The sequence below is a fragment of the Perognathus longimembris genome, chromosome 9 (genome assembly GCF_023159225.1).
Source record: "Perognathus longimembris pacificus isolate PPM17 chromosome 9, ASM2315922v1, whole genome shotgun sequence".
NCBI lineage: Eukaryota > Metazoa > Chordata > Mammalia > Rodentia > Heteromyidae > Perognathus > Perognathus longimembris.
The window spans coordinates 58,046,507-58,290,299 of NC_063169.1; the positions used below are offsets into that span (position 1 = coordinate 58,046,507).

At 40.4% G+C, this 243,793-nt stretch overlaps 2 protein-coding genes across 3 annotated transcripts; both read left to right on the forward strand.

Moving 5' to 3' along the window:
* The first annotated feature begins 27,848 nt into the window (after positions 1-27,848).
* Positions 27,849-238,724, forward strand: Aig1 (androgen induced 1). Of its 2 annotated transcripts, XM_048354211.1 has the most exons (6): positions 27,858-28,057; positions 72,876-73,031; positions 105,728-105,829; positions 203,584-203,699; positions 232,976-233,139; positions 238,067-238,724. In XM_048354211.1, exons 1-6 carry the CDS (start codon positions 27,917-27,919, stop codon positions 238,102-238,104), a joined length of 717 nt encoding a protein of 238 aa, XP_048210168.1. In that variant the 5' UTR covers positions 27,858-27,916; the 3' UTR covers positions 238,105-238,724. The 2 variants fall into 2 exon arrangements, with proteins under 2 accessions (XP_048210169.1, XP_048210168.1); XM_048354212.1 differs by lacking the exons at positions 203,584-203,699; positions 232,976-233,139; positions 238,067-238,724 and adding an exon at positions 167,194-167,421 and having other exon boundaries at positions 27,849-28,057.
* On the forward strand, positions 94,904-96,119 carry LOC125357356 (protein canopy homolog 2-like). The gene is given in 3 exon segments (XM_048354213.1): positions 94,904-94,940; positions 95,478-95,875; positions 95,877-96,119. Coding segments are annotated over 3 exon segments (549 nt in total). The 5' UTR covers positions 94,904-94,936; the 3' UTR covers positions 96,024-96,119.
* Positions 238,725-243,793: the final 5,069 nt, after the last annotated feature.

A 243,793-nucleotide genomic window follows, 5' to 3' on the forward strand; every position in this document is an offset into this window, starting at 1 on the left:
TCAAGTGGTAGAATATTAACCTTGAGCAAAATAACTCAGGAAAAATGTCTGGGTCCTGAGTTCAAGCCCCAGGTCCTACAAAAAGAAAAAGATGCTGAAAAATTTCCTTAGCAAACCTATGCTTTGGAAATGTTAAAAGGCTGTCTTCAGGAAAACGATCTAATGAATTTAGATCTTTGCAGAGGAATAAGAATGGAAAATGTAGAAATATACATGGATGTATTTCCATCTGTTACTATCTTCTACAATTCTTTTCTTCAATGGTTTGTAGTTTTCATTATGCAGGTCTTTCTTTCGTTGTTAAGTTTATTTCTAGGTTATTTTTTAGGTTATCATGAATGGAATTGTTTTTCAGACTTCTAAGCCAATGAGTTTGTTGTTAATGTATAGAAAAGCTACAGATTTTTAGGTGCTGATTTTTATTTTTTGGTGTTAGTTTTATATCCTACTACTTTGCTGAAAGTATTTATTAAATCTAAGAGTTGTTTGGGTCCTTCATACTTTTAAGTATATATCATTTGCAAATAGGACAATTTACTTCTTCCTTCCCTTGTTATGTCCCTTTTATTTCTCTTGCCTTAATGCTATGGATGGAGTCTTAACATTGTGTAGAAAATAAGAGACAGTAATTGAAGATATACTGTAGAAAGATAAAAATGAAAATTATAATCCTTTAGAAAAGAGTAATGGGAAGTAGTATTGAGTACATAATGGGTTAATAAAAATAGAAGGCAGGGAAAGAAATAAAAGGGAACGTAGAACAATTGGGTCAGAAGGAATATGTATATATTAAAATGACAGATGTAAACACAAGCGTATAAATAGTCACATACACCTCAAGCATTTACACATTCCAATTAAAAGACAGAGGCTAGGGGCTGGGAATATGGCCTAGTGGCAAGAGTGCTTGCCTCATATACATGAAGTTCTGGGTTCGATTCCCCAGCACCACATACACAGAAAAGGCCAGAAGTGGTGCTGTGGCTCAAGTGGCAGAGTGCTAGCCTTCAGCAAAAAAAAAAAAAAAAAAAAAAAGAAGCCAGGGACAGTGCTCAGTCCCTGAGTCCAATCCCCAGGACTGGCAAAAACAAAACAAATAAAAAACCAAGACAGAGGCTATAAAACCAAATTTCAAATTATGACCTGATTATAAACAGTAAGGTGTCCACTTTTAATATTAAAAAGAATAGATGCATATGGATGATAAAGGCATAAGAGATATACAAACAATAATTCCAAGAAAAACTGAAGTATCAAGTCAAGCAAGATGGCATGTGCATGTATGTAATTCTCACTACTTAGAAGGCAGAGATTGGGAGGATACTAATTAAGGCCATGTGTGAAAATTAAGTTAGCAAGAGCCTATCTCATTTAACACACTGGAGATGGTGGCCCACACCTGTGATTCCAACTTGGTAGGGAATAAAAGGCTGGGTATAAGCTGATAAGACCCTACCTGAAAAATATCTAAAGAAAAGAGGGACTGGTCTTATAACACCTGCTTAGCAAGCACAAAGCACTGAGTTCTAACCCCAGTACCCCAAAGACAAGCATCGTTTGGAATATTAGATAAAAATAATTCAAAACAAGGCAAATAAATCCAGGACCATAAAATGGCCTCAAAATGTCATGAAAATCTTATATGCCTATGTATAATAATAGAGGTTCTAAATCTATTCCGCAAAACTGTTAGAGTTGAGAAATAGACAATTTCTTCATCATTAATAGGAGACATTGTTACCCCTCACTTAGTAGTAGGAAAGCTAGGTGGAAATCAGTAGGATTAGAAAGGACCATCAGCATAACAATTTGACATACTAAGAATTCTTCTCAAAATACACAAAATAGGTGTTCAGATAGATTAAATTCCAAGAGCACGAGGATGCGTTATAAGTGGAACTTGCACTTGTTGCTATTAGAATGTAAACTGGCACACACAGAAAAATAGCCTGTGAAGTGTTTTTCTTTTTTTCCCCCAAATAAAGTTACCATATACTTACGAAAGAACCAGGCAATTCCAGTCCCAGGTGTTACACAGAAGAAATGAAAACCATGTCCACAAAAGATTTATGATCAAATGTAGATTTATTAATAATGACCAAAACTATGAAATAACTCAAGTACACATTAGTAAATGGATAGATAAACCAAATTGTGGCCTGTGCATATGAAGAAATAACTGCAATAAAAATTACGACCTAATGATATGTGCAACAGTAAGGGTGAATCTCAAAAACATTAACCTGAACAAGAGAGGCCAGTTGCAAAAGAGCCTCTAATAAATGGCTTAAAACTGACAAATTAATCCAAAGCACCAGAAAACACTTCATGATAGCTTGAGGCTGGAAGAAACAATGGACAAAGAAGGCACAAGGGAAACTTCCTGGAGTGACAAGATGTTCTGTGTCTTGATTATGGTGATAGTCACAGGGTTGTCTGTGCTTGTCAAAACTCACCAAACTTTATCCCTCTAGTATTTGCATTTTATTGTACATAAATTATTTTCTAATGAAAATAATTTAAAAAATAACAATAACAAGCAGTGCTGGCACAAGCACATTCCGTAACTGATTTTTAAATTTCTTTGACAGTTCTGAAGTGCTGGGAAGTCTACTTCAGGGTTTCTTCATATTTAGTGTTTGCAGAGGTGGCTTCCTCATTCAGAAAAGGCACTAGGTTCTCCCATAGTGGAAGGGTATGAAAACTTTCCTGTGACTCTTTGACAAGGGTGCTAATTCCATTCACCATCAAAATCTATTCACCCTCCAAAGGCCTACTGCCTAATACCTTCACCTTGCAGATTACAGGAATTTTGAGACACATTCAAATTTAGCAGCTCTGAAGTCAACACTTAGCCTGTAATCTTATAGTAAGTGACTTTATGTTTCCTCCCTCTCTCCCTCCCTCATTTCCTTTCTTTTTCCTTACATTTTCTCTGTTTGTCTATCTTTCTCCCTCTCCCCTGCTCTCTCTGTACTGGAGATTAAATCCATGTCCTCATGCTTGCTAGGCATGCACTCTAACATGATTCATGCCCTCAGTCTTTTTGCTTTTAATTTCTCTTCAAATAGTGTCTTCAGTTTTTGTTTGACTGCTGTTGTTTTTTCTTGTTTTGCCCCAACTTGTTTGGGACACATCTCTACTTCCTACATAGCTAGGATTATAGGCATGAACTACTGTGCCTGGCCTATCCACTTTTTTTTTTTAAATGTTTCTTTATCTGCAAAATGGGGCTAATACCTAATAAGGTTGTTGCTACTAAAGGTACTCCAAATTCTACGGGAAATGTGAAATAAAAAAAGTAATTTAAATGAAATTTTGCTTGCTTATTTATGTTTTTTTAAACTTTACATTTGGAGATATTTCACCTTTGTAAAATAAATTCTATACATAAATATGTATTTCCCTCAAAGTATCTTCTAATATAATCAAATTGTTGGAGTCAGGAAATTAACAAGGATAGAAACTCATCAAAACTTTATTTAAGGGCTGGGGATATGGCCTAGTGGCAAGAGTGCTTGCCTCGGGGCTGGGGATATAGCCTAGTGGCAAGAGTGCCTGCCTCGGATACACGAGGCCCTAGGTTCGATTCCCCAGCACCACATATACAGAAAACGGCCAGAAGCGGCGCTGTGGCTCAAGTGGCAGAGTGCTAGCCTTGAGCGGGAAGAAGCCAGGGACAGTGCTCAGGCCCTGAGTCCAAGGCCCAGGACTGGCAAAAAAAAAAAAAAAAAGAGTGCTTGCCTCGTATACATGAAGTCCTGGGTTTGATTCCCCAGCACCACATATACAGAAAATGGCCAGAAGTGGCACTATGACTCAAGTGGCAGAGTGCTAGCCTTGAGCAAAAAGAAGCCAGGGACAGTGCTCAGGCCCTGAGTCCAAGGCCCAGGACTGGCAAAAAAAAAAAAAAAGAGAGAGAGAGAAAACTTTATTTAAAATTTTAGGAAATGTCCCTCTCAGATCATTTTGATCACATGTTGTCTTGCCTTGCAATGCGTCCTTCATCTCCCTTGTCCTGAAACGATCCCTAAACCCCTTATTGCTTTGCACGTGCTTGTCTCTTTTGAAGAGCACTGGTAGTTGCTTTTCAGAAATATTCATAAATTTTGAATAACTGATATATTTTTCATAAGTAAACTAAAAGTATTTGGGGGGAGGAAGACTACCACAGAAGTGCCCGTCATAGCAGTGCATACATACTCAAGAGGCATAGGAATAAGGATCATGTAATGGGGCCCTATTTGAATCCCAGCTACACTAAAAAGCAAAGTGGGAGGTGGCTGTGCTTTAGATAGTAGAATACCTGCCTCAGGAGTAGGAGTCCTGAGTTCCACTGGATTGAACATTCTGATAACAAAATAATAATAAAAATAGCAATAATAACAATAAATGCCACAAAAGTGAGGCTTTGCCCTTGAGTGTGGGAGACAAGTATTTCTGGTTTGTCTCATTCTTGTTGAGATTAACTTTGATAAGGAGTCTTTCAAGAGTCATCATGTCAAGTTCCTACTTTTCCTGTTATAGTCAGGTGATGGCTTGAGTCTATGTGCCATCCTGTTTCGCTGATCTTCATTTAGTAATTCTAGCCACCCACTTATGATTCTTGCCTAAAACAATTATTAGCAGTCTCTTTGGCAAGTGCTGATTCTCTGTTTGTATCCCCTCCTCCTCTTTTTATGTTTGTTCACATTTTCCTGTAGAAAATAGCTTTTCATTCTCTGCATTTTTTTTTCAGTTTTCTATTTATGTTAATTTGGGTTTGTGGCTTCTTGTTGTATTCAATGGGTTTTAAGGAAAAATAATCATTATTCACTTACTTTGGGTCAAATTGTCCCAAATTTCAAATTGGTCAGTCTCCTCTTCCAATTGATTCCAATTTCCTTTCAACATATTCGCAGCTTTTTTGAAGTGCCTCATTATTTTCACTGAATATTCTAGACTCATCTTGCTCCTTACTGTTCTGCCTCGTCTTAGAATGAGCCATTTCTCTATGGAGCTCTACTTTCTTTCATTAAAAATAGTTTAACGATATGTTGATGAAAGCTGAATTTGTATCATACAACTTCAAAGCCAAGTTGAAAAAATTAGTCTAGTAAACAGTGTGAGTAGATGACGGATAAAAATTTTAAAAAATATGAAGAAGCTGTTCTTTTTTTTCACTGGATTTAAAATAAAAATTATTGTTGACATTTCATTTTACCAATGGAAAATACCTTGGTTATTTTATACCCTATTCATTTACACTGAAGTCAGGAAGGACTGATGGAGAGAGGGAAGAAATGTTAATCTTTCATGTCAGATCTTGCTAAGATCTGGCACAAAATGGTTCACACACAGGTCCTTAGCCAAATCATGGAGCTCCTATTTAAATCATAAGACTCTGAAAAAAGCAACTGAAGTTATGAGAGCCAGTGACTGAGCCACCTGAGGTTCTGATGCTATGTAGGTGAGCGGCTCACAAGTAAACATGGTTGAGCCGTGGCTGATGTTCAAGCATCTTTGCCTGAACCCAAGAGAGTTACTTCGGTCACTTCTGCACTGAGATATGAAATTGAAACCCTAGAAAACATTGTTCATTGTCATTTCTGTGAAAAACAGACTTGGTCACAATTTCAAAGAAATAATTGTCACAGGGGACATTCCACTTGGTTAGTCTATTTTTCAAATTAAACTGAGCTGCATTTTTAAATCAAGCTTCAACATAATTTCATTTTCAACACACAAATGAAAATTAATGTAATTGACATACAAAACTGGAATGATAATCCTTGAAGAGAGGCCTAAACCAGGAAACTGCTTAGGTTAAAGTCTAGGTTTTTGAGGAAATGAAAACAGAGTGTATACATAGCCATGTTTTTCCCAGACAGATTGACAAGGAGAGAAGGAAAGAGAAAGAAAGGGAGTGAGGGTTTCTTTGAGGGGTCTATTGTATTCATTTGACCATTTCCATGTCTTCTCAAGCAGTAGTTCTGTTTTTCCTGGACTGTATTAATTTAAAAAATTATAAACGAGAAGAATCTTCTCTACCCCCATCTCAGTTAAATTGGAGTTCATTTAGAATTTTCAAGGACAGTGAGGTAATCCTGCAGACATTGTACTGGTGGTCACTCCTTTTGAATTGGGAAAGCTTCAGATATCAAGGAAAGGAAAAGGAGTGTAGTGTGCTAATGTGGCTCTCTTCCTGGGCTTTGCTCCAGATGGCATGCCATCTTCTACATCACAAGATCGTTGAGTAAACTTCAGTCTCTCTCCCTGGGAGAAATTGCTCTTAAACTCAGGCTAGCCAGCAGAAGAGTTCTTCCTCAGGAATGTTGAGCAAATACATTTTTACCTGATACTGTAACCCTGGCGTCATCCTTGGCTCTACAAGCTGCTTCTCCCACATAGTCTGCAAGTCAACATGTCCTTGTCTCTCACTCTGCCTGCCGGTTCCAGTTCATCTGTTGGTTGAAATAGTCACACCTGCTGCTTAGGCAAGTGGCTAGGGAGATGAGTAAAGGAATATATAAGAACATATAAGAAACTAAAAAAAAGTAAAAGTATTTTAGATGGACTCGTGGCAAGGGTACATCACTAACTCCAACGTTTTACCAGAATACTTCAGATTTCATAATTGGAAATAACCATTTACATATAGAAAATGGCAAGTTTCTAAGGACTTAGCGAAGACACAATTATATAAACAACTCTAACTTATAGCTCAACTTTCCGTATTCCTAGGACTACGTTCAAAACACTACTAATTCTGTTGTGCTGACAAGTCAACACACCTAAGAAATTTGTATTGGCATGTGAAAGACCCTATCTTATACTTACATAAAATTTAAGTTTTCTACACTCTCAAACAATGGACAGAACTATCTTCTCAGAGTGAAAATACTTCATTAGAAGCAATTCTATGCCCAACCAATTCAGAAAATTAAAACAAAACAAAAAACTCTTCACCCATTGACTTTACATTTGTGTCTAAATTCTAAGCATGTTTATTCTTAAAAATAATATTTGTTCTTGGGCTGAGAGAATGTCTCAATTTATAAATCACCAGCCTAGAAAACACCAGGCCTCGAATTTAATTATTCTTTTCTGCCTTGAAATTTTTACAAGATATACCAGCTTTGTGTTACTATGCCAAATAACTGAATCTTTCAACTTCTACAGTTTGTCTTGGTTCATAATTGGAGTTTTTAGGCTGTGGCCAGACAAATTACATTTATGTCTGCTCATAACATATCACGGTGAAAGGATGTCACTAGTCGCAAAATTATTCACTTCATGACCATGATGTGGAAAAGGAAGAGTTGACCAACATCCCACAGTTCCATTTGAGGCAAACCGTCAATGATGTAAAAATCTTCCACTAAGTATTACCTCTTATAGTTTCTATCACTTCCCAATAGCACTAAGCTGGGTACTAAGAAGGTAGCAAAGAGTACTTTGGGGGACATTTGAGGTCCTAAGTATATCACAGGATCAATGCATATACTTCTTTGAAATTGTAGATTGATAAAATATGGGAAATGTAACTGGGTGTGAAAGTTCAACTACTGGTGAATCAGACATAGCAAGATGATCATTTAAGGTCACACTAGACAAAACACGAGCTGGATGTGGGGACATTCGCTTATGGTACCAGATACTCAGGGCAGAATTAGGAGGGTCACAATCCATGCCAGCCAGGGCAAAAAAAAAATGCTCGACCTGATCTGAAAAACAAACTAAATAAAGGTTTGGAACATGGATATATCATACTGTGCTTCCCTAGAAAGTTCAAATACCTAAATGAAAACCCCAGTACTGCCAAAAGGCAATAAATAAACCAATAAATAAATTGTAAAATTTAGTACGAAAAAATAAAGTATACCATTAAATATTGTACTATAATAATAATAATATCTATCTAATAATAATCCTATCTATCTATCTATCTATCTGTCTATCTATCTATCTATCTGGCTGGCTGGCTTTGCACACACTAGAGAAGCATTCTATCACTTGAACAATTGCCGAGCTAGATTTACCTCCCCCGGTGTGGGGATGCTAAGCTTACTCCCTTATCAGTGCTCCCCTTTCCACCCTCTCCCCTGGGCACCTGACCAACATCTGCCCCTTTTACTTTTATTTTTTATTTTTTCTTTGAACAGCAGGAGGCTCCCTACTCGAGGGCGCGCCATGTCTTAGGTTGCCCCCCCATGGGGAGTCGTACCCTTCCTGGGCTAACACCCTTGCTCTTCAGGCTAACCTGCCTGCCGGGCTGGCCAGCTCGATGAGAGGACTCGGGGAGAGTGGGATTGGCACTTGAAAGAAAGCCCTGATAATTTTTCTCTCATGCCAGCGGACCTCAGTGAGCAGCAGGTCCTAATGGTCGTGTGACGAGCCTCATGGGGTTCCTAGATAGCTAAAAGGCCAAAGGCCACTTGTTATCTAGACAGCTCTGGCCTATCGCTTACAATATAAGAGACCCATGTGTCTAGCACAGGGCAATGTAAACATAATGGAAATGGGAGCATAAAGCAGACATGAGCATACGCAATCATAATACAAGGCAAATGCAAACATGAGCAACTGTAACACATGAGCAATTACAACACAGGCACAAAGCAATGGAGGGTCTCTTATCTGGCTTAGTCCATAGGAAATAGAGGAATCCTGGTCCATTCTGGTGTCACTCAAGGTAGTGCAGATGGCTCTCCCTTTCCTCGATGGTGAGGTAGAGGTAGGTTCAGGCCCTGGCGATTTGGCAGCCAGGGTGCTGGTAACTTAACGGTTGAGGTTAGTAAACACTTTATAGTAAACATTGCAGCAAGGTGCCAATCCCTTGCTTATTGTAAACATTTATCATAAAACATTAAGGTGTCCAAATCCTTTAGCTCCTATTTCCCTCCAATGAGGGCCCCTAAGATAAGCAGCAAAGGAGGGAGTGAGGGAGGAACAACAGTGTGCAAAATTTCCCTTTGGTTCTTGTGCAACGCTGTGGGCCATGCTGCCACAGCAAACATTACTCCAAAGGGCGCCAGGCAAGGTCCAGGGAAGAAACAGGGCCGACACTGGGTCCATCGCCGGTACAGGCAAGCTTTCCCATTTCTCCATAGAAAAATCCACCACGGTCTTTGCTTTCCTGAGAGGAAACAAGGAGACACATCCCTCAAGGGCAGGTGCCCTTGGGTGGTCATTCTGATGAACAATATTTTAAGTCTCTAGCTGGTATCCAGATTGGATTTGGTTCCCCAGTTGGGAAAACGCATGGGAAGCCCCTTCCCGCACTGATAAGTGGGTCTGGGCCTCACCATGTCCCTGTGAGGGGGTCCTTCCAATGGACTTCCACCTTTAAGTAGGGTGTTTGGCTTGACCAGTGTCTCTGGAAAGCCAACAGAGGTTGGTCCTTAAAGAAATTTAAAATATTCAATGTAAACATTGCTGTCCTCAGCTGGTCGTGGGGGCTTCCCCCACTTTTTGTTTTAATAATTGATCCTTTAGGGTCTTATTATGCCTCTCAATTATGGCCTGACCCTTTGGGTTGTATGGTATTCCAGTGGTATGTTTAATATTCCACATTTGGAAAAAGGCCTGTAAAGGCTTACTGGTGAAGCAAGGTCCATTATCTGTCTTCACCTGTAAAGGAAGCCCTAGGATAGCAAAACATTGTAAGAAGTTGCTTTCAGCATGCTGTGCTCTTTCCCCTGAATGGGCCGTGGCCCAGCAGGCATGAGAATGTGTATCAATAGACATAAATATGTATTTTAGCCTTCCAAAAGGAGTGTAGTGGGTTACATCAGTCTGCCAGATAACATTAGGCTTTAGGCCTCTGGGGTTAACCCCAGGAGATTGCAGGGGAGGGACTTGCAGGAAGGGCACACATGATTTGCAAGTCCTTATAATCTTTTTTAAGTCTTTTATAGGAATTGAAGGAAATCTCTGATGTAACCCTCTCCAATTTAAGTGAGTACACTCATGGAGTCCTTGGGCCATTTGAAGGTTTTGAGGTTGTACAATGGCCATAGCTATAATGGTCCCATTAGTGGCCAGCTGGTCTGCCATATGATTACTTTGTGCCAGGTCCCCAGGCAGTCCTTGGTGTCCGCGAAGGTGCTGTAAGAATACAGGCTCGGCCCGCTCTTTTAACAGAGACCTGACTTGGATCATCAGAGGGGTGATTGGGTTTTCACCTAATTTAATGTATGAGAATACCAGGTTGGGTAGCAAATTAACCACATACAGACTATCAGAAAACAAGTTCATTGGCTGTTTGACATGGGTCAGTGCCAGGGCGACTGCGTACAGTTCCTTAAACTGCGCAGATGCAGTAACTGCTTCAAAGTAATGGGTGTTTTCTTTCCCACTGGCAGGGGGCGAGGCGGAGCGTACCACTATGGCAGCCCCTGCTCTTCCCCCATCTGTAAAAACATTGGCAGCCTTGACAAGAGGCCTGGTAGAGAAAAGTACAGGAGGTGTCCATTGTAGCCTGGAAAATGAGGTCACCCACCTCGAGGTGCCATAGTGGCAATCTACCTTTCCCATAAAGCCCTCCAGGGCACTGGACACACTTGCATTATTCCTTCTGACCCATTCAAAATCTGACAACCGGGGTCAGTAGGGAATGGTTAGCACATCAGGATCTCTCCCATAATGTCTCAGGGAAGTATCCCTGCCCTTAATTACCAAGTCAGCTAGCTGGTCTAGCTGGGAATAAACTCTGGGAGCTCCCCCCACTGAGGCATGCACCCACTGAAGGGGCTCACCTGATTGGGTAATAGCAGCTGAGGAGAGTTTGGATCCAGGGAGGATCCAAAGGCAAAGTGGGCACTCAGGCTTGTAGAGGGCCAACCGTGCCATATTTAGGGCCATTTGGATTTTCTGGACGGCTGTTTGAAGTGATGGAGTTATTGTAATAACATCAGTGGGCACTTTGCCCTTCAAAGAGTCATGGAGCGGAAGCAGCTCCTCTGTAGGCAGGTGAAGCCAGGGTCTTAACCAGTTAATCTCCTCCAACAGTCTTTGCATCTCCACCAGAGTATAAGATGACTGGAAGGATAACTTGGGCTTAAGGGGGCACACAGAATCTAGTTTAAGTTCTTCCTCCAAGATCTTAAAGGGGTATACTTTCTGAACCTTGTCACTGGCGATATGCAGTCCTCCTCCTTGTAGGAGGGTTTGTAGCTTGCTATAGGCAACGTCTAGCACTTGGACATCTGCTGCTCCAATAATGATGTCATCCATATAGACATATAAAATAATATCTGACTGGCTCCTAAGAGGTTGAAGAACTTGTGACACATAATGTTGGCAGAAGGCAGGACTATTAACCATTCCCTGAGGTAAGACTACCCACTCATACCTCTGGTCTGGCCCCTGGTAGTTAACCGAGGGCACGGAGAAAGCAAACTTCTCACAATCCTGGGGGTCAAGGGGAATGGAAAAGAAACAGTCCTGATGTTCCAAGGGCTCAGTGAGGGTCTACTATGCCCTAGGGACAGTTGTTCTGATACTATTTCCTTTAACTTTTCTGATTTGTTTGAGGGAATAGGCCGCAGTTCCACCCAAATTGGGGTGCCCAGGTGCCATCGAATGGCGGGGATGGTAGGAACAGTGGCCCTTAGGATTGGGGGTGAGGCCCTGTAGAAGAATCAGGAGCCTCCTGCCCCGAGGCCTCAGAGGGAGGCGCTTTTTAGCAGCCACTAGGGCCACCAGACAGGTCCTGGCCTGTGATGACTGTGGCCTTAATCTTTCCCAAGATTTCCCATCCCAACAGGTTATCTGGTGAGTCTGTCATTATTAAAGGATATATGATTCCCTTGCCACCATTCATATCATCCCAGGGAAGCCAGTCCTTGGTTGTCTCACTCTCAGCTGTGCCTCCCACCCCCGAGGTCTGGGGGCCGGGGATTAGGTCCCACCATGGAGGCACTAGTTCCTTCTTTAATATGGTCTGATCTGCTCCTGTATCGATTAAGACTCGGAACCTCTTTCCAGATATACTAATTTCTGTCTTTGGCCTCATTTCTGGGACAATTGGGACTGCCCAGAGGGCCTGGGCCTCAGGCTGTTTATTGTCTTGGGCGGTGGAGAATCGGTAAGTCAGGCCATAAAGCAGATGCTCTGCCCAGGGCGTGTTCGGCCCACCTCTCTCAAGGACCACCCTCCTGAACTCGAGGAAATCTTTAGTTTCTTGCAACTCCCATGAAGTGGTAAGGACTCCGAGTTTAAAACCAGCAGGGCCGTTTGCGTGTGGCTGTGAAGCGGCCGCTCAGCGGGGCTCCCGGAATCTGCATACTGCGCAGCCAAGCGTCTGGTGGGGGAGGGGTAGCGAGCCGGCAGCGTTGCGCGCCTCTCGGCCGCCGCAGAAGCGGTGTCTGGACTGGGGTCCCGGGGATCAAGCTCGCGCTCGTCCCTGGGCCTCTCAGAGTGGGGCATCGGGGGCCCCCTCCAGACCGAAATTCCCTCTGGCTCAAAATTCCCTCCGGCTGCCCTCTCCTGAGTCAAGGGATTCTCCCCTGGGTCTGAGGAGAAGCAAGCCTTGAGGGTCTTAATAGCCTGCAGGGCCATGAGTGGGAGTTCTTCTCCACATTCTGTCTCCTCTAGCTCCCATTCTAGCCGGTCCCAAGTTTCCCATGAGAGTGGGTTGGCCCCAGTCAACCACGGGACCCTATGGGTCAACTCCTCCCAAATTCTTATAGCACAGGGTTCCGAAATACTCATCCCCGCTTTTTGGAGGGTGAACCTCAGGATTTTAAGAGACAAATTATTCCACCTACTCTGAATCTGTCCCATCATCTTTGCTGACCTGATGGGAGAACCACGTGTCCCGGAGACTGCTCCAATTCCCTTAGGGCTTGCCGGTAGCTGCTGGACTCCCTCCCACGGGCTCATCCCCTGGTGCGGGGAAGCTAAGCTTACTCCCTTATCAGTGCTCCCCTTTCCACCCTCTCCCCTGGGCACCTGACCAGAAGGGGGCCAACGTGGAGCGAGGGACACGGGCTAGCCTAAGGTGCACATGGCCGAATGAGATCCCCTTTTTCCTCCCTCCTTACCCACCAAGGAAGCCGGGCGCAGACGGATCTTGGAGATGCTTCAAGAGCAAATCTGATTTAATAAGGGAGTGGCTAACAGTTGATATAGTAGGGGTGACGAGAAAAGGGTTGATTGACCAAGAGCTGGCGATAGGCTGGCGAGCTTGTCATAAGACCCCCTCATGAGCTAACGTCATCTGCATAGCACCACCCCATGGGCAAAGCCCATGAAAATGGGGGAGCACATGGGCTGGCGAGAAAGTTGGGGGGCTGGTTGCAAAGCCAGTTCTTCTGGTTCTGGACCCAGAGAATTGTGGCCTGCTTCCGCATTCCCCCAGGGCTGGGGGAAGGGCGGTGTCTCGGGAGCGCTCTCCTCTGCCCTTCCCCCTCAAGGCCAAAGCTGAACCCCAACGAACAATGACTACAGTTTTTATGCTTTCATTATTTTTCCAATAGGGTCTGACATTTAGGCCATGCCTTTTCCTCTCTTCTGGTTTTCAGTTTCTTTCCTTGTTCTCTGTACATACTATATTAACTATAATGTGTCATAAAGAGGTCCTTTTCTGGTTCAGTCTGTTAAGTGTTCTAAGATTATCCTGTACCTAGATTGGCTTATGTTTTTCCCAATTTGAGATATTTTCTGCTATTATTCTTTTGTATACTTTTCCTCGGCATTTAGCTATCACTTCCTTGCTTTCAACTATGCCCACGATCCACTCGTTTGGTCTTTAATAGAGTTAATAGAGTTGTGAATTTAATAGAGTTGTGAAGTTCTTAACATTTTCTTTTGCATCTGCTTGACCTTCTGTATTTTCTTCTTTATCTACAGGCTCTGTAATTTTGTCCTCCATATTATCTATTCTTTTGGAAAGGATTTGTATTTTCCCTTTATGGGACTTCAGTTTTCAGGATTTCTGTTTTTTTTTTTTTTCTTTCATGCATTTATTTTATTGTTATTATAAATGTGGTGTACATAGGGGTTACAGTTACATAATGAATACATTTCATTTTGAATAATGTCATCCTTTCCCTAACTCTGTTTTTCTGTCCCTACCTACAAGTTATATGGTTCATTTTCAACATAGTGTCCAGTGAGTACCACTCAGGTCTTGGTATCACTTCTTTACTTCATATATATATATATGTACGTATATATGTATATATACGTATATATGTATATATATGTATATATGTATATGTACATATATGTATGTATATATGTATATATGTACGTATGTATATATGTATATATACATACGTACATATATACATATATATACATACATATATACATATATACACATATATATACACATATACATACGTACATATATACATATATACATATATACGTATATGTATATACATATATATACATATATACGTATATATGTATATATATATACGTACATATATTTACTTCTTTTAGCTATTTAGCTGTGTTCTTATTGACTTCCTTTAGCTGTTTATATTTATTTTATATCCATTTAGCTACTCACTTAAATTCTTGTTGAATTTTTTTAGTTGTTTGTGTATATTATCTCTGAATATGTATAATTGTTTTAAAATGTACCCTTTTATTTCATTGAACATTCTTACTATCTTTTGTTTGAAATCAGTATATAATTACTTTGCTATCATTCTGGCCATTGAAGATGTTAATTTCCTTGCCTTTTCACATTTTTATGTTAGTTTTTACTCATCTGAAGACCCTTTCTACTTTGGGTTTATTGTTTCCCCAAATTCTCCTGTTGGGTTATTCTATATAATCTCAAAGAATTGATTGGGTGGATGTTAGCTACACTGATGAACCATTTCTCACCTCTGGCATGGGATATATCTAAACTCTAGTAAATTCTCCAATTGCAAGTCCAGTCATGTATTTACAAACTGTAAGCTAACATTCAGTAGTGTTATCTGTATAACCAATCATTACATATGAATATAGTATATACAGTATTATATATAATAGATGTAGATAGATAGAAAGACAGATAGATATTCAAAGGGCCTTAGGTTTTGTGTCCAATCTAGGATGCCATCATTTTCTCAGACCTAGATTTCTTTTGGTGATCTTGGCACTTCTGAGCAACTGAATGTGGACTTTGATGATTTGTTTCTTAGATAGAGGTTGTGAGGTTTGGGGAAGAACACAGAGGGACAACACTGTCCTCATCACATCATATCCAGAATACATACTATCATCATGGTTAATCAGCAATATTAAGGTTTATCTCATGGCAAGAGTAGTGTTCTTAAGCTTTCTTCACTGGGAGGTGACTTTCTTCTGTCATTCTTTCTAACAAAGTCACTATACACAGCCCATACTTAAGGGCTAGAGGTTGTTCTTTATGCCCTTGAGTGTAAAGTATGTACATCATATATTTGAAATTAGTCTGTATTATATATTCAATCATTTATTTATATCAAAATGTACTCATGGGTCTTCATTTTGTACTTTGGGGGATAATAGGATATATTTTTCTTGTTCCAGGTGCTCTTTGTGTTACCATTTGGAATCCTTGGTATTAGTTCAAGTGTCCCTTTGGCATAGTCTCATCTTCATTTGGCTTTCTTGAACATATCCAATTTTATGTTACTCCATATTTGTCTTGTATATTTTCAATCTTTGACCTAGAATTAGGTCCCCACCAACCCACCAAGGGGCCCAAGTCCTTTGGTTGAAGAATAGTTTTATAAACCAAGATGTAGGCCCTGAGTTTATCGTGGTGATGTTTTCTCCAGTTTTAGTACAAGTCATATATACACATATATATTAATATACATATATAAATACAGCAAAACATATTCTGATGTTTTCATAACAACATGCATTTTATGTACATATCTTATGTAAATCTTCCCTTTCTCTTTTACAGCAGCAGGGATTAAACTCAGGGTGTTGTGCATGTGCTTTCCCAGTGAACTGAATACTCAGACCCAAACTGACCCATTTGCCTTCATACTCTCAGTCTACTCATATTGCCACAGCAAAGACACCAAAAGCTATGCAGCTTATAAACTACAGAAATTTACTTATAGTTCCGGAGGTTGAGAGCTCCAAAAAGAATGTGCCATCTCACACCCTGGTTCATAGATGGTAATTTTTTCACTGTTTTCTCCTGTATGGAAGGGGTGAAGGGTCTATTCAATCTTCTCTTCTAAGAATACTAATCTCACTCATGAGGATTTAGCTTTCATAACATAGTTCCTTCCCAAAGGCTTCACCTCCTAAAGCGAATTAAGGAGAGACATAAATATTCAACTCATTACTGTTTAAAAAATAGACTCTAAATCAATCCAAGAATTACTTTCACCAATTTGAGATGCACAGATGTATAAAATATTCTTTTACATTGAAACTTCCAGTTACTTTGTAATTAGCTCCCTCACTTCCTTCTTTTATATCTCCTGTTTCTTCCCCCCCTCTCCTTTTCTTATTCTTTCCTTCTCTATCTCCCTTATTTCTATGAACTTTAATTTTAATAGACTTGAATTGGTTCCTTTATATTCTAACCTTCTATTTATCAAATGCCTGGGTAGTAGCTACCTGGAAGTGTGTGTGTTTGTGTGTTTACCCTGCTCTGTTTTGTTGAAAATCTACCTTTATATTTGACAATTAGAGCTGTCATACCTTAGAGACCATAGGGGTCAATTTGTTCTTTTGATAAAGAAATCGCGGGTCAGAGTTTTGAGAGGCTGCCCAAGATGAGCTAAGCACTTGTATGTATAAATAAATACCCAAACTGGGCCTACATCCAGTAGTCTATTTCCCAGGCAAATGCACATTTTACTGCACATTGCCTTCACTCTATAAAAAGTACTTTGCTTGCAGTTGCTCTTGAAATTTCCCTTACTATATGGAGATAGACAAGTTTGTGCCAATAGCTATTTGCCTGGACTTTATCATCCATTGTTCCAGCAGGATGTCATGACTCCTTTTACAGCTTAACTTTATAACTTCTTTAAAAGGAAATGCTGAGCAAAATTCATGATTCTCTTACTTAGATAAAAGTGCTATCCAGTTAATAATTTATAAATTTTTTTTTACTACCATATGGATTTTGCCCATCAAATACCATTTTCCAAGTATATATGTGCTCTAAAATTTTAGGAGTGTAAACAGTGCTGTTTTTTTAAATCATCTCTCCAAAGAGTTATAAAACAGTAAAGGAGAGGAAATTTGTTAGCCTTGAAGGTGATGCTATAAAGATATACTGTTACTTGTAGAAAGAAATATGCTTGCTTGTATATTCTGGAAAGTTTCTTATTTTGTGGCTGTAGTCTATCTGCTACAGTCTTCTGGGAGGGAATTTCTATTAAAAGTATTCTGTTTCCAAGGGAACTACCAGCATTTATTTCCAGTCTTCTTTCCATTCCCTACAAGTTTGATGTCCTCCTACGTTAAAGTTGGGTTCTGTGCTTTTAGAGATTCTCTTCCAATCTACCAACATCCCTGTGAGGCAAAACTATGCTAATGTTGCTTTAATTCATAGTCCTGGCTGTCACCTCACAAGACTTTCAGTGATGGTTCATGGAACCATGATGAGAAGTATTTAGAGGTGATTGAAAATGGTGTGATGAGTCAGATTATTATTAGACATGGGTTTGTGGGTTTGTTGGAGGGCACTACCTTGTTATGGTTCTTGATTTTGGTTTGGGGCTTAGTGACTCTCTGGCGCCACACACTGGTACCCTAATCAGAGATAAAGTCCTTTGGCCCCTCCATCAATCTGTCCAGAGATAGAACCCCAGAGGTATCTATCTGTGGAGAAGCTACTAAGAGGCACTGCTCCAGAGATACACAATTAACCCAAGTTACTTTCTTGCCAAAAGTTTCTTCTATTCAGATAAGCTAGAAGTAGGTGTGCATTTTTTTTCACTTCTCTACTACATAGATTTTTTCATTTGTGATTTGCACTATATATGTGTACTATGTAGTTATTGACTTTCTTTTTTCTTCTTTTAAATAACATAAATGTCTTTAAAATATTCAAACGAAGAAAAAGTGAAAATATCTACCCTATTCCTACATCACTGCTAAGAGAAAATTGTCATCATATATTCCTCTAGCCTTTTGACTGTGGACATTTATATAAATCTATTCCAAATCCACCAGACTGTGTACATATGTGTAACTTCTAATTGCTTTTCTATTTCCTATTTTACATGGAGAATCTTTCTACCTCAGTAGATGCCGATCATTCCTATCTTTTTAATAGTTTCATACTATTCCATTCCATAGTTGTATTGGGATTTATTTAGCCAGTTCCCTAGTAACAGCCCTAAGTATTGGTTTTGTTGTATGTCCACTTAACTTCTGTTATCTTTGGTTGTAAACTATTACCAGGACAAACACACCAGTGGAAATATTGTGTGCATTGCTGTCATGAAGACATGAGCATTGCTTTTACTTGCAAGCTGCTTCCTGTTTGACAATGTGAAAATCATACAGAAAGCTGATTCATTTGGCTGTTGTTTCTGGATTCCCCCAAGTAACCACTTTATCTTCTGTCTTTCCATTGCTGCTGCTGCTACTCATTCTCCCCCTTCCTTCCCTCCTTTACTTTTTTTGTTTTCCTGGGGAATCAATCCTAGGACCTTGCACATGCTAGAGAGATGCCCTACTACCTAGCTACGTCCCGTATTCCCCAATTCATTTGTAAACTCTCTGCTCAGTATATCTCTCAACCCAGGGCTTTTCATGAATACTTTCTGTTGTCAAACAATTTCTCTTCTTTTTTCATCTTTTAGTTATTTATCACAGTTTTTACTCCCTGGAACACTATTTTTTGTCTTCTCAGAGGTTCTATTTGTTAATTTGCTATCTATTCTTAGGGTACTTCAGTTAAGGGTTTTGGGGGTGGTAGAAAAAAGCAACAGCATGTCAGTGTGCTTTCTATTTTTTGGTGAGATTTTGTTATCTAGAGATGATTAATGATAATAAATGTTTTTACATTGGTTATAGAACACTTTATTGATTTTAATAAAAATTTCTAAGTTGAGTAATTAAAATCTTTCATAACTTAACATTTCTTATCTACTTAGACAGTTGTACAAGAAAAGTTTTGGCAGGCAGGAAAATGTCCCCACAGAGGTATACCTTCTTATCCTCAGAATCTGAACCTGTTAAGTTACCAGACAGTAGGGAAATAAGGTCAATAATCAGCTGTCTTAAGAGTGGAGATGTTTTCCCAGTGGGCCCAGTATCTTTGTTCTTATTATCTATAGACTGAATATTGATTATACCTTATTGAATATACATTTTTTTTGTCGGGATACTTTTTTTGTTGGGTTGTGGGGCTTGAATACAGAGCCTGGGCACTGTCTCTGAGCTTGTTTGTGCTCAAGGCTAGTGCTCTACCCCTTTGAGCCACAGTGTCACTTCGGTTTTCGAGTGGTCAATTGGATATAAGAGTCCCAAGGAGACTTTTCTGTCCAAGTTGTCCATGATGCTCAGATCTCAGTCTCCTGAGTAGCTAGGATGACAGCCTTGAGCCATGGGTACCTGGCTCCTTTGCTCTTGTTTTCCTCTCCTATTAATGATTACTCTGGAAATAACAACTTTTATGCAATTTCTAATTTTACTATTTCTCAGTTACTGCTAGAACCTTAGCCACCAGCTCATTTATCCATTTCCTGACTTTTATGTTATAGTCATTACACATTTAGTTCTAAATGTGTTTTACACCTCACATTGCATGGCCGTATTTCATAGGCTCTTTCCAATTACTCACATAATAGCACATCTAGAGTTCTTCATTCTCTCCTCATGTTCCAAATTCCATGTTCTTTTTTGCCACAAGAATTACCTTCACCATTTGGAAGTAGGTCTACTGGCAATAAAGTATCTCAATTTTGTTTCTCTCTGTTTTTGTTTTTCCTTTGCTCTCAGTTGTTTTTCTAATTGGTCAGCATTTGGTTTTTCTCTATACTTTAGTTAGTACTGAGATGCCTGTAATTTCTTTTATCCTCATCAAAAAGCTACTTTTTTTTGCTAAATTTTTTTTAGGTAATGTGTCTTTCTAACCCCCCCTCCCGCATTGATTTTAAGACTTATCCAGTCTTCTGTTTCATTCCTAGTTGTCTAGTTGTGGCTCGCTTTGTGCTTATCCTTTGAGGACAAGCAAAGGTTTAATCAAGCTTCTTAATGACAAGGTTAAGTGTATTTTGCTCTGCCTTCTTGATCTCCTTGCCTTTTGAAATTCTTGAATGAGATAGAAAACTTTTCATGTCCCTGGAGAAACAGAAACATAGTATCAAATAAACAACATAGTAAAACCAGTAAAGCAGAATACCTATAAAATGTTAACTAAGATTGTAAAGAGAGCCTGTAAAAAATGAAAGTGTACTTAGACATTAGAGAGAAAACATTCTGTAGTGTATGTGTTCTAAATTGTTATAAAGAAGAATTCAGCTTTGTCTAGTGAGCCTGGTTCAGTGTTATAATTGGTTTGTGTGAGTGATTTTAATTATTTGGTTTGTATATATGTTTAGGATGAGTAAGAAAAATTATGTTGTGTAATATGCAAATGAACAAAAATGTATTAACTGAAATGTGGTAGATTCAATGGAGAACTCAAATAGTATAATTCCTTAGGCAAATTCAAAGTTTGACAAAATAAATACAAGGAAGTAGGTACTTGAAAGGTGTGGGGTATGGCCAACGAGAAAGAGGTAGGCAAATGAAGAGAAGGGGGGGGATTCAGATGGGAATCCAAAGTATATTTTACAAAATTAAGGAGTGAAGGAAGGGGTGGGTAAGGGAGGGATGGGTGAGAAGGTCGAAAGGGATGACATTGATCAAGATGCATTGTATTCACAAACTGCTTTGTTAAATGATAGCTACTTAAAGATAATGAAAAAGAAAGAAAAAAGAGAATACCCAGTGCCAGTAATCCATGCCCGTAATCCTAAATACTCAGGAGGCTGACATCTGAGGATCATGGTTCAAAGCCAATTAACCACCAGAAAACCAGGTGCTGTGGCTCAAAGTGGTAGAGTACTAGCCTTGAATGAATAAGCTCAAGGACAGAGACCAGGACCTGGAAGGAAGAAAGAAGGAAGGAAGGAAGGAAGGAAGGAAGGAAGGAAGGAAGGAAGGAAGGAAGGAAGGAAAGAAGGAAGGGAGGAAGGGAGGGAGGGAGGGAGGGAGGGAAGGAAGGAAGGGGACAGGAAGGGAGGGAAGGAAGGAAGGAGAGAGGGAGGGATGGAGGAGTAGTTAGCATTTATATCTTCTTTGGCATTTTCTTGTATTTGGACAGTTTGAACTGCTCTCTGTAATTGTTGCAAACTATTCAGCCTGCTGTCCTGTAGAACTCATTAGAATTTATTTCTTCTCTCTGTACTTTAATACCCTCTGTCTCCTCTCCCTGGTCTCTCTAGCTTCTAGTCATCACTATTTTCCTCTCTTCTTCTTTAGACCAGCGGTTATTTTAGTTTTTACATATCTGTAAGAACGTTCGATATTTGTCTCTAGTGGGCTCATTTCACTTAGCATAATGTTCTCCAGTTTCCTCCATTTTGCTAAAATGACAGTTTTCATTCCTTCTGTGGTCACATGGAATTCCATTATACATTTACCCACCCATCGGGTGGTGCTTTAGCTAAATAATATGGGGGCCAAGAGCACTTTTGGGAAATTGTAGCTCTTTAGAGTTTTCCAGTAACTTAAAACAAATAGTTGAACAGTGATACTCACAAGACAGTATGTTGGAAATTGGTTAGGAGGGCGAGAAGGTGGGATAAAAATGAGGGAGAGGGTAACAAGTATGACAAGAAATGTACTCACTACCTTACATATGTAACTGTAACCTCTCTGTACATCACCTTGACAATAAAATTAATTGTACATCCCAGTTGGCAAAGTAGTGTGCAAATACAAGCCTCCTGGTAGCATTTTAGTCAGAGCTGGACCTTGAGGGACGAGTACTTTCACTAGACAGGCAGATGCTATGAATCATTAGTGCCTCAGGGAAGAGTGAAAGTACATGTTGAGTTCTAGAGGAAAATCAACCATTCTTATGATAGCATAATAGATAGTTAAAAAGATGCACTAACAGAAGTTGGAAAACCAGGTGAAAGTTAGGTAACTGATGGAGAACATTAAATATCATCTTAAAGGAATGAGATTTCCTATAGGCCATAGGAAATGGCTGACTATTTGTAAGGAGAGAAGATATCTGATTGAATTTTTAGCAAGTTCATTCTAGTGAAAGAGATAAGAGTATCCTGACCACTCAAGAATAGAGGCAGGAAACACAGTGTCATATTCTCACAGGGGGAGGAACCTTTATTTTACTAAAGGCCACTTGGGTATTTGGAATATCATTATAGGCAATATAATATTATCAACACAGGCAGACAGACTTGGGGAGACAATGTGAAGCATAGATGAATGTCATGTCAGGTACTAAATAATTTTGCAGGTAGAGGTCAGACATTCCCCACCCCTGAAGCTTATAACAACACAAAGTGAGCCAGGACACCCAATATTTATTTGTTTATTTGTTATCTTTAGTAGTTCTACAAAGGAGTTGCCATTTAACAAAGCAGATTATGAACACAATGCATCTGGATCAATGTCATCCCTTTCAACATTCTTTGTCGGGTTCCCCTCTTCACCCTCGCGCGTGTCGCACCCCATCCCGCCAGGCGGAAAAGCTGGAGTGTGGCCCAGTGTGCACCTTAGGGGTGTGTAGTCGAGAGACGCCCCTCCTCCCCTCAGTCCCTTAAAGAACAACACAGGACGGCGAGTGTGGTGAGCTTCTGGAACTCCCATCGGATTTACTCAAGGGGTAGGGTTATATAACAGTAATGGCAGCAGGAAGGGGAGGGACTAACTGCATACTAGTGATAGGCTGACAAGCTGCTCATCATGATGATGTCACAGAACTTCCTCTACAGGTGGAGATTGCGGCCCACTGAACGGCCCTCTTGGGCTTGGCCTGGTGCCATTACCATATCACACGTGGAAGGCGGGGCTGGTTTGCTATCTCTTCTGGTAGAACCCAGAAGGGGGTAGGAGGGGATGGTAGCCAAGCAGTCCCAGGTCTTAAAGGAATAGCCATCCCCTACAATTCTTAGCCAATTTTTATACATTTAAACTGAAATACCTTTCCTGAAGATGAAATTACATTTGTTTTAGTTTTTCACAGACTGGGTCATACTTTATTACTTACCTCTATTTCTACTTAATTATGGTGTATGCCTGGTGTCTGAAGGATTGAGTTTAGGACTGGAAAGACTTTTTTATTTTTAAATTAAATGTATGTTTTAACAAAGACATGAAAATGTGAATATATATATGCACATACATACACACATTGCCCTTAGTCATATCTTTTAAATATTTATCCAACACTTTAGACACTAAAGGCAGAGAAGGACATGGTTCTTCCAGCAATGGTGACCCATGTATTATCTGCTCTCCAGAACAATATTGTTTTGCACCCCAAATTCTGGATATTGCCCTCTGTGAAACAGAACTCGGGTGCCCATTGAGGGGTTTGTGTGGAGGGAGTCCTCAGCAGCCGTCCACTCTTCCTCTAGAATGTTTATGAGGTCTCAGTAGTCACGGCCACTCACCAAAGAAGCTTATAAAAACATTTCAAATCGTACATCCTAGCCTTCTCAACAGAATTCTGGTGGCATATCGCCATCATCCATGCCTTCGGGGATGTAAGATTGGTATCGCCAGACCATTTGGCTCTGCCCTGCTATTTATAACACCACAGGTGGGTGCTGTCTTCGGAAACTAGAAATACTTAAGGGAAGAGAGTTTTCGAGGTGGAAATAATGAGTACAGAGTATACATGTGGAGTTTGAATCATCAGTAAGCCATCCAAGCGGGTCTTTTGGAGCAGGAAGTTCACATCCGAAGTCCCAAAGAAGGACGGCCTGATAACATGACCTTTAACATCCAGTCTGTGCGGGTGGTACAGGCTCTGGACACCTGTATGGGAAGCAAGTGTTTCCGGCAAGGTGAGCACCAGTGGCTAACTCACTGTCAGCACTAGGGAGTAAAGTGGATGTTTCAGATCTGTTTGAAATCCACACTGACGACTCGTGTAGCCACTACTTCTTAAAGCTTTTAAACAGCCCTCCAGTGGGTTCCTCGCATTTAGACACCTCATACCTTTGCAGAGTTCTTTATAGCCAACGTAGTCCATTTTGAAGTCAGTAAATCTGTTCATTTGGCATGTGAACAACAACAACAAACAACTCTTCCTTGGAAAGAGCAAAAGAAAAAAAACTCTAATTAAATGAATTGGCATTGCATTAGGTAGCTAAGGCAATGTTTTTAGAAGCTATAATGAGCATAAAAGCATCAACTGTAGGAAATGAGCAACTTTTACATATTTCTTTCATTTAACCTTTCCTAACTGCCCATCAGAGCAAAAGAACTGGAACCTCAGTTTAGGCAAATGCATACAAACATAAAACCATGCAACGTTCTAAAAGTGTGGTTTCTTAACTGGCTTTAAGCTCCAATTAGTTCTTAAAAAGTGGCTTTCTCAAAAAAAAAATACAGCCATTACAGTGTCTTAGTGGTTGAAAGAAAAAAGACTGGAAACAAACAATAGCAAGAAACATAGTGCATCAAAATAGAAAAAAACAGACTGGAATAAATCTAAATATCCAGCGCCAAGGAATATGTTCACATGATGTTATGCTATTCAATTATCAAATGTTATGCTTTACAAATTTTAAGTAATAGAAAATTCTCATTAAATTTAGAGCATGCAAGTTTATATGATGCAAATCAATATACAGATCATATCTCATCTAGCTTATTTTATGTACCATCAGAAGAAATGTCAATAAAAAGCAAATGCTGGCTTCATAGTCGAGTGCTTGCCTAGCATTCATGAAGCCCTGGGTTCGATTCCTCAGCACCACATACACAGAAAACGCCAGAAGTAAGCACTGTGGCTCGAGTGGTAGAGTGTTAGCCTTGAGCAAAAATGAGGCCAGGGACAGTGCTCAAGCCCTGAGCTCAAGTCCCAGGACTGGAAAAAAATAAAAAAGCAAATGCTCTGAGGCTATGCTCCTGAATTTAAAAGTAAGAGCTATGGTTATTATGAAGTAAGTTTCTGGAATACAAGTCAAAGGAGACAAAGGAATCCTGTTCTTTCCAGAATCAACAGATTTATTATCAGTATGTCAGACAACTTTAGCCTTCTAGCACGTGCACACTTGTGCACACTCACACACACACAGCTGAAGAGTTGGTAACTGTTTTGCAAAGCACATATGAAAGAATATCTTCAAACCTAATGTAATCTAAGAGTAAGAAATTAGTATAACTAAAAGCTAAAACAGAATCTTATATTACTTCCTTTGGTGAGTCTTATATTTACTGGCATCTGTGAAACGCAACTAGACAAGACTTCACTTCCTTCATTTCACAATTGTGTGGTAGGATGAAAATGTGGGAAAGTGACATATAGATATGTTAAAAACAAGTGACATGTGGATGGTTGTTCTGCAGATGAAAATGGTACACACTCAAACAACTGTGAAATTCTCGTAAATACTTAAAGAGGAATAATGTATACAATGTCAATAAAAAGGAGTACAAGGGAATACTCTATAAAATGTTCAGGAAAAATAAAATTCTTTTTGTTTCTGTGTTGGCATTGGGGCTTGAACTCAAAGCCTTACATTCTTGCTTTTCTTTATGTCCAGGGCTGGTGCTTTATGACTGGAGCCACACCTCTAATCCAACATCTTGCTTTTCTTCACCAGCCAGGCTTCCAGATACATTCCTCAGATCTCAGCCTGCTAAAAGTAACTATGATTACAAGTGTGCTCCAGTGTCTCCTGGCAAAAGTGAAGTTTTAATTGTACTATTTACATTCTAAATTATAACATCTAGATTAATATGATTTCCACAAGGAATACCTGTAAAAAACAACCAAGATGATTAGACATGGGCTAAAAAGCAAAGAGAGAAGCACTGGACACATTAACAAATAGTGATCAAGTTCTAAAAATGCTACACAGACATTCTCATGAAGTAGTGTTTCAGTCCAGGTTTATGTAAAATATATCTTTTTATAGGATATAAAACTTCTCATCATGGTTAGAAAATCATGAAACAACAAAAACAAACATATTGATAGAGGTTCAAAACACAAGTATTTACCAAAAACAAACAACAACAACAACAACAAAAAACTGACCCCAGAAAAACTGCTAAATGGCTTTGTGAAAAATGTTATTTTGTAACAGGGGATCTCAACAATGATTATCTAAAATCTAACTCAGGAAAGATAGATTCATCTTAGGGAAATAACATTATCATTTATCAAGACACCTGGGAACATTTGCTCACACTTTAGGAACTTAGGAGGCTAAGATCTGCCAACAAAGTGTAAGGCCCTGATTTCAAAAGCTACTACTGCAAAAAGAAAAGTTTATTAAGGTCTTAGTAGTAAGATACATAGATCTATTTTTTTTACAGTCTTATGAATGTGTAAAAAGACACAGAAGTAGACCCAACTTTTTCACATGATAATATGACTATAAATTATCAAGAAAGAATTATTTTCTGCAGACCTGATAGATCTTTTTGATTTAGAGATGGGTTGGAAAGCAAGAGGACACTCATGATTTGCTCCTTTCTCTTTAACACTGTGTTCTCTCAGCCACCTTCACTCCACATCCTCTGACTCAGACACTATTTGGAGAGAACACCTGTTTTAAATGGTTCCACAGGAAATGCCTATGTGGTCATTTCATAACCTGACCCAGCATCTGGTTGGTTGAAATATGATCAGGATTTTTTTTTTTTTAAGAAAAACTGCCGCCCACAAACCAATGCAAGTTCAGTGTGACAACATTTACTGGAAGGTAGAGGGAATCCAGTTTATATTTTGTTTTCCTCCCGTTAAGCTCTGACGTGGCAATGTAGGGATAGAATAAACAAGCCAGAAGGCAAAATCAATTTAACCCACTCAGGAAAGATTTGTATTCAGTTCCTCTCACATTGGGTTTTCCATTCAGTCTAGGAATGATTTGTGTTTTAGTTGAATGCAATCTTGTAGCAGAAAATATATTACCTGGCACTCTTTGCTTCGTAGGTTAATGTTGATAAAAACTCTTGTGTAGTGTTCACACTCTATGTCATGTTAGGTACTGATGTGATACTCATAACCTTCCTTAATTGCGGGGTAGCCCGCATCCTCAAATCTGAATTTATATGGAGTTTCAGGGTCATCAACAGTCATCTGTCAACAAGGAAAAAAAAAAAAAAACCCTACGGTATTCCAAACAATGCGAGTCCCAGAAGGCTAGCTCCGTGCGGCCTCACCAGGCTGACACCTTCATTGGCTCCTGGGCGTGCGCCCCAGTGCACGGAGCTCCTCCCTAGGCCAAAAGCAATTCCCCCAAAGCAGCCAAGTTCAATGCAGGGGTCCCCTCCTTGGATCCCAGGTCCTCCCCGATGGCCCAGTGCCCTCAGGCCCGGCAGCTGTCACCAGCTTCAGTCTCAGATCCTGAGGCTGGCTGGCACTCCAGGGCCGCCCGTCCCTTTCCGGGATGCCTAGGGGGCGCCCCCGACCGGGTCTCCCGGGGTGGGGCGGGGGAGGGGCGGGGGAGGGGGAGCGGGCAAAGACAGCAGCAGAATGACGGAGATGACGCAAGAGATGACGCCACGCCCCTGCCGGCCCCGAGAGCGCTAGCAAGCCGCGCCCCGCCCCCGCAGGTCCGCTGCGCGCGCGCGTGCTCCAGGCCGCGCCGGTCCCGCGGGGCGCGCGCCGCAGCCCCCGCCCCTCCTGCCCCGCCCCACCCCACCTGCCCCGCCCCGGCCGGTTCCCACGGCACCCCCCCCTCCCCCTTCCTCCTGCTCCCCCGCGCCCGGCTCGCCCTTTGCCGGGCCCCGCCTGTCCAGGCCTTTGGTGAACATGGCGCTCGTCCCGTGCCAGGTGCTGCGGGTGGCCATCCTGCTATCCTACTGCTCTATCCTGTGCAACTACAAGGCCATCGAAATGCCCTCGCATCAGACCTACGGAGGGAGCTGGAAATTCCTGACGTTCATTGATCTGGTAAGGCCGTCCCCTCCCCTTCCTTCCTCTATCCACTCATCCGGCACCGGGGTGACTGCGTTTTGGGGGTGCGAGCACCTGCGCGCCTGCGCGCCAGCAGCACACAGCACCCTGCGCTCGGGTCTTGTGTGCGGTGAGCCAGCAGGCCTGGCTTTGGCAGCTTCGGAGCCACCCGCCGGTTACCTGGTAAATGGAGGTGGGGCAGAGCCAGGTGACGGGCTCTTTGGAGTGGGGACACAGACCTGCCTCTCAGAGGGAAGATTCTTCAGTTGCCAAAAAGCATCGGATGCCCTTGATCCTGAGTGGCCTCAGTCTCCTTTGCCCACCAGGTGCTTTTTAGAGCACCTGTCATCGTTATGAACGAGCAGCACCTAAAGGAAGCAGTGTTGTCTAATGGTCACTTGGAGCTTTGCCCCAGTTCGCCCAAATCCTCCAGCTAAGGGAGAGAAAGCACCCAATAAAGTTATCTTCTTTGCCATCTGCATCCTGCCCATTGTCAGTAATTTACTTTTAATCTTTTCCTAGAAATGGAGGGGAGAAGGGAGGCGAGATTTTCTAGGTACATTCCAGAGTGACTGTCCTTTGAATGTCTCTATTGCCAAGTACGTTTGCATGGCCAGTTCTTCTTGGCATATTTAGATAGTGGTACCTGGTTAAAAGGGTGAAAGGTCACTAATATAAACACAAGGTGGTGACTTTTGTGTTGAAACGCCACACACAAACTAGAAGATTATTAACCACAGACAGAAGGCTCAAGCAGAAGCTGGGAAGTTCCAAAGGACTCAGAGAAAATGTACAATTCCTGGTGTGCTAGCGCAGTCTGTCCAAGATTCTACTCAAGGTTAGCCAAGCTAGAAAGGTTATCATCTTTGTGGACTCTATGTTACTGAAGAGAACTTGATTCCTGTTTCAGGATCTCTTCAAAGACATCATATGCTCACAGAAATACAGTCAGAACCTTTAGAAATACCATCTTATAGTTGTAGTAAATGAGATACCTTAGAGAAGAATGCAAGTTCTCCCTCAGAATTCTAAACACAGAGGACTGTCCAGGGAACAGTGTTGCAAAGGTTTCAACTTTCAACTCCCAACTCCAGCTCTTTGGAAACTCATTTGCCTCTGAACATGATAGCTCCCTGCCCATTCTCCTCTCTTCACCCACACAAGGAACACATAACAAAGGAGCACAGCTCTGTGCTGTGTTTTTTCTGTCTAACCTTAGCACACAGAAGCTAGCTGCTGGCAAGTATTGATTGGTTTGTCAATGAGAATTGGCTTTGCCAATTAAGTGATATAGCAGTCATTTTGCATAGATTCATTGCATGCTGGTATCTCATACCTGATATCACCCTGATATGTTGTTATGTGATATCTGTTGTCATCCTGGATATGCTAGTAAATAGATACAGAAATCACTTATACTTTATACAGAGCACCAGAAATTGTGTCCCTTCTAAAAGTTAAAGATTCATAGGTGCTATTTAAATATATGTGCATAGATTTTCCCTCCACAATCCTTTCAGGGGCTCTGTGAGCAAAAGTCCTTTTATATCAAGGCCTTTGTCTGAATGACTTGAGAATTGTCAAGATGTGACCCCTAGGTTCTTTGGGCCCTGCTCTGTCATATCCTTGTGTTAAAGGACGGCAACAGATGAGAAATTAAAGAGGAGCACTTCTCATGTGGGCGTTACCAACTGTGTGTTAGGACACAAGTTTCAGAAGGAATTATAACCTTTGACATGAAGCATACTAGAGCTAGTTTGATATGCAGTCATGTACTTTCTAATTCAGCATCAGATAATTGGACTGACTTAAGTGGCAATATTTGCCATAATACTACTTTATTCTTACCCTAGCATATAGACCACGAGTTTAAGTTTAAAACATTTACATTGTTTTGCACTTAAATCTGGCCCTATGTTTGTATAGGCCTTTAAGCCAACATTCAGATTTTTGACACTCTGTTGCTCTTGATTGAAATTAAATAGTTGTCTTCTCTTACAGAGAGTTCTTGTAAGAACAGACATGGGAGAAATATTTGTAAAAACACCCATGGAGGTGTGACTTTTTGTTTTATGAAAGATTTAGAGTTCTCAGAGCCTAAGCATCTAACAGCTGCTGAAACAGCCAACCTGTCAGTCCTGCCGCATGGCAGGCTCCTAAACCTTACCTGCTTAACTTTAATTTTTTTGTACGTTTTGTATTTTTTAAGCATCAAATAAGGTTTATTTTCAAGTGCTTCAGAAAATTTTAATGATTCTCAGCTTATTGGAGCAAGTTTAGAGGAACATTTTAGCTTCTCAGCATTTTAATAAGAGGGCCTCGATTCTGGCCAACTTGAATTGCAGAGTTAGAGAAGCAGTCGTGATGGCCGCAGTGGGATTCTATATTTCCTGTGGCATCAGTTTACTCCAGTGGGAGTCAGGAGTCTTTGGCTAATATATCCCAGCACAGATGGGTCTTGTGGTTGTGGCCATTCCAGCCATATTCATCTCTCTCTTTGGGCATGAGAATCATTCCAGGAGGATCCCAGCCCATGGTCAGAAGCTGAAATATACATTGTTGCTTTCAGTAATCTTAAATTGCTATTCTCCAAAAACTTTTTTTCTTAGTATTAAGAGAGTGTCAGCCCCAAACCCTCTGAAAACATGACATGGAAAGAGAAACACTGTTGTGGTATGGTAGGCAGGATACAGCCCCTCCCCTGCCCCCTAGCGGTGTCCACATCCTCATGCCCACAGTCTGTGGGTGCCGTAGGTGACACCGCAAAATGGAGTTAAGTTGTTAATCAACTGACCTGAAGGCAAGAAAATTATTCTAGAATATTCAGTTAGGACCAGTGTAATCACCAGGGACCTTAAAAGCAGAATGGAAAACCATGAGAAGAGATGAGCCTGTTGGAAGACATGACTGTGGAAGACAATGACAGAGGGGAAGCCATGAGCCAAGGAATGTGGGAAGCACACAGAACCTGGAAAGGTCAAAGTATTTCCTAAAGAAACACTGTCTTGCTGATATGGGTTTTAATCCGGTGAAACTTGTCTTGGACTTCTGACCTCCAGAATTGTCATATAATACACATGAGTTGTTTGAGCCACTACATTTATGGTAACTTGTTATTACTGCAATAGAAAACTAATATACTTGGTTTAAAGCCTCTGGCCTAGGGGAAAAAAACCCAATTTTAACTGTATATAAGTGTCAGGTTGTATGTGTGCACACGCACGCACACATACACACACAACAAAATAGGTGATTAGTTGATTTTACTTTTGACCAAAATATGGGCTTTGGTGCTTCATCCATGAAAGCATGTGGAGACATACATATGTATTACATGGGCAATGTCAGACTTCACAAAGACTGAGCACAGCTAAGCACTGGGAATTCTAGGCCTTCATCTTTGCTGTGTAGTATTTCAGAAACTATTACATAAAATCCCAGGCCTGGAGAAGGAATACATTTTACTGGAATTTGGAAGGAAGGAAACATTACAGTAAGTGATATTCAAGTCTTAGTATCACAGCTGATGAATTCTCTTTAGTCAGTGTTGATTTACTGCATACTAGTTACACAATTCTTCTCCATATCACCTCCATATTACCGAAAGTAATAAGAGGAATCAAAATAAAGCTAGCATTGATTAAATACAAAAGGACCTTGTATGTTGAGGCTTCAGAGTAGTACTTAGAATAAAATAGGGGCTTAGAAAATGCTTGAACTCATGGAAGCTTCCCCAAATTTCAGTGTAACCTAACGTGTGTTAGGATGTGGGCATCTTTGGGGGACTCTATTCTGCCGTACCACACCAAGACAATGTTTTCCATTCCATTGAATATCTCTAAAAGTTTGAATCCCAAGACTTCTCAGAATCTTAAAACAGTAAGACTTAAATAAAATAACCACTAGAACTTTATTTCAATGTGAATTCTAAGCTATCTAACGAGTTAGTGAGAATCTACTTTTAAAAAAAGTGAACTCGTTAATAGTTATAACTAATTAAAAATGACAATGGATTTCAGGCCTTTGGAATTTTAAAGATGGAAGCAGGCATCTGGCTATGTCATTTGCTCTAGTTTGTGTTACTTAGAGAGCAACACCCAGAGTCTTCATTTCTTAGGGCTATATCTACTCATTCTTCCTAACTGGCTTTCCATTCACATGCTGGCAGAATGTAGGCGTTGAGACCCTGCCTGCTCAAAGTGTGGACTAAGGCTTTCCCAAACCCTCTGAATCATAATTTTTGTCATAACAGATCACCAAGTGGTTCTTGTGCACCTGCTAATGCAATTAGAGCAGCTGGAACTGCACTGTGTCATTTCCTAATTCAATAGGAAATACTATATAGAACCCAGATTTGCATGCATTAATTCTGCCTCCTTTCAAAATATATTTAAAGTGCTTTCACTGTGACATGATTAAGCATGTATAAAAATTGTAGCTTGACTAGAGTTAGCTTCTAAACATGTAAGTAAATATGATGGGTGGTATGTAAGTGCATACAAAATGGAAATATGGTAGTTTCAAGAGAGAACTCAAATAGTGTTATTTTATTTATCATAGAAAGGCAAAGGCAAAGTTCCACAAAATAAACTTCAGGGAGCAGGTGTTTAAAAAGGGTGGGATGGAGTCCAGGGGAGAGGGGTAGATGAATGAAAAAGAGAAGAGGCACAGGAAACACAGTTAAGAATTCAGTGTACAATGTCTAGGATTATCCTAGCAGAAGATCACAATAGCTCAATAGCTATGTCCATATGAATACATAAGATGATGCTAAATGAAATGAACTCTAAGTTATGGAAACAAGTGGTTTGTTACTGTTGTTATTTTCAACATACCTTGTGAAAATATGCCCTTTTTCTTTTGCCTTCCTTTCCCATGGTTTAACTCCTGATGTCACTGTAACTGATTTTGGTACCCTGGATATTGTATATACGTGTATTGGAACTAGGGAAGGGAAAGGGAATATCAAAATCAAGAGACAAAGGATAAAAAGACAAACCAAGGCAACAGCAATACTTACAAAATTATATGGTGTAAACCAACTGCACAACTCAAAGTGGGGAGGGAAGTGGGGTGGGGGAAGGTGGGGGAAAATGAGGGAGGAGGTAACAAGTTGCATAAGAAATGTATTCAGTGCCCTATGTATGAAACTGTAACCCCTCTGTATATCACTCTGACAAAGGGAAAAAAAAGAATTCAGTGTACAGGGGATGTGGCTTAGTGGTAGAGTGCTTACCTAGCATGCACAAAGCCCTGGGTTCCATTCCTCAGTATCATATAAACAGAAAAAGGTGGAAGTGGAGCTGCAGCTCAAATGGAAGAGACCCAATCTTGAGCAAAAAGAAGCTCAGAAATAGTACTTAGCTCAGAAGTAGTACCTAGGCCCTGAGTTCAAGCCCCAGGACTGGCCAAAAATCAGTGTACATCCTGCAAAATTAAGAATGTGAGGGAAGAGGTGGGAGGGATGGGTGAGAGGTGTTTCTGATCAAGATGCAGTGTATTCATGAACTGCTTTGTTAAATGGCAACTCCTTTGTACAACTGCTTAAAGATAATAACAAAAAAGCAGAAATTTTAAAAAGAATTATAGCTTGAAAATAAAAGAGGAAAACAGGCATCAGGTACCAAAGATGGACTAGTTATTGCAATTAAGAAACAAATTTAGACAGTCTTCAGAGCAGACAACAAACAATCCCAAACTCTCGTGATGGAATAAAGGAAAGAAAACAATTTATCAGGAAATACAGTTTCTTTCTAGGCACTGACTTTTCAAGATTATCACTATTACCTATAGGTCATTAAGGAGTAGCATCATAGATAACACCTTTAATTGTTTGGTTGGTTTTTTTATGCAAAAGTGAAGAAATACTTGCATATTTCATGCATCTTCTATTATGATTTTATGAAAAACCAGAGTCTTGTATTTTGGCTAGGCAGTGGAATTTTTTTTTTTTTGAGGTTTAAGGTAATGTAATTTAGGTACTTGGTTATTGTTATCTAAATCCAAATGGCCAGAGGAAGTTAAAAATAAAAACAACACTACAGGGGAGCAGAATAAAGGATGACCCCTGTGGACCATTAAAGAGCTGGAAATGGTCATGCTTACCTGAATGATCTTCTTCTCCTTTTTCTTCTTTCTTTCTTTCTTTTCTTTTCTTTCTTTCTTTTTTTTTTTTGCTTTGAGATGTGAGAAATTTTGACATTTAGAAAAATGTGAAAGAGCTAAGTTAAGCTGCTTAAGTCTTCTAAATTTTACATCTGGGTTAGGCTTCTATTTACTTACATACTTATCATAAGATACCTTCCTGACCGTAGTTCATGGCTTAATTTAAATAGGGAAGGAAGTCTTTCGAGAAGAGATTCCACATGTCATTTATGTAACTACAGCCCTTACATTTTGACCGTCACAACGGCAGCGTGCTATGGGGAGTCCACTAGGTCAGTGAACCGAATCAAGTGGGTTTTTGGTTCATGTATTTCGTTTGTCATATGCATGGACGTATTTTGGTGGTGCTGGAGATTGGACTCAGGGCCTCACACTTGCTAGGAAGGTGCTCTCCAGCTTGAGTCATCCCTCCACTTCATTTATTTATTTATTTATTTATTTATTTATTCATTCATTCATTCATTCATTCATTCATTCATTCTTTTGGCCAGTCCTGGGCCTTGGACTCAGGGCCTGAGCACCATCCCTGGCTTCTTCCTGCTCAAGGCTAGCACTTTGCCTCCTGAGCCACAGCGCCCCTTCTGGCCATTTTCCATATATGTGGTGCTGGGGAATCAAACCGAGAGCTTCATGTGTAGGAGGCAAGCACTCTTGCCACTAGGCCATATTCCCAGCCCTCCACTCTCTTTTTGTGTTCACTGTTTTCCATGTGGGGGTCTTTGTGTATGCGTGGACCTGCCTGGCCTATGGTGCTGTACGTGCTTCCTCAGGGCACTGAGAATGACAAGTACATATGACTGCATCCCAACCTTGCTTGCTTGACATGGAATCTTGCCAACTTTTATTCCTGGGCTAGCCTGGAACTGTGATTTTCCCAGCTCTGCTTTCCAAGTACCTAGTATTACAGGCTTGAGCCACTGTGCCCAGCTTATTATTATTTTTTTTTTTTTGGCCAGTCCTGGGCCTTGGACTCAGGGCCTGAGCACTGTCCCTGGCTTCTTTTTGCTCAAGGCTAGCACTCTGCCACTTGAGCCACAGCGCCGCTTCTGGCCGTTTTCTGTATATGTGGTGCTGGGGAATCGAACCTAGGGCCTCGTGTATCTGAGGCAGGCACTCTTGCCACTAGGCTATATCCCCAGCCCCTTCCAGCTTATTTTTTATTTGGGGGATACAAACAAACAAACAAAAAAAAAAAAGGATTAAAAACCCACAGCTTTTTCTTCAGGAATCTTAGACTTGCCCCCTGAATGTACCTATAATGTTTTCTCCTAAGCTGGAGGAAGAATTGGGAGAACGATCCTTTGCATAGAAACCTCTTTCCTTCCTGGGCCTGTCTTTTGGGTGAAACATAAAGCAGAAGCTGAGTTTGCCAGAATGGGCGAGCTCGCTGTCATATTTCCACAGTTCCCTCTCTGACTTGTAGAGGCTATTGACATCTCAGGCAGCCATTTGACTGCTGGTTGAGCTCACTTCTTTGCCCATCCAAGCACCCATCCTTCATGTCTGGTATAATATTTAACCAAATTGGTAACTACTTTTGAAGGGTTTTGCCTGATTGACTGTGTTCCCCTGAAATCTCATGGTTCTTTGTAAATGTGAACCATACTTCAGTTTTCCACTTTGGATGAGGATGCTCCTGTGACCCAAGCATGCTTAGAAACAATCCTGCTGCCTGGAATTCCCTAATGAGAGCTTTTTCTCTTCGGAACCCTGTGGCTGTGCAGTGAAAGGAGTCACATGGCTTGTCCTGCGCCTGCAGGTAGTTCTGTCCCTGTGCTGCAAGCGTTCATGTGGCCCAGGCCTTGGTCACTTGTGGACCAGAACAGGATGCCCGCCAGAACCTTGGATTTCTAAGAAGTCCCACAATGCTTCTGTGTGCCGTCTTTATTTAGCCTTTAAGACTATGTTAGCAGTTCACCTTTGAATTTTAAAAGTAACACCAAGTCATGAAAGGAAATTTGTTCTTTTGTCCCCGCACTTGGCACCAAGGTGGAAAAAAAAAAGAAAAAGAAAAGGAGGAGGAAACCATAGGAAAAATATAATCCACTTAAAAAATCTCAGCGTTTTAATACTTCAAGATGCACTTGTTTTGGAGTGACATACACACATAGAAACACGTAGAGTCAACCACAGATGTGTATTTGTATATTTATGGGTACTTACAAATGTACAGTCAGGTGTCAGAAAAATCATATACTTTATAATAAACATTTAAAAACTGCAGATATCACTCAGTGACATAAATGCCTACATAGTTATATAAAAATGTGTGCTCTTTAAAAAATACTAAAAAAACTCAAGATATGCTTTGAAATACATTTAGTTTTAATTTGCACACATTTAATTTGCACACATTAAATGTGTGCAAATTAAAACTAATTTAATACTCCTTTTTATTTGGTTGTACTGGGGTTTGAACTTAGGGTCTTACACTTCATAGGCTAGTACTGTTCTGGTGTTTTGTTGTGGTTCTAATTTGTATTTCTCTCATGACTAATGATGCTAAATATCAGTTGCTGTTTATTTATATATATGAAATGTTATATATATGCATATATATCTTCTTTGTGACTACTCTGTTCAAATCTTTAACCCATTAACAAGTTGAATTGTTCTTTTGGATGTGAAACACCACATCCACCTTGTTCATTGAGATGAGAATGTTGCTATCATTTTATCTATACTGGCTCAAGCCAAATCTTTTTTTACCTGTTTTCTGAGTAGATGGGATTACAGGCATGTACTACCATGCCCAACTTAAGTTTTCACTTCTTTGTCATAACTATCGTATTGAGGACTAGATGGTAGTTGGAATGCTTGTTTTCAAAGAAGCTACCGCATTGTCATCCATAGTGGTTGTACTGTTTCATGTCTCCACCAAAAATGTTTGTGTGATAAAGTTCTTCCCCATTTGTATGAATTATTTGATGTTGTCAATATTATTTACTTTAGCCATTTTGGCTATCTTGTTGTGGTTATGCTTTGCATTTCGCAACTGCTAAATGACATATTCATTTACTCCCTGTAGCTTCTTTAGTGAAATAAACAATACTAGTTTCTTAAACTTTACATTCTTGTTGCTTATTATTAGCATATATAGGTACTGATATATTTGATTTGGTTATGTTAACCAACACCCTGTGATTTTGCTAAATTCATTTATCATTTCTTGGAATTTTGTTATAGGTTGCATGTAAATTATTTTTAAGGTACACAAAAATGCCATCTGTTAATTTGAGACATTTTTCCCCATTCCAATCAGTGTGGCATTTATTATTTTTTTATGTTTTATTGCATGGGCTAAGACTTCCAGTATATTATCGAGTACATGAGATGAGAGCAAATACTCCTGTTTTCATTTCTTAGGGTAAAAAAATTCAATCTTTTACAATTAAGTATATATATGCATATGTATGTGCATATATATGAAACTTAAACAGGAAAATGTCAGGGACAAATCATACATACATATATATACATGTATACTATATATACATATATACATATCAATATAACTCAAATGGATCTTCTGAAAACATATAGTGGAGTCTTTTTAAAAAAAATGTAGTGTGATAATTTCTGTTCTTTAATAATGTATTAAGCTACATTTAATGTAATTCTTCAAATGGTTGGATTTGGGTTACCATTGTATTTTTTGTTTTTTATTTGTTAGCCTTCTGTTTTTCTCAGTTCCTAATTCCTGTCTTCATTTAGATTATTTTATTATTCTTCATTTAAATTTAGCTGTTGCCTATTCCTATGTGTTATTATTTTATTTGTTTGTTTGTTTAACTGCTTGCTTGGGTGCTGTGGATCAAACCCAGGCCTTGTGCATGCTAAGTATACACTGTCACTGAACTGTACCCCCAGTCTTGTACTATTTAACTTATCACTGTAAAGATTACCATATGTACAACTTGCTCTGGATCATTTAATAAAGGTAACTAGTTTAGTATTTCCAGTAAATCATGGAAGCCTTGTTACTTTCACCTTGACCATTGTATGTAGTAGTGGTTGTATTTACTGCATTTATGTAACTTGACAATCTCTTAGCCAATTTTAACTTTTGTTAGTAACCGTAAAATACTTGAGCCAGTTGAGTTCAGTAGTCTAATTTCCCACGTACTACCAGTTTTTCAGGTTTTCCTTCAGTGCTTACGTCCTTATTCCCCCCTTGTATCATTTACTGTGAGCCTGACAACTGATTTCCACATTTCATTAAAAGGAGATCTGCTGGTCACAGATTCTGTTAGTTTTCCCTCAGGAGAGAGTACTTTTTGTCTGCTTTCAATTCTAAAGGAAAATTTTTGCAGGATGTCACCTTCTGGCTAATAGGTTTTTTGTTTGTTTTTGTTTTTTCACTTTGAAAATCATGGGCCACTGTCATCCAGGCTCTATAATGTCTGAAGAGTAGTCCATTGACATTCAAACCACTGTTCCCTTGAATTCAATGCGTGACTTTTCTGTGGTTGCCATGAACACTTTTGTCATTGTCTTTTATTTCGATTAGTTTACTTAGGCTATAGCTGATTATAGTTTTATGAGTATATCTTGAAAAGTGTTTGCTAATCTTTGTGAGTCTGTGGTCTGTGTCTTTCACTCAATTTGGAAAGGTTTCAGCTGTTATCTTTCCAAATGCTGTTGCAATATCTTCTTCTCTTGTCTGTTCTTCTGGGGTTCCAGTCGTAAGAATGTCAAGTGTATTGATTTTTATACTACAGGTTGTTGTGGACTTGTTCAGTTTATTTCTAATTCTTTTTTCCCCATTTCTTTCCAGTATTGTTTTTCCTCTGTTATTTAATTATTGTTACCTAGTTGGGGATTATTTATTTTAAAAAATTTTTTCATCTTTTATAATTTCTATTGATATATCTTCAGGTTTACCAGGTCTTTCCTCTGTTGTTTACATTTTCTTGAGACCATCTGTTCATTTGTTTTTTAAATTTGGCTATTGAATGTTTCATTGTGTATCTATCTGGTACCTTTTGACAGTTTTTGCTTTCTAGCAATAAATTTCTAGCATTCTTTTCAATAATTTTCATCTTTCTTTATAAGAGGATTGTTGAATAATTACCCTAAAATATTTATCTAATAACTCCATTATTGTATCATCTTAAAGGTGGCATCTGCTAATTTTTATATTATAGGTCTGATTTATTTTTTGGTTCTTTGCATTTCATGTTCTTTTGGTTTATAATCTGAGCACTTTAAAAAATTATTTTGCAGTGAGATTGTGTGTCCTCTAAAAACTTTATGGAGAGTGTTGGTTTATGTTTGTTTGCTTGTTGTAGCAAGCAGTAAGCCCTGCTAGTTTCAGATCTATTCTGTCTCTTGGGGAATCGGGTGTTAGAAATTGCAAAGATTTTCCTCTGCCTTTTTGGGTCTGACTGCAGTAGGCACCACCGGAGTAGTTGGAGACAAGAGCATTGGTTTATGTGGCATTACCATTGTGGATGTGTCAGCTCTGCTTTAGGTCCATTTTGTTCATGCCTAAGCCTCAAGTTAGCTCCATCACAAGAGTCATATCCATGCTGCCATCTTTTTCTCAATGCTCTCCGGTCTGCAGATCTCCCTTTACATGGATTCCCCTAGCCAGATGGGTGGAGTCCACTCAGACTTTTAGCCTCCCATGCTGTCATGCTGTTGGCAGAACTGTGTGTGATGGAAAGAGAGAGAGAGAAAGCATACCCACCATGTCCTCTAGTGCTTTTGTCTTTTCTCTTCTGGCCAGGGTGTCACCCCCCACCCCTCACCCACATAGGACGATTTAGATATCCAGGAGAAGGGGGAAATGAGAGGGAGGAGGAATCCCAATTTCTACCACACAGAGGTTTTTGGTTGTTTTTTTTTAAGAGTCCTCTGGCTGGGAAGAAGTTTCTCCTGGAATTTCTGTGTCAATAGAAGAACCAGATGCCCTCAGGGTACATCTGGAGAACAAGGAAGAATGAATCCAACCTCACCCAGGTGGAACCTGATTCATTGTCACTTTGCTTCCCATTTCACCTACTATTGTGTCCATTCAGAGTTTTTAATGGACAGTTGGAATTATTATAGGTGACCATCATTTGAATTGGCACAGCAGCACCAGCATATTTTGTGGTATGAGTATGAGTTGGTGTGTGTGTGTGTGTGTGTGTGTGTGTGTGTGTGTGTGTGTGTGTACTGGGACTTGGATTTAAGGATTGTACTCTTGTTAGGCATTTTCATTTAAGTCTGGCCTTCTACCACTAGAGCTGTACTTTGATTTCTGGCTCCTCTGCCCTCCAGCTAATCCAATATCAGAATCTCTGGGAATTATTTGCCTGGGCTTTGAATCTCAATCCCCAGATATCAGCCTCTTGAATTGCTAGGATTACAGGCAAAATCTTACACCACACCTGCCTGGTATATGTTTTTGATTTTTGTGCCAGGACTGGGGCTTGAACTCAGAGCATGGGCACTGTCTCCTAGCTTTCTTACCAAAGGCTGGAGCTGTACCACTTGAGCTACAACTCTACTTGGGCTTTCTGGTGGTTATTCGTAGATAGTCTTGTGAACTCTTGCCCAGACTGGCTTCAAATTGTAATCTTCAGATTTGACCCTCCTGAGTAGCTATGAATACAAGTGTGAGCCACCAGCACCCAGAAGTATATGATTACAATACCTATTTTTTAAGCTTATAATGCATTGATTTCTGTTGATTATTTTAGTGAATAGATAAATCTTGACACACATCTGTGGTTATTTACTTGGGAAGCATTCTTAGAGGTAGGTGGCAACACTTTAAAACAATGACTTTTTTGTGTGTGACAGCACTGAGATTTGATCTCAGGGCCTTTTACTTGCCGGGAAGGTCTTAACTACTGAGCCATGCCTTTCACTACATGTTATTTTTTTGGTAGGGTCTTACTTCCTGCCCAGAAGCATGCTTGCACCACCATCTGCCTATTTCAGTCTTCCTATTTTAAGTGGGAACACACACACCCAGCATCTCATGGTTAAAGTATAATCTTGTAGACTATTCTGCTTGGGCTGGCTTAGAACCTCTTTTTTTTTTTCTCTCAAATTATTAAGTTTTATTAACATGATTTTACTTTCAGTGAAATATGCTAATATTTAATGGTTACTTAACTTAAATGAATATATTCTTTTTAAAAAAACAATTATTTATTGTCAAAGTGATGTACAGAGGGGTTACAGTTTCATATGTAAGGCAGTGGGTACATTTCTTATACTATTTGTTACCTCCTTCCTCATTTCCCCTTCCCCCCTCCCCCTTTCCCTCTTATCTTCGAAATCTCAGCCTCCCATATAAGTGATCTGCATCACTACACCCAGCCAGTTGTTAGTTAAGAAGGGGTCTCACAAACTTGTCTACCCAAGATGGCCTTAAATCAAAATTCTCTCATCCTCAGCCTCCCAAATTACTTAGGATGACAAGCTTAAGCCCTGGCCCCTGAATCAATGTCCCTCCCCGCCCTCTCAAATTAATACTCTGACATTGGAACATTGGAGTACTGATTTCTCTATACTCCTGTTAACACTACAGAATGGAATACATAATAGAATAATACCAGTAATCATTCAGGTTGCTTCAATCTCACAATTTCCTGTACAGAAATTGTCTAGATTAACTGACAGTCTTTCACCACATATCTCATAAATGTAAGTTACTAGCTGTCTTTGACTCTGTGTTTATGAAGCTCAGCGGTATTAGGTACATTGCGATTGGGCTCATAAATCCTTGAGCCAAGCATAAATCTTCATGTGCTTAGAGCATGCTAATTAGTAGCAGGTCGACAAGGCCCAACAGAGCAGAATGGCCTTCAGTACAGGAACCGTGGGTCTGCTTCTGCATTCCATTCACCTTGCATTAAAATTGTACTTAACTCAGTCATGAGTGATTTATTAGCTCCAACTTGAAAAGTTCGCCTTTCAACATTAAGAATTTAAGGAAAGCATTTTTTCCTGTAACATGACACATCCCTTGCATGTAATATACTTAACATGTCCTTGCCTTTAAAAATTTTTTTAAACACTTTTTTTTTTGATACGTGGTCCTACTCTCTCAACAGGATGGCCTCAAACTCACAATCCTCCTGCCTCTGCCTCCCAAGTACTTGGATTGCACACATGAACCACTATTCTTGGTTTCCTTGCTATGCACACACACACACACACACACACACACACACACACATGAAAAGTAAAAATCTGATCTGACACTGGTGGCTAACACCTGTAATCTTAGTTACTCAGGAGTCTGGTATCTGGGGATCATGGTTCAAAGTCAGCCCAGGCAGGAAAGTCCTAGTGAGACTCTTTTTTTTTTTTTTTTCCTAGTGAGACTCTTATCTCCAATTAACAACTCAATAAAAACTAGTAGTGGAGCTGTGGCTCAAAGTGGTTCCTAGAGTGCTAACGTTGAGCAAAATAGCTCAGAGACAGTGCCCAGGCCCTGAGTTCAAGCCCACAACCAAAAACAACAAAAAGTAAAAAACCAAGTCCATTTAGGAGGGGAACATAACCTTTTCTAAAATATTCTGACCTATTCTTTGCCAGAGAGATTACTTCTGTATCAGCACAGGGGTTGGCAGTGAAAACTCAAAGTGGATATTTGAAGTTTACCGAAGGAACCATTTACATGTATGGGCAAGGTGTGGAGATTATTCCACACAGCACAGAACTGTGTGCAAGAAACTGAGAAATGATTAGTGCTGGTAGGCCTGCAGTAGTGATTCACGGTACCCATCCAGTATGCACAGTCCTGTCAAGGCTGAGCCAAAGAAAGATGCCTACCTTCCCTGAATCCTCTGTCCAATCTGCTCCTCACTGCTTCAGTGCAGAAGAAATCAGATAATTAAAAAAAAGCTTCTCCACGCAGTGCTTATTGGTCTTCCAGGAATGCAGGATAAAGAACTGAATTAAGACTTGCTAACCTAAGTGTGTTCAGAAGTCTTTGGCTTACTTGCAACTAATTGTCTAGCATGAGGGACCATGTCTGTTTCCAGTATTTATTTATACCTGAATATATAAAACAATAATGGTTAATATGGTTGCTTAGCAAAATATGCTACCCATTTACTGTAGAATTATGAATCAGTCTCTCGCACTGTATCTCTGGCTGAAGAGCATGAGTTGTGAGTGCTCAGGCTCAGGAGTCAGATTGAGTTTCAAGCTCAGCTTCTTCACTTAGCAACTGTGACTCTAGGCAAATTTATTATGTCTGTAAGGCCAAATGTTTCTGTTTTATTGGTTTTACACAGTAATAATAAGTACCTACCACAGAGTCCTTGTGAGGACTAAATGAGTAATAAACATATCAGAACCGATTTCTGTTTGTTGCTCAAGGCCATCATGATGTCACCTACTTAGATAGATTAGAATTCCCCCCCCTAGTGACTGCAGGCACAAATGAAAGGGTATATGCCATTTCCACAAGGTCTAGATTATAAAGGAAAAGAGATTATATTTCCAGGAGAATGTCAGATGAAACCTCCTTGGCTTTTTGCCGAAGTATGGCTTGCTCCATTATTTTATAGTAGGACAATTTCTCCAATATATTCTGTCTTACAAGAAAATTTAGACCCTGCCATCTTTCCCCATCCTGAGCTCACTCATTTCCTCATTTTTTTTCCCCTTAGCAATTTATCTTGTGGAGTCTAACGTGATGCTGCATGCTCAAGACCCTGCAATGACTATATTCCTTTTTATTTCTATTCTTTTTCTCTTTGGGTTGGTTTTCCCACCCTCACCTGCACCCAAGCAACTGAGCACAACTAAAGAATGCCACAGAAGCCTGCAGTTTAGCATGGCTTGATGTTCATGACTGAAGACATGGCAGGGGGGGTCTTCAGTGCTGCTCAACCATGAATAATTGCTGGATTTTTCTAACCAACGTTATCTCCTATTTTCACAGCGCCTCTTCGGCCTATTTTGCTCAGTCTTCTACAAACCTCCTATCTTCTACAACCCTTCCTTCGTCCTGTCACTCAACTCCCTCTCTCACCCAGAGAGTAATCCTTGTATTGGCTGAAGAATTAGTGGTGACCTTGCTATTTATTTCAGGAAGAGAACAAAAGCAGTCAGAGGGAAATTCTACTACTGTCAAATCACTCACCCTACCTTTACCTAAAGCTACTTCAAATGGCCTGCTGTTAGAATGGATGACTATGTCTATGTCTTCAGTGAACACTGGACCCACTGCCTCTTGCCTACTTGAGCATGTAGTGACTCAATTGTTTCTTTTCCCCTCCCATGTTACGCAACTTTCCATTTCAACAGCCTCATTTCCATCCACATACAATTACACGGTACCATCTGCCATCTTAAACACAACTAAACAAAATAAAAATCTGTCTTTGTCTCAGATTCCCCTCATCTCACCCCATTTCTCTAGGTTCATTTTCAGCAGAACTACTTGGGAGGAGTCTGTGTTTCTGGTTTTCACTTGCTCTTTTCCATTCTCTGTGAAACACATCCCATTCCACTGATAGAGGTCTAGTCAAGGCTACCACTCACTACCATATATCCAGATATGGTCAGCTCTGAGAGCATCACTTAACTTCAACTCTCAGGAACATTTGGTCCCATTGGTCATTTTCCCTTTCTTGAAATACTTCTAAAATTTGATCTCTGCAAAAATACCACGCGTCTGGCTCCTCTCTGATCACTCTGTTTCCTATTCCTCCTTAGCCTTCCTTGCTTCTTTATCTTCCTCTTCTTTACCCTCACTGTTAAATTCCCTGGTAGACCCTCTCCTCCTTGTAGTCTTTTACTGCCCGGAGAGGGTTCACTTCACATCCTAGCTTTAAATCCGTCACACGAATGAGTATCCTTCTAGTTGAAGTGTTGCATCCTCGTTGTTCCTGATTTCCGTATTCCTATATCCAACTGCCTCCATTTCAAACTTATATTCAAAACAATTCTTAATTTCACCTCCCACAACTGCCTCTACCCCTTCTTCTCCATCTAAGAAATTCCACCGTCATCTAAGACTACTGAATTGGGCAACTCAAGGGGGCATAGTTCCTAGGGATCAACTGCATTTTTATTGTCATCCTGTAAGTATTTTTCTCAAAGACTGTCTTATTTTTTTTTATTTGTTTGACTAGAGCTAAAGGTGTTACAATTCAGCAACTGCAACTAACTCTTAAATATTGTAATATATTGGAAATGGATGTGTGGTTCAAATGGTACAGCACCCGCCTTGGGTGAAAAAGCCAAGCAAGGCCCTGGGCTCAAGCTCCAATACCAGCACACTACACAAACGCGCACACACACACTTCAATATGTGCAGACAAGGTGGCATAGGCCTCTCATCCTAGCTGCTTAGCAATAGCGATTGTGGGGTCATTGTTCAGTGCCAGCCCAGCCCAAAGTTTAAGAGATTCCATCTCAACCAACAGCTGCACACAGTGGCAAGTTATTTCAGCAGTTAGGGAAGCACAATGGCTTGGTGCAGTGATAGGGGAAAGCTGAAAGTAGGACGATGGCAGCCCAGTTGGCCTGGGCGTAAGGTGAGACACTACCTCAAAAGTAACCAGTGCACAAAGGAAGTGGTATCACACATACTGAGCCAGCATAAGACCTTGAGTTTCATCTCTCTGTAAAACATTTAGACTCAGTTGGGCAGCTACTGTACTAGTTCCATTATGATAATACACTTAAAAAGAAGCCAATTTGAGATCTTGCAGAAACTTCAGTGAAGTTTCTGAAGAACAACAGCCACATACTATTATTATTACTGTTATTTCTTCTTCTTCCTCCTCCTCTTCCTTCAGTTGTATATAGGAGTTACAATTCCATAAGTCAAGCTGCGAGTATAACAATTTTTTGTCAATGTCACCCCTTCCTTCATTATCCCTCGTTTTCCCTCTACCATACTTACTTTCAAATTACATACTTTATTTTTTTACATAACATACGTTGAATATAATGACTGCATCCTTTCTCCTTCTATTCTTGATTCACCAAAAGAAGTGTGTAGTTTTTATTTTATTTTATTTATAGAAATACTGGTGGAGTTCAAACTCAGGAGCTTGTACTTGTTAGACTAGAATGACATATAACATAGGCAAGCCTCATCTGTTTGTTATTGGTTCCTTTTAGGATAAGATGTTGTTGTTGACCTGGGTACACCGTCTAAGACCCTGGTCACCTACTCCAAGCTTCTTGTCATGGATGAGATTACAGGTGACTATCACTACATTCAATTCCCTTTGTGTAGAAAGAGTCTCATGAACCTTTCCACCTAGGCTAGTGAGGCATCCCAACTTTCAGCCTTCCATATAGCTTGGGCTAACACACGTGTGCTCAGCTATGGACGTGGAAGGAGTTAGGTGAACTTCTCTACCTGGGCTGGCCTGGAACTATGATCCTCCCATTTTCAGCCTCATAAATTGCTAGGATTCCAGTGTAAGCCAGCTGACCCATTTGTTTTTGACTGAAAGTGGTTAATATTAGCAGCTCCTTTTATCTGCTGCTCTTATTGTAGAAACCTTCATAAGCTTTCTCCTGGACTCCAGTACTTTCAAAGGTGTTTCTAATAATACAGGTGCCTTTTCTGTGTGAACTGAGCTTAGATGCTCTATTCCAGAGATTACATAATGTTCTCAGTAAGAGAGAGATTTTTTTTTCAAAAGTTGATCAAGAAAAAAGTGATACAGAAAGACTAGTCTGTGTGATGTGTGTATGTTATTAAAGCAGTTAGAAAATTAATTTTATAGCTACTGTTGTTTTCCTTGTTAGGCTCTTTGCCCAATCAATACTTTCCCCTTTCCCCTAGAAGTTGCTACCATGCTGAGTTTATCTTTTTTATAAATAGTGTGTACTCCTAAACAACAATATTGTGTTGATTAGTTTTGCTTGATTAGGGCCTCCATAAAAATGGTACCATTATGAAAGCTTTCTTTATCCAAACAGAAATAGCATGCTTCAGCAGGGTAAACTTGACAGTACAATGGGCCATTGTGATGTTGTTTACACGCTTACGTGTGTGTTTTTTTCTTATTGCTTTCACTTACTATGTAATTTGGACTTGCATCTGATTAGACAATTAGGAACTGGAAGGAAGATATGTAAATGTTACTGTCTAACTGACAGAATGATTTATTAGGAGCATATATTTGTGGAATGTCACCTGCTTTGTCATCTGGGAGGCCCCAAACCAAACCTCAACATGAGTGTCAGTGGCAGACCTGTGGCTAGCCATTTAAGAAAATTCAACTGGACTTCAATTCCATTCCAGGACAGTTTTGTCTGTTTTCCAGCAGTGTCATGCTGATTTTAACACACATTTGCCTTCTCTGTGGCTTCAGTCAGTATTGAGGAAATGTTTGCCACCTGTAGATATAACCCATGGGTCCCAGTGCCACCCACCACCTACATGGCTGTGTTGTCTCTTTCATCCTTTGCATGTTGATGGCCTTGCTATTCCTACTGCCAATTGCATCTCTGAGCCACAGGCCTTATGCTCTTTGCTTTTGGGAAAACGTAGTGAAGTGCATTGACGTACATTGCTTACTAAGATTTCAGAGAGATTAGGAACTTGTTCTCATTAAATGTGATATATATGTGCATATACATACATACATGCATACGTATATACAGATATGCAGGTACTGGGCTTGAACTTGGGGTGTGGAACTGTTGCTTGGCTTTTTTGCTCATGGCTGGTGCTCTGCCCCTTGAACTACATTTCTACTTGTGGTCTTTTGCGTTTACTTGAATATAAGAATCTCATAGATTTGTCTGATTAGGATGGCTTTGAACCACAATCCTCCTACCTCAGCCTCCTGAGTAGTTTGGATTATGGGCCTGAACCCCTGACACCTGGCTTAAAAATACTTTTTGATTTTACTATTTTGTCTAAATGTGAGTTAGACAGAAAATACTGCCAGTGAGTTATATAAAGAGAATAAGAAAGAAATTTACTGGCATTCAGCTGTAACTTGGATTTACAAAATAAAAGAAGCATTCAATTACTTTAGAAAATAATAGAAGTCAGTATTAGGAAAATGTGTTAATGAAGGCTTTCTAATTTTAAATTACTTCATGGCTGACCATATCTGACTTTATTTATTTGAAAAGGCCAGGGATATACACATATCTTCCCTGGAAGATTTTATAAGAACCTAAGAGAAAGAAGAGAATAATTTGGTCATACTTAAAGTTTATTCCCTTCTACAATTAATTTAAGCTCAGTACTATAAAATTTCCAAACTAATTTTTGTAATAGCCTTCTTTCTCTATGACAGAGTATCTGAGAACATCCTGATTAGAAAGAGGGAAGATTTATTTCAGCTCACAGTTCAGAGATTTCACTTCTCAATGCTTTCTAAATACCTACTGTGTGGCACAGTTGTTAATTATGGTATGGCTATGTCTAGTAACATGTAGCCGGTGTCTTTAAAAATATCGCAATTTAAGGGGGGTGTTGGGACCTCATTATTGAGAATCACCAGGGAAGTATGATGAGAGGTATTCAAGATATGGCAGCTGATGAAACCCAACCCCTCCCCACCAATCACTGTTGGGTTCTCAGATTAATAATTGTTAACCAAATTAACCCAAGCCACACTGGAAACCACATGGTGCATTATGTGTATGTGTGTGTGTGTGTGTTCATGCGTGTGCACACACCCACATATCCTGCAATTGCCCTGGTAAAGTAATCAGCCGTACTTAGAAGTACACTGTGTTAGCTCACTAAGGTCATTTTTAGCATTGACAGTGTAGATTGGATAAATATAGAAGTTTTCTAAATGTGTTACCCAGTGTCCTTCGTCCTGCTAGGTCCAACCCCAGATTGCTTATGGAAGGAGCCTTACCTGGTCTTAGTTTGCCTTCCTTTTATGCTCTGCATGGAAGGAATTAGCAATGATGTCAATAGCTTTGGTGCTGCTGCTACTGCTGAAAATGGTGTAGTGATGGAAATTTCTGGGGCTTTGAATCACCCAGGGAAGCTACCTTCTCAAGTCGATGTAGAGGCCAGGGCTGGTCCCAATAGGTTTCAGAGACTTCACTGTCTGACTCGTGTCTTGTGAAGAACTTACTTGTTTGAGAGTTTTTCAGCTGATCATTTTGTGCAAACAGAAATGTTACTAAAATTATGAACAGGAATATTGAAAAGGTACATTGCAGATAGCTTGTTATATAATGGCCTTTGCCTGTGTACCCCTAGTCTCATCACAAGAGTAAAGGAAGAAGACTTGCTTCTTTTAATCTTGATTTTGCTAGAGTGGCAGGATTCTTTTCCATAAGAGCCTTTCTTCCTAGTCCGAGACTCCATCTCATCAGAAGGATAGTGGTCCTTTATCTCAGCTGAGCTTCTATGGTGCTTGGCCTGCTAAAGGCTTCCTGGTGCTCCCAGATGTGAGCTCTTTTGCTTTGTGTCCAATGCTAGGTGAGAGGAAACATAGACACAGTAGAGTGGTCCCAGTGTATCGAGGAAGGAGAGCTAGTAGACTTGGCCCAGAAGCCCCAGAAGTGGGTTTGTCTATCCTGGGCAGGAAATAGCATGTTACTAATATAGCTTGGCACAGGCAGAATTCTCAGTGTGCATCTCAGCTCATTGCCACAGTTGCAAGTTTCTGTTACATTTTTGTGTGTGTGCAAAATAAGGGCATCATGCTCCACACCAGTGTGATCAGGCAAGGGTAACACAGGCATCAGAGGGGATAACGCAAAAGATCAAAAAGAATGTGTGGAAGCTGGGTGCCAGTGGCTTGTTCCTGTAACCCTTGCCACTCAGGAGGCTGAGGTCTGAGGAATGTGGTTTGAAACAAGCCTAGGAAGGAAAGCCCCTAAGACTCTATGGCTAGTTAACTAGAAGTGGAGCCGTGGCTCAAGGGGCAGAGCCACAGCCTTAAGCAAAGAAGCTAAGGCGACAGAGCTCGGCCTCTGAATTTAAGCCTAGGTACCTGTAGCAAAAATATAAAAACTTAAAATAAATAAACAAGAGTATGGAGGAGCAAGGGCAGGGTGGAGGCAGCTGCGAGGGGAAGGACCTGCATAGAACTCAGGGTCGGGGGGTCCTCAGGACAAGCCCAGGAGGAGTGAACAGACATGGCATAGACCTTTGGAGAATAACCCATGAGGAACAGAAATCTGTTGTGTATTATAATTATAATATCACTCATAACCTTAAGCTAAAATATTTATCTATGAGTATGGTAGTCAGAATGCTTTTCCCAAGCTGACTGTAAACACTCTAAAATGTAGGTTCTGTGGAGGAAAAGAAGTATCAGAGGATACCAGTATTTCTCCCACAGCTCCAGCCAAAATCTATCAGCAAGCCTATTCTGACCATTGAGATGGTGATAGGATGAAGGGGACCGTTTTGTGGAGCGGGGATTTGGTGCTGAGGTCTCCATTTGTCCTTTGGAAACTGAGTAGTGGGTTTTGCAAGTGAAATGCAAGGTGGGGCCCTTACCACCCCCATGATGGAAAAGAGAATTTCTCTCTGGGCCTCTAAGGGGTACAGTTGAGAGGAACAGGGGACCGATTTTGGAAACAGATGGTTGGATTACAGGCTGTTAAGGAAATGGTAGCTATGCTACAAGGAGCTATAGTCTAGTGAATGTTTATGATGGGTTTGGATGCCTGTGTTTGCCTTGTTGCCTGTGGATGCTTATAAATTGGGTTGTCTTTCTGAAATGCATAGGTTGAAGTCTTGACTCCCAGGGCCACAGGCTGTGAGCTGTGAGCTTACTTGGAAATAGGGGTCATGGTGGATGTAATTAATGTAGATGAGGTTATGTAAAGCAGCGTCAGCCCCCAATCCAATATGACTGGTGTCCCTGTAAAAGGGGAAGTATGGAGAGAGATGTGGCTGCCAGGAGAACACCATGGAAAGATGGAGGCAGAGTCTGGCACTGTTGCTGCAAGCCAAGCAATTCAGCAAACCTCCAGTGGTCAGGAAAGGGTGACTGGGAAGAAGGAATGAGATGAACTCTCCTCACAGCCCATCCTACAGACATGTTCATCTTAGATGTTCAATTCCCCAAATGGAGACAGTAACTTCTGGGATTTGGTTATAGCTTCCCTAGCAGACAAACAATGTGATCATCTCTACTTCTCCTCTTTCACTTCCAGTCCACTCTGCCTTCATTGAGGTGAGGATGTTTGTCCTGGTCATTTCCATACCTTCATCACAAAGAACAGCCCTGGCACATTCATAGGGCCTTCACAAATATTTACTGAGGGTGAAAACTATACGTGTTGATTTCTACTCATAAATATTTGACCATTTCTCAATATCTATGGTTCTTCTAATTCGGAAATTCATTCCGGATCTCACCTGATGTGGCTTCTTTTGTGTGTTCCCTCATTTGGGCTGCTGGAACAGAAATCCAGGGCAGAGGAGTTTATAAACAAGAGAGATTTCTTGGATTTATTTTCTACAGTTCTGAAGGTGGGGAAGCTTGAGACCACTGGCCTGGCAGATCTAGTGTCTGGTGAGGCCTTGCATCCTAGTTCATTCATGGCCATCTTTTTGCTTTGTCTTGACGCAATGGAGGAGAAGAGAGATCCTCGGGGAGAGGGCTCTTACACAGACACTAACAGCGCTCATGCAGACTCCACCTTTACCTAGGCCCACCTCTAAACACCTCAACACAGGACACTGGGCTGTAACTTAGGAATTTTGAGGGGACACAAACATTCAGATCATAGCACTTTGATTGATTTCCCCCCCAGATCCTACCAGTATTTATGTACAAAGTTAACATAATAATGCTCATAGTATCTACAGGTAAGTGAAAGTCTTTGCTTAAAACCTTCAGTAGCACCAAGCATTTGGTTAAGATTCCTTTGGGGGTTTGAGGAAAGCAAAATTATTTTAACTGGTAAGTAGAAAGTCAAGGATTAATTTTAGTATAAAGATGCTTACTCATCATAAAGAGATACTTTGAGTAAATAAAAAAATAAGTGGGCAATTGACTTACGCTTAACAAACTATTAGCTTATCTTAATACATGAGTGCAGACCTCCACTGTCAAGATCATAGAAGTTAGTTGTCTAAAATTATGATGGTTTGTGAATGAATCAAAATATTTTTGAACTACTGTTGAGAATGTGGATATTTAAAAGTCAACTAGAAAACTTCCTTTTATAAATGCAAGCAGTGTCACAGCAGTGTTGCTGCACATCTGTAATTTATGCCCTTTATCTCCTGCTCGTTTCCTACAGAAACATTCTGCCACTAGTACGGATTCCAGTCAGCGGACTGAAATCCATTTCACAGCACATTTCAGATTTTCTTTCCTAAACACGGGAAGAGAAAAAACATTTTAAAAATAACTTTTTGTCACATAGCATGAAGAGAAGTTGCTCAATTTAAGACAATCTCTTGAGAAACCTAAAAACCAAATGAAAAAAGCTCAGACAGGAAGTATCTTCTTCCCATAACTCTCAAAGGTTTGCTATCCATTTTAATAGCCTAACAGGAGAGAGAGGGGGGTGGGGAGGGGAAGCCTCGCGTTTCCTTCTTGCCATCTAACCTGTTTCTAGGAATGAAACACAGAAGGTCAATTTGTAGCTCAGAGAATTCTCACTTAACAACTTCAGCTGGAATGAGGCCCAGAATCTGGCTGTGATGTATAAAATTACACTTTTAAGTGTATGCGAGGATATTAACACTGCCTCTGCCATTGTATATGTGGGATGCACATGGTGTTCAACTTCCTAAGATAGTTATTGTTAGAAATACCTTTCAAATCTCTGCACAGCGGGCTTATCAGTGTGGAATGTCACGACTCTCCCTACTCAACTGCTTATAACTATGCCCATTATTCATTCATTGATATCAAAACATAGCAGACATCCTAGAAAGAGCTTATCCTATAGGGAAACTCATCAAGCTTTATGCAAAGGGAATAGACCACTCCATTCTCACCCCAAAAGCTGCTCTGTGTCCCCTCTGGGACATGAGTCTGACTCACTGTGGGGGATTCGTATCTACTTAGCTCATGAGCTCCATAGGAATGAAGTTTTGTACTATGTTTTTCTTCAGCTCCCTTTACTCAATATGCCTGCAGGTAGCAGGCATTTATTCTTTATCACTGCTATGTAGGATTCCATTTAGCATATTTAAAACTTTACCTAATATACTTTTGGTGATATACTTTGGGTTTACCTCCAGTCTTTGGATGTTCAAAAAACTTCTAAACATCTTCTGTAAACATTTATATATATATGGACACATGGGTAGGCTTGGCTGCTTAGGAATAGAATTGCATAATTGCAGCACTGTAGGGAACTCATGTATTCAGTTTAGTAGATATTTTTGTCTCTTTGGTGCTAGTACTGAGCTTTGAACTCAAAACCTGGATGTTGTCCTTGAGCTTTCTTCCTCAAAGTTGATACTCTGCCACTGAGACACAGCTTCCCTGCCAAATTTTTGATGGTAAATGAGAGATAAGCGTCCCATGAACAGTGTTCCATAGTGGTTTTAGTTATTTGCATTCCTGCCAACAATGTTTTAGAGTTCCAGCACTATGCCATGTAAACAGTACTCTATTTGTGTCACTGTTATGTTTGTTTAAATGTTTATCCTGGGTCTTAAACTCTGGGTACTGTCCTTGATTTTCTTTTGCTCAAGGCTAGCCCTCTACTACTTGAGCCATATTGCCATTCCAGTTTTTTAGTAGTTTATTGGAGATAATAGTATCAGTCCTAGCTACTCAGGAGGATGAAGTCTGAGGACTACAATTTGAAGCCAGCCCATGAGGTGTATCTCTAGTTAATCACAGGGAAAAAAGGAAGTGATGCTGTAGCTCAGATGGTAGAGTGCTAGCCTTGTGCAGGAGCAGCTCAGGGACAGTGCACATGTCCAAGGCCCAGGACTTGGGGGGGGGGGAGAGAGAGAGAGAGAGAGAGAGAGAGAGAGAGAGAGAGAGAGAGAGACAGCTAGAGAGGGGAAGGCGGAGTTGGGAGGAAGGAAGGAGAAAGCAAGGAAGAAAGGAAGGAAGGAAGGAAGGAAGGAAGGAAGGAAGGAAGGAAGGAAGGAAGGAAGGAAGGAAACAGAAAAAAAAGTGATTCTCAGGGACCTTCCTGCCCAGTCTTCATACTGTGATCTCAGGTCTCACCTTCCTGAGTAGCTCATGGCATGAGCCATCAGCACCTGGCTCAAATATATATTCTTCCTCTGTGATTTCCCCTTTCTATTTATGACATCTTTGAATCCATTGAATTTCTTACCTCTAGTGAATCCCACTTTATTGATGCACTTTCTTGCAGTGGGGTAGTTAGTATTTAAACAAGTATCTCTTTTTGTTTATTTGTTTTAATAACAGGGTTTATAGTTTGTATATTTCCCTTTCAAATCAAAACTCTTTTCTTTTCTTTTCTTTTCTTTTTTTTTTTTGCCAGTCCTGGGCTTGAACTCAGGGCCTGAGCACTGGCTAGCACTCTACCACTTGAGCCACAGTGCCACTTCTGGGCATTTTCTATATTTGTGGTGCTGGGGAATCGAACCCAGGGCTTCATGAATACAAGGCAAGCACTCTTGCTACTAGGCCATATTCCCAGCCCTTAAACAAGTATCTCTGTAGTTCAAGATCATAAGGTATTTCCCCCTCTGGAGAAGCTTTGGCACTTTACTTTTTCCATAGGATCTTCTGTGTGTTGTGTGAGGTAGGAAGGAGTCAAGGATTAATTTTTCCCATGTTTGGTCCAGTGGCAGCTTTGATATAAGTCAGTATTTTTCTGGCTCTGTGATTGTCCATTGGCCTCTTTACCTATCATTACACCCATACCAAATCTTTATCATAACTATGTCTGGAAGTTAAATCTTGATATATTTGGTAATGTAGCCTTCCGACCTTGTTTTCTTTAAGATCGTTTCATTCTTCTTGGCCCTTTCATATCTATTTAATCTTGGAACCAGCTTGTTAAAAATTTTACACAAAAGATTTGAAATTATTAACTGGGATACCAATGTGTCTATAATCTATAATTTAGGGAGAGTTGACTTTTTTTCCTCAGAATTCTCCAGAAGCATTGTATTTTCCATTTCTTTAAGCTGCCTTGAACCTTACCTCAGTAGCATAATGTTTTCTCTGGGAAGATCTTGCTCAACGCTCACTAGCTTTACTCCTAGTTAGGTGCTGTTTGGTGAAGCGCTCCTTCTAGTTTGTGTAGAAGCACATATCGTCCTTTTGACTCACATTTTTCAATAACACATTCCAGAGAAACACTATTTTGAAACTGAAGGGAGGAAGTGCCTTTCACCTTGAGGAGGAGGTGTGGAGATTTTTGGGTTGTTGCTTTGAGGTAGGTGCGATGCAGTATGTCCTGTCCAGATGGAATCTTTTGGAATATCTTTCACCGCAGCAGATGTATGTGGGAAGAATGACAGAGTATATTGAGAAGCAGAGTTACTGAAGGCCTTCAGTGATTGAATCATGGAATGAAGAAACCAATGAATATTTTAAGCTTCTGAAGCCCATTCATTGTTGCAAAACAAATGACCTTTCTAAACCAATGTGCATTGTGGACTTTCCTTTCTCAATCCTTGATTTATTGTCACCCATCAGTGGAGATGAAAAGTTTTCCAATGAATGATTCTGATATTATCAAAGCAATTGGTAAGGGATAAATCTTTTGGAATTACTATCAAGTATGTTTTCTGTAATAAAAAAAAATCCCCAATCTTCAAATTTACTAAATGATGCTAATAGGCACTGTTTAGGGGTTGAGGTCCCTTGGGATTCCCTCTGCTGACTACTTTGATTTTCTTCCCTTTCCCAGTCATGTTTCGGGAGAGAATATTTCTTGCTTGTTTACTTCACTATCTTGGCTCTAATTCACTTCCCATTACTGGCTCTTGACTCTGAAGGTCTATTGAATTTACTCTCATCCTCAAGACACGAAGACCTGATAGTTGCCGGATTAGGTGAAAAAAACCTACACACTTCTAGTGGTTCTATTTGATATTTAAGTTTATTAGAATGTTCCTTTCCTGTGTCGGCCTTCTTTCCCAGCTTCCTGAACATTCATTCCTTACTCTTCTTTCTGCTTCTCAGGCCTTTTTTCAGGCTGTGTTTTAGACTTTCTTTATTCCCTGTATGTTTGTGTTACACACAGCTAGCTTCACACTCCCCGTTTTCTTATGGTTTCATTGATAAATTGATATACTGTTGTTTCAAAAGCAAGTCTTGAAATTTCCAGTTGTACAAATATATACGTCTAGTCTCACATTGGACTTATCCATTTAAGGGTCATAAAGACATTTGAAACTTAACATGTCAAAAGGGAACACCTGGATGAGCTCTTCTACTAGACCAGTGCACTTGTCAAATTTCTAACACTGTGACTAATACCTGAGAAAAACAACATAAAGAGAGTCATTGCTATCGTCATCACCACCACCACCATCATCATTCAGTATTATCACAATTCTTTTAGTTAATGGTTTCAGAGATTTTCATTCATCATGGCAGAAGGGCATGGTGGACCACAAATGGTTAACCCATGACAACCTGGAAGAAGACAAAGAGAATGCCTGTACTAGTGGGTTTTTCTCTTGCCTCCACTGCCATCCTGTCTAGACCCTGAGCCTAAGGGATGCTGCTGCCCTCATTCAGAGTTGGTCTCCTCCTCTTAATTAGACCTGTATAAAAATTCTCTTACAAACACACCTAATCTCCTAGCTGAGAAGGAAGAGGAACCATCTCAGCTGAAACCTGGAAATGGTCATTGACTCTTCTTTCTGCTTTATCTCTCCCGTACCCAGAGAATTGCCCTAGTTACACTTCCTCCTCACTATCTTTTAACAATTCTGCAGCCTGGGTCTTCCTGTCTGTGTCCACTGCCTTCTCTCTACTTCAACATCATGTTACACCTAGTTTACCTGACCAATTTCCCAACTGACTCTTGGACCACTGTTGTCACCTTCTAAACCAGTATCTGTTCTCAGGGTGATTGTAATGTATAATTTTGATGAACAGTTGGACTGGCATTGGAAGTTCCTAGGAGGGGATTAATTAAAGAGGTGGGAAGACCAGCTTTGCATGCAGCACTGCACTGTGCCTGGGAACTCAGATACATTAAATGGAGCAAAAGGAGAAAGCCAGCTCAGCACAGGCACCTTCTTCTCTCAGCTCCTTGACCACCGATCTGGGAACTTTTGTGCTCTGCCACACCTTCTTTACCCTGATGGGCCGACACCCACGAACCCAGTGTCAAAATCCATCTTTTCTCTAAGTTGTTCCCAGGTGTTTTGCCACAGATGTACAAAAGTAACAAGCACAGTGACCTTTCCAAACCATGCTAGTCCTCTATTGAAAACCTGGCAGCAGGTCTGTTCTTTCCTTGGCACAAAAGCTAAGATCTTTAATACAGCTTTAGAAACCGAGACTTAGTGGAGCCTCTTCTGTGTCTCCAGGCTCACCTGTTGATGTGGCCCTTTGTCTACCTGTCAAGGTTGATTTCCAGACTGCTGCAGTTCCTTTCTTCATGCTTGCCTGGCGTTCATGTTCTCTGTTCTGTGCAGTCATCCCCTCCTTATCATTCACCGTCCTTCTATGACTGCCTGTCACTTCTCCTCCCCATCTCAGCTCACATAGGGTACACTCTAGGGGGAATCAGCTCTTGCCACCCCTCACCAGCGTGGATTATATTACATTTATGTGTTAGTTCCACTCTGAACTTCTTGAAGGCAAAGAATATGTCTCCTTCACATTCTCCATTCACAAGAAGCTACTTTTATAAATAGGCATATGTTTCATTCTGGGGATGAACATGATCTCTGTTCCTGCGTCTCTGACAGTGCAGAAGATAAAGACCAACTGTTCAAGGCAGTGTTGCCTCAAAGCAAGAGGCACAAGGCAGGTGTTTTTAGAACATGGGAGAAGGAGTGCTCTGGCTCACAGAGAGTTCAACTGAAGTGTCTAGAGGCATCTCTAGAGGAATGATGCATGGAAAAATAATCCTCAGTGTAAACCTGTAATCCCCATAGTCAGCTCTACCAGTTCATCTCTAGAGACTGCTCATTTGGATTTTCCATTACAGAGAAATGTTTATGAACCAAATTTTAACAAACATTACCTGGACATATAGAGTAATATAATTTGGTTTGGTGGGTGATAGTAACACGAAATCATATTTTAGGGTACTTCATTCAAAGAATTGAAAGAATCAACATGTATTCTATGTGTCCAGGAGCTTTCTGAAGTAATTCTGTGACTGAGCTCCAAAGCTCCCTTGACTTTATGTGAAAGTATAATTGCAAAATGTACTTTGCTATATAATTTCAATCTGGTTCCTTTTCAGATATACTTATCAAATTCTAGAAAGCAGTCTTGCAATGTGAGGTTTTTAGTTTCCTTCTATCCTCAGTCCAGGTAAGGACACCTGGTGGTTGTGAGCTATTCTAAAAATACCACGGGCATTCTTCCAGGTCAAGAGGTAGTAGGCAAATGCTCTGTGGTTTAGAGTGAGGTGATACTGGTTCCGCCAGAGAAGGAAGCCTGGTTTATCAGGACCAAAGAAGTCTGGTCTTTTTATATCACTGTAGAAGTTTATCAGGTGGCATATAGAGTCTAGGCACTATGAATGAACTTAAGATGATCTGGAGCATCTCTCGACCTCTATGAAAAACTTTGTATGTTTATAGACCTGAGGAAAAGAATCATGGTTTTCACTGTAATACCAAAGGTCTTGAAATGCAAACAGCTGCTGGTCTGCCAATTTTGAGTTATGTTCATCATATTTACTCATTTAGTGTGTCTCTGACACTATGAAACATATGAGAACAATTTTTCTTATTTGATGAGTGCTATAGAACATTGTTTCTCACAGTTCTAGTAGCTGGGACATCCAGACATCTGGTAAGTGTTACATTATATCAGGGCAGAAAGCAAGAAAGTGGATAAAAAGGAAGAAAAGGGTGAGATTCTTATGATAAACTTCCTTGAGGATTAATCAGTTCCTTTAAGAATGGCGTTCATGCCTTTGTGTCCTCCATATCCTAAACACTTCCCATTAGGCCTTACCTTCCAGAACTATTGCATTGAGAACAAAATTTCCACTCCATGAATTTTGGGGGGAACACGTTAAAATCACAGCAATGGATTTTTTTGTGGGCAAAAAGAAACATTATGACCATCTTCTTAATCTGAATCTCAAACCTGATCATGATTCCAAACACATAGGTAATTGTTTCAAGCATCTGATGCCCTTAAATAACAGGAAACTAAAGTAGAAACATATCAATTGTAAAACATCTTCAAGGGGCAAAAGATTTAATGCTTGTTGTCGTTGTTTGCTTTCTCCCATAAAACACTGTGCTTAGTTTAAGCAATGTCAGATAATTCCTAAGGGAAGAGACCTTGAGAACCTTTTACATAATAGACCTCTTACCTTAATTTTCTATTTCTTACATGTTTGTAATAAGCTCTCAGAAATACAGATGCAAGAACATCTCTGATTTTGCTTTAAAGCAAATAGGAAAGAAAATGTACAAAGTTGGGAGTGATGGCAGAGATGAAAGAATATGAGCAAACATCAAGCCACCTCTATTTTTTTATTTCATCAATGATTAAACATGGTGAATTACCGTTTAAATAAAACATTCGGTTGTGTGTATTTTTTAATTGAAAATTCAAACTAAAATTTTTCAGTGGATGGCAGTTGCCTAGTAATCAAACTAACTGAACTTAGGGTTATGACATATAATCTGCTATGTTGTTCAAAATGCTCTTGCTAAATACTTCATTCTTAGGTTATTTCTTTCCATATGTGGTTTAATAAGTTTGAGATGATGCTATGAGTAATCTACTTTTCTGTGCCTCCACTTCTTTACCAGTGAAATTGGGGTTCTTGGGTCTCTGGCTTTTGGAGTTATTACAAGGATGAATGAGATGGACCAGTTACATGTCAAGAGAGTGCCTGGTTCAGTGCCTGGTTAGCTGTGGCAATTGATTTTCTCAAGTTGTTAATTATTATTGAATGACAGGATATTAAATGGACACAACATTTTACTACTTCCTTAAGATTTCCAAAATGTCATTTTGTCAGGTAAGCAATTTCTTGATTTGTAATAGTAGTCTAAACCACACTGAACCAAACAGTTGTATGTCTAAATCTTTATAGCCAGGTAGGATGCAGTTGGGTTACTTTGATATGTCTGAATTAATTGTACTCATTGGAAAGTGTCCCTTTCTATTAAAATACATAGGTAGGAACTAAGTAAATATAAGAAATGTGAAAAATTATGAGGAGTGGAATTTAGACCCAGAATAATTATACTTGTTTATGTGCTTATGCGATGGCACTTATTTATGTCAGGGAAGGGAAGGAACTAAAGATGATATGATGTCTGTTGCTTACCTTTGAAGGAGACTTTTATGAGATGAAATAAAAGATTGCGTTGAAGTAAAAGGACACCAGTCCTTTTCTGACTGGCATGGGAATATATGCAGACTTGAAGCTGTCACTCTACCCCTTATGCCCTATAACCATCAGAGGGCTTGTGTGACTTAAGGACCTTTGTGGTCATTACGATTGAGTTGAAAAGCACTGCAGGTATCAGCATATAGGAACTTCCTGTAGTTGGTGACAGTGTATTGAGTGTGCATGTGCTTGCTGCAACAGAGCAGGCCCTCGGCCCTCCTCAGTTTACTCATCCCTGGGTTCATAAGTAGTAGAGAGTTCCCAGCAGATGTGCTGGCTGCTCTAGCAATAAGTAGAGGCAAAATGCCATGGAACATTTCAGCCGGACTCTCTGCATTGCTGGCCACGGTTAACCCGCTGTGGTTTTATGCTTTAATTTAGTCCAAATGTAGCCCCCCCCCCTTTTTTTTGTTCTAGGCATGGAACCAAGAACCAGTGATACTGGAATGAATGCAATGTTATCTTTGTCACTGATGGGCTCACAATCTTGATAGTGATTATCATCTTTCCTAGATGAAATTCTTTTCCTTCTTACATTTATTGAACATTTCTTTTGTGTTCTTTCCCTGAGAGGGACACTGGTCTGGAATTTGGAGGGAGGAGTGAGTAATAATTAGTGAAGCCTTTGCTTGACAATGATAAGATTGTGGTGTGTGGTTAAGTTCATTTGCCTACCATGATAAAGAAGAGATCAGACTTTCAGTCAGAAAGCCATGGTTCATCTTTAGGCTTCAAAGCATACTTGTTGAATGAACAAGGCAGGCCCTTGTTCTTGTAAAGTATGGAAATGAAAAGAATTAAAATTTAACTATTCATCTATTTGGCAAATATTCGACTGCCCGAGATTCAGCAGGGACTAAAATACATAAAAAAATCCTTGCCCTCGTGGAGTTTAGACTCTAGTGTGGATGCCTGGAGTCAAGTAGGGAGATAAAGACCGTTCTTTGGAAATGAATAAGGTGATGCACAAAGAACAAGGGGCAACGAAGGGAGCTAAGGGAGAGGACTACAAGGGCTCACTATAAACTAATGTTTGAATCGGAAGCTGAAGGAAGTAAGAGAGGAGGGAAACCGCTCTTGCAGAGTGAGCAGCCACAGGGCAGGGCCAGTGGGGTGGGTCATTACGGGTGATGGCTCACCACTGGGTCTGAAGTAGGAAACATCTTAAAGATGGTGAGCAAAGGGACATAATCTGACTTGTGGGGCCTCCTCTGTCGACGGTGTAGATTAAGGAGGGACAGTCCTGTTGCACACCATCCCATCACTCCAGGTGAGACATGATAGTGATGCACACTACCAACCAAAGGCCGAGTCTGGATCTTGGTTAATTTAGAATCAATAGTATTAGCCTGTGGTCTCCATTAGCAGGGTTGAGGTGGCGGCACTGTAAAGTCCTACTCACTGTCACTGAGATGAGATGACTGTGGGAGGGTCAGATTTCTTGTCAAACACAAAGGGTTCCACCCTCACTAGTGCATTCTATGAGCTCACAAACACTTTGGACTTGGTTGATTCAGTGGCTTGTCCCTTTCTTACTCAACGTTTCTGAGTAGAAACATTTTATGCAAAGTTTCCAGTTAGTCGTACACAGAACTATGGGCTCTCTTGCCTGAACCCCTATTTAGTGCATTGATTGGGGTGCCTAGGACAATCATAGTGTAACAGGAAAATAATACCACCAAGCAGATTTTTTCTTCTAATGCCATGTGTTTGAGGAGATTTCACCCAGGTTATTTGGAAGTCACAAAAGTAAAATTGGGCTTTGTATATTTACTGAAACATTTTGTCTGGGCTCAGCATCAAGAATAGATTGAACACAAAAACAGAACCAGATGTTATATGCACTACATATAAGCTTCCTCATAGACAGAATGTAAATCTGGAATCATTTGATAATATATCCAGTTCAGCACTACCATCTAATGTCAGTTATGATAGAAGAGATGGAATTGATTTGCTCTCATTTGCCCATGTATCATTTTTAGCTACATGATTTTTTCCGTCACTTATCAATTTGAAATATCAATGTTCAGGGGCTGCAAGTTAATCAAGAGAGTTATTGACTGTAAGTTGCACTTATCATGTAATATTAAGAATGAAATATATATCTATTTCACAATATTTAGCTATTATGACTTTGCAGTACACAAAGTTTTACTACCTAACTCATTTTTCATTTCCTTTCCCCTTCCTTCATCCCCCTCTCTCTCCCTCCCACCCTCCCTTTCTCCCCTTCTTCCTTCCCTCCCTTTTCCCCTCCCTTACTCTCTCCCCACCCTCTCTTTCCCTTTCTTTCTCTGTCCCTTCTCTCTCTCTGCCTTCTCTCCCTTTCTCACGTCCTCCCTCCCTCTTTTGGCCTCTGTTTGTTTCCCCTCTCTTTACCAACAGGCAAAATTGTCATAAAAATGATATGGTTAGCTAAATACAGAAGATAATATAACTATGTGCTAGGAGAAACTACAGGCTGTGACTTTTTAGCAACTAAGTCTTCCTCTGGCAAGAAGAAGAAAGATCCATTTGGACTGAATAAATCTTGAACACTTATAAACCATAAATATTTGATTTCATTCAGGTAAAACCTTTTGTTAATGATTTAAAATAACATTACTAATGAGTCTGATTTTTAAAATCTTTCCCATGAAATTCTTCCTTGGAATTACTCCTAAGTTTGTAAACACCTAAATTTGGGTATTTACTAAATGTAGGACATTAAATTTTCAGCAGTTTTTTGTCCCCATTTTCCTATTCTCTTTAAGATTTCATGTGTTAGTGTGATTATTAATAAAAAACTTAGCATACTTTCTGGTTCCTATAAAAAGGGCAAGCAGATTTTATTTATCATTCTAGTGAGTAAAGTATTACTATTTTCTCAAAATTAATACAGCTCAAAAGTTAATATAAGTCAGACATTTTTCTGCCTCGTGAATTCTTACTGTAGTTTCTCCCTGAATGTACAGTTTTAATTCTGTTTGACTTCTTGCTTTTGGATCAAAAACTTCCATCTTTCCAATCTTCAGGTTATGCTCTTGGCACCTAGGACGCCCATCCTCAAGCCTCCCCCCTTTCTGACTTCAGTTTTATCCTCTGTCCATTCTATCTTCTTAATTATTCATCTCTGAACACTTCAGTGCTTTGGCAACTTGCTGGGATTGCTCTGCAAACCCTCCAGTTCTTTAGTTCCCATTTCCATGTCCTGCACACACTCAACATTACTGGCAAACCATTCACACTACAGTGCAGTAATCTAGCGCTATGGTCTCCCATGGCATTTCCGGGCCATCCTTCCATCAAATCCCTTCTTGGTCCACTCTGTTGTCTTTGCCACTGTCACTACTTGTACAGTGAGTGAAAACGAATTAACACCATACCCCAGATGGTGTGATGAGCTCTCAACAAAACTGTACCCCTATGCAGCCTGCAAGAGTGTCAGACACTCATTTTATTGCTTTTATTTTTTATTTATTAGCAACACTATATTTACTACACTTGAAGTAAGTGGTAAAAGAAAAAGTGACCTTGAGACTGTGAATTGGGACAGGGAAGGGGAGACACAAACTGAGCACTAAAAGAACTTGATCATTGCCTTGCTTACTTTATAGCTTACAGTTGTTTTTTTCTGTTTTTAATATCTTTTTTTTTTTTTTTTTTTTTTTTTTTTTTTTTTTTTTTTTTTTTTTTTTTTTTTGCCAGTCGTGGGCCTTGGACTCAGGGCCTGAGCATCATCCCTGGCTTCTTCCCGCTCAAGGCTAGCACTCTGCCACCTGAGCCACAGCGCCCCTTCTGGCCGTTTTCCATATATGAGGTGCTGGGGAATCAAACCGAGAACTTCATGTGTAGAAGGCAAGCACTCTTGCCACTAGGCCATATTCCCAGCCCCTTAATGTCTTTTATTTTGAAGGAGAAATAGGAAGTAGGAGTAAAATGCAGACATTAGAATCTCAAAGTTTATTTGTTCTGTTTTGTTTTTTGTTTTGTTTTTTTTTGTTTTTTGCTAGTCCTGGGGCTTGAACTCAGGGCTTGAGCACTGTCCCTGGCTTCTTTTTGCTCAAGGTTAGCACTCTACTACTTGAGCCACAGCACTACTTCTGGCTTTTTCTATCTATGTGGTGCTGAGGAATCGAACCCAGAGCTTCATGTACACGAGGTAAGCACTTTACCACTAGGCCATATTCCCAGCCCCTCAAAGCTTATTAATAGAAAACTTAGAACATAAAGCATTTTAATTCTCAATTAATTTATAGCTTACTGTTTGTATATCCTTAAGCTATAACATTCTAGGTCTTCCATGTTTCTTTTTGAACTATTTATGATATACTTCTTTTCAGTCTTCTTCAACTGGCTTCTACGATTCATCTATATTGATAGCTGTAATGTTAGGAGATTATTTTCACTATGGTACATTGAAACAGCTCTCTTCTTTTTGTTTCCATAATAAGGTGCTTCTCACAGTGCTCCCTTAGCTCCTCCTGTGCAGCTGTACATTAGCATTGACTCATCTGCCCTGGAGGGCTTCTTCCTGCTTTCCCTCGGACTGTGGACCAGATCTTTCCCAGGCAATCCGGACAACTTCTCTGACAGCCACCTTGCCACAGATGGCCCTTCTACAGGGAAATTCAAGCCCACCTTTGGCAAGGAGGATTCCAAGTTTGTCTTTTCTAGGGTTTGCGCCCAGAGAAGCAGTGTACTCTTTTTTAATCTCCCCACGTCATCTTCCGCATGATAGATGAATAATTCTCTGCATTACATTTTTCCTGTTTAAAAAAAAATCAGTCAGGGGCTGGGGATATGGCCTAGTGGCAAGAGTGCCTGCCTCGGATACATGAGGCCCTAGGTTCGATTCCCCAGCACCACATATACGGAAAACGGCCAGAAGCGGCGCTGTGGCTCAAGTGGCAGAGTGCTAGCCTTGAGCGGGAAGAAGCCAGGGACAGTGCTCAGGCCCTGAGTCCAAGGCCCAGGACTGGCGCAAAAAAAAAAAAAAAAGACAAAAAAAAAATCAGTCAGGTTGGGGCTGGGAATATAGCCTAGTGGCAAGAGTGTTTGCCTTGTATACATGAAGCCCTGGGTTCGATTCCCCAGCACCACACATATAGAAAATGGCCAGAGGTGGTGCTGTGGCTCAAGTAGGCAGAGTGCTAGCCTTGAGCAAAAAGAAGCCAGGGACAGTGCTCAGGCCCTGAGTCCAAGGCACAGGACTGGCAAAAAAAAAAAAAAAAAAAAAAAGTCAGTCAGGTCAATTCTAAACCTAATGTATATGTCCAAGGTTGTAAATAGCGCTGTCATTAAAGCACAAGAAAGTCAAATGTTAGACTTTAGTTACAATTCAAAATTATATCTAATAAATGACTCCCTGTCCTCAGGAAATGCTTATTCCTTGATAGAAATTTCACATGATAACGTTGTTAAGAAAATATTGGATGTGGTTAATTAGGATATTGTGAGCTGGATATTTTTCTTAGTTTTATTTATAATATATAAGAAGACCATTTGTTATTACTTTGTTAAGTGAGCTAGTCTAAAGGACTACAGCATGATAGCATGCAACCCCATAACACATCATCGTCTCTAGCTTTTAGGAGAAATAGCCAAGGCACCAGCCTCCTCAACGTTACTAGATAAGGCCATTATTTTCTGAACCAAGATGTACACCCACTTGCACTGTTCCACAGTTGACGTTCTCTTTTGCTGTGTCACTAGTGAGATGATGCAATATGTCAAGAACTTCATCTTTTGTCTGAGTTCCACATGGTCAATTATCCTGGGTGATGTTAGAACTCTTCTATCATCAGCCTCATACTTTCCCAGCCTACCAGGGCCCTGGGCTCATAGAAACACTATGTAGTGAAGTTATGGAGTCACTGATAGATGCTTCATCTTGTGCACAGACATATTCTGACCTGGTTAAAAAAATAAATATGGTGGAACAATGTCAATTTGAATTACTAACAGCAAATATTTCCCGAAAAGGAGTAAAACCTCCTAAAACTCACCAAGAAACTTTTGCCAGAAAAGTTCTGTTTCCCAAACCAGAATTTAGAAACAGGCAACTGCAGAGAGTGTGGTGGCTCCTGTTTGTAATCCTAGTTACATCTTAGCAGCAGCTTGGTAGCTGAGATGTGGAGCAAGGAACAGAGTTCAAGTCTAGCCTCTGTACAAGTTCAAGAGACCCTACCTCAACCAATAAAAAGAAGAACAAGTAGCATGGGTCTATGATTTCAGTTGCAAAGAAAGCATAAATAGGAGGATTCTGGTCTAAGATGATCCAGGCAAGTAGTAAGACGCTATTTGAGAAAAATGACTAAAGCAAAACTATGTTTGGGAGTATGGTTCAAGTGGTAGAACACCTGCCTGGCAAACATAAAGCCCTGAGCTTCACAAAAAAAGAAAGAAGGGTGGGGGAGAGAAAGAAAGAAAAAAAAGATAAAATGAAACAAATTGGCTTGATCAGTTTCTTTGCCAGCAATTTATCTACAATTATATAGACAGAGCCTTTATGTAGAGTTAGTGCTGGACAGACTCAAATCAATAGAGTTAAAATATTTAAAATAGAAGCGTCTAAGGACAGAGGCCAGATCTTTCTATTGACTTCATTAATGCAGTTTCATTTGTGTGTGTGTGTGTGTGTGTGTGTGTTTACTCTAAAAACATTCAGTTTCCTTTCCTAAATGCAGATTGTGCAGATGTTCTGTATGACTGTTTCGATATCATCCATTAATTAAAATCTTATCTGACCCTGATTTAAGCCAGGGACTTAAAATTTAGGTCTCAGATTTATCTAGCTCTTTAATGCCTTCTTGTGGCACTGAAATAATCTCCTGAGATAAATTGTCACTAGAGGTAAAGACTTAGGGAGATGAAAGTACATTGTACAGGGTTAGAAAATGTTATGCACTCATGAATAGATTTGCCTTATTAAAGATGCAACATCATTTTCTTTTCACATTAATAATGATCACTGTGCTTAAATCTAAGCATCATATACTTAGCAAGTGTAGATGAGTCTGCTAAGTCTGCCAAGTGTGGAAGTAAGGCATGTGTGACACATTAGCATTTGCAGCTTAATGCACCATCATTTGGTAGTGTGCATTTCTGTATTCACTGTTAACACAGGGCTTTGAAATAATAGTTAATCAATAAATATTTGTTAAATTTGGAAGTGGGAGGCAGAGAGATCATGGTATGCTTTTAAATGCATTGATTTCTCTACAGAGAAGCACTGAGGTATGTACCTGGTCAAGGACTCCAATGGCTGACCAGTGGTGTATTCAAAAGTGATTCATGCCAACTCACGGTGAGAAGTCTGTGTGCTTTTTGGGTAGCTCCCAGTATCAGAGTTGAATGTCCTTGTGTATTTGTGAAGATATAGTCAGAACACCATTGGGGGGATTTTTCTGCCATTTGTGGACTAGAGCAGCATCTCTGGCAAGGTCTTTGTCTGCCTCTGTGGAGCTCCCATGGGACATGGGATGGTGGCATTATTCCTTCGTGAAGCACATCCAGATGCTCCCTTAGGATGATAGTTATTGCAACTTATGCACCGGAAGTGATTATGTGATATTGTGATGGGTTTTACTGACAAGCTTTCCTTCTGAAAACTGCTTATCAGAGTACATTACCTCTGACTTGAGAAAGCTTATTTTTCTTTCTCTCTGTCTGAACGGATTGCTTGCAGTGGTGACTTATGGTTGGTTTCATCGATTTTTATAATGAGAGAGCAGTATGAGGTAAATATCTATGCACCCAGGCAAGGACTCTAAATCACATCCTTGAAACCACAAGCTTGATACTGCAGTCAGGACATCTCCTCAGAAATGTGTGTGGTGAAGGCTTCTTTGAAAATCTCTGGCTTGGAGCAGACTACTTAGATCACAGACTTAGAAAAGAAAGTCGTAGTCATGAGTGAGAAACTCCTATTGGCTTTGGCCAGGCTAATCTCCTCAACATCATAGAAGACCATTCACTAGATTGGCACATTGGACGAGGATGATTTAAGTGGAAGAGGCAAGTAGAGAGTGAGCTCAAAGGAGCATGAAGTACTTTGAAACACGTCTGATTTCTCTACAGAGTAGCATTTAAACGTGGACCTGGTCAGAGACCCCAGGTGGGACTGTAGAACTGCCACAGGACGTTCATACGTTGCAGGTGAGCAAGTCATTGGGATCAAAAGGAAAAGCACTCCTTGGAGAGTTCCCTTATCTTGGTTCTTACAGAGTCACTGTCTTATGGTGCTGAGTTCTCTTTGGCCCTCACTTTTGATGCTGATCAAGGGAGATGCATTGTACGTTACTGAAAAAAGTCAGTGGAATGACAGAGACTCCTTTAAAGATGGCGTGTGTTGGCACTGATGGCTGGTGGCTCCTATGTCCTCTCAATGGGTTAACTCCAATCACTCCTTACTACATAGGTTGCAAAGGTTGGTTTCTAGTAAGAACATCATGGAAAGTTTTATGAAGTGAAAACACTGACTTTTCATGCCTTATCTGGCCTCAAGCTAGTTGATGATAGGTGAGATTTGGGAAGACCTTAAGCTCATACAATTTCTCTAAATGTGTTACTTATCTTTTTGCATAGGAGAAGTGTCTCTTCTTCTCCCTCTCACTTTCTCTCTCTCACACACAATGTATATTACACATGTATATCCAAATAGATTAACAGACAGCAGATCTAGGTAGACACACAGCCTTTGCATAGACTACCTGCCTCCCCTTCTAGTCTTCTTGGATTGAATTCATGGAATGTCACATAATACTTCATGTTCTGTAACTAGAAGATTCCAGGTAGGTTTTTCATTACTTCCTTATCATTTCCCCTTTAATTAATGTTCTCGTCCTCTTAAGACGACTCCTCCAGGCCTTTCTTTATGACACCAATAAATCTCACTGCCTCCTTCCCATCTGTTCTCTCCACAGTCGTCCTCCTTTCTGTGATGCATGCCACTCTGGTTTTCATTGCTACCCCTTGGAGGTCCGTCTTCCTCTTTAACTTCTGTCTTTGTCTAAAATTAACTTGGACAGAAGCAGAATCTTCAAGACAAATATTATGGCAACTGATACTAATTTTGTGAAAGTACACCATAATCAAAATGTGTTCATACTTTCTCCTAACGTTTCTGTGCTTCCTTTCCCCTTCCCCAAATCAGATAAACTTACAATGGGTAAACTAATTCAGCAGTGACAATCACTAGACACTATGTTGGAAATGAACTTGGGAGGGAGGGGTGTCAGGAAGAAAACTATTGGGGGAAAATGAGGGAGGAGGTGACACTGTTCAAAAAGAAATGTACTCAGTACCTGATTTACGTAACTATAACCCCTCTGTACACCACTTTTACAATAATTTTAATAGAGCTTCTACTGTCAACCAAAAGAAAAGCAACCACTGCCAAAAAAAGAGAAAGTGTAAAAAAGAAATCTTCACGATATTTAAGAGGAAAAGATACTTGAACAACAACAAAAAAAAAGTGTTCACAGATATTATATATCCCAGGCCCCAGAAATCTTACAGTAGAGACAACTGTACTCTGAACTTTAAAAATCACACAGTGACTTCATTTCTTAAATCATATGTTGTTTTTCCTATTTTGATGAATTTTTGGGTCTTCCCTGAGTTAAGCAGAAATATACGAATCAGCAGCTAATTACTATAATGAAATTATATATGTAGCTACATTACATATATATATATACATACATATAGTTACAGTACACACACATATACATATTTTATATATATACACACACTTTTTGATGCAGTGAAATCTTAACTGATGGTAATAAAGGTGACAATGAAATAAAACATTCTGGTTAAACTATACCATGTATACTTGGGAATAAATAGTAGAGTCATATGAATTTCTCCTGTAGTATAGAGTGTAATTGTTTGATCATTTCCAGAGAAGAAAGGGAAATACTATTACATTTTAATATCAAAGCCAACTATGTGTATAAAAATATGAATGGAATTTGGGTATATTTTTATAGTTGAGAAAATAATTCCTAAATCTAAAATGACTCAGTAAATTACTAAGGTTTCTGGACAAGAAGAGTTGAAGAGGTGGAAGAAAGATGCGAAAGGAATTGAAGATATGTTCTAGAGGAGCAAACACTAAGAGACTCCAGAATATCCAGAAAGGGAATTGTTTTCATTCTGATAAACCATTATTTATATTTCTTGGAGAGATAGGATACGTTTGACCACTTTATTTCTACATGGGGTGTAAAGTAATAAGAGCAGCCAGCCTGCTAAGATCTTAAAGCCAGATGGTGTGTGTGTGTGTCACACTGAGTTGATGGTTTGGAAATGCCAGCTCTGCAGAATGACTGGAGCTGAATCATACTTCAAGGTAATTCTGTGTCAGACCCACTTGAGCATCTCCATGCAACCTTCATATTTGAACACTTAGCTTAGTGAGTTTCAAGTTACATTGGGATGACTTGACACATACAAGCAATAGAAAAATACCAGGTAAAATGTCTCTAATGAAATCTGCTAATTGCCCTCTCAAATCCAATTATGAAAGTGGTAGGGTTTATTATTTTACCTAAGGCCACCCTCAGGCATCCACACAACTACTTAACAATAATGGTGTTCTATTGCTGAGGTCAGGGTTGGAAGAAGGTAATTTGTGCTTTGTGTGTGTGTGTGTGTGTGTGTGTGTGTTGTTGTTGTTGTTGTTCTGAGGATTAAACCTAAGAAGGCCTCAGGCATGCTAAGCAAATGCTTTACTATTTTAGCTACATGCCCAGCCTTTTTATTTGTATTTTGTTTTGGAGGTAGCATCTCACTAACTTGACCTAGGTTGGCCTCAAACTTTCAATCCTTCTGTCTCCATCTTCTGGGTAGTTGCAATTATAGGCATGTACCATCTTGCCACCATTGGATTCAGATACTCAAATACTTCCAGGGACCCTTTAATTCTGTGCCTGAGTAAGCTATACATATAACTTTCCACATATTTATTTCTTTGAAAGAACTCATGTTTTTCTAAAGAGGTGATAATTAGAATTGTACCTTTTTTTTTTTTGCAAATAAGTCATCAGTAAATCAATTCTAATAGAAATCTGAAAATTTCCCGATTCTATGCCTCTTTTTTATTTTGACCCCAGGGAACACATTTTCTGTCCTGTCCATCATTTGGATTGTCTTCTACCTCGCTATGCACAGTCTGCTCTTTGTACTCATAGCTCTGGGTCATCAACACCTTCAACTCCACCTTAGGATGTTTACAAATCATTGGTACTAGTGATCTAGAATTTGTTTTTCTGGCTTGGTCCAAGAAAAATATGGCTTTTGTAAGCTATTCAATTTTTAATTGATTTTGCAACATAAAAACTGATAGCATCTTTGGTTAAATGGCCTAGGAATTTGTGTGTACATTACTGTGGCACCATCTTATATCATTCAGTACCAAAAACCTGTGGAGATCATTTTGTTCAAGTTTGACACCCAGAAAAGTTGCTCTCTCTCAGTTCACATTGTTTTGTTTAATTGACATCTTTAGGAGTCAAGAATCAGCTTTCTTTTGGTGGAAACATGTCTAACTCAAAGAGTTTAAAGTCCAAGAAACATTTCTTCCTATTTGGACAGAGTTCTGTCTTTTATTACTCAGAATATTCTCATTCATATGCTTTTACTTCTTAAGACTATTTGCTAAGCCTTACTGGTCAGTATAAGCACACTACAGATACGATGCTTGAAAGGGGAGGTGGAGTCAAGGGTAGGGAGTAGATGAGTGAAGAGAGGAAAGGGTAGGGAGCGCAGTCACAAAATCCAATGCATATCACACAGAACTAAGAAAATTGAGGGAAAGGGCGGGATTGAGAGACATGAAGGAAAATGATGAAAGGACTGACATTGATCAAGATGTATTTTCTTCATAAACTGCTTTGTTGAACGGCAGCTATTGAAGATAATGATAAAAAATGAAAAATAAACTGAAAGAATGCATTTGATAATTGATATTCATTCTGTTGGTCTGGTTTAGGGGAGTGTGTGTGTGTGTGTGTGTGTGTGTGTGTGTGTGTGTGCATGTGCATGGGTATTTGTGTACGTGTTTTGCATTTGTCCCAAAGTGAATGAAAATGGAAGTAGTGATTCTAAGATGAGTTTCTAAGCCTAAAACAGCAATGGTGAGTGTCTTTTTATTTGCTACTTGTAGGACCCGCTCTGTTAGGGGGATTCTGGTATTTTCTTCCTGAGTCATGTTGTGGACCTGCAGCTTGTTCTCTGTCCTCCAGCCCTTTACTGACCCGTCGTGGTGGCCGTCTCTCCGTAGGTCATCCAGGCTGTATTCTTCGGCATCTGCGTGCTGACGGACCTTTCCAGTCTTCTGACCAGAGGAAGCGGGAACCAAGAGCAGGAGCGGCAGCTCAAGAAGCTTATCTCCCTCCGCGACTGGATGTTAGCTGTGCTGGCCTTTCCTGTTGGGGTTGTGAGTATGACATCGAATGCGTTTACCCACAGAGGAAACTTTAGAAATTCATGTCTTATTTCAGGTTTAAGAAGAAAAAGAAAACGGGGGTGGGGCTCAGCGGAGATTGCTTTCTTTCTTTTGGTAGAGCTGAGAAGGAAATCCAGAGCCTCACACATGCTAAGCACATCCTTTAATACTGATCCACTCCCAGTCCTGAGGTTTCCAAATTGTTTGCTGCAGACTGGGTGGCTTAATCCACAAAAATTTATTTTCTCACAGTGTTGGAGCCTGAAAGTCTGAGTGTTGGCAGGTCGGTTTCTTCTGAGTCCATTCTCCCACTTCTAGATAGCTGCTTGTTCTCTTCTTGCCTTCTTTTCTCCGTGCTAGGCATGTCTTCAGATTCTCTGTCTCTCTGTCTCTCTCCCTGTCTCTCTGTCTCTCTCTGCTTCTGTCTCTCTCTTTCTGGCTATAAAAGAGTTTCAACTGAGGATTTTATATTTGGAAGGCAGGTGTTCTACCACTTAAACCACACTCAGCCTTACTTTGCTTTAGTTTTTGTTTAGTTTAGTTTTGTTTTCAGAATAGATCTTGCATTTGTCCCTGGGCTAGTTGTAGAGTGAGACCTTCCTAACTAAACCTCCTGTATAGCTAGAATGACAAGTGTCTGCTGACATACTTGAACTTGTTTTGTTGTGGGAGGTTCTTGCTAATTTTTTTGTCTACATTGGCCTCACAGTGCTGTCCTCTTAGTCTCTAACTCCCAAACAGCCAGTATTAATAAGTGTGGGCCTTTCATTTCCTGTTTTAGAAGGAGCCTTCCCATGTCCTCATAACCTTAGGTACCTACTTAAAGACTGCCATATTCTGATGCTTTTGGGGGGGTGGGGTTAAGACTTTGGCATATATATTTCACAGGGCAAATGGTTTCACTTGTTATTTCCTGCAGCAACCCCAACTTAAAATGTATGGCCCTGGGGCTGACTATTTTAATATTTTTGAACTTGAGAGAGGAAATCAGCAGGAGCTCATACCTCTTCACTCCCCCCAAATATTGCATTAGATACTATCGCTTAAGTAAATTCTGTTTCTTGGTAAGTAAATTCTCCTCTTGGTTTTATGTTAGATTTCCTCCATGGCTCAGTTTCCTTTGTACATTTGTTAATTCTCTATCATCCTACACATAAACGTGTTTCTCTAAAGGACCCGTGAGAGGAGTTTAACCTGTGGGTAGCTAAAGAACAAGAGAATTCTTGTAGATCTCAAATTGTGAGGACAAGAGTGTATTACTTAATTCAGTTTCAGGTCTTTCATTTGCCAACTGATTTCTGGGAATCACAGAAGCCCCAGTGACGTGGCTAGCAAATGTACCAAACCCAAGGTTCATTGTAAGAATAGTTAGAAAGTTGTTCTGTAAATCCTTTGGCTCTTCCTATCTGCCAGGTCTATAGCTGGCAGAGATCTCCACAGGTTTGGCACTGATTTGCTCCTCCCCCCCCCCCCCCCCGCCCCATGTGTTGAATTGTATCTTCTTAGCTTGTGAGACTAACACAAGGGACTGGGAGCATTTTGACCGAGTCACATGCCTCATTCCTCCATCCTTGTGCTCACATTTTGGGTGCTCACATTGAAGCCATCTAGCCAGTCTCTCAGAGTCTGTTGTTGAAATGCTTTACATATTCTTACATAACATTTCCTTCTTTGGTCTTGCTTTATAAAACTCCATTTTTTTATTAGAGTAATCACCTAAGAGAAAATATCCCTTGGCATAAAATGTAAAGATACATACTTTCTGCACAGAAGAATTCAATCTGGAAATACAAGCCTCTCTGTGTGAATAATGTGTACTTTCTTCTTCGTTTTAACCCATTATCATCCTGAGTATCTGTAGAAGTACCATGGTTTCTGAAAGTCTTTGCTGGCTAGAAAGATTATAGTACTCATATAATGCTACTATGAATAATGCTAAAATATATTGCTTCTGTGGGAAAACACAGCAAAAAGAAACTCACTGAAAGCTGTTGGGTAATGGGGAGGTAGAGTGGGCGAAGGAGTGAGAACCATCAACGTACACTCACAAAATGAATGGCAGGAACACAGGAGTGGTCCTGTGGGGGAGGGGGAGGTGTTAGCAGGAGGTGGGGTGGTAAATGGAGAAGATGAAGGAGGGTGAATATGAAAAAATACTCTTATGTGCATATATGAAAATGGAACCATGGAGCTTGTTTGGATGGGTTGGGGAAGATACGTGTTTGTGTGAGGGAATAAGGGAGACGGGATAGAGTGAGTGTAATACAGCCACATGGTGTGCGTATTTGGGCATATCAAAAATGAAACCTTTTATAACTAAAAAGTAGGGGAAAATAGATTATATAAAAAACAACAACAACAACAGCAAAACAAGTAAGATAAGTGCTGTGACACACTCTTATGGCCGCTCAGGAGGCTGAAACAGGTGCATAGTTTGAGCCCCGGTGTCTGAAGCCAGCCTGGGCAGCATAGTGAGACTCCCTGCCCCTGCCTTCCCACCCCCCAAAAAAAGAAATAAATGAAAACATACAACTGACAAGTTATTCCTTAGCTCTCTTCCTCCTGTCATGCGGTTTCAGACTTTTTTGGGTCTATCGTGGGGCTTGAACTCTGAGCCCAGGTGCTATCGCTGAGCTCTTCAGCTCAGGATAGTGCTCCATCACTTGAGCCACAGCACCATTTCCGGTTTTCTGGTGGTTAATTGGAGATAAGAGTCTCAGGAAGTTTCCTGCTTGGGCTGATTTTGAGCTGCGATCCTCAGATCTCAGCCTCCTGAGTAGCTAGGATTACAGGTGTGAGCCACCTGTCTTTATAGGGAAATTCTACCCTGGAAATCTTGCTCCTCCCCTCAGAGGCTCTTCACTAGTGCCTTTCCCCCGGGGAACTTTCTTTGCCTGAGATTGGAGGTATTTGTCAATTCTCAGAGTCCTTCTAGAACTTTGTGTGTACCTGCTTTGTGATGTATAAAATAGAGCCATGACCTTTTGGTTTCTTATTTGTTTTCATCACATCTGATAACATTTCTCCCCATCACGTTATTTATGTTGTGGTTTCATCCCCTGTTTTGAAAGAAGGGAGAGGAGTTAAAGATACTCCCTCCACCCCCACCCCCTGCCCTCCTGGCTTGTGCCTGCTCCTTTGCTGGTTGGCAGTTCCCTGCCAGCATGCTAGCAGGCCGGATGTCTGCTGAGCATGCTTTCCCCGCGTCGTGCGTTCCCTGGTGCCTGGGAGGTGATCTGTATTCCATATATCCACAGAAGACCTTGAGGAACCGGTCATGGGTCTAGGCTTTTCCATGAAGCTACATCTCAACCTATTCAGTTTTCCGAATTCATTTGTTTTCTTGACCACTGATACTTTATAATCATTCTTTCCATTTTCCATACTCTTTCCCCTTGGAAGTTACTAACCTACTTTTCTTTCTTCCTGGCCTGGAGGGAGAGGCCTAGCCTGCAGGGCTTACCACTGCAGAATGGGAATGGAGTTAGTGCTCAGCAGGGAATGCATACACAGCTCGGAGGCCTGCTGCTGCCTTATGAATGTGCTTATGAATGCTTCTCATGCATTCAAATGGTTCACGGTAACATTTTACCATGTTGGTTAATGCACTTAAAAAAATGTTATAGAACAAAACATCAAGCTCCTTGCACGTGCCAGGAAGCACTGGCCTGAGGGGAAGTGCAAAGCCTGGGCACTGAGACCCATGGAGGTCTCCAGAGGCCTCTCTCGCTCTTGCTCTGTCACCCTGACTGTGAAGGGACTGGAACTTCTCCGTGCTCCCTGCTGCTTCCTGCTTGGCTTCTTTGGGGTAGAAGGCTGCTTTATATTTGTCACTCTGTCACTAAGAAAACAATATTATTTGTTGTTCCACAGTGGGGGCAAAAAGGCAAGGGACATAAGAAGAGGGCAGTCCAGTTTACCACCCCTGCTCTAGTATTTCCTCAGAGACTTCATGAGACTGAGCTTTTCTTGGTGTTCTCTCTCTCTTCCCCTCCCCCTCCTTTCCCTCTTACCCTCCTCTCCCAGGTCTCATTCTCTTCCTTTCCTTCGCTCCCCCTCCCCCACCTCACTTCTCCTCTCTCTCACCTCAGCTGCAAGAAGACTTGGGTAGGTTATCCAGGACTTGTCGTTTCTACACTAATGCTTCTCCAGGAAGGAGGTTAATTGAGAGTTGACAGTAATTGCTTTCTTGATGTGATGACCTATAGACCTAACATGTCTACTCCACGGTCTCTTATCTCAAGGAGATATAAAAATAACAAAACATCCCAATCAAAGATAATTGAAGTAAGCTTGGGTTTCAGCTTGACCTTGAAGAAATCAGGCAGGGCTGTGGGAATGAACATAGCATGGGTCTTCTTGATTCGTGTCCATTCTCATCAATGCAAAGCTGGCCTTGGTTAGTAATGCTAATGGCCAGAAACCACAGCCACTCCCTAAAGCCTTGCTTCTCATTTCGTGGGGATAACCCACGGGAGGCTCTCCTTACTGCGTGCAGTTTATTTCTGAACCCTGTCACCCTTTTAAAGAAGCATTACAAATACTTCTCTGACAGTGTGTGGTCTGCAAGCACCGAAGTTTATTAGGAGCAATCAAACCAAGAACATCTTTGCTCTCCTGGTAGTACCATTATAGTTAAGGGAATAGGCATATACTTTTAACCAAAACAAAAGTGACTATGATGAGTATAGAAATGCTCCCCTCAGAACCTACATGTGCTGCAAAACAGCTCTTTTATGACAAAGAATTCTGTACTTCCCATTCATTCAGCTCTGGGCATCTTGTTCATTTGCAGCTGCTCATCCCTTCAGTAGTACCTCCTCGTTCTGGTATTGTCTTAGATTGCTTGGCATGGCTTCTTCCAGGATGTAGAATCACGGGCCTCCTCCCTTGATGGGTTTAAGGAAACCTAGGAGATTTGAATCTCATCTCAACTGGACTGGGCATCAAAACCCAGCACATGTTTTATGAGTCATTCAGGAATGTGTCCTTCCTATCCGAGTTTAGCCTCAGAGATGCTGGTTAAATAACCATTTCTGATGTCACAATTGTGTCTTTTAAAGACTGAGTGAAGATATCATAGGTACTAAAGGATTCAACAATCTCTAAAAGCTGGTTTGATTGGTGATAGGGACACTGTGGCACCTACTGGCTTAAAACCTACTGTAGATGGAAAATGGAATTCAAATTCTCAAATGCAAAACTCCAAAAAAGAAAAGTATGCTGCAGTTATTTAAAAAAGGTAATTTTAAAACATCTTTATCAATTGGTACACTAACTAACAATAAGCTATATTGAAGAACCTTTTTGATATATACGTAATTAAGGTCAGCATACCTCTAGAATTCATAAAACATTTTTCTCACTGACTGTTATTTTTGTTACATTTCGGGGCTGGAACTCATGGCTTTACACTTGCTTGTTCAAGTATGCTATGTATGAGCACACATCCCCAGTCCACTGATTTTTAAATGTAAGAGGTTGACTTCGTTGGGGAGGAGGGGAGGTGGGAGAAAAATGAGGGAGAAGGTAACAGGTTTGACAAGAAAGGAACTCACTATCTCATGTGTGTAACTTATAACCCCTCTGTACGTCACCTTGACAATAAAATTAAATTAGAAAAAGAGATTGGCTTACATGGGGGGCAAACATGCTAACATTAGTTGCTAACATTAATATCTATTAAGGTAACACATAAAGAAAGGCCATTTGATTTTATTTGAAATTGTCAGTAAAAGCAGCTGTTCCCTTCTATTTTGATACTTGTGGGATTTTTTTTTTCTTTTTCCTGGTACTAAGACTTCATTCAGGGGCCTCACATTGTGGTTCAGAACACTTGCTTACAACTGGTGCCCCACTACTTGATCCATACTTCTAGTCCAGCATTTTTTGGTTAGTTGGAAATTTAGTCTCAAAAGCACAGGCTTTTCTGCCTGTGGCTTTGTCAACTGTGATCCTCCAAGTCTCAGCCTCCGGAGTTGCTAGGATTAGACGTAGGAGCAAAGTGTGCCCAGCAGAGGTGATTTAAAAAAATCCTGGCTTACTTTATCTTATACACTCTAGAGTTAACTTTAAAATATACTTAATATTCTCTCATCCTCTCTATTAAATTTTTATGCAGGCTCTTTTCTATCTTCTTTAAGCCTCTGCTGATGTTTTACGTTTTTAAAAACTCCTTCCTGCATAGAACTGAGGAAGTAAGTTAAGTTATCTTAGAGGGAAAGTTTGTAGATAAAGATTCAGTCATGATCAATAAGCGAAACAAGCCATATTAACCTATTAGAGGAGAAAGTCTCCTACAACTAAAAGCAAGTTGTTCGTCAATCCATTTTCTAATAGTTAGACATTGATTAGATAGATGAACCTGATAGAGCACCAAAATGCTTCTCAATCATCTTACATTCTCTCCTAAATGAGAACCACAGATCTGCACGTGTTCATATTAATTTAGAGTATTCATCTTTCTGGATGCTTACAAGACCAATTTTCCAAACACAAATAATCACACTTTACAAAATTTGATTATAGATTACTTCCAGTGACACTGTAGGAAAACCCACATGTTTGTATCCAGATTGTTCAAAGACAGAAATTCTAGTCAAGTCTGTAATTATTTGTGGTAGGCTGAGCCCACGGCATAGGAAGTACTAAGGGCTGGGATCAAGGATGATATGGACTGAGTATTGACCTTGTCCTCCAAACGTCTCACAGTTCAGAAGGAATGAATTTATTAGCTGTAGCAACACGTAGGTTAAAATGAGGCATGAGGAGAGTAGAACAACACATGTGTCCAGAGTCGAGAGATGTAGCCACAAAGAGGAAGGAGATAATTGTAAAGACTGGGAGGTCTTGCTGGAAGGCTTCCCAGATACGATGATATCTGAGCTCTGGTTTGAAAAATGACTAAGAATTTATTGGATGTGCAAGTTAATGATGCTTTTACCTGCAAGTAACTAGATATTCCACATGCCTACCTGGCTCATTCGTCCACTTCAGTCAAGTCTCTGCTCAAATAACCACCCCTCAGCAAAGCTTTGGGAGAAATCTATGTGAATTTAGCCAACCATTCATCCTTGGTTTCCTTCCTTGCTGATATTCTCCATAATGGTGGCCACTTCTAGTCACATTATATCTTTATTCTTTTCCTTGTGCAGTATATGTCTGCTTGGACTTGATTTAAATTCTGTGAGTCTGGAAGGTTGTGTGGTTTATTTACTGCTGATTCTAAGCACCAAGAGTATTATATAAGTAGTTCCATATTAGTTACATGTAATCTATCCAATTGTGGCTTAAGCAATACAGAGACTTACTATCTCATCAAACACTAAGAAGTCTGTAGAGAGGCAGTGTCAGGGTAGCATTGCTCAGTATTATTATTTGAACTCAAGTATTTTCTATTTTCCCCTTTTCCAGCCTTTCTGGGTCCTCTTTCTTGACCTTGGGTGTGCTGTCTAAGGTCTCAAGACTGCTGCTAAAGCAACAAGGAACCCATTCTTTGTATCCATGTTGAAATCATGAATAAAAAGCAAAGCAGAGCAGGGAGCCTTCCCCGAGGGTGACTCTCCTCCTCAGGCAATGCATCCATTCTGGGCAATCCACAGCAGATTTCCCCTCCTGTCCCTGTGTTTAGAACTACTGTATGGCTAAAAGTAGCTATGTGGGTGGCCAGGAAAGCAGGTAGAAGAGAAGGAAGTGTGGCCACCACGAAAGCTTAGATTAATCATGGTTTATCTTTGGGGGCTGGATGCATCGCTGCCCGGACAATATCAGAATTTCCAAGAAATATTGCTACGTACTAGGTTCTGAGAGTAACAATAAAATGTCAGGTAAGTGAAAACAAAGATGATTTTGAGATAATTTTTAGGCTGTTATGAAACGTATGCAGTAAGCTGGTGAGACTGATTTTGGACATTGTTGTAGAGAAGAATGACATGTTTTCCCACTCCTTCCCAATACCTTCATCAATACCTTCTCAGCAAAATTATTATGAAATTATTATAAGTCTGACATCTACAGAAGCTTTCTCAGAGAAAATCAGATTCCTTACACAATTGATTTGTGCTTAATTTCTGAAAGTCCCTACAAAATTTGTCAGAAGTGGTTAATGTTTTAGATCACTGACTCAGAAATCCAGACAGTTGGGATAAATATGTAAAATCTTCTTTTAGTATTCTCCTCTAGAAATTGTACAACATTGCTGTGCTTCCTGTACCCTTTCAGAGTTCCTAGTCTCTGGGAATGCACGCTCAGGAGCATACACACATACTCAAGAAAATGAAGATATTTTCTTTCTATGTTTAAACTTGTAAGTAAAATATGTATTTGAAGTCTAAGAGCAAGAAGAGCTAGAATTGAGGGTCTGGCATGATGGTTCATGCCTGTTATCCTAGCTACTCAGGAGACAAAGATTAGGAAAATTTTAGTTAAAGTCTAGATGGAGAACAAAGTTATGGAGACCAGGTCTCAACAAATGAGATGGTAAGGTAAGCTGGTAAACTTCTTGGGAGGTATGAGGAGAAGGGTTATGGTCCAAGACCATCTTAAGCGAAAGCCTAAGACCCTATCTGAAAATAGACTGGGAGCATGGTTCAAGTGATAGAACTATAAGGACCTGAGATCAAACTTCAGTACTTGAAAATAAGAAAAAAAGCTCTACTTGGTCTTCAGTAATGAGTATTTTCTGTGAAATAGACATGATACCTGTCCTACAGCCAGTCTTCAGAATATCCTTGTTTGGGGGCCAGGAACAAGATATAGTGTGGATGTTGACACACAAAAAAAGGAACACTGTACATTTTATTCTTTCTCTGTATCTCCTCATTTACTTTCTCTCTCTTTTAATCCCATATCTTCATCCCAATTATGTGGGTACACAAAAAGAAAAATAGTAATGTTAGGGTCCCTATGCAATCACAACAGTTCCTTTGGGTATTTTGATGTAACTCTCACCTGCTTTGGCCCGGCCAGAATGTACCATGTTCATGGAAGGAAGGAGCTAGTGGCCTTCCACCTACATGAGACTTGTGGTGCCTCTGTGGTCACCATGGGAATGATTTGTTTACTCTCACCAGTCATAGCCGGTGTTGGGGAGGAATTTCACTCATGGGCGTGTGTTTTCACACCCTCTTAGGGACATAGGAAGGATTGCCAGAACACCAGGGAGGAAGAGGAGGAGGTGGGAGAGTGTCAGGAGTGGATGGAGCAACAGTTCTTAGGTGGTGCTGCTCAGTTAGCTCATTATCTTGTCCACCTCTCTGAGGAACAGATTTTCCAGAAGGGTCCCTTTAAAAGAATGTCTGCTTATTCATAAATCTGGTCTGTACAGTATTCACCCATAGGGGAGAACATAGTAGGGGTTTGGGCCACATTTGGCACCACCTGAGGAGGATGAAGAGAGCCTCAAAACAAGAGGATTCCAGAAGCAGCCTTCGGCACTCATCTGCATGCTGTGTGCTGCTTTGGGTTTCCTATCACTTTTTCTGTTGCTCACCTAGATGAAATGGGATAGGATGTGAAGAAAGAGTCCCAAACGTAAATGAGTGGTATGTCCATGTTTCAAAGCACAGCTGGAGAGGATTTGTCACAGCTGCTTGGATGGACGCGTGGTCCATCCAAGGCTATGCCATCCACCCTAAGTGAAAACTTGTGTATGTTCAAAGAGGTTCCCTCTTCCCTCTTTGTTTGCCTGGAAAACCAGCTACCAGATAAGAAGACTGATTTCACACCAAGAATGTTCTTGTCTGAAGATCCAGAAATGGGAACTTGTGCCTGCCTCTTCTTACCCCAGAGCTCTAGAAAAGACATCGCAAACCCAGAGGGCTATGCTGTGGCCTCTGGTTTTGGTTTCAAGCCTGTGAAACAGCAGTCTATGTGGACTTTCTGAGGCTTCTCATTCCCCCTTCCCATAGGAGAAAGCTCTACGAACAACCCAGGAGCCCAGAAACCCACAGAATAAGAGCGAACCTCTACTGTGTACTTGCTGTGGGCCAAGCTCAGTGTTCTTACAGTGTGATTAAGATTCCTCCTCGTCACCCCGAGGCAGGTACGAGTCTCCCATCATCCCCACCTTATTTTACAGACAGAACACTTCTTGTTTCACAGTCTGCTCACCTGAGTTTATGCAGCTAGTAAATGGTGTTTTGAAACCAACACAGGAGTTGAACCCAAGCACCACACTGAGTGAGATGTTTTTCTCTTAGCAACCAAACTTTCACGCAAACCAAGCCTAACTTTGCCTTTTGGCTTTTGCTTCCTAAGAGTGTTCAGCAGTGCACAGAGAACCTGAATGTACCGGAATGTCCAGTGTTGGAGAATGTTTGAGAAGAAAGAAAGAATTATATCATAGTTCCCATGGGGCTATGGGATTTGCTGTCTTGCCTTGATGAATTCTCTCACACCCTATAGAGTCCCCTGTTTGAAAATCTTTCCTACCTTGTCTTCTCACTTCAACAATTGTATATAGTTTATACTACCACATGTTTATCCAACAGTGTCTTTAGTATGCAAAAGTGGTTATTTATTTATTTATTTATTTTGGCCAGTCCTGGGCCTTGGACTCAGGGCCTGAGCACTGTCCCTGGCTTCTTCCCGCTCAAGGCTAGCACTCTGCCACCTGAGCCACAGCGCCCCTTCTGGCCGTTTCCCATATATGTGGTGCTGGGGAATCCAACCGAGAGCTTCATGTATAGGAGGCAAGCACTCTTGCCACTAGGCCATATTCCCAGCTCCAAAAGTGGTTATTTTTATCAGTGCAAATTAACTACGTTAAAAATTAAAGTCCAGATGTATTCAATATCATGTGAATTGATCTCTACCCTTCCAAGAACACCGTGTTCCTAGCTACACAATTGCAAAAGAATACTTTTGACAAGAATGATCCAGCACATTCCACCAGGGCAGTAGTATCCTAACATATGAATTATGCCTACTCAGTTAAATACTAAACATTTCTGAAAGCCACTTTGTTCTGCTCTACCAAGACTGAGTTTTCAATGAAAACTGCCTTTCTTTTAAAAATTTGTAATGTAGCTCTGCAGTGGTATTTGACAAGGATCTGAGGTGGTATAAGTCAAATCAGTTCATCAGACACAATACTCTAGTATCCTGCACCTGACTACTGTGCAATAAGGCCTTCTGAAAGTAATCATGTCTCTTCCAGTGCTTTCTGTTTTATGATGGGAGAGAAGCATTCTTACCTTCTCAATAGAAAAGAAAGAGAAGTCAGGAAGATGGGCAGAAATCTAGCCAGATAGTATAGTACATTCAGTTAATCTATGCTGAGTGCTAAAACACCTGTCACTATGTTAACCATTCCCTGGGATTTACTAACTGTGGTACAAAAGGAAGACGTATTTGGCTATAGGAAGTCACTCATTGCTGCAACTTTACTTCTAACTTGTGCTGCAAATGGGTAGTTTACTATTTTCCCCTGAAGCTTTCTGCCAGTATACATCTTCCACCTATCTTCAATTATAACCTCCCTTTAGAATTTTTATTTGCTAACCCTATTACTGATAAATGTTGGGTTTGCATCCAGTTTTGTATCTATTTGTGGGCAAAACCTCTCTAAACATTATGGTACATGTTTCCTGATCCACCTGTGCAAGAAATTCTTCAGAACAAAGCTTTACAAACTGTGTGCTTTCATGAAATACAAGTGAGTTTAGGTATATTGATCACCTCCACCTCTGAGAGTCACCACAGTCTAGATCATCTATGTCCTTTCGCAGAGACGTTTAATCCTCCTTTGCGACCTGAAAAGGTAACTTGGGGCATTTGTTCCATGACACAGCTGGGTGGCGAAATCCTGATTCCCCTTCCCTACTCGTCCAATATGGAGAATAAGGTCCCCTCACCTCCTTCTGTACCTCCTTTGTGTCAACACCTCAGGGTACATGTCATCTTAACGTTGTCCAATTTGAAGAAATTATTGTACCAAATATATCAACGTTATCCCCAAAATGTATGTGATCAAAGAGAATTGACTGCTTCTGTTGTATTAATGAATCTACCTAGAGCACCATGGATTGTTCTGGACTATCTGATGACGTTTTCCATTCTCTCTGCCCAAATGGCTGTAACCTTTGTAGTTTTCCATCTTGCTTTGTGAGTACACCAGTGGTCCCATTATATTGGTTTGCCCCTATTCCTGTGGCTTGATGGATGAGTATGAATGGAATATAATATTTCCCCCCTCAAGGCCTTATCTTCATTTATTCTCTCATAATACACACTACCTTGTAAATCATGCCCCTGTCCACCAGCATGGCTCTCTAGGCAGTATACTAAACTTTCAGATATCACTCTCTGCCAGAGAATATTACTACCACCAGAAACCAACCCCAGGGAATTTGGATCCCATTGGCAAGAAAGAAACTGTAAAGGCCATCATTCTCATGTTTCAGGCACTATTGGACCATCCCAACAAGTGCTGCAGGTAATGAGAAGATATAGAACTAGGAGAATTCAGCATGATTGGTGAGGTTTCAGACACAGGGAGGACACAGGCCCAACTTCTGGGGATTCCATTCTTCAGTCCAGGGAAACAGCTGGCCAGGAACTTCTTCTATCTATTCTGTGCTGACAGGACAGAATACCAAGACTGGGTACTTTATGATGTAAGGAGGTTTTTGCCCATCACTCTTCTCATCGTCTGAAAACATGATATAGCATCGACATTCACCTGGTTTCTGTTGAGGCGCTCATGGCAGGTCAGTTCCTAGGAGAAAAGTAGAAAAGGAAAAGCAGGTTCATGGGGGAAAAATACATGCCCGGGAAAGTTGAAAGGGTGGGTACCACTTTGTTTTTGTAATTACTACCGCCCACAGTACCCTATCTGAGAGATATCAGTCTAATGTGGAAAGCATTCATCCCTCTTAATACTATGCTATTGGGTAATAAGCCTCACAGTGCGGATGAATCCCAAACCAGGACCGATGTGCATTAGCTGAAGTGCTAGGGAAAGACTTAAGTAAGCAAAGGAGTGTGGGTTTGAGGTACAAGAAACGACAAACAGCTTCTGTAGCCAGTCGATGTGCATAGTAAAACAATATCCAAATACTCCCTCCGAGATGCTTGTGAGATTTCCATGAATGTATTTATGACTAACAGAGACAAGCATGGATTCTTCCATGCTGTTCCACTCTGCTGTGTTTTGGCCTCATGTGTCATGATTGATCCAGAGAACCAACTGGATGCTTTCTTAACATGTAGGCCCACTTCTCCTTTGTTTGTTTCAAGAATGACTACAACCTTTCACCAGAAATTCTTTGTGCTTCTGTGAAGTACAGGCTTTTCTAGGGAACTCAGAATTCGCTGTAACAGCCTCTCACATTTATTTTGTTCATTCTATTGTTAATCCATTCAAAGTTATCTAATACCCGTATATGCAAAAAAAAATGTTTAAAGAGGTTAAAAGCTTTGACTCTGGAGTTTCACCCCCTGGCTTGACCATTTATTAACTTTGACACTTGAAAAACAATTGAAGTTCTCTAAAGCAAAGTTTCTATAAATTCAGAAAAAATAACAATAACAGCTATTGCTTGAAGTGCTACCTCACTGCCATGGTAATTCTCAAAGATCTTGCCTGTGAAGTTTCTGGTCTATATGTTACAGAAGAAAAAAAAAGAAGTAAATGTAAGCCAGCCTTAGTAAAGCACCGAGAAAGATTACATTTATACAATGCTTTCAAAATGACAAAATTGTAGTGATGGAGAACAAATCAATGGTTGCCAGGGGCTAGGTTTGTGGGAAGAGTGGATAACAAAGGAGTATTATGGGGCTTTGTGATACTTGTCTGTATCCTGATCATCATAATGATTATACAGATATTTACTGTGCTGAGATTTCATAGTTCAATGTAACCCTCTATCTCTGGGAAAAAAATGAGTGCAAAAACCTGGCAAATTCTGAATGTGACAGTCTACCTGGTAGTGTCATGCCAGTGTCTATTTTGTTGTTGTTTTGAAAAGGTAATCATGGTTTGGTAAGGAAAACTGTGAAGGATGCCCAAGAATAGTGCATTTTTGAGCCTCTTACTGGTGAATAGTTGGAGACTATTTTTAAATTTCAACATGTGGGGCTGGGAATATGGCCTAGTGCCAAGAGTGCTTGCCTCGTATACATGAAGCCCTAGGTTCGATTCTTCAGCACCACACATACAGAAAAGGCCAGAAGTAGTGCTGTGGCTCAAGTTGGCAGAGTAAGCAAAAAGAAGCCAGGGACAGTGCCCAGGCCCTGAGTTCAAGCTCCAAGACTGATTTATTAAAAAAAAAAAAGTCTGGGCTGGGGATATAGCCTAGCGGCAAGAGTGCCTGCCTCAGATACACGAGGCCCTAGGTTCGATTCCCCAGCACCACATATACAGAAAACGGCCAGAAGCGGCGCTGTGGCTCAAGTGGCAGAGTGCTAGCCTTGAGCGGGAAGAAGCCAGGGACAGTGCTCAGGCCCTGAGTCCAAGGCCCAGGACTGGCAAAAAAAAAAAAAAAAGTCTCAAGAAATTGTATTTTGGATGCATTCTTACATGGAACATATTTTGATTAAATTCAGTAAAAAAAAATAAAGTTATGTCTCAATAGCCAGTACCCAGTACCTAAGTATGATCTTAATAAATCTTTTTTTTTTCAGTTTTTAAATGGGTCATCAAGGTTGTTATTTTTTAATGTTTTTTTTTTTAAATTTTTTTCTTCTGTATTGTCAAAGTGAAGTACTGAGGGGTTACAGTTTCATATGTAAGGCAGTGAGTACATTTCTTATCCAACCTATGGTTTATCAAAGAGTCAAATACTACAGAATTTTATTCTAAAGACCTCATGAGTCACAGCAAATTATGCTTGAGAGTATTTACTACAATGGTTTAAAATGCTTTACAACCATACAAATACATAAAATACGAGAGTTCTAATAAATTATAAAATACATTTTTAAAGAAGTCTTCTTTGGAACTGTGTGATGAGTTTGGGAAGCTGGAATAGGAGGGACCTCAATGATGCTGGAAGGGCCTAGAAGGAGACTTAAGGACCAGATTGAAAAGGAAGGTTTGATTTTTACCCTTCAAGTAAGGAAGAGCCCTTGGAAGCTTTTAGCTGAGAAGGCTCTCCAAAGTTAACTTTGAAGCCAAGTCATTTGATTTGCACTCTTTCCTGAGGAGGGGCAAGGCCACAGCTAGGGCAGGGCCCTGCCACTGAGGGTAACTCCCAGTAAAGTTTGTGGCTTAAGAAAATGTGGTATGTATACACAATGGAATTCTATGCTTCCATCAGAAAGAATGGTACCACCCCATTTGTAAGGGAATGGAAAGACTTGGGAAAAAATCATATTTTTTTTTCTTTTTTGGCCAGTCTTGGGGCTTGGACTCAGGGCCTGAGCACTGTCCCTGGCTTCTTTTTGCTCAAGGCTAGCACTCTGCCAACTTGAGCCACAGCGCCACTTCTGGCCATTGTCTATATATGTGGTGCTGGGGAATCTAACCCAGGGCTTCATGTATACGAGGCAAGCACTCTTGCCACTAGGCCATATTCCCAGCCGGAAAAAATCATATTAAGTGAAGTTAGGCAGATCCAAAGAAACACCGACCCTATGGTTTCCCTTATTTCTAATAATTTTAGTAGACAGCTAGGATAGTCCTAGGAAAGAATCACAATAGCTCAAAAGGCATGTACATATGTACATATAAAATGAAGTTAATTGAAATGAGCTCTATGGTATGGAAATAAGAGAGGTGTGTGTGTGTGTGTGTTTTAGTATACTGTTGAAGCCCTTTCTTTTTTCTTTCATTTCCCCCCCTCTAGTTTCTTCCTTGTGGTCACTTTTTTTTTTTAATTTTAGTACCCTTTGTTTTGTAAGTAAGTTTTTCTGATTTGGGGAAAGGAATCACAGAAGCAGCAATACAAAGGGTAAACCAATGCAATAGCAATACTCACAAGACACTATGTTAGAAATGAACTTCACAACTTGGGAGGAGGTGATGGGGGAGGAAAAGCGGGAAAAACAAAGGAGGGGATAATACTGTTTGAGAAGAAAATATGGACTCTACCTGACTTTTGTAACTGTAACCCCTGTGCACATCATCTTTATAATAACTAAAAATTAATGTTACATTTCACAGAGATTGAATTAACTATCATATTTAACTTTCACTAATACAGAGATAAAGGAAGAAAAATAATTTCCTAAATGCAGAAGAAAGTTCTGTGAAATTAGCCCTTTTTAAAGTTGAAACATTCATAGTGATGAAGAATAGAAAAGAAAGATTTGGAAAAAATTATATTAAGTGAAGTAAACCAAACACAGGGAAACAAAGGTTGTGTATTTTCCCTCATTGTTGGTAGATAGAATGTGCTTATAAATCTATAATCTTTCAGAAATACGAGGTCAAAGTCCAACAAAATCTTCCCCAGGAAATGGGTACATGCAAGTGAGCCAACAAGGGAGAAGGGTGGGCAAATGAAGGGGAGAATGCAGTCGAGAATTCATTGTATATACCACAAAATTAAGAAAAGTAAGGGACGGGGGTAGGTTTAAGGGCATGAGAATATTGAAGGGGGTGACAGTGCTCAAAATGCATAAACTGCTTTGTTGAATGGTGCCTCCAATTACTTAAAGATAATTTTAAAAATTAAAGAAAGCAAATTGATTTCAGTTGATCAAGAGTGTTTTCCTGGAAGGCAAAGCCCCACTGGGTTGGGTTGTCCAGGTTCAGTACCCCTCCCCCATCTTGTGTGGCTCTAGGGTCTGTGGATCCGCCTTATTGGCCCAATCCAGACACTGCTCAGATTCAGATACTGACATTTGCCTCCTAGGCCTCCTGCTGGATGTGCTTGAAACCCATCTGGTATTATTCCTTGTTCTGTTCCTTCCCTCCCTCCCTCCCTCCCTCCCTCCCTCCCTCCCTCCCTCCCTCCCTCCTTCCCTCCCTCCCTTCCTTCCTTCTTTGCTTCCTTCCCTCTTCCTCCTCCTCATCTTCTTCCTCCTACTCCTCTTTTTCTTCTTCTTCCTCTTCTTTCTCTCCTTCCTCTTCTTCTTTCCTATATATTTTGGCCCTTAATGATTTCTTTTACCTTTCTTGTGTGTTCAGCAATATATTTAAAACTGTATTTCTTGTAATGTATTTAGCACCTAGTGCTTCCAGCAGGATTCCTCCCTCCCTCCTCTCTCTCTCTCTCTCTTTTTTTCTTCCTTTCTTTCTTGTGATTTTTGTTCATGGCCCTGCAGAAATCTAGACCTAGCTCTTCACCAAAGGCAACTTTTCCTTTTGCAGTTCCCAACATGAGCTTTTTATATTTTTTCTTACTTCTTGAATCCCATTCACTCACTTGTATCATCTGTGGAGAGCTCTATCTTAAGTTTCCCTGTTTCTTCTTTGACCTCTTTTCCTTAATGGCATGTTGTTTGATCATAAAGTACATCTGTTTTGGCATAGTTTTTTTCTGGTTTGCATCATTCAAATGCCTTGGTCATCATTCTTCTCTATATTTCTTTTTTTTCTTTTTCTTTTCTTTTTTTTCCCCCTGTCTGGAGCTTGAACTCAGGCAGGTTGCTCTCCCTGAGCTTTTTTGTTCAAGGTTAGCTCTCTACAACTTGAGCCACAGTGCCACTTCTGGCTTGTTGTTGGCTAATTGGAGAGAAGAGTCTCACAGACCTTCCTGTCCAGGCTGGCTTCAAACCAGGATACTCAGATCTCAGCCTCCTAAGTAGCTAGGATTACAAGCATGAGGCATGAACCACTGGTGTCTAGCCCCTCTTTTTTATTGTACTGTTTACGAAGACATTATTACCTAGTATGTCTCATCTTGTTATTTCTCATCTTTAAACTACTTGGCTCTTCCTGAGCCAGCTATACGTAAGGATACATCTGGAGTCAGGATAAGATCCTGAGCTAGGGCCACTTGAATTTCTACTCATTTCCCACCACTTCTTTGTCCTGTTTCCATGACTTATTTTTATCACAACCCCTTTATGTGGCGCCATGAAGATTGGTCTTCATCAGCAGAGCACGGGCTATGAATGAGGCATGGGAACACCAGGCTTTTCTTGTTGACCTTAAGGTACCCACACCAGTTCCTTCAGAGATGACAGGCTGGCCCATTTCCACATTTAGCATCATCACTTGTGACAGAAGAAGCCAAAAGAAGTATCAGATCATTTCCCCAGTGCCCCCATGTCTTGAGACCTTGTGTTCCCAGCAAAGGCCATCTAGTGTCCCTTGGGGCAGGCCACCTGTCAGATCTCTCTGTTCTGCTCGCTCAACCGGAGAGATAGATAGGATCTTGTTTCTTCCCTCAGAGTCTTCCCGGTCTTTGTTCAGGTTTCTATACTCTTGGCAGATAGAGATTTTTAAAAAGTAATATTTAGGTCATAGAGTTTTTGATTTTAATCAGTTTCATGTGTATTTCTCATTCATTCTCCTTATTCTTGGTTGGCTTAGGAAAAAGAATATGTGGTTGTCTATTTTGATATAGAAACCAGAGGATTATTGTAGGATGATAGAGCCTTACACAGGTAAAGGAAAATCGATCTGGACAGAAATCTAATAATGCATAAGCTCAGAGCACAGCAGAGAGACAAATACATTCCTTTCCTTACACAAAGGATGTCCAAACTCCTCAGAGAACATAAAGGAGAAAATGTAGGTCAACAGGAAGATACCGAAGGAGAGAAATGGTATTTATTCATGCAGGAGAGGTGAGATAAGGCACATACAAGGAAGAACAATATACTTTCTTCATTTATTCTGCTAATTTATATTACGAATGTGCTGTGTGACAGGAGGGAGGAAATAAGAAACAGACAAGTGGGGCTGGGAATATGGCCTAGTGGCAAGAGTGCTTGCTTCCTATACATGAAGCTCTCGGTTCGATTCCCCAGCACCACATATATAGGAAATGGCCAGAAGTGGCGCTGTGGCTTAAGTAGCAGAGTGCTAGCCTTCAGGAAAAAGAAGTCAGGGACAGTGCTCAGGCCATGAGTCCAAGGCCCAGGACTGGCAAAATCAATAAATAAATAAAGCATATTTTAAAAAAAGAAACAGACAAGTTCCTGCCTTCCAACACTGTACTTTTGTCACACAATGAACCACTGGGCAACAACTGAAGAAAAAACAGCAGGAGTCTGTTATCTATCAGGACCTATAATAGGAAAAGAGAGCAAAAGTTGCCATGCATAGGTGCTACTTAAGCTAGTCCTAAAGAAACAGAACATGCAACGTTAGCTAGGAGAATTGCAGCGCAGGGATGGGTCCGGGCAGGGAGGGAGGTCCTGGCTCAAAAATAATGAATGCCAAAAAGAGCTGGAGAGCACTTGACCAGCAAGTATAAAGCCCTGAGTTCAAACCCTAGTGTCACCAAGAATAATAGTAAATCCTGTAACCTTTTCCAGGTTCCTATGATTCACTCTGCTTCTCTGATTTTGATGGGTGGTACAGGGAAATAAGCTAAAGGAAACTTAAGGACTCAGGTTCTCCCAGGTGGAAAGGTGACAGGATGAAGGCCATGTGAAAATGAGACCTTCACTGTGTGGCAGGTCATCAGGACAAAGCCAGGTCACTCCCAGAACATACCACTTACTCCCAGGTCCCCATGTTTAAAAGGAAATAAACCATAACCAAATATCCCTAAAGATTGCCTTCGAGAAACAATATGAACTTGGAAAACAAACCAAGAGAAATTTGGAAGCGCTGTCATCAAGTCTGAAAATAGAATTCAAAGTTTTCCTTATTAGCATTTGATAATAGGGATAGGAGTCTGTTAAAAGGGAAAATAGCTTCACAAAATCATAGCGTGTTGAAGCAGAAGACTATAAAGGAATGTGTGCTTATTACCTTGCCTTCTTCCATCTCTCCACAGTGGGTGTCTGTGGTCATGCTATATGATTCACATATATGGCTTTATATTCTTCCTTATGGAAAATTTCTCTACAACATCCTTTGCATTCTAATTGGCTTTATCTAGTTGGAAAAAAAAATCCCACTAATCAGTAAAGATGCTTGGACGTGAACTGAAGATGAAATTTCAGCTCCCATCAGCCTCTATATGAGAAACTATTATTTTTTTAAAAAAGAAACAACAAATGTATCAGTTCCCTTGACAGTGGTTTTCAATAATTCTAGGGATTCAAATGAGCCTTACCTCTACCTGTACTTCAGATATTTTATCTTGATACTGGAAGACCTGGAAGATGACTGAGCTCTTTCCATAATGGTACAAGTACAGTATTCTGGTCCTGGAAGCCAAGAAGCAGCAGGTGTTAGATGATTAGCTGGTCAGAGAAGGAGCTTGTTTATGACAGTGGAACATTCCAGAATCACTTGGTATGTCCATGAGAAACTATTTTTGTTTCAAATCCATGCCCTGGCTGTAGAGTTCAAATTTATTTTGGGTTTGCTGATGACCATGCTATCATGAGCTGATCAGGGCACAAAGCCAAGAAGCTACCATCTGTGCCATGTTTACACCTAAGGACTTATGCAGAAGACTGATTGCTCAGTTACCCGTGCCTTCTGGCCTTCTGGGGTTACACCTGGAAAAGTGACTCACTTTCTTAAAAGTCACTTTGCTTTGAACAGTCTGTAGAGTCCCCTCAGTACATGGAAGGAACCAAAGTGTTGACTGGAGCTGCAGTATTAAGTTGCCTTAGCGATGTCCCAAATGATCCCTCGTGGTGAACAGAAAGTGGCCACCAACAGTGCTGAGCTGGAAGAACTGGCTCACCATGGGGAAAGGATTTTATTTGCCAATTTCCATGGGAAAAGTTTAACAACAACTTTATATAATTCAAACTCTTGGATGAGGATAAGGCTCAGTGATAGAGTGCCTCTTTAGCATGCTTAAGACCATAGTTCAGTCCCTAGCATGAAAGAAGGAAGGAAGGAGGGAAGGAAGGAAGGAAGGAAGGAAGGAAGGAAGGAAGGAAGGAAGGAAGGAAGGACAGAAGGAAGGAAGGAGGAAGGAAGGAAGGAAGGAGGAAGGAAGGAAGGAAGGGAGGGAGAGAGAGAAAGAGGGAGGGGTGGAGGGAGGGAGGAAGGAAAGAAAGAAAGAAGGAAAGGAAGAAGGAAAGAAAGAAGGAAGGAAGGAAGGAAGGAAGGAAGGAAGGAAGGAAGGAAGGAAGGAAGGAAGGAAGGGAAAGAAGGAAGGACATGCCGAAGCAGGAACCAAATTTTAGTTTGATACTCAAAATCAGTTGTTATATTAAGCCCAACTCTAATGGCTCACACCTGTCCATAATCCTAGCTACTCAAGAGATCTGAGGATCACACTCTTATTTCCAATTATACACCAAAAGAAAACTGGAAGTGGAGCTATGGCCCAAGTGGTAGGACTCTAGCCTCGAGGGGGGAAAAAAGGCCAGCAACAGCACCCAGGCCCTGAGTTCAAACCTCAGGACATGGACACACACACACACACACACACACACACACACACACACACACACACAAAGTGGTATATTACCAATCGACAGACTAAAGCTCAAGGATTATCTCAAGATAAGAAACAAAATGGAGAGGGCTCCGGGACGGGCCCGGGGTCAGTCTGCTGGGGGGCTGGTACGGCCGACCGGCCGCCTCCGAGGCCTGCGCAGAGCCCGGGCTCGGCGCAGGAAGCCGGGTCAGGCGGCCACTGGGGCACCCTAGCGCCCAGGCGCTCGGGAGAAGCCGGGGCAGCCCGGCTCCCCGCAGCCAGGCGCTGGGGCTGGGAGCCACCGAGGCCACAGTGAGGGTCCGGCCGCCTTCCAGCGCCTGGGCCACGGCCACGACGACGGCCCTGGGAACAGAGGTGGGACGGCTGCCCTGCCGGCCCGGCGGCACGCTGGGGGCCGGGGATGGATAGATCCGAGCGGAAACAATGGCGGAGCCGTAGCCGGAGGCTGGTCTGCACGGGTGGAGCGTTCCCATTCTGCTAAAGATGAGGCAAGCCATAGCAGAGCATCACAAGGCCCAATAGCTATACCCTTAGGAACACATAAGATGATGCTAAGTGAAATGAACTCCATGATATGGAAACAAGTGATATATCACAGTTATAACTACTTTCAATGTCCTATGTGAATGTGTAGTTTCTATTATTGATGATGTTTTGTATCACCTTCCTATGTTTGTACCTACACTACCTCTGTAATCTTATCTGAGTATATTGGAAACCGTGTTTACTGGTATTGGAAGTAGGAAATTCAAAGGGAATACCAAATTCGAGAGACACGGGGTAAAAAAAAGAGAAATAACTACAAAAGCAATACTTGCAAAACTGTTTGGTGTAAGTGAACTGAACAACTGGGCGGGGGGGAGGGAAGGGGGGGAGGGAGGGGGACATGAGGGACAAGGCAACAAACAGTACAAGAAATGTATCCAACGCCCAACGTATGATACTGTAACCTCTCTGTACGTCAGTTTGAAAATAAAAATTTGAGAAAAAAAAAAAAAAAAAAAAAAAAAAAAAAAAAAAAAGAAAGCCTGGGGTTGGCTGGCCCTGCTTCTAGGGCCTCTGCTGGGAACTACCTGGGCTCGAAGGAGCCAGGATCTACACTGTGGAGCTTGTAGGGCTCTAGTAGACGAGCTAGAGTGGGAAATCGCTCAAGTGGATCCCAAGAAGACCATTCAGATGGGATCTTTCCGGATCAATCCAGATGGCCGCCAGTCAGTAGTAGAGGTACCCTATGCCCGCTCAGAGGCCCATCTCACAGAACTGCTAGAGGAAGTGTGTGACTGCGTGAAGGAGTTTGGAGAACAGATTGACCCTTCCACTCACCGCAAGAACTACCTTCGGGTTGTGAGCCGGGGTGGAGAATCCAGTGAACTGGACCTGCAGGGCATCCGAATTGACTCAGACCTCAGTGGCACCCTCAAGTTTTGCTTGTGAGAGCATTGTGGAGGAATATGAGGATGAACTTATTGAATTCTTTTCTCGAGAAGCTGACAATGTTAAAGACAAACTTTGCAGTAAGCGCACAGATCTATGTGACCATGCCCTGCACACGTCTCATGATGAGCTATGAACTACTGGAGTATCCCAGACCAGCTTGATGGATCACCCTCCGAAGGGGAAGATGGTGGCATTGTCTTTTATATTATGTTTTTATGGAAATGAACTGGAAAAAAAAAGAAACAAAATCATCCGGAAATATTAGCAGTTTTCATGTGTATGTGCATGTGTATACAAATGCTCATGCACGTGAGTGTACATGTTTGTATAAATATGCTTCTCAAATAAATTAGGAATAGAAGGAGCCAGGTGAGATGACCCACGACTATGATCCTAACTCCTAGCAAGGGCAAAGCCCTAAGTTCAGAGCCTGGTACTGCCTGGGGTTCTGCATCTAACAGGTTCTCAGGGGATACAAGTGCTGCAGATTCAAGGACCTTATGAGTAGCAGACTATACGGCCTGGGTCTCCATCCAAGGGCAGTACATATGTGGAACCTTCCAGTGCACTGTTGGCATCTAGGTGTGGAACAACTCCTAAGCAGATGGATATTGTCAAGAAGAAAGTGAAAGCAGGAAGGACTGTCTTTAGTTAAATGTTGACAGTTTGTGTTAGTAGGTTTCCATGTGTTATCTCCTGTAATTTACTAGGCAGCACCGTTTTTCAGGTAATAGCTGGAAAATGGTGATCTCTCACTAAAGATCCCCTTCCTGATCTCAGCCACCCGAACCCTAGCACTAAGAAACCCCCAGCATCGTCTTTCTAAATCTTTGTCCATTCCCCCACCCCCACCCCCACCCACCCCAGATTTCACAACCCTGGAAAATATCTTGATTGGTTCTACCATAAAATCATGTCATTGTGAACCGTCCTGTTTCATCCTTATTATTCTTATTGTCTTCCAAGTACACAGTCAGCCACAGTGCCCCCAATCCCATCCACTCTGAACCACTTGGCCCTACTTCCAGCTCTTAGCCAAAGATCACCTCATGGTGAAGAAGTATGTCCATAATGCTGATTCCTCTCTTCTCCTGGGATTGGCTTGCCTGACATGCTTGTCTTCCATTCCATCAATTTTTCCATTCATTCTGACTTCTAGGCACTCAACTACTGCCCAAATCTATTTTGTGATTGGCTCAGTACAGGCCTCTTGCTGTCACAAATGGGACTTTATTTGACCATTTCTGTCTATCCTCTACCATCACCTTAATGCAGCCTGGACTTTAATTCACTAAACTACCCAGAGTGCTAATTTGAATGGCATTCAAGAAAAACAAACATGCTTTTTGCTATTAGGTTTGTTACGTGTCTGATTTGAAGTTTATAAACTAAGTGCATTGTAGATGTACTTGACCTTATCATTCGAATTAATGGGATCAAAACTGATGAAGTTATGATGGGATTCCATTTGTGATATGTGAAACTTCTATACAAATGTTATTAAGAGCAGAAAGAAAACAAACTTTGAGGGCAGGGAAAACGCAGTGATCTGTATTCCAGACTGATTTCAGGAGATAATGTTGAGAGACAATTTAACAACGATTCTAAATAGCTATCAAATGTGTGCCCTTATGAATGCAGTTGTTAAGAAATTCAGTCCAGTCTAAAGTAAATAATTTAAAATTGTAAGTACTTAAAAGTTATTTATTAGGGAGAGAAGATGGCGCCGTCACGATAGGGAGGTACCCCAACTCGCTCCAACTGAATAGTGAGCTGGGAACGCCAGCACCCAACACCCCATCAAGAATCCAGCGAACCCAACAACCAGAAGCAGCAGAGAAACACAGCAGACAAAAAAGAACAAAAAAAGAAGAGCCTATAACCTGCACGGAGCCAGAGAATCTTCGGGGTACCCCTCCCCATCCGCTGACCCCAGCCCGAACAGGGCCAGGCTGGGAAAGGGGACCCGGCGCCAGCAAACCAACAGCGGAAAAGTCACGCCAGGAGTGCAGAGTCCAGAAGGCAGGAGCTCCACGGACCCCAGGGGGAGCACAGACCAACCAAGACAGACGGCGGCGAAGGACCAGAGGTGCGGGACCGAACAGCCGGGATCAGACGTAAGCAGCAGGGGAACCGGGCAGTGCAGATGGGGAAGAGCCGGGGCCACCACCACCAAACGACCGATCGCCACACCCCACCACCACAGCCCCGAAAAGCCCACAGCAGCGCGGGACACACACTCAACCCAGGACCAGTAAATCCCCCCCACAAATGGGAGACCAGCTCTAGCAGAGACCCAAACCCTACAAAGAAGCTAGAGCTCCCTCCCTCCCCCTCCCTACCCCAAGTGAATAAAGCAGCTCCATAGCTGGCGGTGCTAAGACCTCTGGGAGGACGCAGGAACTAACAGAGGCGGAGCAGCGCCAAGGCATCCCCCACAAAGCCCCAGCAGAGCCGCCTGAACCTGACCGCACCGGCCCCACCCCCTCCCCAGCAGGGGCCCGGGGACTGGTAGGCATTGAAAGCCCCAGGCTCACTGGTGAGCAACACCAGCACAGCAGGGTCACCTGGGCCCGAACACATGACCCCCTCACAGTGGAGGCACAGAGAGTCTGTGGGCACCAACCCGCACCCAGACACTTGATCCTGCAGGGGCCCACGCATACCGTCCCCCCACAACAAATTCACAAGAGGACACAAGCACCCTCCAACAACTCGGGCAACTCATCCCCAACGGAAGCACTAGAGTGCACACGCACGTGCCCCCTGGAGGGCCAGCGTGGGCCAGCGTGCTAGCCCTCCAGCAGGAGGACCTCTTGACCAAACCCCTGTGGGAGCGCACAAGCGGGCACAAGTGAGGGTGGCCACCTCAGCAACAATTGAGAAAGTCACGCTCACCCATTGGGCAGTAAGGTTCAACAGCCACACTCAAACCCAGAGCCAGGACACAAGTCCCCCACTGATGGACCAGCGGGAACCAGCACAAAGCCAACCCAGGGAAACCACCTACAGATCTCCACATGCGCAAATAACAAAGAAATATAACAAAATTCATCAAAGGGTAAGCCAACTCGCCAGCTCCAAAAAGCAGTACTACCGAAGAGGAGATGGAGAATAAAAAAACAACTGAGGCTATGATAGCAGAAATGATGGAAAACCTCAGAAATGAAATCAGAAAACAATTCCAGGAGTTTAGGGTGGAAGTCTCGAAGGACATCCAGGAAGCCAAGAAAGAAATGGAAGCAAAAATGGATACAGTGCAAACCTCCGTCAAAGAAGATCTTAACATCCTGAGAAGTGAAATGCATGAAAAAATAGATTTAAAATACAACTCTTTAAAGGAAGAAATTTCCACGATCAGAGCTGATCTGGCAACCATAAATAGCTCTCTGACATCCATAAACTCCACACTTGAATCCACAGCACAAAAAATTGACCATATTGAAGCCAGAATCTCTCTCTTGGACAAAGATAAAGCCGGTAAGGACCAGAAAATTACCACACTCCAAGAAACGGTAAAGCTCCAGGGAAAACTAATCCAGGAGCTAGTGGACAAAGACAAGAGATATAATCTGCACATAATTGGAAAGGAGAAGGAGCCGAATACCAGAGCAGAGGGCTTCAACATATTTTCAATAAAGTGATTGCAGAAAACTTCCCCAATCTCACAAGGGACCTCACCCAGGTAACCGAAGCCTATAGGATGCCTGGCAGACCAGACCCTAGAAAAGCCTCACCCAGGCACATAATAATCAAGACTTCAGATCTCAAGAATAAAGAGCAAATTTTGAATGCAGCCAAAGCAAAGAAAGAAATTTATTACAATGGGAAGAGGATCCGAATAACAGCAGACCTCTCCACACAAACCTACCACACGCGAAGAGAATGAAAGAACACCATCCAAGTTCTACAGGCCAACAACTGCCAACCTAGAATAAAATATCCAGCAAAGCTAGAGTTCATATTCGAGGGGAAAACCAGATCTTTCCATAGCAAAGAGGATCTAAAGGAGTATGTGAATAAAAAACCAGCCCTACAGCGAATTCTAAGAGGGGAACCCCACCCAACAGAAATCGTACAGGACACACAGACAGAAACAGAAAGAAACTACAATAGCCAGAGCCCAACAGAAAGAGCAGCTCACTAAAGACAAGAAAAAAGAAAGAGAGGAAAAACAGCCTAACAGGAAAATGGAAGGAGAAAAAACACTCTTATCCTTGATCTCTTTGAATATAAACAGTATAAACTCTCCGATAAAGAGGAGCAGACTGGCAGAATGGATCCGCAAACAAAAAGTTGCCATCTGTTGTCTACAAGAGACCCATCTTACAGCAAGGGATAAAAACAGGCTCTGAATAAAAGGATGGAGCAAGATCTTCCAAGCAAACCCACCTACCAAAACGGCAGGAGTAGCCATCCTGATCTCAGACAAGCTGGACTTCTCATTAAAATCAACTCAAAAAGGCAAAGAAGGACATTACAATTTAATACATGGAAAAAATCCAGAATCAAGACATCACAGTGATAAATGTATACTCACCGAACAAAAGAGGCTCTACATATGTCAAGCAAATTCTCACAGAACTACAGAACAAGATAGACCCAAACACAATCATAGTGGATGATTTTAATACCCCACTCTCTCCAAGAGACAGATCCAACACCCAGAGGATTAGCAAGGGAGCTGAGGACATAAGTAACACCATATCCCAAATGGATCTGACAGATCTATACAGAATATTCCACCCTACAGAAACCCAATACACCTTCTTCACAGTAGCCCATGGATCATACTCCAAAATAAACCATGTCATAGCCCACACAAAGAACCTCAGCAAATACAAAAGTATTGACGTCATCCCATGTATTATATCTTACCACAGTGGAATAAAGGTAACCCTCAATAACAACGGTTGCCACAGAGGCTATACACATTCTTGGAGGCTAAACCCCACATTGTTATCCAACACTTGGGCCACACCACAGACCAAATTAAAGATGAAATCAACAAATTCATAAGCCACAATGACAATGAAAATACATCACAAAGAAACCTATGGGATACAACTAAGGCAGTACTGAGGGGCAAGATCATCGCCCTCAGCACTCACATTAAAAGAATGGAAACAGAGCAGGTGAATAACCTCACAATGAAACTAAAACAACTGGAGAAACAAGAAATGATCGAATCTAAAATGACTAGGAGGAGAGAGATCACAAGAATTAAAGAAGAGATAAATCTGATTGAAAATAGAAAGACCATTCAACAAATAAATAAGACTAAAAGCTGGTTCTTTGAGAAAAATAAATAAAATCGACAGATCCCTCGCAAGACTTACAAAAAAAAGAAGAGAAGAGACTCATATATGTAAAATCAGGGACTCCACCGGAAAAATTACAACAAATACACACGACATTCAAACAATCATAAGGAACTATTTCCAGAACCTCTACTCACTAAAAAATAATAATTTTACAGAAATGGATCAATTTTTACAGAAGTATAAACTGCCCAAACTGAACAAAGAAGAAATAAATCAACTAAATAAATCAATAACGTACAGCAAGATACAGGGGGTAATCAAGAACCTCCCAACAAAGAAAAGCCCAGGCCCAGACGGATTCACCAACGAATTCTATAAAACCTTTAGTGAGGAGCTAATACCAATACTTCTCAAACTCTTCCACGAAATAGAAACAGAGGGAGAAATCCCAAACTCATTCTATGAAGCTAATATTATACTCATCCCCAAACCAGGCAAAGACCCAACAAAAAAAGAGAACTACAGACCAATATCACTAATGAACACAGACGCAAAGCTCCTCAATAAAATATTAGCTAACAGGATCCAGAAACTGATCAAGAAAATTATACACCATGACCAAGTAGGCTTCATCCCACAGTCCCAAGGATGGTTCAACATCCGTAAATCAATCAATGTAATCCACCACATCAACAGAATTAAAATCAAGAATCACATTGTTATCTCAGTCAATGCCCAAAAAGCCTTTAACAAAATACAACATCCATACTTATTAAAAGCTCTGGAGAAAACAGGAATAGATGGAACATTCCTCAAAACAATAAAAGCCATATACAACAGACCAACTGCTAACGTATTAAATGGGGAGAAACTAAAACATTCCCCCTAAACTCAGGAACAAGACAAGGATGCCCGCTCTCCCCACTTCTGTTCAACATAGTGCTGGAATCCCTAGTCATAGCAATAAGGCAAGAGGAGGACATCAAAGGGATCCACATCGGCAAGGAAGAAATCAAGTTATCCCTATTCGCAGACGACATGATCTTATATCTGAAGGACCCAAAAAACTCAGTACCCAAACTCCTACACCTAATAAACCAATTTGGCAAAGTAGCAGGATACAAAATCAATCCACAAAACGCAGCAGCTTTTCTGTACACCAGCAATAGACAAACAGAAAAGGAAATTATGGAAACAATACCATTTACAGTAGCCAAAAAAAGAATAAAGTACCTAGGGATCAACTTAACCAAGGACGTGACGGACCTATTCAATGAAAACTACAAAAATCTAATAAGGGAAATCAAAGAAGACACAAGGAGAGGGAAAGACCTCCCATGCTCATGGGTAGGCAGAATCAATATAGTGAAAATGGCCATATTGCCCAAATTGTTATACAAATTCAATGCAATACCTATCAAAATCCCAGCCACATTCTTCACTGAAATAGAGAAACCAATCCATAAATTCATATGGAACAGCAAAAAACCTAGAATAGCCAAAGCAATTCTAGGCAAAAAAAAATAGTGCAGGAGGTATCACAATACCAGACTTCAAGCTCTACTACAAGGCCATCATAACAAAAACAGCATGGTATTGGTATAAAAACAGATCGGAAGACCAGTGGATTAGAATTGAAGACCCAGAAATAAAACCGCACTCTTACAGCCAACTGATATTCAACAAAGGAGCTAAAGACATACAATGGAATAAACATAGCCTCTTCAACTACTGGTGCTGGGAGAACTGGGTCAGCCATATGCAGAAAACTCAAAGTAGACCCAAGCCTATCACCATGCACCAAGATCAACTCGAAATGGATCAAGGACCTCAACATCAGACCTGAATCCTTGAAACTACTGAAGGACAGAGTAGGAAAGACACTAGAACTTATAGGCACAGGAAGGAACTTCCTGAATAGAGTCCCAGGGGCACAACAAATAGGGGAAAGACTCGACAAATGGGACTACTACAAATTAAAAAGTTTCTGCACAGCTAAGGTCATAGCCACCAAAATAGAAAGACAGCCAACGATATGAGAAAGGATATTTACCAGCACAGCAACAGACAAAGGCCTGATATCGGTCATCTACAGAGAACTCAAAAAACTAAGCCCCTCCAAGCCCAATAAACCTATTAGGAAATGGGCAAAAGAGCTAAAGAGAGACTTCACAAGAGAAGATATAAAAATGGCAAAGAAACACATGAGGAAATGCTCAACATCCCTGCTAGTAAAGGAAATGCAAATAAAAACAACCCTGAGATACCACCTCACCCCAGTTAGAATGGCCTATACTCTGAACTCAGGCAACAACAAATGCTGGAGGGGCTGTGGGGAAAGAGGAACCCTTCTCCATTGTTAGTGGGAGTGCAAATTAGTACAACCACTTTGGAGAACAATATGGAGGTTTCTCAAAAAGCTCAATATAGACCTACCCTATGACCCAGCCATACCACTCCTAGGCATCTATCCTAAACAGCAAAACCCAAGATATCAAAAAGACATTTGTACTTCCATGTTTATCGTGGCACAATTCACAATAGCCAAAATATGGAAACAACCCAGATGCCCCTCCACAGATGAATGGATCCAAAAAGTATGGTACCTATACACAATGGAATATTACATAGCGATTAGAAATGATGAAATATTGGTATTCGCAGGGAAATGGTCAGAACTTGAACAAATAATGTTGAGCGAGACAAGCCTAGAACACAGAAAACAAAGGGGCATGATCTCCTTGATATATGACTGTTAAGGAGGGGGAAGAGGGAGACAGTAGAGACCAGGTCTGTGAAAACAAAAACTTCTTGTCAAATGGTATTTCCCACAGGTACGGTCAGTGATCGTACATTATGTATCCAAAACCAAACAACTACTCAAAATATAAAGGTCAAAAATAGACCTCTCAGTGGATCACAATAGCTCAAAAGCTATGTATGTACGTTCATATAAGACTATTGTTGACATATTGTCTACTGTCAACATTACGTTTAAAGCCCTAGGTGAATTTTCTTTGGCCTAGGCCACGTGGCTACTGTATATGTTCTTGGTACACTGTGTAATATATATATATATATATATATATATATATATATATATATATATATGTCTACCTGACCTAGGGAAGGGAAAGAAAAACAGGGTGTAAGATATCACAAGAAATGTACACACTGCCCTACTATGTAACTGTACCTCTATGCACAACACCTTGTCAAAAATTTTTGTTTCATTAATAAAGTATAAAAAATAAAAGTTATTTATTACATCTGAAATGCTATGTTTATACACAGTTTTGTTAATTTGTAACTTGTTTTGATACCAGATTAGATTCTCAGTTATTTATCTTGCTTGGACCAACTATTTTCACTGTCAGTTAATTTTTAAAAAACTGTGTATAAGCATAACATTTCAGAACAGTAAATTTTAAAGCTGATTTAAAAACTGATTCTTCCCCCAGCCCACCAAAGTTACCTAAATCATAACTGAGATGGTTGGAAAAGAACGTAGGAGCTCAGCGAATTGCTAACCTTGAGCTACCCTATATAACCACGTCTCTTATAAAAGGAGATATTAAAATATGTATTATTTATATGAATAAAATCGGAAGCATGCATCACTCAAGTGATTATTAAAAAGTAAAATAAAAACAGTTTCTGTTTAATATTCATGTTGCATCTTTCTGTGCTGTAGAGTTTTCTATTTTGAGGCATCACTCTGGACTGTTCCTTTGCCCTGCTGTAGGTAATGACATTTACAAAAATGTATACTTTTTCTTTTATATTATATAGTCAAGGTTAAGACTATGGGGTAGTCATTTCTCTATTTTATCTGAACTTCTTTTCTCATGGTTAGCTTGAGGAATGATTAAAAAAAAAACGAATTTGAGTCCTATATTCTCTTTCAATGGTTGTATTGCTAATAAGCCCAAACAGACATCTGAAACGCAGATGAACTTCTAAGTTCCAAGAGAATTAGGATTCTTCCTTGACCTTCCATACAACCTGCTTCTCAAAGCAACTTGAGTCCTTGCTGAGGCTGAATAAATTAATACATTTGCAGGAAATGTGACTTGGGGCATTTTATAAGCAGTGGTTCCAATGTTGTTAGTGGTGAAATGGAAACTAGAGAGGGTGAAGATTAATTTAAACCACATGGTAGGTTCAAGGAAAAGGGACATTACCCCACAGTGTCTTGAATGTGTGCTAACGCTTTACTGGGGACTGAGATACAAACAAACCAGCAGTGAACTTTTAAACCCTCTGGAGAGGACTCAGACTGGCGGGATTAGCTCTGAAATGGTGCTCTTCCTGCGAGCGGGCCTCTTGGCTCTCCCTCACAGATTCCTCTGCCTGAGAACAAAGTTGGCAACCAAAGAAAGAAAAGGCACCCTAACCATCACTACTTACAGAGTGAAGCCAGAACCTTCTTTCTAGTCATTCCTGTACCTTAGCTGTATCTTAGCATAAATTCCAAATTCTGTTTCAATTCTTTTAATAATAAATAACCAACTAAATGAATGTTATAGATAGGCGATGAGTGTGAAATAAAACATTTCCTTTTCCCTTCCAGTTCGTTGTTGCTGTGTTCTGGATCATCTATGCCTATGACAGAGAAATGATATACCCGAAGTTGCTTGATAATTTTATCCCAGGATGGCTGAATCATGGAATGGTAAGTGAATTTTTAAAAATCCAGCTTTTATTAAACAAAATCTATTAAAGGGCCGTTTTTCTACTTTAGACTTCCCATAGCATCTACCCAAATAGCTGTCAAATCTTAGATTGTAGTGAGAGATTACAATTAGAGAATAGTACTGACTACCACTAAAAATGGCTCGCCATGACGTTGAGTCATGACCTTAACTACATCATAGAGGATCACATAATTCAGAAGAGATGTTAGTGGCGTTAGATCATACAAGGAGAGCACTCTGAGATGAGTTTGAATTTGGTGCCGTTTTTCTCAGAGCATAAGCACTGACAACCACCTGTACAACCAGCAAGCAACACGGCTCCGGCCTCTCCTCCCATCAAAGAGACCATGTTGGAAGTAACTTGTACATTGGGACAGTTTTCCCCTGATGGGCAGCAAAAGCTATTAATTCCCTCAGAAATTTATTGCAGGCATTTGGAAGTGTCGCTAGTAATGGATTTGTCAGTTTTTCCCCTTGCTCTGGGGTGTTGGCCTGAGGCTTTTTTTTCTTCTTCTCAGTCTCATTCTTCGATACTTTTACGGTGGTGTTACCTTCATGAGTTTCAAATCAAATACTTTAGATGGTTTGAACGTCACTTTACAAGATTTGGAGCTAGCTTTTTCTGCAGAGCAATTTTGTCCCATCATCCTTTTCAGGGTCTGGAAACGGGCACAGTTTTGTTATTAACTAAGAAGCCTGCATTTTAGTTACAGCAATTTTTAGAACAGTTCCAGGATGTTCCTGTTGAAAAGGGCAACCCATCACAGAAATTACAGGGGCATGAAGCGCTAGAAATCACGAGTTTTCATTCTAAAATAACCATTTCCCTTCTGCATCCAATTCTGGTATATTTTAAGAAAAATAGTGTAGACTAACAAACAAACAAGCATTACTGTAGTGTAGACTTTTAAGCTCATCCTTTCTTAAGCAAAGCCTTCAAATGTGGCAATTCTCAAACAACTGGAATTTTCTGTGAGTTCAAGACCAGCCATACGGTTGGAGGATTAACCTGGCACCTCTCATCTAGTTTCCACCACGTAAGTTGGGACTTCTTGGATCTAAGAAAGTGAAAAGCTCTTGTATAACCTCATGCCTTTGCCATCTTCTGCCTTAGATGCCCTTTTCATTCCTCCTGGGCAGACTCCTACTCATCCTGCTTTACAAAGTCTTTCCGAACTCACCAAGCAAAGTTAGCCATTTCATTACTTATGTTTGTACACTTTCCCATCTCCATTATGCATATCTGTATCTCCATATCTTCTGTTTTACAACAGAAGCTTTGAGTCCTGAGCACTTAACTCTGTTGCCTGTCATTTGGGGGGATGAATATGTACTTCTTAGGTAGATAAGTAACTCAATGTAGCCAGTTTTCATAGTCCTTTGCTAGCTAGTAATAGTAGTTGATGGATTTTTGTTTGTTTGTTTTTGAGACTTTACTGTATGCCAGGAATTCTACAGTGGTTGTACCATTTAGTTCTCATAATGACACTATCAACAAGAAATTGAACATCCATTTACAAGTGAAACTGAGATACGTTAAAGTTACATAATTTGTTCAAGTCTCTTAACTAGGGTGGCAGAAGTAGGCTCTAAACTCAGGCTTATTGGGCTTCAATTTCACCTCTGTGTTTTTGTAGTTTTTTTTCTGAGCATGTACAATATGGATTAATTCATAGAAACTGTTTCTCTGCATTGCTTTTACAACTAAATGACAAGAAAATACAGTCTGAAAAAACATCTTCAGGGTATTTTCAAGTCTTATTTCAAACTGTGTAGCATAGTTCACCTGTCTAAGATAAGATAGTGGAGAATTAGCTAGGTATTTAAGTATACACACACACACACAGACACACAGACATGTAGACACACATACACACATCAGGGCATTCATGACTCCTCATATCAGAAACTTGAGTGGAAATGGGTTTTACACACCCTCACTCTGGAGGATAAACCAGTCAACCATCCAACTAACCAACAGACAAAAAAAAAAAAAAAAAACCCAAAAACCTGCCATATACTACTTAAGAAACAGACTTTGGTCACAAATACTAACCCACATTTTTGAGACTATGCAGATATGAGTAAGAATAACATCAACTAGACAACTTTCATGAAGAGCCCCAATTGAAAGAATGAGAACAGGAGACTAATTCCATGGCTGCCTGCTGCCCAATGTGCAGTAATTACCTTGCTGACATTTGGAGGGCCCTGGCTGATAACAAGCGCTTCTGTCATGGGCTGTACACAAGTGCAGTGCCTATTGTTTGCATCCACGAACTGTCCAGCATTACCTTCAGGCCAGAGGATGAATGTTACAATTTGCAGATCCTCGTCCTAAATTTCTAATGAGCCAAGCACATGAATAGCAATTAGAATTTGAACTTGACTCAATTTTTTCTTGACTTGCTGTGATGAGTTAGAAAATTCTTACACCTAGACATGAAGACTATTTCAAAACATAATGGAGGACTCAGGTATCTAGGAAAGAGGGGAAAAAGTGAATTAATTAATATGTCTGATCCTCTGAGGTAATGTGAACTCAGTAGATTCTTTCACCGTGCATTTTGTTTCCTAGCAGAGACCAGTATTCATGTCATTGCTGTCCTCATGTTCTAATTTACAGTTTCAGGATTACTGACAAAAGAAGCTGTATACACTATTAGTTAATATCAAAACAACAGTGTAATATTAATTTATATTATTCTAATTACTATAAATCAGTGATAAAATATAAACATTAAATCCTTGAATAACAAGTAACTTAAAATTTCCTCCCCTCCTCCCCTTCATTCGTCTGCCCTTCTCTCTTTGGCCCTTTGTCCCTCTTGGATGTGCCCAGTTCCTGATGTTTATTTTCTTGATCTTTGACTTATTCTTTCTGAAAGATTATACTACTTGAGCTCTCCATAGAATCAATTATACTTTCCTTTATTCATTTGTAACCACTTTCATACCCCATGTGTTTACTTGTAGATTTATAGACACATTCTAACTACCACAAATGAGAGAAAACAGGCAACCTTTGTTTCCTTGGGTCTGGCTCGGTATGCAAGCTACACTCTACTGCTTAAGTTGGGCTTTTGCTCTAGTTATTTTCAAGGTAAGGTCTCACTCTGCCTGTGTCACTGGCCTGGAATGTGATCCTCCTATTTTTATTTCATGCGACACCTAGGAAGACGCATCCTGTTATGATAGAGTCTCGTGAAGTATTTTTTGTCTGGCTGGAATGGAACTGTGGACCAGTCTCAGCCTCCAATGCAGCTGTATGGTAAATGCTTTCAAATGTGTCCAGCTGTTGGATGAGATGAGGTCTTGTGAACATTTTGCCCTGATTGGCCCTCAAACACCCACGGTCTTCGCTATCTCTTTTTTCATAGTAGCAGGATTATAGAACCACTAGCATTTGCCTATGTAGCCTTTTCTTATGTGCAGAATCACACTCACTGAACCATCATGACTTAATTTCTAGGAGTCCAGAGCTGAGAACCACAGGGTGTATCATAGTGTCATCTCCGAACATTATGGACTCAGCCTTGAATTTACAGCATGTACCCAGCACAAAATCAGTCAGACAACAAGCTTAAGAAACACAAAGTATCTGGAATTCACAGGACTTTTATTTTTACTTGTTCTCATATTGTTGGTAAAGTAATTAAAGGACGTGACTGTTATTGAAGGAAAAGATCATCTGTCTTTGTTGTCTCCTATTCTTTCAATAATCAGTGCTACAATTCACTGGAAGTGAAAAAGAAATGGGTAAATAAGTGAGTTAAGACATCAGGGCAGCTTTGTTCTATAACTAGTAGGTTATGTTTAGACTAAGAATTAGCCAAACTTTTAATTGATTGCAGTTTAAAATATGAACTATCAAATATAACACATTTCATGGGAGCCCTTTCACTACCTCAAATAAACAATTGTTCTCTCCTTGCAATAAGATTTATCTTTATTGTCCTCACAACTCCATCAGCATGTGACACTCATGAAGTAGTCACTGCTTGTTGACAATTAAAAGGATGTTTATACATTTGCTTTAGATGTTTGGAAGAATGTGACAGTCATTTTCTATCTCCTTCCCACTGATGACTGCAGAAAAGCAAGGCAGAGGCGATGTCAGCAAACAAATCCGTTTCCAAACTGTACCACAACCAGTCATGGACAAAGGTGGTAGGCAGGGCTCTCCAAGGCCTGCAAAACATGGGGTTTGAATGTGAATTTAATTTCATGGAGCAAACATTTTTTTTTAAAAACACCAGTAACACTACAAAGCACCCTGCTAAGCACCTGTGGAGCCACCGGATGAAGAAAACACAAAATGTATGAGGTTTTAAGGGATGGAGACAGCATATTTGAAATGGAGGGGAGTAAATGGGAAAACAGTACAACAAACTGATAGAATTGTCCCCAAACGGCCGTTTTCACTCTAACAAGGAAAAAGCGTTATGATTCTGCTCTGTTTCTTCGTTGCAAAAATAGAGCCCTGAACCTTTCTCTTCTGCTGATTATAATTTTAAAGCATTGCCAGTGGAGTAAACATATGTTCAAAGTGATAAATAAATATTTAAACCCTAGAATGATTATGGACTCTCAGTGATGCTACAAGAGGAAGAAACAGCGATGAGACAGTGGCTGAGCTCAGTGAAGACCTAATTAATGCTTATAAAACACCAAGAATGCGGGGCACTGCAGAAGGGTAGGATATTATTATTATTACCGCAGATCTTAAAGCAGACAAGATCTTGATATTCTTGTCTTCACAGCAGGAGTTGTTCATTCCCTATGTAATTTATGAGGAACAACCCCACCTCTCTTCATACTTGATTTGTCAGTTCTTCTCATTACACGGAACCCATCCTGCAGAGAACCATAATTTGGGTAACTATTCTGCTCAATATTATTTTGACATTTGGTAGTTAAGAAAGATTTTATGCATCCATCCTTCCCAGAACAGAAGGCATTAAAAGCTACTTGGATGATTATTGGCATTATTCTCTTGGTAGCTCACATGACATGGAGAATTTCCAGCTCTGGGAGGCACAAACTGCACATTCTGTGATCCATGGGGTCTGTGCTGCCCGGATATGAGATCTCTCATGAAATACGCTGTTGGTTGAAAGAAGGAAAAATTTCCTAGGGAAAAATCTGGCCTCCCTTCGTGTTCTAAAGTAAACTATGAGCTATCTGGAAATTTTTTAAAAATAAAAGAAATCTGAACGAGGTCAGAAAGTCCTTAGGAACTCATTTCTAGGAGTCCCCAAGAAAACCAATAAGTCCTTAAATCAGTCTCTGCAGGAACAAGGAGCATTGTGCATCAATGAGACAGATGTTTTTCAGAATGGCCACAGCATGTGGCACAGACGAACGCTGCCTTCATTGTGAATCCTCATCTGTGACTATGAGTTCTACAAAGTCCAGTCCTCTTCCATTAAATTTATCAAGTGTATATTCTGACATGAAGATTTGACAATTCTACTTAAATCCATGATGGGTAGTAAGGTACTCAATTTTAGGTTCGGCCAGTTTTGTTTTGTTTTATTTTAATGTGTTGTCTCAACCCAAAATAGTACCCGCTAGAGATGTATTTTCAAACCAGTATTTTACTGAACTGTGAATAATTTTGTGATGTAGATAGATAAAGAAAATGAGAGGAATAAAGGTAAGACTGGGATAGGGAAGGATGGGGAAGGAGGAAAGCGCATGGAAAGAGAAAAATGAGAGGCCAATGGCTGGCTGGGATGCGAGGAGATGGGCATACAAACGATGGGAGAAGGTGTTGGGGAAGAGGGAGGCTGGCATGGAAACTGAGAGTAAATGTCCTAAAATGCAGAATGCACGATGGCGAGTCACTAGCCAGAGCTTCTTGAGGCTTGGGGATTTGCTTTTTCAACTCTTCAATGCCGGACATAGCAAACATCTGTTATAGGCACTTAGTAATCACTTGGTGGGCCTACTGATTTTTTTTTAATATCAGGTCTCCTCCTGTTCGTGGAATCTGTCCCCTCGGAGGTCTGCTTGACTCACCCTTTCCACTTCCTCTCTCCTACCTGCTCAGTAAGGCCTACCCTGAGTGGCCAGCCTGGCATTCAACTCTCCCATCCCTGTCCCCTCCCCCCCATTGGCATCCTCTTAGGCTGCTGTTTCCTCTTTATCCCTTTAACATTGTAGGTAGGCTTAAATGTCTATCGTATTTCTGGTTCATTGCCCATTTTCTTCTGCGAGAATGTGTTTAGATAAAGGCAAGGATCTTTGATGCCGTTACTTATTTATGCTGTGGCAGTTATGTGGCAATGCATCTGTATGATGCCACACTCAGTGAATATTTTTTTCGTGAGTTAGCCATCTTCGTAGTAGTAGTATTACTAATTTATTATTATCATATGTTCATGTTTTCTCTCGCTCTCTTCTCTGTCTCACTTTTTCTTTCCCTTCATGGCAGAGAACTCTACATCATTCACGTCTTTCCTAACTATTACCTTTTGCACTCAGTCATGGCTGCATTGCTTCAAAATCCTGCCCAGTGTCCTGCTGTCCCCACAGGGAGTGTTTCTGTACCTATGCTATTGCCTGTGAGAGTCACTTATGATATATATGCTATTCACTGCTCAGGAAGGCCTGAAGCAATGTGCAGAGAATGCATGCTGAGAACATCTCACCTCTCCAAGCACTCTTATAGGTGGGTTATTTTATCTGGGTATTTACATAATAGTCAGACAGTGAATTTGGAGGGCAATTTTACGCTATCAGAAATCTCTTTCCAGAACTAATTTTTCATGTAAGGGTGGAATTCAAGATTCACAGTGTGTGGCTTCTCTTCTGTCTTTTCTCCTACTTGTTGAGCAGGGCCAGCAGCAGTGTTATCGCACAACAAAGACTGTATATACATTATATTAGATATTTTGGGGTCAGTAAAACCCAAAGTGTGATTTATTCCAGTACTTTCCCTACTAATCCTTAAATCCAGAGATATTTCAAAGTAAACTTAATTCATCTGTTTTCCATTCATTTGCCCCTCGGTCTTCCTATTACCAGGAGGGTTGGGCATGGGCAGGAAGGTGCTGTCCCAGGCACTGGCTTCCTTCTTCATTGCCTCAAACAGATCATTCCTGAGCCACAAACCCAACTCCTTGGCAGAAGTCCAAACCTATATCCTTTCCAGTTCCTTTGTAATCGAAGCTCCAACCTCAGATCACATCCATGTAGTGGCCAAAGAAAGTAAAGGGCAGAGAAGCTTCATTTCCTCCGCTACAACCCAGGAATCCAATGATCATAGACATGTGACCCTCTGGACCATCCATCTGGCCCATACCTCATGTAATACTTAAGTTCATGAACGATATCCTGGAGTTTTTCCTTGAGCATCTCCAGGGCTGGAGCTCCAGGAGTAGACTGTGGCCATAAGGACGTTGTGGGCTGTGGGAAAAGCTCTCATAGAGAACTGAATCTTCTCACCAGTCCAGATATGCCCTCTCTTTTCATCCAGTGGGCAGGATTTGAACACCAGTCCTCTGGGGTAGTGTCATATTCACTTCTGAGTAGATCCCACTCCCTATGGGAAGGCACAGTGCTAAGAATCGGAGGATCATTGAGTAGATTTATTCGGAGTTAACTTAAAAACTGGCACATTCTTTGTTTTGAATTGTTTGCCTGAATTTGCACCATTGTGTTGAAGCAGCTTCAGAGACTATAAGGGTGAGAGATGTCAGCAAAAAAATAACTTGAGTTCTCAGCTCAGTCAATCTGAGCCACATGGTCCCCTAGTTTAGGGAGACAACAGTTAATCGCTAAGGGAGAAACAAGCATTTGCATGGAAATTACTTGTAGTGGCAGAAGGGAAGGACAAGCACCAGCAAGAGAGACATGGAAAATGACTTCTAGATCTAGGGACAGAGAAACAAGAATGTATTTAATTGTATATGTGTAGTGAAAGAAAGTTAGGTGACGGGAATCTTGTGAGGAAAAGGGGGTACAGGCTGGAACTGGCAAATCAGAGGTAGTGGCATGAAGCCAATCCCAACAGTGCAGAGCAGGTCATGGATTTTCTAGTCTTCTAGATTCTAGATGTCTAGAGTTCCTCCTTGTATCAGCCATGCTTTGATAAAGTGGCAACTGAACTTCTGTGAGGCTGGAGTCTCCACTTCCACCTTTCCATGGTCTACAGGTCATGGAGATGGTAAGCACATGTTCACGGTTGCTCCCATCCACATACCTGCTTTTGTCCTGCAGAAAAATTCAATGAATCGAAGAGAAGCAAAACAGGGGTGTAGCAAACAACTTCAAAGGTTCTGCCTATTTTTCTTTATGATCATTTGATTCTGAATCTAAGCAATTAAACATGCTCCCCAAATAGGAAAAGCCTTCAGGGGTATTGAAGTCTTGGCTGACTCTCGTCAGCCCATGTATGCCTTCTTTCCAAGTTAAGGCTTTCCTAGGAGGTCTTCAGATTCTCCACTTGTAATCTGTGCCTCACAGAACTGCACCGACACCTGGCGTGGCCCCTCCACACTTCCTGCAGGACTGAGTCTATACCAAGTCTTTGATCCTTTGGCCAAACTGCATCTCCAGGGTGTGACCAGGCCTGTATCACCTCTCCTCTAACATTAGTGGCTTTCTACTGCTGTTCTCTGTTATGCTCCTTACCCAGTAGTGCATTCCTGCGCTGTCCTTGTTGGTTGTGGAGACACCTCCCTGAAACTTGATATTTTATGGATGTAAAGCTATCTCAACTTCCTCAGCACAATATCAGTTATCTGGCACAGTTCCCAGCACAGCATAGGTCTCAGAAAATATTCTATGACTGAGTAAGTGAATTTTATCTTCTTTCCTCCCTTTCCCATCTGGGTGACCCTTTCTAAGAAGGAAGTAAGATTATTTTCTCTGCATGAATCTATGACCTCCCTCTCCTTTCCATAGTTCAGGCTCTAATCTCTCGGTGATCCGTTCTAGAACCTCGTATCTGCCTTGTCAACTTCACTGGTTTATAAATACCAGGTTGGCCTCCCCCTTCACACAGCAGAACTGTGTGTACTAGTCTCTGTCTGTCCAGCATGGAAAACTTGACCAAACAGCTGACTTGTGGAGGCTGGCCCCATTAGCCAACTACGCTGTAGCTCTAAACCTCCATAAATCTTGTTAATGTCTAGTGAAGGAGATATCTCTAAGCACAAATTATCCTTATATTTCACCGAACGTCTCTCACTAGAACACTGATTAAACACTTAATGTACAATGTTAGGGCACTGATAACATTTATTACCCTTTTCAAGCCTTTCCATCTAAGCAAAGATAAGCATTTCCTATTATTTTTAACATCACTATATCCATATCTGGAGGTTAAGTATGCATATAATAAGCTAATTAAAATGTACATTAATCTAGGGGCAATCCTGATCAGTGGAAAACTTTCCCTTCAGTGCAACTGCTTGTGTCCCTGTGAAATACATTCTTTCTTTTGACCTGGCAATCCAGCTAGCAACTGTTTATATGGCCACTATCTGTGTTAGGATTAAGAGACATGTGATAAGCATTTGTGCCTGTGATTACCTCTCACCATCATGACACACATAATAAGGGTGTGTTTTCCTCTCTGGTCTATTGTCATTTCAGGAAAACCCAAACAGACCATTTTACTTCTTTTAAAAAATATTATTACTAGTGTATATTCATTGTACAAAGTGAGGGATTTCATTGTGATAGTTCCATACACGCATATATTCTACTTGGATGCTATTCATCTCTCTATTACACTCCTTTTTATCCCTTTCTGCTAGTAACTTTTGTGAGAAACACACTCAGCCTCCCATCAGGACACAAGTGAAGCCAAAGCGAGACTTTAATGGCTAATGATGGTCTTGCAAGATCAGGGTCTGGTGGGCAGAGATTCCCTAAAGAGTTGTGGCAAGCTTTCTCTCCAACTAATGTTCAGGTCCTTCCTCCTCTGTTCCTCATTGTCTGAGTACTGTGAGTTGTACAAACTTTCTGGACTTCACCTAAGCTGTTTTGTTATTTTCTATTCGAACATATGCACCTCTGGGATTGGATGAATTTTAGAAGTGAGTTTGGTTGTCTTCACTCCCCTTTGCTCTCCTTTGGAGGGAAGGATTTTCTGAGTATGTACTTTTTGGCTTCTACACAAGTTTTACTTACGTTCTCATTTTATTGTGGCTCACCCTTTCCCCTGCTAGTTAATCCCTGTTACCATCCTGTTTCTTTACCCTGTTTGCCTAGGGACCTTCCAGGAGTATGGACTTTTCGGTTTCCACATCAGCAAGCTGTTGTGTAAGCAACCAAGTCATTGTGTAAGCCCTCTCCCAGTAACTTTCCACTCAGAATCAAATGCCTGATCTTGAACATGGACCACCATTGACTTTATTTCTCACACCAACACTACCTTCCCCATTTTTTTTTTTTTTTTTTGGCCAGTCCTGGGCCTTGGACTCAGGGCCTGAGCACTATCCCTGGCTTCTTCCCACTCAAGGCTAGCACTCTGCCACTTGAGCCACAGCGCTGCTTCTGGCCGTTTTCTGTATATGTGGTGCTGGGGAATCGAACCTAGGGCCTCATGTATCCGAGGCAGGCACTCTTGCCACTAGGCTATATCCCCAGCCCCCCATTTTTATTTTCTGGAAAAAAATGTTTTTAAATGGATTTCATTGTGCTCATTTCATATGTGCATCCAATGTACTCTGATCCTAGCCTTCACCCATTTTACCCCCTTTCTCCTTCCACTAGTCCCTCTCCTCATAGTCCCTCTTTGATGTCAGCATCTTTCTGTGCATGTGAGAGGGAACATACTGTTACCTTTCTGAGCCTACTTTGAGTCTGGCTTATTTTGCTTGACATGGTGATCTTTAGTTCATTCTTCTTTATAGCTAACTGATGTGTGTGCATGTGTGCATGTGTGTGTGTGTGTGTGTAAATAAGTGGCATTATTCTTTAGCCATTCATCTGTTGATGGGTAAGTACTTAGGCTGATTCTATAACTTAGCCATTGTGAACAGTGCTGCATTAAACATGATTGTCCAGATATCTCTACTGCATGCTGTTTAATATTCCCTTGGGTATATGCTTAGGAATGCTACAGTAGGATCATATAGTAATTCTATTTTCAGGTTTTTGAGGCATCTCCATGCTGATTTCCATAGGAGCCACTCCATCTCTAAAAACTTCATTATTCCTCATAGCTGCAGACACTTGAGCTACCTGGACAGGAGGACTAAACCAAGTGACCTCTTGAGTTTTTCCTGATTTTACTAGTCTGTGAAAGCATGTCAGTACACATGATCTAAGAGGACAGTCAGAATAGAGTTCTTTGTCATGTCTTCTTAAATTTCCCTATTGAGTTCCTTAAGAAGGAAACTTACAGCTCATGGAAGCTTGAGGACTGGCTTCTAGAGTAGGTCCCATAAATATAGGTCCTAGATAATGAAATTAAATAGCCCTGTTACTAGTGATTTTAGCTTTTTATACAATAAGTAGGAACTTAGTATCAAATTTGATATAAAATGTCAATGAAAAATTCTCTGATAGGAATCATGATACTTTTAGGAACATCAAATTTGTTGATACTTATAGCATAAAAAGCTAATGAAATTCCTTAAATGCTCATCTAAAGTGTAAAGTATTTATCTTGGGACCCAGAGTTCAAATCTTCCTTATCCATTTTGAAGCATTTCACCTCTGTGACCATATTGGAAAGAGCTTTGCTTAAATGCAGAATTTGACAGCTAATCTTCACACATATGGCAAATGTGAACTAATCAGACCACAGCTATTTTGCTACATTCCATGGTGTCTCATTTATTTGTTTGATTTGCAACTATAGCAACTAGATTCCACCACATTCGGCTTTTACACAGACCTACAGTATGATCGGTCTGGTTGACATTTGGCACTCCACACTATATTCAATTGAAGACATATGCACAAACTCACTTACCACATTTTAAGCTGGTATTTTTTTCCACACTAGATAGGTCTGTAGTATTTGCCTAAAAATCTGAAAACCAACCTTCTGCGAGGAAAGCAGGCAATTAAAAGAAGCGGTGACCTTCTTCGCTGTAACGTTTCAAAACTTAAGCTTTTCTTGGCATGCTTTTCAAATGCCCATCTGACTTTGAAGCTGGCTGCCTCTGCAGAGCTAGCCTGTCCCTGCAATGACTAAATGGCTGACCTAGTGCTATGCTGGTGTTGTTTCGCGCACACTGCTCTCTATACAAGAGCAGTTGGCAATGACCTTGGGACAGACTTCTGCCAAATTAGTGAAAAATGGGCCTTCAAGAATTGCCATTTCTCAAGAGATTTAGGGAAGTGTATTTCCCGCATTGTCACAAAGTGTCCACCAAATTTAGTTCTGGATTACTGGAGTTTTTTTTTAATATCCTGGAAGAATAATATTCACTCTTCATTTTCTTACACTTTGTAACAGGTTGGAAAAAAATAGATAATGAAGAAAATTGGCATCCCATTGTTGTTTCCCTTATGTGACTTTTTTTTTTTTCTCAAACATTTGCTGAAGGAGCTAGTTGCTCAAAGGTTACAATTAAATGGGAGCTGGGGGGTTGAAATGAAGGGTAAGGTGCAAAGGAAGATAAGGATGCAATTAATGAATGAAGAAAAGATGGTAGGAAGTGGCATGGTTTTTGATTTGTAAGTTGCCTATTGATGAGATTTGGACTCACCAGATCTAGGCTTCAGGAAGATAATTTATTCATCTGTGTTCACACACGTAGAGTAAACTGATGGTGTTATTTACTCATGTTCATTGATGTAGACATCTGTTGGTTGCTCTCTGGCTTTCCATCTCGCTCAGTGATATACTTATGTCTGTGCATGATGTTGCCTGACGGTACTTCTCATGTAGGTGAAGTTGGCTGACATCTGAGGATCTGAATGAGATAAAGCTCAAAGTTGCTATGTCTCTGAAAGATCTCCCTCCACACCCTCCCCGTTCTAGCACCCTAGCTCCTCTGATCTCCCTTCCACATCTGTGGGGAGGTTGAGACAATCTGGGATCAGAGCAGTCAAGTCGGGACAATGGAGCCATGCTGAAGAAGGTTAATATATATGCTCTCAAGTCAGCTCTCACATTTTTAAACAAAGTAAAAGTTACAAAGACCACTTGGCTCCTGTAAAACTCTCTGAAGAGACTGTAAGTGACCAGTCACTCTTAACCTTCATAGTTGTGACCATCTTCTTTAAAACTCTCTTGGGAAGCCTACAATCAGCTGATCAAGCGATGCGCGATCCACAGCAATTTTCTAGGACATTCTCTTTTAATTTTAGGATTTTTGAATAGGTAATTTGATATTTCTGTTAGTTTACACTGGAATCATTAAAGTCATGGCATTTTTTTCCTTATAAGGTCATACCCTCAACACTCATTGTTTTATAGTTGCTTGTAAGCCTTGCAACTAGTCAAAATTAAAGATTACACTTGTCTGCACAACTGTGTACATGTTATAAAGTAACTTGTAGTAAGAACCAATATTGTATTTGTAAACCAAATAAGCAACAGTTTTTTTATGTAATTATATTGTGATTATGTTTGAAATTATGTTTGGTTACTGTTAAGTCTTCACCAAGTGTCCTACACTAGATTATTTGCTCGTGAATCCACATCCCTCCCCAGTTTCCTGTATTTGCTAAGCTTGCCTAAAAATTTCAGGGAAAGAAAACACAGGAAGATCCTCTTCTTTTCCTGTTTTCTTTATTAGTGTCTCTTAAAGCAATCTGCTTTAAATTGTGCTACCATATTAGAAAAACTTTTCCATGATTTTAATTGAAGAATACAATTTGCGTATTTGCCCTACTCCCAAGTATGGAGCCCTATTTTTAATATGACTGATTTTGAATGTACTTCCTAAAGTGTTTCTCACCTTTTTGGATGAAGAAGGAAAACATCAGAGACAAGAATGGTGGTTCACACCTATAATCCTAGCTACTCTGGAGGATTACAGTTTGAAGCCAACTCAGGCAAAAAAGTTAGTAAGACTCCATCTCAATGGACAGGCCAGGTGTGTTGGTGCACACTGTGAAGCTAAGCAGGAGCCCGGGGTAGGAAGACTGTGGATGGAAGATGATCCCCAGATGAAAATATCATATCTGTGCTGAAAAAGAACAAAGCCAAATAAAGGCTTGTGGCATGGGTCAAGTGGTAGCATGTAAAAGAAAGGAGAAGTTTCTTAGTCCATTCAGCCTACTTTAACAAAATATCCTGAATAGAGTGGCCTATAAACACACTGATTTTTCATAGTCGGAAGTCCAAGATAAGCATGCTCCATGGGGCAGTCCTGGTGGGGACTCTCTTCTGCGTTCCACACTACCAACCTCTCTGTGTGTTCTCAGATGGCTGAAGGGACAAAGGATCTTGAGGCCTCAGTTAAGGGCAGCAATCTCATCTATGATGACCTGATCACCTCCAGAAGGCTTTTCCACCTAATATGCCCCATTGTCGGCTGGGATTCCACTTTGTAAAGCTCAGGAGGCCATAGACACTCGAATCTTAGGAGGAAGAAAAAAAAAGAAAGGAAAGCACACCAGAGAAAATCAGTCCCAGAGAGCATTCATGGCCTCTGGCCTTCAGTATCTTAGATCAAAGGTCAAAGGAGCCACAAGACAGAAGTAAAATAAGAGCTTTTAATGCAAGACTGTTTGTGCCCTCCTGCCTGCTGACTCAGCGATCATAGGTCCCTTCTCATTCTTGTGATATTTTCATTTATCTTTTTAATGACTATTTTAGATATGAAGGAAGCAGGGAGTTTCTCATGATTCAAGTTAACCGGAGCAGTTCACTTTTAAGTAATATGCAGAATCCCTCCCTCCCCCATGTTTTTAAAGAATCATGCAATTAATTACATGTACATGAGTAAACTGTATTTTCTTATAAAAGACTTCTTTTCTGTGTCTTGGCTCAGGTTGTCTGGTCAGACACCATTTTCCCAAAGCCCTTGTGTAATGACTTTCTCAACTGTGTCCTAACATGGTGTCATTTTGTTCTCTCTGCTATCATGTGTTATCATTGGAAATTATAGACATCCCCTTTTCTGTACTTGCAATGGCTTCAGTTACCCATGGTGAATGTAAAATACTAAATCTGGAAATGAACAATCCACATGTTTCAATTGGCCCACCATTCTATATGATGAAACCTTACACCTTCTCACTCTGTCCAGCTCAGGATGCAAATCAACCCTCTGTATCCAGTATGTCTAGACAAGCTCCCCATTAATTATTTTGTGTCTATCACAGTTATCACATGTACTATCATAGTAGTGCAGTGTTTGGGCTAAAATAACCCCTCTCTTGTAGCCCAGTATGGAATCACAATCTCTACATCGTTCATTTTCTAAGCTTTATGTCACATGAAGAATAAGTATAGCCCACTGAAATGTCATGAGGGAAAGAGAGAACACATTCTTATATCTTTTTTTAAGTGTACTGTTATAATTATTTTGTTGTTATTATTATCAACTTCTCGCCATGGTTAATTTATAAATTAAATTCTATTGGGCATATGTGTGTATAGGAAAACAATTTTATGTGTAGGTTTGGTGCTTCCATCTGTTGTGGGTCTTGGAATATAACCTCATTGATGAGCAAGAGGGCTCCTTTTTCTCACACATTTTCTACATTCACCTCATTTATATTCATACGAGCCCACATGACTGAAAGAAATATGATCCCCACCAAAACCCCCTTTTCCCATAAAAGCCGACCTCATTTGTAGAGATCTAAATAAAGTGTTCCTTTTTCATGCCATCTCAGTGGTGTTAGTAGTGATCAACCCAGGTTGTCCCAGACCTCATACTTGGAGGATCTGATTGATTCAAGCTGGGATGGGACCCACATAACATCTGTATTTTTTTAATGTTCCTTTACATGGTTTTGTGACCAGTTTGAGTCTGAGTTTATTGGTCTCTCTGGCATCCTTGGGGTTCAAGGAAAGTGGTTATTGGAAGAACACAAAGAGGTCAGCCATCTTGGTGATAGCTGGGGCTGAGCTGAATGGTGGTGATGGCAAAGAGATAAATCTGAATTGGAACAAGCAGGCACACTTAACGCTTGTGGGTTGCTTACGAGGTGGTGTCTCTGCCTTGGCTTCTGCTGAAATAAAATACTGGCACCATCCCTAGATTCTAGGAAAAATGAATTAATATGACCATTTATTAAACATTCAGAGCATGATACATGTGTCAATTATCATTAATCCTTGAAAATATTTATGGAGTTCAATGGTCTGTAACTAATTAGAGACTGCACTTAACAGGGGATCTGGGTTTCCTCTGAGTTATATGAAACAAAAATATAAATCTTTTATATAACTCTATTTCCTTCAGAAAGGATTTTTACTTGTCAGTGGGATTTTCAAAGTTTTATTTTATTTTCTTGGATCTCACTGCTTTTCCATAAATCCTATAAGCAGAATTACAATGAAGTGAGTCATAGTCTTAGCACTTCTTTGGTGCTTCTTCTGCCAATGCATCTTGAAATATAGGAGATTTTCAAAAACTCTGCTTGAGGAAGATGGAAAAGGAAGGAAGGAAAAATGGAAGAAAAGAAGGGAAAAAGGGAGGGACAGACAGGGAGAGAGAGGAAATAGTATTACCAGGGTATCCTAGGAAGTGGTCTTTGCAGAACAGAAAGAATAAGGAAGAGTCACATAAGATACTCATTTATAGAGATTTGGGCAACAGATTTTGATTTATCACCTTTGTGGGACTTTTCTCCATACTGATTTTCTTCCAGAGCACAAGCTTTATGGGTGAGAGGAAATGAAAATAGAGTTCTGATGACCACTGTTAAGAAGGTGAAATTGGAAATGTTGGATACCTACGAAGATTTGCAAAACAAGTTCCATTTATGCTGACTTTAGGGAACTCAAATAATTGGGTATATCATGAAGTGGAGCTAAAGGTGGCAGATGTAGCTGGAGGTATAGTTAGCAAAATAAAACAGAAGCTCAGGCCTGGAAGATCTGTGTAACCGGAAGTGAGTTTAAAGGTTATGTATCAGGAAATATGATGTATGGGAAAGTCTTGCATGAATAATATAACTGAATCTGCACAGTAGAGAGATGGGAAAAGAAAGGGAAGGTGGCTCTGAGATCTGTGAATGCAGAGACAGAAAGACCACAATCTGAATTGCAGTCTGTGTACAATTTGGTCCTCTTACAGCACATGCAGAGCAAATAGGATTGGGAGGATACTGGGAGATGCCCAGGTGAGCCCAAACAGTCTGAGTCCTAACTGAGAAGACACAGTCTGGTCCTACCAGCATAGGAGTCATAGAAGCATCCAAACTACAGGGGAGAAGGGTCCTATGAGCATTTTGGTAAGGACACTTAGGATTGCCTTGGGTTTAGGAAGGAAGAGAAAATGCCTGAGAACAGAACTTTAGCAGAGTGTAAGGGAGGAGCCAGTGAGAGGAGACTGGGAAAGGGCCTTGCAGTGCGGGAGATCACCTCAGGGAAGTCAGCAAGAGAAATGCTTCCAGAAGAAGGCGGGGATCAAACCTTCACAGGCTTCATGGAGATAGTAACTAACACATCTACTAGGGAGGGAGTCAAAATGACTGGGAGACTGATGGGAAACTTCAGTGCTTCGTATTTGTGCAGTCTTGCTCATTAACACATTGGAAACAACAATAGCAAAAACACTATAAAAACACACTCCCGTTATCTGATAAACTGGAAGGCTGACTGCATGACTTAGATTTTTATGTCTGCCGTTTAAATTTCCTCAAATCTGATTTAGGCATTTTTAGTGCCTTCAGAAATGTCCATGGACATGCCACTGGAGGTACGCCATTTGTTTCCGAGGAGATTCAAAATGGGAAATGTTATTTTACAAACCAAATGAAATTGGACTTCACTTGAAGAAAAAGTTCTCTACCCAGATGTGATCTAAAGGCTTTGGATAAAGGGCCCAGGCTTTGACTGTTTCTCAAGGTGGCTATGCATGTAGGAACCTGTAGGGGTGTTTTAAGAGGTTACTGGGAAGGTGAGATTAGCGTACACAGCATGCCCATAGCATCTTTGGAGGTATGAGCATACAGATGAGACATAAATGCCTCTGGGTTCTTTCTCATAATTTCTCTGATCTTACTGGCAATAAAAAAAAAGGAGAGGGAGAGAAAAAAACTCAAGGAGTATAAAATGTTATTGAATTTGTAGCAGTTGCTATGGTTACCCACATAGTTTCATTGCTTTATTAATGTGTAATTCCCTTTATTTATTTCTGGAAATATCGTTATAGTGAAACATAATAGTCACAGCCTCTTAGCAACTTTCCCCATGTATCTGGGAGGCTCTGACAATAGCCATGATAAATATGTGTGTGGTGTCTGGGCCACCTGTGCGCTGTGGATCCAGTAACTAGGACATCATTGTTTAGGAAAAGACAACTTGCAGTTAATGACTTGAGAAGCCATGAAAAAAGTTCAGAGGTTTCTTCTCCATGTGCTTATTTTTTTCCTATAGGAAAAGAATCCAAGACTTCAATCTTTTACTAACTAAAATAATTTAGACTTCTTGAACACGAAACTTTTTAAAAGTAATAATTCTTAGTTACAGAAACACTTGGAGGTATTAAGAAGTTTTTATTCTGACCAATTCTTTCTGAAAGCTATCTTTGTTAAATTTATTTCTGGTCTCATAAAAAGGTTTTGTGAGACACTGTTAGGAGATGTTTTGAACAGGTTTTTCTAAGGGTCTTTATTCTCTGAGAACTCAATTTGAAGCTAACTAAAGTGATTCATTATATTATTTTGAAGACTAATTGCATATATTAGGCTGCAGACTGATCTCCACTCTCAACTCTCTTTTTCCTGGTATTCAACCAAACTACACTTCCCAGCATCCATTGCTCTTAAATCTGGAATGAGAATCATAGGAGAATTCGATGTAAATGGATCTTACTTTTAGCGTTCTATATCGGTGGTGTCTGCATGTGCAAGGCAACAAATTGCTGATTGAAAATATTTTTAAGAAATGGCATCCATACTAGACAAGCATGGGCTTTTGTCCTCTGGTCATTATTTCCTCAACAAAAGTTTTACAGTGGTTTGTATAGCATTTATATCAAGTCTGTATGTAGTCTACAGCAGTTATATTAAGTCTATATGTAATCTACAGGTTATTTGAAGTACAAAGGAGGATGTGCATAGGTTCTTTACAAATACTATATAAGGCACTTGAACATCATCTTAGGTCCTAGAGCTAATCCCCAAAAGATGACCCCTTGAAATTCTAGCCCATAGGTGCTTCCTAAGGAATCCTTGCATCTTGTTTCTAGGTTAGTTAGTAACTCTGCCAGCCTGAATCCCTGAAGACGATGGGTGGAACAGAGCTTTATGACATCTATCATGGAAGATAAAACCTCTGAGATGTGAGGCTTGAATGTTACATCAGCTTTGTTATCTAAACTCATATATTGCTCATCAATATTTCCATATGGGCTATATTATCCTTGAGGGAAGACCAAGTTTTTCATCCACAGATGTCTCCCACTGCTTTTTTCATGCCCTTTAAAAAGAGAATAGCATTGTAGATTCTGGGTCCAAAGGTAATTGTACTATTTTGGAAGAGTCCTAGAGACCTGAATGGCTACAATAATATTAGATATTTGGAAACTTTCAGACCCTCTAACTTACATGCACAAGAAACAAAAGGGAGAAAATTAATCCTTTCTAGACACTTCTACAACAGTATCAAGTACTGCATTTACTTCTCTGATATACCTAGACTTACATGTCCTCTATAGTTAGTATCCCAGAGAGCTCTGTTGTTTCCATTTTACAGATTATTTTAAATGTCTGGTAGGTTAAATCATTTTATCCTAGCTAGCAAGAGGGTTCAAACAAAAGATTTCCTGGAACCAAATGTAACCAAGCTTTTTACTTTGCTGCATTTTGTGGGGTAAACTGTTAACATCCATTGATCATCATTGTACTTTAGGATAGAATGCCAGCTACATTAGAAACAAAGGCAAATGACATTTAATTACCTGTCATGTTAGGAAGAGAAACTCCTGTTACTTGTCACCAAGTATCACAAAGTTATAATCCCAACGTGGTTGAATTTTATCTTCTATTGTAGTTAAGATATCAGAAGAGTATCTGTAGTAGATACAAAAGTTCTACATTTATTTTGTCATGGAAGGCCCCAGGCTCCTTCCTCTGATTGCCACTGGTTGCAGTAGATTTACTTTTTCCTACAAGGAGGCTGATGGCTCACATGCCACACCACATTTAAGCCTTTAGGAAGGGGATGTAAGGAGCATGTTCCTAGTTAAGGACATGAACTCATTATTTTTGCTTGCATAAGTTGCATAGTTGCATGAATATCTAACTAACGTGTAGGAAATATCATTTTGAAGTGCCAGTGCATTTGTTCTTTTAGAAGGGGACGCAAGCTATAGCAGCCTTTGCCACACCTTCCTTTTCTACTTCTTGATGAATGTGCTACAAAGGAAGAGTCAGATAACTGTCACAGAAAAGGGAAGGGAATGAACAAAAGAAATTAAATTTAAGAAAAAAATTGAAGATATGTTTTCTGTGTAACCTTTTTCAGTGCATATGTTAAGAGAATCAAGAGTTAATGTTTTGCATTAGATTGCTTCAAAATAAGCTGTAACTATTAAATCACTATCCACCAAACAAAATTAGCACAACAAAATGAGGACATTTGAACTAAGATTACATATTAAAGCTTAGTAAATAGCTAGAATTAATTTTATTATGTTTAGTGTAAGACCAGATTATAAAACAAAGCATATTTACTGAGATACATAAGTGAAATAATGTGACATCTGGACTTGGCTTTACAACATCAGCGGGGGTGATATGTAGATGATTAGATTGAGACCATATTGCTGATTTTTGAAGTTGAGTGATAGATGTTATGCTGTTCTTTCTAATTTTATGTATATGTAAAACAATCCATTAAAAAGTTAAATAAATACTTGTTTCAGGACATAAAAATAATTTTGACTATGCCTCAGTGTGCATATATAGCACAGTTAAAATCATTGCATGTGTGTCTCTGTGTGTGTCTGTCCGTGTCTGTGTGTCTGTGTCTGTGTATGCTAGTTGTGGGACTTGAACTCAGGGGCTGGCCACTGATCCTGGGTTTTCTTGCTAAAGGTTTTGTGCCATAGCTTGAGCCACTGCTCCATTTCAAGCTTTTGGTGGTTAATTGGAGAAAAGAGTCTCATAGACTTTTGTTCCCAGGCTGGCCTTGAACTGTGAGCCTCAGATCTTAACCTCCTGAGTAGCTGGGAGTTCAGGTGCTAGCCACTGGCACCGAGTTTTAAGTCATCTCTTATCTTTCCAGCCTATCTCTTATTCTGAATGCATACATATGCTTGGAAAAACTCATTTCCATGTACAGATTCATTCCCAATTTGCTTTTCAGTTAAGTAAATAAAATTTTCATGGGCCAGGAGTTTGATCTAGTGGTAGAGTGCTTGCCTAGCATGCATGAAGCCCTGAGTTCAATTCCTCAGCACCACATAAACAGAAAAAGCCAGAAGTGGTGCTGTGGCTCGAGTGGTAGAGTGCTAGCCTTGAGCAAAAAGAGCTCAGGGACAGTGCCCAGACTCTGAGTTCAGGTCCCAGGACTGGCAAGAAAAAAAAAAAAAAAACAACTTTCATGAGTGGCTGCTATATATAGTAAGGCAAAGAAGGTAAAACTGAGTGAGGGAAACCTCTTCTAACAGGCAGATGAAACAGTTTTTCAAGTCTCATTGAAGAAAGTACAAAAGAAGCTTTAAAAGATTGGATATCACATCAAATTGGGAGGATCAGGAAAGATTTCCCTAGATCAGCTACCTTAAGCTCTAAAGAAAAAAATGGGTCCTTCCTTGACACATGGAAGTGATGGGGGAGTAATAGGATAAGAGACCACCAAGAGAAAGGCTCCAAGCCAGAGACCGTGAGGTGGTTTTCTGGTGACAGCAAAGAGAGATTTGCTTTTCTGAGTATGACTGTCTGGATATCTCATTAAAGAAAATCAAGGAATTAAATAAAGAGGACCTGCCTTAAAAAAAAATAAGTGCATTTTATGGCTTCTTGAGTAGATTTGAGGTACTAGTGAGACTCAAGCTGAGATGTCCGTGTAAACTGTGGTATTGGGACGCAGGTTAGGGTTGGTAACCAGCTGTCTGCATTAATAGGTGAAGTTGTCTAGGGATGTTAAATTTCCTACTTAAGAAAATGAAGAAAAGAGTTTGTTTTTTTTTGGGGGGGGGGCAGTCCTGGGCCTTGGACTCAGGGCCTGAGCACTGTCCCTGGCTTCTTCCCGCTCAAGGCTAGCACTCTGCCACTTGAGCCACAGCGCCGCTTCTGGCCGTTTTCTGTATATGTGGTGCTGGGGAATCGAACGTAGGGCCTCGTGTATCCGAGGCAGGCACTCTTGCCACTAGGCTATATCCCCAGCCCCAAGAAAAGAGTTTTTAAGGCATGTTTTATTCAAGTTTTTAAAGCTTTTTTTTATTCAAGGAGGAGCATCATTGTAAGAATGATGTAATGATTTCAGAGGACATTAAAGATCATATGAGATATTGGCATGAGAAGATTTGCGTCCTCACCCTCATAGACACTGAATTCTCATTCATTTCAGAGCCATCTAATCTCTGCTTCCTTTTCCTGCTCAGCTTCAGGCCCCTCCCAAGAGATGCTGCACTAGAACACATGGCTTCTTTTCACTCTATCCCCCATCTTGAGTCAGAATTCTGCACCATCACTTCACTGGTGCACTTATCCTTGACCATAATGTTGGCCAAATCCATGGATATTTGCTAACTCTCACTTCCTTGACTGAGCAGTTGGGTTTTCCCCTAACTTGTGACTCATTCGTCCCTCCTTTCCTCATTTTCTTCTGGGTGCTTCTTTTCCAATTTTATTACAGGCTTCTTCCCTTCTGGATATTTACAGATGATGGTACCTCCAGACCAGTGTTGGACTCTTCTCTGATCTTACAGCCTCTCTCAAAGGGTCTCTTTCTACTCCATCGTTTCATCTAAGTCACTGAAGCTCCCATAGCTACATGTTATTGAAGCCCTGATCTTATCTCATCTTTCCCTTGCATTGCTCATAAACATTTCACATGTGGCATATCCAAAGCTGAATTACAGAGCCCTATGTCTGTAAGCCTGTTCTCTACCTCAGTAAATATCGCCAGCATCTACCTTGCTGCTTGAGTCATTAAATCAAATCGCTTCATTTGTAAAGAGTTCATGAGACAACTGCTCTAGGAAGTTCAGGCAAATACTATTTCACTATTCAGTGTTCTATCACGGCCCCTCCCCCCAGCTTGTTCTCTAATAGCTGAAGTGTGGAGGTCTTAAAAGTAAAGCTTTCTTTTGCCACTTCATTAGAACATAGCAGTTTGATTTAGGCACCAAGATAGCTTTTTACCTTAAATTCATAGTTACCTTTAAACTATTTACTGTCAAAGAATTTTATTGGTACTCTTACTGGCTAGCCAACCACATAGGGAGATGGTCAAGACCTACCCCAGAGGACTGCAGACGCAGAAGGACCTGAGAAATCCATCTTAGATGCAGATGCTCTGTTTTTTTCCCCTCAGTGTGATTAGAAACCCACAGCCAGGGACAGGACCACACTCAGGTATAAGCAAACATCAACCCTGACTTTACCCTTTGTCATTGAATGGGGAATCCTTTCCTTTCTATACTACTAGAAGCGAAAAAGGATAAAATTAAAGTAGATACACATAGTCTGGATTTTTTAAAGAGCCACAATGACATAGGGGAAAATAGAACTACTTCTTGTTCTATCCCAGGAACTAGAAAGTTGATAGTAAATCTAACTGACAGTGTCCTTCTTACCTCCCCTCTATAACTTCACCCATGTCAATCATATCATAGCAGCAACAGACTCTGCCTGGCTGTGCGCATGTGCCAGTGAACAGAGGAGGAAATGGAGGCATGAAAAGTTAGTCAATTTATGGAGTGATAATAAAGCCAGGCTTTATATCCAGGCTCTTTTAGCCACTCTGCTTTACCATGTTGCATAGAAACTACCTCTACAAGTCTTTTTCTCTTCATTTCTATTGTGTCATTGATGTAAAATAAATTTAATTTAATAACCATTTTCAGGAATAGTGTAAGCACTACCAAATCAAATTGTATTGGTACTGTCTTTTAAACTGCTAGATCTTTTTTGTTCTTGTTTGTTTGTTTTGTTTTCTTGGTGATTCCTTTTTACCTCATGTGCCTGAGGCTTTTAGCTTCAAGGATAAGCTAATTGCAAATATACAGAGAAATTCTTGGTTATTGACTTTGAAAACTGGGTCATACAATTTGTAAAAAAAAAAAAAAAAACAGGCAGGATTTGTTTTTCAGCTCTTGTTTTGCTATTTCCCAAAAGTGAAGACAGGAATATTTTAAAGATAAACAAGCCACAACAACAAAGATCAGCAAGATTTGCTTTGCATATCAGGAGCCAGATCCTGATGATCTTCACCCCTGGTAGAACTGGGGAGCAGGAAGGCTCATGTGTGAGAACTGTCCTGTGTCCTGATGGCAGGAGAATCTGCAGTTTAGATGGTCTTGGTCCCCTGGGAATGGCAGCGATGGGGGGGGGGGGCTTCCAAAGTATTTGGGACAACCCTGCAGTCTAAGGGGGCTGGGGTGGAGCCTGAAGAAGCTCCCCAGGATGGGAGGTGAGTAGCAAAGCAGTAACTGGGAAATGCAGTGGAGGCCGGTTAACATCTCCAGGCAGCCCAGAGCATCACCAGAGGAGCACGGTCAGCACATTTGATGTTGTCTCTGTGCCAGGGGCTGTGGAAGCAGAAACAATGGCATCAGCAAAAACACTGTGGGCTGAAGTTCCCAACAGAGAGGGAAAGGAACAAGCAGCCAATGGGCCAGATGTTGCTCCTCTGATGTCATGATGCATGTGGCCCGTCTTAGAATTTACATCCTATCCCAGGTAAAAGGGGGAGAACCCTAATTTGATTGTGCTTAAGTTGGAATTTGACTGTGAAACAATTGAACGAGATTGAGTTTCCTGGAAGTGGCTGTCATTTTAGTTTACTAAGTGACTCAAGGTCACATAGCTAGAGAGTAATGCAGCAAGCTAGGGTTCTAGCCTAGGCCTTCCAACTTTCCTGTGCATCCCATAAGCTACCAGGCTATTCTATGTCGTTCTCTAGACCACCCGACTACATCCATATTTCCCAGAATTAAATGGAATGCTTCTCAAGACATGAAGACAGGGCGAATTCAAGCCTTCTCAAGACAGAGAGAATTTCACCTTGTAACTTTATACATTGCTTTTAAGATCACCTTAAGGTAACATTAAAATGTTTTGGAATGGGAGAACGTGAGATGTATATTCTTCTTCTCTCACCACCATCTAATCCCTATTTTACTTGGACAATTACAAATTCTTTCACACTAGAGAACTTCAATGTTTCCTATGTAATTAGAAGCTAGGAATTTAGGACCTATGAATGGAAGCTTTAAAGACAGAATTCTGGGCAGAAGCAGAGAGAGAGAGAACTTTCTTACCATGCCCAAAGATAGAATGAGCATCCTTGGATGACACCCGCTCTCATATCCCTAGAGATATTGTGGCATTGTTGACACACCACCTACTGCTGAAAAGGGACCTCCTAGAGAGGAATTCAGTAGAGGACATATGGCTGGATGACATGACCTTTACGGTCTCTTCTAGACTTTGAAATTCTGCCATTTTAGAATGAAGGCTGTGAAAGCCAGATGGCTATGTGTTTAAAGAGAGTGAAGGGAGAAAATGGAAGCAGTGGGCATAGACCAGTGTTCCTAAAGATGGTTACCCCTGAGGGAGGCAGAGTAGGCAAGGGAAGATTCTAACACTGGAAAGAAGAACAGATTTGTAGATACAAGTTGGGATTAATGAAAAGGGAAAAATGCAGGTTGGAGAAGGTTTTATTCTGACCTATTGTTTCTCAACATACCACAGTGGTTCCTCCTTTTCTGAGGGGAATATGTCTCCTCAACACTCACACATAGAATGAACGTTAATGCAAATCCTTCAATGTACCATGTGTTTTCTCTATGCAGACCTCATACCTGTCTTAAAGTTTAATTTACAAAATGGGCACCATAAGAAATTAACAATCATGTCTACAAGTAGAACAGTTATAGTCTATGCTGTAATAAAAAGTTATGCAGATGTGATCTCTCTGAAAATAAGAATTGTGCTGTACTCATTTTTCCTCTTGTGATAATGTGAAATAACAAATGAAAATGGTAAAATGAAGATAGTTGAATGACATACTCAGGGTGATGTGATGTTTAAAACTTACTAATTTTGGCTGGGCACTGGTGGCTCATGCCTGTAATCCTAGCTACAAAGGGAGCTCAGATCTGAAGATCTAGTTCAAAACCCGCTCAGACAGGAAAGTCTGTGAGACCCTTATCTCCCATTAACCATCAAAAAGTCAGAAGTAGAACTGTGCCTCAAATGGTAGAGTATTAGCCTTGAGAATAAAAGGACAGGGCTAGCATCTAGGCCCTGAATATATGCCCCAGATCAACACACACACACACACACACACACACACACACACACACACATACACACACACACATTATTTAGTATCTTTAGACCATTTGAGCACACGTGATTTAAATCATAGAAAGAGAAACTGTGGATACTGTGGGGAATACTGTGCCCCAAACCCAGCGGTTTTAAGCACCAAGCATTGTGTTTCTCAGAATTGTGTTGGTCTGGGATTGAGGCAGTGCTCAGCAAGGTAATTCTTCTATTCCACCTATTGTCAACACTCATTAGCTTTTGGCCTATGTAGTCTTGTGCTTTGGTAGGGTGGGTGGGAAAGCACCAGAACATGACCTCTTTAATCCTTTAGTGATTTTTTATTAACAATTTATAGCTCTCAGAGCAATATTCTACAATGTCATAGCCTCAGAAGCTCAGAGCATCATTCCCACTGCTTTGCTTGGGTTCAAGGGGCAAGGACCTGTCATGAAACACTTACAGTCATCTTTCATACCTCCTAGAGATGATCAGCAAAAGAAGGTCCTGAACAATCTGGGAGTCCAAAGTGAGAGCAAAAGTAAAGGCTATATCCTTCGAATGATAGAGGAATTTTTCTGTCTTGGAGATAAGGAAATGGGTTCCAAAATGAGAAGTTAGAAATTCTGAGATAAAAACAAGGCAAAGTAGTAGTCATTTTCATAGCATTTAAGTAAAGCAGGGATATTCAATAGAAATGTTATTTTCCATGATGAGAAGTATGATACTTTACCCTCTGTTCATAGATTCAATTGTGTGTACGTATGCCAAGACTTGGGCTTGAACTTAGGGCTTAGGTGCTATCCCTTAGCTTTTTCACTCATGGCTGCCACGTGGTCACTTGAGCCACGGCTGTATTTCTGGATTTTTAATGGTTACTTGGAGATGAGGGTCTTATGAACCTTACTCCGGGGTTCACTTTGAACTGTGATCCTCAGACCTCAACCTCCTGAGTAGCCCTAGGATTACAGGTGTGAGCCTCCAGTGCCTGGCTGTCCATAGACTTTTAACTATAGATTGCTTTCTTCTTCTGATAATATGCTGTCGTTGGGTTCACTGGGCAGAATTCTACCTGGAAGGTACTGTTTGCAAGACTTTGGGGCTCAGACTTGCAATGCTCTTCATGTATCCTGCGGTTTGGGGGAGTCCTGAGTGGTAGAGCAGGAAAATTGGCCTCCCTGGAAAATAAGTCCATCTGTGGCTTCATTCCCAGAGCACACCAGCCACAAACGGAGGCTCGAAATCCGCTTTCTCCAAATTATCCAGATAATCTCCTGGAATCCCCTAGTGGATAAAAACAGAGCCGCACGAGGGTGACAGTCTGGCGGTGATTCAAAGCGGCTGCTACGGGATCCACAGCGCTGGACTGGGGCAATTTATTCAGCCTGCCCTGTTTGCATCCTTTTGATAAGGATCTTTAGGAGCTGGCTAATTAATGTTAAAGGAATGTTTCTTGTTGGCTCTGTGCCTTACTCTATTCACATTATGCATTCTGGTGATAAATGATGAATGCCTAAGTACATTACCTTTGCTCCGGCAGTGTTTTCTGTTGTTGTTATAAAGGGTACCAATTGGGATTTGTTTCAGGATAGCTGCATTTGGAATGTGACGTTTTGCCAAGTCAGAATCACTCTTGCCCATCCAGCACAGATGTGGATTTTGCAGTTGTTTTAATTTAAAATGTGTATGTGTGCGGTGCTATTGATTAATGTAATGCTGTATTAATGTGTTACTACAACACCCCAAGGCTTGCATGAGGCCTTTCAGCCAGCAACAAAGACTTCCCCAAACTATAAATTTTATTAAAATGCAGATTGCATGACAGTAATATGTATCAAGTAGGAGACATTATGGATAGTGAAAATGCTTTTGGTAGACTTGCTAGTGGAAATACAGTGTCATTCCTCTGTAATCTCTTTCTTCTAAATCATCGCTAATCATCCATAACTATTTAGTTATTCAGTCTGTTTTTAGATGACCAGGATATCATGATAATGTTGTTGCATGACTTCTTTTATTTGTTTTACATGTACGATACCCCAGGGCTTGTCTAGCTGCATCTATGACATGGTTCTAGCTGAAAAATAAGTAAATAAATAAATTAAATTCCTTACCATCCACCCTAAATGGCTACAGCACAGCACCAATGGGGAAGCCAACCCAAGGGCTCATGCTACATCTATTTTAAGTAACAACATATTTTTCCTTTCCAAAGTAGTTTTTAATTTTTAATCCTAATAATTTTCCCTATTACAAAAATCTGTGGTAAGGTTTTTCTTCATTCATCGATAGAAACATCCTTGATAAAATATACGCAACTTTCTAAGTGATGATTCTACCGCCAGCCTAACAGAAAGGCTTTTAAATCCCAGGAATGATCTTGTTGTTTTCAAATAGCTCTCCAATGGGTGGATATACAGTTGCCTATCAAGTGCAAAGCGTCAAGTTCACATGTCAGGATTGCTAAAATAAAAATCAAACATTTATTTGATTAACAAAAAGACAAGTCTTTGCTTTGTAGTCCAAGTCTATCATAACCTTACAGTGAATTTAAATATAGGAAGTTGGATTTCTCCTTCTTGTTCTTTAAAACTTCTAAAATCCAGAAGAAAGCAGAAAATGCAGAAACAAAGGGCTTCTTAATTGAAATAAAATTATTCTATAATGATGTTGTATGAATCAGCATTAGTATACATAATTTACAGCTAGCATAATAAGATCATCAAGTTTAAGCATGCAGAAAACCATTTCATAGTCTTTGTTAATAGTGCTAATAGAGGTCAATTTAAATGAGGGAAGCCACTGATCTGAATAATGTGCCTTCAAAAGTCCAAATGGAGTTGATATTTAGAGTTGAGATAGAGGGTGTTTCTCTTATATTTCAGGATTTTAGGCACTCATATTCTTAATAGGCTTTATAGAATAAATTTCAATCAAGACTGACTGAATAATTAAGGTAAGGACTCTTATTTCGGTAGTGGATGGTTGTCCCTGTGGGAATAGAAATCATGACATCATAAGTAATATAAACTCAGGAATTATTAGTGTAAGAAGTACACTTACTCCATTAGAGTGGCAAATGGGGTATCTTCAGGCAGCTGGAGGAAATTATACCTCCTTTTTAATAGCTCCTCTTTTTTGAATGTAGTTTTTTCCTCTTTGCTCCAATTGTAATGACTTAAGACTTAGATTGCATCCTGTGACTCTTTTCTCTAAAACTACCAGATAAAATACCTTCCATGCCACAATTATACAGTCTTCTTGTTTTTTTCTGGTGTTTGTATTCCCATAGTTGCAAATAAAAAGTATATTTTTAGTTTAAGAATTTTCCTTTCCATTAGAAGAAGATCCCTAAAGATTTGTGGCACCACTGTTATTTCTGTTAATGTCATTGCTTCCATAGCAGCAAGCTCTGACTTTGTAAGAAACTATGTTTACAAAAAGCAATTATCGAAGTGAACTTTTCAGCTACATGTAGCAGAATTTCAACTTAGATTTGCATAACAAATCTAACACACACACACACACACACACACACACACACTTTTCACATTTGTGTATTTGAGTATAATCTCCTTGACTCTCCTGCCCACAGAGCAGAGGTGAGAACACTTCTTTGGACTGTGATAGCAGAATGAAAGCCCAAGTACTCATGTTCTTGGTCAGAGAGAACAAAATAAATGAGGTTGTGCTGGCACTTCATCCTGGGGGTGGATTTGAGGGCAAATTAGAAGGGAATCAAAGAAAATAAATTTCCAGTTTTCCACAGCTCATTTTGTTTAGCATAAACCTACCACTGACATACATATTCCTTTTGCCTGGATGTATTCTCTCAAAATTTCAGTTAGTAGAATCATTTCTTTTTCTTTTTTTTCTTTTTTTTTTTTTTGGCCAGTCCTGGGTCTTGAACTCAGGGCCTGAGCACTGTCCCTGGCTTCTTTTTTGCTCAAGGCAAGCACTCTGCCACTTGAGCCACAGCGCCACTTCTGGCCATTTTCTGTATATGTGGTGCTGAGGAATCGAACCCAGGGCCTCATGTATACGAGGCAAGCACTCTTGCCACTAGGCCATATTCCCAGCCCTAGAATCATTTCTTAAATTTAGGAAATTTCAGATCTCTTTCGCTATTTTCAAGGTCAGCGATTGCACGGTAAAGTGAAATTGTGTTGTATGAAGGGTAATTTCTAATGAGATCTAATTCAATATAAATTAAGAGAAGAATAAAATCCATGCATTGTGGGGCCTTTGTCTTCATATGAGTCAGGCTAGCCTGCACAAATGCTCGCATGTGCCTTGGGCATTACCCATTTTCTCTGAAAATGGAATGCCAAATCTATCTGATGGGCATCTATCCTGCTGCATAGACAAAAGCTAACTAGGAAATAAAGTTACTTTTTCTACAATGTTTTCAAGCAATACTCTTTATGAAATCATCTTACTCAGCAACTTTTGGCACCAGGCCTCTGAAGCCATTGTGCAGAAGGGCCAGCCACCTAAGAGCAATGGGCTACTTCCTCCTTCCTGCTGAGAGCTTGCCATTGCATAGAGAACACAGGCAAGAATCCAGAATGAGAGAGAGAGAGCTGCAAACAAATGAGGCAAAGTGACACATATGCAGCCAACTCTGTTGCATAATCAGGGGTAGGAAGGGTCAGTGATGCTAGGTTCTGTTAGACTGTCGAGGCTTAATCCTTATGAGACCTTGTCAGGAGCAGAAGGCTATAATTTAGTGAGAGGAATCCACATGCTTCAGATGTATCCAGCAAAATAGTGGCATCATAAAATCTGGCAACCACTGCAGAAATTAAAAATTAAATTCAGCACATTCATACTGCATCGAAGCAATTCCATAAAAACTGTCTAGTCTCATTGTTCAATTATCAAAAGCCTTTCTGAATTATTTAAATTTTTCCCAGCTATTAAAAATTCTGTCAGCATCTAGTAAGTATATTTATTTGTGGGCGTGGTAGTTTCCCTCAGTAATCCCAGTACTGAAGAGACTGAGGCAAGAAGATTACAGGTTCATAGGGTTGGTTACCTAATAAGATCTCCAAAATACAAAAAGAAATTGTGGAAGAATTGCAGATTGCCAATTTTTATGACACATTTATCCTGGACTATCAGATAGACTCCAAGTGTAATCAGAAAAGTTTACGATAATTATGATACGTGTATCATAGTTTGTCGTAGCAGCCATACAAAACTAATACAGCATGCAATTGATTATCTTTTTAATAACGTTAGAAATTACTGAGTCTCTTGTCTTGTTGTGATGGTTAATCTTGATTGTCAACTTCATTGGATTAAGAAGCATGTGTCCCTGAGGACATTTCCACTGAGGATTTACTGTGTGTGGAAGACTTACCCTGAATGTGGGTGGCACTCTCTCGTAACTTGTGTTGTGGATTCAGTAAAAGGAGGAAACATGAAATGGCTAACTCTCAGTGGCTCAGAGCCCTCCCTGTCTCTGTCTCTGTCTGTCTCTCTATCTCTGTCTCTGTCTCTCTGTGTCTGTGTCTGTCTCTCTCTCTCTCTCTCTTTCTGCTTCCTTGCTTGCATGAGACAAACTACTCTTCTACTCTGCTTTGCCACATCCCACCATGATGGAGTGAAACCTCTGAAATCTTTCTTCCTTTATGTTGTTTCTGTCAGGAATTTTATCACAACAATTAGAAAGCTAAATACATTTGTTTAATTCTTCCCTTCACACTCAAGAGCATTTCATCCTGGAAAACAGAGGCTGTCTGGCTGTGTTCACTATTGTATATTAGAAGCAGGGAGCAGAGCCTTGAGTACACTGGTGATCAATAAATCCTTCTTGTGTGCCAAGTAAATAAATCATCATGTTCATTAGTGAGTGAGTAACCTATGCCACTTTCTCCCTGTCCTTCCACAAGATAACACAGAGGACATTATGGAAAAACTAAACAGAATGAGCGACAAGTAACTGGAAAGTAGGAAATGCAAATTTCAGAAATACCAATTACAAAACCATTAAAATGTAAATGTCCTGTATGTTTGAAAGAGCTTTGTGATTGAGAAGAAAACTGGAATGAAGTAACTTTTATTCAGGAAGAAGACTAGTGATGTTCAACCACAGAAAACTATTCAGTTCCTTTGTAAGTTGCCTTACCATACTACAAATAAGTTTTTTTTTTTCAAGATGCAATAGAAGTACAACTAACCTGTAGCAATAAATCCAGTGAGCGAACTGGACATGGCAGTCAAACTGGATAGAACATTTATTGTGAAGCAAAATGTTTTTTGCCTATCAATGTTCTATGACTTCGATGCTTGATACATGATGAAGAAGAAAACACTTAGATTTCTGAACTCCTGGAAGATAAAAGCCCCTGGTGTAGGATGGGTTTTCTTCCTTCCTAAGTTAGTAGTTTGTAGATAGATTTTTTTTTTAGGTAGTCTCTCACTCTGTAGTCCAGATTGAAGACAGATTTCTTTTCTTTATTTTTTCTTCTTCTTTATTGTCAAAGTGAAGAGGGGTTACCGTTTCATATGTAAGGCAGTGAGCACATTTCTTATCCAACTTATTACCCCTATATTTTCTTCTTTTTTTTTTTTTTTTTTTTTTGCCAATCCTGGGGCTTGGACTCAGGGCCTGAACACTGTCCCTGGCTTCTTTTTGCTCAAGGCTAGCACTCTGCCACTTGAGCCACAGCGCCACTTCTGGCCGTTTTCTATATATGTGGTGCTGGGGAATCGAACCCAGGGCCTCATGTATATGAGGCAGACACTCTTGCCACTAGGCCATATCCCCAGCCCCCTATATTTTCTTTAAATACTTCACATGCTTGCAAATATTTACAATCATGTGCTGCCAGACAGTGTTTCAGCCAGTGATAGGTGACATACACCACCGTGGTCCCAGTAGATGAAAATAGAAGTGAGAAATCCATGTTCTCTAGTATTTTTATTGTGCCTTTTCTGCTGGATACATAAATGCTTACTATTGTGATCAATTATCTATTATCTATTGTATTTAGTACTGTAACATGAGCTACAGATTTCATAGCCAAGTAACAAGAAGCCCATGCTGTTGATAAAGAGAGAGATGACAGATAGGTGATAGATATTGATGCATTGATATATAATGTATAGGAATTTAAATGTATATGTATATACATATATGACATATATACACACATATACATCATACCCCTACACTGTCTAGGTTTGTATAAGAATACACTATGAAACCCCTCTATACATCATTTTGACAATAAAAATTTTTTTAAAAGAACACACTATGATATTCACAACAATCAAATTATATAACAAACTATCCCCATCATTTATTGCTTCATGGCCATGTTATACATTGGATATATGTTAAGCTACTTAATTCAACCTCTAATTTAGGCACCACATATCCTTATCTCTACAAATGAATAAATGGGGTCTGCAAAGGGTATATGACTTGGTGCGGTCACACAGTGAGTTAGATAGAAGTCACCTAACCCCAGCCAACCTGACCCTAGGAGTCACTTCTGCTCCCCACCCCAGAACATGGTTCTGAGTGCTTTAGACAAACAAGAAGTACATCAAACCGAGCCCTTGGTCTTTGGGAAGCTTCCACTCTCAAAGAAGAGGCATAGAAATATAAATATCACACAAATGTTTGTTATGCCTATATGAGCAAGACTTGTGGAACACAGTATGAAAGAGTGAATGCCAGTGATTCTCGGATGGTCGCTCCTAGTTTATCTTCTGGGGCAAAGTCCTGTTAACATTTACACATAAATATGTCTTTCTCTTGGCTCATATGTACACATTACATCAAGGAGAAGTTGATGAGGTGAGATCTGAATTATTTCTTTGAAATAATGATGATAAATTGATTTCTATTTGCTTTCATAGAGCATTGTACCTACTCTGAATGTCCTTTGTCTAACTCAAAGATTTTCAGCTTAACCACTATTCAGCTTTTGGATCCAGATAGTTCTTTGTTGAGGTGAGGTACCATCCATTCATTGTAGGATGTTTACTCTCTTCTCTGACTCCTCCCATTAGTAAAGCTCCCATTTCACTCCTCCAAAATTCTTACAACCCAAACTGTCTCCCTTATTGTTGAAAGGCCCCCCAGAGATCAAAACTGTAGAAACTGTTCTGGGTTAAGAACCTTGGAAACCCTCTGAGCATAAAAATCCCTTCTATTCTTGAAGACTAGATCTTCCACACCGATTCTAGACCCTTTCTTTGTCTGTCTTTTCAGAAATCTAGAGACCGTTTTTAAAGCTCAGCAGCTGGCATGTGACACATTCATCCACCCTCTCCTGTACCTCAGCAAAGGAGACACATGTAAATGAGAGGAAATTGGCCAGAAAAATCAAGACCCCATGATCTTGGTGATGTCAGATCTTTTCTGGATTTTTACCTCACTCTCCCCCGCCCCTTTCCCCACAGACTCAATTTATCCCTGGGTCCCTGCACTGAAGTTGTTTAAAGTGTTAGCTCCAGAGCAAACGAGAGGAAGAAAAGAGACTGAGTTAAACTGGGCCAAATGAGGGAGGATAGGAAGATGGAGGTGGAAACAGTTTTGACGAGTTAACAGAGCTAAGGCCTGGATGTATAGATTTGTATAACTGAAGGACCAGATAACAAATTCTGATCTGCTGGTGAAAATGTAGTTACTTTTAGTCATACTTCTTTCAGACCACAATCCTGTATGATAAAATGAAAGTTGGTGCCACGTAGCCCTTTATTCTTAGTACAGAAAGGGAGGTGGTGGAAGAGCAGTAAGTGGTGGGTCTGTGAGCAGAGAGCCCTTTTGCTCTTCTTCAGGCCAAGCTTAGAGTCTTCCTCATGGGAAGTACCATCAAAGGCCACTGATTTATCTTCACCTACTGTGTGCTATATGCCCTGCTTAACATCTGTCACCACACGACAGCAACATAAGACTCCTTGCTTCTCAGCAGAGGCAGGTTGAATCCAGAACACCTGTTGATTTCCTCTGAGGATGTGGCAGAAGGGAGACAATTGGCACTGCAAGGAAGCCACTGCTGGATCAGCTTCTTAAAGACCACTGTGATTCTAGTCCTAAGTCCTAAACAGACCCTGTACTGCCCTTCGGAATACCCACACCCATGAGGTTGTTCCCAGAGATTCTGACTTTTCTGCAGGAAAATCCCAAAGAAAGTTAATTTTTTTAATGTGTGAAGAATTCTGATACACTACCACTTTAAATTAATTATATGTGTTTAATTGCATGGTTCTTCTATTTTTTTAACTACAAATCACTATTGTAAGCTATTAAGTGCCAATCCATGTTCCAGATTCTAGAGATATCAAGATAAACAAATACAGTTAAATGTCAGTGTGTGTGGGGTCGTCTAGGATAGCATCTCTTCCCCCAAGATAATACCACAATCCATAGATACTCAAGATCCTTATATAAATGGCAGATTTTGCATACCATGTCACATACATCATCCTATATACTTTTAAAACTCTACATTAGTTATGATACTACATACAACTCAAATTCTATGTAAATAGTTGTTCTACTATACTGTTTAGGAAATATGACAAGAAAACATCCATTTCTACACATTCAGCACTGATACAATTTTTTAAAATTCATCTATATAATACACTATAATATATAACAATATATTACATATGTATATCATATATAATGAATAATATACCGTGCATACAATAAATTTATAAGTATATATGAATACATAGTTCGTTCATATGTCTCAGGCATCCTGGAGATTGGAGGCTGGGAGTCAGGACATTTCATTTCTCTTGGCTTCACCCTGGACCTGGAACATGATAGAAACTTAGGTCAATCACTGCCTGGTACTGTTCTCATAAGCTCAGTAATTGATTGACCTAAGATAATAGAAATTGTAGTTCTAATGTCACAATGCAAATTCTTCCTTTTTAAAAAATTATTATCCCCAAACCAGAAAAAGGTATGAATTACCCGTAAATTCTGATGCTTTGGAGATCACTAGTGTTTTGTAGCAAAGACTGTTCCTGGCCTCATTCAGCATCTACATACTCCTTTCTCCAGAACATTTGAGCTGGTGACCACCAAATATGAAACAACAATGAAAACCTTGTATTTATTTACATCTAGCTACGGCAAATGACTAATTTCTGGCAAATAAAGTGGAAGCAAAAGGAAGGTTGGTTACTGGGAGCTGGCACTTTGGGGAGGCGCAGGAAAGGTCTCCTCCCTTCACCAACAACTTTTCTACTTTCCTCTGACCTCAAGTTGCAGGTTTGGTTCTTTGTGTCCCTGTATATTTTGGGGAGGTGGCCTAGAGAGGAGTGTCACCGGTGAGGAATGAGAGTAGAAAGGATGAGTTGGTTCTCTTAGTCCCGCAGTCCTGAGCTCTGGCCTTCTTAATACGCAGTAGAGAAGAAAAAAAAAAGTCATGCCCTCGGGGCAGCAATTGACAAATGGTTTTGTAAAAGGTAAGATACAAATATTTTAGGCTTTGTAGGCTATGCAGTCTATTGCCACAACTGCCCAACTTTTGCTGTGGTCCAAAAGCAGCAGAGACAATGCCTAAACAAAGGAGTGACTGCACTGGAATAAAATTTTAATCACAAAAGCAGGTGGCAACCTGAATTTGGTCCATAGACTGCATGCCTGTCGTAAGGCACAGTGACCACACATCTTTTGGATATATGTAGCTGTATTTTACCCTAATTAGTACATCTTGTTTGATTAGATGAAGCTTGATTTGAAAGAGAGAAATTGGCAAAGCTCGTTTCATTTTTTTTCACATTTTTACTTCAATTAGCTCTGTCTTCCTTAGCTATCCTGATTAGGATTATATAAAATTCTGACATGTCTCTTTCCAAACTCTGATTATTAAGTCCAGCCGATTCAGATCCCAGGCTTTTGTGGGTTTCTTTCAGTCCCATTGTGTTTAGTTTGGAGGTTTCCAGTAAAATAGAAATGGTACAGACATCAGGTGTATGGAAAAGGAAAATGAAGGACAGATGGCAAGGCCTGTATAACTGAATGAAGAACACCACACTGAGAATTCCTCCAATGCATTTGAATTATAGGATGAAACTTACAGGCTGGATGGATGGTGTTTTATCGTACTCTGTTACCAGGGTGACTGTACAAGCTGAATTGATGTTTAACAGCAGGGCAAGAGCTGCTCTTGGAGATTCTTTTCAGCAAAGACTTTGTGTGATGCTGTTAGGATGTCTTGGTTTTTCTGGTTTGACTCATCCTGTGAAAGGAGAACAATGCAGTATGGAGCAGAAAGGGCAAATTGATTCCCCAGATCCTCAAACTCCAACTGAATAGTAGCGACACATGGTGCTCTTATGGAGAAGGACTTCGGGGCTGCATTGGAGTTTAATCATCAGTGGTCAGTGCTGGATGACTAGTGTAATCCCTTAGGGTTTGGAGTGGGCACGAGATGGGGTTTCCACAGATCAAAACTCACACAGCATGCAGGCCAGGCAGGGCACATACTTTAATAGCCTCTCCTCTGGTTCTCCATTCTATAGATGGTTTTATTGGTAATGAAAGTAACTCATATAGGGTTCCATGACTAGTTAGTAGTAATACTTGTAGAAATCAACACTGTGAGCAGAAAGCATAGGTCAAGAGGAAGAATATCTCTAAAAGTCTACAGTGGGTTTTTTTTGTTGTTGTTGTTAAATTTAATGCAGCACTACAATATTCTGTTTGTTCTTATACCTTGAATTTATTTTGTATAATTTCTTTCTAACATAGAGCTTGAATCACATTGTTAGTAGAATCTTTGCTTGGTTCCCACTGTGAAACTTTCAGAGCTCTTATTAATGGTACTTTGTGTGCCTGATCATTCAAACTCTTACATTCTGTAAACCCGTATGTCTTCCAATAATGGCCCGTTGATATTGTTTCAATAGTGTGCAGAGACATTTTCTTTTCCTTATAATCAAGAGTTATGGCTAATAAAGGCATATGTCTCAGGAAATAGGCTCTCAAGGAAGACACTCTTCAACGAAACAGAAAGAGTTAGAAATTGACGAGCCTACATTATGTAGAATGTGATGAAGTCCCCTTGAAAGTCTAGACTGAGATTCCAACAACTCACAAACCCTAGTGATATAACAGGTAAAGGCAGCTCTGTTCACCTCATGCGAGCTGCTTATCAAGGGTAAGAGTTCCAGTGACCACTGCCATCAACGAACAAAAAGAATATGCAGGATTCTAGGGTCTTGAGTTAGTGGGATGGTGGCCTCGGTAAGGATGAAGAAGTAGAATGATAAGCTCAAATCTACTGCTGCGCACTACAAAACAGAAGAAAAATTCAGAAACTTTCAACAGTCAGGTAGAAACTTTTTGGGGGGCAACCCTAAATAGAATAGAATCAAAACCCAAAAGTAAACAACTCCACAGAGTTTAATCATGTGAGTGTTTGAGTCACAGTCTTCATTGAAGTTGGTTCAGGTCTCCTGGGAGAAACAGGGCCAATTTAACTGGAGCAGTTAATTGCGGCGATCAGATCCTCTGAAAATCCTCTCTCTCCGTGGGCTTTCCTTGCTTTGAGTTTGCCACTTCCTGCTCTGGTGGAAATATTTTCTCCTCCTTGGACCTCCCTCCCTGCAGAAGTTTCACTGGCTTTCCCATCTTGCTGAGCATGACAGAAGCTCACCTGTCCTTCAGTGCCAAGCCTAGGAAGCGAAGGGTAATGCATTAACAAGATATTTTTCGTCAACATATTAAATCTTCATGTCCTCCTTGGCCATGCAACCAGATTTTTTTCTGTGTCTGTTCTATTCTTTGATTTTACTCTAAATCATTTTTAAGTAACAGAATTTATTAAGTTTCACGTTTCAGAGTAAGTTTTGCATATATAAGATTATGAAGACTTTCATAAGTGGGGCTCAATAAATCTTTACTGTCTTCATAATTCTTCTTCTAAAGTTAACTAGTTTATTAAATTAAAACAATAGCATTCATCAATGACTAAGGATACATAATGAAAAGCAAATTCTAAATAAGTAAAATTTCTTAGGCAGACTTGGGTGCTGTCATCATTAAGCTTCATCTTCATTTAGTCACTACTTAATTTTCTAGTTTATATTCTAATGTTTGTTATTGTTCTTTATTTAAGAGGTAGTATTACCACATTATAGGAAAGCAAAGAAAAATAAACCTAATCTATCATACTGTCATTGTTACATTGTCTTTCTTTCTTTCTTTCTTTCTTTCTTTCTTTCTTTCCTTCCTTCCTTCCTTCTCTCTCTCTCTCTCTCTCTCTTTCTTTCTTTCTTTCTTTCTTCCTTCCTTCCTTTCTTTCTTTCTTTCTTTCTTTCTTTCTTTCTTTCTTTCTTTCTTTCTTTCTTTCTTTCTTTCTTTCTTTCTTTCTTTCTTTCTTTCTTTCTGCCAGTCATGGGGCTTTGAACTCAGGGCCTGAGCACTGTCCCTGGCTTATTTTTCTTTTTGCTCAAGACTAGCACTTTACCCCTTGAGCCACAGCGCCACTTCTGGATTTTTTTCTATATATGTAGTGCTGAGGAAACGAACCCAGGGCTGCATATATAGGAGGCAAGCACTCTACCAATAAATAGGCCATGTTCCCAGCCCTGGGTTCACTTCTTTCTGGGCTTTCTCATTTGCCTTCTCCCTCTCGAAAATATTGTGGTAAACATAACGATTCTGTTTATCTTTTTCAATTTTATATATCACATTCATTTCACCTTGTAGTGTCTCATGCCTCCTTCCATATGATTGCATGATATTCCAAACACTGCATAGTTTATTAAATTTTGTTAGCCTGCTTTCTATCATTGTGACAAAATGTCTGAGAAAAACAAACCACAATGGAACAAAAGGATTATTCTGGGTCATAGTTTCATTGGTGTCAACCAACCCATGGTCACTTGAATCCTTTGCTTCTGAGTATTTCAGAAAGCATATGGTGGAGCAAAACAGCTCACCTCATGGAGGAGACATAGATGAGGGGGTAGAGAAGACTAAGAACCGGCTGGGGTTAAGATATAGACCCCAAGGAACCACTCCTTTCAACTGGATCTTACCTCTTCCATTCCCACCGTTTCCAATAGCCCATCAAATTAAATGCACTAATGATGAGACCACACCCCTCAAGATCCAGACCTTTCCCCAGTGCTCGACATTGGAGCATCCCTGCATTGAAGGCCAAGACTGCAACACATAAATACTTAGGAAATATATTTGATCCCGACCTGTCACAGTTGTGATTGTGATTAAGGAATGGAATTTTACCATATTTTATGGAGCTCATGTTAGATATTTGATTATTCACTTAATCAAATTGAAATATTTTTGCCCATTCTAAATTACTCCCTTAAACACTATTTCTACAAATATCTTGATGGATAGAGGGTTTTTTTAAATATGTTTTTTATTATTGAAGATAGATTCCCAGAAGTAGGGCTACTAAGAAGGTGGTTTGACTGTGTTTATGGATCGGTGTTTGTTCCCTAGCCGACATGCACAAGAGCAGTATTGACTCAACACCTGCTGCTCTGCACCGCTCCTGTTTCCCATCCTCCGTAAGCACTCGCACAATAGAAGGAACTACAGCATGTCACTGTTACTTTAGTATGTTTTCATTATTTTCCCTTCATTATTAGTATGTCTTGCCTCAACAGATTGGTTGATGGAACAGATTCACTGTAATATTTTCATAGAGGTATGTAATGTACTTTGATCCAATTCCTAATGCTCTTTCTTGTCTCCACGTCTCCCTCATGCATTTCACCTTCCATAACCCTAATCGTCCTCTTTTACTTCCACGTAAATTTGTTCTGTAAATTCTACACCAGAGAAAACATACAATACTGTCTTTCTAACTGTGGCTTTAGTGCTATCCATTTTTCTGAAAGTGACATGATTTCAGTCCCCTTGCTAATTGAATTCTGTATATGGAATCACACTTTCTTCAATGCATTTTCCCACAGATATCCATCAGTCAGCGAGGCTGATTCTGTAACTTGGTTGTTGTGCCAGAATTTATACTGTTTCTAGAGGAAAAGGAGCTGTCCTCCTCAGGGTAGTTTCAGACACAATAGCACAGCTGCTGTGCAGCTGGCAATGAAAGTAGGCACGGGGCCTTTGCAAGTCACTCTTCAAGATCCTCTCAAAGCTGGCCCCTTCTCTTAATTTAGGTTTTATTTTGTATATCACCTAAGAGAAACATTTTTTTCCAAACTTGATTCCTTTTCCAGATCTCCACATTAATTACTCTCTACATAATGATTTCTTCTATTCCCATAGATTTCTGCTTGTGTGGGCTTCCTCTTGGCTGTCTCATCTGTTGCCCAGCACTCTGACAAGTGTCTGGCCCACAGTGGGTGCTTTATTTGTATATGGATAATGTGTCAATGAGCCAGGAAAGTAGTCATTATCATCTCTAACATACAGGGGAAGAAACTGAAGCACAGAGAGGTTTAGTTAGCAACTCTTAAGTCACATCAGAAAACAGCAAGAACCTGGATTCAAACTCAAATTTGACCCAAGAGCAGGTCTTGACTAACATTTAGCCTCTACCCATGGAACCATTTTCAACTCTAACTAAGAGGTGTATCAACTTGATACAATACTAATAAGGTGATGAAGATGGTGACAATTATTATTTATCCTCTGAGTGTTTACTGGCTTTTCTTTGCTCATATACATCTGAGTGACAGAAAATCATTTTGTAGATACTTTTAGTCTTTCCAGAGGTTTTTTTTTTATGAGACAGAAATCTCCCTTCATGTAACTTTCCATTGCTGCAGTGACAAGTATCAAAGCAGAGTGAACTCTCTCCAGCTTCCAGGTTGCAGAGTGAATGATTGCCATCAGTTCTGAACCGATTTAGATAATCCTCATCTGGCTTCTGTAGGAAGCACCTAGTAAATCAATCACTGGTAAATACCTGTCAGGATAGTTTATCTACCATGGGTCCTTTGTTGTTATTGCTTCACGTAGTGGCAATATTCTTTGTTTTGTTTTGTTTTTTTCCCAGTCCTGGGGCTTGTTCTTAGGGTCTGAGCGCTGTCCCTGAGCTTCTTTTTGCTCAAGGCTAGCACTCTACCATTTGACCCACAGCGCCACTTCCGGCTTTTTCTATGTATGTGGTGCTGAGGAATCGAACCCAGGGCTTTCATGCATATGAGGTGAGCACTTTACCACTAGGCCATATTCCCAGCCCCGTAATGGCGATATTCTTTTGCTTAGTAAGACACTTATTAGGGAAACTTGGTCCCTACCACTGCTTTTGAATAATTGGCTTTGTCTTTGCACTTGGCTGTTGTCTTCACTCAGAGAGCTTTTCAACACCCATATCCTCTTCCCTCTCCAAGTTGAATATGATATTGTTGAGGAGATGATGGGTGAACCTTCTGAACTCCTTAACCACCACCCAATAAAAATCTGTTCAGTTCTGTTGTTTAGGATCTGTGACTTCAGTTTCTTGCCTTTGGAAACGTTTTCATTCAAACTGTCTTGCGGTCTCCACCAGTGGCAACTGGCTGCCACCAATAGTATCAGTGTTTGAACTTTGGGTGGCTCATAATTTTTCATCTAGAGCTGAAGCTCTTATTCTGTTTCATTTAAACAATGGGAAAAGGTGATAACAGCAGATAATGTGTAGTATGCTTTGTGAAGCAACAACTATTCTAAATCCCTTACTTGGACTATCACATTTAGTAGCCAGTAGGGTAACCTGGAAAAATAGTTATAAATCCTTTTTTATTTCATGCACTTTTTTATTGCAACCTTAATGTGCATTCCCTACTTTCTAATATCTTTCTTCCTCAACGGCATAACTGATGAGATGTAATAAATCCATAGAAAGTGCTTCAAACAACACTTGGCATAGGGAAAATCACTCAAGAAATATCACCTGCTGATGGCCATATTTCTTTCTTGATGTTCAACAGATTCAGTATTTCTGGATGTAGGCTCACAGTGGAGCATGTGATTTTCTGGCTTAAATCAACTCATGGTACAGCCGTGGACAGGGTGATAAGGTAGAAAGAACAATTCACAGCAAGAGAACTAAGGTCAGGCTATAGCATTGTCTTTTAACAGATTGTGAATAGCCCAGCAAGTCCTTTATCTCCCGAGGGCTTCAGTTTCTCATTTACAATGACATGTGTGAACCTGGTGATATCTGAGATCCTTTGCCCCCTCTATATCTTCCCTGTCTTCAATGATTGTCTCTGTTACTGTTACTGAATATCATAGATGGAATAAGGGAGATACAGGGGGTGGAGAGAGAGAGAGAGAGAGAGAGAGAGAAGAGAGAGAGCACACACGCGAGTGCTTTATTTAGCCCAAGGCTATGAGCCTGGGAAGTCCAATAACATGGTGTGGGAAGCTGCTGAGAGCCTTTTAGCTACATCATAAAATAGAAAAGGGCGTCCCACAACTACATCTGGCTGGACTAGCTCATGTCTGTCTTTTTCTAAAACCACAAATACCACCATGGAACCCTAACCTTTGACCTTGGTTACCTTCCAAAGGCCCCACCCCACTACCTTCAATGACTTTGAGAGTTCAGTTTCTAACACATAAATTTCAGGAGACACACCAAAACTATAGGATTTCCTCAGGTAGCTCCTATGTAAAATGTTAATTTGACCACAATGATGATTACATCTCTATAGTTCCCCCCCACACACACACATAGAATGTTAAAGAATTCCAAATTGCCATAATAGAACAGATACATTAGGAAATATTTAGTAAGAAAGATTTTTTTAAGACCCTCTAGGGATTCCTTTTATCTGATCTCTCAGCTGGCATAGCCAATTGGTTTAGGAAATTTTAGGGAAAATATAGCATAAACTGCATTGATGACAATATTTGGGTTTGGTTGGTTTGTTTTTTAAATCACTGGCTTCTGATCACATCGAAGGTGATGTGTTGTGGTGAGAAGTGTTGGCTCAGGAGTCAGGAGCCTGTAAGTGTTATTCCAGCCCCAGCTCTACCACTGTCTACTTCTCTAGCAAATGACTTTGAACTTTGCTGAGCCTTAGTTTTGTCAATGGTCAAGCCATTTCTGAAATAAAAATTAATTTCCTCCAATTTTCAAGCTTTCTGCAGCTAAGTTCTTCGTTTGAAAACAATGCTTGTATAAAATCCTATTGACAGGAAAGCATTTGGTCTCCTTTCTCCTTCCTTTGCCAAGGGTAATGAGAGTTGGTGTGGAAAAAAATATTCTGCTGTGAAAAGGTTCATTCAGCCTTTTCTTAATAGATCAAGTGGTTGGTATTTCTGCTGGCTCCTGAAATACATTACAAATCACAATCTGGAAAAAGTTCCACAGCTTCGCCAAGCCTTCCTGCTGAATTTGGAGAGATCTGTAGGTCTTACTCTGCAGCTCATCCTTAACAACTGACAAAATATTTACTTTGCTCCGTACAGAAAAGGCTAACATTTTCCAAAATATTAAACTAGGCTGGATTCAGAACACAGACAATGAGGCAAAAAGTTGGACCTCTATTTGAAGCCATGTTGTTGAATCATTTTACAGAGTTCCATAAGCAACAGAGTCCTAGTGGATGTGTATGCTCCATGGTAATTGTGAAAATGGGAGAAGTCAGCCAGCATCTGTCTAACATACATCCTGTGTACATCAGCAGTTCTCACACTGGGCTAACGAGGCTAACAACATCAGCATCTGCTTGGCCCTGGGTAGAAAATGCTAAATACTTTCACCACTCATCTCAGACCTTCTGAGCCACAAGGTTTTAAGATATGGCCTAGAAATACATGCTGACACGATCCCCCAGTTAATGAAGTCCAGATAACTTTGATGTTGATAAAAGTTTGAGATCCACTTATGACTTATGATGTCTACTGGTCCTTACTACCTCTCGCGTGACGATGTGAAGCAGTGAGAAGACCTTAATTAAATTCTCATGAATAAATTAATTTTTTTCTAGTGTAAGTGAAATCAAAATCTGAAATGCTTTCCCTCCCCCTTTGTTCTTTTGTCTCCCAATTCCTTCCCCACCACCACTGCTTGCTTCTGGCAATAAGATAGGAGCTATGTTTGTCTGGTTAGGACAGTAAGAAACATATTTGTCTGTTTAGGACAGTAAGAACATACTGTCTTCAGGGTGATTTTAACTTACAATGACCTGCATTGGTATGTGCACGGATGCAAGAGTGTGGTGTTGGGGACAGGGGTGTTGTACTAGGATATAAACTCAGGATCTGGGAGCTGTACCTTAGATGTTTTACTCAAGGCTAATACTTCACATCCTGTGGGGGAGAGGGTTGAGAAACAGCGAATGCATATGGCTCCTGCCTCTTGACTTCAAACACTTGTGATGAAAGAGGAACTCAGCGTTGCCTGTTGACTGAATGAAAGTTACCTCTTCCCTCCAAGTAATTGGACACTTTCTCTGCCATCAAAAGTAACCAAAAGTTCTTAAAGAATATGACAAGACTTGCTTTATATCCTAAAATTTGGTCTGTTTTAGAGAAAGTTCCATGAGCTGCTGGGAAGAATGTGTACTGTGAAATATTGGTCTACAGCAACTAAGGTTTCTTTGTTGATGATTTTATTTTCTATGGATGAAAATAGGTTATTGAAATCTCCCACTATTGTCATACTGAGGCCTATCAGTGCTAGTAAACAGTAGTATTGGATGCATGTGTGTTAACAACTGTTTTATCCTCTTAATGGATTATTTATACATATGAGACAGAAATGACACCTACCAAATTGCCTTAAAAGGGGGAGAGGCAGTAGATGGGTTAATGGACTATAGCAAGTTGGTCAAATACACTATACAGATCTATGAAATTTTCACATAAAACTCTGTTGTACTACTAACAAATCGTAAGAATATGACTAGAATGTTTATTTATTTTGCCTCTTTTAAATTAAAACATGGAAAATATTGATCGAGGTTTTAAAGTATTTAAATTAAAAGTAGTGATGGAGCCAAGGGGCGAGGGGCAGATGAACAAGAGGAGGAAGTGGGGGTGAAATGCAGCCAAGAATTCCTTGTATATACCCCAAAATTAAGAGAAGTAATGGAAGGCATGAGTGGAAGGGGAGTGAGAATACTGAGAAGGGGTGACGCTGACCAATGTGCATTGTGTTCATAAACTGCTTTGATAAATGGTACCTCTTTGGCACAACCACATTAATATAATAAAAACTTCTAAAAATTATTAGTTAATTAAATGTAGTAGTGAACATAAAATTTCTAAAACTACCCAAGACTTTTTTTCTTGAGGCTTTTTTTTTTTTTTTTGCCAGTTCTGGGGCTTGGACTCAGGGCCTGAGCACTGTCCCTGGCTTCTTCCCGCTCAAGGTTACCACTCTACCACTTGAGCCACAGCGCCACTTCTGGCCTTTTCTATATATGTGGGGTTGAGGAATCGAACCCAGAGCTTCATGTATACGAGGCAAGTACTCTACTATTAGGCCGTATTCCCAGCCCCTCCAAGACTTTTTCTTGAATCTTTACATAAATAGTAATTATTTGCTGAGGAAAAAAATAGAAAGAGAAATTTTATGCCTATAGTGAAAAGCCAGTATTTGCTTATAACTCAGTATGTAGAAAAAAAAATTTAACTTGGTTCTTGGCTGCCTGCCAAAATGTTTTAGAGCACCTTTGAATTGCCTCTGTCCTGATTTGAGATGCAAATTTGTATCTGATTTATATGACTCTACTATCTCTTGGCATGTTTGTTTTACAGCTATAAAGGCACAAAGTTGATTAATATAATCAAAATGGCAATATTGCCAAAGGCTATCTACAAATTCAATGCAATACCCATTAATATCCCAACACCATTCTTTAATGAAATAGAGGAAGCAATCCAGAAATTCATATGAAACAATAAAAGACCTAGAATAGCAAAAACACTCTTAAGCAGAAAGAACAGTGCTGGAGGAATTACAATACCCAACTTCAAGCTGTATTATAAAGCTATAGTAATAAAAACAGCTTGGTACTGGCACCGGAACAGGCCTGAAGACCAATGGAACAGAATTGAAGACCCAGAAATGAACCCACAGAACTACGCCCACTTAATCTTTGATAAAGGAGCTAAAACAGTAGTATGGAAGAAAGATAGCCTCTTTAACAAGTGGTGCTGGCAAAACTGGCTCAACACATGCAGCAAACTAAAACTAGATCCTTATATATCACCCTGCACCAAAATCAATTCCAAATGGATTAAAGACCTTGAAATCAAAACAGACACCCTGAAAACACTAAAGGAAGGAGTAGGAGAAACACTTGGGCTCCTTGGCGCAGGACAGAACTTCCTTAACAAAGACCCAGAAAGGCTACAAATCAAAGAAAGGTTGGACAAATGGGACTGCATCAAACTGCAGAGCTTTTGCACGGCAAAGGACATAGCTCGCAAGATAAACAGAAAGCCCACAGACTGGGAGAAGATCTTTACCGGACATTCAACAGACAAAGGCCTCATCTCTAAAATATATGCAGAACTAAAAAAATTGCCTTTTTCCAAAACAAAACCGCAAAGAACCAATAGCCCCCTCATCAAGTGGGCTAAAGACTTACAAAGAGACTTCTCTGATGAGGAAATGAGAATGGCCAAGAGACATATGAAAAAATGCTCTACATCACTGGCCATAAAAGAAATGCAAATCAAAACAACATTGAGATTCCATCTCACCCCAGTAAGAATGTCATATATCAAGAAAACTAACAATAACAATTGTTGGAGGGGATGTGGCCAAAAGGGAACCCTACTTCATTGTTGGTGGGAATGTAAACTGGTTCAGCCACTCTGGCAAGCAGTATGGAGATTCCTCAGAAGGCTAAATATAGAACTCCCCTATGACCCAGCAGCCCCACTTTTGGGTATCTATCCAAAAGACCACAAACAAAATCACAGTAATGCCACCAGCACAACAATGTTCATTGCAGCACAATTTGTCATAGCGAGAATCTAGAACCAGCCCAGATGCCCCTCAGTAGACGAATGGATCAGGAAAATGTGCTACATATACACAATGGAATTTTATGCCTCTATCAGAAAGAATGACATTGTCCCATTTGTAAGGAAATGGAAGGACTTGGAAAAAATTATACTAAGTGAAGTGAGCCAGACCCAAAGAAACATGGACTCTATGGTCTCCCTTATTAGGAATAATTAGTACAGGTTTAGGCAAGTCATAGCAGAGCATCACAAGGCCCAATAGCTATACCCTTATGAACACATAAGATGATGCTAAGTGAAATGAACTCCATGTTATGGAAACAGTCGTAACTACTTTCAATGTCCTATGTGTATCTGTAGCTTCTATTATTGATGATGTTCTTGTATCACCTTCCTGTGGTTGTACCTACACTATCTCTGTAATCTTATCTGAGTATATTGGAAACCGTATATACTGGTATTGGAAGTAGGAAATTGAAAGGGAATACCAAATTTGAGAGACACAGGGTAAAAAAAGACAAATAACTACAAAAGCAATACTTGCAAAACTGTTTGGTGTAAGTGAACTGAACACCTCCGTGGGGGCGGGGGGAAGGGAAAGGAGGAGGAGGGAGGGGGGTATGAGGGACAAGGTAACAAACTGTACAAGAAATGTATCCAGTGCCTAACGTATGAAACTGTAACTTTTCTGTACATCAGTTTGATAATAAAAATTTGAAAAAAATTAATAAATTGCATTTACTAACTTAAAAAAACAGTGACTTAGCTTTGCAGCTTATACAAGTTAGTCATCTTACTGAAAATTAATTTATAATATGTAAAAGGAGACAGCAGCTCTTGAGTGACTATGTATATTTATGGATCCATTATAATATCTTAATCAATACATTTTTAGGTCATGAAAGGGAGACAAGTTCAACCAAATGTGAATAAAATGATTTCATTATTCAAATTAAAAAAAGGCACAAAGTTGGTTTTTAAGAGAATATCTGTGTTTAAAGGAGTAAGCTTTTATCAACTTATTTAATGTTTTTATTGTTGTTATAAAGTTGGTTTACAAAAGGGTTACAGTTATGTAAGTCAGGTAAAAAGTACATTTCTTTTTGGACAATGCTTATTAACTTTCAAAGAAAGTTTTGATTCGTATCTCTACATGAAAACTGCTCACTTGCAAAACAACTGTTTGCAATTGCTTGTGAATCCCATAAAATGGTGCATGAGTGAATCGAGTTTACCTTTTCAGTTTCAACATTTATCCACTTTTTGAACTTAAAATAGTTCTCTTTTTTTAGTGCAAAGGTAAAGAGTCACATCTGTCTAGTCCTTTCATAAAAACGATAGTTATAGAGCTGCTTCTCCTTAATCTTTTTTATTCCAGAAATATTTTTCTCTGCATAAGACAATTACTCAAATAATTCTAGCAACTCCTGTGAATGTTTTACCTTACCTTTATCTCAGCATGGGTTTCTGGAAGGGAAAAATATAGGTAGCTAATTTGTATTAAATTTAAAATGCTAAATCTTCGGATTCATGTAAGTTTATTGTGTGAATAACAAAATTAACTTCTTAGGTGACTACTAAAATAGTACAGGAGTACCAAGGGGTTGCTCCTTCATAGGCCCTCTCTGGGAACTTTGGGCTGTCCGGGCAGGCCAGCTGGTGTCTTGTTTCCACAGCTAACCTAATGCTGTTTCAGTGCTATGTTAATACTCTTGACAAGGATGGACTTCTAATGAAGTTGCCCCTTCAATTATACTCAGTCTATCAACAAAGTATTCAGGGCCTGGTATACATGAGATACCAGGTAAAGGGTTGAAGGTTTCTTCAAACAAACAAAACAGACTTTCCTGTCTAAAACTCTGACCGTTACCATGGAGAAGTCATGTCTTCCGATTTAGCCAAAAGACTAGAGCTCTCTTTGGGCTAAACCGTTTTCCCATGGAGAACCCTCACAGATCATTTAGTGTTCTTTCAACAGAACTCTAGCATTTACTTCCCTGCCTTCAATGTCTAGGCCTTAGAGGAGCTGCAGGTGGGCTGGCAGCGGTCTACTGTAAAGATGGACAGCCAACCACAGGAACCCAGAACCAGGCAGATGGGCTGCAGGAAGAACAGCATCTTCTCTTGGTGATCCATGTTAGTGAGACTCAGCTATTCTCTCAAGTCCACAGTGTCCCCCATTATCTGCTAGATATCTATTATCTAGCTTCCCTCCCCATCTCTAGCTCCCCCTTTTCCTCTTGACTAATGATCTCAAACACTCCGGTTGTGATTTATTTCTGAATAGGTCCTACTGTGTAACCCAGGCTAGCCTATCTAGTAAATCCTCCTGCCTCAGCCTCTGAGTAGTGAGGTGGCAGGCATCTACCACCACGCGTGGCTTGAGAGCCTTCGAAACATCTTGTGAAGCAGTTTCTTTTTCCTTAAACAATTTATTTCTTTATTGTCAAAGTGATGTACAGAGGAGTTACAGTTTCATATGGAAGGCAGTGAGTACATATCTTATCCAACTTGTTACCTCCTCCCTCATATTTTCCCCACCTTCACCCTTCCCTTGTTCCCTCCCCCCCAGATGTACAGTTGGTTTATAGCGTATTGCTCTTGCATTGGTTCACCTTTTACCCTTTGTCTCTCCATTTTGATGTTCCCCTTCCAGTCCCTAGTTCTGATAAATGTATATACAATACCCAGGTTACCAAAATCAATTACAGTGACATCAGGGGTAAAACCATGGGGAAGAAAGACAAAAGAACAAAAGCATAGTTTCACATGGTATGTTGAAAATAATAACAACGATAAACCAATTATTTCCATAACTTGGAGTTCATTTCACTTAGCATCATCTTACATGTTCATATGTACATAGCTATTGAACTATTGTGATCTTCTGCTAGCCTTGACATGTACTAATTATTACCAATGAGGGAAACCATACAGTATGTGTTTCTTTGGGTCTGGCTCACTTCATTTAGTATGATCCCAAAGGATCACATGCAAGACCACATTGAAACTACCAGCGCAACTATGTTTATCACAGCACAATTTACTATCGCTAAAATGTGGAACCAACCCAGATGCCCCTCAGTAGATAAATGGATCAAGAAAATGTGGTCCACATACACAATGGAATTCTATGCCTCTATCAGAAAGAATGACATTGCCCATTCATAAGGAAATGGAAAGACTTGGAAAGAAAAGTCCTAGTGAAACAGCTTCTTGTATGTAAAGCTGGACTGCTGAATCGTGTCTAGACTTTACTCTTCCTCTCAGGTGTTCCTTCATCCTAAAGTCTCAGGCCCTTCCTATAACTCTGTAGTACCCACAAAGACTCCTTGGAATATGCTCTGAAAACCTCTGCTCTTTTCTTTACCTTTGGGCTTTTTCATAGTTTACCTTTCTCTTTTTTAAATTATATTTTTGTTGTCTTCAAGTAGCTGTACAAAGTGGTTACCATTGGACAAATCAGTTTATGGGATATATAACTCATCTTGATTGATGTCACCCCTTTCTTCTTTCTTCCCCATACCTCCCAATGCTATTCCTCCCCTCAGTGTTCTTTTTTTTTTTTTTTTTTTTTTTTGCCAGTCCTGGGGCTTGGACTCAGGGCCTGAGCACTGTCCCTGGCTTCCTTTTGCTCCAGGCTAGCACTCTGCCACTTGAGCCACAGTGCCACTTCTGGCCATTTTCTGTATATGTGGTGCTGGGGAATTGAACCCAGGGCCTCATGTATATGAGGCAAGCACTCTTGCCACTAGGCCATATTCCCAGCCCCCTCAGTGTTCTTAATTTTGTAGGATATGCATTAATTTTACAACTGCCCTTAAGGCTTTCCTTGTTTGTTTGTACCATGCCTATTTATATGCAGGCTGTACTGTTCCTGAGAGAAGTATTATCTCTGACCACAGCTGTTGTGGTCAAGGGAAGGTAAGGGTTAAGTGGGGGCAAAATATGGCTTAGGAAGGCTGTCCCTTCAACCATGCCTGGGTAACACACAAGTATTCCAAGAACACTGGCAGCAAGAGAATCCAACAAGAGAAGCTGAGCAGCCATTGGGGAATCTGGACCGCATTTGTTGTATAAACAAGCTGGTTTCCCGGGTTTAGACTTGGGGAGTGCTACCAGTGCACCACTAAATAAATCAGTCCAAAGGTAGGTGTGGTCTGAGAAAATGGGAAAATAAAAGTAACCTTCATCTGCCTCCTGATGTAGGTGTGGTGCTAGCTTTTCAAAAGTATGTTTTTCCCCCTTTTCAAGATAGCCGGTATGAAACACCAACTTGGTCTCCATTTAAGAGTTCAATTCTTATTCCCTCCAAAAGGCAAAAGCTGCTTCTGTGGACGTGTGAAGTACTGCTTAGCAGGATGTCTGGCAAAGACTTTTTTGGTAATGTGGGATCACACCAGTGCCATGGTAGAAATGCAGATTTGGGGCCAGTGGGAGGAACTGTGACCCTGCTCAGAATGTGGCTGTAAGCGGACTCTGGGCCTCCACTAGGAGCAAAGCCTGAGTCCAGGACCTGCTCACACTGGGCCTCCATGCCTGCAATGTGAGCAAAGCACTTAAAAGTAGTTGTTCTCCCCGCTAATATTGGAAGACCTTTGGCTCCAAAAAGAAGGAGTTAGCCTGAGGAGAATGAAGTTATAACTGGCTCTGACAGCAGTTCATTGTGTAATTGTGCTGTACAAGTAGAGCCTTTGGTTTCTCTTTCTGTGAAAGAAGCATTCCACAACGAATGTGTCACCAGTTGGGAATGCCAACAAAGCATTTTCGAAACTCTACTATCAATTCCCTCTCCTCTATTTACCTTTAGGTTTTACATTTTTACCTGTGAAATTTAATCCTTAAAACTCACCAGAAGCATTGCACAGTGGTGTACACCTGCAATCCCAGTACTTGGGAGGCTGAAGAAGGAAGGTTAGTGTTTGGGGCCAGCCTAAAACAGAGACACCCTGCCTCCGCCCCAAACAAAAACAAGACAGAAAGCTAGAGAGACGATTGATAGATGAATACTGTTTAATAGATACATAGATAATGACAGATGTGATTGAGATGATAGTTGATAGATACTGATGATACAGCTAGGTTAGATAATGATTGCTATATATGATAGAATAGGATAGATGGATGGATGGATGGAGAAAGAGAGAGAGAGATAGAAGATAGACAGGCTCAGAGCAAAGCCATTTTTTCTTAATATCTTTAAAGTAATGTTATTATTTGGACATTTTTATATTTAGAGATGATTTTGATATTTTTGATATTCAGAAAAATATTTGATTCTAAGCATATGGAAGAATATTCATGGTTTATATGATATAAGGACATCTCAAGTACAACCCACTTAAACAGTTTCATTAGTGAGGAAGCAAATGAGATTACGTGAGACTTTAGAGGGATTTCCTGACCTTAATGTCTCTTTTATTTCAACAGAGCTTTTCCTAGCTTATTGTTAGAACACTTATTTCCTCACCTCTCTCATTTCATCCTAAAGCTTTAAAATACCAATCTGTTTATATTACTTGCATGTTTAAAATACTCACTATTTCCCCCTGTCTGTATGTGTTACTCTGGATGGTGATAGCATATTTATTCCTACTGATAGAGGAATTAAGTATAATAACTAATATATAATAAGGATATACCTGACACTAATAAGAAAAATAATAACGTGTCATTCATTGTTGAATTTTAATAATAATAGGTATTAGAATAATGTATATTATGTTTAGGATAGGAAAATTAAGTGATCAATGTGGAATCCATCTTTAAAATGCTAAGTAAGTAGAGGTACAAATTGTTCTTTTTTGTTTGCCAGTCCTGGGGCTTGAACTCAGGGCCTGAGCACTGTCCCTGACTTCTTTTTGCTCAAGGCTAGCACTCTACCACTTGAGCCACAGCACCACTTCTGGCCTTTTCTGTATATGTGGTGCTGAGGAATCGAACCCAGGGCTTCACGTATGGGAGGCAAGCACTCTACCACTTGGCTATATTCCAAGCCCCTCAATTGTTCTTATTTATGTGGAGGTCCATAAAGATACGACAATGAATTCTGATAAGTGTTAACCACGGGGAAAAGGTTTGATGGTTACCATGTCTCCATCTCACAATTCTACATTCCAATCAACAAGAAATAAAATCTACTCCATATATATAGTTAATTTTCATACCTCCTGTTTGAATTAAAGCACTGGGTGTTTTTTTCATATAAAATATGCATGACCTTGGGATAATCACTTAAACTTATTGGGCTTTAGTTTTCTCATCTAAAAATGTAGGACTAGAAATAAATGGACCCAGTAGATATTTCTTGAATGTTCCTGATAAACAATACTGTGCCAGCTTGTAATAAATGATTCAAATATAGGGTGATATAATATTTCATCTTTATATCTCTCACAGTACTCATAGAAAGTACTCATTAAATTGTCACTGAAGTATAAGTTTGAAATGCTGTTGACTTAATCAAGGTAGCTTTCCTGGAATAACAGAAATGTTAGAGAAGGTGGCAAGTTATATTCTCTTGACCTTCCTGGTAAAGTAGCCAGTCTCATTCCAGAACATCTGATGTCTTTCCTATGTTAGTTGCTACCCAAACCCCTGTTCTCTAGAGCCCAGAAAGTAGTTGAAGCATGAAATGACTCCAATCCCATCACCTTTGCCATGGGTCACAGGGGTAACTCTGCCTGGCCTTGCAGCCAGTTCTTAAATCTCAACATCTTCAATTTAAATATCAAATTCTAATATTTCTTGAATTTCAAAACCAAGTCCTGAGATGACATGACATTGGGTGATGAATCTATTTTGCTCCAATTAGAGATAAGACGATGCAGGAACGGATGTTGGCTTAACAGCATAGTGAAGACAGCTTCTCTTTATGGGTCTTGGGGAATCGCCTTAATTTTGCTGTGCCAGGTATAAACATCTATGATTGTCTCTCTCTGTCATGCTCATAGTTTAATGAGTTCATTCGTTATGGTTTTTCTTGCTTTACAAAAGAAAGGAATCCATACGGCGAGTTGGATACTGCTGGAAGCCAGCTCTAGACTGCCTGCCTTCTGCACTGTCCCTGGTGCTCTGGGTGCCCATAGTAATGTTCTGACATTCCATTGGGCCCTGCCCCCTCAGTCCTCATCCTGCTGTGCACTGGTAATGACATGATCTCTGTGAGGAGAGAAGGTGTAGACTTTGACTGGTTTTCCCACTGGTAAATAAAGCACAAGTCAATTTGCCTTTCCAAGGGTGAGAGATTTCTTTTTCATAATCTCATCATCAGCCTCATCAAAGAAGAAGCAGTAACTTTGCCCTGGAAAACTTCAACAGTGAGATTGGATCCTGTTGCTTTTGTCAATTGCCTTCTTTAAAAGCAGATGAAAGTGATCCATGACATGGCCAGGAGCTTTCCCTGAAAGGGCGTCACAAAGGAAAGAGAAAATCCTGCCTTCAAACTTCCCCCATCTGTTAGGGAGTATCAAAGGCCTTTCAGCAGCTTTGTTTCAAAGGAGAAGAAAATATTGATTGAGCTCTGACTAGGAGTCATTGTCTTTAGACAGAAAATAAGTTTAACTACTGGAGAAATAAACATTAGGGGGCATTTGGAGAAAGCTCATCTAGCCAGTCTTCTTTTTTATTGTTTTCACAGAGATTTTTTTTAGTTGGGGATGGGGTACCTGCTGTGAGCATCCATCAGATAGAGCTTGATGAGGATCCTTTCATCTGAGAAAAAAAATGTCTGCTGCTAGTTCAACAATAATTTTTTAAATGTAAGGAAAATGTGTAATGCTCATCCAGATAATTAGACTTCAGGACCTCAAGCAACACCACCACTAACAATGGGGTAACAGAAGAATGCTTGGGCCTTTTATCTAGAAAGTCCGTTTCGTAATGGGTGGTGCATATTTCATGACGTATACTGTGAGGGAAAACACCAGAGATGATGATGACAAAACTTTAGTCACATGGTTTTGGAATGTGACACGGGGTTCCATTCACTGAGCTCAAATGCATTTCCATTTGGGGATGAGGGGAAGGACCCTAATTAAAACTACACATCACTGCTTACATGCACATAGTCATTCATTCATTAGTTATTCAGGGTCTGCCGCACGTTAGACTGTGTACTAGGCACAAGGGATTTAAAGATGGATGAGTTACTAGGAGCTGAAATTCTAGTAGCAGAACACACTGCAATGTGGGGTGCTAGGTTTGTGTAAGGGGCTGTGGAAACCCAGGAGACAAGCTGGTCTTTAGATGAGATACTGGGAGAACTTTATTCCAGACGCCTCTTTTCCTAAATAGAATTTAGTACCAACCTTGCATCAGAACAGATTTCTGTGAGGTCGTGTGCTCCATGTTTTTATAATATTGGAAGAAGAAAAAGAATCTGAAATGTATATAGATAGCTTTTTTCATTTTTTTTGTATCTGGCTGTGTTTTATAGATTAACAGCAGGAAAAAATACATGGGAAGTATACATATTTATAGGATTTTTTTTCTGACTTGAAGCAGCTAAACCTGTGTGTGAGAAAGGAAGTCTATGAAATAAGCTTCTAGAATAAAAAACAACCTTTCCCTTCCTAAATTCTTTCTGGCATGCTCTGTTCCCAGGACCCCCCTCCCCCCCCATACATCTGTAGAAGAAAAGTCATGGATGGGGCCTTAGAACAAAAAAACTGACTAACAAGAGAAAAGCATAAAAGTATATGTAAGTTTGCCATGAAAGCCTTTCTACACTGAAGAGATTAGTAAACCTGTGCTTTTTCTGTGCTAGGTTTGATGAAGCATAGAGAGTTGTGAAACATGACTGAATAAAGGAAGAACATTAAGTATACACTTGCAGGCACTGGTGGCTTTGTAATCCTAGCTACACAAGGGGCTGAGATCTGAAGATCACAGTTCATAATCAGCCAATCAGGTGGAAATCCAAGAGACACTTACTTCCAGTTAACCAGTAAAAAGTTACAAGTAGAGGTGTGATTCCAGTCTCAAGAAAAAAAACAACAAACAAGCAAGAATCAGAGGCCCTGAATTCAAACCATACAGCACACACACACACACACACACACACACACACACACACACACACACACACACACACACACCTGCTCTTGTGCTCTTGTAGTAATTAACTGGAGGAAAACAGGCAAGCAAGCAAGGCCTGTTTGTTTAGAATCTTGTGTCTTCAAGATAAGGATTTCCTGTACTCTACGAATAAGAAGGTTATCTCAGTGAGGTCTTCTCACCTGCTTCAAGGGAAAGTCCCAAAATTCTTCCTAGGTGTATGACTTGCTCTAGAGGAGAAAGAGATGAGGATGAAATGAAAACCACCGTTTGGTTTCTTCCATCTTCTTGAAAACCCTCAGCATTGTTCATCACATTGCTGTTTTCCCTGAAGAAACAAACCCCAATGGAATGGAAGGTTTCACCTGATACGGACAGTTTGGTTTGTTTGATCCTGGGAAGCCTCTGTGAGCTCGCAGGCTGTGCCAGTTCTCAGGAGTGGAGCACATAAGGCTGTTGTCCCTCCCGGTGACCTTCGAAGCCATCTGGGCCTAGAGCTGTGTCTGTCCAGCTCAGCCCAGCAGGGCAGAGCCTCTGCCTGCGTATGCAGATGCCTCATTCGGACGCCATGTCTGTGACTCACGCCATCTGTTGGTAATTTGTCGTTTTTCTGGAGTCAGGGTTTTCAAAGTACTCTGTGTCTGGCATCCCTCCATGAGGTGCAGAGTGCGATTTCCTGAACCCTCTTCCCATCCGTTCTGGTGGCTGGGACCCAGCACTGAGTCAGGCTGCCATGAATGTAATGATGTTGTCCTTTGCTCTTCAAGAGCCTCCCACCAAGTGCTTGCCCCCTTTTGAGCCAGTGCTGCTCTTTGTAGGACTTGTTTGAAGTACAGCCAAGCTGGCAGCCATGGGGATCCACTTTTACAACCTCTAGCAACGTAGGCTCCAGTCCTCTGTGTCACCGGGCCATCTGCTTAGCTTTCTCTCTCCTCAAACTGTAAGCAAAATGAGCCATGCAAACCAAATATAAAAAAAAAGAAGCTTCCCCAAATAAGATATTTGCATCAGGTCAGCCTAAATGACTGCTTTGTATGTTCTGAACCATATTTTTTCTCCATGCCACCTAAAGAAATAGTATTTTCAGCAAGAAAATAGACAACCATAATAGTTTTACAGAAGCTCAGTGGAAGCCTTCACACTTCCTGTCAGCACAGGTGACCTTGCTTCTGGTAAATTAGGAGCCTAAACCTTATCCTTGTGGCTCCAGAGTACAAGCATTTAACTTCACTGATCCCATGCGCCTACTAATAATTACTTAGTGTATCACTCAGGCCTTAAGTGTGTATACCCCCATCCATTAGCAGTTATTACTCATTCATCTACCAAGCAAGTATTTTGGAGCGCCTACTCTGTGCTATGCACTGTGTCAAGCCCCAAAAGACATGATGATAAAGAGGTCTAGTCTTGTTGGGGCCACATCTGTATCTGTCTGTCTATCTATCTATCTATCTATCTATCTATCTATCTATCTGTCTGTCTGTCTGTCTGTCTGTCTGTCTGTCTATCTAAGACCTTTATAAGCATCACATGATGTGCATAAGCAATAGCAAATATAGGATATGCTCATGTCTAGCTTTCCAGTTATTGAGCCTCTTAAGAAGCTAAGGAATTTAAAAAAGATGAATATAAAGCTCTATGTGTGTGTGTTGGTGGAATCATCTGGCTTCTTTTTCTCTTGATTCTCTTGGCTATTGATCAAACAACGTGTAAGTTACTTTTGACTCTAATTGAATTTAGGTGTGAAAGAAGGCTAGGTTTTAGAAATATAAGGAAAAGGAAAAGAGCAAAGGCTAGATTCGTGAGAGAATGGAGAAAAAAGAACCCCAGGAAGTGACTCAACCCCAGAATATCTGTGTACATGGAATAGACTAATGGTGGCTAATGGCTAGAAACTTAGTTGGTTTTCACACCAAAACACTCAATAGGTACGTGTTTATCTGGTGCTATTTCAGATGTTTAACAATGCCACTAAGGACCCAATTTTGTTGTACGTTTCTAGGCTTCACTCTAAAAAAAGTAGCTCTCCTTTTTTTCTTGCCTTTACTGGTCATAGGTGAGACTCTAAGCTAATCATAATTCATCCTCACGCCTACATGTGAGGATTCTATTTTCTTCACGTTCATGAGATCCCCAGCAGCTGCAAAATCTATGTTCCATTTGCAGGGAAGAAAGTGGGTAGACAATTAATGATGTCTTCCAGAAGGAATTGTATTTGTACTTTTATTATTTTGGGACTTGTATCTGGCCATGTACCCCTAGAAAAGCCTGCCTGAAAAAATTGTAATGAGTAGGAATACTCGGAAAGACATCTTGGAGCAAAATCATTGTTGTGCCTGAAACAGAAAAGTAGGGATACAACTGCCATTCAAACACCTCTGTGAACTCCCTGTGATTAGTTTATATCCAGAATAAAGAAGGGACAATTAAAACTTCCCATTTCTCTTCAATTCAGACATTTAAAAAATATTACTGGGAATGATTGATCTCACTAGGACAACCTCAAAAAAAAATCTCAGTTATCCAAAAGACTTCATTGCACTGGACATCATGATACAATGATGATGGAGACATATCCACTCATGGGTAGAAATTTCAGATCATCACACATTTCTCTCACACACTTGTAATGTGATAAGTGCTTTGCCAATCGGGTGCTGCTGGCTCTTGCCTGTCATCTTAGCTTCTCAGGAAGCTGAGGTCCGAGGATTGTGTTTCAAAGCCAGCCCTGATAGGACAGCGTGTGAGATTCTCATCTCCACTAAACTACCAGAAAGCTGGAAGTGGAGCTGTGTGGTTCGAGTGGTAGAGTGCTAGCATTGAGCAAAAGAAGTTCAGAGATAGTGCCTAGGCCTCTGAGTTCAAACTCAGGACTGGCATAAGAGAAAAAAAAAAAAAAGAAAAAAAGAAAGTGCTTTGCCTAATGTGTGTACAGACACACTCCACAAGAAGAGGAATGTCAGAAAATTCAAGAGGAATTGTCTTCTCCATATCTGGCACAAGACCTAACACGTGATCTGTTTTGAACATGGTTACTGAATAAATGGATGATTGCATAAATGAAGTGAGGATCAAGCTACCTAAAAAACTGGAATTGACCCACTGATCCCCTAGCTTCACTATATTACCATATGTTGGTTCTAGTATTTGGTAACAACTTCTGAAATGAGTCAGCAGGTGTGGAAGTGGAGGCAAAGGGTCTCCCTGTTAGTAGAAATATGAAATATATGAGAGTTCAGGCAGAACGAAGCCAATACCTACTCCCATCTATAATGGAAAGACAAATGAAGTGGGCAAAGAGCAAATATTTATCAAACTACTTATGAAAAAGTGTGAGGCTTATATTGTAGACTGTTCATCTAGACCTCCTAGGTTTGAAGCCTAGCTCTCTGGCTCTATGAATTCTGCAAGTCATTCAACCCGCCTTTACCTCAATTTCTCCATCTCTAAAGGAAAAAAGAAAATAGTAACTATCTCTGAGAATTGTTGTAAGGACTAAATGAATGTATGTAGTGGAATTCTTCATCACCATAAACTTGAAACACAGTGAATATCATATGAGTTCTGACCACTTGAGCTTCAAAATCACCCTAGGAAATAAATGTTTCACTCTTCCCAGAAGGTGAAAGTTTAGAGACAGCAAATTGAGGATCTAGGTGTCCTAGGTCAGTTATGTTTTAAGTGGCAGAATTGGAAGTAAAATTTAGCTCTGACCTTATATTCTGTACTGTAAGACATGTATATGCCTACAGATTATTATGCTACAAGTAACAAAATACCTATTAATTTGAATGTGGCTGAAAAATAGCTGAGAGTTCATAGACTTTTTCTTTTATCAAGGTGGATGTTTATCCATAAAACAGATCAGCCACAGATACCTCTTGTTTACTGGGTCATGGCATTAGGAAATCATAGATGTCAGCTCCCTATCCTATCTCTGACCCTAACCTTGGACCAATGTCAAGGAGGATTTTCCTAATACATAAAACTATTGATGGTGTAAGAGCATTTTTTTTTGTTTTTTGTGCGTGGTTTATCTTGTCTTATTTGTCTATTTAGTCTCCAATTGGTCATGAACAATTTATATGTGTGTATGCACATGTATTTGCCTATTTTTTAAATTTTTATTTTCAGTAATTCCTTATTATATACAATGTATATTATATATGTGTAGGATGAGCATACACGCATATGTATATATATATCACAATAAATAAGAATTATTGAAAATTAAAAATAGGCAATTCAGCCCCCAAATTTTGTGTATTTAGATTCAACAGACAAATTATTAAAGAAATTTCTAAGTGCTTCTTCTCAACTCCTATACTTCCTTTCCCAAGGCTCTGTACCAATGGCAAGTCCCATCCTCAGTCCATATCTGAATATCTACTTTCAAGGACTTCCACAAAAAGCTAGTTATTGCTCAGATGGAAACACTACACGTTTCTGTTTGCTCTTAGATTATGGAGAATCACTCAGCTTTCTATAGCTTCTCCTTTCCAAACATTAGGCTGATGTGTGAAAGGTAATCTAAGAAGAACCTTTGTCACTGATCAGAGGCCTTTTAAAAATTAATCTTAAAGAATTCTACAAAACAGCCCCTACAGCTGATCCTGTGTTAGATACAAAGAAAATGTTATTCTTTTTCTTTCTTTCTTTCTTTTTTTAATTTTTGCAGTACTAGAGTTTGGACTCAAGCTAAAGTCACTTTTAATAAAGGCTCCTGGTCATACTTCAGAAACACTATTTTAGCACAGAACTAGCTCAAATCCCTACATGGAATCCCAATCTCTGTGTGAAAAGACCTGACCATCTTAGAGTCCTGTGGAGTTTTTCATTCCTCAGCCTACATCCCTGCCTCAAACCAGACTTTTCTGACAGCTTATTAGAATTTTTGTTTATTCCCAGAGTGCAGATTCCTACTTGGCTGCCCCTGCCTTTCCACTTCTGGACTGAGGCACTGAGGGACACACAAGAAGAAAGGAGTGAAGGAAAGACTTTATTTCCATGCACCCCTGCTGTTACCCCTCCTAGCAAATGCTCCATTTCCTGTTGCATTCATTCCATTTATATATAACAAGCATTTCCACTATGTGTCAGGCCCCATTCTACGGGATTTACAAATAGCAATTTATTTAATCCTCAGGGCAACCCTTGCTATTTCATGTTGATGAGCAGTGCTAAGCCACAGGCCATATATCACAAGGGCACATGGGTAGGTTTTGATCTGTTCAGCTCTTTTTTTCAAGGTAAAAAGGAAAAGCTTTGGGAAGAGGATGGGATGAGCATAGTGTGGGTAGACTTTAACTTTACTCCACGTATTGTCAGCCTTCTCATCATTGTGACAAAATACCAGACAAAACAGTTTAACTGGGGCAAGATTTACATTGGCCTAGTGTTTTGGTGGTTTCAGGCCAGAGTCACTGTCACTTGGGCCCCTCCCATTGGGCTGGATGGAAGGCTGGATGTCATGTTGGTGAGGTCGCAGTAGAACAGACATGCTCACTTCACAATAGCAGGAAAACAAGCTACATCTTTCCAGGGGCTCACGCTACTGACTGGGCCTCCCCTCCTAGAGTTCCTACCATCTTCCAAATTGGGGCTACTCGCTGGGAGCCACACCTGTAACACCAATGGAGACAGATTCATATTCAAACCATAACAGTCCAGGAGAAGGAAGAGTCCTGGCATGAGAAAGCAGCCACATCTCAGCAGGAACACAAGGCATTCCAGTCTCTAATGAGAAAGCATGACCTTCAGTTAGAGGCAGAATCTGCAACAGAAGATAATAAGATCAAAATCACTTCTCAGGGCCAAATGCACACCCAAGGACATGGCAACACATCTATGAAAACATCATTAAAGGTACTATGCTACGTGAAAGTTGGCATATGTAACTTTGTTCAATCTTAACAACAGTACAAGGATGATAGGGCTATCCTTGTTTTCCAAATGGAAAAGATAATAAAGTTTTAGTGAGCTGAAAAGACTTGGACATACTCAAAATAGCTAGTTCTTTCTAACTTGGAAGTCATAGGTCCACACTGTGGAGAGTTTATGACTAGGCTAAAAGGTGTTTCCATAACCTCATAAAGTTGTTTCTTTTCTCTTATCATAATCCACAATTCAGCTTCTTTTTCAGTCCTGGATAAATAAGAAATTGGTTATAGAAGAGCATTTGTAGTTGGATGTGTAGATATTAAAGTCTTACTGAATATGGAATTAAAGTTCTATGGTATTTTCACAGTTTAAATCAATCCAAGAATCTAATAAAAGCCAAATAATTCTAGGATGGATCATCTGGAGTGGCAATCTTACAATGTCAAATGAAATCATGAAAATGACATTCATAGGAATTTCCCAAAAAGAGAAAGCCTTTGCATTCTTGGAATTAGGATGGTATTTTCCAGTTGTCGTATACTTGCTTGGAAGCCCAGCCTTATCTTTCTTTGAATGGCCTGCCAGTTAAAAATAGCTAGATAAAGTATCCTAGATACTTAACCAAATTCCAGGAATCTTCTGACCAGCTGATATCTCTTCTTCCAAGATGATCTTGACTCACCTCGAGTTAACTTGTACATTTTATTTGGCTATACACAGTGGTAACATGAGTATTGTTAAACTACTGATATAAGCAGCAGAGGATGGAAACTTTCCAAGACTTGCTTAAGAAGAAAAAGCATTATTTGACTATGGTTCAGAAATATTGCTCTGGACTATTGCCTGAATACCACTGTGGGTGGAATAAGATAAGAAATCCTATGGAGTGGGGAGGGGGCGAGGGGTGGGAGGTTTAATAGATGTAGATTTTCTGAACAGAATTGAAGTTAAGGAGGCAAAAAATAGCAGCGGGCATTTGTAATTGGTATTTTCTAATCGCTTCTGTGTACACTGGATGTTCCTTCCCTTTGAACCAGAAAACATACCCCATCTACACAGGAAGCATTAGTGAGCACAAGCCTGTGTAGGAAAGCTGCACATGTAGCATTTGTGTCTCAAGTCTCCTCTCTTCCTCCCAAACCAGACATAACTAATCAATCACAGCATTCTTCGCTGCATCAAAATCCTTCTTCCCTCAATACTCCAAGAAAATTCTTTTGGACCTTGATGGGTAGCCCACAAGTTGAAACCCATTTGCTTTCTCTGGTTAGCACTTGTAATGCAATGATAAATAAAATGCAGTTCCTGAAATAGATGTCGCAACAAATTTTACCATATTGTGAGATCAAATGGTAGAATGTCTGTGTCAAATGGTATTGAGCACAGATAGAGGAATAATTGTCTGTTCCTGAAGGAATTAGGGAGTACTTCTAGGATAAAATGACTGTGACTGAGATTAGGGGTAAGGGAATTCTTTCTCCGTCAAGGTGGTCAAAGCAATGGGAGCTTCTAAACGCATGGCCTTATGAAGGTGCTTTGTCAGCCTGACTTTCAACAGGGAAGTTGGGGGCTTGGCAATGGGGTATTGGGTCAGGAGCTTGACCTCCCTGATTGCCCAAATAGGATATTGAAGAATTTCTTTTCTGGTAGAATAATTCCAAATCTGAGATATGCAGATCCCTTGGTACCATGAAATTTTACACCAGGACTGTATGCATTCTCAGCATACCAAGTGTGGAGCCTCTGTTAGTGCAGGAAATTTATTACATGACTGCATCACTAATCATGTCAGTGCTAAGGACATGTGTGCTGCGTGGTTATAAAAGTGGAAAATGGAGAGAAAAGAAGCCTTTTTGCTTCAGCAGGTTAGGTACACTACAAACAAAATAGCATGGGCATCAAGCGGCCAGCAGAGAGCTCACCAAACTGCACTAGGCCATGTAAATCGTCTGGGAAAGTGTGGGGATTTCAGAAGAATCCTGGGACCTGAATGTTCACTTGGATGTTTTGTAAAATTTGTATAATCAACATTTATTTTTGACAAATATAGAAATTCAACTTGAGATACACAAACTCATCCCCATGTTACCAGGGGAGCCTTTCTCACAACCCCAGCCACTTGAACTTACATTCACTCTGAGTAATCACTAAATGTAAATAAATATGCCTTCAGAAAATATACTCCACATTAATCTGGTCTAAAGAAGCAAATCCATCATGGTTAGTTGGGAGGTTAGAGAAGCAACCCTTCCTTTTTTATAAATCACTTTGTAGGTTACTTATCAGGACATTGAGCACTGTTCAAGTTTCTAGTTAATATTATAATAATACCTTGTACTTTATAGAACAATTGGCAAAACAGTTTCTCTCCTGTATCATTTGAATCTTACAATCACTGAATGGAGCTAAATGGGAAAAAAGTATTATTAAGTCTTTTTTAGTGGAAAATAGTACCACTGTGAAGAGTCTGGATGCAATTTTTTAAGAAAGATAAAAGAAATCTGTATAAACAGAATAAAAAACAGAGTTGACTATCTACAGTAAGAATCTGGGGACATTAAATATATTACCCCTTTCCTATCAGGGGCTAGTAAAATCATAGAAGGACCACTTCAGATTCACAAAAGACCCCCTTAATCTTTGGAAGGTAAACAAGCACCCAAAAGAGGAACCTAATAAAAAATGTGTCCCATAGCATGAAATTTGAGTGATTATACCAATATGAAGCATAGCTGTGACTAGAGCACATTTTCATAAGTACAAAAGGTATCCCCTGAGAGAAAAAAAAAAGTCAGACTTAAGAAACTAAAGGAAGGAGAACGAGCTTGAGATGAGCAGGTTGAGGAAGGAGAAAGGAGAGAGATCCTGGCTGCTGAGGAGAGCTGGGCGATGGGCTATGAATCATGAGTACAAACCTCTGAAGAAAAGGAACCCCAGGATTTATGATCAGTTCTTTTTCTAGATAACATTTTGATATGTGCAGCAGCAAAGTATGCAGAAATGGCATCTATTTACCCAAAAGTAATAAAAAAATAGGAATTAAAAAGAGAGAACACAGCTTTCCAGCAAGAGGTTTTTGAGGATGTAGAATTTAATGGTGATTTGAATTATTTCCCCTGAGGCGCCATACTGAATTTACGGCTTCTTTCATTTTATTGATACTATAATGGAATTTGATTCACTCTACTTCAGGAATCGAAATGTTTATTCATTTCAAATGTCAGTACAGAACCCAATCAAGAAAAATTATGACCCCCTCCCAGTGCTCCAGTTGTACAGAATGATAATTGCTTTGAAAAGAAATAAACAAGTTTAGGATGAGGGTGTTTTTTTACTCTCAGCCAATGATACTGTCCCCAAAGTGGAGTTCTTCCTCTAGATCTCTCTATGGTAATGTTTGAGTGTTTTTATACTCTAAGGAAAACACTGGAAATTTGTTAGTTGTCATTTTCATTTATTGAACCCTTGGCTTGGGAGCTTACGCATACTATCTAAAAGCCTAACAGAAAGCTTGTTGATGCATGCCTCCAACAGAAATACTTTGTGACAAGTGTAGTTGATCAGCTCTGTAGCATAGGCTTCAAGACATATGGTCTGTGCTCAAAAACTAGAAATCAGGGTTCAAGTTCTGGCATCTGCTTACTAGTCAACTTAACATAGGAAAGCTGTTGAAACCCTCTGAGTTTCGTTTGTTTGTTTGTTTTCCTCCAGAATTAGCAGGAATTAAATGACATGAATGAGGACTGATTTGACTGTTGACAGGATTCAGATTTTCAAGGCAAGATCATTGTCAACAGGGCAGCTTGCTTGATCAAAGCCAACAAAGGACTCCTGCTAACAGAGCAGAACCAGTTGTCTTATCTATCCCAATCCTAATAGTCTCATCCACTTTATGATAAGATGTAGGTTAGAAGTAAATTGCTCTGCCAGTCCTTTTAACATGAGCATGAATACCAGGAACACTGAACCTTTGAGAAACATCTTAGAAATGGTCTATCACTCTTGGAAAGCACCATAAAAACTTTTCCTAAGTATTGACTGGTGTCACATTCCAAAACTTTGTTTCTTGTCTAGCTAAAACTATAATTTTCTTATGGAAACAATGGAATCCAATTCCTGGGTTTAACACCCACATGTAGGCTTCTTTTACCCAAAATATACCAAATGTGCCAACCAAACTGCTTTAACCAACATTTATTCCATTGTTATTCTGTGCCATTGTGCTTTTACAGATTTCAAGTTGGGTTTCTGGGACTAATTCTCCAAATAAAGGTTCTTCAACATAGCCATGTAGGAAAGTTAGTTCTACTGTGTAGACATCATTAACTGGCTACTGTTTCACATGATGCATATGAATAGAATATTCCCCCAAAGAAGTGTGTAGCTATGACCTGATGTGGATCAACAAGGCATTTATTGTATCATTATTCCATTAAGTGCTCAACAGTTGCAGTGAAAATCTGTATGTTACAAGAGGCATAGATATTCATTACCCAACCCTTTCAGAATGTTCAATTCAAGGATTGATTTCAGTTTTTAATTCTTTAAAGTAATTTTTTTTTTAACTCCAACAGTACTACATCTTCTATCCTGAAGTTCCTGGTCCCTGTTGACTCAAACTCTGATGGGCTGCTAAGGTTGCCTTCTCTTGTCCCTACAACCCAGTGTTAGGAGGTTTTGCCTGCAGCAGAGATTCATTTGAATAGTTAGCTTCATCAAAGACTGATCTTTTTGAAGTCTTCTCTGGCTTCCTAACCTTTGGGGAGTGCTTTGAACTCAGTTCCCACTGACCACGCTCCTCTTCAAAGGCCTGTTCCCTTCTCATGGGGCTAGAAATGCCTTTTGAACATGGTGGGTCCCTGCCTTTACCTGGGTCTGTTGGTGTGAGCAGCATTAAACAAAAATTATAATGAGTGACAGTAGCAGTTCTTGGTCATTACCAAGAAAGCTGAGGAACACATGATAATCACATGCCTGGTATTGACTTCTGCTTCAGCTCTCTGGAGCCAGCATGAAAGCAAGGAAAGGCATCTGAAGTAGCTCATGCATTGCTGGGAAAATCTGCACAGGTGAGCATCCCAAAAGCATCATGGGAAATTTGCAGGCATGTGAGTTATTTCAGTAGGAGCCCTCTCCAGGCCCAGGAATGGCTAAACCCTAAACGAGGCTTAGTTCTAGACATGTTTGTGATATGTGTGCTTTAGCTATAAACACAAACAGAAATGAAAGCTCCGAAGCTTTTTTCTTTCTTTCCATTGACTCAATTGTGGGGTTTTATTTTCCAGTTTAATAAGCCATATAGGTAATTTTAGTTCTAATTATGTATCTTTTTGGAAGTACGGGGGTTTGAACACAGAACTTTACAGTTAAGCCATGCTCCGGGCCCTTTTTGCCATAAGTTTTTGTTTTTTGTTTTTTCTAATGAGGTCTTGCTTTTTTGCCCAAGCCAGTCTGGATAACAAGCCACCTCAGCCAGATTTTTATTGGTTGAAATAGGATATCATGAACTTTTTGCCAGGGCTGGCCTTGAACTGAAATCCTCCCAATCTCAACTTTCTGAGTAGCTAGGATAACAGGGATCTTGGCTTTGGGGTGTGTGTGTGTGTGTGTGTGTGTGTGTGTGTGTGTGTGTGTGTGTGTGTGTGTCTGTATGATGCTAGTCCTGGGGCTTAAATTCAAGGCCTAGGCACTGTCCCTGAAGTTTTCTCCTTAAGACAAGCACTACCCCTTAAGCTACAGCTCTGCTTCTGGCATTTTGGTGGTTAATTGGAGATAAGAGTCTCATAGACTTTCCTTCCTGCCTGGCTTCAAATCCTCTATTTATCTACCTATCTATCAATCAATCTATAGATTCTATCTATCTCTATTATATATTATATATCTGTATATTACATATAGTATACATACTATATATCATGTATACTATATATTGTATGTATACTATATAGTATATATTATACATATAGTATTTATATACTATATATACATATGTACATGTATGTGTATATATAGAGAGAGAGAAAGAAATTTCTAATGAACTTGTAATAGCTAATGAGTCTCTTAAATACAAGAATTTACTATCATAGGGTCCTTAAATATAGGCATTTCCTATTTTAGAAATCTCTGGCTCTGTGATCTTACCAAAAAGTAACATCAGCCCGTATGATTTCAAGGAACATCCTGTTAAATTATTTCACAGTGAAGAAGAGTTCTTGGGTGAAACAGTAGCAGTCTGCTGTCAGCAACAATTGAACTCCACTTTCTTCTGTCTATGGAAATGAGTCTTTCTGACTTGGCTACCATCATGAAGTGGCTTTAACCAATGTGGTTTAACCAATGAGGATCTGTGTTTTCACAGTTTGAAAGCTGGAAGTCCAAGATCAAGGTGCTACAGTTCCGATCTCTGGTATCCTCAGAGGATCCTGTGTTAAAGTCTTGTGGTACCACTAGGAGGTGGGGCCTAATGGGAGGAAGTTAGGTCCCTTCAAAGGGACATTGGGACCATGGCTTCTCTCCTCCCCTTGCTCCTGTGCCCCCATAAGTGGAGCAGTACTATTCCCTGCCATATTATTATCACAGACCCCAAGGCAACGAAACCAAGAAACCATAGAGAAAGTCCTGAAACTGAGCCTATGTAAAGCTACTCCCTGTTGGGTATTTGTCATTGCAATAGAAAGTCTCAGCAGTCCTTCCATTCCCTTATGAATGGGGCAATGTCATCCTTTCTGATAGAGGCATAAAATTCAATTCCACATTTTCCTGATCCATTCATCTACTGAAGGGCATCTGGGTTGGTTCCATATTTTAGCTATGACAAGTTGTGCTGCAATGACCATTGTTGTGCTGATGGCTTTAGTGTGTTCTTGTTTGTGGTCTTTTGGGTAGATGGAAGGACTTGGAAAAAATTATACTAAGTGAAGTGAGCCAGACCCAAAGAAACATGGACTCTATGGTCTCCCTCATAGGGAATAATTAGCACAGGTTTAGGCTAGTCACAGCAGAGAATCACAAGAGCCTAATAGCTATGCCCTTATGAACGCATAGGATGATGCTAAGTGAAATGAACTCCATGTTATGGAAACCACTGTTATATCACTGTTGTAATTACTTTCAACATGCCACATGAAACCATAGCTTCTATTGTTTATGATCCTCTTGTATCTCCTTCCTGTGGTTGTACCCGCACTATTACTGTACCTTATCTTAGTAAACTAGAAACTATATACACTGGTATTAGAACTGGGGAAATGAAAGGGAATATCAGAATCGAGAGACGAAGGATAAAAAGACAAACGGCTCCAGAAGCAATACTTGCAAAACCATTTGGAGTAAACCAACTGAACAACTCATGGGGAGAGAAGGAGAGGGGGAGGAGAGAGGGGAGAATGAGGGAGGAGGTAACAAACAGTACACGAAATCTACCCAAGGCCTAATGTATGAAACTGTAACCTCTCTATACATCACTTTGGCAATAAATAAATTTAAAAAATGAAAGTCTCAGCAGATTTAGGTTATCCTGAGGCCTCTCTCCTTGACTTGCTAAAATGTCCAGTTTCTGACGTATCTTCAGTTGACCTTTCTCTTTGTGAACACATCTTTGGGATCTCTTCTCCCTCCTCCTCCTCCTCCTCCTCCTCCTCCTCCTCCTCCTCCTCCTCCTCCTCCTCCTCCTCCTCCTATCAGTCCTAAGATAAGGACTAAGACCTCATTTCACCTTAATTAGCTGTTTAGTCTGTCTCTAAATATAGTCACATTGGAAATTAGGGCTTCAATGTATGAATTTTAGGGATACAAATCAGTCTATCATGTAAGTCCACCCACTATGTCCATGGGTGAATAAATGAAGATGGCAAGGTATAAGTGACTGGGCACACACGTGTAGATTTCCAAAGAAATTCAACGTGTGTTCACATTTGTAGTGGGAATTCAGAAGATGTTAATAAATATTCAATGTTAACAAATATTGAACTTTCTATGATTCCTTTTCTAGGTACAATGCTATACTCTAATCTTTCACAAAGATTCTGAGTCTCTAGAGCATTTTATTCTGTCCCCTTTAAGTTCTGAAACATGGGCTGGGAATATAGCCTAGTGGTAAGAGTGCTTGACTCGTATACATGTAGCCCTTGGTTTGATTCCCCAGCACCACATATAGAGAAAATGGCCAGAAGTGGCGCCGTGGCTCAAGTGGCAGAGTGCTAGCCTTGAGCAAAGAGAAGCCAGGGACAGTGCTCAGGCCCTGAGTCTAAGGCCCAGGACTGGCAAAAAAAAACAACAACAACAACAAAAAAAAAAATTTCTGAAACATTCTGTTTTGCTCAGAATTTTATCTCTAAAAACACTAAAGAATACTTGGAGAACATAACTTTTTTATCCTGCCACAATGTCTAAATTAGTAATGTGACATTTTTATTATTGTACAATTCTAGAATCTTTTATACATGGAGGCTTAGGATTTTTAAGCAAATATCTAATATTTGATAAAAGAAACAAGCAAATGTTTGAGCTAAGTAATGAGAATAGCAATTTAAAACCAGTTAAGAACTTAGGTGGGGCATTGGTGGCTCATGCCTGTAATCCTAGCTACTCAGGAAGCTGTGATCTGAGGATCATGGTTCAAAGCCAGCCCGGGCAGGAAAATCCGTGAGACTCTTATCTCCAATTAACTACCAGAAAACTGGCTGTGGCTGTGGCTCAAGTGGTAGAGCACAAGCCTTGAGCTGAAGAACTCAGGGACAGTGCCCAGGTCAGAGACCAAGCCGCATGACTAACGAATGTAAAAAAAAAAAAATAGGATATGGTAAAGTGTTGCAAAAATGAATAAATTCATAAAAGTAGACCTGGCACTGTACAACATGGTGTGCCTTCTCATGTACAGAAGGAAAAGTAAAAATGAGTATCTCGGAAATGGGTAGCATGGAAAAGCATAAAGAAATTAGAATTACTAAATGGAAAATAGAGAATGAATGATAATTAAGAAATTACCCCACAATTGTTTTCTCTCCTTCCGTTGCATGTATGCTGCTTTGCATGGGCCCCTCACACATTGTACTCTGAGTTGTAGTTTATTTTGTGCTAAACACCTCCTGAACCTGAGTGTTAGATTTTTAGTTGCTTCCAATCAATTGTATTTTGGTACATTTTGACATTTTTCTTGCATCGTCAATTTCACATTTTCCTTGGTTATCAAACTTTTAGTCCAAGCAAACTCTTCTATAGATACTAAACATATAAAATGGAATTGCTATAGATGAAATAGAAGAGGAAAGAGGGTATTTCTTTCTTTATTCCCTCAATCTGTAGCAGATGTGTGTATGTGCATATGGTAGTCTGAAGCTTAAACTCAGGGCCTAGGTGCTGTCCCTGAGCTTTATTCTCAAATATAGCTCTTTACCACTTGAGCCACAGCTCCACTTCTTGATTTTTTGGTGGTTAATTGGAAATAAGAATCTCACAGACAATCTTTCCAAGGCTGGCTTTGAACTGCAATTCTCAGATCTCAACCTCCAGAGTAGCTATGATTGCAGGTGTAAGCCACAGGAACGTGGCTTGTAGCAGATTCTTCATTTGTTTATTTAGTACTCTTTATGTGTTGGAATATTAGAAGAAAGAGAGAGAGAAAAAGAATGAAAGAAAGAAAGAGAGAGAGAAAGCCACAAGAACGTGGTTTATAGCAGATTCTTAATTTGTTTATTTAGTACTCTCCATGTGTTGGAATATTAGAAGAAAGAAAGAAAGAGAGAAAGAAAGAAAGAAAGAAAGAAAGAAAGAAAGAAAGAAAGAAAGAAAGAAAGAAAGAAAGAAAGAAAGAAAGAAAGAAAGAAAGAAAGAAAGAAAGAAGAGAAAAGAGGAAGAAGGGAGGGAGGGAGGGAGGGAGGGAGAAAGTTGTGGTTATGTTCTTTTTTTTTTTTTTTTTGCCGGTCCTGGGCCTTGGACTCAGGGCCTGAGCACCATCCCTGGCTTCTTCCCACTCAAGTCTAGCACTCTGCCACCTGAGCCACAGCACCCCTTCTGGCCGTTTTCCATATATGTGGTGCTGGGAATCGAACCCAGACTTCATGTGTAGGAGGCAAGCACTCTTGCCATATTCCCAGCCCAGTTATGTTCTTTTATAAGAACAGAATTATTTGGACCCAATTTATTTTCTCAGACTCCAACATCTTGTAAAAATGCCCAGGACCGTTCTCACTTCCCTTTTGTCACTTTAGGACAATGCAAAGGAAGGAAGGAAGCTAGAAATTTTGAGCCATGTCACTGGCCTTCCAAGCATTTTCAAATTTGACTTCCATTTGGGATGAAAGTATCCAGCTAGAGAAACCCAGCCTACACACTTAAGACATCCTATGAGTTGTTTGTGAGTTTAAAAAAAAAAAAGAATCATGTCAAAGTCCCCATGTGATTTTTGCTAAAGTTACTGCATGAGTTGCAACTGGTAGTCTCCAGTACCTTGGTTCATGCCTGATGGTTTTTGGGAACTATTAAAGATGCTAGGGTCTCATCCATTCTGGAGTAAATACCAGAATCACTAAAATCAAATGAAATTGGAAATGTGTTATTTTCTTTTTAAGAGTGATCTTGGATATTTTCCAAGCAGTATAACTTAGTATTCTTTGGTTTTGGTTTTGTTTTGTTAAATTTTTATTTGATGACTTCACTAAATTGAGAAAAGCTTTAAAAGAACTCAAACTCATGACATTAACACAAATAAAACACTTGTGAATCTTTGGGGATTTCAGTAGAAATGCATACTTTCCATATGCATGCGTATGTGTGCTTGAACTGTTTCAAGTAAGTGTTGCTTTTTTTGCAAACACATTTCTGAGTGCTTTTTTGTTTGTTTGTTTCAGATTGATTTAGTTTAGTTTCAGTGTTTTATTATGTTCTTCCATTCTTACAACATTTCCAGCTCTAACTGGCTCAGCAAAGAATGAAAATTGTCATAATGTTCCCTTCAGAGACTTTGTTTTAAGCTGGGGTTTATAATTTGATGCCTAAACTTGCCAACACACTGACTTTGTATCTTGGGTTGTTATATTTAAGGTGCTGGGTTCTATGCTATGTGCCCTGGGACAAAGAAATATAAGCTATGGCCCCTCTTTTCCCATGCTGTCTTGATTCTATCACCCCATTCATGGGCGAAGGTAACTTCTTTAAGGAAGTCTCAGTCATAGCAGTGCCCAGCAATATCTGTGGAAGAACTAAAAGCACGTGGTTGGCGGAGAGGATGCGATGACTCTGCCTCTCTATCGTCTTCTGCTAGCTCTCAAGGTTCAGTATGGCCACAAGCAGTGGATATGCTTTTTCTAATCAGAATTTTGTAAGTTAAAGAAGAGAGAGGGAAGGGGAAAGAAACTGATAACTATTGAATATCCATCACAGATCAAAGCCTGGATTTATATAATTTAATCCTCATGACCATACCATAAGAACAGTGATATTATCCCATTTGACAGATATTAAGAATGAGAAAAACTTAGTTGATGTGTGGATCCTCGAAGCTAGGCATCGAGTCATATTTGGATTTTCTTCAAAGACAAAGGCCAGGTATTTCCCACTAGACAAACCCTTTTCTGTACAAATTGTAGAGAAAGAGGCTAAGTTTCATCTTCCATAAAATTAAAGTAAGCCTTACACCTTGCTTGGTTTTTTTAGAGGGAATGGTGGATGTGATTGGACAGATCCAGTCTTCCAGCACCGCATACTATGACTGAAATCACTGATAGAATTAATGTTTGCATAGACTCCGCCATGTTGAATTCATGTGATCCCTGGCTAAGACTTCTTAGACATTGCTAGCATAAAAGAGAGAAACCTCTTCTGGTCTCCTCCATACCCTTTTGCAAAATCCATAAAACCTTTGTTAAAGGATTTTTCTTCTTTTACATGTTCCTAATTTGCAGTCTCTGCCTTCTAATGCAAATATTTTTTGGGACTTGGTTGGCAGAGGAAAAACCAAGACTAACCATCTCAGTAGACTGAAGAAAGAACTCTGAAAGGCATTGGGAAAATGGAGTGAAAGAAACGTTTTAGAGTTTATAAACGAAAGCTTAAGTTGATAAGGATTTGAGAAAAGATGTAAACTTCTGGCCCTGAGAGTTTTGTGTGGATAATACAGAGCCACAACACTGTCTTCCATCCCCATGATCTGTTGACAAGAGTTGGGCAAGGTTTCTATTCGTCTTCATTTGCTGGAACATCTATAGAAGTCCTTACTTTGTTTTGTTCCCAGCAGTCCTAAATGGCATTGATCACTCCTCTGTTTTGTCTTCTTTGTCTTGCAAGTTCATCTTCTATCATCCAGCCATGAAACATTGGTTTCTTTAAGGATTACTCTTAGGTCTCCTCTAGTTGGTTTATCTCTTTGGACCTTACACATGGCATGTGCCACTGAGGGACATCCCAAGCCCACCTCTTGTCTTTTCCTTCTGATCAAGCATATCTACATGGATATTTCATTTACTACCCAGGGAGGAATCTTTGTCAAGCTCCAGAGCCAGATGAAATAGAATATCATAAAGGTTCCTCATTACCAACATGTTCAGAACCAAACTTTGTGCACCCCAAACCTGGTCTGATTCTGGTGTGCTCTGTCTAGTTTTACCAGCCAGAAATCCCAAGACTCCCAGGGTCACATATGAGCAATAGGTTGGGTAATGGAAACCCTGAAAGCACAAAGACTGGGCAAAAACAAAAAAGCCAATCATGAAATTCATTTTGGACTTATTGCATTTTGAATTGTCTGAACATTTTGGTACCATAAGATTTGGCTGTAGCGACTTAGAGTGCAAGTGAATTGTTTCTATAGCATTTTTTGTTGTATTGGAGAGATAATAAGTCTTGCACACATTTTAAAAACACCATTCTCGATCCTGCCTACTCTATCAGTTCAGTAAGGTGTAGTTGTGATAGTATTTGTTGGGGTGTGTGTGTGTGTGTGTGTGTGTGTGTGTGTGTGTGTGTGTGTGTGTGTGTGTGCATGTGCCAGTCCTGGATCTTGAATTCAGGGCCTGGGCACTGTCCCTCAGTTTTTGGGTGGTTTTGTTGTTGTTGCTTATAGTTATAGAGTCTCAGGGACTTTCCTGCCCCAGCTGTCTTCAAACCACAATCCTCCTATCTCAGCCTCCTGAGTATCTAGGATAACAGACATGAGCCATGGGGACCGGTTTATAAATGAGATTTGGCCCCCACCCCCGCCTCCCATTTTTTGCTTTTCTTTGAGAATCAGTAAACTTATCCACTCACACACTCATGATTACAGATTTCCTATGTGGACCAGTGAGGTCCACTCTTATCTTCAAATCACACAGATATCTGGGGAAGGCTGTGGTCACCAGGAAGAATCAGAGGAGGACTATCTAGAGCAATAAAATGACGAGAATGCAAACACTGAGTGCTCACTTTGTGCCAGATGCTGGGAGGAATGCGTTTGACTCCCACATTTTACCCTCAGGTGGTCAATCTTCTTAACTCCATTTTATAGCTCTGTGAACCGAGGGTCTACAGTCACAACGCTAGAATCCAACCTAGAACTCACTTCAGAGAACCTTTGCCCACATCTGGAACAGCTTTCCAACTCATCCATCAATAGCGTTTGCATAGAGAAGGCCTGCAGTGGCTTCCTCTTCCTTTTATTCATCAACAAACCAGAAGAAAGTCTTTCTCTTTGGCTTCAGCTCCTCAGCTCTTCAGTAAGAGGAGGAAAAATGGGAAGGATGGAAAGTTTGAGTTTCAGACACACAAGCAAACAGCCGGGAGATGATGTAAAACGTCACTATAACCCAGAAACTTCTGATATTTCTGAGAAGCAGAGAAGGCAAAGGGATTCAGTCAGTGTGTGGTTCAGTTAGTGGAAAACATATGAATGCTGGTTTTCCCCCTGAAAAACAGCATTTGTTTAATGTCAAAATGTATAGAGGAAAAATAATAGATATTTTAAAACATATATAGATTGTAATGCTTAGCTTTCCTCCTTTTAGCGCGTACGTGTGTGTGTGTGTTTTCATTTTACATGCTTGAGTCTAGGGCTGGGATGTGGCTCTGTGGCAGATCAATTGCATATCATGTGCAATATCCCAGGCTCCATCTCATTAGCATAGTTACTATTGACTCATGGAAAGGAAAAAGCCATCTATTAAAGATACATCTCAACAAACAGCTCTAACTTCGCAATGAGTTACAATACTCCTTGAAGTCCTTTTCTCTCCTTGGTTTTAGTGCATTAGGTCTAAGTTGATTGATAATCCTTGAACGCTGGGATAAGTGAATGGTTAGTTTGTGGTCAGTTTCTCTTAGTGATTATCTTTCAGAAAATGTGTGAGTTATGAAAGTGTCTAACTGATCCTGCTGTAGGAAAATAGAATTGGATGACTTGTTCCAGGTGTTGCTGCTAAGAGGCTTCAGCCACGGATATTCAGTGCATATATTATGGAATGCAACCAAAGAATTTGCAAGAGGAAGTGTTTTCCTAATGTTGCATAGCAAAAGCATCTTTCTGTAAAATCCGCTTACAAATTGAACTGTACCAGAGGAAGGCAAATGGCCTTCACAGTTCAAGTGTGGAAATATCAAGTAGGAAATATCAAATACTTCATGCTGTTAAAACAAGGTGACATCACTTTCAAGGTACATTTTTCTTCAGCAAATTGAAATTTCAATCCACAAGCAAAGAGACTAGAAGAAAAACATTTTTTTTTTTTTTTTTGCTGTGGGAAAAAAATGTATTACACAGCTCTGCCTTACATTTGGGATCTAGCTGGAGACAAACACTGGCCTATTTTATGAGTGAATTTTTTCAAGCGGCAAAGATTAAGGTGAACAGAAAAAAATGAAGTAATTCTTTTCTGCGCATGCGCGTGCATGCGTGTGTGTGTGTGTGTGTGTGTGTGTGTGTGCATGCGTGCGTGTGTGTGAGTGTGTACTGGGGCTTGAGCTCTTGCCTATGTTTTCTGTTCAAGTCTAGCATTCCATCACCTGAGCCACACCTGAAGTTCTAAAATATAAGGATAGTGAGAAGCTATTTATTATTTGGTGCTGGTCCTGGACTTTTAACTCAGGACCTGGGCTCTGTTCCTGAACTTTTTTGCTTAAATCTAGCACTCTACCACTTGACCTACAGCTCTACTTCCAGCTTTTGATGATTAATTGGAAATAAGAGTCACAAGGACTTTCCTGTCCAGGCTGGCTTTAAACCACAGCCCTCAGATCTCAGCCTCCTGAGTAACTAGGATTACAGACATGAGCCACCAACACTCAGCCTATTTATCTTTTCATAAAGGAAAGCCTTGCCAAGAATCATGTGTCTATCATTCACTATTACTTGAAAATATCTATGTATTAACAAGTAGGGATGCTTCTGAATTTCTAGGACAGTAAAAAGGATTTTATACAGGAGTAGAAAAGGGTTAAATGGGTAAAAAATATACCTCAAAACCAGAACTGAATATGGAAAAATTTTATGTAAGGCTTACAGTCCAGCATGTGGAAGATCTTAGGAGATACATGGCAATGAAGTTTCCACTCAGCTTTCCCAGAGGCCTAATCCAGGGATGGGTCATTTAGGAGACCACAGATGACAGTTGTGCAATTTACACTTTTCTACCTAAACATTGTGGTCACCTTTTCAGGTTCAATATGCATTTTAATGTAAAAACTCTCTAATTTATTGTAATACTCTCTAATTTTCTCCCCTTTGTATCCCTCATCAAACTAATCTACAGGACTACCCTGAATCGTTATGTATCAAATTAACAATGTAATAATCAAATCCGCAGGGGAAAGCCGCAGGAATAGGAATAAGAGCACCAGCTTGAAACTTGGAATGCTGCTTGGAGCCATGACCATGTATAGATAAGAGAACTCAGTTAGAGCACGGCCTCCCTCAGCCTAGTTGTCTTTGGCTTTCCCGAATTGTAATTTCACATGGCTTTACCCCCAGCATGGCTTATGATGATCAGGAATGTTTTAAATTGTCCCATAGCACACAAGTGTTAAGTTTTACCAATGAATATTAAGTTATTCCACTTTTATCTGACAGCTTTCCTTTTTTGTTTTGCCTCCTGCTACTTTACAGAGTTTTTCCTCCTCTCCTCCCACTTGAGCGTCTTCCTCCTCGTTACCATGTCTTATTTCTCCTCATTAGAACTTGTATGTTGCCCTTTCTCTTACTCATTCCTCAACATAGGTTGTAAATCCTGCCCTGTTTCTTCATGTCTCTGTTTCCTTTGAAACCATGCTTTATTCTAATGTTTTCCTAGATCCATGACACTTTTTCCTTAATGCATTCTTTAATTGTTCATAATTTATCTTTAGTAACAGTGTCAAACAGTTTTAAAAGACATTTCACAACGTATAAAAGTATAGAAACCAGAACGATCACTTCTAGGAATTCAAAGGACTGTACTGTTAACATTGTTATATGTCCCTTTAGACTGTTTTACAAATAAGATCTATAAAACTAATTACAGTAATGGAAGCATTCTTTGATGTCGAAATAGGATAATGTAGCTATCTTTCTCAATATCTTTCAATGACTGTGTAATATTCCACTGGGTAGACATATCTTAGTTTAAAACCCATTCCCTGATGGTGGACCCTTAAGATTATTTTTGATCATTTTGCTATGAAAAGTAGCAGAAAGGGAAATATCTTTTATTTACTCAGCTGAGGAAGAATGTATTTCATCTTATGTTTATTTCTTTTATTTAGACTGATGATTATTTCTTTAGCACAAATTCTCAGAACTGAATTACACTTTGTGGAAACAAAAATGTAGGCCCCTGATAACAGGGTCAATTTACTTATAAAACAATGATTGCAGTCTACTCTTTGTCCATTGACCATGATCACTTGCCTCTCAGCTCATTCTGGCATCCTTCAGTTTTCTTCTTTTACAAGATAAGTCTGCTGATTTAGAGGGTGAAAATGGTAACTGTTAAATCACATGCATATGTGTTTGCCACCGATTTAATATTTATTCTTTTCCCCCTTCTTTACCTTCTCATTATCCTGTGTCCTGCACTGCTAATTTCTCACGCTCATCCTTTTTCCCTTCTGCTTGCTTTTCCTCCCCTCGAGTTATTTTTGTAATTCTCTTTTGTCTGGTGTCCAGTAGGTTGTCGAGCAGTGGGACCCGAATTGCATTTTCGGATCGTTTTTATGAGTCGTTCTCAGCAGGCATCGTCAAGGCCCCCAGTTCTCTTTTGGTCCCCCACTGTGAAAAACTGATTGGCAGCTGGTGACGGGCAGGGCGCTGGTGCCTGGCACTCACAGGAAACCCTGCAGGAGGTGCCCAAAGCCACAGAGGATGAAGTGTGGCCAAGCCAACACAAGGTGGGGGACCAGATGTCACCCCATTATGTTCCATTGAAATCCAAACAAAGCCCTAGATTCAGGATCGTTTCCTTGAGACTCCCCAGTTGGAAACTGGAGCCAATCCAGAATCTCACAACAGCTGGTCTCCCCAGGCTAGGATTTATGTGCCTTGCAGAAAACTTTACCTGTGAGTTATTGATTGGTGTCTGTGAAGCAATCAAACAGTTTTCGAAGACCCAAAGCTCCGTGCTCTCTGCTGAAAAAAAAAAAAAAAGTTATATATCACCAGACACACCAGCAGTCTTATTACAGGGTTGAGAACTCAGAGAGTGATATGTTTTCCCTCTTATTTATGGCACCCATGTTAACCTTGGGGGCTGTGTCCTGGTGCTTACTGCTTTGCAATGACTACATTCCACTCTCGTTAGGAGAGTAAGCCCTCCCTCTGAAAATAAATTGTAGTATAAAGCAAGCTTTCAAGGGAGACCAGCAGATGAGAAGGAGTGCTTATGTGTCTCACCACCCAGTTCATGTGGGGAAATCTGAGTCTTTCCAAAATCTCATTACTTCTTTTCAGCCCAGGTTGTTCGCCTTGATGCCCTTACCCTGTCCACCTAGAAGGAAGAACTAGAAACCTGGCAATTCCCTTTTATGAAGAACAAGAAGAGAAAAACAAAACAACTAATTAAAACTACCTCTCCTCCACACAGCACCCCAAATATACTGGGGTACTGGTTGTGCTGGGATCTGGGGATGTTTCAGTAAACAAAATACAATCATTTCTTTAAGTCATGAAAGCATTTCTACTCATTTATCTGGCTATGTCAATCCAATAAGTGTATCTTATGCCTTGTCTTTATAGCTGGCTGCTCCTGCTAGTTCCCTTCACCTTGGTAAAATCTGGGAGCCCACTTTTCCCCTTTCTCTCTCTCCACTCTGGCTGCCTAACTGTCCCCAAACCAGATTCCCAGACCTCACAGTAAGATTTTGGAGCTAACTCTCTCCATTAGAAACAAACAAAATAAATTGTTTCCATTCCCCCAAAGGAATGTGCTAAAGCCTCTTTCCTTTTTAACATGGATGCAATTTAAGTCTGGCAAGAGCTAAATACAATGTACCTCACAGGGAGGAGAAAGGGTCTGAGAAGTAGACATCCCCGCCCCCCCATCCAACCCGCCCCCCTCCTCCCAGTGACCTTAAAGGGACAGGACTTAACCTGTCATGCCCGCCACAGAATCTCCACCCACCATCTCATTCCACAAAATGTATGATGCACCCAAGGCCTGCCCCAAATTCTGTAAGCCTGTTCCCCTTCCCACTGGCCACTGAGAGGTGTTTGTGAAGTCAGGCATTAAGTGTGCACTTCATGTCTTTATTAATCTTCAGCTACTGCCATGCCCAAGAGCATCTAAGTGTCCTTTAGTGATATTTCTCTTCCTTACATTCATTTAGACCCTGTGCATCTGAAATATTCCATAGACAGTGACTTATGGAAAAAGAATATGGCCCATTCACTCCAAATGTTAAGTGGAAATCCCCAGCGATAACATGTTAAGAATTAATCAGGGATATTGCATGTGGAATTAAAATTTGCTATGAGGATGGGCCATAAGTGTTGCGTGCGTATGTGCACACGCACACACACACACACACACACACTTTCACCAGATGGTGGATATGTTAATTAGTTTAGTTTCATCAGAATATATATAAACAATAAATATACACTGTTTACAATTATGCATCAGTAAACAGGTAAAATTGATGAAGGGCAATAAGAATTGATAAAGGGTAATATGATCACATGCCAATTTAAGCACAGCTAAAAAGAGCTCCCCTTCAAGGAATAAAATATCTGCTTCATCAAACAATGCAAATAGCAAGGCTGAAATCAGGAAAGCAACTCCTTTTGCAATAGCCAAAAAAAACCCCAAAACTTAGGAATAACCGTAACCAAAGAAGTGAAAGACCTCTGTGATGAAAACTTTAAAAACCTGAAAAAGAAAATTGAAGTAGAACTAAGGAAATGGAAAAACCTCCCATGCTCCTGGATGTAGAGGATTAACATCATGAAAATGCCAATACTGCCAAAGGCTGTCTACTAATTCTATGCAATATCCATCAATATCCCAACACCATTCTTTAATGAAATAGAGGAAGCAATCCAAAAATTCATATGGAAAATAAAAGATCCTGAATAGCAAAAATAACTCTTAGCAGAAAGAATAGTGCTGGAGGAATATCAATATCAAACGTCAAACTATATTACAAAGCTATAGGAATAAAAACATCTTGGTATTGACAGAAGATGGGCCTGGGGACCAATGGAATAGAACTGAAGACCCAGAAATGAATCCGCAGACCTATGGACACTTTGATAAAGGAGCTGAAAAAAATAGGATGGAAGAAAGACAGCCTCTTCACCAAATGATGGTGGCAAAATTGGTTAAACACCTGTAACAAACTAAATCTAAATCCTTATATATCACCCTGCACCAGAAGCAATTTCAAATGGATCAAAGGCCTCAAGGTAAAAGCAGATACTTGAAAACATTTCAGGAAAGAATAGGAGAAACACTAGGGCTCCTTGGCACAGATAGAAACTTTCTTAATAAAGGCCCAGACATACAACAAACCAAAGAAAGTTTGGACAAATTGAATTGCATCAAACTGCAGAGCTTCTGCACGACAAAAGACATTAGAAAGCCCTCAGATTGGGAGAAGATATACTGGCCACACAGCAGACAAGGACCTCATATCTAAAATATACTTAGAACTCATAAAATTATGTTCCCCAAAAACAAATCCTCAAAGAACCAACTGCCCTCTTAACAAATGGACTAAGGACTTAGAGAGACTTCTCTGAAGAAGAATTGAGAATGGCCAAAAGGTACATGAAGAAGTGCACAACATCACTGGCCATAAAAGAAATGCAAATCAAAACATCGAGATTCCACCTCACCCCAGTAAGAATGTCCATTATCAAGAAAACTAATAACAACAGATGCTATCTGGGATGTGGCCAAAGGGAACCCTACTACACTGTTGATGTGAGTGTGAACTTGTTCAACCACTCTGGAAAGCAGTGTGGAGATTCCTCAAAAGGCTAAACATAGAGCTCCCCTATGACCCAGGAACCCTGCTTTTAGGCATCTACACAAAAGATTACAAGCAAGACCACACTAAAGCTACCAGCACAACTATGTTCATCACAGCACAACTTACCATCACTAAAATATGGAACCAGCCCAGATGGCCCTCAGTAGGTGAATATATACACAATGGAATTCTATGCTTCCGTCAGAAAGAATGGCATTGCCCCATCCATCAGGAAATGGAAAGACTTGGAAAAAAATCCTATTATGTGAAGTGAGCCAGACCCAAAGAAACACAGACTCTATAGTTTCCCTCATTGGTAATAATTAGTACATCTAGGATAGTCTTAGTAGAAGATCACAATAGCTCAATAGCAATGTACATATGAACATATAAGATGATGCTAAGTGAAATGAACTCTAAGCTATGGAAATAAGTGGTTTATTGTTGTTGTTATTTTCAACATGCTATGTGAAATTATGCACTTTCCTTTTGTCTTTCTTCCTGTGGTTTTACCCCTGATGTCACGGTAATTGATTTTGGCACCCTGGATACTGTATATACATCTATCAGAACTAGGGAAGGGAAGGGGAACATCAAAGTGGAGAGACAAAGGGTAAAAGGTGAACCAATACAACAGGGATATTTACAAGACAATATGCTGTAAACCAACTGTACAGCTTGGGGGCGGGGGACACAGGGAGGAGAGGGAATTGGGGACGGGGGAGCGGGGAGAAAAATAAGGGAGGAGGAAACAAGTTTGATCAGAAATGTACTCATTGCCTTACGTATGAAATTGTAATCCCTCTGTACATGACTATAACAATAAATTAATCAATTAATAAAACATTTTTTTAAATACCTACATCAGAAAAGCACTCCTGCTCTTTGCAACATCCTGCCATTTCTCTTTCATTCCCTTTCCTCTCTTCATCTATGTGCGATGTATTTCCTCCATGAAGACCTAAGGCATCCACCATCTTTGTTTAAGTTCCTGAAGCCATGTTAGACTGATGCAGGAACCACCAAGGGTCAGCTCCAGGACAAGTTGAAGCTCCAGGAAAGAGTCCTTGAAAATCATGTTGCAGAGGCCTTGTTAGTCTTCCTTTGGCAATAAAGACACCACATATGCTTAGTGGATCCTAGCTTTTCTTAGTTGTTCTTTAGTCTTCGATCCTACTCATACATTTAGCAAAATATCTATTGATTCCATTTATACTTTTAGTCTGTGGTGTTTTCAGACCTTACAAACTTCCTGGCCTTGTATATAGACAGCTCACTGCTCACTCTTCTTACAATCCTCAACTTACTTTATTTCCAAGATCCAGTGTTTCGGGAACTGGCTGTTATGCCTACTTTATTCAACCCATAATTTCACTCATTTTATATGTCTGTATTGTCTTTTTTCCCATGCTTTTCTCCCTCCATCCAAACTGACTCTTGAAGCTGCAAAGAATCTCAGGGCTCCAAATTTAACCTTCACCTCATCTCTCCTTGAATGGTTCCTGTATATCTTGGGTTCATGCATAACAAAGTGAAAGGTGTGGGAATCAGGAAGCTCTGTTAGCTGGAGATAGGGGTAGACGACAGAGAGGCAACACTGGACAGTCTGCACTGACGAGGAAGACTTCTATGGTGAAGACACATTTTCCACCCATACACTGGGGATTTTTCTGTTTATATAAATAGTCACAGATTGGCGATCCGACTTTTAGGAAATCAACAAAAATAGATATGTGGAAGGGTCACAGCTGTGCTTAAGCTTCTAACAGATATCTAAATACATATGGCTATAATATATTGCTTTATCATTTGTTTTGTGTATATGTCAGTCCTAGGCTGGACTCAGGACCTGGGGCTGTCCCTGACCTTTTTTTTCCCCTCAAGCCTTACTTCAGACACAACTCCTCTTCCAGCGTTTTGGGGGTTAACTGGAAATAAGACTCTAATAAAGAGAGCCCCAGACTTTCCTGCCTGGGATGGCTGTGAACTGTGATCCTCAGATCTCAAATTCCTGAGTAGTTAAGACTACAGGTGTACATCCCATGGGCCTGGCTCCATGGATAAATTTTAAAACTGTATCTCTACTCCTGACTCAGCTGCCAAAGATAATGAAAAATGTCAGGTTTCTTTGATTTAACTGAATCCTACAAATACAATGTTGTAATGCTGTTGATCTCATATTTGTCTGAAGCTGGCCAAAATATATAGCTTTGATTAATGATAGCAAAACAGAGAGATTATGACTTGATAGATACAGTTGGGGGAAATAAAATGTTTACAATATTGGTCTGTGGATGAAAATAAGAAAAAATATAAAAGGAAACAAATAGAAATTGGCTATGCTACCTCCTTGTGGAGCTTGAAGCCTATTATTCCAGCCAGACTCACTCCAAGTGCATTGTGGGAAAACAGGAATATGATGGTGTCCATGTGACTGAGATTGCATCTTGAGCCTGGTTGTACACCATGGTTACCACCCAACCGTGCCTTACTCATCCAAGCAACGTGTTGAAGGCTACGTGTTGAAGAATCATAATGAGTCTTAAAGAACATGAAGTACTGGTGAAGCAAGGTTCATGCGTCCAGATGGCTCACCAGGCAGGACCATGTACAAAGTTACCATAGTTCAGCTAGTATGCTTTTAAGCACATGTTGAGGATACAGTAGCCAATTTGTTGAATGACTTCCTTGTTTCATTCTCTCCCCTTCTCTGCTCAGGGAGCAAAGCCAATGTGGCCACTACAGTCACCATTTATACCTTGATGACATAACCATCACCCAAGCAACACATGGAATGTTTAGGGAAATTACAGCTTGGGAAAGTGGGGAGGAATTTGATTAGCTTGGCACAGGGTAACAGAGATGTTATCCAATTCTGAGAACTTTTCCCACCCATTCTGTGCCATCTGCCCAGCCACACCTCTGTAACCATTAACATTGCTTTGTGTTGCCAGTCTGTCATTTCTCCATGTACAAAACCAAAGACTAGGGAGGAACAGTTTTGAGTTGTGATCTAAACTGTGGCTTTTGCCCTTGACCTTCCCCTGCAATCTTTAGGAGTGCATTTGACTTCCTTGTGCTTTCAGAACTCCATCTGATTAGTACTATCATATGTCATAGAATCATCGTGGAGGGGAAAACACGTTATAGCTGGTCATATGTTTAATAGAACTGAGAGCCTCAATTTTGTTTACTAGGTAATAGAGATGACCTTGAAGATTAACCTGAAACCATCTCCATTCCCTAAGTATGTTGGCATGCGTGTGTACATTTGTGTGTTTGTGCTTACGTGTATATGTATACACATGAGTGTGTGCCTATTCATATGCACATGTATATGCACGGATGTGTGGTTTATAGGTATACACTTGTGAAAGCATGGATGTGTGCTGCAAGTCCACACGGAGATTTGCTTGTGAGCATATGAGTATCTGTATTTGAATGTGTTCCCATGTTTCTGTGAGTGTGCATGGATGAGTGTCTACGTGTGTTTGTATAAGTGTATATGATTGCATGTATATGAATCTCTGGGTGTGATTGTCCATATTTGCATGTATCTTCAGAGGGTGTGTGTGCATGGTGCATGCTTGTGTGTGTTTATCTGAGTAGTGCTTGTATGTAAGTGCATGATTAGGGGTATGTTTGCAAGTGTGTACCTGTCTTTGCATATGTGTGTGTTTGTTACATGTTTTCAGGACTGTGTAGAGACATTCACATTCTCTACTAATACAATGCCATTTGCAGGGCGCATGCCACTCTCTTGAAACTCATGGCTCTCTGCTTTTGATTATACTGAGACTACTCCAAAATCCCTCTAAACTAATCCCAATCAACTTGGAAGCCACCACGCTCAGGCATGAGGCTGTCAAGTGTGAGTATTTGCAGATGTCAGTGCAAGGAAGGCAGGAATCCAGGAGGACAGATCAAAGCTTAGTCAGTGAAAAATACATGCCAGTGCATCTCCACTCCAGAGTCCCAGCGCAGCCCCTAAGAACAACTTGTCGTGACAGCAAATCAATAATCTCTTGGAGATGATTCATTTCTGAAGTATTCCTGATTAATTATGCCAGTGCATGCTTGGCAACAGTACTTTGCTCCAGATTAACCTAATGCTTTTTGCATGAAGCAGGGTTATAACTTGAACTCATAAGTCACATTTGACATTTCACATCAAGCTTTAAAAGGTTTAGGTTATAGATTTTATAATGTCTCCATGTCAAACATAATTGCTCTTATTGCTGCTCGTAGACATTTGCCAGTCAATCAAAACAAGATTTGTTTATCATAAGCCAGGGGAAATTAAAACCATTTAAAACCATTGTATTTGAGGTGTCTCTAAGATCATTGGAATTCACCTCTACCCTGTGATAAGGAACTGTGACAACATTATAAAAAGCAATGGAACTGTGTTACTATTTCCACTTCAAGAAAATTAGTGCCTCCACATACTTTGTGAATATGCAGCTTTAATTTGGTGACTTATTTATTCCCATATGAATGTGAAAGGGAACAAAGTAATCCCTCTGCTCTGTCATAAACAGTTCTAACTTTTACTTTGGGATGAATGAACTTTTAAATTTATTTATATATTGCATTCTGGAACTTATTTTCCTTTTCTTCTTAAATTACAGGGTTTTCTTTTCCCCTAGTAAAAGCTAATCAAAAAATAAGATTTGCTTAAGGGAAATTCAAAATATTATGTTTTTTGACAAAAGTTGAGGATACAGTGGCCAATTTGACTTATTTCTTCTCCTTAAAATATTTCCTTGATATCTGGGTCTCAGAGTCCTTTTCCCTTAGGCTAAGTCTAGCATTATGTGGATAATTACTATACCATGTATATAGAGAGTACTAGAGCTAGATATAAGATCATGGAGTGTTGTCATGCAGCTGTCTAGTGGGTCTACAAGTTAAAAAGAGGAACTACAAATGGGCAGGCATGGTGGTGGCCACCTGTAACCACAACTATTGGAAGGCAGTGGCAGGAAGATCAGCCAATTTAGCCAAAAAGCATAAAGACCCTTTCTGAAAACCTAGCTAAAAACCAAAAAGAATGAGAGCATGACTCAGTGGTAGAGCTTTTGCCTAGCAATCACAAGGCCCTGAGTTCAAACTTCAGTACCACTATTATACTAAGGAAGTTGGGCTTCCCTCTAAGTTTATAGCACAATCTTAGAGAAATGAACCAAAGAGTCAGACGTTGGAGGATGCTGCTTTATCTGGATGAGAGACAAATTTCTGAGAAACAGGTGAAGAGGATAAAAATCCTAGTTTCCTATTAAGTTTTGTCTTTATCTCAGAGTATTTGTGTCACATTTGTACTTGCAAACTAAACTTGTCATTTCCTCTTGATCTTCTTTCTCTCTCTCTCTTTTTTTTTTTTTTTGGTTTGGTGGCTTGAACCCCTGGCATCATGCTTACATTAGGCACTTACTCTTCCTGCCACATGAGCCACTCTACCTACCAGCCCCTTTTTTTGCATTAGTAATTTTCAAGGTAGTGTTCCTTATGTTCAGGACAGCCACGAATGTGATCGTTGTGTTTGTGCTTCTTTTTCTTGCTGAGATGGCAGACGTGAGCCACAGATCCTAGCCACTGTAGTTCCCTCAGCTTCAGATAACAAGCATGTACCAGTACACCCAGCCGTCAGTTGAGATGGAGTCTTACACTCTCTATGCCCAGGCTGGCCTAGAGCCACAAGTCACCTACTACTGCCTGACAGGTAGTTAAGATTACAGGCATGAAGTTACCACATGCCATCTGTTTTCTCAGCATCTTTAAGAAAATACTTCAGTGCTTTAAATATTTCTGAGTACAAGATCACTGAATTCACTATCTCTTTTACCATGCCTCCTATTCTCTGTTCTCTCTCTGTCTCTCTGTCTCTCTCTGTCTGTCTGTCTCTCTCTCTGTCTGTGTGTGTGTGTGTGTGTGTTCTTCCTTCTAGCCCTCTTCTACTTACCCTCAACATGCCTTCAAAACACTTGTAAGTAGAGTAGGCCATTGAAGAGACAAGCCAGTACTCACAAATCTCAGAAAGGAGAGTTTTCACTCCCTCTCCCTCTGTTTATGAACTTGTGCTCCAACAGGAACTTAAGGATTGCTCTGATGTTTGAATGTGAAGGCCATTCAACCCTCAGCCTGGAATTCGCCCACCTGAATGGTGAGGGTGTGAAGGAAAGTTCATCATCCCTTTTTTCAGGCACAATTATGAGGAGAGTTAATCTTCCCATATGTATGATATCCCACTCATCCTCTCCCATCATGAGTTCCTTAGACAGCAAGGCACGAGGTCAAAAAGGACTCTGAGTTGAACTGCCAAATGTAAGCATGAACTCTTCTCCTTACAATTGGATAAACCTGAGCAATCTTCTTAAATTCTAAAGTCCTCATTTTCTATAAAATAGAATTGATTATGATGGTGATGATGATGATGATTAAAAAACAACAACAGTTCCCCAAGAGTTTACCGTAAAACTAAATGAAGTTTAGTGTGAAGTGCTTAGTTCAGTTCCTGGTATGAAGTAAGAGATCTCACAGAATAAATTTATTACTTGCATGAATTGTGCAAGTAATTTTACTATAGGATATGATGTGTGTGGCCCTAATGAATGGGGTATTTTCAAAGGTGAGTTTTTAGCAGGCTAATTGAAACACATTCCCCCAAACAGCAAATCACTAAAGACAATGATCTTCTCTGTGTTCTTGAATATATTTGAAGAATTTGTGACATGGACCGTAGTACATGTTCCATAAATGTAGAAAATATTTATGTGAGGGGAAGGAAGAAAGGAAGGAAGGAAGGGAAGGAGGGAGGGAAGGAGAGAAGGGAGAGAGGGAGGGAGGACGAGGGGGGGTGAAAGAAGGAAGTAGGTGGGTAACATGGGAAGGAAGGGGCATGGGAGCAACACTGTATCTCGTTTAAAACAGGTTTTGAAGTCTGGTCGATCTGAAATCAAATACTGTATCATCTGTGATTCCTATATTACCTGTTAATGCCCCCTTCCACCATTTATACATGTATATAATGAAGGTGAAGAAAACTACTGCATAAGGATTCCTCCCAGAATGAAGTATAATAGTATAAACTCAGCATGCATTAGCTCAGTTAATGGTAACTCTCCCATTACTATGCATTCCGTATTTATGTGCATCGGTTAATGATAGGAGTAGCTTCATAAACAGAGGAATGGGAAAGCCACCTTTCCATGTGTACACACCAAGTAGATACTTGCCAAGGCAACAAGCTGTCATTTTGTTGTTTCTTTTCCTTGTTTTTTGTATACCATGGTACTTGGCTGAGTAAAGGTGGAAAGAAGACTAGGAAGGGAGAAATTATAGGTGAGAAGGCAGAGAGACAGAAAAGGGGCGTGGCAGAACCAAAGAGAAAGCCATGGAGAGAACCGAGTCCCTGTCATTGTTAAAGACAAGCAGAATGGAAGCAAGGACAGAGAAAAGCAACATGGCAGATACACCCTCCCCCCCCTCCTCCCTCCTGCTCTCTTCCTCCAGCATAATCTTTCCACTGTCATGTCAAATGTGTTTCCCTTAAATGGCATGAGAGTCATTTCACCTGTGAAGGCACAGGAACATACAGAGGCCTTCCATGATTTGCCTTCCGATGGCCTCTGCCATCTAGACTTCTCCGCTCATAATGCCCTGCAGTGACCGTGTCCCCACGGTGGATTGTGCCGTGCCCTTCCACGCTTTACTTCTTCTTGCCCTTGTGAATGAACTGCTGGCTTTACCCTTTCTTCCATGTATCCACCCCTAGTCATAACTGAGGTGGAATCTTCCCTTGATCCATTTGCCAAGCAGCGTACTCCCGTCCTTGCAGCCTCTGAGGTCTGCCCGGAGCTCATCATGCTGTCATTGTTGCTCTCTCTGGAGGCAGCAATGAGAGGGGCCATTTCGTGAGAGCTTCAATTATTCCCATGAAATGCTCATGGAAGAAGTGCACATTAGTTCATTTAAAAATCTCCATGAAATTTTATGGCACCAAGTGAGACATTCCAAAAAAGAATGCCTTCGTTGGTGGTCCATACGCTGCTGGGGAGAAAATTCACCCCCCCACACTGGAGCCCCCCAATAAAACCATGGCCCGTTGGCACCTGACAGATGCTGTCAGTAGGAAGATTCAGTGAAAGATATTTACTCCCTTGGAGTCATACTGAACATGCTCTTAAATATAAAAAGAAGTCACTCTCCTAGTGCAATTGTTTCTGTGCTGCATAGTTTGATCTTAATTGCAAATATGTGTGTGTGTTTGTCGAATGTGAATTGTGTTTATTTAGTCTAATTCTAACACCATATCCTAGGAGTTGTTGGAGCTAATGTTCGACATAAATGGATCTTAAATTTAGTCCTTCGGCTATCCAGGGCTTTGGAAGTAGAACACTCTAACCCTTATGTTTGTTCCATCAAAACCAGCATTTCTGACCCTAGCTTAGAGATCCTGGCTTCCCTTTGCATGTGACGTTGCTCCTGTGTGACAGCCCTTCATGCTGACTTGGCAGTCACCAGGAACAGATGGTTAATATGCCGAAAGGGCACCATCAAAGGAGCTCTGGCCATTTCTGGAGGGATTCTACGTCATATTCACAGGTATCACCCAACTCAAACAAAGCAGCTCAGCCCTTGGGAGAGGAAGGCCCAGGATAAGTGGAAGCTCCACAGAACTTATGGAGAAATGCAGACTATAGCCATTGAGACTGATGTGCTCCCCTTTTATTTAAGACATGGAAATGTCTTTGCTAGGAAAGCAGAGGGGAGGTGGCCTTTTGTGCTGTCAATTGAGAGAATTAATAGATTTCAGGAAAAAAAGAATTCAGACAAAAAGGCAAGCACATGTTCACTGGATGATAAGGTATGGCCACTGCGATTGAGAGAATGTTTCCCAGACCCTCTCTAGGCCCTACAGATGTCAGATTACCAGAGATCAAAGTTCACTTTTGTGCCAGGTGCTTGTGGTTCATGGCTGTAATCTTAGCTATTCAGGAAGCTGAGATCTGATTATCGATTGGTTTGACACCAGCCCTAGCCAACCTATCTGTGAGAGTCTTTTAACTCCAGTAAACTGGCAAAGGAGGAGGAGGGAGAGGGGGAGGGAGAGGGGGAGGGGGAGGGGGAGGGGGAGGAGGAAGAGGGGGAGGAGGAGGACTGAAGGTGTTGCTCAAGTGGCAGAGCACCAGCTTTATGCAAAAACAAATTTAAAAAGCTAAGCAACGAGCATGAGACCCTCAGTTCAAGCCCCAACACTCGTAGTGTGTGTGTGTGTGTGTGTGTGTGTGTGTGTGTGTGTGTGTGTATTTGTCCTTGAGCCTCTATCACTTTGTTTTCAAACTGCCTGAGATTGCATTTCTCTCCCTGGAGGAAGAGAAACGCCCCACCTGATCTTGAGTGACAGTTGCTCCAAGGGAAGGCCCACCTCCATTGTGCACCCGCCTCCACCCAAGGCTGCATTTTCCTGCGTTCATCCAACACTGGACTTGTTTGTAGAGCCCAGACATCCACCAGGGGTCAGATCAGGCAGTGCCCATTTTCCCATGATTCTGATGTCACCCTTTCTATCACCTTAAATCATATTTTGCTAAAGCAATGGGTTTGATCTTTCAAACTGGAAATTTCTCCCTGCTTTATTTCCAAATAAAATTTTATTATTTTCGACCCCCTTTCATTACACGGGTGAGGGAGAGGATAAAGGGAAAAAAACAAACAAGGTATTCAAATTACAGTCTGGAGTGTACAAATTTTTCTATCCTGGGGCAGTTTTGCGTATGATTTTTATTTCTTGTGGACCTCCTAGGAACTCTCGCTCACCCTTTCCTCTCAGACATGCCCAGTCACTTCGTGCTGATAGGACACAAGTTTACACTGCCTCCCCCCACACACACACAGTGCACATGCACAGCTATCCTGTTGTTTGTGATCATATTGTCCTAGGATATAAGAAGATCTAGGTGTCCTAACAAACATGAAGACAAGAACAAATTCACGTGGTGATACAATACACTGCGACAATGAGAAGCCCCCAGAGCCTGCCCATGAAGTTTCCAGCTCCCTTATTCGCTAACCAGGCTGCTCATGCCTCACCTTCCAAATCTGGCTTTGCTTCCAAAGAAGAAATGAATTGTCCTCCTGTAGCACCGCAGTACTACTCTCCTATTATCAAAACATATTTTTAGAGAGAAGGAGAAAAAAAAATCAGAGATTTGGGAGTTGAATGAAGTTTTTAAATCTTATTTATTATTTTGGAATTTTACACTTTGGTGATCACTATCAGTTCCAGAGATCGAAGATAATCCATGAGAGGACCCTACAACCACCCCAACCCTCTTGCTTGAATTCCTACCAGCTCCCAGCATGCTTTCATCCTTCTGTGAATACCAAAGACTTCTATAACTTCTATAACACCAATCACCATTCCTCGTCATCAGAAAACTTTCCCCAATAACCAGATCCACCGGGTGTGGTGTAAACTTGTTTTTTCCGCATTGTTAAATACCATCATATACCTCACCTTCTTACTCATCCAGTCTTCTGGCAAAAGCACAGTTTTGGAGGTTTTAAGCTGCAGTTGACTAAACCTGTTTGTCTTTACCCTTGGGTAAGGCAGCATATCTTTGTGGAAGTGTGTAGTAAATAAAGCCACTTGCCTAGTGGCCAGGAAGGAAAAGAGTGACAGAGACTATTTTCCCATGATTCCCTCCTAAGGAGCAGCCCCAATGGCATGAAGACCTCCCACAGGACCACAACCACTAAAAACAAGCTAGGATCCAGTCCTTTCACACAGAGGCCCCTGGGCATTCAAGAATCAAACCATAGAGATAATCTGGTGGTCCCTGAGACAATTTAAGTGGTACAGAGACATGATCTTAAATTAATGCTGAAGCATAACTTTATCATTTGTTCTTCTGATTCTATTTAGAAGAGTCTGTATTTCACACCACTATGTCTAATGCCTCTCTCACACTTGACTAACTTCTGTATTTAACACATAAAGAGCCTCAGAATATTATTTTTGGTGAAATCTGAGGCTCTCAGTTCAAAGCCAGCCAGGCAGACAGTCTATAAGATTCTTATCTCCATTTAACTAACAAAAAGTCAGAAGTAGAAATGTGGCTTAAGTGGTAGTGCACCAGCCTTAAGTGAAAAAGCGAATAAGAGTACACCTCCATACTGTTATAAAACAAACAAACAGAAAACATCCCTTGGTTAATGTAGGGCAACATTTAGATTTATGATAAATATTTAGCACGATTTTTACTTTCATCAATGTACATTCTTTATTAACAAAGAGAATTTACATTATAAATATTTAGAGGAGGAGTTCTAGTTTCCTTTTGTGCATGAAAAAGTTTGCCACTGGCCAAATTTACACATATTCAGCTAACCACACAAAAATATTGTCACTGATGGAGCGAGCTGCCCCTTCTTCATGTTGAGATGCCAATGTTGAAGTGAGCTAGAAAGAGCTTCCCTTTTTCGAAGAGATTTCCTACTTGGTATTACTAAAGTACATCCTAACCTTTTCAAGTGTAACATCTCTTAATCAGCAAATAGACTACATTAGAAAAAATAACGAGGAGGTAGAGATGTGGCTCAAGTGGTAGAGCACCAGTCTTAAGCAGAAAAATAAACCCAGTAACTAACCATATTCAAGTTATTTGAACTAATATAAATTTATTTTTTAAATGCCTATTTTCTACTCATTTTGGATCAAAGAAGAGGTAGAGTTTAGGAATTTCCTTCTTCCTTCCTTGCTTTCCTTCTCTCTCTCTCTCTCTCTCTCTCTCTCTCTCTCTCTCTCTCTCTCTCTCTCTTTGTCTCTCTCTCTTCTTTGCCTCTTTCTTCCTTTCTTTTTTTTTCTTTCTTCATTCTCCCTTTCCATACTAGGCCTGGGTGCTCTCTCTTACCTTTTTCACACAAGACTAGAACTCTACCATTTGCGCTACAGCCCACTGTCTGCTTCTTCCTGGCTAATTGGAGGTCAGAGCCTCATGGACTTTGCTGCCTAGATTGGCTTCAAACCACAATCCTCAGATCTCAGCCTCCGTATCTCAGCATCTCAGAGTATAAGGATGAGCCGTTGGTTACCTGGATTAGAAATTTCCTAATATAAATGAATCAACAATAACAATAGTGTCATTGAGAACCACACAAGCCATCCAAATCAACATGATCCTCAGTGCAAAGGTTTTATTTGCAGCGATATTTTTCTATGTATAATTTAATAAGACCTAGCCTCATGTAGCTATACATTTTAATTTTACATTGTAAAACTATCGTTCACATCTCTAATTGTTGGTTAAATTCCCAGTCAGTGTCATGTGAGGTAACTAAAGCCAATAGAATAGAACAGTTATCAAGAGGAGAAGGTTGAAGCACAGAATGTCCATAGTCTTAATATTTCTTAGGAAATCATGTCTTTCTGTTTTGTCTGTAAACCTAAACAATTAATCTCTCTGAAGATATTTAGCTTGATATTCCCACCCTGTCTTTTCCTGCCAACCTGTTCCCATTCTTCTGAAATACTTAATAGAATTCTAAAATCATAACATCCTTATATATGCAAGCATTACAGCATGAATAGGACAAATTTTTTCATAGCTGTTTGGAAGGTGTTCCATGTAATTCAGACCTCTTTATGCTCCATTTTCAGTTCTTCCATCTTTGTAAAAAAAAAAAGTGAGTATGTGGATGTGTGTATAATATGCATACATAATGACCTTGTTTTATCCTAGAAGCTTAGAGACCCTTACTTCATTCCAAATACTCTTGTCTTTAGATTTTAGGTATTTACGCACTTGACTTTCTTTTCTTACCCTCTCAATATGATATATCTCAACTCCATCCTGGAGTCCACTATGTTGGGTGTAAAGTAAACTGGAATGTAGGATTCTACTTGTAGACATCTAAATCCATGCACAACCTTCATAGAAGTAAGTTTAACATTCTCTCTCTCTCTTTGTCTTGGTCTCTGTCTGTTTGTCTGTCTGTGTGTGTGTGTGAGCACACACTGAGGTTTGAAACAGGGCCTTGAACTTGCTAGATAGGCACTACCAGGTGAGCTCTACCTCCAGCCTTTGACTGTCATTGTGTTTCCACTATGGCCCTGCTGTAGCTAGGATGCCAGATGTGTAACACCTCCCCAGCTTTTGTAACAGGATGAAGTCTTGTGAACTATTCACCAGTACTGGTCTTCAGGCACAATCCTCTGGATCTCAGACTTCTGAATAACAACATTGTTTCTTAACTGATACTGCTACACCCACAGTTTGACAGTATATATTGGTAGCGTTGAAATTTTCATAGGTTTTTGACTCTAAGGAAATTATTAAATGTTCAGATAAAAAAAACATGTACTGTGTGTGACATTTCTAATCAATATTCTGAGAACCTTTTAGTACTTAAATGCTCAAGAACAAGAATTGGTTGAGTAAATATTAGTGCATCCACATAGTTAAGTTTTAAGCCGCTATAGTCAGAGTTGATGCTCCAGAAGAGTTTCTAAAATGACCTATCAAAAAGTTTCAGACCATAATAAAAACCTAAAACAAAATTTCCTTCCCAGTCCAGTGCTAATGACATACACATGATATGAACAAGTAAGAAACTACTATGTTATTGTGGTTGTTTTTATTCTTTTCTTTTACTCTAATTTGTTTTTGCTATATGTCTTCCTAAGGCTATTAAAATTTCCTATTGTGGGCATCAAATAAAATACAGTTTAAAAAGTAAAATACAGAAGGGAAAATGCCATTGCAAAAATTGCAGGAAGACCCATTCTGCCCATTCTCCCTCCTTGGTGAGTGATATAATGGCTTTCTGCTGTGGCTCTTCCCTGTAAATTTACACTATTGGCCCTCCCAGTGGAAAGAAAACCAGTGGAGAAAAGTGATGATAAGAGTCCCTGTCACCTGGTGTCTCTTTCTTTTTCAGCACACAACCGTCTTGCCTTTTATATTAATCGAGATGAGGACCTCGCATCATCAGTATCCCAGCAGGAGCAGCGGACTGACTGCTATATGCACCTTCTCCGTGGGCTACATATTATGGTAAGGACCAGGCCTGCTGGGCTTTCGTATTGTATGACATGCTGCACTGCTAAATTTGGGCACATGTTGCAATATTGATATAATCACTAACAGATTCACACTGCGTGCTTCATTTGGTCCAAGACCTGGGCTTTGTCTTGTTTCCCCAGATGCTTATATTTTTAGAAAGTATATGCCAAACCTCACACAGCAGGAATTTGTTGAACAATCCCATGTAAGCAGTGGTTCTTCCAAGGCTACAGTTTTCAACTCTTTTTCAAACTAAATGTTTTTCTTGGATGCTCATTTTATAGCGTAAGGGCTTTTTTTTTTTTTTTTTTTTTTTTTTTTTGCATGGCATTTGTTGTTGTTGTTGCCACTGCTTTTATTGGTGGATGGGGAAGTTGCAACAAACACAAATGCAGAAAGAGAAAATGGCTCCTTGCAACACACACCTCAAACTTAATAGGAAACGAGTAAAAATGTACCTTTTCATGGATCTATTTCAAACTAATTCCAGAATAAGCTATTCCATATAGAATGTGTTTACATGTGGAATATTGGGGTAAACAAACCAGAAGAAATTTCCATGTGGTCTGTTGGGGCTGACAAAGGTCACCTTAAGAGTGAGATACCATGGGCTGGGGATATAGCCTAGTGGCAAGAGTGCCTGCCTCGGATACACGAGGCCCTAGGTTTGATTCCCCAGCACCACATATACAGAAAACGGCCAGAAGCGGCGCTGTGGCTCAAGTGGCAGAGTGCTAGCCTTGAGCTGGAAGAAGCCAGGGACAGTGCTCAGGCCCTGAGTCCAAGGCCCAGGACTGGCAAAAAAAAAAAAAGAGTGAGATGCCATATTTATTTGTCTGATTAAAACTTTTTTCTGCCAAGTTTACTTCATCTTAATTTCAGTTTTTATCGTGCTTTAACATTTCAAAAATTCTTTATCTTTATGCGAAGACTCCTTATTTCCTTTTAGAATTGCAAATCCTCTCGGCTGTATTAACACACATGGAGGAGGCCCCTCCCACAAGCATGTCTGCCTCTTGGGACTCTTGTCCTGAGTTATGGTTCATCCCCTCCCATCCCCCCCTTTGGCCTGAAGGACTGGATAATGTCCTTCCCAAACATCCACAATTGCATTTAATCCTGCCAAAAGTCCGGAGCTCTTTGGGAAGCCCTGTCTCCGTGAAGCGTTTTTTTTGCTCTAGCCAGGCTAGAAATACAAGATAAGGTATCCAGTGCAGGACTTTTCATACAGTTTGCCTGAGCAATCACACGATGTCCCGGATCTAAGCAGAAAAAGAATCTGCTGAGGAAGCTATCCTATGTGGCTGGGTCTAAAAGACATGCTGAAGACAGACCTGCAGAAAGAAAAGCAAAATCCATTCATCAGCCTGTTCAGCAACCCACAAGAAGACCATTTGCAAGGACTGGGGCTGAGTTTGTTTCTTAAGTCATTTTCTAGGGTTTCTAGAATTTTCTTCCTACTTGAATTCTGAAGTATTGAGGTTTTGTGATAAAGAAGGCTAGATGATTAGTATCTCCAGGTAAAATTTGACCAATGCTATGCTTTAAAATGACCTTTATGCCTACGACCGTATTAGACAGTGACTGTCACCTTTCGGAATAATCAAGTAGCAAAACAACATGATCTTTCTGGGGAAGCTACAAAGATAAAGCAATGGGAACTGCCTTTAGCTTTAGTTTAAAAATAACTGATGGCTCATGCCTAGAATCCTAGCTACTCAAGAGGCTGAGAGCTAAGGATTGTGGTTCAAAGCCAGCACCAGGCAAGAAAATCTGTGAGACTCTTATCTCCAATTAACCAGCAAAATGCCTTATGTAGAGCTGTGGCACATGTGGTAGAGTGTCCCAGCCTTGAGTAAAAAAGCTAACAGACAGCACCTAGGCCCTGAGTTTAAGCCTCAGTGCTGGCATGCATAAATAAGTAAGTAAGTAAATAAATAAATAAAATAAACCCTCTCATCCACTAACCCCTTCCCCAAATACAGATATAACTCTACACCACACTGTGTGACAACAATGTTGTTCTCTGTGGGACCTGTGGTACATTTCTGAGAATTCATTTCTCTGCTATTAAATTAACTAGCAGAGCCCTGGAGAGCTGAGGAACTATGTTGTTTCTGATGGCCTTTCTTCCCCTGTATGTATGTACAATCAGTCCATGTTCCAAGGAGACACATGGGAAATACTGCACAGTGCTCATTATAGACCCCCAAGATCCTTCATTAAAATGAAGCATGACTCACGCTCCTCATGCCAAGGGAAGCTTGCCAGCCCCGTGTTCTCCCTCAGCAAAGCAGTAACTTGTTTGGACATGTATTTGCATTCACGAGTGAATTCCCTCAGATTTGTTCTGAGAAAGCTTTCAGAGTCAACTTTTTTCCTTTAGTGCTCTGCCCTTGGCATTCCAAGCTATGCCAAGACCTACACAATATCCCTTGCATCAGGTCATATTATATAAATCCAAGGATTTAATTGTTATCAAAAAGTCATTGGCTTTCTTTCCTTTCCATGCTGTCTCAGGGTTGACATGCCAGGGACACAACACTGGGAAGTTTGGGATATGACATCTTGATAGCATAGCAATGTTGTAACTGGATATTCCAGAACCTCACGCCAAGACAGAAGAAAGCATTCTTATCATGTGCAAATTATAACATAAACAGATCTCCTTTACAACACTGAGGAAGATTGAGACACTCTATAATGTGGGGCTGCTGCTCCAGCTGTTTGTCTGCTTTTCTTGGCTTCTTACTGGCTCGCCATTCTCACAAGTCTCTCTCCCTGTCTAAGTCTATTCATTTCCTACACTTGGATCATGAGTTGAGAAAGTGAAGGAGAGACACCTGTACTTCCAGGTGTCTCATTGGTCTTCCTCAAGCTTCCATCCATAGACCATCATAGTCTCCTATCACAACCACTTCTACCTGCCTGCTGCATTTCTCTCTCCACTTGACCAAATGGTTGGGACACAAACACTCTCTTATCTAAGTGTGGGAAACTCCAAAATATTTTCCTAAGCATCCCTCCTCTACCAGGACCTCCCACATATATATCTGCATTCTATATGTAGGAACCTACCTCATAAAAGAGAAGATGCTTATATCTCATGTTGGATATAGCACAGAGATACTCATGGTAATTAATGTAACCGTGATCATCATGGTTCATAATGAGTGCTATCCTTGGGAGACAGACATAGTCACAAGTACTTTTTTAGACATCATCTCATTTAGTTCCTCCCCAAATCACTCTGTTAGATAGGTATTGCTTGACTATTTTATAGAGAAGGAAATTAAAGCTCAGTGAGGTGTTATGACTTGTCCAGGACAAGGCAGTAGGCTATTACCAGAACTCTGGTGTAAGTGTGGCTATACTATTAACCATCCCTCTGCTTCCTCTTTCTATGTGAAGACTAACTCGATGGATAAATCAAGTTTGGTTTTGTTGTATTTTGACATAATACATCAGAAGTAACCAGTTCTAGTTGAGTCTGTTTCCTGGGCTGGAATTCTAGTTCCTCTCCTTCACTTTGCTACAATTATTCCAATGTAATGTACAGAAAAAGATATGTGATACCTCCCAAGATGTAGGACTGAATGATTTGTGTACAGCACGAGGGATAATAGTTCACAGTAAAAATTTTTTTCTCTATTTGCTGTTGTCAGTTCTGGGAAGCAACTCAAAAACTTATAGTAAGAGTGCCTCCAGCTGGGAATACGGCTTAGTGGTAGAGTACTCACCTTGCATGCATGAAGCCCTGGGTTCAATTCCTGTGCACCACATAAACAGAAGAAGCTGGAAGTGGCGCTGTGGCTCAAGTGGTAGAGTGCTAGCCTTCAGCAAAAGAAGCCAGGGACAGTGCTCAGGCCCTGAGTTCAAGCCCTAGGACTGGCAAAAAAAAAAAAAAGTGCCTCATGTTTTCTTTTCACAGGGTTTGAGAAATTTATATAGGATGTCATAAGTTATTCATTTCACTCATTCCTATACTCCTTGCTTTAGAAATCTAGAACAACTCTAAAGGATCTGGAAATATAGACCCTTTCTTATTGCCTTGGTGTTCTATGGTCTTAAGATAAACTCCATATTCCAGGTTGCATTCTCCCAAAAGTATTGATTGAATAAATTGCCAATGCAGGAGACAGAGAAAAATCAAAATGAAGGAGGACCTTTTTTGATGATGTAATTCTAAATTGTCTCATACCAGAACTCTACCTCGCACCAAACTTGATTACCCTTAGTGGTACCGTGGTGAATTTTTGTTTTCTTATGGAAACTTTTCTGTATTTTCTCACATAAATCATTTCTATTTGCAAACATTATCTTTAAACCGAAACATCCTGTAAAACATAAATAAGAATGTCCTAAAATTAAGAAGTCTGAGAAATATTTTATCTCTGGCTTCTTTTTGCTTAAGGCTAGCACTCTGCCACTTGAGCCACAGTGCCACTTCTAGCCTTTTCTATATATGTAGTGCTGAGGAATCAAACTCAGGGCTTCATGTATACAAGGCAAGCACTCTTGCCACTAGGCCATATCTCCAGCCCAGAGTAAGTAAAACTTGCAGCAAGAAAAATGAAGGTTTAGACCACATTAAGGCCCCCTTTTCTCTCATTTAACTGAGAGCTTACTCATTAGCAAATCAAATCCCACCAACCTATAGTTGTCCTTTGACCAGAGAAAGATATCTCCTCATTTCAACTTGAACCATTCACCATACCCTAACTGCCTATCCTTTTGAATTCTGCATCTACAATAGTATTTGAAAGTTTTCCTGGCCTTGGATCCAAGCTGAGAGCATAATTTCGTAAAGAGCTGGTATTCTCAAGAGAGAACAGAGAATCCCTTGTGGGTCTGGTTTGACACACGGGAAGGCCTGCTGACTTGGTAGCTCACACTGGAAACCCAATCCCTGGGTGCGCCTTAGCCAGCCACAGGAAACTCTGGACAATCCACCAAGAGCAGAGGTCACAAAGTGCTGCAGAGGTCAAGGAAGCCAACCATGTACCCCACACCTGGAAAGTACAGAAAGAAGCCTGCATGCTTGTGCACTTCATGCAGAAGTGAGCATTTGCACTTCCGTCTCCTTGGCACTGATGTGTAAGAAGTGGGATTCATGAGAGAAGCAGGGGCACTGCACAACCGCGGGCAATGAAGTCAAAAGACATTTGTCCTTTTCCTATTCCACACATAAACCCCCTGGACAGAGAAGAGACACCCAAGAACCAGGCAGAGCTCTCTTCTTCAAAGAGCTGCGGTGCATGGTAGAGTGAAGATGCAAAGCTCCCACCGGGACTTCAGGAATAAGCCTGGTATGAGAGTAAAGCAGAGCAAAGCAAAGCCAGCATGTTGTAACAGAGCAAGAGAGAATCTCAGAGACTCGTGGGGTCAGGGAAGATCACATAGGGCCTGGGAGGCCATTGTAAGGGCTTTGTAACTCACAGCGCAATGGAAGGGACTGGAAAATTTGAACAGAGAATTGGCATGAGCTAAGATACTTTTAAAATATCATGTGGCTGCTGTGCTCAGAGCGCACTAGGAGAAAAGATGGGATCAGGAGAAGAGATAGATAGAAGACTGTAGATATAATCCTGGTGATAGTCAAAGTGCTCTAGACCCCAGTCGTAGAAATGGTGGTGGCAGGATTCTGGGTACATTTTAAAGACCCAATAACCAGAATTCTCAACAAAACCCATACACTCCATACACTCTAGACTCAGCCTCTTTAATAAATGTCAGCCTTTGGATGGGAGAAAGTAATGCTCACTCTTTCCCCAGAAAATGTCATGCTGTACAGTTGTGTACAATAAAAGGAGATTTGCAGATGTAATGAAGTTAAGGACCTTGAGTTGATGAAATTAAGCCACGTGATACAGGAGGTCTTGATCTAGTCACAGGAGTCTTTAGAAGTGGGGAGCCTTCTATAGCAGTGAACTGAGAAAGGGAGGACTATAGAGGAAAAGTCTGGGAGATACAATGTGCTTCCAGTACTCAAGCCATTGTGGGTAGTTTGGAAGATAGAGGAAGGGAGCCATCATGAGGACTATGGACCATCTCTGCAAGTTGGAAAAGGGAGGAAGTAGCTTCTCCTCCAGAGCCTCCAGAAGGAAACACACAGCCTTGCTGACATCTTGACTTTAGTCCACTGAGATCTATGTTAAACCTGTAAACCTGTTAAGCCTACAGAGTTTGTAAAATAAATGTTTTGAGTCATAAGCCACTCGAGTTTGCTATAATGTATTTTTTTTGCAGCAATGGGAAACTAACACCTTTGAGAAAACCACTTAACCTCTGCAGACTTCAATTTCCCCATCTGAACAAGAGGATAAAAGGGGTTACCAGGCAGGATGGCTCTGAAAAATCAGAAAACTGGATATATGATTCCCATAAAGTAATTGGCACTTAATGTAACGACCATTGGTGTTGAACTCATCACCAGCATACTGAGTCACTAGAGAACTGATAATCCCTTAGGCTTACCCTGGGGAGCAGAAATACGGGTTATTGGCTTTAGCTGCCCCTTGCTCAGTGTCCCTCTTTCTGAGCCCTGTTAGTTTATTGCTTATCCGCTCTTTCCTGTTTTTTACCTCATGTAAAATTAGAAGAAGGCCCGTTTCACAGACTTGTAAAAACTAACATGGGGACAATTGAGAAAACAGAAGAATCTTTTTTTCTTCTAGGCAACAAAAATGAAATCTGATGAGATTCCATGAGAAAGGCCCATGTTCTTTCTCTCTCTTCCCCACCAACCTTATTTTAAGTTCATTTTATCATCCTCTGTTCATCTTAGGGGTGATGGTCCTGCGTCCTGGGGATTGTATCTTCTTGAAACCTATTACGAATGTTTAAAGACTTTTCTGCAATGTTCTTATAGGTCCTACACTGTTATTCCTGAAGCTCTGCATTCCCCCTGAGAATTGAGAATGTCATTGCTTTCCCATTATTCAAATCTGCTTGTTTTTACAAGCTCTCTATGAAGAGTGTGTTGTTTTCTCATCAAGGAACAGAAAGTCTATTGAGGACTTGCCAGCTGAGAGTGTAGCTTTTCCACTGGAGCATAGGTCAAATCAGTTTCTTACATTTGCATCTGGACAGCAAAGGCCTTGGTATACAATTTATCTGGAGTCCAATATTTATTATTGCCCAAGAGCTGATTCTCAGCCATTCTGTGAGTACCTGAAGAACTAGACGATCTCCCTCCCCCTGGCTGCTAACCCTGTTTCTGACCCTAGAATCCTGTGATTGAGACCCTTCCCACACTCCTCAACTTCCTCCCACTATCACTGCTTTCCTCCCTGACGTCTGAGATCACCTTCTCTGCTGCTGTGTCCTTGGTGCTCTGTGGCAATTTCTCCATGTGGGCCTTTCTGTCCACTCCTTTCCCTCCACCTCACCCTCCCCAGGCCTCTGGGAAGAAGGCCAACTTGTATTTCACAGAGAAAAGTCAAGGACATTCAAGAGGGGCTCATTCAAGTTCCTCCTGCAAGCATACTTCCTATCTTCCATCCTGTCAAGCACCCCTCCTGTCTTCCACCACAAGATGACTTTGTACACTTTGCTCTTTTTTTTTTTGGCCAGTCCTGGGGATTGGACTCAGGGTCTGAGCACTGTCCCTGGCTTCAGTTTTGCTCAAGGCTAGCACTCTCCCACTTGAGCCACAGTGCCACTTCTGGCCATTTTCTGTATATGTGGTTCTAAGGAATTGAACCCAGGGCTTCGTGTATGTGAGGCAAGCACTTCACCACTAGGCCATATTCCCAACCCTTTGTACACATTTCTACAGCGTCCTCCTCTGTGCCCCGACCTCATTCCGACTCTTCTGGGTCACCATCCGTTGATCCTCACTTCTCTTTTCCCCAACTTCAGTCTCACTTCTTAATCCTTCTCGCCAGTATTTGAACACACTCCAGTCCTCATCTCCAGCTACTGCTCCGTGTCATTCCTTGAAGCCAAGTTGCTGTAGAGTCACTACATCCCCTTTATTCTCATGACTTGACTTACACATTTCACAGACCAGATAATATGAGGCTTGAGCCAGACTGCCATAGAACCTTGGGCAAGCCACTTATTAACTTCTCTGCATTCATGTCTGCATCTGTAGAGGAGAATAATTGTACCCATCCCATTGTGATTGTTAGGCTAATGCTCATCTGAATACATGTAAAGTACTCTAGTATGACTTAAGCTTTCATTGAGTTAGCACAACCATTTACAAGTGTCACTAGTCTTTGTTGGCATCTTTTCAAGTAGCATTTTACCCTCCCCTTACCAAAACACTCTCTTGCCATGACTTCGGTTATGTAACCATCGCCCTGTCCCAGGATGTCACGATGATCCCTCTCATCTTCCAATACCTACTACCCAAAACTTCATGTTATAATTCTTCCAGGCCCAGCCCTGGGTCTGCTTCTGCTGCTGCCCATTCTCCCTCAGTTGACCTGCCCCCTCCATTATTGCAGTATTTCTACCTCAGACCTATAGCCCAAATCTCCTGAGCCTGTACCATATCTACTTGCTTAGCAATTGCAAAACGACCTCATGTCATAACTGATTTCCCATTCTGTCTCCAAACCTAGATCCACCTAGTCAAATCACCTACCCACTTGTGCATGCCAGAACACTATGAGACGTCTCTTCACCTCTCATTCACATCTCATTCACCTCTTTTGGGCCAACAATGATAAGCAGCCAGTCATTTACCAGCTTCTGATCTCTTTGCCTCCAAGATACTTCAAGAATCCTCAAGCTAAAAAAAAAAAATTAAAAAGAAAGAATCCTCCAGCTTTACTCTGTCTCCACAGCCAACATCATGGCCCATATTATCTTTTCCTCAGTCACTACATAGACCTATCATCTACAGTTCACTGAGTAATTTTTCTAATGTGAGGACTTCACTCCTTTGCTCCAAGAATGTAAATGATTTCTCATTACCTCATTGGATTCAATCCAAAGCTACTTACATGGCTTACCTGCCCCTGTATTACCTGGTCCCTGACATCATCTTCTTCTTTCCTCTTTGCCTACTAACCCAGCCAAAGTGACCTTCTCTCTGATTATCAGTAACTTCCTCCATGCTACCACCCAACCCACCATTCCCCAACCATGACTTCTGCCATTGTTAGCTCCAGGTTAAACTTCTCTTTCAGGCTTCCAGCCTTCATATCTCTTTCATGGGGAAACATTCTCTGATTTCCAAGGCCTTCTCTATAGCATATTACCATAACTCCCTATTTATTTCTGCCAGTGATTTCAAAACTAGATATAGTCATGTGTTTTTTCCCAGATTCTGTTCCCAAAGCCCTCTCATTTTACTATTTAAAACAAGAAAAATATCAATGCTTGAAATATTCTTAGAGAAAACAGAGATCTTCCTTATCTATATGATCCTAAGGGTTATCTTTAGACATGACATCAAATATCTCAGTCAATATAACTAAGGTAAATTGTTTAATAAGAGAAATTATGATCATATGTGAATTGTAAATGAAAGCAAAGTAGGGAAAATAAATATATTATGAGTATTGTGTGGATACTAAGCACATGCATACCCATGTGCACACAAACACACCAATTTCTTCCACTTAGCTCAGTCGTAACCACAAAAATTATTTATAGTATGGCCTTATTGTCTATTTCTCTAAAACTGAATTCCATTTTATTGTTTCTTCTGTCTGCCTGATTCATTTCAGTTGGCAACTAGCATTGGTGAACTTGTATGAGAAACCTCACCGACCACATTGCTCGCTTGACTGGTGTCTGTATGGGAGACGATCCAGTTGAGGCAGTAAAAACAGCTCAAATAGAAAGCAAGCTTCATTTGTTAACAAAACTACAGCCTCTCCCTTTCCCTTGGCCAAGCCTTCTTAGTGTTTCTGGGACTGGGGATACACTGTGGAAGTAGAGCATGCTCTCTGGTGGGCTTCACGAGAGGGTTTATGCCACTCATCTTTACAGTGACCCCAGTCCTGCCAAACATCACCTTTAGTAGATGGTTTCCACAGCCACCAATAGCCAGGAAGAAAAATTCCTGGCACTTCTCCCTCCCACAGCACTAAGCAGTGCAAGGCTCCCAGAAGGCACCAAATAAATACTGATTGAAAATAGTAAACAAGTGAGGCTATACCTACACTGAGTTAAGCTCATATCCCAAGAGTCAGTAGAACTTAAAGTCAAAAGATTGTTTGTTTGAAATGAATGGAAATTTGGCTAAAATCTGCATGTAAAACTATGATTTCACACGGTTAGGTAGACTCATTTCTCCAGTACTTTTCGAAGTCCAAGAAGCGACCATCTTGATTACTGTTAGCATCATATTCTCCCATATTCTGAGATAGCCAGGGATTTGTTGGTTTATGACAAAAGTAACTAACTTCCTTGTTTTGCTTATTATCTTTAAGTGGTTGTACTAAAAGGTTTCAAGTCCACATGTCAATTTATGAGAACAGTGTATCTTGATCAATGTCACCCCTTCTCTTGTTTTCCAGTAATGAAAATAAACTTCTAATGGTGGCAGAAGTCATGGCTGGGGAGTGGTCATCTAGGTGGCAGTGTGAAAGTGGAAAATGTGAAGGTGAAGTTACTGAGAATCAGAGACAAGGTCACTTTGGCTGTGTTAGTAAGCAAAGAGGAAACAAGAGGATGAGGTCAAGAGTCAGGGAATATACGTATCAATAGTGCATGTCAGTGTATCTTGATCAGTGTCACCCCTTCTCTTGTTCCCCAGTTAATTGTCTTAAATCTCTATTGAGTGCCAAGCATGCGCTGGACGTTGTGATAAGTTGGGAGAGGTAAACTTAATGGCTCTACCATCAAGGACTTTATAGTCTATTGAAGGCTACAGGGAACTCCAAAGCACTCAAATTTGGGTAGGGTCTACTTATTAAAAAAAATAATAATAATAATAAGTGACTCCAAAGGAAGTTTCCTTAAGAAAAACTACCTGGAGGAAGTTACATATAAGCTATTCTTTGGAGGATAAATAGGAATTAGCCTTTGCAAATCTAGAATAACCTATCTTGGGGCGATGAAGAATATGACCTAGAGGCAAAAGAGGAAAATCCACCTTCAGTGAACCAAAAAACTTCCATGTACCTGGAATGACAGGGCAGTTGACCTTCCTTCAGCCGTTAGAATATAAATTCTACCCAGACACCAGCCCCTCAGGCCAAAATTATATCTTGATTTTCACTATATGGTCCTTGATTGTGGTTGGTTGGTGGTCAGGAGTTGGTGGGATGGGTCTTCTTACACCACCCGGTTTTCTATCACCTCTGCTTTCTTTGATGTGTTCTCTAGTGCTCCCCACTACTGAGCAAACTCATACTGCCTCCCATCCGTTTTACACTTGGCCAGAGAATTTGTTTTTAAAATGCAAGTTTTGTCATGTCAATCCTTCTACTTAAAATTCTTCAATAGTTTGTTTTTTCCTGTTTGAGGTTTCTGGGTGTTGGAGTTTTTTTTTATGTTTTGGTAGCACTTTGATTTTTTTTCTTGCTCAGTGACGCATTGTTGAGCTGTAACAGTAGAAAAAAGCAAATGTGCCAGTCATCCTTAAGATCCAAGAATGATGGACTAAAATCTTACATAAATTTAAACAATGCATTTTACAGGTATGAATACAAAACATGTTGCGATGATAATGAGTAAGTAGATCCGATGATATTTTGCTGGAAAAACATGGGCTAAGAAAGAAAATGGAGTCCTTTTTTCTTCTTTTTCAAAAAAACCATCTTGAGGCTATTTGACTGGAAACTTTATGTACATTCACTATGTAATAGGTTCCCTCAAATTTGTTCTTCTACACTTTAACATTATGATTTTATATAAGAAAATATATTTTACCCTTTGCCCATCTCTCCTTCGTCGGACCAGGAGTCCTAACACTGGCACTAATGATGTTTTCTAGCTTTGCTGGAAGACTGCAAGAAAGCAGTGACCATTCATTCATAAATTCTTTCCGGCCTCTAGAGGAATCTGAGAATTGTCATTAGGACTCTGTTGTTGAGATGTGTTCCTTCCCTAGAGAATGAACGGCTCACAAGAAGTTGTCAGTGAGCCAAAGAGCCATCACACAAGACTAACTCCCTTCCGTGAACACTTCAACATTAGTCTCTCTTTGCTCCGCAAAGTGCCCAACCACTATAAAGTTACATGACGAATTTTAGAGACTATATTGTAAGGAAATAGTTAATGTGAATACAGTGTGAAATAGTCCTCTCTGCCCACCTATGAAACAAAGACAGGTGTGTTTGTAAAAAGCCATATGCCAGGGTAGTCATGAGGGTACATGCCTATAATCCCACTTATTGAGGAAACAGTTGAGAGGATCATAGTCTGAGGCCAGCATGGGGGGAAAATGTGAGACTCTATCTTACAAACCAAAAGCAAAAGGGGTTATGGGCATAGCTCAAGTGATAGAGCAATTGCTAGCAAATACTACGCCAGTATACCACCCCCTCCCAAATGTATATGCCAGGTAGATAAACCTAATACAAAATTGAAACTTCTACTGGGCTGTAGGGAAAAAAATCTCCCCCTTTTAATATACTACATGCTCTTTATCTGTGACTATGACAACATGAAACATTAAAGCAAGATTTTGTTTTTGTTCTTTTTCTCATTTTTTAAAAATTTTATTGTATGGGGCTGGGGATATAGCCTAGTGGCAAGAGTGCCTGCCTCGGATACACGAGGCCCTAGGTTCGATTCCCCAGCACCACATATACAGAAAACGGCCAGAAGCGGCGCTGTGGCTCAAGTGGCAGAGTGCTAGCCTTGAGCGGGAAGAAGCCAGGGACGGTGCTCAGGCCCTGAGTCCAAGGCCCAGGACTGGCCAAAAAAAAAAAAAAAAAAAAAAAAAATTTATTGTAAAGGTGATATACAGAAGCATTACAGTTACATGGGTAAGGTCATGAGTACATTTCTTTTTTAACGGTGTTAAACCCTTGCTTTTTCTCATTTTTGAAACTCCTTTTTTGTTACCTTCACTGTGCTGAATACCACCTAGACTGGGTTAAAGGTCTTGTACATTTTTCTTGTAACATTCCTTCACTCTTCTATTATCTGCTAGTCTCCTGAGGCCGGCTTATGTCTTTGGAGAAGGACCTGCTTTTATTCAGAGAATGTTTCAAGATTCTCTTTTTTCCTTGAATCTTATTACTTCATCAAGATTAAATTCATCTTGTCAGCTATTTTAATTTTTTTTACCTTGCTCACAAAACATCTTTTCAATTTCAGATTAACATTTTTTTAATGTTGGTTATTTTCCTAACAGATAATAAGTCTATTTTGATTCTTCTGTTGTAGTTCCTTCAAAAATAGTAACCAGAAACACATTTGATCTTTAGGGCAAACTTTTCTATGTGCTAACTCATTCAGAAAGTGAACTCTATCTACCGGTGGCCCATTTAAAAAATATTTGCAGAGCCGGGAACCGGTGGCTCACACTTACAATTTTAGCTATTCAGGAAGCTGAGATCTAAGGATCCAGGTTTGAAGCTAGCCCAGGCAAGCAAGTCTGTGAGAGTCTTATTTCTAATTAACCACCCAAAAGCCAAAAGTCGATTTGTGGCTCAAGTGGTAAAGCACTAGCCTTGAGCATAAAAGCTTAGGGACAGTGCCCAAGCCCTGAGATCATGCCCCAGGACCAGCACAAAAAAGAAAAGAAGGAAGGAAGGAAGGAAGGAAGGAAGGAAGGAAGGAAGGAAGGAAGGAAGGAAGGAAGGAAGGAAGGAAGGAAGGAAGGAAGGAAGGAAGGGAAGGGTATTTGTATAGGCAAAGAATAGGCCAAACTCATCCATAAAGTCCTACTTGACAGCCCATACCTGCTGATAGGTCAATAGCCAGACAAAGTACTTATACTCAAAGGAAAAATAACTTTAATTTTCATTGTGAGTTCCACCCAAGGATATATGTTCTAAGCTCAGTAATACTATTTTAGTGTATTGAATTTTTGCAATGTATGTTTATTCTCATTAATTAATGCTTCAAAGGAGTTTCATTGTGATGTTTCCATTCATACATGGAAGGTACTTTGATCCAGTTCTCCTTCCTCTTTCTTCATCCCTCTGACTCCTTCATAAGTGTGCAGATATCCCTAGTATGTGTTCACCTACACTATGAGAAAGAAGCCTCAGAGTAAAAGAGCAGGGTGAATAGTAGTTGTATGTTAGTGTTTTGGAGGAACATCCACAATTTCCATAGTGACCATAGTCATTTACATTCCTACCAACAATGTATAAGAGTCCCTTTTGTCCTTATCTGTACCAGCATTCGTTAAAGATATTCACTCTGACTGGAATGAAATGGCGTTGCAATGTTGTTTTGATTCGCATATTCTTTATGGCTAAGGAAACTAAACATATCTTTATGTATTTAATACCCATTTATACTTCCCTTGAACTGTCTGTTCAATTCAGTTGCTCACTTATTAATTGGGTTAATTGTTCTTGGGTGGCTTTTTTGTTTTTTGAGCTGTTTCTATGTTCTAGATATTAGTCTTTGTTTAATGAAGCTTTTATAATGATTTCTCTTCATTCTGTAGATTGTCTTTTAGTTCTGCTAATTGTTTGATGTACAGAAGCTTTTTATCAGTTCTCGTTATTATTTCCTGAGCAATTGAAGTCCTATTCAGAAAGTTGTTGACTATGTCTATAACTTCAAGTATTTTCCTTATGTATTTCTTAGCAGTTTCAAAGTTTCAGGTCTTACACTAATGTATTTGAATGGATTTTGTACAGGAAAGATAGTGGCTTCATTTCTGAGTTTTCTATGTAGATACATGGCTTTGCAAACACCCATTTGTTAAAGAGGTTGCATTTTTATAATAAATTTAGCTACTTTGATCAAAAATGAGTTTAACTCTGGGTTTATTTCTACCTCTTTCATTCCATTGGTCTACATCTCTGTTTTTGTGTCCATACTGTGCTGTTTTTGTTATGATGACTCAGTACCATACAATGAAGTCAATATTGTGATATCTCCAGCCCTGCTGTTATTACTTAGTATTATTTTGACAGTTCATGGTCTTTTACATTTCCATATGAATTTAAGAACTGACTTTCTTTTCTATTTCTGTGAGGAGTAATGTTAGGCCTATGATGGGAATTACATTGAATCCTTGAATTATTTTCCATTTTGTAGCCATTTTTACAACATTAAATGTGACAATGCATTTCCACCTTCCTGTCTTTTTCGGTTTCTATCTTTATTGTCTTATACTTTTTTTTAATAATGGTCTTTCACCTCTTTGGTCAAGTTTAATCCAGGTATTTAATTTTTTTCAGGCTATTGTGGGTGGGATGATTTTCCTGATTTGTTTCTCACAGTATTTGTTGCTGGGATATAGAAAAGCTACTTATTTTTATGTGCTGGTTTTGTATCCTGGTACTTTGCCAGAAGTGTTTATCAGATCTAGAAGGGTATTTTTGGCAGAGTTTTTAGGGTATTTTAAGTATATGATTATATCATATGCTACCATATCATTATACTTCTTTTCCTGTTTTTATTTCTTTCTCTTGCTTGGCCTAGGAATTCAAGCATTGTGGAATGATTACAGATTTCACCATTTAATATGATCTTGGCTATAGGCTTATCATAGACAATCTTTATTTTGTTGAAGTGTATTCCTTCTATTCCTTGTCTGCCCAAAGCTGTTATCATGAAGTAATCTTGAATTTTTTCAAATATTTTTGTATCTATTGAAATGGTCATGTGGTTTCTGTCCTTGATTTTGTATTACATTAGTGATTTGCACATGTTAAACCATCCTTGCATCTTTGGAATGAAACCAAGAGCTTTTTTTCTTTTTGCTTTGTTGCTGTTTTTGTTTTCTTTTCCTTTTGTCTTATTTGTTCATTTATGTTTCTTTGGGAGGGCAAGGTGGACACACAGAAATGATGGGACAAAGGGTGAACAAATGCAGGAGTGATACTCACTACACACTATGTTTAAAATGAACTATACCACTTGTGATTTGGGATGGGAGGGAAAAGCTGACAGAGAGCAAGGGAAGGAGTAACATCGCTTATACAGAAACACACTCTTTATCTGACCTACTTAACTGTAACCCTTCTGTATATTACCTTTACAATAACAATAAAAAATAAAATAGGGTCCCACTCAAGCCCAAGCCAAACTGAACTTGAATTTCATATTTATGCTTGCCACATGGCTGAGACAACAGGTATGTGTTACCACACTCAGCTTTTATTGGTTGAGAGTCACAAATGTTTTCTCTAGGTTAGCTTTGAACCAGGATCCTTCTGCCCTCTACCTCCTAGGTAGCTAGGATTACAGACTAGAAACACTGTACTTGGCCAAGTTGCATCTTCTTTTTTGTAAAATGTGCTTTGGTCTTGTTTTTAAATTCAGCCTGCTAGTCTCTTGTCATTTGATTGCAGAATTGGAACCATTAGCATTCAGCATTGTTATTATTAAATGTATATAGTAACTGCTGTCATTGGTTGTTTTTGTAATATTTCTTTTCTAATCTTTATTTGTTTATCTATTCATCTCTTGAGATTTATTCCTTCCCATATTTCTTCTTTAAAGTAGTCACATATAGATAATACAGTTAAACTTAAAGCAATACTCAGTCTTTGAATTTTGATTTGAGCCAACACATACAAATTAAATGAACTTGATCTATTGAAATGTAGCTGGAAATGATCCACCTTATTAGTTTGCTTTTAACAGTTTATTTCTCAGTGCATACATCTTTAAACCAACTATGTAGCTTGTTTTTACAAGTGACAAATAGTGGGAGATGGCCTTGAATTGACTCGTTTCACAATCCAAAGTATATCTTAATGTAGCTTCCACTGTGCTTATCTAATAATGCAGTTGGACAAAAATAATACTGGCTCAGATTGCAATGTTCAAGGCATTCATTAAAGTTAATAATCGGTGCTCTTGTATAGAAGTTTTATGCTTAACATTGGTCGGCCCTTTATTGTGTGGAGTTTGCTAGCATTCAAGTGACAAGGAGCTCACCACAAAGGCCATCAGGTGGGTTTCCATGGTAGCAGTCCTTTTGTGATTCACATTTGTAACCTAGAAGGTATCTGAATACTCAACATGTCACAGCTTAATAAAAAGAAATGGAATGCTGATCATTCCAGCACAGTCAGGATGCTAGTCTCTAGGTGTGACACCAAGGGAACCCAGGAGGTCTGCTTGGATTTTCTTCTCAAGCAGCTGTCTACTAAGCAAGGATTTGATGTCCCCTTGATCTTATTAACATATTAAGGCCATGCACTTGTCTCAGCTTATTCCTGTAGGACAAACTAAACTAATGATGGGTAGAATTGTTTCATCAGAGCTGAATTTAATGAAAGTCAAGTTTGTGATTGTGCACTAAGAATGCAATGTAAAACTATGAATTATTTTAAATCAACTTCTTAAAATGTAAGAATAACACTGAAGAATGCAAATCGTTTATGTTGAGTTTACATGTGTGTTCATTTGCCTCAGGGGCTCAACTCCAGGATTTGCTTAATGGACTTAGCATCTCAAATAAATACAATCTTGTTTTCATCTCTTGAATTGTGAATTCATATTGGCTTATAGCAGCATAGAGCTTCCTTTGTCACTTCAAGAAACCCAACAGTGAGCTAGACCACTCTTAAAATAACAAGAAGTTCTGCTATTGTTTCTGGACAAGGCAAAGCAACATTGTTTTCTTGCTTAATTGGAAAAAAATCTAACATTTTTTGTTTTTGTCTAATAAATAAGAAATTGTAATTGTTCCACATTTTGGAAGGAAGGCACAAGCACTAAGGTAGAAGTGTCTCTATTTATTCTCCCCCTATCCCACTCACATTAACTCACTGATTCCATCCAGCTGTAGACCCTAGGACTGCAATATCAGACCATTTCTACCTTTGGATCTCAGGAACACATCCCTTGTGGAGCTCAGATAGCCCCACTCACTGACCCTGATAGCTAGTCTCTACAGCCACAGAGCTTCATCAGCACGTACCTAACAGGAATACACAGATGATCCCACCCAGAAACAACAAAACACACTGCCTTCTCAAATACACATGGAACATTTTCTGGGACATATCACATGCTAAGTCACAAAACAAATCTTAACAAATGTGAGGACACTGAAATCATCCCAGGTGTCATTTCTGACTGCCATGGAATGAGATTAGATACCAGTGACATACCAATGCACTTCCTCTTCCCCTTCTAGTTTAAATATGTGGCTTCTCCCAGCTGCCAGCTCTGAGGTCACATGGGCTACCGCTGTCCCGTGTTGAATCTCTACTTCTCTTTTGAAAGAACACATGTTCCTTCCAGCTCTCCAGTGTGTCAACTTGATGGTTAGTACCGGTATGCTTTGACAAGTTCCAAATGGTTAAAGTAAGGACAACCAGTCATGAGTTTTTATTAAGAGAAATTCAACTTGAATTCTCTCCAGGAAAGCATCACCATAAAACCAGGTAGAGTATACACTGAGTGAGATCCAGTGGAAACAAATCATTTGTAACCATTTGACGCTGAATGCCAGGAGATATGTCAGAGGAAAATATTCTGAAGTCGAACATTGGCCTGCCCTATGGATAAATCACTCTGATATTCATGATTTAGAATCAGGAAGAAAACACATTCCCTCATTACCTCATTACAGGAATTCATTCCGAGAGACACATACAATTTGCCTCTTTCCCCAAGGATGGGTGGAGGGACTTGTAACCTTGAAAACAGTGTTATGTGTGAGAAGTGCAGGAAAATACCATATACTTCTGCAATAAGGAGTAGTGGAAAGGTTTTTTGATCATTGTGTTTGCTTGGTTTTCTTTTGAATCTAAAATAAGCTGTGATAAATACATTATGTTATCCAACAGTCACATCTTTAAGGGAGGCAGTAGTATTGCTCACATCACTTAAATGAAGAGGAAACTGAAGCTCAAAGTTCTACAGCATCTAAGGTAATCTAAAAATGTATAGAAGAACTGGAAAGCATAGAGGACACACTACATTGAAAAAACAAGAGCCCAGTACAAAATTAGAATTGTGGTACCTTTTCTTCAAATAGTAAAATAATGGCCCATGATATAAGAAAAATATAGACTTCGGCCAGGTGCCAGTGGCCCATGCCTGTAACATTAGCTACTCAGGAGGCAAAGATCTAAGGATTGCAGTTCAAAGCCAGACCAAGCAGTCTTTTATCTCTTATTAATCACCAAAAAGCCACAAGTGGACCTGTGGTTCCAATGGTTAAAAAAACAACACCCCAGGGACAATACCTACAGCCTGAGTTCAGGCCCCAGCACCAGAACAACAACAACAAAAGGCCTGTGTAGTTATATCTGTAACTGAGCTAAAGATATTCCATCACACTGGATAGCTCTGATTGGAATTTGCCTATGGACTAATGCATTTATTTTTAACAGGACCATGAACTTCACCTAAAAGAACTTTCTGAGCCTTGTTTCCATCCTAGCAAATCTTCCCTAGTTCTGTGAGACCTGCAGTGTATTCATTAGGAGTCTTGGCAAGGCCGCCACACAGCTCTGTACTGCACTGTACACTGGATATTCACTGGAGATGACCTTATGTGATACAATGGGAACACCAGGGGAATATCTGTGAGGACTGGGGGTGGGCTGGGGGTAAAGTTCAGTGGTAGAGTATATATATGCTCAGCATGCATGAGGACATGAGTTCTAGCCTCAGCTCTGAAACAGAGAGTGAAGGCAAGAAAGAGAGGAGAAGGAAGGGGAAAAGATGGGAGGGGAGGAGAGTTGAATAAACACATGAGTCTATGAACTCTTAAAAAGTCCAGTGGAATTCCAGATTCCCAAAACTGTAGCAAGAACAAGTCCTGATTCAATCTAATTCAGAGAACAGTCCAAGAGACCTACTGAATGGCCCTAAATTTAGACAGATCAAAAGAGAAGCCTTGGGGCTGGGAATATAGCCTAGCGGCAAGAGTGCTTGACTCGTATACATGTAGCCCTGGGTTCGATTCCCCAGCACCACATATATAGAAAATGGCCAGAAGTGGCGCTGTGGCTCAAGTGGCAGAGTGCTAGCCTTGAGCAAAGAGAAGCCAGGGACAGTGCTCAGGCCCTGAGTCCAAGGCCCAGGGCTGGCAAAAAAAAAAAAAAAAAAAAAAAGAGAAGCCTTGAGCCGAAAGTCAAAGGTTTCCTGGGGGTCCCATGAGCGGTTCACAGCACCCCACTGAGTGAGAGGCAGACACTTATCGTCTGTCTCCTGGCACATGCTTATTATGCCTGCCACACAGCACGGTAAACACAGTAGGACTAATGCACACATGATGTAACTATTTCTTAAGAGGTAAGTTGCTGCCTTCTCTGAAGGAAGGGTTCATTACTTTATTCCTGAGGTTCCCCTCTCCCCAGGAGAAGTTATAAAATCTGATCCATGAGTTTTACAAGACATTCGATCCTGTGTTAAAACTTCAGCAGAAGTAATTTATGTAGCATGTTGCAGAATTTCTGCATGTCACATATTTTCTATGAGTATGAATTGCTTTTACAGTCAGAGGGAAGAAAGGAAAGCTTTGTAGACATGTTTCATACTTAGGTTCATTGATTTGTTCTGAGCACGTTAAAAAACTTCCCATCCATCAGTCTCACGTTTGAAACAGTAAAGGAGGTTGGTACCCACAAGCTCGGGAGTTGTGCACCCAGCTTCTCCACCACCCAACCTGGCTGCTCTTCAGCGTCCTCATCTGTAAAATGGTTCTAATATGATATCTTCCCCCAAGGAAATGCTCGTGTGAAGCATAGTCACTGTCACTAAGCATGCAGTGTAGTCAGTCACTCTTCTTAATATGTATCTTTATGCTGTGCCTTATGAGCTGATGGCCTAGGTCCAGCTCACACCTGTAATCTTAGTTTCTCAGGGGCTGAGATCTGAGGAACACTGTTCACAAACAGGCTGGGCAGAAAAGTTTGTAAGGTTCTTTTTTCCAGATAGCTAGCAAAAACCTAGATGTAAAGGTGTGGCTCACCATATTAGCCTTGATTGAAAAACGCTGAGGAAGAGATAGAGGCACTGAGTTCAAACCCCAGTAGCAGCACTGAAAGAAAGAGTAATATAGAGATCCTATCTAAATTTTAATGATAAAACAATACTCTTAAATAGATTAATATTAAAAACTGAAATGTTCTTAGTGGTAAGATAGCTTCATGTATCTATCTCAGGTAAATAAGGGCAGTAACTCTGAAAAGGAAAGGGTAATATGTTATAAATATGCTCTCCAAGAACCACTGGAGTCTCAAAAGTAATTGTCTCAGAAAGTCAAAATTTGCTTCTGCTCAGAAGGGTGCACAATCAGCCAGAAATCAGGCGAGCAAACTCACAGAGGCCCCGCCCCTCTGCTCAGATTCGTTGAGCTCAGGTTCACAATTTGCTCATGATTGGCTAGTTTGACTAGGGTAAGATGTATTTACATAAGGTAATTTTGAAAAAAGATTAACAGTAATCTCAAAATATGCCCATACTCTCTGCTATGTCTTAAGCAGTCTGGGGTGTGTTGTAATTCCATCTTGTAAAGAAACCAGTTGAAGACAAAGCTTTACATTTCAAAAATCCTCTCTTATCCCAAAGCAGTTGCTCTTTTCTGAAACAAGAGCCAAGCCACCAGGTCAAAGGTGGAACTTTTAAGCAATGTACTTTGTTAGAAAAGACCATTTTTCTCACGTCTGTGAGCTGCACTACAGTTCTTCAGCAGCTCCTGTGACCACCATTGCACATGATTTCTATGATGGAATATAATGTAGCCATGAGACAAGAAGAGCTACTGAACTTGACAACTCACCTCATTTTTTTCTTCACTGACTACTTACCATTTATATCCAGTCAACACCCAAAGTAGATTTAAATGATAGCAACCTGAAATCTGTCATTTTTCTTGCTTCTACATTTTGGGTGCAAAATCAATTTTCCAATAATTCTTAGTTTTCCATGTTTCTGTGCTCACAGACATTACCTATTCTATCTTGGAACCACTAATTCTCTGGTTTCCAGAAATTACATTCTTCTTGGTCCCTATCATCATCAGCCCATATATTTTGATCACCTTTCTTTGGTCTCATTCTTGTCCTGCCTCTTCAGTCTTGACCTTTTCTGGTGCTGTCTCATGGGTCGACTCTTTTCATGCCCTGTATTCTTACCTACGTGACACCATTCTGATTTACTTTTCTTTTAGTGGGGACATACACTAAATTGTACATGGTAAGTGGCTTCATTATAACATTTCCAATCGTGCACGTAAAGCACTTTGTTCGTGTTCAAACCTCCATTACTCTTATCTCCCCTCCTTTACCTTTTCCTTTCATGGCTCTAAATGTCCTTTTCCTTTTGTGACCTTGTTCTGCATGTTGATTTAGTTTGCTTTCCCCCTCACATCCTCCACTGAGAGAATTCCTGTGATAGTTGCCCAGGTGAGACTGCCCTCTTTCACTTCTCAATGTGTTCCGATGACTTCTACCATCGTCTTTTTGCCAATGAACTAGATATCTGTGTTGCCAGCTATCAAGTCTTTTTGTAATCTACATCCACGTACCTAACCACCTTCAGGACAATCCCACCTGGATATCTTACAGTCAACAAGTCCAAACAGAACTCCTCATCCCCTGAAGCCAGCTCCCTTACTTTTCCTATCACAGGAAACCACATCCCTCCCCACCCAGCTAATCAAGCCAAGAATCTATGATTCATCCCTAACTCATCTCCGTGCCCTCATTGTAGAAATCCAATCAATCACCAAGTGCTCTAACACTCTTTCCTAAATCAGTGCAAGTCAATTTTTTTCAACTATGAATTCAAGAAACATCTTCTTGTGTCATGACCTGGCCAGCGTGCATGTACATGTATGCACTTATATATATTTCCACAGGACTGAAAACAGATTTGCAAAACAGTTTTGATCCTCATTATATATTCAAGGTCCTCTACTGGTTTCTGTTTCTATTTTCTTACTATTATTTTAAATGGTGGTAACCAGTTGATGCACTTGGAAAGACAAGGAAGAAAACACCCAGTATGTGATATTCACAATTGTCCTTAGTGTCCCACCATGGCTGAACTCAACTAATCAACTTAGAAGTTTCCTAAAGAGGTAACAATTGGCCCAGAACCACTTGCAGATTGTCATTTGTTGTGACTTACAGTTTGATAGAGATTATTCTACATATCTCTTAAGTCTATTAATTTTTATTCCCATTGCTACCATTTTTTTATCCTAAATTATCAGTTGGTTTTCAGGTCAAACTGATCTGTTTCAGAGTTGCTTAATTTGTCTTGAAGACCCTGTAGTCCATATTCAAGTAGAATCTACAACTGGACCAGTGGCTTAGGACCTAGCCACAGTTTGGTGCTGGTCACCCCTCACTTGAACTCAACAAAAATACTCTCTTTTTTTAATATCTGGGAACTTTTTCTTGTTCTCAGCTCTTCGGATATGCAATATGCTTTGGCTAGAAAGCTGGGTTTTTTCAACCCATCTTTACCCAGCTAACCCTTTCTTACTTGCCTGCCACAGTTTAAATGCTCTTTCCAATCATTCATCCTTCTGCTATTTGACCAGCATTGTGGTGAGTGCTAGGAATATAAAGAAAAGTAAAAATTGACATAGTTGCTCACCTTATAGGACTTGTACTTCAAGTCAAATAAAGGTATTTAAATTTAAGTAGTAATAAATAATATTAAAAATAAAAGATTCAGCTGGGAGCCATTGGCTTACTCCTGTAATTCTAGCTACTCAGGAGGCTGAGATCTGATGATTGTGCTTCAAAGCAAGCTCAGGAGAAAAAGCCTGTGAGAGTTATCTCCAATTAACTAATAAAAGAAAAAGCCAGACGTGGGGAGGTAGCTCAAGTAGCAGAGTTCTACTGGCCTTGTACAGAAAAGCTAAGAGACAGCACTCAGACCCTGTATTCAAGCCCAGTACCACACAAAAATAAAGATTCATGGTTCTATAAGAGCTTATAAAATCTGCCCACATCTGATGGATCAGAGGAAACTTGCCAAATACAATGTTAACTGATCAATTATAACAATTGAGTAAAGATAAATATACCAAGAGATTGGTAACTAACACTGTGTGCAGAAAATAGTACACATGAAAATACATTGGGCAGAATGACATACAGGAAAATCAGGGAACCAATGGAAGCCAGTATAATGGGAGCAGAAGGAAGGTCTGGGACAGGACCAAACAGACAGATAGAAGCCACTTTAAAAATGGAATTATAGGCTTGCTATCTTTAACAAAAAAGCAAAGAAGGGCCACCGACATGTAGAAAGTCGGAATATAATGTCTTTAAATTTCTGCTTTGGAAAAATCCCGTGGCAGCTGTGAGGATGAATTGAAAGAGGGCAAAAATAGATGTGGAGACAAATTAGAGAGTAGTGCAGTGTTCGCAACAGAAATGAGTGTAACACAAATTAAGATGCTGGTGATGGAGATGGAAAAAGAATCCATGTAATATAAGCCTCCCTTCATCAGACAGGGTAATGGATTGACTCTATGTGATGACAGAGGGGGAATGTCAGCGACTACATGCAGGTGCTGAACTCAGTTGCAAAGCTTAACTGTAGTACCATTCTTAGAGATAATGAATACAGAAGGTCTGGCCAAAGCTGTAAGTATATTTTATCTTAGGAACCTTTAAGATATGTGAAATGAGAGGCCTTGAGGGTTTTCTAATAACCTTTTCTGAGATAAAGAAAAAGTCTAAACTGGTATATAAATTTGTGAAATATTCATGCATACAATGGACTTGAAGCAATGGCCATAAGTGACTTCACCAGCCAGGAGTTCTTAATATGAGAAGGATTCGACACTTAGCCTTAGGGAAAGATGGCACTCAATGATGGAATTATGAAGGATAAGCTTGCAAAGTGAACCCTGGAAAGCAGCTGAGGTGGTAGGAAAACAAGGATTAAATGGTGTCAAAGATGCTGGTATGTTTTGATAGAGGACCAAAGAAAGAAGCCAGACTAGGGGGTAGAAGAGAGAAACCCTGAACTCAAACCCCAAGAGAAAGAGAGGGAGGAAGGGAGGGAGGGAAGGAGGGAGTGAGGGAGAGAGTGGGAGAGAGTAAGAGGGAGAGGAATGGACTGAGTGAAGAAAAAAGAAAGGAAGGAAAGGAGGGAGGGAGGGAAAGGCCAGAAAGAGAGGGAGAGGAGAAAGAAAGAGGGGGGGTGGAGAGAGGGAGGGGGAGGAGAGAAAAGGAAAGGAAGGCATTTGAATGTATTTTTCAGCTATGGAAATCCATAGCTGAAAGGGCAGAAGAAGTGGAGGTATGATTCAAACAGTAGAGCAAAAATTCTAAGCAAAACAAGAGGTACCCAATTTAAACAGTAATAATCAGGAAAGGCAGAGACTAGTCCCTGCTTAACCATGACAATACTTCCCTGACATTTCCTCAATTCTGGCTATAGTTGCACGGCTCCTGTGATGTGTGCATCCCGCCTTAGACTATACTCCGTAGGAACAGGAATTACCCATCCTCATTTACTTCTGTATCTCTGTTAGCAGTGTGCTCAGATAGGAGGCCTGGCTAAGTGTTATTATCTTTAGTTTCACATTTAAGATGAATGGAAATTGAAGTACTTTAATAAACGATATCATCCACAAGTCTTATACTAATAAATGCATCTACACAAACACATGCCTGTTTATTTCTAGGACCAAAGTTAAAATAGGGGCCATTACCCTAAGCATAAGCTTTGGGCACTAAGACAAGGAGAACCTGCAATGAGTAAGACATTGAAAGTCAACTGGGAAGTGGGAACTCTCCACCATGGGTGCACAAGGCCATGAGTCACCTTTGTGCAGAAAAGCGAGGCCTGATAACATCAGGGAAACAAATGGCGAAAGCACAGCCTGTTACAACAAGTGGGTGCATCATTCATCACTCACGCTAAGCCAGGTGAAACCCCGAATAACAGAACTTCTGTATCTAGGATTATTTGATGACCTACCAAATCATGAGAACAGAGAAGTGCAGAAAGAGAGAGGAAAGGAGAGGATGGGGGGGGAGAGAGAAAGGAAAGAAGAAAGGTAATGAAGGCAAGGAGAGAGGATGAGAAGGGAAAGGAAAAGGATAGGAAGGGAAGGGAAGAGGAGTGAAGAGAAGGGAAGTCATCACTTCTACTTTAGACAAAATACTGAATACTTTACTAAGGGAAAGCATGGTCGCAAAAAATGAAACTAATTGAGCATTTCTTTCCCAGCTTGATCAGGAAATTTGGGAAGTTCTTTAACCCAGCCTCAGTTTCTCTGTCTGAGAAATAGAATAATTATATCCAAAATGAGGGGGAGTTATAAGGTAACTTACACCATACCCTGAAGTGTGGAATGGGGAGATGGGGGAAAAATGAGGGAGAAGGTAACACGTTGGATAAGTAATGTACTTGCCTTATCCTCTGTACTTCCCTTTGACACTAAAGAAAAAAACAGAATCCAAGAACAGGAAAGATGGAGGCATTGAAATGCAGGTGGGCATCTAAGGAGAGCATATGTGTAGGCTGGAAATGCATTTCTGATGTTCAGAAGAGATTTGGATTGGTAACATAAAGCTAGAATGTGATGAGTTTTGTTGCTGTGCTGATTTGGAATTACAGGCTGACAAATGTAGAATGCAGTGTCCAAGAGTCAGGTCTCACATCAGATAATCCTAAAACCTGCAGGTAAAAGGTTCATTCCACTAAGAATACTAGGAAGAGGTGTAAAAAGTACAATGAGCCAGTTGCCAGTAATCAATCCTCGCTACTCAGGAGGCTGAGATGTGAGAATCACAGTTCAAAGCCAAGCCAGCTTGGGCAGGAAAGCCCATGAGATTCTTATCTCCAGTTAACCCCCAGAAAACTGGAAGTGGAGCTGTGGCACAAAACAGTAGAGTGCTAGCCTTGAGCAAAAGAGCTCAGGGGCAGCACCCAGACCCTGAGTTCAAACCCCATAACCGACAAAAAAAAAAAGTATAATGAAAATTTCTAATTTGAATTGCTCCCAATGTGCCTACTTGAGGAAACAGTTTACCATGAGTCAGATCACAATTGTATACATTGAATGGGAAAATGGTTTGCAGTTTATGATATTAAATTTGGGGAATATTTCATAGGCTCTCCATGGAAATGAATAAACAGCTTGATGGATGCACAATGCCTGGATTAAGGAGAGCAAATTGCTTCTGGTTTATGAACAAATAGAGTATTCTGTATCAGAACCCTACATGGTATTTCTAACAATTTAATAGCTACTGCTTCTCGTATATACTTCAGCTTTTTTTTTTTTTTTTTTTACTAACATGGCCTCCTTTTTCATTAAAAAAAAATCTTTTATTTTGGACAGTTACTATTGTAGGGACTCCATGAATGCCTCTTTGCTGTAAGGGTTTTTCAACACTTCTTTCATAACCACCGCCTTGGCAGCTAACCCACCTTTATAATGCAAGCTCTAAAGCCAGGTTTCTTGTTCAAAGAAAGTATGAGTGTAGGTCACATGCTTCCTTAAAGAATGAAGTCATTAAAATAAACTTAGTCCCCCCCGCCCTCCCAAAAAAGTGGAATGAAGCCACAAAACAAATAAATGACCTCCAAATAGGAAAGTATAAAAAGAAATCCTGGGGCTGGGAATATAGCCTAGTGGTAGAGTGCTTGCCTCGTATACATGAAGCCCTGGGTTTGATTCCTCAGCACATACATAGAAAAGGCCAGAAGTGGCGCTGTGGCTCAAGTGGCAGAGTGCTAGCCTTGAGCAAAAAGAAGCCAGGGACAGTGCTCAGGCCCTGAGTCCAAGCCCCAGGACTGGCAAAAAGAAAGAGGAAAGAAAGAAAGAAAGAAAGAAAGAAAGAAAGAAAGAAAGAAAGAAAGAAAGAAAGAAAGAAAGAAAGAAAGAAAGAAAGAAAGAAAGAAAGAAAGAAAGAAAGAAAGAGAGAGAGAGAGAGAGAGAGAGAGAGAGAGAGAGAGAAAGAAAGAAAGAAAGAAAGAAAGAAAGAAAGAAAGAAAGAAAGAAAGAAAGAAAGAAAAGAGAGAGAAGGAAGGAAGGAAGGAAGGAAGGAAGGAAGGAAGGAAGGAAGGAATCCTTAGTCAAGCACCAGTGGGTTACACCTATAATCCTAGCCACTCAGGAAGCTGAGATCTGAGGATCACGGTCCAAAGCCAGACCAGCAGCCAAATCCCTGAGACTGTTATCTCCAATTAACAAAAAGCCCTAAGTAGAGCTGTGGCTCTTGTAAGAGAGCACCAGCTTTGAGCACAAAAGCTCAGGCATAGCACCCAGATCCTCAGTTCAAGCCCCAGTACCCGCACAAGATAAATAAACAGTAAACATAATAATCCTTATTCCCAAGGCAGTAAAGTTATTTGTATTTCATCTGCTCTCCCAGACTGTAACATTTGATAAAGTAATGGGCCCCTGAGCATTATGGAAAACGGCCCCTCGCCATTGTATCAGGATGGACACAATGGGGCAAATACTGTAGCTACACTTCTGAAAGCAATGCAGTTGATGATGTTGCTGTTCCCTTTGAGTCAAAAATATCTCCAGATCACAAACAAAAATGATGACAAGTAATATAAAATAGAGGGGGGGCAGGGAATAAAAAGAATGAAGTGAATGCAGAAGGAGAACAGGGAGCTGGGTATCTGCTGGGTTATAGGAAGTTCTGCAAGCACACGCAGGTCGTATTTATACCAGGCTGACAGGCAGCCTGGCAAAGTACCTAATACACCCCCTATCTGGCTTTTATTACAGCATGATTGTCTAATGCTACATTGTTTCCTTGTGTAAAGGAGGGATTACAAAGATTATATAGCAGTGTTAAATCCCCCAGCAGTGACAAATACCTAACCAAAATCTTCTAAGTATCATCAAAGACGAGGAGAAACTGCAGAAGTGCCAGCATGGGGGAGACTAATTGCAGTGTGGAGTGCCAGAGGAGCCACGACAAAGGACATTCCTGGGAACACCAGGAAATCCCAATAACCTGAAGTTGAGTTAGTATCCGTTACAAGGTGCATTACAGCATGCTAACAAGATGTTGCCAGGCTGAGCATGGGATAGCCAATATGCCCACCTCCTCAATGAGTTCAAAATGGTTTCCAGAATAAAAAAGTGAAAACCACCGAATTTCTGGTAGTTTCTGAGTATCAGAAGCACCCAGGTGACAGACAACCACTGAAGGCTGATGAGGGGGCTGACTGCATTTGTAACCCAGTAAGTAAGTTTGATGTCAGCCATGAGAGGGGCGCCATCTTTGTTTTTCTCTTCTCTCTGGCAGGGTGTGCTGGGTGCATCATGTCACCGGCATGTGGGTGTATCCTTTCCTGGAACACATTGGTTCTGGAGCTAGAATCATCTTCTTTGGGGCGACAACCATCCTAATGAACTTCCTGTATGTTCTGGGAGAAGTTCTGAACAGTTATATCTGGGACACACAGAGAAGTAAGTATCCTTTGGGGGAGTCATCAAAATTGGGGGACTGCCTTCAAGAGCAGGGACAATGGCACAGGTACCTCCTCAGTCCTTCCCAAAGGATCTCTGCTCGAGTTTCATTTTGACATTTACAATATTAATGTAGGAGCTGCTGGCAGTTTTATCTGAAAAGTTTATGACTCACTCTGTCTTCTTAGGTGGTAATCCAAATCTAAAGAGAAAAGAAGCATGTCCATAAAATTTTATAGAGGGGGAAAAAATCTAGTGTTAACGGGGGAAAAAAATATAAAAATGTTGACTCTGATAAACAGCAAAAAAATAGCTGCTTTGGCTGAAAGAACACCAAATAAAGTAGATAAGTCATTAAATGTAACCAAATAGTCCCATTAAACGTCACTTGAGCCAAACATGGAATGCCTGTAATCCAAACACTTACGAGGCTGAGTCAGGAAGACTGTAAGTTCAAGGCCAGCATAGATACATACACACCAAACAGATTTCTCCAGTTTCTAAAGTCATCTTTTGTGTGAATGCATAAGGCTCAAGGAGTCTCACCACCATGCCACAAGAAGTCTAAATAGCACAAAGTGCTTCTAGAAAAAAGGACACCCTCCCTTCCAAGTGGCTGCCTTTTTCAAGGTCTGAAGGTATCCAAGAGATACAAGCAGCAAAAGGCAATACTTCATTGCTGCAAAAGCTCTTTTAACCTATGATTTGATGTCTCTTGTTTCCATCTTGACAAAGCACATGCCCTTGTCTAAGGCCTGGAAAATCTACCAAGGTGTAGGTAAGCTGACGTAAACACTGGAAGGTGGGAAGCAACAGCAAAGACCTGTCATGATTTGAGTTCTGCAGGGAAGAGTGTCCAAAGGTGCTGTTGGGATTGCAGGGAACTCTAGCCATCTCCCCTCCAGTCCTGGCATTTAAGATATTATCTGTACATGGACTCAGTCCTACAGACATTGAGCACTCTGCTTTGGGTCAGACACTGTCCCTGGAGCTAAGTCTAATACACAAATAAACCACAGTGTTTCATGGACATTGAGTCCAAATTTTGTTTTTGTACATGGATCTAAGATTGTGTCAAAGTATTAACCAATACTAAATGGCTCCAAGAAGCTGAGCATTCTTTGATCAGAAGTTTTTGGTTTTAGTAAGTAATCTACTAGAAAATATCATGTTTTATTATTCAGACTATGAGTTGAGGGACCAGAAATTAATCTTGTAATAATGTCCCCTCTGCCTGATGGGAATAACAATCTTTCTCTATCAGTTATAGAGGTGTTTAGTTAACTTACAACATGAATCTTGAAAAGTGATTTGGTCATCGTGAAAAGATGGTCTGAAAGCCAGAAGAGATACATATCAAATCTAGATTTTAAAAATGTTACTTTTCAGTGGTTTCAAATGGCGAATTATAAATTGTGCTACTATAGCCAGGAGCAGATGGCTCACACCTGTAATCCTTGCTACTCAGGAAGCTGAGATCTGAGTATTCCTCCTGCTCACATCCAGCCCAGAAAGACAAATTTGTGAAACTATTATCTCCAATTAAACAGCAAAAGGCCAGCAGTAGAGGTGTGGCTTAAGTGGTAAAGTACCAGCCTTGAGCAAAAAAGCTAAACAAGAACACATCGCTCTGAGTTCAAGCAACAGTACTGGCACAAAATTAATTAACTAATTAATTAATATAGTGATACTAAACATTTTTGAATGATCTGTTTATTTAATTAGTTTATGTCATTCTCTTAAGTAACATGTAGTGAAGGCTGACCAACATTTTGCACTCATTTCAAGTATAGCTATTAATTTTGTCCAAATGCATGTAGTTCAAGTTTGTGTCAAGAGATCATCTGCCCATTAGAGGTCATAAACTGATGACCTGCCCCCAAATCTAAGAACTTCTAAAACTAAGAAGCTTTATGAAGCTTTATAATGGGATTTGTATTGTGTGATCCAATACTTACAAATTGGGATGGGGAGCAGGAAAAATTCTCTACTTGAAGGCTTGTGAATGAATAATCCTCATTGGCAAGTGCTGTATTCCCAGGGCTCATGAGAAGAGGTGTGACCCGCCTTCCTGGTCTGTGGCAGCTCTTCTGCCCCTCAGCCCTAGGTAGCAGCAGCCCCACCCTCCGGAACCTAGGTAGAGCTCGTTGCCTGACCCCTCTTTGGAGTCATTGGTCCTTCATTTCCTGTTGTCTCTGCCTCTTTCACTCCAAGCTGGCAGTGTTACTGTTGGTATAAAATTTTCAAAAATAGTATTGACTTCTGCCAGGAGCCAAGAGTTTATGCCTGTAAGCCTAACTACTCAGGGAGTGGAGACCAGGAGGACCGTAATTTGTAGCCAGCTCAGGCAAAAAGTTAGGGAGACCCCCATCTCAACAGAAGCTGGGTGTGATGGTGTGCCTGTCATCTAGGCAATAGTGAGAAACATAAATATGAGAATCAGTCCAGGCAAAAAGTGAGACCTTTTCTATAAATTAAAAAAATACGGGGGCTGGGGATATGGCCTAGTGGCAAGATAGCTTGCCTCGTATACATGAGGCCCTGGGTTCGATTCCCCAGCACCACATATACAGAAAACGGCCAGAAGTGGCGCTGTGGCTCAAGTGGCAGAGTGCTAGCCTTGAGCAAAAGGAAGCCAGGGACAGTGCTCAGGCCCTGAGTCCAAGGCCCAGGACTGGCCAAAAAAAAAAAAAAAAAATACAAGGCCAGGCACTGGTGGCTCACGCCTAAAATCCCAGCAACTCAGGAGGATGAGATCTGAGGATCGCAGTTCAAAGGCTGTCCAGACAGGCAAGTCCATGAAACTCTTATCTCCAATTAACCAGCAGAAAACCAGAAATGGCACTGTGGTTCAAAGTGGTAGGGTGTTAGCCTTGAGCTCAGGGACAGTACCCAGGTCCTGAGTTTAAGCCCCACATCCAACAGCAGCAACAACAACAACAAAAAAAAAACAGAGCAAAAGGGCTGGAAGCATGGCTGAAGCGGTAGAACACCTGCCTATCAAGCACAAAACTCTGAGTTCAGACTCCAGGACCACCATAAATGAATGGATAGGTAGTAGATAGATCGGTAAATAGGTAGGTAGATAGGCAGATGATAGCTAGATGGATGGATGGATAGATAGCTAGATAGATAGATGGTAGATAGTATTGTCTTCCCACAATTCAAAGAGGCTTAAGCAATCAGAGGAAAAGATGTTTTACAAGTCTTTCCAGGACAATGGCCTCTGTTTCTGGCTTCCGCTAGACAGTTGGTTGGATCCATGAGTCAGATGCCTAATTCTTTAGCAAATGGTTGTCCATCCACATGCTTGGCATTCTCTCCCATTCTGAGTTACTGAGAGTCAAGACTTTCACATGAAGGGCAGGGTGGAAATAAGGGAGAACACAAACACAATTCCACCCATGACAGCAGAAGCATGTCTGTACTGAGTCTAAGCATCTATCCTATTTGCAATACACCTGACTGAGTGATGAGTCTTATCAAAATCAAATTTTGTAAGACCAGAAATGATAGTGCCCAAGAGTGAAAGGTTGGGTGAGGACAGAGAAAGCAAGCGAGTCGTGGGTGGGTTGACACCCCAGTCAGGCCTAGTTATGTGGAAACACCCTATTTCAGCCATCCATCCGGGTCTCTTCTCACAACCCCTGTGGGAGCACTACCCCTCTGGTGGAGCCCCTCTCCCAGTCTGTCTCCAGCTGAAGGTTGGTCACTCTTTTCCCCTCTGTATCACAAGTTCAGCCTGCCTCAACTTGGTGAATTTTATATGGAAATTGCACTTCTAGACCTTACGGCCATCATCCGTAACTATCTAAGTTTTTGCCCTCTGCCTCTCAGCTGCCAAACTGGAGTGGGAACCATTTTCCCTCTCTGTCAGTGAACAACCCCAGTTCCCACCGCTGAAGATTCCACCATTCCTGCCACAACAGCCCCAAACGGCACTTCTCAGAAGGAAACATACCTCAGGAAAAGAAAACTCTGATAGCTTTTCCACAGGAGAGAGAGCGTGGGACAGAAATGGGGTGTCTGGTGAGCTCTTTGAGCAGAACTTGGATTGTGTTTCCTGCCTTTGCCTTGTATACCCAATAACAAAAGCACATGGCATCTTTTTGCCTTCATCATTATTCATCCTTCAAATGACCTTGCTCTCAGTCTCAAGTTTTCTTCAATATGATTTATGAGAAGTATTTTGGGAAAAGTGTAGACCTCTGACAGTTCCATGGCTAACGAGCCATGGAAATCAAACAAAAGACTGAGGATCCCTCGTATGTATGTGAGGGCCGACCTCAAATCACAATCCTGATCTCAGCCACCCAAGTAGATAGGATTTTAGGAATAAGCTACTGGAGCCTGGCTTTAAAAAAAAAAAAACTTGGTGCATATATGCAAGTATGTAAACTGTTCTTGCTGCTAATAAGGTCTCCAAGAGCTTTCAAAAGAAAACAAATTTAAAAATATAGTAAAGCCATTTTTGGCTTTTGAAAATCCATAGTTGGGGCCTTGGAAAGAGACAGAACTAGAACAAAACACCAGGGAGGTTTTGTTGTTCTTTTTTAAACACCAATGAGTGCATGGCTTTGTTGCTGGAACCTGGTTAAGAAGTAGGCTAGCAGGGATTTCCACGCAAACTTGATGAGTCAAGACTCTGTTTGTGTCACAGTCCTTACTCCCGAGAGCCTGGCCAGCTGGCTTTGTTGGAGAGATGTTATGTCCTGACTCAAGGACAGCGTGGGCAGAGAAGCCACTGAGGATGTTTCTGGAAAAAGTCATAGATGGCTTTTCTTCGCCAGGAGTACAACCAGGGATTGTGAAGGAGGGAGGACAAGAAAACAAGTTGGGGAGATACATTTTTGGTGAACTGTGTTGGCAAACTTACTCATAATTTAGTCTGGTGGCCAAATTAAAAGCTTTTTTTTTTTACTTCTAGGTATGGAAGAAGAGAAAGAGAAGCCTAAATTGGAATGACATCCAAGCCTGGGTGATGAGCAAAACCAGTCTGTCTTTGAATTGTTATCCCATTGATGGTGCAGGAGGGAAAACCTTAGAGGAAGCAATGGCATCAGCCTCATCTTCCCTACTCGGAGGAAGGACATCTTTTAATGTATAAATATGTATTTTAAAAAATGGAACACCCTGGTTTCCAAATTTACTCACCTCATAGTGATTTAAAGGTGTCCCTCCCCGCCCCCCCAAAAAAATCCCTGATTGACCATATCATTGCTTTGCTAGTTTGAAAAGTAAAATTGGTCATTGGATTTTCATTGCTACAATTACAACTCCACTGAATCAAGAAAAAATAAAATTCCATTGCGTTTCCTACCAAGACCAAAAGGGGCAGTTGTGACACAAGGCACTGATGTATGTAGTCATGAGGGTGGGTGGGATAATGAACCACAGCATGAGGTGGAGAGGAAGCAGAATAGATGGGTTCCTGTTGCAATAAAGCCACAGTTGCCTCAAAAGAGCAATATTAGTAATAATGATATCAATTTAGTCAAAGCCCCGAGTGTGCTTGGATCTCCTACTTAACCTTGTGAAACTCTTCCTAGCTGCAAACCTTAACTTTAATAAAGACCAACGAACCTGAGCCTGGTGTCTGCATGGTGCCTCTCAAAGTCCTAAGAACACTGGAATCTCTGTCCTCCTTTTACTTCTCTCCTATGCCTGGTAAAATGGGTTGGTGCTACCTGGTTCTTTTCTGTAGTATTTGACATTGTTGTTGTTGTTCGTAAGGCATATTTTTGGATAATTCCATAAAGAATTATTTGCAAAAGCTAATTTGCAAAATCTTGACTGTATTATCCTCAAAGTAGAAAATATAATGTGACATAAATTATGAAATATTACCTAACAAAAATGTAGTGGTTGATTGCACATGCTAGTATCAAGTGATACAAAACCATTTACTCAAAAAATATTATTAAATTTAGTTATCAGTTTAATTAAAATTCTCTTTCTCTATATATATATACACACACATACATATATACATATATGCCATATTTATTTCTTCTTTCTTTTCTATAACCACTTCCTACATGATCCTAATTGTTTCAGTTGGCTACTGCCAATGGCCCAGTACTGACCTGAGAAGTTTCTTGAAGGCTCCTGATTATTTATTTATGCATACTTCAGACTAAATATAATTTAATGATAAATATGTTTATACTTTACCATATAGTTTTACCACAGGATTTTATTAAAGATATTGGTCATAGTTAAGAACTAAGATTACATAGATAACAGAAAACATATCATAAAATACCATGAAAGAACTCTATCCAAATGTAACAAGATCAGTAAATACAAAAGAGTTTAATTTGTGTTGCAAAAGGATTAAATTTTCTTACTAGATCACAAAGGAAAAACTGAATTCTTATTCCACATATTGTGAAACAGACAAAAACTAGATTAATGCTGAAAGACTGAAAACAGGCAGAAGTATACCTTAAGGTGAGACATCGAAAGGAACAAGGGTTGTGATTTTAATACATGACAGTGAGAAAGTGAGAGTTCAGACTCAGTCTCTCATGGCAAACACCTTCCATGTCTCAAACCCTGCTGCTGGGGGCGGGGGGAGGTCATTCTACATACTCTTGTCCATTTTAACTTATATTATCTATTCTGAAAATGCAGTAATCAGGTTTACATTTGTATGGGCTATGTTAAAGTCATACACAGCAACAGCCACCCAGTTATAATCTAACATTTATGTTGGTGATTTTCTAATAATTGAGTGACTAACACTGATAGTGTTGTCCTTCATTAAGCCAATGAGATTATCTGATACTGAGAAGCTAGACTCATTCAAACTCATCTGATTTATTGGCATGGAAGATCTGAGGATCACTGAAGTCCAACATTTGCCATGGAAAAGAATGAGGGGCTTTCATATTTGTGCACCAGTAAAACTGAAAAAAATTGAAATACAGGTCAAAAAGCATTCAAGTAATCACAAGTGTCTATGCTTTGCGAGAGGTTTGCTAGATTTTCTAGGAAAAGATGGAAGCTGATTTAGACAAGCTTCATTGAAAATAAACATTATTAAGCATAAGTCAAAACAAAATGTCAAGGAAACTTTGCAAATGTGTAAAGCCAACCAAAATATTAAAGTTTGTTTTAATGCTACGTTAAATTTTACATGTTTGAAAAGCATACTGTTTGTTGAAATCGTCTCCATGTAGGCATATGTAACACAAACTATTCTGGGTCCCCAAGACTGTACCTTGACTAGACCAAAAATCTTATTATTATAACTTTTTTTTTATCTCACTTCCATTTAATAATCTTGTGCTTTTCGGAATTCAAACTTCCAAAGGTTCCTGTCCCTCCCCCCCATTCCTTGAGCCTGAGAATGAGGAGGAACAATCTAGGCTTCTGTAGAAAAGGACATCAGATGCTCTAAGTCCCATTTCTGCTTCTCAGCCCTCTGCTGAGACCCATGACTTCTGCGGAGGGATGAACTTTTCTCCAAAGGGGCTCAGTGTTTCTCCGCCCATGACAACAGGCAGTCCACTGGACTCAGAAGTCTCAACTGGAGGTAAACCCCAGTCTTCCAAGGCAGGCACTTGCCACTGCTTGCCAAAGCAAGGGTAGGGTGAGCGCATCGGCTGCCCAGGGGCCCTCTCTCCCTCTTTCCCTCAACAGCAGTGCTAAATGGTCTGTCAGCGCAGTGTCACACACCACACCCCTGGCTCACATCAGTTCCTGGGGGTGTGAAAGACGCGGGAAGCACAGATTCCAAGAGAAGAGGGTGGACGCATTGTAACTTTCTTGCTCTCTCCCTGCCAGGCTTTCCACCAAGAAAGGGAAGGGCATGGTCAGCGCTTCAAGAACTCTTGTTTTTTAAAAAAAATAATAATAATAATTGATATTCTCATTCTTCTGTGTGCTTTGTTCCCTAACCACCAGAGGACTTGGGTTTAAGAAACTGGTTCTGCTGGGTGCCATGTATTCCTGCCTCCATGTTGCATGACTGGCATCAAGAAGGCAGTTCTCTGAACTTACAAGGTGAGGTTCTTGGCAAGTTCCATCCTGAACTATGGACTCTAGCCAGCAGCTGCAGGAAACACTAACGTCATCCCTTTCTTATGTTACCTTCATATCATGGTCATCCTGGTACGAAGGTCATCATCGTTCTTCATTTTAGGATTGTTATATGACAACATGGTTTTCCAAAGACAGATCAGTGTGATAACACTATTCCACTATTCCTCCTAGGAGTGTATTTTCCCTTGAAACCAATTTAAGGTCACAACTGTGGCAGTCGTTTGGAAGGTCCCTATATTGATTGCAGGAGAAACTGAGATTAAAAGATTGGTTGGTTTTTTTTTTTTCTTTTTTGAGAACTGGAGGTAGTAAAAAAAAGAGGAGGAAGTCTAACCTAAACAAATAGACTTTACCAATAGCTATCCACAAAATTTGTTCTCACTCCAAGTAGAATATTGAAACAAAGTTCAAGATATTTTGTATCTGGGGAATTCCTGCTTCCTGCTGTGAAGAAGTAATAGGATCCGGAATACACACACACACACAACTATAACTAGAAAAAAAGTGATTATAAACAGTAACTCAGACATTGGTCAACAGAACTGCGTAAGACTGTGCCTGTAAGGTCTTACCTACATGGGTCTGATTACAGAAACTAATAAAGAATTCTCTAAATAATGAAGAAAAATACTGTAATCCCTTAGGAAAAGGAAATACATGTAAGCCCAATGGGAACCCTGGATTTCTGTCCAGAAGCAATTTTCAGATCATTTGGAGGGACGTCTCAAGCAAAAGCTAAAGGTCTTTCCAAGTATGAAGATCAGGGTTCATCAAGACTGAAACAACAGTGCTGTATGTGAGGGAGTTATTCAGAGAAATAGTCCCAAAATCCACATGAGGGTCCCTTTATTCTCTGGCTTCATATCTATCTGCACAGCAATAATGCAAAAGATATAATTTGGGGAAAATTATAATTCAGACACATCAGGAGGATTCAACCCTCCTCAGGGTTGGTGGCTCGGAGTTACCATTAAAAATGTTAATTTCGGGGCTGGGGATATGGCCTAGTGGCAAGAGTGTTTGCCTCGTATACGTGAGGCCCCGGGTTCAATTCCCCAGCACCACATATACAGAAAATGGCCAGAAGTGGCGCTGTGGCTCAAGTGGCAGAGTGCTAGCCTTGAGCAAAAAGGAAGCCAGGGACAGTGCTCAGGCCCTGAGTCCAAGCCCCAGGACTGGCCAAAAAAAAAAAAAAAAAAAAAGTTAATTTCTTGATCAATCCTTGTGGTTTAGAAGTTTAATCAAATGGGTTTCTTTTATTCTCTTTTCTTTAAATGAAGAAAGCTGTCAGAAACCTAACCCTCCCTGGGCTGCCCAATTGACAGCTGTCACACCCTTTTCCCATAGGCTGGCCCTCAGTGACAATTGCCCAGGAAAGGAGCCTGTAGATTTCCTCAAGGCAGGCTGGGACAGCAGTCTCCTTTCTGGACTGTGTCTCTGTGGCCTGTGGCTATGGCCTGGAGATCACTGACTGTGTCTCTGGGGCCTGTGGCTATGGCCTGGAGATCACTGACTGTGTCTCTGGGGCCTGTGGCTATGGCCTGGAGATCATTGACTGTGTCTCTGGGGCCTGTGGGGCTATGGCTGGGAGATCATTGCGGAGGCTCCTGACACTCCAAGAGAAAAGCAGCAACTATCACTTCCACTGCTGCCATTTCTGCAGAAATAGCCACGCTCTTACACGCTAACCCCAGCCTTTCTTGAGATTCCTTGGGCTGTCATCATGATGGCTGGGGCTCTTAAACATCTTAGCAAGGGGACTCTGACCCAGTCACATGACCAGTGAGGAGCCTGGGAAGACTTGGTTCCTGTCCTGGGAGCCTCCACAGCTAGGAGTTCCAATCACCGTTCACTTTTGGCTCTTTCAGTGTATCAGCTTCAGATGATCTTTAGATAGGCATAGCTACAACCACTCCAGGTGACCCATTTGGGGACACGTATCTCTGCAATCTCAACCCAATCAAGGAGGAGTCCCTCGCCTGTCAGCTAGTGTGCTTGTGTGGCTATGGAAGCAGGGCCTGCCTCACATTCCTTCAAACTCGCCCCAGGGCCTCCAGCCTTTGAATTGCAACCTTATCTGAATGCTTTGTTGTCTTTCTTTGTCTTTAATATGGATAGGAAAGGATAAACAAGCTGGTGACACAAGAGCAGACAACTGGAGCTGGTCAGCCCCAGGCATACCCAGCAACACAAAGACCATGGCTGCCTATGTTTCTTTGGGTTTGTCTTACTTTGCTTTATATACTTTTTTTTTCAAGTCTTTCCATTTCCTTATGAATGGGGCAATGTCATTCTTTCTGATGGAAGCTCAGAATTATATTGTGTATATATACTGATGGACAGTTCATTAGCCACTCGTTAATACCCAGTTAGTCCCTCCTCTTTTTGCCGCCATTACTGTTGTATAAACCCCTCCCCTGAATAAAACTTTGGGAAGTCAGTAGTCCATCAGACGGCTCCCCCGAAATCTCCGTGTCCAGTGTCTGCTCTTAAATGTAAGGGGGGCTTGGGACGGGTGGTTTCGACGGCCCTACCCCATCTCAGCTTGGTCTCAATTGGGACACGCTCTGCCCTCCCGCCGGCGGGAGTAGCGTGCAGAGCCAAG

Coding starts and splice junctions, on each gene's coding strand:
- Aig1 (XM_048354211.1), top strand. CDS start 27,917: ATGGCGCTCGTCCCGTGCCAGGTGCTGCGGGTGGCCATCCTGCTATCC. Junction 28,058..72,875: donor TCCTGACGTTCATTGATCTG/GTAAGGCCGTCC, acceptor GTCTCTCCGTAG/GTCATCCAGGCTGTATTCTT. Junction 233,140..238,066: donor TATCTGGGACACACAGAGAA/GTAAGTATCCTT, acceptor TTTTACTTCTAG/GTATGGAAGAAGAGAAAGAG.